General features: G+C 39.9%; 1 protein-coding gene across 1 annotated transcript; it reads left to right on the top strand.

Annotated features, from left to right (window-relative positions):
- The first annotated feature begins 19,105 nt into the window (after positions 1-19,105).
- Positions 19,106-232,496, top strand: CDH8 (cadherin 8). The gene is made up of 12 exons (XM_006129384.5): positions 19,106-19,673; positions 37,342-37,772; positions 98,370-98,664; positions 120,489-120,608; positions 141,359-141,526; positions 148,567-148,754; positions 151,313-151,566; positions 157,757-157,893; positions 189,695-189,816; positions 198,166-198,283; positions 228,463-228,714; positions 231,130-232,496. The coding sequence occupies exons 2-12, from the start codon at positions 37,521-37,523 to the stop codon at positions 231,621-231,623; spliced, it is 2,400 nt and encodes a 799-aa protein (XP_006129446.1). The 5' UTR covers positions 19,106-19,673; positions 37,342-37,520; the 3' UTR covers positions 231,624-232,496.
- Positions 232,497-288,358: the final 55,862 nt, after the last annotated feature.

Consider the following 288,358-nt stretch of genomic DNA (forward strand, 5'->3'; position numbering starts at 1 on the left):
TCCTTTCACCTCTTCATTAATCCACATGAATCTTTATATCCTGGGCTATCAAATAGGAGCTATCTGCTCTGATTTGCTTATGCAGTTTTAGCATTCCCAACAGGAAGCTTAGGACTGGTGAGAAATAGGGAGTTATCAGCAGGCTTTTGAATCTGCGTGAAAGCATACAAGCAACTGCACTTTTTAGAGATGACTTGAATCCTATTTTGAGAGAAGAAAACATTGCAACCTTTTAATTTTCCTTTCTATTGTCTCTTGGTGACAGATTGACAGGCCTGGAGAATGAAGTTCTCTATTCATAGAACAGGTTCAGCGTAGGTAGCAAATGGTGAACACTTGCTCATGTTGCCCTGCTACTTTGTTTCAATCGTGACCTAGAATGACTGGTTCGGGCTCAGTTCCATTTCAGTCCATGTTCTCTCAGCTGATGCTACAACATGAAAAACTTAAAAAACAACAAATAGTCTAGTACCGCTTTAAAGAATAATAAAACATGTAGATAGTATTACAAGCTTTCATGGGCACAATCCACTTCTTCAGAAAGCTCATGATACCATCTACATGTTTTGTTGGTCTTTAAAGTGCCACAGGACTATTCATTGCTTTTAAGTTACAGACTAACACAGCTAGGGTATGTCTAGACTACATGGCTCCGTCGACGGAGCCATGTAGATTTGGTTTTTTGGCAAAGGCAAATGAAGCCGCGATTTAAATGATCACAGCTTCATTTAAATTTACATCGCTGCCGCGCTGAGCCAACAAACAGCTGATCAGCTGTTTGTCTGCTCAGCTCACTAGTCTGGACGCTCCCCTGCCAACATCAAAGCCCTTTGTAGGCAGCCCCGGTAAACCTCATCCCACGAGGAATAAGGGGGCTGCCGACAAAGGGCTTTGATGTCGGCAGGGGAGCGTCCAGACTAGCGCGCTGAGCGGATAAACAGCTGATCAGCTGTTTGTCGGCTCAGCGCGGCAGCCATGTAAATTTAAATGAAGCCGCGATCATTTAAATTGCGGCTTCATTTGCCTTTGCCTACAACCCTAATCTACATGGCTCCATCGATGGAGCCATGTAGTCTAGACACAGCCCTACTGTCTGAAACTTTAGGAACTAGGTTGTGACCACCAACTCCTTTCACACTGAGCACCAAATAGCTGTCAGATGTTAATAGTTTTACCACTAAGGACCATCTCCTATTTTCATCCTTGCTTCTTTTCCTGTATCTCTGGCCTGTTTGCTTCTATAGACTGCTCATACCTCAGCTGTGGTAATGGAAAAAAATGTAGCTGAATATGACACTGCACTTGTGCAAAATTATCTTGAATTATAAGTATTGCTAGTCTGGTAAAAGGAACAGACAAGGAAAGATGAACCAACTGGGAGTCCTCTCTCTTCTTCTATATAAAGGGTAAATATGATATACTAGAACAGGGGTCAGCAACCTTTCAGAGCTGGAGTGCCGAGATTTGACTTATTCATCTCTACATAGAGGTCCAACTGCCAATGATACTTTTTAAAGTCAATGATAGTCCTACTTACAGCAGCTTCATTAATAAAGAAAGATGTAGATCTTACCTTTTAGTGCAGGGGTTGGCTACCTTTCAGAAGCGGCATACAAAGATTTAACTTATTCATGGATCTGTGTGCTGGGGGGAGGAGGGGAAATGAGGGGAGGGGAGGCAAGGACAGGCTGGGTATGGTGACCATATTTTCTGAACCAGTTGCAGCTAGGGAGAATGGTTTAATTTAAATTATTAAGCAGATTAAGTGTTTAAACTTTCTCATGTTAGTTTATCGAACTTCATTTTAAATACAGTACAATATTATGTCCAATGCAAAAGGTTTCCATGTTTTCTTTATGGGAGGAGTAGGGAACCTTTTTTGGGTTAGGGGTCACTGACCCACAGAAAAATCAGTTGGGAGCCACACAAGTGAGAAGCAAAAAAACTCCTCCAAAAAACCCCTACCCTCACTGATATGGCCCCCAACTGACACACCTAATTCCTCTTGTGCCCCAGCCTCACAGAATGAAGGGAAGGGAAGTGGAGGACTGATGTTCAGGGCTTCCCATAGACCAGATTTACGTTTCTGCGGTTTTGGAGTTAGTGGATTTTATGGACACCCTTAGACTCTGGGGTAGCGGTAAAAATGAGGGGTAGAGTGCGTGAAAAAGTGCTGCCAAAAAGTAGGGTAAGGATAGGATGCAGGATCTGGGAGGGAGGCTGGGTGCCAGTGCCAGACCGAGCCATAGTTGCACCCCGGGTAGCGGGCGTGTGGTGCGTGCGTGGCCTGGCCCCAGGTGTGCAGCACGTGTGTGGCCCTGCCCCCGGGCACACAGCGTCCCTTACCACTTCAATCAGGCACCCCCCATAAGTTGGCAACCTGAGCAGCTGTCCAGCTAGCCCCCCCCCCCTTTAGCTCGTGGGTGCAGAAGTGGGAGAGGTTGCAAGGTCTGGGTGGCAGGTAGGGTGCAGAAGCAAGCTGGGAGTAGGGTGTCTGGCTAGGTGGAGGAAGAAGGAGCAAGGGAGGTACAGTGTGTGGCCAGGAAAGAGGGTACAGCAGCAATGGTGGATGCAGGAGCGGAATGGGGTGTCTGGCCAGGAGGGAGGGTGTAAGGGCAAGATGGGGGTCAGGCATCTTGGTGGGGGAGGGGAGTGAGGGCATTGGGGTGTGAGGGGCTCTGGGCATAAGGGGGAACCTTACCTGGCTTTGCACCCCCTTGCAGCAATGGACATGGCCACGCTATCCCGGGCCACCCCGAATGGAGGACCTGCTTCCACTTCCAGGGCCATGTGGTCCAGGACCAGTCCCAGAGGCCCCGCTGCCACAGCCAAATGGTCAGAGGCCAGCCCTGGAGGTCCCATTGCCATGGTCACATGGTCTGGGACTGACCCCAGATGCCCCGTTGCTGCTGTCATATGATTCTGTGCTGGCCCCAGAATGTGTGACTGTGGCAGCAGCATCTCTTGGGTTGTCCCCGGGCCACATGGCCACGGCAATGGTGCCTCCAGTCTTTGGGACTGGCCCTGGACCTTGTGGCCATGTAGCGGTGCTTCCAGTGCCAGATGAGTCACCTCTGAGGAGCTTCAGCTCCAGCGTTGCCTCCTCCCACTGCAGTCTAACCTGCTACGGGGAGAAGGGAGCGCTCTCCAGTGGCTGTGCAGGGGAAGGGCTGAGCTCTTTCCTGTGTACCGCTGAAAATCGACTCGTGTGCCATTAGTGGCATGGGTGCTATAGATTGCTGACCTCTGTACTAACAGATTTACCCCACGCTCTTATCTCAATTAAGGGTTGTATTTTTTAAATAAAAGGAAAATCGGTGTGCTTTATTTAAATGATTGTATTTTTCAAAATGCAATGATATATTTGTGAAGTTAATTTTTATTTCAGGTTTCTTTAAAAAAAGGATTGTTAATTTTTTTCCATTTGGGGCCTCTTTAGTAAAATTTTTAAATGGGAATTCCATGAAGCATATTTTTCTTGATCACTATAAACTCTTATCATTCACTATATTTTAACAAAAAAAAGTGATATCAGTTTAGTTTCCAATAGCATTTTATTCTAGTTTTCAAACTTTAAGTATTGATTTAGCTGTGCCAAAACAGGGCACTACTCCAAATTTCTCTGTTTTATCTCTTTTTTTCCTCTAATGTTTATTTGAAAATGTTTATTGCAGTTTCATCCTAGATTTGTGGCTCAACTTGGATCACTCTTTCAGCATCCACTCAGTTATGTCAACATTGAGTACTGCACTTAATTTGGTGATTCTGTCTCCTTTCTGTTTGGCTTTATGAGAAGCAATCCCATTTTAGGAACATCCCATTTTCCTGACACAACCAAACCCTGTCCTTGCTTTAAGATAGCATAAGAGGAAGCGACCTACAAAATTTGGTGGCCCAAGCAATTACTGTTTAGGAGGAGATCTTGAATGATGGACTCAAAGACAGAAAGCAACATGCAAATTCTCTAAAATATATAATAGCTAATTTAGCACCTTAAATTCCAAAATATCACAGGGAACTTCATAATTTATGTATATATGCTACCACTTAAAACTCATTCGATGATGGGAGATGTCAACCAGTCAAACAGCACAATGATCTATATAGGGTAAGGAAATTGTGGTCCAAACTTATCAAAATTCTGAAGGCTTGAATATCAGTGCAGAATAGTTGGGGCCATCGTTCTTAATCTCTCATCTAAAAGAATTCCACACATGAAACTGCATAATATTAGAAGGCTTAGGGGCTTTGCCCATATCACTGAGATTAACTGTAATTAATAGAAACATACATGTTCAAGCAATCTTATGAGTTGTTCATATTTCTATTTTCTTATGGATAACTCTACTTATTCCATTAGGAAACAACGTTTACACAGTCAGTCTTTATGGTAGTGCATTGTTAACATTAGCTTCTCTTTTGCTTTTATTTTTAAATTATGTATGAGACAACTGAGGGTGAGGATGTGCAGTAATTTGTGGTTTAGAGACTAAAAGTCTTTCTGAGGGCACTTTCACAGAGAGTTTGGTGTGAAAACTATACACTAAGCCAAATACATTTCTATATTGAACTATAAAGCAAATCATGTGGGTAACTATTACATTAGTCCCATTGGACTCAGTGAAATTTGTGTTTTATGAAGCAATCCTGCAAGGTCTGAGGTACCCTTAGCTCCCATAATGGCATCCAACTGAACCAAAGAGTGAGGGACCACTTTCTGAGCCCAGGTAAGCGAAGCCAGATGGTGTCCACCACTCCCACCAGAAATTATAAGGCAGGATAGAAATTATAATGGCAGATCATGAGGCTCAGTTGTGTTGCAGCTACTAGAGAAGACAGATGCCTTCTATCCAACCCTGGAGACCATAGAGAAGCTCTTCCAAAGTGAAGAGTGGCTAGAGCTGATGGAGCCAACAGCCAAAAGAGGCACTGAGGAGTCACTGGAACTGCTGTTGGCCATCTATCCTGAGGAATGGAGGACCTATGCAAACCCAGGCACAATGTGAGAGGAGGGAGAGGAAATGGCTCAGGGATAGCTGATACCTGTCTGGCTGCATTGCTACTGGAAAATCACTCAGTGTGTGGGTTGCAGTTGGGTTCCCTTTTGACTCAGTGGCCATACACTTCACCACTGTTAGGACTCTGGACTGGGACCCAGGGAAGTTGGGTGGAATCGGGTCTTCCAGGCACTCCACACCTGGGGTGACATCCTCTCCACCTTAGTACATGACACCTGAGTTTGTCTGCCATCTATCTGTGCCAAAATTGCTCTGCCCTGGCATAGAGGTCAGAGACTCCTCCTCCCATCCCCGAGCCCACAGACTGTTTGGTTCTCTGCCTGGCTTGAAGCTCAAGCCTAAACTGGTGCTTTCCTTTGCTGGAGACCTGGGTTAGTAGGCTGGTGCCTGACCCTGTCTGAGGGCTTGGAGTCCCAAGACTAATTGCAGTGCTGCTCCCAAGGACCAGAGTTCACAGGTTTGTCCTGCCGCTGCCGAGGACTAGAAACTTTTAGGCTTTTAAGCTGTTTGGTGCTGTGTCCCACCATAAGTCTGAGCCTATGAAACTTTGTGGCTCTGCCTTGTCTAAAGGCCACAACCTTAAAAATATGCTTCTTGCTATTTCCCTGATGTCTTCAAGTCCATGGTCTTATCATTTCCTGATTGACAGCACCTTTTATGGTATGTCAGATGAGAGTTCACTGAGCAGGCCACAAGGCCCCATACCATCAACACTCAGCCAATTGTGTGGGGGTGAGATGGGGAGACTTGCCTTCTTACATTTACAGTGGTCATTTCATTGCCTATCACCATGACTTCCATATACTGCCAGAGATGGGAGAGAGTTATTAACTCAACACTTAATAAGGCATTCTAGGATCCACAGGGGCTCTGAAAGAGGTAACAGGGAACCTTCAGAATTCAGTTTAGCATTCACAGTTTGCAGGTATACTGGAAATATTCTGAGCCCACTGCATATTTATTCCATAAGTATGGTATTAATGAGTATTTTGATTATAAAATCAGGGACACTTCCATTTTTATTAGCCTCCACAAATGGAAATAAAAATCCCAACATTGTTATTTTTGCAATTTGAAAGGAAAGATTTCTTAAAACAAAATGCAGGTAAAAGTTCATTCACCATTTCTGCTGTCATTTGATTCTTAGTTTTATGAGGTAACATAGCATTTGTCATGACTGGCAGATTTAATTGGAAAGGTTACAGAAAAATAATCCAAGAAATAGATTCTTGAAACAATAGTAAGAGGAAGGTGCTATAGTTACATCTTGATACTTTAATTCTTCCTTTGTAGTTCTTTGTTTTACTTGTGCAGTAGGGGAAAAAGGGCTATTTTTCAGTGTGACTGTCAGCTATAGGTAAAATATGTGTTGAGAGCCCCTTTTAGTTTTGCAGCATCATACATGTTAATTAAAAGATTCTACATCTCCAGTGTACTTTAGAGCTGCCAAGTAAAAATAAATGTTATTTTGTTGCTGATGACAGTTGTCCAATGCACAAATAAGTAAACTGATCTCAGCAAAAGAATATTCTTCAGAGTTACCAAAAAGTGTGCAAGATTGGATGGAGGGAGTTGATTTACATGATTCCTTAATATTCTACACAGTACCTGCAGTGCATAATGACAGTACTTCTGCAAGCAGCCCTGTTCTTTTGTGTGCCAGAAAACAGTTTCCTGTGATCACAATAAATAAGATGAAACAAAGGGAGGAGGGCAGGGAGAGAGGGAGGATATTATCACAAAGAAGGCCAGTCTACAGAAGGAAGGTGAATGGGGAAAAATGAGGAGAGAGATATTAAAAGATGTTAGAGAAATAAAGTGGAGGAAAATAGAGAAGCAAAGCATTCAAAGACGATGAAAAACTGAAAGAATGACTCAAATGACAGTACAACAGCTAAACTAAAGAGGTAGGGTGTTCTATCTGCATGGACGTTAACTCTTAGAATATTCACTGAATGACTATGTATTAGCATGTCTTTATGATAAGTCCATTGTGCAAAAATGTTATGGTTTGGTTTGTTGGCTTTTATTGATTTAAATCACTATTTCTGCAGATGTAGATTAGCTTTTTTTCAAGGAAAATGATGATATACATAGGGTAGTTGGAAGCATGTTTATATGCAGAAGGAATATAGGGAGAAAAAAATCAGAAGGTTCTAATTCTACAATTATGGACAAACAGCTTTGGGGCCACATTGTGGTAATACTGCCTCAGACTTTGATTCCTTATCCCTTCTCCAATTCAGAAAGGGTTACGTCACAACTGCAGGGAGTTGAGTCAAAACAGGGAAAATGATACAGGGAGGGAATTAGTGAGTGAGGAAGAGGAAGGCATTCTGCAGGGTGGGCCAGGATCTGTAGGAATGAACTGTTGTTCTCACCACAGACTCCCTGCTCTATTGCCTCAAATATGGACTGAGGGTCTTCTGAAATTTTTCAACCATTGCTCTCATAGTAGGGCTTATGCAGTGATCGTAACAAGGGAAGAAGTACTAGACCAGACCCACTCTTACAGTTAAATGTCAGGGAAGTAAAAACACAGGTTGCTGTAGGAGATGTGCTTATGCTAGTTATTACCATCTGTGGAGCCAAGCTGGAGCTCCAGCAAGAGTGGGAGAATGTCAGAAAATGTTCAGTGTAAGAGCAGCACCTATCTGCCACTTGCAGCCAGAGAGTTCATTCTCATGGAGTTGTATGTTGTACTCTCCTGCATTTTACCTGGACTGGAGCATGGTAACATGTCTCCTTATTTGCCCATTATCTCTGGAAGCACAATGAAATAAGCAGTCCTTCTTGGTAGACATGCAAATGGAACTGCTGCTGGGGATTTTGGCTCACATTCTTTAAGGTTGTTCCTAAAGTAATAGATAAAAAGGAAATATGTTAAATAAAAACATTTATTAGAGAAAGTAATTTTAAATATTTAATGATACAATTAAGTCTTATTAATGTAATGGTCTTTATTCGTCATCTTAAATATTCAAAAGGATAATTTTCTCTTTCATCTTTATTATGCAATGTTTGCCACCATTATTTGTTTATATTCTTATAAATATTTGATGAATATTAGATATTTTAATTTTAAAATATATGGGTTTTATTCATCACTGTGTTACTACAATTTTAGTGAATTCTAATGGAGTTCCACCAATACAAAATCGGATTGGCAAATCAGGCCCTGTATAATGAGAGAAGGCCTGTTCCAATTCCCAAGCAGTTCATCGGGAGCTTTGTCACTGACTTCCATGGGAGAACAATTAGGCCTGCAGGAGAATACTGAGTTCCGTGCACATTATAGGCAAATAATTTTGTTGTATTTAACTTTCTAATTCAGGGCACAATCTTGCAGCCCCAGTCCATGAATAATTCCCATTTTCTTCCTCAGAACAGCTGTAGGATTGGGTGGATAATTTTCTATATGTGAAAATGATTTAATCTGATACTTCCTTGTCTTCTTTTACTCAGAATCACTAAGTTGTTGTGTTTTTTTTCTAAATTCCACAATTGCCCAGTCTTCTGGCTGACATACTGATCAATATTGTATCATTAGGTCTGTGTGGTCCTCTATCTATATCACCTGGTGGTTTTTGTACTAGAATTAGATTATAAGCATTTTGGGACAAAGAATTATCTTTTGTTCTCTTTGTGAGCATCTAGCCCAAGAAGGTCCTGGGCCATGAATGGAAGTCTGAGCTGCTATCACTGTACAAACAAATAATAATGTGTCCATTTACTCATTTATGTTAGTAGTAATTTGGAGTGCACAAGAATTGAGAGATCAGGCCCTTAATAAACTCTGTTTGAATAGCTCCACTTGTCTTACAATTTATAACAGGAATGCTTTATAAATTTTGGTATCTCACAATACTTACTGTGTAGATGAAAGACCATTTCATGGAGCCTGATCCAAAGCATACTGGAGACAAACTGCAATTTTTCCATTCACTCCAATGAGCTTTGCATTAGGCCATGAAGGTGTTGACTGGGTAAACAGGCAGACAAACATGAATATATGCAAGATTATAACTGAAGCTAGCATAGCAAATTTGTTGGAGTGGAGGAAGGTAATTAAGGATTCCCACATCTTCTTCTGTTTCTTCCTTTGGCATGTATTAGAACATAAGTTAGCCTCACAAGAATTTACATTACACTGGATCGGATCATTCTCCCATCTGTGTTGAACTAACCTTATTATTCATAGTACTTTGTTCACAGCACTTAGTTGTTTTGTTGTATTGCAATACCAAACACTATAATATGTGCAAACCATGACACTTTGATATGATCTTAGAATCCTTATTTGTAATGGCTAAGGGGTGGGGTGGGGGGTTCAACAGAATTGCCAGGCCCAAGGTGGGGGTGTGTGACTCTGCACTCTCAAAAGGGGAGAGGGGCTCAGTTGGAAGGGATAGGAATGGGGGCAGCCAGCCATCAGCACCGTTCAGACTGTGCCTTGCTCCCTCTCCCGCACCCCAGCCAGCCCTTAGCACTGCCTGGAGGACACCACCTGGGGTTCCATTGATTTAAAGGGTATGGGGCTCTGGCTGCTACCACTACCTCAGTAACAGCAGTGGGAGGCAGGAGCCTTGGGCCCTTTTGAATTGCTGGATCCCGGGGCAGTTGCCCCCTTTCTCCCTATCCCTTTCCCATGCTATTGGCATACCTTTAAGAGCTGTACGGAGATTTTACTCAGTTGCCTCCATAACAGGCATTTAAGTTTGTGTTGTAATGTCAAGTGATTGTTTCTGTACATAGCCATTTATTGAAAATGGAAAAAAAAGTATAAAAGATACTTCAGCATTAAGCCATGAGGGATTTAAATAATTTATTTTCTCTTTCATCAGTGGTATTTTTGTACAGGTATTAGAAAATGATATTGAGAGGAAGTGGATATTTTATTTTTGATCACACTATCACCTCTTAATGCATATCACAGTATTATCTTGGGAGCTATAACATTAGCAATTCATAGGGACAATCACTATATGGGCAATATGTTGACTTCCTTTTACAACTGTGGTTTTGGTTGTTGTTGTTGACTTTTTTTAAAAGCAAAAATTAAAGACCCAGTAACAATACTTTGCTAAATAGGGATATACTTCTGATGGTTGAAGCATTCAGGAATGATAGTTCCACTGGTAACCAAATATAGGTTTGTCTGTGTTATAAGTTTTCATTTCTCTTCAATGTATACATGCAATTGCCTTTATTGTTAAGGTTAGTTACATAGGTACATCCACAATATATGCAGGGCTGGGATCCCAAGAAGGATTATGTATAAGTGTGCTGACTGGTATGCTAGCTATACTCCATTTTCCATCCCCTTCTACCAGGAACTCTTGCTGTCATTGTTTCACTTCTATCTTCAGGCTGTACAACACTATTTCTCATCCCCTACAGGTCTTTTACAAGTTTAAATAAGTGTAAATGATGGATTCTCTATCATTTCAAGTCTTTGAATCATGGTTGAAGACTTCAGTAACTCAGCCAGGGATTAGGGGCCTGTTACAGGAGTGGTTGGGTGAAGTTCTGTGGCCTGCAATGTAAAGGATGTCAGACTAGATGATCATGATAGTCCCTTCAGGCCTTAAAATCTGTGGGTCTATATTAATTTAAAGATGTTCCCAATGCAGAATCAAAGTAACAGCCAAAGGAGGTGTTCCCAGTTTCCAGAGAGAAGAAAGAGGGAAAGACATGCCTTTCTCTTGGAGTCACTATTCATATATATTTCCCAGGCCTGTTATCAGATCCCCTCTGGAAACTCTATATTCAGAATCTGATCAAGGAGAACTATGTAGTCTCCAACAAGTAGTCATATGATAGTTAGTTAAACGACCACTCTACATGTGCCATGGAAGCCAGCTGTGGTTTACAGGTCCATAAAAGAGCAGCTTTAGTTATGAACTCCAAAGAAATCTATGGCAAAGTGGGGAAAGGAAGTTAGAATAAAAGATTTATTTGCAACATTCTTGAATTCCTAGGAAACAGACTTTCAGATCTGCATGGGTGTGCCTACACAGCAGGGCTTAATTTGAAATAAGCTAAGCAAATTGAGCTATGTTAATGGCATAGCTTATTTCAAAATTGGAGCATCTACACAGCACTTATTTTGAAATAGAGCACTCTTTCCCCTGACTTCCCTTACTCCTGGTAAAATGAGTCTCACTCCTGAGTAAGACTTCCGTTACTCCAGTGTCTACATTGGCATGAGTTTGCACAAAAGCAACTGCTTTTGCACAAAGCCATGCTACCTGTCTACACTGGCAGGGAGTTCTTGCACAAGAAAACTGACGTTCTAAAATAAGAATTTAGTGCTTCTTGCGCAAGAACTATGATGCTCCCGCTCAGGAATAAGCCCTCTTGCACAACTGTTCTTGCGCAAGAGGCCAGTGTAGACAGGCAACATAAATTACTTGTGCAAGAAAGCCCAATGGCTAAAATGGCCATCGGAGCTTTCTTGCACAAGAAAGCGTCTACACTGGCACGGATGCTTTTGCGCAAAAGCACATCTCTTGCGCAAAGGCACATGCAAGTGTAGACGCTCTCTTGTGCAACTACTTTAACGCAAAAACTCTTGCTTTAAAAGTATTTGTGCAAAATCTTGCCAATGTGGATGTAGCCTGAGGATATGGGATGTAGAGTAAGAAATCCTCCAGCTTGACAGTATTTCGACATTAGTTTGAAATAATTGCCTGCTGTGTAGATGTGGACTAAGTTATTTTGAAATAATGTTGCTATGTAGATGAACCCACTATGAGCATCTGTATGTGCCTGGGGGGGGGGGAGAGAGTAGGAGTCAAATGCCTAAATATCTTTTGAGGGTCATGACTGTCCCTAGAACCTATGAAAAACACGTTAATTTGAAAACATTGTCATTCTGCAATAAATATAGGTGTTTTGTTTCTTATGGAAGTTTTGTCTTTTTTACTTCTCCCCTGTGCTAAGCTCTATTTTTTCACTCTTCATTTTTAGTGTTCTTCCCTATTCTTTCCTTAGCATCCCATTCCCTGTTGCCTCTTTCTCTCTCTTTCCTCTCTCTGCCTCTCAACCTTCTCTCTTATCATCCTCTATTCCCTCTCTCTCTCTCTTGTCAAGCACTTCTCTCCTCTCCATCCTGCTGATGTGGCTGTAAAATAGCTTAGCTGCATGGATAGCGTTGTGTCTGGACTCAGTACAGTATTTCCTGTCACTGGCTGACATGAAACAACTTGTCCAGCCAAGTAACTTCCATATTTTTAACCAGCACATGAGATGAACAGGGAGATGAACTAGTGGCTTGGATTTGAGGAAGGATTCAATCCCCATTGTGCTCCTTAACTGTCTGTGCATATCAGGGATTCTTCAGCTCTCTCTTTGTTTGTATAGGATCTGTAACAGTAAAAAAAACTGAAACACATTTTAAAACAACATCTATTTATTATTAATGTGCATTATGGTAGTATCCAAACCCCCTAATCAGTATTGGAGGTGGACCTCACAGTTCCAAAGAGCATTATAGTTTTGGACGTACTCTTTTACATATTACAGGATATGTTTTATACAAGTTCTTTTTGCCTGCAACCTCTTAAAAATTAAAGACTTTTTAAAAAGTAGAAGCATCAGTTGGTGCGCAGCACTTACGAAAATCAATAGACTTTGGAGTCTAACTGTAGGCAACTATTTTTGAAAATCTTGGCTTAGGGACATATTTGGCTGAAGTTTGTATAGCTTGCATGTGGGGAGGGGACAAATTGGTTCTGGCTTTGTGGTGTAGGTAGGAAACATACTCCTAAGACACTCCTGCATATTTGGTTTAAAAGATTATTGAATGCTATGTAACTGAAAAGTATGTCAGAGCAAACACTTGAGAGCAAACTGAGAGATTCAGTCAGTGCTATGCTATATAAAAGAGATGATATGTTTATATATACACAAACAGTTAATACAGTGAAAACTTAGTTTATATGCCATCTGAGAAGCAAGAGCAGTGTTAAAAATTACTTTGGGATTTGGAAGAGTGACTATTAAAAAAAATTCCTCCTTTAGATTGCAACTTGCTTAGTTACTGCACGCTAGAGGGCACTTGAAGTAGAGCAAAAGATATTTCCATAGCCACTGAAAAGAAGCAAGTTACCTGTATCATGCTTATATATTGGAAGCTGAAAGCAAAGGATTAGGATGCTCAAATCACATCCAGATCATTAATCAACTAAAAATAGGTAAGTTGTTTGCTTTCTTTGATACAACTTTCTTTGTGTGTGTGTGTGTTTTCCTAATAGTAGTCTGTAGTTTCCTAATAGTCAACAACTAATCAAAATTTCAAAAGGAACCCTACGACTAATAAGAAATTTAGTAATGCATTATTGTATTTATATACACCTTGCAATATATTTGATGCATATGAAAACCTTCTCATATGCAAATTAATTGTTTTTCTACCATATTTTGAAATTTGAAAATCCACTAGACAATAGAGCAGATTCAAAAATAGCTGTGATAGAAATAACTAAATGGGGCATGTAGATCAAAAGATTCCCTGAGGACACAATGGACACACAAAAGCCCCAGTCCTGCAACTGAGTTCAGCCTTTGCACTGCATACCATATGATAAACTACACATGGAACTGCACAAGGACATAAGGATCTGATTGCATCATTGAGCTCCAAGTAATCTGAAATAACTTTAGTCAAAACCAACATGCTTCTTGCTTTCACGTGCATTTGGTAACAAAGGAATAGACTTATATTTGCTAAGCCAGAGTGCAAGGAGGGTAATTTAAATAAGAAAGAATCCCCTTGTTTGGTCACTTAGAGATTGTTGTTCTAAAGTCTGCCAGTCAAGTTTTTGTGGTTGGGGTGGCTGAATCGTATCACTTCTGGCACCTGTCCATTATGAAAATATACTTCTGTAAAAATCATTCACCTGGATAGGATTTGCAGAAAGAAAGATTATTTATAGTTTTGCCAGTTAAATAAATCAGGAACTGCAGTGAATGCATAAAGACAAACACCTAGTATCAAAGGTCTCTTAAAACGGTGCGCCTTTATCCTTACTGTCAGCTGTAAGTGTACTTGAACAATGCTTTTACAAGTATCAGCTATCCTTCAATAATTTTCCAAGCACTTAGTGATCACTCTTTCTTACAGTGAATTACTCAGGAATGCAAACCATTTGCATGTATATGTTTAAAGGTTGCAGAAATGATATAAACTGTTTGCCCCATCAGTTAAATTGGTATTAGCTCTGTGAACCACTACATGTACAAATCTCATTCGGAAACATTTCATGTCTTTCTTCTTTCCTTTCCTCAGTCTTTGACTTTTTATAAATAGTCTCATCAATGACAAATTCTATTCCCTTGTTACCAAATGCATATGAAAACATAAAGCCTGTTAGTTTTGAGTAATAGTCTCACAGGAGTAGCTGTGTTAGTCTGTAACTTAATAAAAAAAAAAGAGTGGTCCTGTAGCACCTTAAAGACTAACAAAAAATCAAATTTCTTTTGGCCTTGGTGCTGTAATCAGATCCATGTGGAGTTTCATGTATAGGTCAATGTCACCTGGTTCATATTGCAAAGCAAAAGAACAAATGATAGCCTATTAAATGGATCTTTGAAGAAAAATCAAAAGAGGGCTGAATGCTGCACATAATTTTGAGTAAAAAATAACAACTGTGTATAAAATCTGAGTATTTCCAGAGAAAAGTAGGCAGCTCCCTGGGACATTAGTGAAATCATGGAGAAACCGACAGTTGTTAAAATAAAAGTTATGGAGCACTTTTAAAACCACTGATTTAAAACTTACTGCTTTTGGCAATTTACGTGCAGTATTCAGAATGAATTACCATGGAATCTGATTGAAAGCACACTGAACTCAATGGGAGAAACTTATCCTCAACTCTAGATCAGGCCCACATAGCACATCCACAACTAACTTCAGCCCCTGACATTTCAAATATTGTGCTTAGGGAAGCAATTGTTCACTGAAGGATCTCCTGGGTTAAAGTCTGAGTATAAGGAATTAATTAACATGGTGGGTTCCCGTCTCACCCCCCCCCCCCCCCAGTTTCAGGTTCTTGACTTTGTATTATTACTTAAATAAGAGGATAGTCATCATTTTCATCACCAGCCAGTCCTTGCAAGGTTTGATTGTTTGTTGAGTAGCCCCCCTGAGCTCACTTCAAGCCATTTCTATTGATTTTTTTTTTCAATACGGCCTGAGCTCTCGGCTGTCTTCTGCACAGAAAACAGTTTACAGCACTTCTTTTAATGTTGAAAAGCAGGCAAATATACAATAAATAATCAACAACCTCTTTTTCAAAAGCGGAAAGGAATGAAAAGCTATTTGTATTCTATTATTTTCCATATTGTTTTAGAAAGAAACCAGACTGTTTCTGCTTCTATGTCACTATGAGAAGTTCCATTAGATTTACCATTCTCCTTATTCACAATAAGAACAAAATATTACGGAAGGAAAAAAAAATCTTTTCCTGAGAAAGTAAAATAAATAACTTATATTTCCTGCAGAAGCTGATCACTCACAAGTTGGACCTTTGTAAGGTTGTATGTGAAGTTTCCTGGCACAGAGATCTAGTTTTCAAATATTAAACTGTGGTACAGTTTGTGCACCCAGGAGGCACCCACATTTTAAAAAGGATTCATTAAGTATTCACCTCCATTTGCATCGGGTGCTCTTTAGTCTACTTTGACTGCAGTTATTAATTTAAAGGGCATATTCCTTTCTTATAGACCACTGCTTTCCTTTGCTTCTGGACTGTATCCACGTTTAGAATTTTTGTTCTTTTAGGGGGAAACCATCTTTAGATAGCATAGTCAGTAGTACTATGGGGTATTTACAAGAGTGTATTGGCATAGGTGGTATTCTTGAAATAAAAAATCCCCTCATCCTTTCCCCCCACGCCCTACCTCATAAAGTTTTTGCTTTAGAAATCTGGGGGCAGATCCTCAGATTTACTAAGGCTTAACTTGCTGTGGGAGGATTTGTCCCTAGAAAGGTATCTCTTAATGGCAGAGAGCTACCTTATTCATTCCATATCACTCCTCTTCTCAGCTAGTGATCAGGCAAAAGGGGTCTGGACTGTATCTCCAGGATCCCTAGAAAAGCTGCTCTGTAGAAGTTCTATGGCTTGTATTACACAGGGAATCAAACTAGAGGATCACAGTGGTCCTCTCTGGCCTTGGAATCTATGAGTTATTAGGGTTTGGGGTTTTCTTTAATTTCCAACCCTTCCCCCATTAGAAGATGAAGAAATTTGTTTTTCAATATAAATAAAAAATGTTTTAAACTTCAGGTAGAAAGTGTTTGAGAGGCTCTCATCAATACCCAGAAGTAGAGTAGTATAGAGAAAATATACGTATCCCTCTCCATGACATTATCTATATTCTTATATTATTGTTCAGCTGGTGGAAGTAAAGAGGTGGGGGAAAATAACTTTTGTTTGAATGCAAATCTGAATAAAGGGAAGCCATATTGCTGATGTTATCTATTGCACTGCAAGACATCTCATCATTCCTGCCTCCAACAAACAAAAGTAATGTATGCAATTACTTTTCCAAGACAACAAGGAGTCAGCCCAGAGCTGTAGCTAAGTAAGTAGAAATTTAGAATCTGTGGGAAAGCTGAAAAAAAAACCCTGAAAAAAAAAGTTCAAGTATCCCTCCTCCATCCCCTTGAAATTTCACATTTCAAAATGTCAGGTATTGTTTCCAACACTTGTGGTAGTTTTTATGGATTTTTAAAATTAAAATTTGGGGCAAAAAAGGAAAACTGTTATCTGGAATAGCTTGTTAGTGAAAAATCACATTCCGTTGTAATAACAAACACCACACATCAAAGCCACATAGCCTTCAGTGAAGGTTTCCACTTTCCATCAGAGAGAGGCAAACTAATATAAAAATGTTCAGTAATCATTGCTGGCATTTAAAAGAGGCGAATAGGTTGGCTTAACTTTATGTTTATCCCCTTCCCCTATGCTGGAAGTGTGGGGCCCCCCATAATCAAGTCTTCAAAGACCCTTTTCTCCTACACAGTCATGATACTCCAGGTAAGTTTGAGGTTTACAGAGGTTCCTCTTCAAAGAATGAGTTTGAGGCCCCCATCAGTCTTGCCATACATATAAAGCAATTAAATTAATATCAAGCATGACTACTTCACAAACAAACTAACCTCAGTAAGCGGGGGGAGGAGGGGATTTTAACCCCACTCCGCAAACGAAACATTTTCTTAATAAATGTTTGTCCCTACCCCAGAGCCCTCCCCTCCTCTGTCACAGAGCACTAAAGGACCTGCAATAGAAATGTGCCATACTATGGTCCTCTATAAAACTAATTTCAGAACCATGATATAGAGAATGACAACCAATCCAAAAAACCCTGTAGCATTTTCCATGCAGCACAGACAAAACTATTTATTGACACACACCTCTAAGTATTATATACATGTGAGGACATATGTATCTTCCAGAGTGAAAACAACATCTTCCAATGTGAAAACAAAAGAAACAGACAGGCTCAGTTAATAGATTTTTAGGGCTGGAAGGGATCATTATTATCCTCTAGTCTGACATGAATAATCAAATTCTTTAGATCCTTTGCACAGAAACTTCTTCATGGGCCCCTTCTTTATATGCTGAGCACCCTCGCCCCTTATTAAAGTGAAAAGGAACTGAGGGTGCTTGAGTAGTGATAGAAATGTAGCCGTGTTAGTCTGGGGTAGTTGAAGCAAAATGCAGGACAATGCATTTTGCTTGGTACTTCAGAAGCAGGGTGCTTGGTACTTCAGAAGCAGTTAGCGGTTGCAGATTGGAATATAAAACCACAACAGGCAATCTGTGAACACAAACTGGAACTAGAAACTAGGAGCCATAAGGTCCATTGTAATCCCAAGAGGCCCAAACACATCAGGAGAACTTCTTACAACACAGTTGTCCCTTAATGCTGCCACATCTTGTTGTACTGAAGGGCCCTAGCCTTGTTCCACCCCACGCTAAAGCCCTGAAATTGGGTCACCCAGCACAGTAATAATTGTAGAACACTGGATATGGGCCAATAAAGAGAGGAGAGAAACTGGACTCTCTCTCTTGCAGGCACATATATATGCTCTCTCTTTCTCTCTCTATATATGTATGTGTGTGTATGTGTGTGTGCAATATTATATAATATGTGCGCGCGCGCGCACACACACACATGCACACACACACACTCTTTTATAAGTAGTTCCGTAAGCATGGTTCCCAGGCTTCAGTCCTTTCTTCCCAAAATGTCTACTTATCATTTTGCTTGAAATTTCCTTCTGCAGCATTGCTTTCCCAAAACTGCTTAACCTTCCCTCCTTCCTTCTTTCTTCTTGTCTTTCTTTTCATGTGCTATAGGGCCTCTATCCTCCCAATCCTTTTCTCACACCCCTCATTTTTCCTTCCTTTCCTTTTTTCCATCCCATTCACCACCATTCCCCATTCTTCTCTCAGCTATTCCTCCACCTCCCACCGACCTCATCCTCTTATTTCTGGTTCTTTGTATCAGATCCGCTGCCCTTCCAGAAAGGCACTGAGAAGCCTCTCACACTGTGTCCTAACCTTTTTCTCTCCACCCCTCCTTCTCCCCCTTCGGGGTGTCTGCTGGGAACTTTCTCTTCCTGGTCTAGGCTCCCTTGAGCCTCTTCCCACTGGAGTCTCCCTTCTCCTTTTGTACCACACGTCTCTCTCCCTTTCTGCCCTTTGGAGTGTGTCATCTGCCCTTGGGACTTCTCCCTTCTCTACCCCACACTCTCCTCCCCCGATCCTTGGGGCTTGCAGCACTCAGCCCTTTCTCAGCACATACTGCCCCTGGTTTTCACCCCACAGATTCTGTCCCAGGACTTCTCATGTGCCCCCCAATTGCCCATCACTGCCTGACAAAAGCCCCTCTCCCTCCTTGTGCCCAAGGCTCCTAAGAGCTAGCACCCTCTGCCACCCGCAGCCCTTCCTCCCCTCTTCGCACCTAGCCCTCACCGGCCCCGCCTCTTCTCTGCTCCCCTGGGCTGTTCCCCAGACCCTGCTCTCCCCTCCTCTGCTCGGAGCCCCCCGTCCCATCCTAGCCTCTGCCCCCGCTCCCGTTCGCCTGCTCCTCCTCCCCTTGAGGGTCTGTGTGGAGTAACCCGCCCTAGGCTGGGAAGGCACCTGACGAGGAGCTCGGGCATGAATGGGTCTGGAATGTGTAGAAAAGTTGTGTGCTTACTAGATTGAAAAAAAAAAATTGCTTACTTGAATTTCCAAGCGCTAGACCTGCCTCCGAGATCAGCCCAATAAGAGCTGTCAGGGGAGGCTCCCAGCTCACTTTTCCACATCACTTCACAGTTACATCTGGCAGGCAGGCACATTGGAGCGCTCAGCCCCTGAATTAGTGGATTTATTTGGAATATCCCTGCTTTCCCGGCGAGGTGCTGCCGCCGCTGATTTGTGCAAAGGGGAGAAATCACTAACTGCACTTTACTATGCGGGCACAGAAACCTGAGCGTCTAAGTCACCAGCTTCTCCAGCAGCATCGGAAAGCATGAAAAGAAACCCGGAGACTCCTGCCCATTCAGAGGGACTGGCTAATATTTTCCTCTCCCTGAAGTAGACCCTTGTAATCCATTTGTGAAGTGGGCTTCGCAAGACGTTGCTTGGGTCCCTAAGAGTGAGTATCTATTTTATTGTTAGTTATTTATTTCTCACTGGTAAAAGGGTTTCTCTCTCTCTCTCTGTGAATTTGGCTTTGACTTGGTGCACCTTGCAGACACGGTCATGGGCTCTATCTGTCTGTTTCCTTACAAACAGAGGCATTATTAGACTGAAGTGTAGTGGCTCATTAATTCGGATTCTGTGAAATTCCCTGATAATAGGATGCCAGTGTCGGGGCTGCTTTTTCGAGGCTCAGAAGGAGTTGTGTATCACAGGGGGCTGTGCTCTGGGTCTGGAGAGCCCGTTTCTTCTCCGTGGGGTTATTTATTTAGTACAATAAATCTCGGAACTGTTGTGCTGTGGTGAATAGAGGCAGGGCTGCATTCATGCATTGAAGTAGATTGCAGTTTTCGTGCTGAGCATAAAAATCAGCCACCAGCCAGATATGTAAATGATGGAGGTGGAGGCTAAAAGAATCATAAGGGGGGATGATCCCCCGTATTTATCACTGCAGACCCCATGGTCACCCGACCCCCCAAATAATCCATGCGTGGACTCGGATCTGATTGATCCTTTTCCCCCTGTCAGAAAGGAAAGTCTCCCGTCTGCTCCCTTTCTCTAAGCTGGAATGACAAGGACGCTTTAGCTGTAAGTAGCCCAGAGAACCATCCCTTCCCCAGAAGTTGTTTCCTTTCCCCGTCCTTGTTGACTCAACAGTGAACGTAGCCGGCTGAAACTTAGGAGAGGGAGCAAACCCCTTCGCTCCAGTTGCTCGCTAGTTGCATCATGACGGAGGCTTCCAGAGAAGAACGCAGGACTGTCGACCCCCAAGGCTGGCTCTCGCACTGAGCCTTCCAGCCACTGTCTGCGACAGGCGAGAGGAATCGCACGTCTTTACCTTCTGCTTAGATCTAACATCAGCTTGGTGGTAACATCCCGGCCGAGGGACCCGAGCTGTCAGTTAGCCTCCCTGATAGACTGTATCAGCTATGCAAGAATAGTGTGTTCAGCTGTGGAGCTGGTGGCACCGAGTCAGACTACAGCCCTGCAAAGCTAGAAAACCTATGGCAATTTTCTCTGTGGATACTATAGAGGAGATTAACTCAACTCCTTATTTAGGCACTGGCTACCACCATGAAGATGCCACCACCTAGCAGAAAAGCAGAGATTCCTTTGTGATTGATGGCCATCCAGTCATGTTTAGATCTTTTCTCATTTTAAACAGTTTATATTAAATACCAGACTAAACAGAATTGAATCTACCCAAAGTGGCACATACTAGCATTATAAACCAGAGCTTTGGTTACCAACAGGTATCAACTCTCCATATCCTTACTATGCCCCCCGCCCCAATCCTCTGTACTTTCCCTTCCTCTAAATATAAGAATTTAAAGTTTAATAAAGGCTGACACCTTTAAATAGCCAACTTGATGAGCACATCAATGACTAGCCATTTGTCTTCATGGGCATCATTGCCAGCTGTTTCCTTGGACTGCTGAATGTAAGAAATCAAATAACATTAACTGTCTATTGTTTTCAAATCTACAACATTAGGGTTTAGTAGAAAGCCTGCTAACAGCTGCTCACTTCAATTTCAATTAAAGAATATAGCTGATAAGTAACAAAGCTATAGATAAAGAATCCTCTTAACTTTACTCATCCTCTTTTGTAAATTCCTGAGGAGTTTCTTTGCAATAAGGATGACGAGAAATATGTGATACTTTCATATGACTGCAATCTGAAGATATTCCTCTACAGTCCATTGTTAGCAACAAGATGATATTTCACAATTGGTTTCTCAGGAAACAGGTTTACTGGCAACATTAAATGAACAAATAAATAAAAATGAGCAAATGATCCTAATGTACTTTTTCAGCTGTCTTAATCAAATTGAAATGATCAAAATGGCTAAATGCATTGATGGTATTTTGCACACATGTTAAAGCATTGCTCATCAAATCCACAAATATAAAATCGGATAACATAAATACCCAAAAGCTCTCTACAGTGTCACCTCCTGGCCTAATTGTGTGGCCATTTCAACCTCAAAGCTACATAAGGGGGACTGATACTTATATAATATTCTAATCTAGGGTTTTCCATCCATTCAACCTCACAGTTGTGCTTCACTGAATGCAGAATTACTCATAATTTTCCCCACTAAATGCCTCTGTTTGCTTTTTAATATTGCTATTTATTGAAGCACTTTTTCATCTTTCTGCAATACTTATTTTTTATAATATTATAGGCTCTAAAGGATTTCAGTTTCTATTGCTGTTTGTAAGTTCAGGGCCCTGCAGCAGAGGCTATGCTACCTGGAAGCTATAATTGTGGACATAGGTACATTAAACTAGATAAGTGAATAAATTTATTGCTAATCAAAATGTGTTTTTAGTTGCAAAAAGGTAGTTGGGACGTTTCTTATCTTATAAAAGTCATTAAATTAAATAATACTATGTTTGACTGCTTAACAAATGTTGATGCAGTCTATATGAAGTCTCCCTATCACATACTGGTAGTCATTTCCATTGACATATAAATATATTTTTTTTAATTAAAGATGTTTTAATCACTATGGGAGGAAATCCTCAGCAGATGATGTCTCTTAATGCTTTCCCAGATCACTTCAGTCATGCCATCCCATACTCACTATCCCTTCCAAAGAGCTTATGAGAGGGAGTCCATGGTCATAGACGAGATTTTAATTTGCTTATTCTTTTTTATTTCCATACAATCCCAAGGATATTGCATAAAATTAATAAAATGATTGATGATTGAACATTTTGTTGGCTGCACTGTTAACATGCTCTGCACTCTTGTTAGAATATGTATTGGCTACATTTCTGCTGTTTACAGATCTACTTATCACATGTATATGAACACACAGAGAAGCGAACATACAGAATGATAGAGCTATAGATATATTACTTTTAAATATGCTTTCTAGAGAAGCTCTGTTTCTTTTATCATCAAAAAATTGTCAATTCCCTCATAAAGAGGTTGATTCCTGAAGGACTCAGTGCCCAGTGCATTTTGTCTGGGGCTTTTTAGTCAGAGGGGCTTAGGGCTCTCCCATTTGACTCTTGACATATACAAATAAATAAAAAGACTTTGAACTGTAACCCAGCTAGCAGTAATTTCTTTTTACTTCCCATCATGAATACAGAAGAAATATATATGAACAAGAATGAATTTTTGACAAGAGACAGGCAACACAAAGTACATATTGAAAGTTCATGGTGTCCCAAATCTTTAAGTTATGACAAAATAGAGTATCTATAAACAATACTTGTAAGAAAGCAACTACTAATGCTATCTAGTATAAATGTTAATGTCTGTTCACAGCATGTTGTATAAGCAATCATTTATTATTATACATACAAACCACAGATGTATTGTATTTTCCATTTCAAACCTGCCTCATTTTAACGCCTTAAAAGGACTGACCTTTAGAACAAACTTTTAATAACAACAGTTGTATGCACTTTGGTTATATCTGCATTACAGGAAACCTGATAATACTTTCTAAGCTGTGAGTTTGAAAATGACACAAATCAAATTTTACCAGTGGGAGGAGAACTCTTAAAACTTTTGCGTTTCAGTGTTTTAAGCATCATTGCAGACCATAAGTCTGCAACAGTAGAATTCAATTAGATGATATAAACTCAACATTTTCCTTAGCCTTGTTGCCATAGAAAAAGTGATACACTTCATAGCTTGCTAAACATAACTATTTGAAAAAATTTACCCTTTAGTAATTGAACAGAAGTGCCAATGCAATTTAAATTTTCAACTGTTTCCCCCATTCTTGAACACTAGATTTCTTAGTTTGATCGATCCAGCTAACCGCACCGGCACAGTGACCTTTCAACTACAGATGCAATTTTAACTTTTCAGGATTTCTCCCTGGAAATACAGTGGAAAGAAGAGCTGACACGGAAGGTGCCCTCAGAACTAGTTTACCAGCAGTGGATTTAAAAAAAAAAAAAAAAAAAAAAAAAAAAGATGGTAGCTGACTTCAAGCAGAGGACAAATTTCTGCTTGTCTTACTCATGTGAGTCATCCATTGCTATCAATTACCTTTTAATGGCAATGGTGCTACTTGAGGAACTGATCCAATAAGAGGCTAAGCACCAGTTATTCCCACTGTAGTCAACAGGAGTTGGAATGCTCAGCATCTTAGGGGTTGAGCTCTGAATTAATAAAATGAGCAGGATTTGACTCAAGATATGCAAAACCTATACTGCTTTTTCTGAGTACACTTTACTGCATTTATGCCTGACTAAAGCTTACTTCCCCCACTATAAATATATAAAATGCTAAACATGCCCAGAGGAAAAATGGCTTTCTGTATGCTTTATGTTTTGTTCACACTTCTACTCCTTGTGGAAGCAGTTAGGTATTTTGTTAAAAATAGTATCTCTTAGCAATTTTTTCTTCACCAGCTTGCTTGTAGTTTTCAAACTTAGTGGTATGTAATTAAACCCAAACAGGTAAATTCTGAGAAATGCTACGCAGCTTAATTTTATGGAACTCGGATTACAGTTGAATCCATTTTTAATCACTTCCTCTTTGTTATCACTAATGTTTAATCATACAAACATATATGTACAAACTAAATGCCAATGTGCTAAGCAAATCATGGACTTCTAAAAGAATGCAGTTCACTAGTTTTACAAGCAAATGAACATTTCTGACAATGAACATAAGGTATTATGGATAGAAAATATCTGCTCATTATTTCCTTTCAATTAACCAAATGATCACTGTACCTTATTTTCTACCCTGACTTAACTTGAAATTAGTAGTATACAGTTTATGACACTGTGGTCGTTAATCTCTAGGAGTATGCTTCAAATATATATCAGAGGAAGAAATTTAGTTCAACCTGGCAAATGTAAAATACCAAAAATAGAATAGGGCCTGATTCTACTCCCATTAAAGTCTATGAGAAAACTTCCGCTGGCTTCAGTGGTTCATGATCAAAACCTTAACTCCTAAATTCATGTGTTGCTATTAGAGGATATCAATCAGACTTTAGCATAACTACCATAAATACTGTATGCTATACGCAAAGTCCAGCAATATCACTTGTCCTTTTTTGTAAAGATTTTCATTCTCTGGCATCTTTTTATAAGGAAACTTCGTACATAGCCAGTCTTTAAACAACAAACTTAGATCACATTTCAGGTTGATCTAAGAGAAGGTTATTTATGCTACTTTGCTTAATTGTGTACAATAGGTGACAGTCTCTAAAAAAATCAAGGAAAGAACAATTATGGTTTATGTCTTATATCAATAGATAACTGAAAAAGAATGAGAAAACATATTTATGGCCTCCATTAATATTTAAACAATTTTCAATATGAACAGGATGAGCACATCTTAGTTGTTAAAAGTCTGATAATAAATGATGCCCTAGACAGAGAATGGTTAACACCTAATTCTCAGTCACAGGCCAGTTTTCCTTTTAAAAAAGCTTTACTTGGTATGAACAACTTGTATTTTCCCCTCCCATCTTTAAAAAGTGTTATGGGTCTTTTAATTATACAATACACCTTTATAAAAATTAACACTTGTCTAAGAGGTGCGATTGGCACTAGCTAATACTGCTAAATCTATATGTAGTCTAGTATTATATTTTGATGTCAGGAAAAGTGCTTTAATCACAGGACTGTAGAAAATAATAAAAAATAGTTCATATTCTTCCCTTGCGATGCAAACAAAATGAAGCGGGTGTGACCACAATGCATTTCAGCTTTATAATCCACTAGGCTGCCTTGGTGGTTCAGCTGGAATATTACATTTCTCCTTCTCTCTAGTTTTGAGCTGGCATCATCAGCTTCTCAGCAAGGCAATGTGGAGGGGAACTTTAGTTCTGATACAGATCAGTGGGAAATATGACCGTTATGCTCTGGCAAACAAACTTTTTTTAAAACTAGGTGTGACATTCTCAACTGCATAAATGAGGCACATGTTTTACAGTATGAGTTTAATTTAATGCATAGTTTCATTAGTATTTATATTAGGTGAAGGAACTAGAATGATATCAAGAGTCATTACATTAGAAATGAAAAAAAAATCAAACAAGTTGTATTACTGAACATGTAAACTCAGGGGTAGGAGCTGTATTTGTTTGAACCATACCGAGCCTAGTGAAATGCTGGGCCATGTGTGGTGGGGTACCTATACACTGAAATGCAAATGATACATAGAAATACAAATGATATATTGGGGACATAGTCTTAGTTTTGATGGGACATTTAGGGGCTAGTTCTGGGAAATGAGCACTTTCATGTATCAGTGAGAGTTTCAGAGGGGTAGCCGTGTTAGTCTGTTTTAGCAAATGCTTAAATTTCACATTTGCTAAATTGAAGCCTATGGCTTGATTGACACAGGATTCAAATAATAGTCCCAATAATAATAATAAATTATATCAGATAGGATGTTCATATCAGGTACAGATAGGGAATAACTCCTAGATCTCAACATGATTCTATCCTGTGCCCTCCTTCCAGGGCAAACTATATTTTCTGTCAAAAGGGGTTTGCTGAATGAAACCATTTGGAAGAATTATGCGAGCAAGAAGAGGCAGAGTTGTATGTAGATATCGTCAGTCTTCAATTATGCAATTAAGTGAATAACAATGGACAATTTTCTCTGATATTTCATTGGCTTGCAGTAGGTATGTTTGGTTTATTGTCACAGAGTTTAAAGTCAGAAGGGACCACTAGATCATTTAGTATGACTTTCTGTTTGTCACAGGACACCTACACCATCCAGCACCCGCATACTAAACCCAACAATGGAAATTAGACTGAAGTGTGCAGCTCACAAGAAATTGGACTAGTGTATGCCACAAGCAGAGCATAGGAGGGACTGAGGTGCAGCAGTACCTGGGGTTTCCACAATGGCAGGAATATGATAATGTGTACCACTCTCTTTTCATCCTGACTCATCAATGAGATGTGGAATGCCCTGATTCCTGGAGAAGCCTCTTTTCCCCACCAAACTGCATGTTTTCTCACTGTGGAATGAGAGGAAAGGAAAGTGAGGCAGAGGAACGATGTTCATTACACATCTCCCAGGCCTTAATTTTATTTATTTTTTCAAAGAACAAGGTGGCATTGTTTTAGGCAGTAGTAATCTTGTGGACTGTTGAATAATCACTGCCTTGAACATTGAGGTCCGGGGGTGCTCCCCAGATGCTATACCGAAGAAACGATTGTGTGTATGGGGGGGGAGGTGTGTGCATGGGCATGTCTTTACATCTGCATGTGTAATTCTAACTACAATATATTGGAAGCAAGTTCTGAGGAACTTTTGAGATTAAAATTCTTCTTTTTATATGAACTGGGAGAATTGTTCACCTTTTCTAACTATAAAAGAGCTGTGATGCATGACTAAGATTAAAAATTAAGGTAGCATATGTTTACATTCTCCCTGAGAGTGCTAGAGTGTGTGTGAGGGACAGAGCCATTAGGAAGAAAGCTTTAACATCGTGACGCTTGGCTCTTACCTCAAAATAGGTTTTTTTTAGTCCTGGTTCACTTTTTGATGCAGACGTGAATGGCAGCATATTACCATCGAGACTATATAGCTGGAACTTGTACAAATATTTATCATTATGCCTTCTGTATTATTTACACAGTGGCAAAAAGCACACTGAGTCGAACTCAAGACTTTGCCCCTATGAGCTTGCAATCAACTTTCAGATACAATGCAATCATTGAGAACAGCAAATAATGTAGGAGATATGGGGATGAGGACGCTCCAGAGTTGCTGGCATAGTCAGTTAGAATGTCTTGGTTCCGTTAAAGATATTTTTTAATCTGGGGAGTACAACAGCAAATTACCACACTGAATATTGCAGGATTGCTCATGTCAACAAAGATGAGGAGTGGAGTAGCAGCCCCTTGTATTTTTACAGTAGAAAACTTCAGGGTTTACTGAGCTGCCAGGAGAGGATCAGCAGAGGGGAATACAACTGTGCTTCCCACAGTGGGAAGAGTCTACATCATGTTGCTGCTATTATTGTTAGAACCCGAATTTATTTATTTATTTGTAGCTAGAAAACCTGAGTGGAAGCAATACATGCCAATGTAACCAACACATGAAGTGGTAAATGCAAAACTAAAAGGGACACATACAACAGTGTGAAGCCAAAGAAAACAGGACTGATACTCTAGCTACTGAAGAAAGCAAGCAGAAAGGGGAGAAAGATCTAAGAGAGGGAGAGAAAGAAAAAGAACAATAAAGAAGAACAAGAAGCTTCCAGCTGGTGACAAAGGAAGCACATTCAAGGTCCAAAATGTCTATGTTGGCTATCTGTAGATACCATGTTTCATTCCTCATCATGGGCCAGAAGAACATTGAGATACTGGACAGACTGTCAGTGTTGATGGGTACGTTCCAAATAAAGGAAGCCAATCAGAGGAGATTAGTTATTATAAAAGGCTTCTGATTAACTGTCCTGCTATGTTTTCCCAACACCCGTGAAAGTTGTCATCTAAATCTCTACCTTTACTGCAAGAGGGGAGGATCTTAATTTTTTATTTTTAGCAGGAACTTGAGGTTGTTCAATAGAATTTGTAGTGTAGGGCAAAAACTCCCATGTGAACCTGATGGAGTTTTGAAACATCTGGAGTGTGTAAAGTAAAAAGAACACCACACTCAAGGCAACCAGTTCTAACCAAAGCTTTTAAATGACTTGAGGAATATATATATACTTCTTAACAGTTCTGTGTTGCCTATTTTTAATGCATATTTGCCCGCCTTTAATCAGGGTGCAAAGGCAGAGTATATGGATGGCGGATTAGTCTTGTTTCCTGGGGTCTGTTGTACTTTGGATTAATTTCAGTTGTGTGCATCTGTTAGGTGTTGTTGGAGTCCTGTGATATACAGAAAGCCAGACTAAGTGATCTGATGGTCCCTTCTGTCCTTAAACTCTATGACTTGATAAGACATAGAACATCATAACTGGATTTCTGATGCTATTAAGTCCCATCTTTCTCACCATGTTGTTGGTATTTTATTTCACAGCCAGTCTCCCCAGTGACCCTTGAAAAGATAACTTCCTGTCCATTTTGACAGACAGTTCGAGTGGATTCTGAAGTACTTGCAAAAGACAACTTCTGACAAATATCTCTCACAAACTTTTAATTGTCTGGTCTCGCCAGTGTAATTTATTTAAATAAATCAATACCACAAGATTTTTAATGTAACTGAAACAATCATCTAAGAATTGACAAAATCCTCTTTAATGAAATAGTGAGGTCAGAGGACTTATCTATAGCTTGTAATCACAATGATCAACAAGGCAGCAATGAATGCAGAATGAAATTAAAAGTGGATTGCCTTGAAGATACAGCAGTTGGTAATATGATCCTCAACATTTCCTTATGTGAATAAACTCTAGAGAGGCTGTAAAATCTCCTTGACTGGAGATCATGGTGTAAATCAATGCACTAGCAATATAATAAAGTGGATTACTTGGCCAGAAAGACATTCTGTGGTTTGAAAAATCTAAAAATAAATTGATTTTTCAGGCTTTTATGACCTTACTCCATTTTCTTTCTTAGTAAGCCGTTTGCATTAACAATTTTACTAACTGTATTAATCTCTATAACAGTTCTATTGCACTCCATCACCTCTCTAGTACATTTTAAAAGTTACAATATAATTGCAAAATAGTCATAATGAAATTAGTACTGGTTGTTGCCAATATGTTAGCTGCCAAATGACCATAACCAGTAGGTATGTTATACAAAATATGAGAATTAAAGTAATAATTTAGTGAACTTAATGTAATTGCCTATTGCCATACTTATTCTATTGCCCCCACAAAGTCCATTGGTCTTCTTATGTCAATAGACTAAGATTTTTCCCTTAGACATTGTAAACTATATATTATTAGCTGAGGATGATGCTATATCTGGAAATATTACATTTATAATGATGAAACGTAATTCTAACAAGTGGTGCTGTAAGCTCTTTGCACAGCAGCTAGCGGAATAGGGGTACATCTAAATGATATGGCTCCGTTAATGGAGCCATGTAGATTAGTTTACTCAGAAAAAGGAAATGAAGCCACGATTAAATAATCGCGGCTTCATTTAAATCAAAATGGCCACCGCGCTGTGCCAATCAGTTGATTGTCAGCTCAGCGCGGCAGTCTAGACGGGGCTCTGCCAACCCCAGAACCCTTCGTCAGCAGATCCTTTATGCCTCATGAAATGAGGCATACAAAAGGTTCTGGGATCACCAGATCCCCATCTAGACTGCCACGCTGAGCTGACAATCAGCTGATCGGCACAGCATGGCGGCCATTTTGATTTAAATGAAGCCATGATTATTTAAATCGCGGCTTAATTTCCCTTTGCTGTCCTGACTAATCTACATGACTCCGTCGATGGAACCATGTAGTTTAGACACACCCTATGATATTGGTCCATGCCAGGGACTCCTAGCTTCTACTGGATTTCAGAAGGGTAGCCATGTTAATATGTTTCAGCAAAAAGAACAAGGAGTCCAGTGGCGCTTTAAAGACTAACAGAAAGCTTATGCCCTAATAAATGTTTTAGTCTTTAAGGTGCCACCAGATTCATTTTTGGTAGGTTCTACAAGATTTCAAATAATAATTATGCTTTGGTGGTGCCTATCTTAAAGCATATCAACAAATATACAAATAGATCCTTTTATGGAATACAAGTGATTTATCTCCACCTCATTATCTATAGGTTTTGCTTGGAGGAACCAACCATTTTTACAAATGGTTTCAATTTGATTATCTGAAACTGTCATCCAGGACACTCTTAATTTAGAAATGATCACATTTCCCTAGCTTTATCTTACTATATATCTTAGAAATGTGCATATGTTTGTCTGTGAGTCCATTTGTTCAAGAATGCCTCTTAAACGGTAAGAACTAGATCAGTTACATTTGGTATTCAGCTTCCTCTTATCCTAACTTAAAACAAGGTCAGGATTTGGTTGTGCCAGTATAATGGGATGTGCGTGAAATGTGATTGTTTTATATCAAGTGGAAAGGGGTGTGTGTGTGACAGCAGCGATGGCTATATTCATGCATGCCTGCAAGGAGGCAGCAATCACGGGGAACAGTTATACTAAAAAATAAGTGGGGGGAGGAGGGGCAGCAAGCACCCAAATAAACAGCTGCTGGCTGGCAGCATGGTCCCCACCACTCCAGCCTACCCTGGCGAAGCAGCTGTTGGCTGCTACGTGATCCCTGCCACCCTGGGCAGGTCCTATTGAATGCCAGCTGGCAGCCTGCCTGGTCCCTGCTGCCCCCAGATCGGTCTTGGGAAGTGTCAGCCCCTAGGCTGGCCTCACACTGCCAAACCCCTACCCTGAAGAATCTGAGGAATGCCGAATAAGTCTTCTAGTTTGTTACATTTAAAACCCCCTTTAAAAACTCCTAGACTGTTTTAGAAAATCATTTCCACCCTCGCCCCTCATGGTCATTCAGAGAACAAAGACTGTATTGTATATACTCTCAGCCAAAATGTTTTATTGAATTAGAATTAGTGTTGTAAGTAAATACCTATCAGACATGATACCTGAAAAGAATGAGAAAACTGCAAATACCAATGTTGCACTTTCACAAACAAGCCAAATCTTCAGAAATAATGGAATTAACAGTTTTGTTCCTGCTATAGCTGTTTTATGCTGTCCTGACGGCACAAAGTTGGGGGAGAACCTGCAGATCTGGCCTTGTGGAGGATCATCAGATGGCAAAGAGCCAGTATCCAAGCACCACACCACTTCCACAAGCCCTAATACACACTGAGTATCAAGGAAAAAGAGAACATGTCTGCAGGGTCTCTGTTTCATAGTGATCCCTGACTGTGAAATAGCTTCTTATGCTGTTCATAGCCGGGAATAAATGAGACCATTTAACATTGGGATCCTTACAATCTTTTGGCTGCTGCCCATACAGGAGACACAAAACATTTTCCCCTTCCTGACCAGAGGGGACCACCTGCCTGTCAAATGGGCCCATAGCAACTGTGGGGACAGGAAAAGTGCCATAGTAGTTTCCATAATCCTGCACATGAAGTGCACTACCTACAGTGGCAAGGAGAACCCGTTTCCACAACTGGCCAGGACTTTTGACAACAGCCCATTTTCTGCTTGTTGGTCAAAGGCCTCTCCCTTGGCCTAGGCCCCTCAGCTCCAAGTAGACTGATTCACTACTGGCAAAGTCAGAGTAATTAGGCTCACAGTCAAAGGTTCCAAAAAATCAGCCTTCGTTGTGGAGATACTAGTGAGTCTACTTCCTTGTGAGTGGCACATATTCTTGTGCAAAAAAGCAAAAAACTGCGCTGATAAGAGGGAGATTTGTTCTGTAACTAGTCATGCCTAACACATGCTTCAACCTTCCTTTCCCACTGAGGCAGGAGAACTTATTGCACATGCATGATCGCAGCACTCAGGTTAACTGTGCTTTTTGCCAGGTTGTTTTACTGAGTTAGGTTTAATGAAATGTGGTTTCTACATGAATGTTGTTGTTGCTTCAGTTTTTTATTTGCTTGATGTGTTGCTTTCACCTCATCCATGGAGCTACACTGAGATTGGATCCAATCAGGGTTAAAGAATCTTGATGTGTTAACAATGGCTAGATGGGATTTAATCTGGTTGTAGTGAAAAAAGAGTAATGAGTCTGAGCTTCCTGTATGGGTTTTGCTTTGTTTTAATATTAATTTAATCAAATGCATAAGAACAGCCATACTGGGCCAGAACAAAGGTCCATCTAGTTCAGTATCCTGTCTGCTGACAGTGGCTAATATCAGATGCCCCAAAGATAGGGAACCCAACAGGTAATCCTCCCTACTTTGTATAACAAAAGGATACAACATTTACAGTGGCAGTACAAATGTCACACTATGCCTGCAATTTGCTTCAGTTCTGTTCAGAAGGGAGTACCCATTGGAGTGATAGGGTTCAGTTTTAATTACATTAATTAGCTAATTTTTAAAAAAATCTTGAACATGAAAAGTGCTGTTTTATTACCATTTTGCTTGAAAATATCAAAAAAAAGGTGCCAATTAGAGTTATGTCCAAATCAGCAGCAATCTCAGGGTTGGTTCATCTTAATTTCTGTGGTGCAGGTGTAACTCTCAGGTCAGTGTGTGTGTTATGTGCCACCTTCTGTTTTAAATTCACAGTGGAGGTGAGTGTCCCAATCCCCACCTACAGAGTTTAACTTAAGCTTGAAACACATATTCTTGGAGCTCTGGAGGTCCTTGATTTGATCCCTGGTATCAGCCAAGATGGTGATCTTTACACTTCTTGATGAATCATAGCATCCTGAGGTTTGCTTTGCTTTTGATTCAGATGAACAGAACAATATAAAAAACCTTATCCCAATTTAACAAGTTGTGTACTCTTTCTATCTTAGCTTATATGTTCCTTCTCCCTCTAATTGTCTCCTACCTACCCTAGTACATTCTAGGTTCTTCTCCCTGGTAATGTCTACAGAAAGTCGTGGCAGTAGCAGCAAACCCTCTAGTTCTCCATAGATTCATTGTTTTCAGAGAAGCGGGTTGCCCTCTGACTTACCCAAGTTCTTAGGAGAGAGCTGTCCTTTCTCTTTGTCCCTCACTACTACTTGTAAGGATTAAGGGAGATGCAAAGTCAGGCTACGTCTCCCCCCATCACATTAACAGAAAATCTCTTCAGAGAATTAGGTTGCATTACCTTCCTGCTCTCTCTCCCTCATTCAGTCATCAGCTCAGAGATCCATAACTGTTACTGCAATGGGCACTTACCTTGTTCTTGACGCATTATCAAAAGTGCCTCACTTTGAGGTTCAGAGGTGCTTGGACTTAGTTTTACGTTAATAACCACTCTCCTTGCCTTTTTAGAAAGATGAGGTTCTCATGGTTTCAGAGTTTCTTGGAAAGAGGTTTCCACAGCTATGTAGTCAGTTATGGAACTAAAAGCAAACAAACCTGGGAACTTGTTGTCTGGAGATGCTGTGAATGTTAGAACTCTAATGGGGCTCCTAAAAGAACTAGCTAAGTTAATGGAGGATAGTCCATCAATAGCTATTAGCCAAAACAGCCAGAGATGCAACTCTGGCATTGCGAGGCTCCTACTCTCTGATTGCCAGAAGCTGGGAGTGGACAATAGGGGGATGGGTGATTGCCCGTTCCGTTCTCTTATTCTGAAGCACCGGGCACTGGCAGTTTTTGGAAAATGGAATACAGAGCTAGATGGATCTTTGGTGGTGCCTGGAATGGTAATTTTTATGTTAAACAAAACAAACCTCACATGTCTTCTCTTTGTTTTCCTAGTCTTTAAACATCATAGTCATGTTTTCAAGTTTTTATATTATATAGCTCTCTTCCTCTGCAGGTATCGGCAATTGCAGATCCTGTTGGCCACAGATCACTGCTCCTGGCCAATCGGAGCTACGTTATGTGGTGTAGATTGGGACATCGCTTCCTGAGGCTCCCATTGTCTGGGAACAGTTATTCACAGCCAAAAAGAACTGCAATTGCCCATACCTGTGGAGGTGCAAGTAAATATAGTGATGGTGGCCTAGCAAGGGCTAACCCTGACAGACCAGATCCACCCTGGGGGCTAGTATTTTCCCACCCCTGTTGTCCTACACTTGGTTCTGAACTAGACAATGAGTATACATCAGGAAGCCTTTTCCCCAAAATTCCAGCCTCGCTATTATATCTGTAAGTGGGCCTTTCTTTTTTAGTTATGTCCCAAGCATCTTTTTAAGTAACCTACTGTTGCATTTAAGGTTCGCAGAGCATTGTGGCTATACTGTAGCTTTAAGACAAGGGTCTCCAACTTAATTTACCTTTGAGACAGTGCCAGTCCTCAAATCCTTTTAGTGGGCTAATCATGTCACTTTCAGTGGTGATGAAGGGTTCTTGTATTTTTTATTTTGAATTTCTTAGTTCGTTTTTTTTTATTTCTATCATACAACTTTATACAACTCCTTGTATACCAGAGAGTTTTCAGTGTTTGCCAGACTGTGATTTCAAGAAGCTATTCTTGTTTTGAGGGAAGGGCGGGGGTGACCGATTAATGAGTTTTGAACTTTTGGGGTTGACAATACTATATATGTAAGTTGATAGTGTCTCCCCCTGTATCCACGAGACACCAGGATCTTAGAAAAGATATGAAACTGAGTTATCCAGACACCCCTATGTCCTTGTGCCATGATGCCCCACCCTCCCTGCTATCATCTATGCCCTTGCCGGCCTGCCTTTCCCTGGCTAATTGAAAGCAAAGCCCACGGGCCCCACCCTGATGGTTGCAGAAGTAAATCAGATCAGGCACCTTCCTGGCCAGAGCAGTTAGCATTGCAGTACACGCAGCAAGCACATATTCCCAGACCATGCAGCACCCTCTGCAGCTGGGACTGTGTGATTGGATGCGGGGGGGCCCGGGTGCTGCTGGGAGCGCAGTGTGCAGATGAGTTCCCATGGGCAAGGGGCTTCAAGGGCCTGATTAAATAACTTTTTCAAACTATTTTGCAGGATGTATTGAGGAAGTGGTTGGGCCTTAAATGCCCCCCCCTTTTCCCCCCGGCTGGAAGTTTGAGACTCTTGCTTTAAGTTGTCAAACTAGCTTCTCCCTTTCAGATGAACCTTCCCATGCTTAAGGAAAACAAACATTTCAAGATGTTTATTTCAAAGGTATTTTTAAGCCCTGTTCTGCCCTTATTTCAAAATAACAAACGGAGCATCTGCACGACAACGCCCGTTATTTTGAAATAAGGGGCTGGTTATTTCAAAATAATAACTCCTTCAGTCCACAAGGAATAATGCTGATTTAGAAATAGTTATTTTGAAATACTAGTAGTGTGGATGCTCTACTGCTGCTATTTCAAAATAACTACTCCCCAGTGTCATTCAAAGTAATTACTCCCCAGTGCTCCCGGGGGTTCTAAGTCGAGGTAGCACATCCACATTAAGTCTATGCCTGCACAGCAGCATTATTTCAGAATAACGGATGTTATTCTGAAATAACATAGTTCATGTCTACACAGCAAGCAGTCACTTTGGCATAAAGTCAATATAATGTCGAGCTGTATGACTTCTTACTCCAACTCCTGTAACCCTCATTTTATGAGGAGTAAGGGAAGCTGGAGGAAGAATACTGTTTCTCGGACTTCCTGCTACGTAGATAATGCCAAAAGCCGAAATCAGCTATTTTAACTTAAGCTACACAATTGATGTAGCTCAAGTTACATAGCTTAGTTCAGCTTTAGCCCTGCTGTGTAGACATGCCCTGCCTCAGACTAATCTCAAGGCTTCCTTGTAGTGCGGACACACTATTTTGAAATAGTTATTTCGGGAGTTATTATTTCAAAATAAGTTGTTAGAAATAATTTCCTAGTGTAGACATGCCCTAAGATAGTCACTGAGGTGATTTCATTTATGATCTTCTCCTGTCCATTCCCCCTCCTTCCTTTTTCAGTCATGTTATAGGAGATCTCCACATCAAGTTTTATTTGTCTCAAAGGTAAGGTCTTTTTTTTTTTTTTGCCAAATTATATTTTTATTGTTTTTATGGTTTTATTATGTTGTATAGACACAGGCAAAGAAAAGTTAACTTACATATAGAGCTGATCAGATATTTGAATTTTTCATTGAAAATTCTGAGGAAGCCAGAGTAAAACGTGTTGCAGAAATAAGTCAATTTAAAAAAAAAAGGAAAATAGCAACACAGAAACAGATCATTCCAGTGAGGTTGAAACATTCCATTTTGATCTTTTTTTAAAATGGAATGTTTTGATTTTCTGTTTCATGATGACTTTTTAATATTTTAAATGTTGATAAATATCATTAACAATTAAAAGACGGAATTACTTCTCTGTTTTAGTAGCAAAATACTTTTGGTTGACCAAATACATTTTGTGTGTGTGTGTGAGAGAGAGACACCAAATACATTGTGTGTGTGTGGGGGGGGGGGGGGCGGAGGGGGGACATTTGTTTTGTGAGAAAATTTCCAGGTATTTTGCATTTGTGCCATTTGGAAAGGGAAAATGAAAATGAAATGTCAGAATGTCCTGCAAAATGGGAAATCTGGTTTCTGCCTCCTTCTACATACATTAAATTAATATTTTCTTTCTTTCTTAATGTTAAAATATTTACTAAAACTTAACTTCTTTTCTTGTGGCCATACATGAATAAGAAAAAATGTTCTTGAACTTTGTTTTATAAATGCCTGGGGGAAAAAAGGACTCAATCCTGTGGGGTACTGCAACTGTACTTAGTACAATCCATTGACTTCAAAGAGAGCAGAAGACACCTAGAATAAAAAACAGAAAAAATGTGTTACCCAGAGCTATATTCTTGCTCAGCTTCAGAGTTATTTGTAGCTAGCTTTTACTGAAAGGTTTACCCAGGGTCAGATTCTAATATGCTGGCTCACAGTGAGTAGCTCTGACTTGAAATTGAAGAAACTAGTAATGCAGGAAGGTGCTACACAATATTGACAGAGGAATCTGTTCCCTAGTTGTTATTCTTCTTTTAACCTTTAAAATAGGGATTAAAATTAATTTCCTAGACCCTTAAATACTACAAATATAAAACTGGATTTTAGCTTGTTTCTGACATAAAAATAACTAAGATTTGACAAAATGTGTTCCCAAGGACTTTATAGCTAACTTTGTATTTCTCCTATTTTTGCAGGAATCATGGATCATGGTTTAATAAGTTAAGCAAATGTTGTTTATGTTTACTGTTCTACAAACATATGGAGGAGCTGTAAGTAAATGTACTTTGCTGAATGATGAACTGGATGGCTGTCGTCTGGAGGAAGGCAAAATAATCGTTTTATTTCTGCAGTGATTTGCTAAGCTTGTGGTACAATGCCAGAAAGACTAACGGAGATGCTTATGGATGTATGGATTCCATTAATAATATTATGGATTACTGTCCTTCCTTCCATTTATATGGCTCCATTGAATCAATCTCAAGTATTGCCAAGTGGATCCAGTATGGGACTAAGTGGGCTCAGTGGACAACAGAGAGTTTTGAACCGTTCAAAGAGGGGCTGGGTTTGGAACCAAATGTTTGTATTAGAAGAGTTTTCTGGACCTGAACCAATATTAGTTGGCCGGGTAAGTCAAGATTTTTTTTTCTTTCATTCTGAAAAAATGTACAGTACATGTAGGTTCTCACTGGCTTGCATTCTCCTATCAAGCTCAAGTTTAAAGCCCTGGGTCATTCCATACTGCCTGAAAATGTATGTTATCTAGATATTATTTATTCCCCTTTGGTTCAACTAAAGGACATGGTCATCTGAAAGGAGAAAGCAGAATGATCTTTATAGCAGATTGGAGACTTCAGGGTACCAACAAGATGTTCTAACTTGCTTTCTATCTTGAAAATGCATCTTTTATTTTTGATGATAATGGTACACAAAGAGATGCACATTTCCTTCAATGTCATTAGCCAGCATACTTATCCTTTCTCCAGACTTTTCTAAAATATGCTGTTTGCTTATATTGGCACAGTATTCAAAATAACTTGTACACTCTATGGTCACTTTTCAGCTTTTGGTCCTGCTGCACAAAGCTTAACAATTTCTCAGAGCACATTTAAGCAAGCCTGAACACAAGAATGAAAGTGTAACATATATAATAGAAGACATAAGGCTAAGCTATATTTGTACAATGACCCTAATGTACATGCCATGCAATATAACATCATAGGCATAGTATTTTTGGAAGACAGAGAATATGAATAACAGGAAGACAGAGAATATGAATAAAATATCATTTGCTTGCCATATACTCTTTCCTACCTTGTCTATTGCCAGCTCTTTGTTTATTTTTATGTCTCTGTTCATTTCTCTCAATCAGTAATTCAGAATTATTCTTGCCCTGGAAAGAGATTGTGTAATCTGCATTCATCATAAAGCTTGACTGGCAAATAAATATTTTCTTGCTGGATGTTTGATTTACATTGGAATAGTCATAAATACTGTAACATGTAATTAGCTTTCTGTTTCGTCTGAATAATAAGACACATTATTACCACAGTACCTAGGCTCCTAAAAGGTATATAAAAATCTAGGCAGACAAAGGGTTAAAATATGTATAATTTTACATTAAAGCATTCCATACATATTTCAGTGAATTGCTGTGAATTTCAATAGCTCTACAGGTGAAGAAAAGACAAAGAAAGTAAGGATTTGATAACTGTTGCTGAACCAATATGCCAACAGCAATTGTTACCCATTGCTTTCTCAAACTAATTTGTGAAATGATCAGTTTGGTTCCAAATTTTGGGCCAGATGGTGTAAATAGGTATAGCGACATTGATTTCAATTTAAACAAATGTTGATTTACGCCAATGGGAGCTTTATCTTAATGTATGTTGTTGCAGTCAGTAAACTAACCCAACGTCAATGAGGCTGCAGCAGGTTTATTAACATACAATATTCCCAGTTGCATTTACAACAATGAACAAAGCCTCTTTTTGCAGAGTACTTAAGATGACAAACAAGAAGATTTTGAATCAAGACAGACACTCTTTAGTTCATCCTTTCATTGCAGAGTTTTCAAAAGTGTATGTGATTTTATGTGCCATATGTGCAGCAATACCCAAGCACAATTAAGGGTATTCAGAAGGAGAGAGAGAGAGAGCAGTGCTTCTCAGTTTTGTAAGAGTTTATATTTTATTCTAAATCATAGCCTTAACTGTGCTGCGAAGTTCAGTAGTTTTTGCATTTAATTTCCTGCATTGTTTAAATTTATCAATGAAGACAAAGGGAGGGGAATGACACCCCAGGCAAAACTAATAAAGACATTATACCTATCTTCTGCTAGGACTTTGAACAGTACTTATGATTACAATGTCACGATATCCAGTTGGCTGGGTCAGCTGCATAATTAGTAAATGGCATGACAGAGAAGGAAAAGAGTAGAAATTGGAAAATACTCTAAAGGACAATAATTTGGGGCATATTTTTTAATTTGAGCTTAATATTTCCAAGCAGTTCTTGTCTGTGTCTATTGCTACCTCCAAAAAATCATATTTATTTCTGGCTTATTTCTGCTTTCTTATGGCCTGACTCTGAGAGAGATGAGATCCCATAAGTTCCATTGTAACCAATGGGATTGTATGTTCTCAATACTTTTAAAAGTCAGGCTCTAACTCCCTGACCAACTTTAAAATTGATACTGTGTTTTTTAGGCTTCCTGAAAGCGGAGGTATGGCATCTCTGTTCTTTGTCACCTTCCTTTGTTTAACTACCCATCTCAAATTCCAGTTTAAAATTAGCCTTTTTGTTTTCAGAACGTTCAGTGTATTCACTCTCCCGATATTACCTGATATTCTGCAAGTTCCTTTCCTGCTTATGCTCTGCCTCCAGCTTTTCTCCTAACTCTGATTCTGCACAGTTGGAGGTTGCTCCTTCACTTCTGTTGCTTTCTCTGTCAAGGCCATTTTTACCTTATGATTGACCTTAAAGCTTTTTCAGTGCTTTGTATGAAAGGCAACTATAAAGTACACTTGGTGAGTTATTGTAGAGCGTCTCCAGAAAGTAAGAAAATAAAGAACTGACATCCTGTTCCATTTGCTACATTTGTATATGTGTGTTGTACTGCATGCATAGCCAATGCTGTTTACATGTTGCATTTGCTATGTGTTACGAGTATTGATTACATTGACAATGGATCAGTACTTGTACAGCATGCTCTGAACATACGTAGTGCTATCACAAGGCTGAAAGAGCAGCGAGCATAAGAGCCAAACTCCAAAAGTAACTCAAGTTAAACAAAAGCCAAATGTCATGTATAGTGATTTCTATTCCATTTTATGTAAGTTCTCATTACATTAGTATCTGAGAGCTAACATACCTACCATATTAATATGCACCAAGGATCTGCCACATGTGCAGACCCGCTCTTTAGGTTTTTGCTGTGACATGAAAATGCAAACACAAGGTTTGCACACTTAGGCCTATTGTACGCCACATGGAAAGATTGGTAGGGGCTGCTCTTCCATTGACTCTGCTTACTCTTCTCATCCTGGTAGAATTCCAGAATCAATGGGAGAGTGCTCAAAGGTCAATTTATTAAACCTAAGCAAACACAATAAATCAACTACTGGTGGATCAATCACTGCATTCTCAATCCACTCCATAGTGAAGACAAGCTCTTAGATACAAGAAAAACTTGGCACACAATTTCTAAGAGCAATATAGGTCTCTTAGGCTATGTCTTCACTAAATGGAAGGTCGATGCTCCCGCAATCAATCTTCTGGAGTTCAATTTTTGTGGGTCTAGTTAAGACTCACTAAATCGAACTCAGAGGGCACCTCCCATTGGTGGCTGTTACTCCTGCTTCTGCAAGGAGTAAGGGATGATGAGGAAATTCAAAACAAGGTATGTAGACTCCAGGTGCGTAGCATACCTGGAGCTGCGTATCTTGATTCGACCTTCCTCTGTAGTGTAGACCTGGCCTTAGATAACACACTTCTAAAAATCAGCACTTCTCAAAGATAAGGGTCATTCACTCCATTGAGTGCTCAGTACATTTATTATTATCAGGAATTGTTCGGTCCTTTATGGCATTGTCACTTCAGCGAGTGTATAAATTAAATGAAATAGAATACTGACACACTGTGGAAAAATACACCCACAGATCCAGATATTTTTTTCTACCATACATGCAGAGTGCAAGAATTAGGAAACATGAGTGTTAGATCCCTTAAAACAAGGCTTTAAAATGCTGGCAGAATTTTAAGTGATGAAGTACAGCTGCACACTTATCTAGTACTATTGTGCTTTGTCCTTGGAGGATGACAATGTACATAAAGAACTACTCAGTGTGGTCTCTCTCTAGCAAATGATAGTAATTTGAGGGTGAAATTAACAGGAGAATTGAAAGCTTCTTTTTAAAATAAAATAAACAGTTAGACAGCAATGGTGGTTGAGTCAGGTGAGTAAAGGACTGGGAACAAGTAGCTCTTGGTTCTAATCTTAGCCCTGACTCTGCTGAAATCTGTAGGATATACTGGTGAAGTCAGTAGGGATTTTGCCATTGATTTCCATATGAGCAAGATACCAGGCCATAGAATCAAAGAATACTTGAAGACAAAGGGACCTTTAGGGGTCATCAAGTCCAGTCCCCTGTTCTCATGGCCAGACAAAGCACCATCTATATCACCCCTTGCAGATGTTTGTCTAACCAGTTCTTAAAAACCTCCTATCTCCATTTCCTCTCATCTTTAAGATGAGGATATAAATGTCAGGGTTGTAGTCAGGATTACTTAGATAATGCACATAAAACATTATACAAATGCTTATTAATTACCTTTCCATATTTATTGTATTATTAACACCATAAGGAATGTTCTTTCTCTAGTACTGTGCATATGTAAATACAATTGAAAACACTTATATGGACACTGACTGTTCACTTTCAAGTTCACATAAACTCTGTGCTAAATGATGCTGTACTCTTATACAAGTGCATTGTTTAAAACAATACAGAAACATTATATTTACCAATAAGCTCTTTTCTCTATTCAAGCTCATCTAAAGAAGAGGCACTTACACGGGGAGTTGGGTATGTGGGTTTATGGTCCTGGGGTAGGCTTCCAGCGTCTGTAGCCCAGCCGTTAGCACAGGAGACAGACCCGAGGCAGCTGGCAACAGGGCCTGTTCCAAGGCTTCAGAGAGGAGGTACCCATGGAGGGTTGGGGAAGTGGCCCAGAGAGGGGGTCACTATTCAGTGGGGCAAGGGCCAAGCCTCACAGCCCACTCAGGGCTATCCCTGCTCTCTCTAGGGCCCTGGGCTGAAACCCGGAGCAAGTGGGTGTGTCTGGGTTCCCCCCAATCACCCCTCCTGCCTGGTGGGCTGCTGGTAAGAAAAGGAGAGACCTTGTGGACTAATGGAGGGACAGACCTCTAAAAACCCTGGTCTAGCTAATGATGAAAAGGGCTTAGCCCAGACTTGCCACAATATAGAGTTAGTCTCTAAGGAGCCACAGGATTTCTTGTTTGTAAAGCTTTTTTCAGTTTTTATTATTTCCTGTACTCTTTTCCTTTTGATTCACACATATATATTTACCTACGATAGGGTAAGTCTGTCCCGATTCCCTTCCAGTGGTACTACTTTCAGCTTTGGAAGACCTTTGTGCAGTGTATTTCAGGTAGCAGCAGCCAGCCTTCCAATGACTGACAATCTCATTCATCTGTGGAGTGATATGTCCGATGACATGGCATGCTGTCCCCAAAGATTTGATTAGTTAGCTAGAACTTAAAGTTGATATACACTGCTGTATGTTCTTAGACTCTTCTGCACGCATTTACATCTTCATAGCAGATGTGCTATGAAATCTGTAGTGTATCAAATGTCACTGTTCTTTCACTGACAACCACAGAATTCACAATGAAGTAGACAATAAAGTTAGTAAATATGAGGCAACCTGCACAATGTAATAAAATATGTGGGGCATGTTATCATAGCTCCTATCTGCTGTCTTATGGAACCCAAGTTAAACATATAGTACGTGTAATTTGTGATGTGTTAAATAGCATAGGACCCAGTGTAGGAGACAGACATTTTCAGGCAAAACCTAGGTTGTTTAGTTTATGCATTAGAGTTATGATTTATGGGTACAGTGCAGGAGACAAAAAACAGTAGAAGCACATAGAAAGGATTTGAAAGTGACAAAAGCCTTTTATTTTTTTGTTCCTGGAGTCAATATTGAATAATTCAGTAATAAACCCCAGACTCAAAGGAGCTATACTGACATACAGTCAGATTGATGCTCTTTCAATAGCCTGCTCCTCCTGTCCCCACGGATCTTCCCAACTCTTCTCAGGATCCCCCTCGGATTTCTTCCATTTTACTTCTTTCTATTTCCAAAGCCATGTGTAGCAATTGCCGCCTTCATGTATGTTTGTATACATCTTTCCATGGACATGAGCCAAAGCCCAGCCAAGTAAATGAAAGTCTTTCCACTGATTTCAGTGGGGTTTGGATCAGGCTTTTAGAAAAGTGAGAATTTTTCCTGCAACTGTCAGAGGTGTTCAGTACAGAGGGATGTGATGTGTTCCCAGGTGGGCTTTTGGACTGGTAGTGCTGAAAAGACAATGTACTGAGGCTTAAAATGGAAACAGCATCACAAATGGAAGAGTGTAGACTGAGCTATGGGGTCTGTATTGTGCGTGACTGTGTGATCACATTCAGTATTTGCATGTAAAATGTTTGTTTATTTAGTCAGTTCATTAGTTAGTTATTTTTGTGGCTGCCTGATACTGCTGTTCTCCTTAATGTTACAAAAGGGATCTGTTTTCAAGAGGGGCAGAACTACATGCCTCATCCTCAGTGGGAGAAATCAATGTTAAGGAGTGAAAGTTTGCAGTCTATGGATGTATTCTTTCAGGGATGACATAGTCCTGTGCACCATTAAATTGTTTTCAGCTAAACCCACAAAAAGAGCCTGGCATATTATATACATGTAGTAGTTTTAGGCCTCTGTTCTGCTTAGCTTTATATTTTAAACGCTACCTTTTTTCTGTTGGAGTATTGAAACAATTTTAAAAAGTAAAACAATGAATAGTCCTGTAGTACCTCAGAGAGTAACAAAAATATATGTATAGTATCATGAGCTTTCATGGATAAAATTCATGGAAGCTCATGACACTATACATATATTTCTGTTAGTCTCTAAGGCTGTGTCCAGACTCCATGCCTCCGTCGACGGAGGCATGTAGATTAGCCAGATCGGAAGAGGGAAATGAAGCCGCGATTAAAATAATCGCGGCTTCATTTAAATTTAAATGGCTGCCCCGATCTGCCGATCAGCTGTTTGTCGGCAGATCGGGAGAGTCTGGACGTGATGCCCCGACAAAGAAGCCTTTCTTCATCGACACAGGTAAACCTGGTTTCACGAGGCTTACCTGTGTCGATGAAGAAAGGCTTCTTTGTCGGGGCATCGCGTCCAGACTCTCCCGATCTGCCGACAAACAGCTGATCGGCAGATCGGGGCAGCCATTTAAATTTAAATGAAGCCGCGATTATTTTAATCGCGGCTTCATTTCCCTCTTCCGATCTGGCTAATCTACATGCCTCCGTCGACGGAGGCATGGAGTCTGGACACAGCCTAAATTCTGATCTACACTAGAACTTTATTTCAAAATGCCCTCCTCCCCATTGAATTTATAAGCGGACTGAACACACTACGAAGACCGTTATTTTGAAATTTGAAATCTGTTCTCCAGCTTTTCATCAGGAGTAACTCTAACTTTGAAATAGTTATTTCAAAATAACAGTAGTGTGGATGCTCCGGTGCCACTATTTAAAAATAATTACTCCTAGTACTAATTCAAAATAATTATTCTTCAGTGCTTTCTGGGCCTCTAAGTCTGAGGTAGTGCATCCACATTAACAAAGCCTTTCTTGCATTAATTTTGAGGCTTTCCCATAGTGTGGTCATGCTAGTTCGAATTTGTTAAATTGGGAGTTAAGTCAAATTTACTAATTTCAAAATAATTTCCTCATGTAGACATGGCCCTAAGATGCCACAGGACTACTGTTTCTTTTTTTAAAAGTTGTTTTTAAAATTACAGACTAACACGGCTATCCGTCTGAGACTGTTGGAATATTAAGTTTTCTATTTCCTATACAATCTTCATAGTCCCTTAATGGATGGCTTTTTTCCTAATTATTTGTTAATAAACACTCAGAAGACAAAAATACAATTTATTTTCCTACCTATTTTTGGGTACATCTAGACTGCACGCCTTTTTCGACAGAAGCTTTTTTGACAGATACTGTCGACAAAGCCTCTGTCGAAAAAGAGCATCTAGACTACAACCAGTACTGTTGACAAAGCAAGCTACTTTTTTGAGTACTTTAGAGTCTAGACGCTCTCTTTTGAAAAAGCACAGTTTGCATGCAATAGCACCGTAGGCAGAGTTTTCGTTGCTATTAAAATAGGTATTCAAGTAGATACAACCTAGAAAAGATTCCTTATTCAAACATAATGTGAAACAAGACCAAACTGTTTCCCTAAAGTACCTGGAAGTGTCTCTTCAAAATGCAGACAGTTTGAAAATCATATTATTGCAATCTCATGGCTTAAGTTACAACAACACATAGCTAGCTGCAGAATCATAGGACTTTGTATTCCTGAGCAAGGGGAGTCAGTGCTTGCTATTATTCACTTTCATGCTCCCCTCCTACCAATCTTGGAGTCAGTTTAGCCCCAAGCACAATTTTGAGCAATTTCAGTTGCATTGACTGAAAATGGCATTCTGCCAGCTGGCAAATCCTGGAGTGCAGCAAAACTATGCTTTGCCCACTCTGACCTACCCCACCCAGGAGATCAATTCTACTTTATCCTGCTGGAGTGGCAGGAAGCAAGGCAGAATGGAGGGCCTGGGATGTGATCCATTATTGTCTAGCATCTATTCATGTATAAAGCACTTTGCAGAATAAACATGAAGGACTCCATCCTGCAATGTGCTAAGCATCTTCTGAGATGGTGTATGTGCTCTTTAATGAATTTAAGGGTGCAGAGAAGTTTTCCAGTATTCTTGGCACCTTCCAGGATTGGGCCCTACCTTTTAGGCTTAACAGACAAGTGTTTATGTAATAACACACAAGAAGGAGGGTGGGGGAACATGCATGCTGTGGATATCATTTACATAGTGACTCAGTTTAGGAAATCTAGTATTTTGATGCCCTCTTAATATTATCATTCCTTAGCATTTATTCCTTAACATATTTTCTTGAAGCCTCATGCAAGATTGATTTTCAGAAGATTGATCATTTTGATTGAGCTTAATTCTATGTGGGGAAATTAGGTGCTTGTTCTAATCAATACACTGAGCTAAACATTTTATTTTTCTCTGAATGAATTTTAATGTTTTTCAAGTGTCCCCACAAAGTGCAAGTGACAGTATGAAAAATTGAATGGAGTCCTCAGTGACCATGTAACAGATGCGACATAATGGTATAAACATCCCAATACTGCTCTTCAAATGGGTTTCAGATTTTACCTGGAGGGACCACCTCTGGTGCTGTCAGGATGGTTCTGTTCCTCTTGTCAACATGAGTACCAATTAGTGCCAATTGTGAAGGTAGTTTTTGTGATACAGGCACCTGTCCACTATGAGCTGGTCTGGCAACTTACTTATTTCCCATAGGCCACTGAGGAGCCATCAGATGGCAGTGACTTACCATAGCTGACAACGCAGGTCAGAGTCAAATCATTAAGGTGAAGGACTGAATGTATCATAATCAAGCCTTGAGAAATCTCTCTCTCTCAATCTGCCAATGCCCAAATGTGGGAAAGACGTAAATATTATTCATGCAGGAACCATGAAATACAATAGGATTCAGTCTTTTAGTGTAAGCTGGTCTGTGTCACCACACTTTCATGTTTACTTGTTTCTGAGGTAAATAGCTTTTGACAGCAGAAGGGAGGGAACATCAGAACTGTGGGGCACGGAGGTAACTTTAGGACTTCAAGTGAGTGACATACCTTGGAATGAAGGACCGTTGAGAGGTATGCTTAAGACACCTAGGTTTCTTTTTTAAACTAGAATACATTTATATATCATACCTGTCATGAAAAAAATCAGTCTCTGTGTGAAAATAACAAGAAAGGGTTTGAACAATCATGGTTTTTTTCTTCATGGAATCCTCTTATTTAAAATGTCTTGGTTCTATCCAGCGGATTGGTACCTCATGTGGCACGGCATTGTGTGACAGACCCAAAGATATAAATCTGGGACTGCTGATTTTCACTCTCCACTTAATGGGACATAAGAGACTTCACAGTTTAATCTTTGAAGGTGAAACAGTCACTCATCTTAGCATAAAAAATAAAACCCTGGATCACACAGTACTGAAATAAATATTTCAGTCAGTGTTTGAAGTGTTCGTGGTGGAAGTTGAAGTATTTTTTTCAGGCAAAATTAAGTAAACTATTTTAGAATCATACATGGAGGCCTTGCTTTATCAAGTATTTAAGCATGTTCCTAACTTTAAAAGTATCATTAGATCCTGTGAAGTACTTTGTTGAGATGGGGTCATTAATAGTAAATGTACAGCTATCCCTTTTTTCTCTCCTGGGGGAGCAGTTCTCCTGGCCTACTACTTCCATCAGGGCCCTTTTCTCAAGGCCACCACCTCAGCTGCTAAGAAGAGCTAAGTGTGACTTGAGAGTATTCATGCCATTCTTGAACAAACCAGAGGAATTATTAGGAGTAACATAAGAAATCCCTTGCCTCATTCTGGTTCTGGTGCTTGCTCACTTTATAGTACATCCAGCCTCTTGTGAAACGAGAGAGAAATCCTGAGCTAGTATTTCAAACTTGGTGTGCTCTTCATTGCTACAAGATACCCTCCAGCATTCCTTTCTGAGACAGTCTTTTATTTCATCATATTCCCCCTAATTGAGACAAAGAGCCCAGTTGCAGGTAAAACCATCAAAAGTTACGTTATTTCCTGTTAGATATCTCTTAACAGGAAAGAATGCCCAAATCATCTTCTTTTTTCAGTCCAGCCACTGTTTTGTTTCATTTATTGTCCGTTGCTGAGATAGCAGCATACATAAAACATGGCTTGTTCTTATTCTGAGAATCCCACCAAGTAGGTAGCACTGGCCATGTAGGGTATGATGTCTGCTAGACACTGGAAGAAAAAAGAAACTGCACCAACCTTTAACTCTTTCATCAGAATGGATATAACTTTATTTCTAAGATCATCATGCCTCAAGCTTAATAATAATAAAGGAAATGCTACACATTGTAATGACTCAGTGTGAGAAATCAGGATAGTAAATGCCATGAAAGAAAAACAGAACTTTTGATTAATTGGGGAAAAAATATGAATTATAGATACTAGAGATAATGTGGATTAATAGAATTACATTTTGAGTTGGAGTCATATATCAGACATCTACTATATGGCTCTAGTCCCAGTACCATCTAATCGTTCTCTTTATTTCAGTTGGGTTTGGATCAGGCTTCATATTATTATATGAGGGACCTGGCAGTGACAGGTTGCCTAAAGCTTTCCATTCTAAAATATTTTTTCAACCTTTTATTTGAAAAGCTCTCTCATTGCTATTGTTTGTAGCAGACCTTTGATAGTCAGCAGGGGAAAGCCTTGAGGACAGAGTGGTACCTTTTCTGTGTCCCATGAAATTCTATTGATCTTTCACTGACATATGAAGCGATAAAAAATGCCTTTTCCTCTCTCTCTCACTTTCATTCTTCAGGAAAATGATGGCAGCATGCCAAAATAATAACTAAACACAAATATTGTAAAGCCTAACTCCCCATGCTGCCAAAGCTGCAGCAGTATGCGCTGCAGTAGAAACATGGGAACGGCTGTTGCAGCTTCACTAAAAGATGGGGGAAGGAAGTCAGGAATGGTCATGACCCCAGTGGCCAAAATGCCCCTCTAGATTCAAAACATGTGTCGTGAACCTCCCTACTCCTGGTTGCTTGGGAGAGAGAGAGACGAGCTGGACTCCTCCCACTCCATAAACACTTTCAAATTCTGAACGCGGTTTCACTGGCCCATCCTCCTGTTCTTAAGAGCTCATCTAGGGGATACGTCTCTCCCAGTTCTGAGGGAAGAGGAGAGAGACAGGTCAGATTCCCCCTAATAGCCTCTGGAACCATTCATCTACACAGCGGTGCTAGCTCAAAATAAACTATGCAATTTGAGCAGAATAGAGCACTATTCCGACAAGTCTCTTAATCCTTGTGGAACAAGGTTTATCAGGATGTCATAATAGCAAGCCTGTTATTGCAATTTCATTTTGAAATAACGGGCACACTGTTAAGACTTGAAAACCATTATTTCAGGATACTAGATGTACCCGAAATAGTGCCGCTGACTAGATGTACCCATAGCGTTGAAGTTCCAGAATCAAACCCTGATGATAATGCATGATGTGAGTGCTGTTATTGTTGTGAATGATATAATTAAATCTACCTTTTTTCTTTAGCAAAAAACAAGGAAACTGCATATAATTTTTGACATTAGAAGAATGTTATTTAGTTTATTTGTGTAGCTGAGTATTCAAGAGCTAGAAAACATCAGTTCTGCAGTTGCCAAAGCAACCTTAATTTGCCCGCCTTGTGTTTATGCATTCTGATAGTCTTTAATTATATGACCACATGCCATTTTTTATTTTTTCCACAAGACCTTGCCTCATTCAGTTTACAGGGTGAACTCATAAGGGGACTAACTTGAGACTCCAAAGACAATCCTAACTCTGGTATTTTATAACTTTTGAGAGTTTGACTTTGCAAGCTAACAAGCATTCTTTTAACACAGTATTTTAATATTATTCATATATTTGTTTGCATTTCATGCTGTCTTTTTTTAAAAGCATCTGTCTATTAGGCAAACATATTCTCTTATTACTATGCAGTATAAGGCACTGAATGTAGATCATTGGCATGTTTTGCAATTCCCACTGCTGCTGTATTGTTCAGACAAAGAAAAAAAGAAAAAGAAAAGAAAAGGCCAGAGGCAAAGTGCCTGTGTTTCTTCCTTCATCCAAATCCTCTGAAGCAAGACTTAACAAATGTGGTCTGTTGTTTTGGCTTTAACTTATTTTTGTTATTAACGGATGTTGATGATGTTATTGGAGGTGCTAAAACTTCCTGGAATAGTAAAGGTACGGAACACTGGGGCTGATCTAAAAAAATATACAGGCAGTCCCCGGGTTACGTACAAGATAGGGACAGGTTTGTTCTTAAGTTGAATCTGTATGTAAGTCGGAACTGACCGCCAGTTCTGACTTACATACAGAATCAAGTTAAGAACCCCAAGCGTCCCCAAGTCAGCTGCTGCTGAAACTGATCAGCAGCTGATTCCAGGAAGCCCGGGGCAGAGCAACTGTGCCTCGGGCTTCCTGTAGTCAGCGCTGGTCAGTTTCAGCAGCGGCTAAATCAGGACGCCTGGGGCAGAGCAGCTGGGGTGCTGCTGGGTTGCTCCAGTAGCGCCGCTCCTCGGCACTACTGGACCAACCCAGCAGCACCCCATCTGCTCTGCCCCAGGCGTCCTGATTCAGCCACTGCTGAAACTGACCAGCAGCAGCTGAATCAGGACCAGCGCAGCTGGGGTGCTGCTGGGTTGGCCCAGTAGCACCCAGAGCAGCGCCGCGGGACCAACCGGCAGCGCCCCAGCTGCTCTGCCACAGGCGTCTGGAGAAAAGCCTAGTCTGCTGGGGGGGCATACTAGCTGCGCCCCCCCCCCCACCTCAGCAGACCAGGAAGACACGGGCGGCGGACCGAGACGCACCACGGTCCTGCGGCCTGGGTCCTCCGTGGCTTTGCTCCCAGTATCCCTGGTCTGCTGGAGACCAGCAGACCAAGGAGACGGGGAGCAAAGCCTCTGAGAACGCCGGCAGTGGGACAGCCGCGGCGCGTCTGGGGTGTCCCGCTGCCCGAGCCCCCCGCGGCTTTGCCAAGCCTCGGGGAAGCCAGCAGCGGAGCAGCCCAGGCGCGCCTGGGGTGCCCCGCTGCCCGAGCCCCCCCGCAGCTTTGCAAAGCCGCGGGGAAGCCGGCGGTGGGGCAGCCCAGGCGCGCTTGGGGTGCCCGCTGCCCGAGCCCCTCCGCAGCTTTGCTCTGCGTCTTCCTGGTCTGCAGACCAGGGAGACGCAGAGAAAGCCCCAGAGTACACGGGCGGCAGGACCGCGAGGTCCCGCAGTCCGTGTACTCTGGGGCAGCCCCGTTCGTAACTGCGGATTCGACGTAAGTCGGATCCGCGTAAGTCGGGGACTGCCTGTACATGAACTTAATGGATTTTGCTGCATTTTCATATGAGTAAACAGATACATTATAAACCATTTAAAACATATAGAAAGATTTTGTTGGGCAAGAAAGGATGCATAGCTGGGTAGGGTTGGCTTTGACCTATAGATGGGCTTTTTCAGTAGACGTTGCTGATGCAATATGTTGATTTCATAACCATCATATGTGCTCCCAGACACACCAGTGTGGTGAAGTAAAATAAATTGTAAATCTTCTCAAATTAAAAAAAATCCATAAATGTTAATTTTATTAATATTATTATTATTTCTAGTGCCTAAAGGCACCAATAAAGATTAGTTTCCCATTTTGTTTCCATTGTTCAAACACATAATACGGGACAATCCCTGCCCCCAAAAGCCTCCAAATTGGACCAGACAGAGAACAGCTGGAAAAGAAATGAGAGAGAGTGCCCATGTCACACTGAAGCTCTACACAAGAACAGAGCCCATGGCTTCTGATTCTCAGTGCAATGGCCCATCCACGAGATCATGCTGCCTACCTTTGGATCACTATTTTTAGACATAATACAATTTAACTTTTAAAGGAATAAATATGATTGAATTTTCTGGTGTGATTGAGAGATAAGAGTAATAAGTGTGCAATGACATATATTAATAATGTAAAAACTCCTATAATATAAAATGCACATTTATAAACTGATTGTACCTAAGGCTTCATGTCTATGGAATTATCACACCCTGAAAATGATTAAAAGAAAATAGTTTATTCTTTGCAGAGCTAAATTTCTAGCATTCTTCTCAGGTGCAGTAGCATCCTCTTTGACCAATTGGCCTACTACAGATATAAATCCCCTCCAGATGGCTGCCCACAAGTTACATCTGGGTGGGATATAATATTTTCACATACCAGAATACTTTGAAATGTTGAAATTTTTCAAATCTCAAATAGGGAAGAATAATCTAAAGTTTGAAAATGTGCAAGGATTGCCAAACCACTTTTTTTTGAAGGTTCAGGTCAATTGAAGTGAAATGTTGTGTTTGAATAATTTCACAATGATTTGTTTCAAACGTGACCTTTTTCATTTTAAGCTCTTTTTTTGTTTAAATTTAGTATCTAATATTTTGACATGAAAAGTCACTTTGACTAAAAAAGTCCGCAAATCTTTTTGTTCCGAAAATATCAAAACTAGACAAATACAAAACTTATTCTCTAAAATTTAATGAGTCTAGGAGATCCATCAAAACTGAAGCTGCTCAACACCAACAACAAAGTTATGTTTAAAGGTCCTAACCACCTCTACTCCTTTAGGCTCAAAGGGGGTACGTCTGCACTGCAACACTATTTTGAAATAACTAGCACTATTCTGAAATAACTAGCACTATTCTACATAGCAGGCAATTATTTCAAAATAGTGTTAAAATACTGTTGAGCTGGAGGATTTCTTAGTCCAACTCCTGTAACCCTCATTGTATGAGAAATAAGGAAAGTCAGAGGAAGAATGCTCTATTTTGAAATAAGTGCTGTGTACACACTGCCTATTTTGAAATAAGCTACACAATTGATGTAGCTCAAATTGTGTTGCTTATTTCAAGTTAAGGCGTGCAGTGTACCCAGGGAGTCCAAAAGACCGATATTTCCAGAAGCCTACAAAAATAGGATAAGTAGAATATTTGTAAACAAATGCTTTGAGCATAAAGGAATTTTTAAAATTAGCAAATTGTGACAAGTCTGATTTTCATCCTTGTGAGGACACCCATCTGAAATAAATACAACATGTACTAAAGGAGCATCCCACATACCATATAAACATTACAATTATGATCATAAGATGCTGTAGCCAACCTCTCCACAGAGTGTTGTTGTGCTAAAGCCATCTCCTAAATGTCTTGCAGCATGTTGGGCTTCCATGAGGTGAGCATTGAAACCTCTCCAAGCATGAGACCCTCCAGGTGCTAGCCCTCACTGGATTCACATAAACATTCATAAACTTTGTACACAGAGGACTGTAAGCAATTTCAGATTAAAATACCCTATGCTTTTATAGTATCATCAAAACAAAATAAAAAGCCTCTCACAAATCCCAACCTACCCTGAGGAGCAGTACAGAGAAATGAAAGTAGCAAGGTCACAATCTCCATGCCCCTTTCTCCTGATGACAGCCCTGTGTTATCCTGCCTTCCACAGGTTCCCTACTAACAATAGGCTTTCTCTTTGGCCAGCTATCCAGTCCTGCCTTTCAGGCTGTCTGCTTTGCAGCCTTTCCTCCACAGAAAGGAATCAGACTGCTTCCTCCAGTCTGCTGATTCTACTCATGTGTGGCCTCTGGGTCCTTCCTTGCTGACCTCCGATTTTATTTTATTTATTTATTTATTTGTTTGTTTGTTTGTTTGTTTGTTTGTTTGGTAGCACCATGGTCAGGAATTTTTCATCCAAATGATTTTTGAGGGAAAACATGGTTTTGGAAAACAAATTAACTTCTCTCCCATTGGAGAAAATCAAGGCAGAATATTTTGTTTCAGATGGGCTTGATTTGAATTGGAATGTTTCCTTTTTTTAGATTGGCCCAAAACATTTAGTTCTGAGTCAGTTCAACATTAACATACAGTCTATTCTGGTAGATGGCACAAAGAGAGTTGTGGTTCCAGGCCACATTGCCTCCTGGGACATGTAGTCCTCCACAGAGCTTGGCACACAGGAGAGAATGTGGCCTCCCTCTGAACAAGCAACATGGCGGGTGTGTAGTGGAAGATGTAGTCTAGTTAGAGATCCTGTCCCATAGAAGGATAGGGCATCAAGCTTCCAAATTAGAGCTCCCATCATGTACGGAAGCACAATAGGGAAATGCAATTGAGTTTACTCCAAATGAGGAATTGGGAATGCCAATTTTTTTTCCACAGTAAATCCCAAAATGTTTTGACATTTATGGACTGATTTTTCTAGACTCTTTCATTTTGCCCAAATTTTCAAAACTTTGGCTTTTTGGGATGACAATAAATTTTGAAATATTGTAATTTCATGTGGGATTGCAACTCTTTATTTTACTTATCTGTCCACTGGAAGGTGTGGAGTTGTTGGGGTTTTTTTGGAGGAGAAGGCTGGATCTTGAATTGCAGATTATAACAATCATTTTTAGAAGTGTTTCTGAAACATTTATATTCAGTAACTGAATAGAGAAAAACATTAATAAAGTCCATGTTCATGCCAGTGTAGAATATGATGCATAATCACTGTAAATGTCATGGCTTCCTCCAACAATCAGAAAATATTAGAATTAATCTTCCCACTTTAATAGGAGCTGCCTAGAAATGCACCATTTTAGCTTTAAAGCTTATTTTCTAAGATATTTCCTTTGTCAGAGCAAAGTTCTGATATACTCCAGAATAATATAAATGTTGATTCCTTTGAAATTCCATTTCACTTCTAGAAGCTTTCAAAACTGCAATAAAGCATTAGAATCTATGTTGGTACATGCTAAAATAACTGTAGAAGAATTCTGTAATCTTGGTAACTTTTCCACAGAAATAATCAGGACATAATATTGTGGAAATTCATGTCTCCCCATGAGACACCGCCTAGAGAACTATCTTAGGGTCATCTGTTTCAGAATTCTCAGGGTATGTCTACACTACCCTCCTAATTCATGGAATGAGGAGTACAGCTAGTTCGGATTAGGAAGCCTAATCCGAACTAGCTACTCTGTGCCGCGTGTAACCGTGCGGCACGGGGTTCGAACTGCCGGCATTTAAAAATGGCGCCGGCCGGCTTCATGCAAATGAAGCCCAGGAAATTCAAATCCCGGGCTTCGTTTGCAAGTGCGGTATGCCTACATTACCCTCCTAGTTCGAATTAGGAGGGTAGTGTAGACATACCCTCAGGGACACCAATAATCCTATAGCATTTAATCTTTGGTTTATTCTTCCCACAGCAAGTTCTCTAGTAAATCTCTGTCCTTATTAAGCCCTTCTAACATGTTATATCTTAGGGTGTGTCTAGACTACAGGGTTTTGTCAACAAAAATTATTGCATTTACACTGTCCTTTGCGTCTACACTGTCATGTTGACAAAGCAGCTTGCTTTGTTGACAGAACTGGATGTAGTCTAGACGCTCTTTGTTGACAGAAGCTTTGTCGACAATATCTGTTGACAAAACTTCTGTTGACAAAAGCCTGTAGTCTAGACGTACCCTTTGTCCTTTCATTTCTATTTAGGGAAAAATTCTGCTCTACGTGTTTCCCCTCCAAAAAATTCTTGCACTGTATTTTCAATCACAGCTTGTAACCCATCATATTGTCTAGGTATGCGGGGAGGGAGGAGGTACAAATATTTTGAAATGTCCATCTTTAAATCCAGCAAGTTGAACTCCCTCCTAGATCTGTTTAACAAAACTGAGCACTGCTGCAGAGCCAGTTTGACTGACCTTTCCTATTCCCTGACACTTCAAACTCCAAGATGCAGCATGTGACCTTCTTTTGCTCTTTTATGGTAGTTTGGTATTTGGGGAAAGTGTGGAGAAGTGCAAGAGGCAAGAAAATAGTGTAGAACAGTGTATATATTTTGGAAGGATGTACTGGAAGGATTCTTGTTAGGAAGGAGGGGCCACAACAACTGGGAGAAGATCTTGTAATATGAGCGGGCTGGAATTCTTACAGAAGAGCAGTAAGCAAAGGAGCATAAATAGCCAATATCTCATTAGCATTGCAACATGTCCATGGTGGACAGGGACTTCATGAAGGGGATACCCTTTGTCATATGTTTAAACATATTAATGATTTTTGGGATGCCCTGTGTGGCAGTGGCATGTGCTTGCATCTCAAAAAGAATGTCCTTGTTTTGAGACCATTTTACATCACAGACAAAATCTATTATGCAGCAGGAAAGCTGCTAAATCATTAGAAGTCAGCTTTTTACATCCTTCCCATTGCTCTTTCTCACACACATTTCGAATCCCTCACTCACATGAAAATTATTTGAACTTTTCAACACCTTCCATCTGAGGCTCTTGAAACACATTACAAATGTAATTTCATATTAAGATAGGGTGTTCCTGAATAATTCAATGGGCAGAAAAGCACTTAGTAAATAAAGGACGTGAAAATAGACTACACCATATTGTAGATGGAAAAAGGGAATCATTAAATCCCCTGTCCCAAAATTGGATCCCATGGTCATCAATAGCCACAGTGGATGCTATGAGAAGTCAGGTAGATGGACCATGAATACAGATCTGATTCCATCATGGATCTAGGCCCATAGAAGCCAAATATCCTGGCTTTCAATCCCATACTGTAACCCCAAAACCATTCTTCCTCCCACACTGAGTAAATTGAGGATTAATTCTAAGTAACTATTTCAAGTTGAGTTTGAAGCAGAGTTATAGCCATGTCTGTCCCAGGACACTAGAGACACAGATTGGGTGAAGTTGGTGATAAAGAGAAGTTTTTGAGCTTACAATAATCTGTGTACCTCATCCACCGTCCTTGAAGTAGAGACATTTTTGACATTTCAGTAATATACAGTGCAATTTATGCCAACCTTTTAAAACTCAAAATACTTTAAACATGGAATTTAATCTTGTTTCCCTGTGTTTTCATGCTTGTGATTTAATTGTTTAGGATAATAATAGTCTTGACATTTGCATAATTAGAATATCTTTTTTCATTAACTGAAGTATTAAACATGGGGTAAAAAGAACTTAATTTCCACAAGTCAGGTTCTGCCAATTTTCAGTGTGTTGCACACTTTTTGTTTGTTCTGGATTCTTTTAGAAATGTAGCTTTGCTCACTAGAAATGCATTTACACGTGCCCTGGTTATGTAAGAAGAGAAAGGAAAGCATTTTTAGTAGGACCATTTATCCTATATATTTCTGAATCTTTCTTCTTTTTATCTGACTCTAAAAAAATCCTATTAAGCATGTTTGGAGTGACATAAAGCATCCAGGCTGTCAAATAAAAGCTGATATATTTTCATTTATCTGAATTAATGATGGGCAATGTAAGTGGTAAAGTGGTATCCTTGTATATAATGCATTACACCTAAATTGTGCACAGCTTTGTCCTTGCTACTGTGTTGGCCTTTTGTTACAAAGAGTAGTAGCAACAGTCAATAACCACTTAATAATGTTTTTCTCTCTCCTTTATTGTAGCTTTAGGTACATTAGGCTCTCAGTAATTATCTTATTCATAATCATCTGTCACAAGTAATATTTTCTGGACCTTGTGAATCATAATTGGAAAATATTTTCTTTGTATACACACTATACCTACTCCCTTTTTAATATCCCTTTACCCAAGGGGTGCCTTACCTATTAACAAGCAAGTGAGCACAATTTCATACAGGAAATAAAATCTCTCAAACACTGGCCCATTTTCCTTAATTTCAGTGGGACAAAAAGTTAACCTTCAAAGAAACTTAGGGTATGTCTAGACTACAGGGTTTTGTCGACGGAAGTTTTGTTTCGACAAAACTTCTGTCGACATAGAGCGTCTAGACCCATTCAGTTCTGTTGACAAAGCAAGCTGCTTTGTCGACAAAACCCTGTAGTCTAGACGCAACCCTACAGGCAATAACACCTTCTGTCGACAGAACTCTGTCGACAGAAGGTGTTATGCCTCGTAAAATGAGGTTTACCAGCGTCGACAAAACTGCTGAGTTCTGTCGATGTTATGTCGACAGAACTCAGTGGTAGTGTAGACGCAGGTATAGTTTTGTCGACAAAAGTCCACTTTTGTCGACAAAACTCAGTAGTCTAGACACACCCATAGTCACTAAATGAAGGAATTTCAGGATACAATTAGGATTCCTGTAAGCCTGTAGAAGGAAACATGAATAGAAGGGTTTTTTTTGTTGTTGGTTTTTTTTAATTTAAGTTACCAGTACTTGATTTCCCCTACAGGCCACTTTATTTGATTAATACAGAATTGCACTGGAATGAATATAGTTTGTCTAACGTATGTATTATTTAAACTTTGGCTCGAAGCACTGGTTTATAGCCTGTTTTGTAATTTGTTATTTTGTATTTTTTGTCAGTTTGACACTTGCAGACATCAAAAAAAAATATGAAGTTTCAGTTCAACTTATAAGGTTGAACAAAAATACTTTAAAGGACAGGGAAGAAATAGGCAAGTATTTAGCATTTTCTGGGTTGCAACACAGAACAGAACAGTGAATTTATTTCATTCCTTCCCAAATAAATTATGTGCTGAAATGAGGACACAAACTGCAGCTGAATTGTAGATGCAAGGCAAAAGAAATAGTTTTAGGCAAAATGGATCCATTAAAGCGACACTGTCAAGACTAGCATGGTAGGCCTGAAATGAGACTTTTAAGTTTTGGTTTGGTTTGTGGGCTTGAACATTTGCATCTTCATATTCCAGTGCTTTGCCTGCTTGTTCTAAGAGATCACAATTCTTGTACATTTCAATATCATTCCTACTCACAATAACAGAACAGAGAGTCAGAATGGATGAATGATCCGATCATAAATATAGCCAACACTCCTACGGGTTTGCTGAAGGAGGATTATCCAACAGAGCAACTCTCATTTACAAGTTCTGCAACCCTAGTTTTAAAGCAATCACTAGATTTTTTCAGAATGAGCAAGAATATTTTTGATGATAGATGAAGTGTGTTTTGTTGTCTTTGTCTTCAAACGTAAATCTTATGTTTTAATAATATTATTGGGCATTAGAATACAACAGGAAGTGGGCTATAATTGCCTAAGAACCACTGCCTCTTTCATTCTTACTAATCACATAGAGGATTAATTTTAAAATAATTAAATTTTCAGTTTGGCCAAAAACTGCTTATAACTGGATTCATGCAAACCCAGGGCAATATTCCCTCTAAATTTTCCATCCATGTACTGAATAAATTTTATGTGCACCAAGGCATGTGCGGGTGTGCACCACCAGTAGAAACATGTGCTGCCACCTGTGGGCACTGTGGACACTCTGCTAATTAGCTGGATAGCATTTAAATTTCTCGTAGGAGGCTGCCCGAGCTTATAGGGAACATTGTCTAGAGATTTCACTATGTTTTATGGGATTAACTGAGGGCAGAACTTGGATGTCTAATTGCTCAAATTTCAAGCTCTCCATGTTTTGCCAGACATTGCAATTAATAGCCTAGTTTCAACATGCCCAGGCTTGTCTAGTTCTGTGTGTCTGTCTGTCTGTCTGTCTACCTGCTAGTTAGAACTTTCTCTTTGATTTGCTAAGAAGGTATTGGGAAAAACCTGGTCATTCATCCCAATGACATTTCAAAATCTCCAACTTGTCAGCTAACAAGAACTCAACAGACCTAACACGAACACAGCCAATAACTATCTTGCTTCATCTTCGGTGGTATAGCTAAAGTTCAGTTATGTGTCCCCACATGAATCTCCATCTCTGCAGAAAAAAAAGAAATATCAGACATTTAAACATTCCGTTGAGAAGAGTTCAACCTGCAATATTTGGATCCTTAAATGAACTTTGAAAAATATTTAGAAGGGTTTTGCCACTGTGGTTTGGTACAGGCCTATCTTGGTTTTTAGAAGTTCAGCCAAGCTGCACAGAACTTTGGTCCTCTCAATCATCTTGTTTAACATGGGTGCACCTAATGACCATTCTGAACAAAAGCATGCTAATGCAGTTATTTCATGGAGAATATTATCTTTTACAGTTTCAGCAGTTCCCTTTAGTCTTTCTCTTGGAGCAACTAAAGGATTTCTGGCAAAAATTCAAAAGTTTGATCAATGGAGTTCTGAGGTCTACAAACTGATGGCTACAGCTCTAGTTTCCTTGTATTTATAGTTAACAGCTCCCTTATATGACCATCAAATAAAGCTTTCAGACACAGAAGAAAGTTTTCCAGATACGAAACTTCCTTTCCTTGAGCATACATATAGTCTATTAAGAGAGGTATAAGAAAACCCTTGGTACCCCATGATGTAGTGGTACAGGTAATCATAGTCACTGTGGTTTTAGACTAGTAACAGTTTATTTACATACAAATTTAGAGCTGATTGGCTTAAAGAGCACCTGATTAATCAAGGATTGAAAGTCATATTTTGTACATACCACTTAGTATATAGCTGAACTCAATACTAAAAGTAGCTGAAAATTGTACCCTGTTTGGTGGAAATTTCATCTGTCACAGGAGGCTTATGAGTAGTTACAATCACATCATACTTAGGACAAGATCTGCTGATATCATTGTGTTTCCGAACATAAAAGTATGAATCTTCTCACACACTACTCTAATTTAGCTAGCTTATATGGGGTCACTACTGATTTAAACCAGCATAAGCAAGAGGAGAATAAATCTTACTGTCTTCAAAGTATCTTCATATTCCCTTGTATTACTCTAGACTGAAGAATCTGGGTCAGTATCTGTAGCATTTTGTCCATATTTCAATTCTTTAAGTTTGTTTCCAGTTTCCTGGAACTTCACCTTATATTTGCATCACAATTGTAGAAGAGGATATGGGGAATGTTACAAGGAAGAATAAAGGCCCCATGACACAATCAAGACATACCTTATTTAGCCCTCAGCTAAGGAATAAAGGGAGAAGTGGAAGAAAAAATGGCTGTTGCAGTAGAGCTCAAGAGGCACAGGAGACCCTGCGAAAGCAAGGGAGACAAGGAATCTTATTAGGTAGAGCTCGAATTGGCCTGCCAAGACTGAGAAAATGCCTGACTACAGGTAATGATCTGGGAGTCAGTGCTCTGGTAAAGTGTGTGAAAGACTTTGAGTAGAGTGGGAAATCCAGGATGGTCAAAGAACATTTTGGTTTGTGCTCTACTTGGACTCCCAGTGGGGAAAAATACAGGAGTCTGCAGACTGATAATAGTGAGAAGAACTGTGAGCTAAGCTTAGGAAGAGCCAAAACCACTTGGGGATTTTTTTGAAGGAGGTGTTTATTTTGGATTTTGAGTACCCTAATTGAGAGTGACACAATTGTAGAGCTGAGCTCATGAATCCTCAGGAGATATGGAAATCCTGAGAAGGTGAAACTGAGGTAAGGGCTACTGCAGTCACCTTAGGATCATTGCCTCCATGTACTCAGAGCCTATCACAGGAGAGTTTCCTGCCCACACATCGGCACTTAGGCTACGTCTAGATTACAGTATTTTATTGAAAAAAAGTATGCAAGGTGAGCTCCGCAATTTGCGTACCTTTTTCTGATAGTTTTGTTGGAAAAGGCTTTTCCAAAATTTTGCCTGTCTACACTGGGCCAAATTCTGGAGAAAAAAAATCCTCTTTCGGAAGAGCCCTTCTTCCTCATGGAAGGAGGAAGACAGGGCTTCTGAAAAACCGTGTCTGCTCTTCTGCAAAAAAAAGTGAAGAGCAGACGCGTTCCCTGGATCTGCGATATCCCGGAAAACCTCCGTAGTCTAAATATAACCTTAGAGAGGTAGGAGCTACTAACATAAGGAATATCATGCTGACCTGCAGTAACCTTAATGACTGTGAATGGTAATTAATAACAATTATGATGAATACACAAAGCATTCATATGTACCAAACACAGTATATGAGTAATATATTACAATTCTGGCTTGCATCAAACTGTTTTTGCCTGCAATGAGGAACAATGGGAACAATGTGTATGACTAAAATAGTATTAATACTTCCTAACATACTTTCCTTTTCAATCTTTTGCATTTTTCACTTATGTTTACAAAAAGAGTTTCCCATAATATCTCCTGTAGTATGCCAAGAACACATGCAGGTCTGTGTGACTGCAGCATAACTAACTGGAGAAAATGAGATTGAACTTTCCTGTTATCTTTAAGATGTACTATTTATACTAAATATTTTCACTGGATTCTGCCTACACCTGGGGTTAGATTTTTAGGAGTGTGCATGCACAAATATGATTTCTTCCCTGATTAATTTTCATGGGCAGTTACCATAATTGTCCAGGTAATTCATGCAACACTTTTGTGAAGTAGTTATTTCTCACTGTGAGCATTTTTAAAAGGGGCAACTGAAGCACAAAGGACCAGGAATTTTGGAGAAGGGAGGTTACTTTTTTTTTTTTTTGGTAAATGTGGACCACAATTTTTTAAAATATGAAGGAGTTCAAAATAGTCATACAATGAGGGTATGTTTACACTAGCCCCCTAGTTCGAACTAGGGTGGCTAATGTAGGCATTCAAACTTGCAAATGAAGATCGGGATTTAAATATCCTGGGCTTAATTTGCATGTTCCTGGGCGAGCGCCATTTTTAAATCGCCTTAGTTTGAACTGACTGCCCGCGGCTACATGCAGCAGTCAGAAGTTAATCCAAACTAAGTCCTTAGTTCGAATTAACTGTTACACCTCATTGCGTGTAGCCGTGGGCAGTCAGTTGGAACTAAGGGGATTTAAAAATGGTGCCCGCCCCGGAACATGCAAATGAAGCCCAGGATATTTAAATCCCGAGCTTCATTTGCAAGTTCGAATGCCTACATTAGCCATCCTAGTTCAAACTAGGAGGCTAGTGTAGACATACCCTGAGTGTGTATAAGAGAGGTTAATGAAAAATGTGAGTGGAAAGAGTGACTGATAAAATTCACGTACATACACACTCTTGGCCACAGTGATCACACACACACACTTTCTCTCTCTCTGCAGGCCATGGTTCTCGTTCTGTCTCTCCCTCACACACACTCACACACATACACACACACACACACACACACACACACACACACACACACACACACGAGAGAGTGAGAAAGAGAGTCAAGTGAAAGTCCAGCTGCTGCGCAGATTGCTGCCTCCCAGTGACCCCAGGAAGCTTTTTATCTGCCTGCCCTAAGGAAGCAGCCACATCCCAGAGAGCAGCAAGCCCAATCTCACTCCCATCTTAGGAAAAACCCATGTTCCCCTGCCAGGTGCCTACCTTTGCTGGGACAATTTGTGACCAAACTGTTGCTTCTGCTGCTCAGACCCCACTTAGCCATTAGAGGGGTCTCTGGGTCACCATGAAGCGTGTGTTTGAATCCTTCCCACCCCCATGTGTATGGGGCTGGGTATTCTTCATTTCAATTGTATGTATTTTGGTTAGCACTCACAGCAAAGGAACAAGGCAAACATTATTGTACACTAAGAATTTATTGGTAACTTCCTATGCATTCATCTTTGTTTTAAAGAATCCTAATTTTGTACATCTTATGCTTTCAAGTTGATCTCGGGTTTAACTGGAACCAACTGACTATTTTTTACTTTGGTGTGCAGTCAAATGTCTGAATCCCTAATAATGTTTTCCTGATCATTCCATCTTAATTCTAGATAAAGAAACCTGAAAGCCTATTAACAAACACTGATGTTCTCCTCCAAATGTTCTAATTCTTCATTGCAACCTCTTATTGCACTTAGATAAGAGCACCACCAAAAAAGTCATTTTGCCTTAGACTACACTTCAGCCTCTGAAATTTGCATTATTTTCTTTCAACAATACATAGTCCTTTCCCTTTCTGTGTAGAACCCTTCATTATAGGCACACATTAAATGCCACAGCAGCACTCAAGTCAGAGGTCTGTAGAGTTCTCACTTACATGTGTGACAGCATGTGCCACATCTTCTTTCAAAAGAGAAAGAGGTTTTCTTTGTTACAAACAAAGCATTCTGCACAAAACTGTACAGACATAAGAAACAGTGACTCTTCCCCTTGATGATCTCAATAAAGAAAAAGTTACGTACTGTATAGCTTTTCAGGGCTGTCCCCTGCTTCTCTTCCAGTAAAATGAACTTCTCTGTACTCCACTTCAATATACTTGACATGTTTTATTGATGCCCAGATCATGCACATCTTTCTTCCTATAAAAGGCCTAGTTTTATGAACATTTATTCATTACTCTTTAGATCATGTTGAAAAGAATCATGACTATTGTCAACATTCATTCAAAAATATACAATCTTCTCTTGTACAGGGAAGTGATACAGCGATGAGGTGTCTATGAAGGACTGAGAAACACTTGGAATGTCTCTTCACTTAGCCATTTGTCCAAGCAATAAAAATAATTTTAAGTGTATTCACTTTGGGTATGTCTACACTTGCAGCCTATTTTGGAATAGGGCTACAAATGTAGGCATTCAGAATTGCAAATCAAGCCCAGGTTTTAAATATCCTGTGCTTGATTTGCATCTTCCTGGCCGGGCGCCATTTTTGAAATTTACAAGCCTGGAATAACTGCCCGCACCTACACAGGGCAGTGAAATGGATGTTCGAAATAAAGCCCTATTTTGAACTACAGGCAGTCCCAGGGTTACGTACAAGATAGGGACTGTAGGTTTGTTCTTAAGTTGAATTTGTACGTAAGTCGGAACTGGTATATATTGTACCCCAGGTGTCCCCAATTCAGCCGCTGCTGAAACTGACCAGCGGCTGACCACAAGAAGCCCGAGGCAGAGCTGCTTTGCCCCAGGCTTCCTGGAATCAGCCGCTGATCAGTTTCAGTAGCAGCTGACTTGGGGACACCTGGGGTAGAGCAGCTGGGGTGCTGCCAGGTTGGTCCCCGCAGCGCCCCAGCTGCTCTGTCCCAGGTGTCCAGATTCAGCCACTGTTGAAACTGACCAGCAGCGGCTGAATCGGACACTCCTGGGGCAGAGCAGCTGGAGTGCTGCTGGGTAGGTCTGGTAGCGCCGACCGTTGGTGTGGCGGACCAACCCAGCAGCGCCCAAGCTGCTCTACCCCAGGCGTCGGCGAGAAAAGCCTGGTCTGCTGGGGGGGGGCGCACTAGCTGCACCCCCCCCCAGCAGACCAGGGAGGCGCGGAGCAGCTTTTCTCGCCGCGGATGACACGGGCGGCGGGATCACGGCGCATCTCGGTGGTCCCGTCGCCCGCGTCCTCCGCGGTGAGAAAAGCCGCTCCACATCTCCCTGGTCTGCTGGAGGGGGGGCGCTAGCTCCGCATCTCCCTGGTCTTCTGGGGAGAAGCGTCCCCCGCACTAGCTGCGCCCCCCCCCATTCGTAACTAGGGGTCCGACTTACGTGGGATTGACGTAACCCGGGGACTTACTGTACCTGTTAAACCTCATTGCAGGAGGAATAACAGGTAGTTCAAAAGCAGCAAGGAGTTCTGTGGCACCTTATAGACTAACCGAAGTGTTGGAGCATAAGCCTTTGTGCATCCTACTTCATCAGATGCATGTAGTGGAAATTTCCAGAGGCAGGTATAAATATGCAGGCCAGAATCAGGCTAGAGATGACGAGGTGGATCCAGTCAGGGAGGGTGAGGCCCACCTCTAGTAGCTGATCTGGAGGTGTGAATTCCAAGAGAGGAGAAGCTGCTTTGTAGTTAGCTAGCCATTCACAGTCTTTGTTTAATCCTGAGTTGATTGTGTTGAACTTGAAGATGAATCGTAGCTCAGCAGTTTCTCTTTGAAGTCTGGTCCTGAAGTTTTTTTGCTGCAGGATGGCTACCTTTAGATCTGCAATTGTGTGTCCAGAGAGATTGAAGTGTTCCCCTACAGGTTTTTGTATGTTGCCATTCCTAATATCTGATTTGTGTCCATTTATTCTTTTACGTAGGGACTGTCCAGTTTGGCCGATGTATATAGCAGAGGGGCATTGTTGGCACATGATGGCATATATTACATTAGTAGATGTGCAAGAGAATGAACCAGTGACGGTATGGCTGATCTGGTTAGGTCTCGTGATGGTGTTGCTAGTATATATATGTGGGCAGAGTTGGCACCGAGGTTTGTTGCATGGATTGGTTCCTGAGTTAGAGTTATTATACCTGCCTCTGGAAATTTCCACTACATGCATCTGACAAAGTGGGCCTTTGCCCATGAAAGCTTATGATCCAACACTTCAGTTAGTCTATAAGGTGCCACAGGACTCCTCGTCCATTTTGCAGATTCAGACTAACACAGCTACCCTTCTGATACTTGACACCATGCAAGGTGGTTCAAAATAGGGCTTTATTTCGAATGCCCGTTTCACTGCCGCATGTAGACGTGGACAGTTATTCCGGGCTTGTAAATTTCAAAAATGGTGCCCGGCCGGGAAGATGCAAATCAAGCATGGGATATTTAAATCTCAGGCTTGATTTGCAATTCCGAATGCCTACATTTGCAGCCCTATTCCGAAATAGGCTGCAAGTGTAGACATACCCTCTGAGCTTAAATGTGGGGGTTTCATCATTACAGCTGGTCAGAAGATAAAGGAAGAGAAAAGGGAAAAATAATTTCCATATGTTTCTGAAATTTTATTTTGGACTAAATTGTCTAAACAGCTCTATCCTATTGGATCTTAACAAAAATAACTATCCATAGAATTATAGTAATAGGAATAGTGTTGTATCTGCTAGTTTTTTCTATCTAGCACATGCTGACCAAGGAATGTTAAGGTTGTGCTATTTTCTAGTGTAAAAAAAAGAATATTTGAGCTGGAGTCCTACTATCTGCTGCTCTGCCTCATTTTTGTTATTTTTCTGAAGAGATGCACATATTTAAGCAATGGTTTTGTAAGAATATGAATGTTATAATTAGGTGAACCATTTGCTCTGTAACACATTTTTAAAGTTCTAGTTACTGTCAGCATATCTCACATACTTAGTCTAACACACATGTGCCAGAGAGTTTCATGTTTCTTAACTTCTGTTGTTATTCATCTCAGCTCATTATGTTGAACTTGCATAGCATAAAAATGTGATACACTTCCTTGACAATCTGGGAGTGTATACTCAGAAATTTCAAGTTGTCTGTTCTTTGTTTGAGATGAGAGAGTCACTCTTGGTATCTATATGGCTTCTCACGAAGCACTAAAGAAAATTCTCTAATGATAACTGAATGTTTGTGACGGGCAAATTCCCTCCTGCTGTTCAGAACTGGAATTTGAATGAAAACCATAGGCGGCTGGCCCATCTCTGATGAAAACCTGTTTTTTTAACAGTATGAATTTATGAATCTACTCAGTGCAAATGAGAGTTTATTATGCTGCAAGTCTAAAAATGATGCTTCACTTATTAAATTAAACCACAAAAATTGTATTCAGAGAATGTTGGAGGCTTTTGTAGACTTCTGAGAGAGAGAAATTTCAGAATTAAGGTTGAAATTCTATTCTTCACTCAACTCATGACAGGAAGCAATTTTAACAAAGGACTAGGTGAGAGGGTATTTTATTCTATTCACACTTCTGCAGTCAATTCTGTATATGGACTTTGCCTCTCTTCCAGTTTCTTAAACCATAAAATGGGACTAATAATGTTTACCCATCTCTGCAAAGCTCATTGAAATCATTGAATGAAAGATATTGTATAACTGCAAAGAATTATAACCATTGCTCATTGCTGAACTAGGTCCGGAGATTCCCTCCTGGAGACCTTGCTGCTCTGTATCATTTTGCTCCAGAATAGAGCAATGAGAAGTCTTCCAGGAAGCCTAGAGTGACTGCAGGGGAGGAGTCAATCAGAGGTATTAGAGGAGTGATTAATAAGGGGCCAGATACGAGCCAAAAATTTTCAGTTGCCGTGAAGAGCTTGATGAGGGAGATTCTGATGTCTGTCTGGCTAGAAAGCCACAGGACCATGGACAGCTCACTGCAAAATGCTTACCAGTCTGAACTGAGCCCAGGGAGGGTTGCCAAAGTCTTGGATCCTGGCTGGCTGGATGAGCACCAGGACCATCTAAAGATCAGTATAGGCAGGTCGAACCATGAGATTGAGCAGAAAAATTGCCCAGATCACATGAGGTACTGAGTTGGGCCCTGCTTGTCTGGTTGTAGATTGAGACCAGGAAGGGCTGCTGAAACAGACACCAGCTGAGGGTACCAAGATGGATCTTGGCTCGATGGTTGAAGAAGGCAATGATTCTAAGAAGGAGCCTAATAGTTAGGGCCCCATACCAGGACCATGATAAGAACTCGGGACTGTATTCCCTGGAATGGGAGACGATTTGTATGGTATAGAGAGAGGGCTGAATTGCTGAAGACCCACTGAGCCTATCATGATTCTTGGATGTGGGAGCTACGAAAGGCTGGTGCCACCCCATTGAAAGACCCGAACCACCAGTGAGCTCTCACTCAATCAACCAAAATGGTGTTGTTCCACAAGTTATGGATACTGCCCTATGAAAAGACAGTGATTTGTTGGCACTATTGGGAAAAGAAAGTGGGCACTTCTCAGAAAGAGGGTGCGAATCCTATAACAGACCCCCTATAAGCATGTTTTGCACAATGTAGAATGTTGGCTACATCTGTATAAATCAGAAGGAGCTCCAATGACTTTTCTATTTGTGTATGGATTTTTTCTAAGATTTACCTTTGCATAAATGACAGCCGAATTTTCCTCCATATGTGTTACAATATAAAGATTCAAATAATTCCAAGGCTTAATGCCAGATTTTGATATCCAGTTTGCCAGCTGCACTGTGCACTGCCCAGCTCATCCAAACCATATGTCTTGAGCAAACAATCAGCACAGGGTGTTAAAAGCTTTGAAAAGCATTACGCTAACAGTAAATCAATCTGCCACATAAATTGCATCATCGGTTTGGATTACAGTTTATTCCTCCAAAATGCTGAATATTGATGTCATTATTTTAGAAAAGGCTGGAATATAAATTGTGCCAGAAAGACTGGAGGCTATCCCAAGAATTTCACACTTCCATAAAAATCAGTCCCAACTTTACTACTTTTTCTAGCCTTTGTCTTTAGAAAACAATTAGCATTTAGCACAGGTTTTTTAACACCATGGGCTTCTGTTTATCTTTTCAATACATGACATCACTTCAGTCAACATCCTCTGACCATTTGAAATGGTCAGGAATTCCATGGCAATAATCATTATCTAAACTTGAGGTGAATACTTACTGTACATTGTATTCTGAATATCATAAGGTGCTGACTTTTCTATTATGTGCACCTCTCTATCTGGTGTGTGTCAATCCTTGTCCTGCATATTCTAACGGAGGTCCAGGGGGCCATATCCCCAGCTTTTAAAAGTGGAAGGGCCATACCACCTCTTCTTAACTTTGGCATAGCTTGAAGGTGCATGAGGCAATCCGTCTCCCCTCCCCCAAAAAAACACTGCAAACCTCAGGCAGCTGTTAAGCAATATTAGCAGGGGCTTCCTAAAAGGGAAGCTGATCATGATACTGCAAATGCCAAACAATAGCTGGTGGGAAGGGGAAAAGGAGCACAGAGTGCATGGCTAGTTCCTGGCAAGCTGCTGGAGGCAAGAGGCCTGCAACACCAAGTGCCTGACAGAAGGGTGTAGGGGACTAGAGCCAAAAGGAAGTGCAGGGTTAGTGGAAAAGGGGGTGCAGAAAGGTTGTGCTTGGGTGAAGGGAGAACAAGTGCAGCAATCCACTTTGGCCTTGTCCATTCCAATTGTGGGAAAATTCTGGTGCCCTTGCTTCTAAGCTATATTTATAGTCCTGGCTCTTGACAGAGTTCAGTTGCAGACCATTCAACAAAGGAAGAGCATTGCATATTGACAGCATTATTGTATTTATCTATCCAGGTTTGAATCAAATATGATTGCCCTATCTAATCTCAGCTACAGTATTTAGAAAAAGGAGTGACTTACACATAATTGGTAAACATTTTCCACTTCCCACTTCTTCCTACCCTCTACTGTCATCTATTATACAACTTAAATAGCAGAAAACAAATTTTAATAAACACCAGGATTAACAAAAAAAAAAATACCATGGCACACTATTTGGATAGGCATGACTGTGACAAATCCCTTAGGGTATGTCTAGACTACATGCCTCTGGCAACAGAGGCATGTAGATTAGACTACCAGGCATAGGAAAATGAAGCGGCGATTTAAATAATCGCCGCTTCATTTAAATTTACATGGCTGCCGCGCTGAGCCGATCAGCTGTTTGTCGTCTCGGCGCGGTAGTCTGGACGTTCCGCGGTCGACATCAAAGGCATTTGTCGACCTCCCAGGTATGCCTCATCCCAGTAAATTTAAATGAAGCGGCGATTATTTAAATCACCGCTTCATTTTCCTATGTCTGGTAGTCTAATCTACATGCCTCTGTCGCCAGAGGCATGTAGTCTAGACGTACCCTATAAAACAGCACAAATTGAAATAGGCTTAGCCATATAAAGTTTACCTCTTCTTTCTTTGTACCATATTGCCATAATTTTCATTATTCTACAGAAATTACAGAAAATCTTCCTACATTTTTGGGTACTGAAAAGTTGATAGGTCACGTTCAACTTCTGTGTTTGTTTTGTGGTAGGACTTTTCTAGGTCTGAAGTGGTAGATATGGTCTATCTAGACTTTAGTAAGGCTTTTGATTCATCTAGGCATGAAGGAGAAATACAATATGGAGCTACAGTAAGGAGGGTGCATTACTGGTTATAAAATTATTCTCACAAAGTAGTTATCAGTGTTTCACTTCTCAGTATCTTTATCAGTGATTTAGATGATGCAGACAATAAGAAGCTGTAAGAGGTTACAGCTCTTATTGTCCCCACAGCTGGTGGGACTGAAATTCAAAATGATCTGGAAAACTGGAGAAATGGTCGGAGGATGAAACTCAGTGAGAACAATAGCTAAGTATTGCATTTAGGAAGAAATAATCAGTGTCATGCATACAAAATGGGAAATAACGGCCTAAGAAATAGTACTGTGGAAAGAGATCTGGGGAGAGAGTGGATCATAAACTATATATGAGTCAGCATAACAATGTTGCAAAAAAATCAAACACCATTCTGGGATGCATTAATAACAATACTGTAAGCCAGACAAAAGAACTAATCCTTCCACTCTAGTCTGCACTGATTAGGCCCCTCGTGGAGTATTGTGTCTAGTCTGGGGTGGCATATTTCAGGAAAGATGTGGACAAATTGGAGAAGGTCTAGAGAAAAACAACAAAAATGATTAAAGGTCTAGAAATCATGACCTCTGTGGAAGACTGAAAAAAAAAAGTTTGCTTAATCTGAGAAGAGAACACTGATACAGGACATAATAGTTTTCAAGTACATAGAAGTTTGTTACAAGGAGGAAGGAGAAAAAGTGCTCTTCTTATCCTCTGAGGGCAGGACAAGAAGTAACAAGCTTAAATTGCAGCAAGAGCAGTTTAGCTTGGCTGTTGGGAAAAAAACTTCCTGTCAGGGTAGATAACACTTGATTAAATTGGTTAGGGAGGTAGTGGAAACTTGGTTATTCAAGATTTTTAAGACAAGTTCTACCACCACTGTCAGGGATGGTCAAATCAGGGATCTCAAGCTCATGGCCTGTGGACCATCTATAGCTTAAGCATTTTTGCAATCCAGCCTGGGAGTCTGGTGTGTCCATACGTGTCCCCAAACCCTGCCCCTTCCCACCACTGCCCTATTCTCTCCACACCTCCCATTGGACCCTGTAGCCCATGAGGACATAGCCTCAAGGATTACATGGAGAGGCTATGTGGTATCATTGGTAGTTGAGCTCCCCCACATTCCCTGCAGTGTTGGGAGCTGGAGGAAAGCAGAACAGTGTGTGTGCCAAGTGTGCTCTGCTTCCCCATGGCTCTTATCACTGGGATGAGCATGAGGGAGGGCCCAGCCACTGTTGCCACCATGCACTAGGGTCCCTCTGCTGGTAATGGAAGGGGTAGGTTTTGGGGGATGGAGACAGACATCCCCACGGTCTGCTGGGATTCCCAGACTGGATTGTGAAAATGCTCCAGTTGTAGATAACCCATGGGCTGTGAGTTTGAGACCCCAATATAAATAATACTTTGATCTCCCTTGAATGCAGGGGGCTGGATTAGAAGACCACTCAAGATCTTGCAGTTCTGTGATTCTATGTACTATGAAGCTGACGAATGCATGACCCAAAAATTTGCAACAGAAATAGTCATGAAATATCTTTGTTACTACTTTCGTCAATTCAAAAAAATTCAGGAGACCAATTTTTACTTGGTCAGGTTCCTGCTTCTCCTTAAATTTCCGTGGGTTAGCCATGATAGAATCTCACATAACTTCAGCATTTAATTAAAGATCATAGCACAGTCCTGGAGCCTTAAACATCTACCTGCCCTGAGGAAATCAGTAAAATTAGATGGAATTCCTTCTGCCAAGGTGGTGGTAGTATGGGAGAGTCTTAGATTCCAGAGCTGTAGATACAAACTAATACAAAATTGAGTTAATGTACCTCTAAGTTTGGGTTATAATTCTGCAGAGAAAAACACATCCAATATTAAACTAGTACTCTATTGGATTGGAGCCAATGGTCTCTCATCTCACCTTTTAACAGCTGAATCTGGAAAGCTTTTCAGAGCATACATCTGTATTTCTAATTTGCACTTTGAAGGGTGAAATGGACTCACAAAATGGTGAGAACAAATAAATTGATTCACAGTGGGTTGACAACTCCCTGTGTCGTGCTTTCTGCAAAACATCTGTGGGTGATGCCACCACAAAATTTGACTGCTGGCTTGCAAGCTGGTATGCAAGCAGTACACGATTAAAAACCTGTTACCTAGATATGCACTACTGTGCTCATGGCACTGGATATCCGTATACAGAATACTTCATGTGATCTTGGGTTAGTAAGGAGACAGAAGCATATATATAGAGAAAAGGCCTGATTTTCTATTAAGTTTTGTTGCTTTTACACCAGTTGTGTCACTGAGTATGGAATCTCACGGTGTTAGAAATAGTATAGTGTAGTGGAGAATCAAGCCTAAAGTCTGTAGTAAGTAGAAATTATTCATATTTTAAGAAAATTATTTTATCTCACTATATAAAGTATTACTGGTTTATTTTCTTTCCTTTAATGCTAGAGAACTAATGATGAATAAGACCAAATTTAGCAGCCATTATGGAACAGAATTTACAACTACTAAAGATCAGAACTATACTTTTGTGAATTTCAGGGACAGGGATAATAAGAAACTTAGGGTCTTATTCTGCAGCACTTGCTCATGTTAAGTAATACTTTATTATTCAGACAATGGCGTTTGAAGACACTGGGTTCAATTCTTCCCAGAAAGTGGTCCACAATATTTATAGATTTACTGTGCAAACATAAACTTAATTAATAGAAAGTAGGGTTACCAAATGATTTTTAAAAAGTAATTGTAATTAATCACACTATTAAAATTTATCATGCTGTTAAACAACAATAAATACCATTTATTTAAATACTTTGGGTGCTTTCTATATTTGCAATAATATTGATTTCTATTACAACAGAATACAAATCATAAAATGCTCACTTTAATTTTGATTACACATATTTGTTATATAAGAAAGTCTACATTTCTAAGTTGTACTTTCACAGTAGAGACTGCACTGTAGTACTTGTAGGAAATGAAGGTTAAAAGTAATATTACTTTTGTCTCTTTTACAGTGAAAATATTTTAATCAAAATAATATTAAGTAAGCACTCTACACTTTTTATTCTGTACTGTAATTGAAGTCAATATATTTGAGAATGTAGAAAAAACATCCAAAATTATTAAAATATTTCAACTGGATTTCTGTTATTCAACACTGATTAAAACCTCAATCAATTATGCTTAATTTTTTAGTTAATCTCATGAGTTTAAATGAGATTAATCAATAGCCTTGGTAGAAAGCATTAATTTCTTTGACTCTATCAGATTATCTACTAAGCATTCTAGGTTTTATTCTTGGATAAATATGGCCTTGTATAGTTGTATGCTAAAATCATCAGAGATTTTGTGTATGTCTGAGTGTATGCGGTATGTTTGTATTTCATGGAGGAGGGAAAGGCATATTAAGCATGAACTCTAGAGCCTCTGATTTTGTAATTAGAAATCAATTGGGCAAAACCCAGTTTTGCATATCTGACCTCTTCTCATAACTGCTTCCCATAACGACTTTTTGCTGAAATGATTTGCCTACCAATTTTACATTAACAGCTAATCTACTTTCAAAATCAGTTTGAAATAGTAAATTAACTGTGCACTCCTGGCGGCCACATAGCAAAAGTTTAACCAATACGGAATTATTCAAGGATTGTTTGTGGTTCTGCATTTTTAATCCTGCTGCATTTTCACACAGGCTCTCCCAGAACCTTGCCTTGCTACCACTGAACTTTTGATGGCAGTTTTGCATTGACAGGACTGGGCCTATTGTGTTTGGAGTTTTCATCATTCCCTTGTATGCTCAAAGAGGGTAAAAGGCAACCCGTCAGAAAGTATGAAGCTCAAGGTGTTATTCTTAAGAGACTGTTCAAGCCATTCACTGAACTGTTAATCTTGATATTAAAGAATAAAAATCAAATGAGTCAAGTCTCGGTCCCCACTCCGATCACTTTGCGCCATTCTAGTGGTGCAAAGTGGCCATCAAGCCAGTGGATTCTATCTGAAGATTTTCCCAGTGTCTGGGGCACCTCAGTTTGCATAAAGAAGCTGTCACACCCACCTTTCTCTTGGTTCTATGTGTAGAGAGCTTTCCCAGAGGAAAGGTATAGAACTGGCTCATCTCCTTTCCCCCCCCCCCCCCCTCCCAGTAGGGAGGAAGTTGTAAGGATTGTTTTGACGTAGAGGAACTAAGGCAATGAGAAGATGCAGGATTACCATGAGAGTGATTTGCTTATCTAAGATGTTGCCCTTAAGGTTTCTAACATGGACGGCTGGTAACATAGGCAAGAGAAGACACAGCCTTCCCAAACTGCCTACATGCCCAACTGCCAAAGGCTGGGGCTCCTGCCAGGGAAGGCTGGGCTGCGGTGAGGCAGCGAGGCTGACCCAGCCACTGGGGAAGGCTGGAGCCATGGTGTGGAATCCTGGCTTCCCCAGCTGTCGCGGTGGTCTGTGGTCGTGGCATGGCAGCCGTAATTCCTGGATGCCAGGGAGGGCCTGGCCCTCCACATGGCCAAGAAGGATCAAGCTGGGGATGGGAGGGATTGGCTTCCAGGGTGGAATGCGGGCAGAAGGGGCAGTGTAGGTCTGGGGTTTGCCTTCCCCAGCTGGACTTTCACCTGCTGCCCGTGGCTTCTAAGCACAGATAAAGCACAGAGCAGTGGCAAAATGTGGCTGCACTTTCTTGGCCTTTCAAGAAATAATGCTAGCTTAATTCAGACTCAGACATTATAGACCTTGCTAGATACTTTCCATCTGTATGATCAGAATCGAACCTGGGACCCCTGGACCTCAGTGCATGAGCCTTTACAACATGAACTAAAAGCCAGCTGTCTATTAGCTAAGCCTGTGGAACAGATGCATTATTCTCCCTGTAAGTGGTCTCAGTGCCACTAACTAGGCTAGCACACCACACTTAATAGGTGTGTTGCTCTGAGGTCTATAATAAATAAAAATTCCCTTCCATTTTTACTGTACAAGGAAATGTTAAAAGAAAAATGAAACATGTCTGATCTCCAGAGACTTTAACTTTATTTTCCATGACAAGTATTCTTCCTTCATGGGAATAAATATACTTTCTCTCCCAATTCACTCTTAATGAAATAAAACAGCAAGGCTGTGTCTACATTGACAAGATTTTGTGCAAAACCAGTCGCTTTTGCACAAAAACTTGCCACCTGTCTACACTGGCTGCGAGTTCTCGCGCAAGAACGCTGACGTTCTAATGTAAGAAATCAGTGCTTCTTGTGCAAGAGGCCAGTGTAGACATGCAACATGGATTTCTTGCGCAAGAAAGCCCAATGGCTAAAATGGCCATCGGAGTTTTCTTGTGCAAGAAAGCGCATACACTGGCACAGATGCTTTTGTGCAAAAGCACATCTCTTGCGCAAAAGCACACGCCAGGGATTTTGCATTTTACTGGCCTCTCCTAGTTTGTGACCATTTAAAATTATATTAAGATAAATCAAAAGTTATATTGTCTTCAAAAGAAAAAAGCAGGACATCTTTAGGAATAACTTTTGATGGACTTTAAAAATGTTTGTCACTTCAGGCCTCTGAACTTTCTCCTCCTCTTGCTTCCCCAACTCATCTCCTTTTTTTTTTTTTCTTCCAGTAGAGAGGAGGCTGTTAGGATTGTTTTGCCATAGTGGAACTAAGGCAATGAGAAGATGCAGGATTATCATGGAAGTGATTTGCTAATCATTGAAACTTCTGGGGTTTCCTTGTGTAGACAAGATGTTTCCAAATGCCTGGAAAGACTCAGCCTGAGTCAAGTACTAGCGCAGAGTAGTGCTTGAATTTACCTTCTCTTAACCAACCTGGCTCCTGAGTACTTATAAAATACTTTACATGGGTACTTGGCAGAGCAGCAGTAAACTCTCTCTCTTTCTCAGGGAAGAGGGGGAGGGAGGATATGTCAGAGATCTATAAAATTCATGACTGGTCTGGATAAAGTAAATAAGGAAGTGCTATTTACTCCTCATAACAGATGAAGAAAGTGTCACCAAATTAAATTAATAGGCAGCAGGTTTAAAACAAAGTAAAGGAAGTATTTCTTCACACAATACACAATCAACCTATGGAACTCTTTGCCAGAAAATATTGTGAAGGCCGAGACTATAATAGGGGTTCAAAAAAGAACTTGGTAAATTTTTGGAGGATAGGAGGATAGGTTCTTCAATAGCTATTAACCAAAATGGTCAAGGATGGCGTCCTGAGTGTCTCTGCTCCAGCAGCTAAGAGTGGGCATTTGGGGATGGATCACTTGATGTCCATTCCAGGGATGGATTCTTGGAGTTCCTCATCTCTCAGCATTCTCTGATGCTTCCTAACATAGGCTCTGTAAGTAATTGAGATTATTTTCACAACTGGGGGGAGAGTGGTTAGGGTTATGACAGTTTTATATATTGTAGGTGAATTAATTTTGTTTAATTATTGGAAGTTAGAGGGGATTCTATCAGGGTGGAATGAGAAAGGAAGCTTAGTTAAGAGGACAGAATATGCAAAGATTTAGTCTCTGAGATTATTCAATAACTTCTGTTACTCACTACAAATAAAAAGTTTATATAATTAAAAAGGACTTTCTACATCCTACTCAAGTTAAGAAACACTGTCTGGGGGGATCTTATGAATGTGTATTTCACTATCCTCAACTCATCCCACTTCACTGTGATGTACTTCTTCATAATGTGCATGCAACTATTGGGTTACAGATATGTTTCTTGTCCCTAAAGCACAATACTTACTTATCATTGGTGAGATATATCAGTCTGAGAGAACTTAGTTTATATGATTCTGAAATCCAACCTGAGATTGTATTTTAGGGAGATAAATATATGCTAGATGAATGCCAACAAGAGCCACTTAGCTTGTTAGCTTAAAGTCTTTAAAGCATTCAATAAAATGGGTGTTTGCTGTGCATCCATGAGTGGAATGTCAATTCTCATTGCTGTCGTTATAAACTTAAAAAGAGAGTCCAATAATTTGTGTCCAGCAGGCAAGCCAAATACATGAAGAAGTCCATGTATGTTATTTGTATAGTTATTAATTTGAACAATAAACGATCTTCTACCTATCGCAAAATGTAGCTTGATATGCATATGTCAAAGTATAAGCGATGAGACATATTCTGAATTTTTTGTGTGCGAGTAGAGTGAATTTCAAGGCACAACAAAAAGACATCTTAACGTACAGAGTGAGTCATGATATTTTTTTTAAAGAGCCTGAAATACTGAAGGTATATTTTACTGAGACTGCAGTAAATAAAGAGAAATAAATTGCTTTAGAAATAGCAGCATTGCTGGAAAATTAGTTTAGGCAGCAGGAAGGATCTTGCTGTTAAAGCATTTGACTAGGAATAAGGAAATCCGATAGATTTTAAGGCAAGAAGAGACCATGATGTCTCTTTCCAGCTCAGTTACAGGCTTCCTGTATGACTTTGGGCATACCATTTAGAGTCTGATTTTCAGAGGTGTTTAGAAGCTACAGCAGTAATTGAAGCCAAAGGGAGCTGGAGATGTTTAGCTCCTCTGAGAATCAAACCTAATTAAAACTTGGCAGGAAATGGTTCTCCTGTCTTGCAAAAACTGTTGAGATTAACACACACACAAAACAAACACACACAAATCAGAAAGAAAAGTTAAAATCTTGAATATTTTTGCACAGTGGTTTCTCTATGCTCCTCCCACCCCTCCAATTCTGTTCAGGTCAGCCCAAACCTCTCCATTTTTAACCTTTTTAAACCTTTTTTAAAGATTTAAATTTGCTAAAATTTCAAAGCAAAAAATTGTCTCTCCTTAAAAAATAGAAGTTTCCTTTTCAAATATGCTAGAGCAGGATGTTTTGAGGGTTTTACAATGTTTCTTTTTCCCAATTTTTTTTAATTGGGGGGATTTGTCAAAACCAACTGTGTTTTTTAAACCATTTCAGTTTAAATGTACTTTCCTTTTCAGGAAAAATAAATAAAATAAATAAATACAATTCCAGACCAGTTCTAGGCCTAATTCTGCTATGTGCCTCCATTTTTCTATCTGCAAAGAACATACTTGGCTTCTCGGAGGTGGTTTTTTGGGGGCTAACTTAGCTAATTAATTTTTGTGAGCTGCACTGATAGTCATGGATTCTATGGCCAGAAAGGACTACCACCATCATGTAGTCTGCCCTCCTGCATAGTCCAAGACACAGGACCTCACCCTGCCACTCCTATAGTAGACTCTAGCTGAGTCACTTCAGTATTCACAACTTATTTAAATACTTTGTTACATATAATCCACCATGTAATCCAGTTCAATTCAGCAAGGGTAAGTCTACATAGCAACATTATTCTGAAATAACTTAGTCCATGTCTACTATTTCATTAATGTCGAAAAACTGTCAAGCTGGAGGACTTCTTACTCCGTCTCCTGTAACCCTCACTGTACGAGGAGTAAGAGAATTAATAGGAAGAGTGCTGTATTTCAAAATAAGTGCTATGTAGATGCTCCTAAGTTCAAAATAAGTTATTTTGAAATAAGCTACACAATTGATATAGCTCAATTTGCATAGCTTATTTCGAGTTCAGCCCTGATGTGTAGACTCACCCCAAGTGACCTAGGTCCAACGTTGCAGAAGCAATACTCTCCCTGCCCCTGGTTCTTTTCAATCTGCCTTAGGAAAAAGATTCTTTCCTGACGGAAAACATGATGATCATGAAGGCTTTGTCTACACTGCATGCTTATTTTGAAAGTGCGTATCTACACAGCAAGCCTGTTATTTCAAAATAATTTCAAAATAGTGTGCTTCTTACTTCAGCTTCTGCAACCCTCAGTTCATGAGAAGTAAGGGAAGTTGAAGAGTGTTCTTACTTCGACTTCTGCAGTGTAGACAGCACCAAAAGCTGATTTAAGGTACTTTGACTTCAGCTATGCAGTTAACATAGCTAAAGTTGTATATAGCCGGTCCCTGAGTTGTGAACGGTCGACTTACAACCATTCGAATTTATGACCAAATCTGTCATAAATGGCAGACCCCGATTTACGAACGCGATCCGCACTTACGAACAGTCTGCAGTGTCAATGTACCCTTAGACCACCAGCCTGATAACTGGGAATGAATTCTGTGTAGTAAATCAAAGCCTTCCTTGTCTAGTGTCCAGTCTTTGGTCACCGAAGATGTTTGCCAATAGCAGTCATAGATGTCATTTTCATTGTGTCATCTCCTCGTGAACATTCTTTCTTTTGTTTAATTTTATCCCACCACTCCCTTTGGAAGGCATTTCACACAGATTCACTACATTGATGACTGGAAACCTTCATTTAATTTAAAACCTCAGTTTACTAGTGACCAACTTTTTTATCCATTGTATTCTTTTTAAAAATATTTTTTTATCCTCCGCCTTAATTTTGTGATGACAAAACAAGTCAAGCTCTTTAGGTCTCTTCTCATAGCATAGGTTCTCTAGTCCTCTGATAATTCTAGCAGCCTTTTTCTGAACCTATTCCAATTTATATGCATCTTTCTTAAACATGAGAGAGCAAAGTTGCACACAGTATCCCAGATGACGTCACAGTTTTAATATTTCTATGAATACATAAATCTTCATAATAAGAATTCCCTTATCATGGGAAGACAAAATGTTAGCTGGGTTTGCTGTGAGATTCCAAGTGAATGTCTGCCTTTAAGAATGCATGATCACTCCACTTTGGAGCCTGGGGCTGATGGGCAAGGCTGGTTTGATGATGTCTATCACTTCCTGGCTTATCAATATTAAATGACAGTTCTGGAAAAGGCTGACCAGAAGGAAGCTATAGCCATAGGGCATGAGAAGAAATGAATTTGGCAATAAGGTACCAGGCAAAATAAAATAAGGTTTGGGAATATTTCTAGTTAAAAAATGTGTTTTTATGGATATGATAAGATCTACAATTGCCCATTACTTACTAAATAAATTCTCAAGCCTACTTTTGGATAGTGTAACTTCCTCTCATGCTCTGTATCCATTCATTCAGCTTTCATCTACAACCAGAAAAGCTGTTTGCAGTCTGTTATCTCTGTAAACAACTTGTTGCTCACGTTTCAGTAACATATTTTCCATGATATCTTCCAGCTGTTAGTTTCTAACTGTTCCTTGTAGGGTCTCTTAGAATAGCTACTTCTTTTCAAGCTGCTCTTTCATCCTTTTGATTGTGTCCACACTCTTCTGCTTCTCTACAGTTGGCTTAAGAAGTACATTTACTCTGAACTAGTCTGTTCTGTTCTTGTCCTTTCTCTTTAAACCTAAAAATCCTTAAGCAAATGTAAAGCTTTCTGGATCACCCTTAAGGAAAGCTTTATCACAAGCATACAGAACTTATTTCTTTTTGGATTCAGGTATTTGGAGGGTCTCTGTATAACCAGATGACATCTTTTAATCAATATCTGACATCTAATAGTTAACTAGTTCTCAGCTTCATTTTCTTAACAAGATTGAAATGGCAAAAGGGTCTTTCTTCTGAGTGGCATTTTAAACTACCTTTCTGCCCCATCTTATTGTTTCCACTTTTTGATTAATTCTTCATATTTTTTTCCCATTTGCTACAGCTACATTTGTTATTTATTCCCTCACTCTTTTTTTTGCTGTGTTTCCCCCCCCCCTTATTCTTTCCATCCCTCTTAGAACCAGATTTTTGCAAATTAAGACTTCCATTACCTGTGAAAATACTGCAACCCCAGACTAGACCAACACTTTTATCCAGGCTTTCACTATTTTCTGTCCCTGTAGATAATCACTTAATTTGTACCACTTCACTCCCTCCTGCTAGAAAAGGGCAATCATCAGGATCCCTTTTATATTGAAGTTCTCTCTCTCTCTCTCTCTCTCTCTCTTCCCCTCTCCCCTTCTCATTTGCACATTAGCTAAGAGTCTGGCTTTTCCGCTATGCTCTACTTTTACAAAAAAGTTCAGCCCTTGTCCAGAGGGCGGTAAGAAGTAATTTAGTATTCATGTTAGCAGAGAGTGGCCATATTGTTAAACTGTGGGGGAAGATTTTGAAATGTAGGTTGAATTTTGAGGTGTAGGTTGAATTGAAACCATCAGATTTGAATCATGAAACCTGCTGTGAAAGGGCAGTTACCTAGTTGAGAAATTTTCTAGGATTTGATTTCTATCGTTTGATTTTTTTTAAATGGCCTCTGTTAATGTTTATGTAACTTAGTATAATGCATTATTATTTATTAAATGTCCCCGTTAGGCGTTCCTTGACCTATTTATGTTTTTAAATAAGGATTTCGCCTTTCTAGTTTATCATTATTCACATTTCCTCATAGAACAGAACTAGTTCATTAATCCTGTATATCAATTATATGTGAAACAAAAGAGTAGAATTATAGAAGATTAGGGTAGAATGAGACCTCAGGAGTCATCTACTCTAACCCCTTGCTCAAAGCAGGACCAAGCCCAACTAAATCATCATAATCTGTAGCTGTCTCAGGGATCCTGTTTTTTATGGATGGGGGCAGATTGCCATTTAATTATATGAAAACAGTGTTGCATTCCAGTGAAACTAATGTATAGTTCCTTTTCTTATGTTGCGGTCATTGTGAGATTGTGATTGATCATGCTAGTTAAAAGGACAGATCTATACTAGCTAATTATTCATCTCTTAAAAATATTATGTGAGCCTCTTGTACCACTGTCACACTCTCTCAAAACACACACACTGAAAAGAAGCAGAGAAAGGAGAGCTCATGGGTTTCCCTGTTGACCCTGCTGCTAATATGTTGCTCTATAATCAGCAGCAATTGTGCACTACATTAAAGAAGATTTTGGCTTCTAGCATTCTCATCCTATGGGCTTCAGTCTGTCTCTGAGAAAAGCTGCACAAAAGCTAAGCAGGGACAGCTGAGGAGGGAGCTATAATATAGTTGAAAAAGCACATCAATGCACAGAAACCATTTGTGGTCAATATGCTTTTGGTCAATATGAAACATTTATAATGTCACTAAATATTTGATATGCAGGTAAAATAAAAGATGTTGTTTGTTCCGATTCATAGTTTGACTGTCTTCCTCGTCCCAAATTGAGTCTCAAAAGAAGAGCTGAATTTTATAATACACGTAAAATTATATATACATGGCTTTTGTTTGTGGTGAAAAAAGAGCATTTAAACACAAGTAACAGAGCATTTAAACTAATAAGATTTTGTTAAGGGACTATCAGACTGTTTACTTAAGCCAAATGGTTTGTCACCATCCTCAGGCAAATTGGTATTGATGTAAAAGTTAGCTGAAAAGATAATCTACAAAGTATGCTACTTCTATAACAAGAGAGAAAGGAAGCTTTTCTGACCTGATAAATTATCTAAAATATTTTACTTTACATCAAAGTGTTGCTGTATTCAAGACTTTATTATCTCAAAATCAGATAATTGTTGGTCTTGTTATTCATCTTGCTTTATTAAAGTCAATTACATGTGATTTATTAGTTATTATAAAGGTATAAATAATAATCTTGTAGACTAGTGGTAAATTAGCATTTTAATTGGGCTTCCAATAAATTGTCATACAATGAATGCATAATTAGATGTAAAAATAATATACCATAGTAAAACTCACCTCCTGAATATGCAGGACATATTAATGTAGGCAGGGTCAATAGCACTGATTATTGTACAAGTAATCTGCCCTTTCCCATTCTAAGACTAGGTTTTAATTGTTTACAACTTTGCCAAGCTTTAGCTCTTCAGGCTGAAATTTTCCATGTTGGGTGTCTACCTCAGGTAAAATCCTGGAAAAATTTTGAAACCACACTGTTTTTTCCCCATATTAAACATTTCTTTGAACCACTCCAGCACCTCCTTGATTTGAAGCAAGGACTTGAAATTCGACAGGAAGGTAGGGTATATGTCAGGAACATGTTTTTTGCAGTCGTAATGAAAAATCTGCCTGTGGTTGGCCTAGCTATAAGTCTTTAATGAGCATTTGTGATCTGTAATTTTTCAGAGATGTAGATTTTTGTAGCTATGTTCACTAAAGTTTCCCTACTGAGCATGGGTTGAGGGCTAAGAAGGACTGTCCCTGTGGTGGCAATTATGGGCTAAAGTGAAATACTTGGGGCTTGGGCCAAGGCCAACCAGCTGAGTCTGACAGAAGAGAGCTTGCTTCTTGTATTCCTAGTGATTTGCTACTGTTGGGCTCAGACAGCATAGAGGAAGATATTGCCTGAGTCAAATGCAGAAAGGAAAAAAGTGGGGCATATTTGGAGGTAGTGAGAGTAGATTGGGATGAGAAGTTGAGATAGAGGCAGGGAACAGGCTGGTAATGAGACCAGGACACAGGGCTAAGAGTAGGGGCACTGAGATTGGATGAGGAACCTGGAGAAGGAGATTAGACTAGGTGTCAGTGAATTAAGGTTGGGCAACAGTGGGAAAAATAGTTTGGTTCAGGAGTGAAGGAATCTGAGACTGGCTTAACAAGGAGACTGGAGACAAGCAGCAGGGAAATAGACTGGGAGAGGGAAACTTAGAATGTCTGGACAAGAAGATTGGAACTGGGACTATAGCAGGGGTGGACAAAACATGGCCCATAGGCAGGATCCAGACCAACATAAATGTGAACCTGGCCTTCTGTAACCCAGTGGAATGCTCATATAGGGTCTCTGTCCGCTACAATCCCACAAACCACTAAACCACTCACTGGGGCCAGTATGTGTATCTCTGCAAGGTGTGCCTCTTGAGAGGAGAGGGGTCTCTGAGCACTGCCTCTTCCCTCAGCACAATCCTCAAAGCTCTTTGGGTTGGAAACCAGCCAATAGATGCTTCAGGGACAGTGCTTGCGGGCACATGGAGGATGTGGAGACTTGCTACCCTCTACCTCCGAAAGGGGCAGGCCATGCTACTCAGAGACACACACACTAGACCCAGCATCTGTACACTTTGAGTGGTGTGTTTTGAGCCACAGCAGCCAGGGAGACACCTAAAGTAAGTGCCTGAGGGTCCACTGGGCCACTTCTTGGGAGCTGCCTACAGTAAGCACTTCGCAGACAGAGCCCGCATCTTGCACCATATCTTCTCCCACACCCTTACTCCCTCCCTCAGGTCACAACCTCTTTCTTGCCCTCCTGCCACAGATTACAACCCCCCTGCACCCTCACCAGACCCTACCTCCAGTCTCCTGCCACAGGTCACGAACTCCCTCCCAGCTCTCACACCGCCTCCTGCATCTACCCCGAACTCCCTTTTGAGGCGGGAGACTAAAACTTACTGAGCAAATAGAGTTAGACTGGGATGAGAATACAGAATAGCAAAGCCCATGACATGCTAGGTGAGGCACATAGAACCGAGATGAAGAGCTAGGAGTGTAGGAAAAACAGGGCTGCGATAGGAATAGATTGGAAAGTGTGTGTGTGTGTGTGGAGGGGGTGTCATTCTTGGCAGGAATGGACAAAAAAATAAACTACATTATGTGATAATGTAACTACAGATTGTATCATAATACAAGGAGACTAAGTTAAGGTTGCATCAACACCCCTTCATTCTAGCATTTCCCAATTTGTGAGTGCTTGTCTTTGCAACCTTAATAATGTGTTTTTGATGTAGGGTTCACTGAAGTCTTACAGTGGCCACACCAGTTATCAAAGCCATCTGAAGGTTTTGGTAATCTTTGTTGAGGTATTTTCAGATGATATTAGGAATATGCAAATAATATTAATATTTAAACATTACTCAGATTTGGGTAGCCTGATGTTTGGATTGTATTCAGAGCCCCCAATTCAAAAAATACAATTGCTCCTCCTTCTCTCTTTTGCAAGACTTCTCCCTCTTAGGACCATCCTGTCCCCTTCAGACAAGTTTCCAGAACTCCGTCTCCTAGACGGGCTCCTATACAATCCTTTGATATCATCTGAAGGAAGGGGCTGTAACTCACCACTTTCTTATGTGTGACTCTTTCCTTTCCTCTACTGCTTCTTTTGGACATAATAGGAAGAATTGTGTTATTCACTGACATGTGAAGCCAAATAAACAGAGCCCTGCAAATCCATAAATATCCACTTTATAGCCACGATGTGGATGCAGATATTCGCAGCTCATTTTTGTGGCTATGGATTCAGATACACATTTTATATCTGGAACCCTGCAAATGTGCAGATATCTGCTTTATATTTTCAGGTATCTGCATCCATGTATGTCAGTGTGGATATCCGCAGCTCATTTTTGTGGATACAGATTCAGGTACAAATTTTGTACATCCGTGGTCTATAGATAAAACATCCCTGAGTTACCTAGGTGTTGGCCATTTATGAGAAACTGAGTAAATTTATGTCTTATCTGGGCCATGGGCACCTACAAATTCAGCCTTCTAACTCTGTAGTGAAAATTATATTACTGGCCCTATGTGGCATTTCATGGACTTCACACCTACCCCCCTGTCAGACCCTGCAGTGGGAATAGCAGGTTGACTGTCATTTCTCATAAGAAAATATCTCCAGCCAATCTTTAAGAACTGTGGCTGAGGAGAATATCATGTGCTTTGGTAGTGCTCTCTATGAGTTCATAAAGTTTGGATAAACATCCAGACTAAACCTTATTAGGTAATTCCTTCACCCCAATTTATGTCGAGCATGACACTCCTACAGCTCTTTTATATTGTGCTTTTTATCACTAGGCCATTGAGTTACTGGTTTGTAACTTGCTAGTATACATAGATAACTTGCATAGAATGGATGAATCCATACTCAGGTTTATATTTTCCTTAATGTTTCCTATAACATTATCATAAGCCAGAAAACTTTAGTATAAATGAGAATCAAGCCCATAGTAGTCACATCTTAAAAATCAGCAACCTGTTTGAATACACTATTGGGAAATGTCATAAATAGGTAATAATGAGAACCATTATACCATCAGTTCCAATATTCACTCGGATGCTGGCTGCAGGATCTAGTATTGTTTCCTGTGGAACCAGCATAACCGTAAGTATATACAAGTTGACACATTGACACGTGTCTAGGCATATTTGTGTACTTGCATAAAATCCTATAAATGGAAAGGACTTCAAAAAGTTATCTAGTCAATTTCCCCATATTGAGATAGGATTAAGTATATCTCAGCCATCCCTTATAAGTGTTTGTATGACTGCACGTATTATATATTATAGGAATCTGTGGGTGTATACTTGTTTGTGTTCTCCCGCAAGCCAATATTGTCAAAGGCAGCAGACATAATACTATCGTGACAAATTTTAAATGTATGAAATTGCAAAATCATGCAGCATTATGCTAGATATCAATGTTGCAAGATGATCTGCAAGAAATTTTCAGGAATGCATGAGGCTGTTGAAATTCATGGAAAATTTATCTCCAGAAAACTTGAAAGCCATGCAAATGAACTGGCAAAGATTTTCATGTTAACTTGCACAAAAGCATATTAACTGGTTTCAACCAACACTTTCCCTAATGGATTATCTTTGCACAGCTATTTATCATGGTGTTTTTCTAACACCGAGAGAATGGAAAAATTAAGGATGGCCTTATGCATTTCTACTTGGCTATGAAATGTGATAGCCATAATGCTGTATAACAAAAAATATAACAATGTTTTTTAGGATCAATATTTAGTTCAGGAACCACACAGGAATTTGTCCATGCTTTTCTTTTTTATACATTTATCTAGCTTGAAAATTCTTCACTTGATGTATAAAATTGCACTTTACCATGTCCACGCACGTGGGTCACAGGTTAGTATACATCTGTTTTTTCAAAGTTATGTTATTCCAGCATAGTTATATTATAATCAATATTTAAATCCTCTTCAGAATGCGTATTTTAGTCCTCTTCCTCCCACTGTAAAGCAGTCATCTTCCCAATAGCTTTTGATTTTTGGCTGGCTGCATAGCTGATGTTTACATATTTAAATTCAAGATGTTTTTGACAGCCAATTGCTGGAAGAGAGCTTTCTATTTAGACTGTCTGTTTTGCACATTATGTGGCCTTAGACAGAGCTCTCACCTCCCAGGTGTTGAAACACTGACATGTGACCTTATGCCTGAAAAAATTGTTACATTCATAAAAAATGCACTTTTTCCTTTTGCAGGTTAATTTTGTAACATTTTGAAATAACAAAACATACTCTACCTGTATGGAAATTCTAGTACTAAGAAGGAAGACACATTAATATATTATCTCTGGCAACCTTCCCATGATGGTGTGCAGAAATCAGTGTAGTGAAAGCAGCTACAAGCATAGCATTTTGGCAGTGTGTTCAGCAGAATAATGCAGAACTGTAAAATCATGACAACTTAAATATGCTTAAGTAAATAGAAATATTCGGTCACCTTTGGCCTAAGTGGCCTATTGTGTTTTTCTGCCTTTGCTGATCTAGGCTACATCTTGTCTGGTTTGACAGATTTAGTAAGTAGCCTTCAAATTACTGCTGTGGGTACACAGTGATTAACTTTATATTCTATTCTGCAATCCTAAGAGTGTGTATTATTAGATATTGCTATGACATTCACTTGAGAAAATTGCTTGAAAAATACAAAAAGGTCTTAGTGTTCAAGTTTGATGTTCTCCCTGTCTGCGTATACAGGGTAGCAAATTATAATAAGACTTTAAAGGGAAGAATGTAAAAATGCAGCTAAAAAATATAGCCAAGAAGAAATAAATTCAGTGTGAATAAAAAAAATAAAAAGAAATTGAGGAACATTAAAAGGGACTATCCAACCTCCTTTCAGAGTTGTGCACAGAGGGGTCCCTGTACACAATGACCTGTGTTTCTCCTAAAAATGGAGGACAGTAAGAGGTCTCTGCAACACCTCAAACTTGATTGTCTTGATATCATAGGATGTGTTCCAGACATCTGGGTCCAGGTACATAGCAGGAAAGAGGGACAAAATCTGGTCAGGTTGAGAATGGGAGTAGGCAAGTAAAGATTGAGGTTCCAACCCTCAGTGTATCTGAAATACACAAAGTGTACAACCTCATATTGGTTGTATTCAGTGGAACTGACAGGCACCATGGGCCTCTTGGCGAGGTTGGGGGCCATGGCTCCATGCTCCTGGAAGGTTGAGGGTAGATGGGGTGATACAGAGGGCAGCAAGTTCTCAGTGCTGCTCGGAGTGCAGTGCACTCTGCCCTTACCAATGCCCAGAGTGCACAGTTTGGTACTGTACTGTGGGGGCAATATATAGGACCGCGGACTCTGGTCATCTCTGCTGTTACTGCAGCAGCAGTAGCGGCCAAAGCCTCAGGCTCCTTTGAATCACTGGACCCTGAGAAAATTGCCCCCTTTGCCTTCCTGTCAGCAGGTATGGTTGTATATTACTTCTGCAGTGTCTTCTATCCCCAGGAGTTCTGGGGCCAGGTGTGGACTGGGTAGCATAGATGCCATGGAGAGGTGCTGCTAGAATCTGTGTCAAGGGCCAGAGCCAGTGAAGTCAAATAACCCTGGAAGCAGAGGCTTTCCCTGCTAGGAGCAGGATGTAGGAAACCAAATTTCTTGCCCTCCCAAGAGCCCTCTTCAAAAGGTGAATCCTGGCATAAGTTGACAGTGGTCTTGTAATGTCAGGGCATGCGGCCAGTGTGTCCCATGACCTGGCAATTTTGTGGCTGACTCACAGTAGCCAGGAGCAAATTAAGGAAACACTTGATGCCCCAGCCAGCAGTGAGGATGGAAGTATCCCTTGACAGGGCCAGTATTGTGTGGGTGTGGTGAATTAATTCAGCCCTATGTGACTTGCCTCAGGCCATAGAGCCAGTCAATGTTATACTCAGGAATTTCTTGGTTCTTGGTCCTTGCTTCAATTTTAGCCCACAGCTCACTGTCGAACCTCATCAGGAGGCGGTGAGAGGTAAATGATGAAAAGATGATTATGCATAGTTGAGGCATGAATCTAAATGCACATCAAATCAGCAAATCAAATAAAAAACACTGGCAAAGAATACATTGAAGTGTAAAAGAAGGCATTCTAAATCAAAGATATTGTAAACGACATGGTAGAAAACTGAGGCAGATGAAAAACAAAGTTACAGTGTTGACTGAATCTATAAGGGGTATTATTGTTTTTTTAATATGATTATGAACCTGCAGCTGAACAGGAAAGTCTACTGACAAGTAACCTCTGCTGCTTTCAGTTACATGAGCCTAGTATAATAAGTAAAACCATCAATACCCCATGAATATTTTCCTTCTCCTATTAAAATAGTTGGAAATATTGATTTTTAACTTCAGCAAGAACAAGACTGTTCCCCATATTTGCCATTACTCTCTCGGTAATGCAGAATATTACATTTTCCCTTTCCTGACTATGAAGACATAGTTCCCATTACTATTAAAGGGAACAGCACACCCCTGAAGAATATAATAGACTCTGTTGAACTGAATTTACAATCACTTTATTAATTTCACATTGCATAGAAATTAATTGCATCCTGTTTTAGACTTTAATGCTGAATGATTCTTTAAACCTTGGTTTGTTCATATATATGAGTACATATATCATCTTATATCAGAACTCACTGAAATACACAGCACAATTGTTCTTACCCCCCCTAATTGGTTTTAATATATCTAGCAAAACCAGAAGAGACACAGGAAGAATAGACAGATAACGAGGAAAAGGATCACAGCAGAAGAAAGGTGTTACAATTATTGGAAGCAATCATGTATATAAATGCATGCAGAAGCCACTGAAATGTTTCAGTATTTTTTATAGAATGAGGTAGAACAGCTTAGAATCCAGAGGGACTTGTGAAAGAAACCAGAAAGCTAAAGAAACTGTCTTTAGGTTCATTAAATATGATCTGCCTCTGAAACGAAGGATTCCCCTTCAGGATTTCCATACCAGGCACCAGAAAGGGGGAAAAGAATGATCATTGGGATAATATATAAAGTTTCAGAGAGGTGAGTGGCATCAATGATTTACCAGTGATCCCTTTAAGAAATTGTAAAATTGAGAGCAGCATGTGGTGCTTTCTTGGAAGAACGATGCAAGGGTTTAAAATGAAGTTTAAAATGCAGATTGTGTAATTTCCTTTGAAAGAAGTGATGGGTAATTTCTGTGTAATTATACATGGATGAATTAATTATTCTCTAATGAACTCAAATAAAACTTCATTTCATGGTGCAGTCTTTTCTTTTCTTAATTAAAAATATCCAAAAGCATATTTATAATAGGCTGTGATTTTTCTCTTTTGGATTATTGCTGCAGTTATGCTTGTTTCATCCTAATATGTCGACATTGGGGTGGCAGATCCTCTGTTTGAACAACCTAGGTCATTACAAAATGGATTACCTCTCAATCAGTGAATGGACAGCAGGGTCAGAGGTGGCTTTAAGGACCCAATCCTACTCTTGCTGAAGTCAGTGAAGGATTCCCATTGACTTCAGTAGAGCTGGGTCAGACCCTAGGGCTACGTCTAGACTGGCCCCAAATACCGGAAAAGGGATGCAAAGCAGGTAAGTCAGCATAGGGAAATCCGCGGGGGATTTAAATATCCCCCGTGGATTTAAATAAACATGTCCACCGCTTTTTTTCCGGCTTGGGGAAAAGCCGGATAAAAAGCGTCTAGACTGGCGCGATCCTCCGGAATAAAGCCCTTTTCCGGAGGATCTCTTATTCCTACTTTGAAAGTAGGAATAAGAGATCCTCCGGAAAAGGGCTTTATTCCGGAGGATCGCGCCAGTCTAGACGCTTTTTTCCCGGCTTTTCCCCAAGCCGGAAAAAAAGCAGCGGACATGTTTATTTAAATCCACGGGGGATATTTAAATCCCCCGCGGATTTCCCTATGCTGACTTACCTGCTTTGCATCCCTTTTCCGGAATTTGGGGCCAGTGTAAACGTAGCCTAGGAGTATTATTTCCTTCTCCTCCCCTGCTGCCCTGGCACAATATGATTAAGGAACACAGCTGCTGTTCCACGGTAGTCCTCCCAAGAGTGTATTGCCTCTAGGTCAGGGAGGGTATGTTGAGAGAAGAGTGATGGCCCCACCCATCCTTGCACTGGGCAGACGAGGTGAATGGAAGCAGAAGGGAATACTTTTTACCAGCTGCCAAAAGCATTCTGGATCTTCCACTGGTTCCCAGAACTGAAGCTAGAGCCTAAAGAACCAATTCTGATAGTTTTTCCAACTTTACCTTTCCCCTACCCTTCCCTGCCAGGATTTATGCTATAGCAGGTTACCACACATCTAGATTCTAGGTTTTTTAAAAAACCATAAACTCACAAAGCGTTTATAGAATTATACGTATTTAGCCAAGAAGTTGAACTTTGATAGTCTGGAAGTGTTTAGTATTAGTTGAATAGTGCCCACGTGCTAGAATACAAGTGGTACTTTTTAAATCTGCAACATAGAGAGGCCCTTTCAGCAAGAATTTGTCTCTGCAGTTTCTCTCCTGAATTGATGGTGATTGTGTGTTTGTATAGTATGTGTGTGGGGACTATAAATATATGCTATATACCTGACTAAATGTGCTGACTCTTCTTTTTTATGTGTTCATTAATTGGTGACTAATAAAGTTAGTTTGTGGCAGTAGAAGCCTTGATATTAATAATTCTGAAACCACTGATCACCAGCTATACTATATCAATGAATATTAGATATTATGGGGTTCAGAGTTTGTTACTGGGTGAAATTTGTCTTGATGGGGAGAACTACTGCACATATCTCTGTGCCACTTAAAGCCTACGTTAAGGTTATATTGAGGCCTCAGAGCATTAATACGAGGCATCTGTATCACCACTGTGATGAGAGGTGTGCTATGAGGAGAATGCAAGGACAACCTAATGGCATTTAATGCATGAATATGTTGGATGGAGGAACTGTGGTGGCTACTTCAAGTGAAGAGGATGTTTGCATTTACAGCCTGGCGGTGGGTTGAGAGGGATTTCACTGCTCTGGGACGTCTCTGTCAGAAAGTCTAATTAATTGAGTGGGTCTCATGCAAGGGAAGTAAATGTCACCATGTCTGGATAGAAGTACATTTTCCATTAAGTATATGTTCCTCTTAATTATGGGATTTGGTCCAGTACTGGAATCTGGCTGGGAAACATTGATTTCTCCTTTGTAAAATAAATGTTTTTTGTTGTTGTTACGATTCTCAATAATACTCTGAAAAATAGGAGGGCAGGTTTCAGGCACAAATGTAATGGATAAAGGGTACAGGTATGGAAAGCAGATTTGTATTTCCCCCATTTGTGAAGGCTCCTCAGCAGAAACTCAAATTCATTTATCCTCTTGATTATGCCTCTCTATCAATTCACCTAGACCCTATATAATTATGAGTGTAATGATCTTGAACCTTCACATGAATGCAGCCTGCTGAAGCTTGACAATTGCTTTATATTATCATTCACATCTCATACAACAGAGGGAATGTTAGTTGGAAAAATAATATGCTCTCTGACTTTGAACATCACTTAGATCTGTGCTTTTGACGATGTAATGTGATGCCAGTTAGATCCTAAATCAAAACAATAAAACAATTTTTGAAACATTGGCATTTTGGTAGGTCATTTGTTATAATGCTTCTCTATTGAAGTACTTTATTATTTCAAAAAGCTGTTTTGAACTTTGACTTTGGATTCTCACCATTAAGTATGATTACAACAATTCTAATACATGCGACATTTATCCATTAAGGGACTGGGAAAATATGACAGTTAATGACCAGCCTGGAACAATTATTGGAGCAAGACACTGGTCTAACTGAATCCAGGCTGGGGTGGGCATGAGAGCATAGCTAAGGGTGAGAGTCACGAGTCAGAATCTCAAGGGTTAACTGGAGTCACACTGAGAGAGTGGTGCAGGTCTAAACCAGTAATCAGAAATCAGGGGGAAACTGGAGTAGATATGACTAAAGCTGAGCTGGTACTACTGAGTTTCATTATCATCCTGCTGACTTCTCTGACCAGAAGGGTGGCAAACTCTGTCAGGCCACTTCCATTAGGATGTATTTCATTCACTAGGTTGTGAGGAGACTGGCTCTGTTGCAGGCAAGTGCCTAACACCATCAGTTTTGGCCCAGATTAATCTTTGGGGGGTGAGGGAAGTTAAATGCATTTTTCTTTGTTCCTAATCAATTGCAGCTTAAATGTTATAAAATGCTTCTGGGCACTCCTTCCTCTTTTAGGCATGTTTCCAATGTGCTAATATTAATTGTGTGCTGTTTTCAGTCCAAATGTCAATGTCTCACTAGTTCATGATTAAAGAACTTCTGCAAATCTTCCATGGTTCAAATCTTCCTTTGCCTTCTCTTTGTCCATTTAGTCAGAGTCAGTGGTGCCTATTCTTCACCTCCATGCATTCCTGTTGAGTATATCTTCTAAGCTGCCACTGGTCGCCTTAGTCTCCTGCAGCATCTCTAACAACCATTTTCTGGGTCTTCCTTTTTATATTTGTCTCATAGCTAATAACTCTTGTAATCTCTGACCAACAAATCCTATGTCTCATCTCACATGGCCCAGTCATCTCCATCCATGATCCCTCAGATTTTATATGATAGGGGCTACCTATCTCATGGTTCACTCCATTTCTCTCTGTAGGCTATCACCTCTTAGCTCAGTCAGCCGCGTGAAGCTGTTATTTGTCTCTTTTCTTCATTGGCTAGCATTCCAATCTGGACATTACGGATGGTCTAATCATGGTTTTATACAGTTTCATTAACATATACTTATTACAGAGAATTCTCCCTGCATTTGTGCCAGCTCTCTTTATGGAACTAATGTTCACATTCACGTGTCCATCCTAGCTTGTTACTGAACTGAGGTATTTGAATTATTGCATAGAAGTTAGCTGTATACAACTTTTGAGTTTCACATCTTTGCCAGTATACATCAGAAATATGCATCAGAAGACCTTCACCCATGGTTACTTGGGCTTTGCAACCATGGATTTTTTGAGAATAAGGCTTTGATTAAAAAGACCTTTAAGCACCCTTAAGTCACCCAAAGTCTAAGTACTTTGCTGGAAGGGATTAAGAGCTCAAAGGCATATTCAAATTTAACATCAATCTAACCCAACTGAGCATTCTCAGAGAAAACACAACTATACAGGGTAAATAATATTTAATTCTGTTTGTGTGGGGGGAGGAGCCAGCCAAATCAGGAAGAAATTCAGTCTTGAATTATGCTATTTGTTCTTAACAAACAAAAAAACCTATAAGGAGAGAAGAAAGATTGAATTTTGCAGAGAGGATTGACTTATGCACATTAAGGCATATGCACATCTAATCATACTTGTGTTTGTATCCATGCTGGGTTAATAACATAGTGAGGACTCAGATAATTTACAACATCTGAAGCTTCCATATGTCCCTCTTTCTACTTTTTTGTAAAAGTTGAGTGCAGTCATTTTAGGAGCTTAATATACTAAAATATAAATCTCCAAATGCATAGCAAATTGCCATCAAAACACAAGGATATAATCCTGGAACTTTTGAAGTCAGTGAATGAGGATTTTGCTATTGATGTCAATGTTGGTGGTGGTGGTGGTTGGTTGTTGTGTTTATTAAAACAATGCCTACGGGTTAATCAGGAATGAGCCTCCATTGTTCTGGTATAACACCAACAGGCAGAATTGAACCTGTGATTTCTGGAACTTAGTGAATAAACCTTTACAGAAGTGGTCAGCAGCCAATAGATCAGGATCTACTGGTAAATCTTAGAACAATCAGACAGGTGAACCTGACTGATTTGGCCAAGAGGCTATCAAGTGCGGCACTTCAGCTGCCCTTCCCCACATTGCTGTGCCTCTTCTGCCCTCTGCCTTGGAGCTTCCCCTCCGCCCCCCATGCCCAGGAGCCTTCTGCTTACTGTATAGAGCAGGGAAGGGAGAAGAGGGGGCATTTATGTCAGGGTGCAACCTCTCCCACCCTGTATTCTGTCTCCACAGAATGGAGGCAGGGCACAGCAGGGGTGGGGATGGGGGGAGTTTGGTGGCTGCTTTTGAGACTGGTGCAGGTCCAGGGCAGGGGTAAACCTGCTTTAGCCCCACTGCACCCCACTCAGGAGCTTCCTGAGGTAAACAATGTCCAGCTGGAGCCTGCATCCTGAAACTCTGCCCCAGTCTTTAACCCTCTCCTGCACCCCAAGCTCCTGCCCTAGCCTTGAGCTCCCTGGACCCAACCTTCCTTACAGAGTCTGTACCATGAACCTCCTCCTGAACCCTACTCTCCCTGCCCCAGGCTTAGCTCAGAGCTCCTCTCACACTCCAGATCCCTTAGCTCAAGACCAGACCCCGTACCCAACCTTGTGCCCCTACCTGATGAAAGGGAGGGAGAATAGGGAAGGGAAGGAGGACTGAGTGATGAGCAGCAGCAGGGCCTCAGTGAAAGGGCATGAAGGAGGTGGGGTAAGGGTATTTGGATTTGTGGTAGATTGTGGATTGCACTTAAATTCAAAAAGTGATCTTGTGCTTAAAAAATTGGAGGCCACGGCTCTACAGTGTGAACTAAAAGCTACCTGTCTCTCTACCTGGCTCTCTCTGTAGTACAGACTCACTATTCGCTCTTGGTCTTGGCACCACTGGAAAGGAGAGTACCCCATATCCAATAGGTGTATGGATTATACCAGACACTGACAAACATAGAATAATAGACAGTTCCCTGTCTAAAAGAGATAATGTTTTAATGAAGACAGACAAAGATAAAGCAAAGAGAGAGAACCTACAAACAGAGAGATGGTTTATGAATATCATGCACATTTACAGGTTTTTGTTTGTTTTGGTTGGCGGGTTAATCAGAGGAGATTAGCAAAATAGAAAAATAAAGGAGGTACAGGGCATATTGACGGGAGATCAGTGAGGAGGAAAGGGTAACACAAGATGAAAGGGAGGAAGAAGGATAGTGGGAAGGGCAAGTGGAGAAAGACTGAGTTAATGGAGCCAGGATTTCACCCAGATCTTTGTGGGAGAACAAAGTTATTTATCTCCATATGACTGGAAGTCAAATAACAAATGCCTACTCTCCCAAGATTTATTTAAATTCAAACTACTGTATAAATCCTAAAACCAACTCCAGAAGATGAAACTTGACTACAATTGGCCACTGTGCTTAATCCAACATCTAGAGCAGGGTTTCCACAAATGTCATTGCACTGTGACTCCCTTCTCATAACAAATATTAATAAACAACCTCGGGGGACTGAACCTACCCAAAGACTGTTGCTTTGGGCAAGGGATGGGGAGACAAAGCAGAATGAAGTCCACAGTTTCAGCTCCAGGTAGGGGGCCTATAATGTGAGTCTCCCCACCAAGGGTTTAAGACTTTGGGATTTTATCTCAGACTTTAGCTTCAGTCCTGGGACCCTATTAAAACGGGGTCATGGCTCAGTTTTGGGCCCTGACCCACAGTCTGAGAATTGCTAATCTAGAGAAGACAAGATGCTCAGTGTTATGTAAACTGTCTCATTGTTACTAGAGCCCAAGTACTTCAAAAGAAAGGGTACGGTTTAATGTATCAACATTTGATCCAAAACATGAAAAAATACCTATGAAAGCACCTGACTTCAAGACCGTTTAGGTGCACCAGGTACAGCATTGGCAGGGTGACAACCAATACCACAAGGAGTTTTTCCATCTCATTATATCTGCTAGTAAAGACCATTGAGAAAACAAATCAGCTAGCACACTTGTTGCTGGTTACTAAAACCTCTATCAGAACATCTTTTGTGAAGATGTGCAAGATATTTAATGCAAATGATGCTCATCTTAAATTATATTATATTCCATTTCCCTTACTCAATGTGATAAAAGATTGCTATGTATGTACATAAATTAAAGTAATCTTCCAGTGGGCTTAACATTCCTTTAAATGAATTATAATTATATATTCATTCATATAAATACATAATGACATAATAAAATTTGTACAATAAAAAGCACATCTTCCACTGAAGATTAATTATTTGATTTCATCTGGAATTTTAGGGTTGATCCCGAGTCTATTCCACTGGGCTTTGGTTCAAACATTTGGTTGACAAAGACCTGTGTGCATCTGGATTTTTTCTGTATTGTTTTAGGATTTTCTGATCTTAACTTCTCATTTTGTTGAAACACTAAATACAATTCAAAAATCAGTTTTCTGATGGGAAGAAATTGTGAAGAACAGCGTGCTCAAGGAAAATAATCATTCTCCATTTTTTCTGGTAGCTTGCTTTCACAAAACACTCTTTCATGAATAACCCTTTGGGAATAAGGATTTAAAAGTCTTTTTAGTTCAGTTCAACAATTGAGTTAAAATGCAGTTGTAAGATTTTGGTAATGCTGTCAATTGAAAACATTAACTCAGATGAAACTTGCCAAATATGTTCAAGCCATTTTAAACACTCATCCCTTTCTGGAAATAAGCTGAGAGGAAGTAATGCTTGAAAATAAGTGGCTAGATTTAAAAATATATTATTGCTTATCCTTCATTTGCTCTCTGATCTAATTGGTTAAGGACGTTTAATGTTTGTTCATTTTAGCTCATAATAGATCTGAAGACATTTACATTTAGAAGTAGGGATTTTAAATATATAAAACAGCTGCTTTTTAAATAGAAAGTCTAATTATGCCTATGATTACATTCAATTTTGATTAGTATGCATACAAATCTTAACTCTCCTTGTGTATTCAAGCTGAGATATGGATCATTGGTGCTAAGATTAAAGTGCAAAAGAATAACTTGAAAAATGCATGGCTAGACCAATGCAAAAAATAAATGCTAGTTTTTTTATGACTAAAATGCTTATTTGTCATTTTAGCTGCACACAGATTTGGATCCTGGAATCAGCAAAATCAAGTATATCTTGTCAGGAGATGGAGCTGGGACAATCTTTGTGATCAATGACAAGACGGGAGATATTCATGCTATGAAAAGACTTGACCGTGAGGAAAAGGCAGAGTACACGCTAACAGCGCAAGCAGTTGATAGGGATACAAACAAACCTTTGGAGCCACCTTCAGAATTCATTATTAAGGTTCAAGACATCAATGACAATGCACCAGAATTTCTTGATGGCCCCTACCATGCCACTGTTCCAGAAATGTCTATTGTGGGTATGTACACCTCAACCTATAAAGAGCTTGGAAAACTCATCCTTTAGCTACCAGTGACATGGGGAAAAGATGTTTAGTCCATTCCTATTTCTAACTTTCATTTTTTAAAACAATTATTTTCCAAAATGCTCCTCTGCAGTACAATAGCTTGAGATCCTCAGTAATAAGAAAGTGACCATTTTTATATTAAAATGGCGTTCTTTGCACAACACTACTTCAGTTTCCTGAATTTATAGTCTGTTTATGATGCTGTAGAGTGTTGTTACTGAGAGGATTTATCAAGATTTGTTCCAATATGCCACTCTAATCCTATTGATATTTTGTTGATGTTTAATTATCTCTGTGTATATATTTGTACCAGATGTAGCCCTTACAAACTGTGGATACATACTCATTTATTTTCTTCCATGTACAACTATAATCAAAAATATGAAAATGAAAGATGTTATGTCTGGTTGTGAGATGCTATAGTGAGCTTACCCCCTCAGCCATTTGGTCTGAAAATGAGGGAGGTAGAACTGGCAAATAGAGGAAGCTGAGATGAAGATAAAGGGAATAAATATGGTAGAAAGAAAGGAAAACATATGCAAAAGGTACTTGTTAATAGAGATAATGTATTCATTTAGATTCCATTTTTTGTGTGTCTTTCATGGGAATATATTTGTTTTATTGTGCAATTCTAGTGCACGTTTTGTTTTCTATATCTATATATCTGCAGCAGTGCCAGTATATATACCTATCCAGATAGGTAGAAAGATACAGAGACACAGTAATATATTGTAATTCAATGGATAGTATCTAAGGGAAAGTTTACACTGTACAGCTATTTCGGGATACTGGACGTATCCCAAAATAGCTACCCTCAATCTACACAAGCCTGCCCGTTACTTTAAAATATTTTTTTTTAAATAACTGGAATGATGTTTTGGCATCCCGGTAAACCTCATTTCATGAGGGTTAAGAGATGTTTTGAAATAGCATGTTATTTCAAAATTTGGTGATGTGTAGATGTGCCAAATTTTGAAATAAGCTATTTCAAAATCATTTGAAATAGATACACTATTTGCGTAATGCAAATTGCGTATCTTATTTCGAGTTTAGAGTATTGTGTAGATGCACCCTTACTCACAGGTTAGACCTATTGAAACCAATGTAACTAACTGCAGAGCATTCATGTGAGTGAGACCATCAGAATCAGGCTCATAGAAAGTAAAACATGATTTCTAAGGTTTACCAATATTAAACTGAAAGTAATGTGGTTTTTGGCATTTCTTGTACTCTATCTGTCAAGGCAAGTTATACGTAAATACTCACTTGAAGGCATGCCAAGCCTCTTTATAAACATGATAGTGCCCTGACAAAGAGTTTGGAAAACAACATTCTGCTCTGTTGCAGTGAAACACACACACAAAAACACGCAGGAATTATATATAGGGCTAGAACTGTCATCTTCCTGAAATTCAGTACAATGAGGTGTATGAGGACTTTTCAGTTCTAAGTACAACAGATCCAATAGCACTAGCATAGTTTCAATAGGGTTTGTATGTCAATTATAATTTTTCTCCAGATTTGATGCCTTGGTTGCTTTCAATCACCTCTACTGAAATTGGTATGAGTTTTCAGCCTGAATGTCTATTCCTTTACCAAAAAACAAGTTTAATATATTATGCTGGTTTAACTGTATAGTAACACAAACCTAATGTGGACTTGGTTTCCAATGATATTTTTGCCAAACTTTAAGCAAATAATGGCTTAATTAAATTATACATGGGAGGAGGCAAGAAAGAAATTGTAGATTAGTCCCCATGTGAACTGGAGAAAAATTAGATGGGAAACAGAAGGATATACATGCAGGAAAAATATAGTACCTGAGCATTAATTCTGTTATTACAAATAATGTAAACAGTACATTACAAACATAGCTTAAGACATCACGATTCCTACTCAAGGAAACATCATTTTAAGTAAGACAAGCAAATCATAGACAGGGAAAGCACAGGTTACTGATGAAAAGGGGCAGGCCTTGTTGAAATATAAAGTCTTTCCTAAGGCAATTGAAGAGGAAAGGTATGGTGAATGAGAGCAGAAGAAAGACAACTAAGGCGCAGTAAAGTGAAAGGATGGAAAAAGCAAATGGAATATGAGTGGAATTAGGACCAGTGATATGGTAAAGCATAGGCAATCAGTGGAGACAGAAAGGAGCATGTGGCAGGATTGACACTCAGAAATGGTAAATGAAATCAGTAGTGGGTCCTGGTTAGACTGAAAGAGGGAAAGGCAAGAGGCAGGAAATCTGTAGAGTAGAAGTCTACAGTATTCAAAGCAAGAGGTGGTCAGTATATGAACAAGAGTTTTAGAAGGCAGGATAATGAAAAATAATGCTTTGAGGATAGATTAAGAAGAGAAGAGAGGTCTTAACAAAAGATAGTATATGGAGGGAATAGGAGGTGAGTTGAACTCTGGTATCAAGAATCTGAACCTTGGTGATATAAAGGAGAGAGTAGTTACCAATGAAGTTAGAGTAGGGATAGTACAGAATATCATTCCCCTGGAAGCAAAGTTGCTTCTGAAATTTTCACTGGAGTGGGATAGCTCTGCCCCTGAACTTATCAGGCCTATACCTCTGTCATATGATACAACATGACACATAAACATTTTATTTTCAAATGCTATAATTAATCTTTAGACCCTTAACCACTACAACAAAGGTGACAAACAGTCATAAATCATCTCAAAAGAGTTGGATTTAGAATTACCGTATGATTTGTGCTCTCCGATGCTATGGAATAAAGCATACAGGAGGCCAGTGTATGTGTCTAAATATCCTGAGTCATATTTTTTCTGTATGTAGCATTCCCCATGGAATGCATGTTTTTAACCTATTACTCCAAAGAAGCACCAACAGCAACTACAAACCATTCCTTGCAAATAGAAACCTTAATTCTGAGTGGCTATTCTGGAACACAGAGCATGTGTCCCACTGAATTATGAGGATGATGAAGAACTATAAAATTAATGCAGCATATGCGATTTTCCTGTTAACCTGCAATGTAACTAAGGTTAGGTTTTCACTACACCTATAAGGTTGGGCTAAGGTACTCAACTCCAGCTATGTAAAATACATAGCTGGTATCATCTAACCTTAAGCCGAACTTGTTGCCATCTTCACAGAGGGAGGCCGATGACTTATTCTTGTGGGCTTCCCTTACTCCTCTCAGCTGTGATGTGTAACGGCGCCAACAGCAGCCACTCTCAGCAATTGATTTAGTGGGTCTTAACTAGACCTGCTAAACCGAACACCAAAAGATTGATCTCTGGCACAGTAAGTATAGACTGGTCTAAAGGTCAAGGTTGACATCACTGCTGCATTACCAATTTTGTTGGTACTTCTTTGACTATTTTACTCCTTCTTTTACCCATCTAGAAACTATATTAATTGCTATAGTAAATATAATAATTTTAACTTCCTGTAGCTATTTTCATGTTTATTTTCAAATCAGTTTGCACCATTTATCAAAATGTGAGGGAAAAACTAAATTCTTCCAGTCTATAAAATTTTTTTTTGCTTTACTCTCATTATTTTGCTCTCATTATCCAATTACTTCATTCCCCTTTATGAACACTCAATTGTCCCTCTAATCTTTTCCATCTGCCTATTTTTTCTGTCCCATATGTAGAATAATTTTTATGTGCACCAAGGCACGTGTGAATGTGCACCACCAGCAAAAACAAAAAATCTAGCTGTGAGACTTCTGCTAATCTGCTAAGCAGCATTTGAATCTCTCCTGAGTGTCACACAATCACACAGCTTAAAAACACTGCTCTACCCTTACGTTTTTCTATTTTAACTGAGAGAAACTTTCCACGAATACAATCCTCACTAAGATAGGTCTTTTTTTAGGGTGACCAGATACAAAGTGTGGCAAATAGAGACCAGGGGATGGGGTGGAGGAAGTTAATAGTTGCCTATGTAAGACAAAGGCCTAATACTGGGATGTTTGGTTTTCTTTAGGACAGGTGAGAGCTGCATTGAAAATATTGATTACTAAAAATGCTACAAGAATTCAGAGACTAGAGAGAAACTTGTATGGTATGGTAGTAGCTATGCTATGAAAATATTGTACAAGACATTTCATTTCTGGATAGCTGGAGAAAGTAATATACAAGATACAAGCAAATACACATTAATTTCTCTAGCATCCCAAAACTAAAACATCACTCTTTCATTGAGATTCCAACAAGGTGTTGTTTTGCCAACATAATATATGCAGTTGTTATATCATATACTGTTGCATGCTATTATCATTTCTTGTTTGGCACCAATATGCTGGGCACTTTACAAAACATTGTCCCAGGGTGCTTCCTATATAAATAGTACATGGATAGTATAGTTGGCATACAGTCTTGAGTACATATATTTACAGTATAGATAACACTTCATTACTGGGGGAAGCTGGAGCTTTGCAGATGCAAACCCACAGTAGACATCACAATCACATGCATTTACATATGTAATCAGTATGAACACATGCCATATGTTGTATATGAATGACAGCTGGAAAATCCTGTTTCCCTGAAAGACTGGAAAGAAGGTGGGGGAGGTCAAAGGATCTTCCTCCTGCAAATGGCATGAAGACAATCTCTATTCCAGTATTATTTCCTGCAGGAATGATTCTGACTTTTCAGCTGCTTTGACTGAACCATCTTGCATCTGCACAAACACACACATGCACATACTCTCACTCACTCTAGGGTGTGTACAGTCGCTGTGTTCATTTGAAATCATTATCTTTTTTTTTTTTTTGCTTTCTGAGAAAGGGGTGGGCTTCATACTCTGGAAAAAGCCCTGAGGGACACACACAATTCACCCTTACTTCACCCCTCAGTTTTCTTCCTTTCAGCTCTGTCACAGTAATCACCCTTCTAGTCCATCTCAGGCTCCCTTGCTCTTTGGTGAGACTAAATGTTCTGTACAATTTTAATACTGCTCTGCTCTCCTGAGGAGCCAAAGCTTGAGAAGGGGGGGGGGGGCGAAAGTCAAATGTGATCACCTGTCTCCTATGTGGCAACATATGGTAGTAGGGCTGCTCACAGAAGTGCATTTGGGAAGTAGGAAATAACTTGCTTTCAATGGCATTTAAGCTGCATTCTGAACAAATAGCTTTAAGCATCATGAAACTTAAAGGGACACATTTTGGAAGAGGGACCCACTTAAATGGGGGACAAAAAGGTGGTGTACACAGTGGTTCACTTGTTTTTAAATTTGTTCCTGAGCTTGTGTGCTCTGTGTAACAGCCAACAATTGTTATAATATACAGATGAATGAACCAGCTTAAAACAAATTAGAAGAACCAGGGGAAACTGAAATGCCTGGATAAGTCTCCCTTTTGTGCTTCCTTCTCATCAGCTATTCACAGATTCTTGAACTGTGTGGAGTTGTCACAGGTCTGACAATGTGCCCCGGAATGGATGCTGTAGTTTTTGTGTTTCAAGGAAGGAACGGTGGGCTATTCTCCATAGTTCTCTTTTGAGAAAAGGGTGCTTAGTGGTCTGCGGTTCTGCTAATAGTCAGTGGCAGAGGTTCAGGGGAATAGAAAGGTAAATTGAACAGAATGACAGATGTGCTGGTGCAGGGAAGAAGTTGAAACAGAAGAAAGGGAGACAGGCAAATCGAATATTCACAATTTTTGACTAATTTCAGACAAACATTCAAATGTTTCATGGATTATCTGACCTAAACCTCCAACTGCGAGAGAGTTCCCCATCACTTGTCATAATAAAACAATGTACATGGTGTGATGCAGCATGTCATTGCACTAAAAATAAATTGCACCTGCAATGCGTCAAAAACTTGAGTGGGTGAATTATTTTAGAATAATTTAACTTGTCTTTATTATGATGTTTCTCCAAGATTTGTTTCTTGGAAAAGAGTTTGGATTTTCAGTTTACTATTTGTTCTTATTGCAGTTTTAATCTGAATATTTCTGCTTTCTTTGGGCCAAAATTTGCCCAAGTTTCACTACTGTTTGTGAGGTGCAATTTCAGTGAATTTGACCAGCTGTTATTTTGCATGTACAAAACAGACATATTTCATGGACACACATATAAAAATCATGCAGTACACAATATACATATGTGTGTTTCCCTTTCTCCCCAAAGTATTACTTCTATTCCAGTTACAAACTGTTTGCAAATAAAGGGCAAAATCTGTAGCGTATCATCAACACCCCAGGTCTAGTATAAATAATGGTAGAGTAACTTGGCAAATTGTAAAGTTGTGATAAAAACCCAAGACGTAATATTATCAAGTCCCAGCACACTCTCCTGTTCCCCCCGTACGTATTGATTTTTAAGACACTGTGCATGACTGTTAAATCAATGATAATCTGTCACAAAAAATGTTGACTAAAAGGACTATATTACTAAGGTCAACTACAAATTAGCCCAAAGGGTAAAATCAAAGGTAGTGCAGAAGCTCAGGAAAAAAATACAGCAGATGTTGTAAAATATGGCTACAATGTAACAGCTGTTAGAAAATGTATATCATCATTTTCTCTTGTTCCACTACTTGTTCATCTTGCGCATAATCAACTTCTTGAACTCTGGCACCAAGGAGCCATTTAGATAAGGGATTTTTAAAAGAAATTGAAATTATATGTTTCTTTCATGTACATTGTGAATGACCTTAATGGAGCTTATGAGAAAAATATAGATAGGTAATAATAAGCACAAGAGAACCAGTTAGGTTACAAAAGGTTAAAAAAAAAAGCCCTCATAGATTATTCAGCTTTTTTTTTTCAAACATTTGTTGAGGCTTTTTTGGGGGGGAGTGTAATATACATATGTGCATTTCCCTTTCTCCCAAAAGTATTACTTCTACTCCAGTTACAAAGTGTTTGGTTTTTTTAAATTTTGTGGGAGGATGGGAGGAAGGCTTTTTAGGACAAATTTATACCAGGTTAATTGTGTAGCTAGAGTTGACATACTTTGACTTGAACTTTAGCGCTTTCCCTACAGTGGGAGGTCGATGGGAGAAATGCCCCTGCCATTTTCTCTTACTCCCCATGAGGGGTCGGAGTACTGGCTCCAATGGGAGCATCCTCAGCATTTGCTTTAGTGGGCCCTCATTACAGCTGATAAATTGTATGCCGGAAGATTGACCTCCAGAGTGTCAATCTGCCAGTAAGTATAGATATTCCTTTAGTTTCAATCAGCACAAGAACTGGAAATTCCAAAATTATTTTTTGTTTGCTAAATGGCTGTAGTGCTTTTGGCCCTAGGTATAGAGGAAGTCATGGTATTGTTCCCAAGGATATTATGATCTGAAATATTTATCAATATTTTTACTAGAGAGTATACTGAAAACATCTCCAAGTAGTCCCACTGACTTCAAGGAGAGCTGCTGCAATCAAGGGAATTCCTCACAGTAGCTAAGTCAAGCATTTGCAGGATCACATCCTTAGGTCTGGTCCACATAGGTCAGTATACCTATGTCATTCTGGGGTGTGAAAAATCTACACCACTGAGCAATGCAAAATAAACTGGACTAACCCCTGGTGTAAACAGCACTTGGTCCATGGAAGACGTCTCCTGTCAACCAAGCTACCTCCTTTCAAAGAGGTTGAGTACTTATTCTGAAAAGAATGTCCTATTGATGTAAGTAATGTCTTTACTGAAGTACTACAGCTGCACGCAGCAGCTTTTTAAGGCTAGAGAATCCATTAACTTGATTTCAGGCAATGTGAAAACTTCCATTGACATCAATGGGTAAAGAATTGAATCCTGAATTAAGTATGCAAGGATCTGGATAAATAATTTATAATGATTTATTAGGGAAAAGTTGCCTTTTTTGCTCTCTGTGAATGGTCTGCATTTTCTTGGATATATTTGTCTTTGGAGGATTGTGCACCGTGCAAACTGCCTCTGCACCACAATAAGGGGTCAGAGAAGGGCCACACCATACTTGGGGGAGTTTGGGGAGAAATTGCCTCTCACAGTCCCTTGGACACTTACTGCTACATCTTCTCATTGGGTCCTTCCCTGTACTCTGTGCATGCTGATCCTGCTCTGCAGGCTGGAGGGAGGGACATGGCCAATCACTCCTTGAGGCAATATGCATTTCTGCACAGAGACTGCATTGTTGGCAGGGCAGCTTGTGTTCTTTCTTGATTCTGTGTGGGTCTGTCAGAATCTGTGCCCAGAATAATTTCTGTAGAGATTAATGTCTCTAGATAAATCACAGGCAGTTCGTTGCCAATATTCTGCATTTGTACTTAAGCTCTATTAGTTAGGTGTTTGGGGTTGTTTTTGTTTGTTTAAACAAAAGAAAGGAGTGTGCAGCACTTTAAAGATTAACAAGATGGTCTATTAGGTGATGAGCTTTCGTGGGCCAGACCCACTTCCTCAGATCAAATTCTGGAAGAGAATTGGCATGACCATATATACCAAAGAAATAGAATGAAAAAAAGTGTGTGTGTGTGTGTGTGTGTGTGTGTGTGTGTGTGTGTGTGTGTGTGTTGAAGAATGCATGCTTATAGCACACGGTGTGTGTGTGTGTGTGTGTGTGTGTGTGTGTGTGTGTGTGTGTGTGTGTGTGTTGAAGAATGCATGTTTATAGCACATGGTGTGTTTTTATTCTGAGCTGTGTGAACACAACTTTTCGGGTAACTCTACTCTGCTGTTGCAGGACATGTAGATATGGTGGAGTTAGCTTTAATTTAGCTGGTGCAAATACCAATGTCAGAGAAATTACAGTAGAACAGACTTTACTGCAGACTAGTCTGGTCACTGAAACATCCAGTGTCTTAGACAAATGTGTACAGTCACTGCTACGATAGATTGGCTATGATTGGTAGCTAGAGTAAAACTAACTCAGGTTTTTCCTCATTTGCTGAAATGACTCTTCTGATTGCAGTGTAGATATATCCTTAATTCAAATTTCTGATATAAATAGTCCTGCTTAGCAATTCCAAGTTCACTCTTCACCAAGATTTTTTTTTCTTCAAATTTTCCAAATATCAAATTTTGACAGAAAGAAGGTCAAAAACCGTGATTTAATTTTTTACAAAAATGCCATCTCATTGTTCAAACCTCTCTGCTGATAGCACAAAATGCTGATACATGGCCAAAGCTTTTTCTGGAGGAGGTGGGGGACATAGATGGGAGATAGTAAGCCAATCTACATTACTGACCAAATGCTGAGTCTCTAGTAAGCACCACACAAGAGACCTGGTTATATTTTATGTTTTGAAATTTTGAAAAGTTTTGACAAATTCTAATCACAAGATACCACATTCAAAGTTTCCTCGGGTCATAAAAATAATGTCATTATGTGAAGATATTCTCATAGAAGCTTACATTTGTGTAATTTAATTCTACTTGCTACTTTTTGTAACTAATTAATGATAGACCTCCGAACTCTTTCCTCCCCCAACTTTGTGAAAAAACATCCTTTAATTCCAAACTGGATATCAATTTTGCAACTCAGGTTTTTCTGTGTATTTGACACATTAGAAATTTGTAAAAGGGAGCCTCAAATCAGAATCTGACTGTTGAGCCTCAGATCAAGTTTATTTTAATATTTGTATTATATTTTGGAATCAGTAGCTCTTCATTTGTTTTAACTGCTGACACTGCAACACTTAATGTTTCTCTGTGAATACAGATGAGCTGTTGCCTATGGAGTTGATGTCAATGCCATTTTTCTCATGAATCAGCCCATAGAGGAATGCTGGCTATATGATTTGACTGTGGTCTTTCCCTGGAGGCCAAATGGCCTCTGCTGCCATATGCTTACTTTCTTCTGGCCTCAGGGAGCAAGAGTTCTGAGTCTGCTCCTGCAACCTGGCTCATATTTGTTGGTGTTATCAGCCTTTGTAAAAGACATACACACACACAGACACATATGTGTGTGCAGGTAAATGCACACACACACACACACACACAAAGAAAACACAGACTTGAAACTGCAAGGTTGTAGAACATCTTACTTTTACAATGAGAAATTATAGAGCGATGAATTCCTTGTGCACTCAGCAAGAGCTATTTTATTATTATTTATTTGTGTGTTTATTTATACACTTCACACTACAAGAAGCTTCCTTTGTAAGTCACCAAACAGTACAATATTTTTTCCACTTCATACAAGTATAACTGAGTAGTGATTGTCCGATTTTACTTTTTTTTTTTTGCCTGGAAATCTGGCAATTTCTATGCCTTAGTAGTTCTATATAATATAGGCAATTCACCTTGCTTTGTATAAGTGCTGATGAAATAGTCAATTGATTAAACAAAAGCCGTTTTTTAGAAAGTCCTGGAAAATAGAGCAAGTATTTGCATCCTCTTCAACAAATACTATTAAAATTCTATAATAGCAGCAGTATCTCAAAGGGAAATGAAAGTAACGTCTACAAGAAAACAGAGTTCTTTTAAAGAGAAACCTGTAGTGTGGTGGACCCCAATATGGCTTACTATAATGCTACAGGCTGTATTCTAACACTAACAAATGGTCACTCTAGGGAATTTATAAAGCAGCACATTCAGGCTTTTTAATGGCATCATCTTATAAATTGTACTTGGAGAGAACTACCCACCTTAAAACTAAAAAGACAGTGTCCCTTCTTATTACTTTCACATGAGTCAAATCCCTGCAGTAGGTAACATCAACAAGGACAATTTCCAGAGAGAGAGCTATATCTGTCTCAGCATGAAACATTTTACTTTTCTTAAGATCACCACTGTAGGAAGGAAGCATCCCCGTTCTAAAACAATTAGTTTATGCACCCGGAATGGTAAAATGTGCAGCTTATTAGATTTCACAACCATGCTTCCAGTGCTCCTCATTATACAGTTGTAAAATGCTGAAGGCTGCCAGCTTGCTCTATTGTCTCTGTTCTGTGCAGAAGACAGTTGTTTTCTATGCATAGCAAGCACCTTCCAGACTCTTAGTTACACTTTCCCAGATAATATATGTATTTTCCATTTGCTTCATATTATAAAGGCTCATTAGAATGACAGATGAGCATTCTGAAAACATTGCTTTGTTGCTGTTTGTGTTACAGGCTATTTAATTGTCCAAAGAAAGTTTTTGACTCATTCACAGGGTTTTTTTTTTTTCATTATATTAACATTTCTTTCTCTTATTTCTTACATGTATTTCATTAACTTTCCAAACTATGTACACTTTAAGTAAATTATGTTTAATATTTGGGAACAGAAACCCAAATTCTATCCTGCTGTACTGCTGTAAAACTTGTGTTACTACTGTGAGATCAGAAACTCAAAGCAACAAAGTTCTGCTAGTGGACTTTGAAAAGAATTTGGCCCAATAATTGTATTTCCTTTAATATAGCATGATAATTTGTGGTGATGTACACACAGCTGCTGTTTTGACTCTTGAGTTTCAATGAGAAAACCATTTGTTTTTTAAAAAATGTTAAACACTTTTTGATTGTATGTTGTTTGGGATAGAACCTGTCATTTTCTACAGGTTTGTAAAATACTTAGTACAAAGCAATTCTAACATCACAGGCTTCTGGTTGCTTCTGCAATTCATATGCGAAATAATAAAAATAATAATTGTATGAAATTTCACACATGCTATCAAAAACAAAGAGCAATGTTTTAATAGGTTTTATAAATTTCAAGGCCAGAATGGCCAATTGTGATCAGTCTGATGTCCTCTACAATGCAGGCTATCGAACTTCCCCAAAAGAATTCCTATACCATATCTTTTATTGGAAGAAGATCCAATCATAATTATAAAAAATTATCAGTGACCCTGATAAGTTGCCCCAACTGTTAGTTACTTACTGTTTAAAATTGTACACCTTTGTCACCTGAGAATATGAAACACCAGTTTCAGAATATCTACTTCTTCTCCAACATGTATATAGTGTATGTGGGGGTAGGTATACATAGTATATGTGTGTGTGTGTGTGTGTGTGTAAATACATATATATAATGATATATATACTATATATTATATAAGAAGCAGCTATTCTGAAACTGGTATATTTCATATTCTCTATCACATTCTCAGCAAACAAATATGAAAATCATAACAGCATCACCAAATTACAGATGCAAAAAACCTAGTAGCTCATTAGTTTATCTTTCTGTCAATATATGGATTTTCCTTATAATGCTCTATTTAGTGCTTCAAGCAGTAGTATGAAATGGCTCATGGGAAGGGGCTTCCATTATTTCTCTTGAAGTATTACTCCATATATTTTTAGATCTTGCTGTGAGAAAGATTTTCTCCCCCCTGCCATGATATCCTATTGTTTCTTAATTTCATCCTATCAGTCCCAGTTTTACTCCTTATACACACTTGATATTATATACACCTCTTCATCTCTCTAACAAGGTATTTATATGACCATCATCACCAAAGTATCTGAATTGTCTCTTGGTGGTAAAGTAGATTCTTCATAGTTGGTCCTGACTTTGCCTCTTACTTGCTATTGAGATGGTGACAACCACTTCCAATTGGGCAGGCACCTTCCTTCATTGCCCTCTTTTAAAATTTTCAAATAATCATCCTGGTGTTTTCGCCTAGGCTGTCCCTCATGCTTGATGGAGTTTCCTCTAAATACCCACAAAGCTCCCTCATTATCCTTCTTCAAATCATTCTTTAAAAACATTCTTTGCTTATAAAAAATATATAGTCATTGGTTTGCTGAGACCACTGTCTATTATCTTGACCAATACTGTCTTTGTTTTCTTATGCTCCTTAGTACTCCCATGTCTGTGTTCATCTGTTGTCTCCTTGTACGTCAACTGGCAGCGACCATGTTTTTATTCTGTTTGTGCTGTATCTTGTGGCACTGAGTCATGGTCCATGACTAGAGCCTCTTGTCTTTATGGAAAAAACAAATAATAAATAAGTGGTCATGCATGCTTCGGTAGGCAGGATATACTACACCCAACAGGGGATCTGTACATTCCTCTGTTCTACCCCACATGTTCTCTATGGATTCCTTTCCTCTCCTTTTGTTACAGATACTTCCCCTGCCAGGAGTTCTGGGTGCCCACAATTTCCCCTTCCCCCCCATAAGAGAGTTGTCAGCCTGATCCCAATGGTGTTCTGTCGCCCCATTTTCTCCCTTTCTCCATTCCAACACTCCCCTCTTCATGCCAGTGGAAAGGGCTCTCTATCTCTAGTACAGATGCTGTGTTCCTCCCCCATTTCAGAGTCCTCTGTTCTCTCTGTCATAGAGGGTTGTGTGTGCCTCCAGTTTCCCCTTCCCTCATATCAGGGTTCTCTATTTTTCCTCAGGGTGGGGACTCTGTTTGCTTCTGTATGTTTCATCCATCTGGCTAGTCACGGTTTAGAATATTTAATACCACAAACATGTTGGATTTAAAAACAATGAATAGTTTAGTAGCACCTTAAAGACTAACAAAACATGTAGATGGAATCATGTGCTTTTGTGAGCAAAACCCACTTCTGCCCATGAAATCTCATGATACCATCTACAAGTTTTGTTAGTCTTTAAGGTGCTACTAGACTATCCATTGTTTTTTAAGTTTTTACAGTGACAGACTAATTCAGCTACCCCTCTGAAGATGTTGGATTTAACACACCTTTTATCTGAGAATTTACAACCAAATCAGATATGAATCAATGGAATCTCTTTACACTGTAAGTGTTTTTACCCATTTCACAGATATGGAAACTGAAATGCTGACGGGTGCTGTGTACCTGAGCACTCAGGCTATGAGATGCAGAGAGCACTCAGTGTATGAGCAGAGCTATGAATGGAATCCAAGAGTCCTGATTTCTAGTCCTTTGCTGTAAATTCTTGGACACCCAGTTCCATTTACCACAAATTCAGTAAAGGAACAATAAGAACGTGCACATATATGTGCCACATTCATGGTGGCACATTAAACATTTTCATGGAGAAAAAAAAAGAAGAGTAAGTTCCTTCAGCTTCAAGGCAGCAATAATTTACATGTCAAGAAGTTATACAGGCTTTTATGAGATTATTGCGGTGTTATTCAATAAAAAATAGTTACCATGACAACAGCTGTCATGCTACCTGTGAGATTATAGAAGAGAAGGACAATCAGGCAAAGGGTTTATTTGGGAACGAATGCTTATCTGACCTAGTGAATACAAACAGCATGTTGTTTTGACCATCATTGACTACACAGCTGTCATCAGCCAGACTAAAATTCAAGCTGAAGATTTTTCATCAGAGTGAATCTCCTAGAAAACCTGTCTGTTGGCAAATAGTGGCAAGTACTTTCTTTATGCAAGTATACTGTTAATGCTCATCTAGAATGGTCAGTGTATCTCTGAAATCAGCTGGAGGTTTCAGTCTGCCCCAGTTTGGGTGAGGAAAGACTAGAGAGGATGTTTTGTTATTTTCTTTTAAACCAGAGAAACCAAGAAAGCACAGTCCCACTAGACAACAATATGGTCACATTTATTTCTTTCCCAAGCCATTTCAATCTTTCAACAAAATGGTTGCTTCATTGAATATGGATTCATGTAAATTTCAGATTCTGACTATTTGTTCATCCTCCAGGACAAACAAGTTTTTATTTTTTCCAATAAACATATTTCACTTCTGCACCAAAATCTTTGCTTTGCTACTCCCCATGGAAGCGTGTGCATTTTTCTCTCTGACTAATGTGCAGATTCTGCACCTTGACTTGCACATAAAAAAGCATAGCCAAAACAATAGAACAACACTACTAGAGCGCACACATCTTATTTTTATGGAGGCTTTTAATCTTAGTTTGTCAGCAAACAGAAGCCTCCTTCCCTTGCCTTATAAAAATACTTTTATTATTAACAGTGTGTCTGCTTGTTAGCATGTGGCAACAGGAACCTATGAAACCTGACACTAACAGAGCGAACCAATCAGCCATGATTAACAATTAAATCACATTAGAAGTGTTCATTAATTAAAATCTGGCCAACCTCTTTGCAGTTCACATTTGATCACAGTGTCATTAGCAATGTAGAAACATGTTTCAAGAAAGATGCAGAAAGTTTTAAAATTAACATGCTAACATGTATCCACACATCTATCTAAAAATGTATATAACTTAAGGCAATATTAGGTATAAATTCAAAAAAGAGATACTGTGATTACGTTGTTGGACTAGATTATATGCAACGGCTATATTATTATAATTAGGACAACAGCAAGTTGAACTACAATAGTGGCTTTCTTGTGAAATGGCACCATGTCAAATTTATAGTCTCTAGCTAAAAGAGTTTGTTGTAGCATGGACAAAGGAACAAATGTGCCAAATGCAGTCAAAATTAAACACTAACGGAAAATCCTAGTCATTTGTTTTCTGGGTAGATTCTGGGACACTAATTTTTAAAGGACAAACACTGAATGCTTAGTCATGCAGCCTTGACATTTCTCTTAACATAGTGGTGGGGGAAAAGATACGCAAATGGATCCAATATTTAGGCATATTTAGCAGGCATATGTCCTGTCAATTGTGGAGCAAATCCTATTGCAAAGTTCCTAGTGTAAGTTCCTTTTCTGCGACCTGGGGAATTACGTGGAATTGGGAGCTGTCTAAGGATTCCACAGCTCAGTGCAGCTGTAATCTCATGTCTTGTAGAATTCTCCCATCTGTATGGTGGGATGGTGATTTTCTAAGTCCTGCCTTAATGTTCACATGAAAAAACAAAACAAAACCCAACACGGTGAGGATCCTAAGATCCTCCTTTCTGTCTGGGACATACAGAAAGGAGGGCAGATTTGCTTCTATAAGCACATGCATCTCCAAGTACTGACAATTTGAGCTGTATGAATGGACGTGATATACCTCACAGTTGCCAAGGCCCAGATGTAGCATACAATGTGAGACAAGGATCTAAAATGAAGGACACAAACTGCTGTGAGATTCACTCCATTAGTGTATACAGCCTTTTGTGTAAATCATATTCAACAGTAAAAGTGTTGGGGATGGGACACCAAATTTCTATTGGACAAAGGTAATCTTGGAACTAAAAGGAAATGCTATCCCTTGAAATGTACATCAGGAAATATGATCTCTGGGACCTGTAACTCTGGAAAATATTCTGTCTTTCCAATCCTGCCACTAGTATATTAGTTTTGTCAGGTAAAGAGATACTGACTTCAAAAGTCACCTGCAAAGAAAATCAAAAGGGCTATTGTCCTTTTATATTTCTTTATGATATATAAATAAGGGCTATGGAGGATATTTGCTTGTTTTTATTTATTTATTACTCTTTTATTTGAGAAATAGAGGTCTATCTGGTGTCAGGAGAAGTGGTGAAATTATATCACCACAAGGGAAAGGAGGCTGAAGGCTAATCAACAGAGCAGGGAACCACTTTTAATACTGGACTGATTGTTTTTGCTATGGCACACTTAACTCCAATACCTAATGATCACTTGGGGCAATGGATGACTTTTGGAAAAGATTTAGCATGTGCACCTTCCAAATAAGGTGTGAGAGCTCAGAACAAATATCTCTAAGGGTGCGTTTACACCGCGGAGCTATTTAAGGATACCGGAAGTATCCCAAAATAGCTATTTTGTGTCTATTGAAGCAGCCCGCTATTTTGAAATAGATTTCAAAATGATGGATAACTTTTTCCAACATCCTGGTAACCCTCATTCCACAAGGGTTAAGGGGCATTTTGGACTAGTGAGTTACTTTAAAATTTGGTGCTGTGAAGATAGCACCAAATTATGAAATAAGCTATTTTGAAATACACTGAAAATAAGCTATGCAATTTGTGCAGTGCAAATTGCATAGCTTATTTCAAGCTAAAGGTGTTGTGTAGACGTACCCTAAGATCTTTGAGACAGCCTCAGCTGAAAAAGAGGAAGGGGGAGACTTGACATGTCATATATTAGAATAAATAACACTTTCTGAGCTTCTTTCTACATCAGAAGGAAAATTTGGGCAAAACATCTCTCACAGATAAGTTCACAGTTTTGTTCATTTGTTTCTAAATGTACAGTGATTGTCATAACATTCAAAAGGAACAGCCACAGATCAGAAGACCCATCTGTGAAAGTTCCAACTGTTCCCCTAATGAGCTATGTCTCGTCCCTGCCCTCACCACATTCTCTAAGAGTCTGATTAAACCCCTACCGACCTAGCAAATAGGTTACATGTTGCAGCTTTTGCCCCTCCCCTAAAAACTGAAAATATCTCTTCTGCTATTTTAGCCTGAATCCAATGGTGCACTGATCTCTCTCTTTCTCCATTGTCAACTAGATGGCAGCAGCTGCAGAATGTAACCTATTGGGAGGGTAGGGTGGAGGGCAGGACTGTACAAAAAAGAAGCAGATCAGATAAGCTTGCAAGACTTCCTGTCCCACAAGATGGCATAGCTGATAAGCTCTGCACTGGGTAAATTATAGCTTTTAACTATGAGCTGATTCTTGATTAAAATAACTAGAGGATCACAATTTGTAGACTGAATTCCCTGCACACACTAAGGGCTCCTTGTATTCTTCCCCCTCCCCATAGTCTCCTCTGCAAGCTCCATTTACCATTCTAGCATCTACCTCTATTTCAGGTATAACTTGCAACTCTCCTCTCTTCCATGTTAGGAGCTTTGGGCACGTCCAATTACCCCTTCTACCCAGATTGCCCATTCTTCCCTCCTCGCCAGATGGGGTCCATAATTCTTTTTCCAGGGGTTCTATGGGCCCTCTCATTCCACTCCTCCCTGCCATTCCCCACTTCTTTATCTTGTGTTCATCCAATTTTTTCCTCTACTGCATGTCAGGGGCTCTGTGTGTCTCCCATGTCAGGCTTTCCCCATCCTACTGTAATCCATTCTTCTTCCATGGGGGAGAGGTGATGTTATGTTACAAGAGTTTAACCTCATGGGGATACCAATTGTTACATTCATTAAATCATTTTCATATGTAACACCGGGTGCAAATGTAATAGTTTAGTTTTGTTTTGTTTGATTTGGAGTAAAGACGTTCAGGAAATGCTGTTGCTTCCATCGCAGGAAATGATATATAATTTAGGAAAAATGGCTCATAGACTCCAAGGCCAGAAAGGACTTGTGGTACTTCCAGATGATACCAAGACTTCCTGACTTCCTGATGATACCAAGCTGGGAGGGGTTAAAAGTGCTTTGGAGGATAAGGTCATAATTCAAAATCCTCTAGACAAATTGGATAAATGGTATGAGGTAAATAGGATGTAGTTTAATAGGACAAATGCAAAGTACTCCACTTATGAAGGAACAATTAATTTCACATACAGAATGGGAAGCTACTGTCTAGGAAGGAGTACTGCACAAAGGGATCAAGAAGTCATAGTAGACCACAAACTAAATATGAGTCAGCAGTGTGATACGGTTGCAAAAAAAACATGATTCTGGAATGCATTAATGGAAGTGTTGAGAGCCAGACACTAGAGGCAATTCTTCCGCTCTACTCTGTGTTGATTAGGCCTCAGTTGAAGTACATGTCCCATTCTGAGCATCACATTTCAAAAAAAGATGTAGAGAAATTGGAGAAGGTCCAGAGAAGAGCAGTAAAAGTGGTTGAAGGTCTAGAAAACATGACCTACAAAGGAAGAAGGAAAGTATTGGGCTTGTTTAATTTAGAAAAGAGAAGACTGAGAAGGGACATGATAACAGTTTCAAGTGTCTAAAAGGGTGTTACAAGGAGGAGGGAGAAAAATTGTTCTTTTTGGCCTTTGATGGTAGGATAAGAAGCAATGGGCTTAAATTTCAACAGGAGAGCTTTAGGTTGGACATTAGGAAAAACTTTATGACTGTCCGGGTGGTTAAACACTGGAATAAATTGCCTAGGGAGTCTGTGGAATCTTCATCTCTGGAGATATTTAAGAAAAGATTGGATAAACATCTATCAGGGAATATCTAGATGGTGTTTGGTCCGCAGGGAACTGGACTTCATGGTCTCTTGAGGTCCCTTCCAAGTCTATATTCTATGATAACATAGGCCAGATAAAGCTCTCCCTCCCATGGCTGCAAAGTGCCATGTAATACATTCTGCACATTTTCACTTGCCTGTATTTCTCTGTCATGTCATGTATTCCCACTGCCCAGCTGGATTCCTGTGAACCCTGCACTGCTGGGATTCTGCAAAGGTACTACAGCTCCAAATGCAACATTTTCAGAATCCTAACAGGGGTGGTATCTAGTTGAGCTTTGGGAAGGCTGCAGGCATTTGTCAGATAGAGCCTGTGATGAGGTAGTTTGTCTTCTTAGAGGAGTGGGGGGCAATTCAGTGACTTTGTCTTTAAGGTCCTATAGCATTGCAGAGAAGAAGGGCAAGGCTCTTCTCTTACCCGTCCAGCTAGGGAAGGGCTGGGAGAAGAGCACCAGGGCAGACACTCCCCGGAGAAAGTGCTGTACCCTTTAGAGATTGGTTGGGAAAAAATGGGTTATAGTGAGGGCAAAGTGGTCTAAGACTCTAAAGCTGACTAGTCCACAACCCAGCTCCAAGAGGAGAGAATGACCATTTGAAACACAGCACCAGCTCTAGGATGGGAACTAGGGAAATTCTCTTACACTAGGATGAGAGATGACCAGGCCAGGACTGTCATATAGACACACTGTGGAGTGATCTGTGGCAAATAAGACCTTGTCTACACTTGCTGGAAGATTTGCACTGCAGGGATCGAAAGTTGCTTGAGTGGGTCTAGTAAAGACTTGCTAAATTAGTCGCTGGTCATGGTCTCCTTGACTCTGGTACTACATTAGATCAAGAAACATAAGGGGAATTGACAGGAGTTGCATACCTTAGTTCGACATTGCCCCCTAGTGTAAACCTGGCCGGACAAAGCGAGTTACACTTTGCAGAACAACATAATAAATTAGACCCCATCAAGGGGGTTACATATTTTTCAGTCTGTCTGAAGATGGTGTGTTGGGAGAAGTGCCCGGTGTCAGGGCCTCAGGGGAGCCTCCTGAGCAAGCAAGCAGTCTGTTTCTCCTCTCTGTGCCCACCCTGTTGGATTGAACTGTAGTAAGAGTTCACACTATTGTAGCATGAGCATAAGATGAGGGATGCAATACAGGCCACAAGTTATTTCTCTTCCGGTGAGATGCATGAGGGCCATCCTCATCAAAACTCCCACTACTCACCCTAATGATCATCTATCCCAGCAATTGAAGGCCTCACAGCACCCCCATCTTTCCCAGGACCCACCCATGTAGCACATCCCACTATTCCAGGCAACCCAAATATTCACATAAACACCGAGCACCCTCTGCTAGTTGCACCATACTCTAAGCAATGCTGCCAATACTTTTTTTAGCTTCATTTTTTACCTCTGCCACCGCCTGCGACAAGATGTGCTGGCCAGACACTAAAGAGTGTAGACATATGTAAAGTAAGTGCAAACATGCAAATTAGCCCCAAGTAATTTGCATAAAAATCATGAAGAGCACAGCCTAAAACTTGGCAGCTACAAATCTTCCCATAAAGGGGAGCAGTAGAGGAGCAAAGGGCACCAAGAGACCAAAAGGAGATCCTGCACTTCGTATTCCCATACAGGAGTCAGGCATAGTCTGGGCTCAGAAGCACAAAGGGACAAGGTGTTAGAGGGGATTATCATTTCTACTAATGCCAGCAGATTCAGAAAGGGGCTATATCTCGGTGGATGCTGTTATTCTTTCCCTTGCCAAGCATATCTCAGTTCACAAGAAGCATAATTCAGCCCTAAAACACTGTCTCACTCTCTTCCCCTCTAGATATTGTCTTTTTGCATATGAATTAGCTTAATTAGTGTCATTGTTATTTTTTTTAAGCCATTCAAAAGAAGTCTCCACAACAAAATCATGAAGCACACTTGAGTTTGATTTGATGTGGCTTTCTATCCAAGCAGAAGCCAGAGTGTGGTCTGAGAAGGAAAATGCAGTTTCTTGGCATGCCTTGTTTTCTTTTCTAGACAGACCAGTTGAGGTAAATGGCATCTGGGCAGTGAACCCCTCTGAGGGTATGTCTACACCGCGTTTGTTTTCCGGTAAAAGATATACAAATTGCAATCCATAATTTGCGTACCTTTTTCCACTTGTTTTTTTGGAAGAGGCTTTTCTGACATCTGGCCCATCTACACAGAGCCAAATGTGGGAGAAACCTCCTCTTTTGAAAGATTCCTTATTTCTCATAAAATGAGGAATACAGGGATGCCGAAAGAACTCGCCCGCATTTTTGGAAACTGTTCCGAAAAAACATACGCAGTCCCTGGACGTGGCAGAGTTTTTCCCAGATATCAAAGGTATCCAGAAAAACTCTGCAGCGTAGATATACCCTCAGTGATGGGAACTCATTTCAGAGACAATAGATAATGCTCAGACTCTGGCCCCATCAAACTATTATTATAACTGAAAACCAAAGAAAAAGAGAAAAAACCCTTTATATTATTACGTTTCTGTGCAGTCACTGCAACTCGGCCAGGTTCTTTCAAATACACTTTCTCAAAACTTAAGTGCAACATATTATATTGTATTATTAACCTTGTATTTCATATGTCTTTGATATGATTCCCTTTGTAAATGCTTGAAGTCTGCATAGATCTAACAGGTAACTTTAAAATGCATTCTACAAAGGAATCTTAAATAATACAGTGACTAAAAAGAGTTTTCTTTATCCAGAACATTAGGCTGGTGGCATACTTCTTCTCAAAGCGTAATGATTTGTCTGTGCTCTCTAAATAATGCTTTAAGTCATAGCTGATGACTTTTTTTCACTTTACTAACACATCTCACCTTATGAATTTTTGTATAAAGTGAAAAAAAAATGATATTTTTCATAAAGAAACGTACAAATCTCTGGCAAGTACTGAAATGTTAATTAAATATTCTTTTAAACTAGGTACCTTTGTTACTAAAGTAACAGCCACAGATGCAGATGATCCAGTTTATGGAAACAGTGCAAAGCTGGTGTATAGCATTTTGGAAGGACAGCCTTACTTCTCTATTGAACCACATACAGGTAGGTGATCTGAATCATGACTCTCCAAGTAATAATGTACATAAGAAACAGCATTTCTTGAATATTTCACTCAGTGCACTTAAATATCATGTAGCATTAAAGCTAGCATTGGTCAGCCTGTAATCCATAAGTATCTGATTTGTTTTGAAACATAATCTAATAATGTTAAAAAAAAGAGCCACTATTAATAATGCTGACAATAATGCCAAGGCCAATATTGCAGAAGTTATTGAAGCAAAACTCCCATTGCTATCTGACTAACAACTGGCTGGGGATTGTAATTAATATGTTATATTCTTTAATAAAAAAGACTTTCGAATTTCTGGCTAAGGACCGTAGGATTTGGTTTGGGCATTTTAATGAATATACTGTATGCTTTCATTAAGAACTATTTGTATTCCATGATTAGATGGATCTAGGAAGAGAGAATAGGAAGTTTTATTTGTATGAATTTGAGCTGACTTTATTTCTCACCATTTGCAAAGCCATTAGTAAGTGTCTGATAATGTAGGTCATTTCAAAGAAGTGCTAACAAAGCCAACCCCATATTGTTTATTCTATTTATGCCACATTTAAAAAAGGTATTTAGAAATGTTTTACAGAGGTTTGTTCAGTTGTCTTTTTTCTTATGTTAATTTTCATATAGTTCATGTTCCTCACTGTAAGTCCAGTTGTGCTAGCCTCAAAAGAAAAAAAGTGAAACTAAAGTTGCCTGAAATAACTTTACCGTTCATAAGCAAAGGCAGGCATCTCACACTTATGAAAATTAAATTGTTCATCAACATCAAAGAGTTCTGGTCATAAGAAATTATTAGATGATGTTCTTAGGCAAAATCAGTCTCATTTTAATTGACTTAACACCAATTCATTCCTCTTGGCATCTGCTGAGTTACACAACTAAAACTGTTTTTCATTGGTTATAATAAAATGTACAGAGGCTCTATGCAGATAACAAGACACACACACACACACACATATATATACACACACAATCTAATAAAGTGTTTTCATGTGGTTGGAAGAAAAATAAACAGCACCATGGCTATGGAAATGTCATTTGCAGTGTGGGTTATTAATATGTTGCATCCCTTATATGAATCTCAGATCTATTAAAATCTCTCTGAATGCAGCACAATGAAATTATAGTCACTTCCTGTTGCCATAGAGGAATGCACCCATTGAATGGCATAGAGCAGTCTTCTCTTCCCTCGAAAAACTTTCTTATCCTAGTTGAAGTACCTCTTAGTCACTATATCATGCTTCAGCATACATGTAGGCAGAGATCTTGATATGTAGAGTCGCCCTGGAGGCCTCAAGACATACTATTTGGTTTCTATAATGTTTTTCAGACATAAGACATTAGAAAATAGTCTACATAGTAATTACTGGAATTAGATATATTGATAGTGAAATGAAAGTTATAGTCTCATAGGCTTCAAATATCAGAATCTTTAATGAATTGATACAGTATAGGGAAAATAATTTAAAGTGGTGCAGGAAGGCAATACCTAGGAGGTAATAGAATAAAATGAAATAAAGAAAAACCTAGTAAACTTAGTTTGAATATCAGGTGGGGTTAGCTAACCCCACCTGATATTGTTAACATTGAGATCTTTTATACTGTGAAATGATTACCTAAGTGCAGTATAAAATTCCCATTGCTGGAAATATTTGAAACAAGACCCAGCAAAGCACTAGAAAATAAACTGTACAGAACAATATAGCTTTAGTCAGAGGATGCATTAAAAGACTTAATAGGGCTTTTTGATCACCAATTTCTTGGATTCTCCAAGGAGCAGCTCTCGATGCACATGTTTATAATTCCTTTAGCTGTTCTCTAGAGCTGTGCAAACTAGCAGCTTTCACAGAGGAGCCAAAAAGTGCTTTGTTTATCCAAGGTGAAGCTTTTTCATTTATTACATTCAAAATGACCTTCACGGAAAAAATCCCAAACCTGAAATTTTGCGAATTTGCCTTAGGTTTATTATTTTTATTTCATTTTATTTTTGCCAATACTGGCTCTTTTTCCTGGCAAAAATACTTAATACAATGAAATGATAATTTATTTCCCAGCAAAACAGGTATTTATTTTCATGAAAGCCAGTAAAATCTCTGATTTTTTGTGATCCTACAAATCGCGATTGTTCTCCTCTTTCACTAGTATTACATTTCCCCACCTCATTTCCACTCATCAAGAGTGCTATCAGTAGCAGTTCAGTGATCATAAGAAGGTGATAAATTGGTTCTCAAAAATGCACTAACTCATATAGGATTCAACTATGGCTTTACCACAGACCCTGAATATGGGGCACCACATGGTTTTGTTGCCACAGAAGTGCCACAGAAGTAGTCCAAGTGGCCAGACTGTGACCCCAGTCTGTTTCTGGGATTCAGCTTTACTCTGGGGGAGGAGTCTTTAATCTCGGCACAGATCATATATCTCCATCATCACTAGCACATCTGATCTGGCTGGCATGTTGTGGGAGAGGAGCTAAAACTCTACCTTTTCTTTGTCTACTTCCTGCTCACCTGTGTGGGAAGGAAAGTGATCCCATGGGTTCTGCGCTATGACTCACAGGGATAAGTGTTCACAGAGAAGTGAGGAGTTCCTCACAGAACTCGCAGAACACCAGCACATAGCAGATCAGATAATCCTGGCTTCATATTTTTAAATGAATTGCAGTCTCATGCTAGGATGTTATTGAGGGAAGATCCTCCCTCTCTGAGAGGAACCCTTAGCCATTCTGAATATTAAATCATAGAAATGGCATCTGCACAGCCTTGTCCTCTAGACTATAAAATTAGTAAGCAAATAGTCTTTAAATGTATTTATCTGGCACATCGGAAGTGAGTACTAGCCTCGTAGAAACTATCATCTTCCATTGCTACTGGATGAAACACATTATTCAGATAGACTATAGGTTTATAGACAAAGTGCTTCCAAAGAGTTGCCTTGTTTTCAGAAACTGAGGAGGAAATACTCAGCAAGTTTACCCAATAATCAGAGCATCAGGGAGTAATAGATATGATAATGCATGAAGAGACCAGGAACAGTTTTATGGGTCAGTACAATCAGTTTTGAAGAGACAATAGTAATAGGTCAAATTTAGTTACTATTTCCTAGCAGTTTGTATAACTGTAAATTTCACCTTCCTGGAGTAGCTATGCATAAAACATGCAAATGACAGTATTCTCTGTGCATTGCTGGAGTTCAGCACCTTTACAATTTGAACAGTAAAGCTTAAAATAGTATTAACATTAGCAGGTGGAGTGGGAGGAGGATGCATATTAACAAAGGCAAAATGTCTGGGTCTACAGAGAAATAAGCTGAGTTAAAGCAAACATACTGCACTCTTTTTTATATATTTATCCAGCCTTCATACCATGAGTGTCTCTCAACAGGTAATTTTTCCCTTGCTGAATAGGCTAGGACGATGTACTCCTAATATCCTATGGATGGGAATATTTGTGGTGGATTCTTTTTTTACTCCTGAGATGCATTCAGATGCAGTGGTGATAGGCATGAATGTAACAACTTTGAGTTGCTAGACTAGCATCTTGTCAGAAAACAGATGCAAAAATGAAGGCAAACCTTCAGAAGGAGGCAATTTCAAGTAGCATAGCTGATTTGTGTTTTCCTCCATGGTTACATTTTCACACTTCCATATGAAGTGCTGGATCTTTCCACATATAATACAGATGTTTGCATACTTATATTATTTCTACACTTCTGTGCCACTGATAAAATCATCTCTGTACGAATGACTGGATGTATATAAATGTGTGAACAGTTAAAAAGCCATATTTATATTCTCTGTCCCTCAGATGTTACAGAACAGTATATTTAAAGCTAGGCCACTATGCTCTGAGATACTGTCTCTTGAAATTTTTAGTTCAGATTCATCCTTTCGATGCTAGCACCTAGTACAGTGGCAAAATGAAGGTGGCCTGTGCATCCTTCGGAATAAGTTTCTGGAACAGGCTATAGATTTGGGCTTCTGCTACAATCAGGCCCACCAACAGGGTGGACAGTTGCCTGGGGCCAAGTGATTTTAAAGGGCCAGGGGCCATGCCTGGCCATGACTACTGCTGTTGTGGCAGCGGGGCTCCGGGAACCTTGGAACTTTTACATCACCACTGGACACCACGTGGCACACTCCAGATGGCTCTAAAGCATAGAGGACCAGCATGGTGCACTGCAGATGAAGTTAGGGTTCCTAGGGTGCTTTCAGGAGCACAGAGCCGCCCCCTCATCTTGACTAGGGGCCTGATGTAAGTCTTTGTCTGGTGTATACTGCAGAGGCCTGGGGATGTTCTTTGGGAACCCTTAAAGCTGACATGCTGCCTCTTTGCACCTACCTACCTGGCATAAATGATCTTATTGAATCAGATCCTTAGTCAAAACTCTGACACTTTTTTCTATTTTGTTTGGCACATTTCCGTATAGTAGCATGTACAGGCATTGGTGCTGGTAGAGGTCCGACGCTTAAAACTGTCATTTTCCATTATGTTGCATGAAAAATACATATATATGTAGCATTTCTCACATTATTATTTGCAAACTCTGCTATATAGAATATAGTGCATATAACAGACAGTAGTCCAGGAATTATCTTTCCATTAAATGTCATTGTCACAGTTTGAGGAGAATACTTTCTCGGTATAATTCTCTACTCCTTTCCACCTGCATGGTTTCTTCTACAGTTGAGTTTGACTGTTGATTCATCTGCTAGAGAGGAAAAATAAATAAATATTTGTGTTTTTTTTAAATGAAGGTTTTGTACAACACCAAGTTATGACACCAATTTAGTGATGTAACTCTCACTGGACTAAACAACTGTGACCTCCATAAATCATAACAATAGCATGTCACACAAATATGGAACTTTAGCTTAATTTTCCCAATGCTCAGTGTTAAGGCAGGAGTCTGATGTTATTTATAAAGGTATGCAAATTGCCTTTATTCTCCAATAACTCACACACTTACATTCATGCTACAATTTTTTTCTCAAGAAGAAGCTCAAGAATAATTCTCATTTTTCAGCTTTTCCTAGGATATTAAATCACAACAGTCAGTTTTACAATATGATTATCATAATGGAACATTAATCTGAAGTGACATGGTGTTCTACAATATAGAGGTGCCAGAGAAAATACATTTTCAACTACCTGACTTATTTACATTTCATATGAACTTACTAAAATACTGTACCTCCTACACTGTCTTTGAAATAAAGTTTCATGAAGGCTGCAGTTTAGCATATTGCTTTATTATACTAAAAGGCACAGTATATTATTCAAATGGAAACCCTGACAGTTTATAAAGCAGTAAATATTTTGTATTTTAAAAGCAGTTTTCTTGGAACTGATCACTGGGGCCCTGTCTACACTGAAGATTTAGGTCAACCTAGGTATGTGGCTCAGAGCAGTGAAAAATTATATTCCCTGAATGCTGCAGGTAGGACAACCTAATCCCTGGTGTAGACATGACAAGGTTGCCAGAAGAATTATTATCTTGGAGGGGTGGATTTATTATAGTGATGGTGATAATTAAGGCCCTTCTATTGGTGTAGGAAATATCTGTGCTATGATACTACAAGCAACACCACTACTACACCATATCTCTGTTGCTCTTATTGATGGTATTGTACACATGATCCGGGTGTCAATGGAAAGAGAGAGATTCAAAAAACCTGGCATAAAAAACCATGCAAACTAGGAGATCTAGAGAGCTGAGGTCATTGTCAGAGGGTCATGGAGACTTTCATACCAAAATCTTTGACTTGAATTCAGCCCTGACTGTTAGTGACTGAAGGGTTTCCAAGATGCATATATTCTGGACATCTATAGGACACAAGATCTAGTTTAGATTTGACTGATGTTCATCTCACAACTAACTCATGTTGGAAGCCTCAGAGAATCTACTAAATAAAAGCTATGTCCTGCCACTGTTGTTTGTGTTGAGAAGTACCTTAGCCATCAGCTGGTCCCGCTGATTTCTGGTGATCAGTGCAAGGGCAGAATGGAATCTATGCCTGCTGATTTGAATGGGACAAATCACTATCTGAAGTGCTTTTCACCGTGAGTTTCTAGGTGCAATTCTAGGTATCTGGTTTTAAGCTACAAAGCCCTAAATGACCCTAAATAGTTAAGGAGTTGGTTACTTGCTGTCCTACCTCTCCCTGAGCCATACTACTAAGTTGACATACCTGGTGGCTCAGAACATTCACGAATAAGCCAAACTAATGATAGAAATAACACCTGAAAAGAAAGCATGCCTGAGTCTTGTGCTTTAATTCTGATCATTCTTCAGCCTTTATCTACCCCCTCTCATTACACAACAGACATTGCTTGGAATATAGTACAAACATAACATCATAAATAGGAGAAAATACATTGCATTCCAAACATTTCTGGAACAATTTATTTCCTCTGTCTAGCTTGGAAGACACCGAGTTTATTAACAAATGCTAAATTCTGTATAGCCTTAGGAAAAGTGACCTATAAGTATTGCAAGTAAATATGAGGCTCTTCATTATAAAAAGGCTATTGGAAAAACTGGAGAAAGTTCATAGGTGGCCAAGGAAGGGGAAAGTGACTAAACAATATAATGTGATGAGAGATTGATGGAAATTAATTTGTATAAACTGGGTAAAATATGATTAGTGAAGACTATGAAATCATTGCACAAATATTAGACAGGTGTTAATAATAGAGCAGGAAAAGAACTATCTCTTGTAATTATGTGTGGTACAATGGAGAGTTAACCACCTCAGACTAAAAAGAAAGATGGGAAAATTGAGCTTTGATACAAGACATGCAATCTGGAGCTGTGTAATGAACTGCCTTGGAAGGGAGATAAACGATTTTTACTAGAGGCTTTCTAAATAGTTTAGAATTAAAATACTACTGGGATTAGTACAGAGGGACAAACTGTTCTGTGTTCTACAAGGCTTGTCCCACTAGTTACTGCAGGTTTAAACTTTCACTTAAAATACTTTGTTTTTGTAACTTTCTAGCTCTTTTGATTGAACGAGATGGAATGTTGTGCTGTCTTAATAAGCATGCAGAGTGAACCTGTGATTTAAATTCCATTCTGTTAAATAGGTGTAACACCTACTGTAAATATTGGGATTTACACGTAGGTAAATGAGTGAATAACTGATTTTGATGGGGTTTGGGATTTGTTTGTTTCCTAGTGTTTTTAAAAGTGTAGATCCACACAATAACCCAAGAAGGTGAATGTCTTCCCTGTACAAATTTTAGCCAAGTGGTTAAGACATTCATTTTAGATGTGGTAGGTTAAGTTCAATTCCATTTCTTTCTGGCCCAAAGACTATTCAAATATTATATACAAAGTAGAACAGCTTTAACAGGAAAGACTGAGAAAATTTTTCCCTTAAATACATTATAGCTCAGTGGTTTGGGCTGGGCCAACTAAATGCGGAGCATTAAGCACTGGTCTTCCGTATCATAGGTGAGTAGCTTAACCAGTGAGCTGGATGTTAACAAAGAGGATGATCACCATTTTCTCCTCTCTTCTGTGAATGGCATCTAATTCCTGTTATCAATCTAGCTGAGAGAGAGGAAGAAAAAAATGTCTAAGAGTATTTGGTGAATTCATGTCAAACAGTGAATAGTTTCAGGTCAATCTGAAACTGTTTTTTGGCAAATAAACTCTTAATCTTAAAAATTTCATCCAGCTCCAGCTGAAAGCAAAATTTTTCCCTTAGTGAGAAGTGGAAGTGAACTCTCATTTATCGGTAAGGTCTATTATAATCTGAATCCCCAATGGTGACAATTTAAATGTTAGTGATGCTGACAAACTTACAGCTGGTCATTTTAGTAGATCCCTTAAGATTATTAGCCACATATAGGATTATGGGCACAGTATACTACCTTTTTCCCACCTCTCATCCACACTATTGCTGAACTAGCTAGCTGAAGAGGAATTTTCCATTGTTGTTATAATTGAATCTGCATTGCTCTGGAGAAAGTCTGTCATGCCCTGAACAAAAAATGTTCCCAAACTTCCCTTCTAGCTCTGACTAGTGTTTGAATGCAATATGTCATGCCAGGATCTGATATCAATAATATTGGTGTAAATGTGGGGTACCTTCATTTAAATAATCGGTGTGTCCAATCAGAAAATGGTTCCTTTTTCAAAAACTGGGGAGCTATTGATTCATTTTTGGCTTCACTAACTAGGATTTTTTTTTGATTCACAGTGCTAAAGATGCACTCAGAAGGCCACATTTTCAAAGCAAGTGTGCAGTTTTTCTTGTCACTGTGTGCTAAGCTCCCTTTATCCTTAGGAGATGTGTTAAGGCATTTATAAGGCTAACTGTCCTTAGTAGATCTTGTGAGTTGTCTTGGTGATGACCCAGTAGGGAGAGACTTTTGCAGAGAGATTGCTTGTGTAGCAGCCCTCAGGCTCAATTCTGCAGTCCTTGTTTTCATTTATGAGTCAAAAGGATATTTTTGTGGGTAAGAGCTGTAGGATTGGGCCCCTTGATAACAACAAGGGAAGAGTTGTCTTTTCATATTTATAAGGCAAATATTTCACCACTGGAGAGGTTGGAAATAATTACAATGATTTCTCCTTAGTAAAGAGGAATGACTTATGAACAGAGGAATCTGGACTCTCCAGGGATGATTTCTACTTCTAGAATTTATCAAGTAGTAGTAATATTGGTGCTTCTAACACTGCAGATAAATAGATATACTACCTCAGAATGCTAGTGGATTATTTTACTCAGAGGTGTCTTCCTGATACGGAAAAAGAAGCTCAGACTTTTGATATATCTGCCGGATTAATTTCGCCTAGAATGAATTGCAGGGGTAGACAATTATGTTTTGTTAAGGTATAATTAAGGTCCAGATTCAGAAAAAATAACATTTTCTAAGCCACAATAATATTCACTCCACTTCCCCTGGAGCCTCATCTCATTCTGTCTACCGACAGTGGCCAGCACCAGGTGCCCCAGAGAGGGTGGACCAAAGACAATGATCAAGCGATTTGTCTCCTGCCATCCCTCTGCAGCCTCTGACAGACAGAGGCCAAGGACACCATATTATCCCCTGGCTAATAGCCTTTTATGGACCTAACCTCCATGAAATTATCTAGCTTCTCTTTAAACTCTGTTATAGTCCTAGCCTTCACAGCCTTCTCTGGCAAGGAGTTCCACAGGCTGACTACACGCTGTGTGAAGAAGAACTTTCTTTTATTAGTTTTAAACCTGCTCCCCATTAATTTCATTTGGTGTCCTCTAGTTCTTCTATTATGGGAACTAACAACTTTTCTTTATCAGCCCTCTCCACACCACTCATGATTTTATATACCTCTATCATATCCCCCCTCAGTCTCCTCTTTTCTAAACTGAAAAGTCCGTCACTTTAACCTCGCCTCATATGGGACCCGTTCCAAACCCCTAATCATTTTAGTTGCCCTTTTCTGAACCCCTTCCAAGGCCAAAACATCTTTTTTGGCTAGTTAGCTTCTGTTAGCATCTAGTTAGCTTCTGCTCCCCACCCTGGCAGGAATGCCTCCCTTTTCTCTCACAAATATTGGGAAGGACGCAGCATGGAGCCACAAGGTGTGGGATGTTCCATTTGCCGACATCCAGCCAGGTGAGGAGTCATCAGAACCGTGCCTTTATATACCAGAAGGTGCCCTCAACAGCCATGTAGGCCCTGCCAAGCCTGGCATTAAACCATTAAACTGTCTAGGAAGGAGCATGGCGGAAAGGGATCTAGGGGTCATAGTGGACCACAAGTTGAATATGAGCCAACAGTGTGATGCTGTTGCAAAAAAAGCAAATATGATTCTAGGTTGTATCAACAGGTGTGTTGTAAGCAAAACTCATGAAGTCATTCTGCCGCTCTACTCTGCACTAGTTAGGCCTCAGCTGGAGTACTGTGTCCAGTTCTGGGCGCCACATTTCAAGAAAGATGTGGAGAAATTGGAAAGGGTACAGAGAAGAGCGACAAGAATGATTAAAGGTTTAGAGAACATGACCTATGAAGCCAGGCTTCATGAACTGGGCTTGTTTAGTTTGGAAAAAAGAAGATTAAGGGGGGACATGATAGCGGTTTTCAAATATCTAAAAGGGTGTCACAAGGAGGAAGGAGAAAATTTGTTCCTCTTGGTTTCTGAGGACAGGACAAGGAGTAATGGGCTTAAAGTGCAGCAGGGGAGGTTTAGATTGGACATTAGGAAAAAATTCCTAACTGTCAGGGTGGTCAAATATTGGAATAAATTGCCAAGGGAGGTGGTGGAATCTCCCTCTCTGGAGATATTTAAGAACAGGTTAGATAGACATCTGTCAGGGATGGTGTAGACGGAGCTTGATCCTGCCTTGAGGGCGGGGGCTGGACTCGATGACCTCTCGAGGTCCCTTCCAGTCCTATTATTCTATGATTCTATGATTCTATGATTCCCTGGAGTGGTCTAGGTGGCTAATGTAAGGCTTCATTGGCCAGGACAAGAGAGGGTAGGCCTCATCCCCCACCATGCATGTGCATGTGCACATCCTGGGCATGTGCATGTCCCCAACCCTGATGGTGTGACAACCCGACATAAATTTCCATGAACTGGCCTTGGGGTGACTACCTGCAGGACCATTGATATTACCTCTTCTAGTTGATGTACACAGATGCCTGGTGGTTGTCTCTGTGGGGGAGGAAGAAGATGGGAAAGGGAGAGGCATGGGGATATGGGTGCTATCAATAGCTCCCCCACCACAGCTGGGGAAGCCATGTGAACAAAGCCGGCAACAATGGTGTCCATGTTGCCAAGGTTGATGACCCTGCACAGCAGGGCGGAGTTGATGTCCCACACCATCTGTTGAAGGAGACAAACAAAGAAAGAAACAGAGAATCACAAAGTTTCCAGAGCCCTCCGGAGGTCCCTGAGCCTCCCTCCTCACCCCTTCTCCCCCACTACCACCACACTCAGCAGGAGCAATCCCCCATTTACCCATCTCTTGGTAGGGCTTTGTGAAGGTGGGACTGAAAAATCTCCTAGTGCGAGGGCTTCCACCACTACCCCTTTCCCTGGGGAACCCCATTCCAGCAGTCTACCCCCTCCTCGGATATTTGACTGGTCATACATGCATGCCCAGGGCCCTGACAGTCAATCTCCCCATGCCCACCTGGTTCTAACAGATTGGTAGCTGTCTAGAGTGGCGAGCTTCCACAAGGCAATGGTGACCCACTTCTGGAGGGAGATGGCAGGTCTCATGTGAGTGTCTTGTCATCTGAGGACAGGGGTGAGCCACCCACACAGCTCCAGAAAGGTATCCTTTCTCATCCAGAAATTCTGGAGCCACTGCGGGCCAATCCCACCAGTTGGAACTGGTATATAGATGCCAGAAGCGGTGGTGAGCAGGTGGGATCCAGTAGCATGAGCCATGCCTGCAGATAGCCTATCAGGGTCTCCAAGGGGAGGAGCCGGGGGGCTGGGCTCCTGCAAGGCCTGGGAGGCAGCCTGCTGAAACTGCTGCATGGGGTGCAGTATAAGCTGCAATAGCCATTGACTATCCAGAGGCAATTCCAGCTCTATTCCTGGAGTGCTGAGATGTCCTCAGGGGCAACCAGAGTAGGCAGAGAAAAGGAGGTAAGCAAAGTAGAAGAGCCTGAGACACTGTTGTACATGGGAGGGGGTGGGGGAGGAGTGTCTTTTTAAGCACGAGCCTCAGATAGCCTCAGGCAGCAGCTCCAGAAAGTAACTGCTGTCCTGATGCCCTGCCTCAAGTGTTTCTGGGTGGCCTTAAATGCGATTCAGTGTCCAATGAGTGTGGACGCTCTATTTCGAAATAGCTAAGCTCTATTTCAAATAAGCTATTTCAGAATATTTTTTTTCCGAAATAGCTTATTCTGGAACAAGTGTTCAGTGCAGATGTAGCCTTGGAGTTCTCACATCTCTTTGTTACCCTGCCCCAAAGAAGAACAGTGAAGGGTCCAGGAAGCCTAGAATGGCTGCTGTGGAGCGGCTAATCAGAAAAGCTGCTGGAGTGACCAGCAATGGTCAGTTAAAAGAAAAGTTACAGAGTAAAGCCTTCAGTTGCTGTGTGGAGCTCCACCTACGAGGACCAGGTGCCTGACTGGCTAGAATGATGAATGGCAGGACTCACCAAAGAGAGCTGGTGAGTCAGCCAAAGACTGGGTGTCTGGGTGGCTGAACAAGCAGCAGGACCAAGGAAAACTTGGAGCAGATAGGCTGAGCCTGGGTATGTGAGCAGAAAATCTAGCCAAACCAGGTGTCTGTACTGAAATGGGACTTGCTAGTCTGGTTGCAGACTGAGCCCAGAGATGGTTGCTGAAAGGACACCAGCTGAAAGCACGAGTTAGGTAAATTACAGTGCATCACAGGCAGAAAATAGGAGGCACTGAGTGCATGAGGTCCCTGCAATAGCAGCAAATTAATTTTGGTGAGATGTACCCAGATGATCCTAGCAAACAATCTGCATACTATTTTTTTCCAGAGGACCTCTGCCTCGTTCAGTGCACGATATGGTCCTTCTTCCTGTAATGTCAAGGGCAATTATAGTTAGGCATTGCAGGGTTTACATACGTGATATGCTTTGCAAAATATTTATCTGCCTTTTGCACTCATAAAACTATCACATCTATTTTCGCATTTTGTTTGTATTTTTGAAAATTTACACTTGAGTGAATAAACTGAATAGTTGGTAAGTACAGAAGAAAACAGGATTTTCCCCACAACTATGAAACCCAGAGTGTCTATTAACATAAACCACCTTCTATCTTGAAAGATTGTATTAACTTGCAGAGAGGCACACATATGGAGGAAAAAGTACATGTTGTTAATTCATATACAATAGAAGACTTGCAAGGTACATTTAATAGGAAACCTAATATGTAAACAGTCACAAAAATATTCAACATATTATAGAGCTAGAAAAATAACATACAACAGTTTTTAGGTTCTTGTATAAAATTACCAACACTTAAGGTCTTACGAGTTTTTACATGTCTATTTAGCAAACAAGTAGAGTTGTTGCTTATTTCATTTGAAGCTTATACAACAGGAACTCAGTGGGAGAGCATGCATAATGTTAGTTGCCGAAGTAAAAAATCTGAAAATGATGAAAAACTGCTCCTAATATAATTACACCACAAAGCTTAACCCAACAAAATTATAACTTAATACTGCTATTTAATGAATTTATTTATATATACATAAGACAATACAGGAAGTTTCTTCTCGCATTAAAAAACAAAACCAAGCATACAAACAAAAAATGCCAAGAGAGCACTTAAAAGTAGGTAAATGTCCAAGGAGGATGGTTTGACGGCTATTTGTTGTGAAAATTATTGTGACCAATATGAAGTTTATTTCTAATGTAAACTGAGAGAAAATGTATTGTGCACACATCTTAACAAGGCTATGATTTCTTTTGTGCTCAAGAAATGCAGAATCCTAGTGATCTTGGAGTGCATCTACACTGCACCATAACTCAAAATAAGATATGCAATTTGAGCTACGCAAATTGCGTATCTTACTTTGATGCTATTTTGAAATAGTTTATTTTGTCATTTGGCGCTGTCTACAAAGCACCAGATTTTGTAATTCTGAAACGTCCCTTATTCCTCATAGAATGAGGTTTACAGGGTGTAGCCGGCCAGAGTAAGTCTAAGGTCCGACACTGGGTTCTCAAAGTACAAAATACGCCATACAGGTATCTAACAAACACAAGGGCTACCTCTACATTGGTCCCTATTCCGTAATAGGGATGCAAATGTAGAACTTTGGAATAGGCAAATCCCCCGCGGCATTTGCATTTTCATGGCTGCCGCTTTTTTCCGGCTTGTAGATAAGCCGGAGAAAAGCGCCAGTCTGGACGCGATCCTCCGGAAGATAAGCTCTTATTTCTACTTGAAACCCAGAGTGTCTATTAACATAAACCACCTTCTATCTTGAAAGATTTTATTAACTGGCAGAGAGGCACACGTATGGAGGAAAATGTACATGTTGAAAGTAGGAATAAGAGATCCTCTGGAAAAGAGCTTATTTTCCGGAGGATCGCGTCCAGACTGGCGCTTTTCTCCGGCTTATCTACAAGCCGGAAAAAAGCGGCAGCCATGAAAATGCAAATGCCGCGGGGGATATTTAAATCCCCCACGGATTTGCCTATTCAAAAGTTCTACATTTGCATCCCTATTATGGAATAGGGGCCAGTGTAGACACAGCCAACAAGTTTATTTTCTGACAGCTAGCTGTGCCCCATAAATGGAAAAACAGTATAACAAAGAATTGGCATATCTTATGTCCCTTCCTGCAAGCCTAGAACCCCGGGTTGGCTATGGATGAAGTCAGAGGTTGTTTCAGCTTCCGAGGCACTGGTATCCAAAGCCCATCAGTGAGGTCCGATTTGCTAGGCTCTGAGGCAGCCTTAAATAGAGTTTGCCTGCCTTGTTTGGCAGTTTGGAAATTTCCAGGGGTTACTCATTACATGCTGATGTAGGGTTTAGCTGTTAGTTATCAATCTGGTTCTGATCTAGTTCTACTTGTTCTTTGGCCCTGTTTACGTGATCATTACGTTAGGGTAAACAGAATTGTTTATGCATTCTTGCCCTTTACCCTTATCTTATACTTGTTCTTGCTAAACTGGCAACAATGTTTATCTTAAATGGCGTATGTTCCCAGAGACTTGCTTCTGGCTCATCAGATATAGGAAAAAGGGGGGGAAGAATGCAGGCCTCACCACTCCTAAACTAGCACGTATAAAGTTCTTCCACAATTGACCACTACACAGGGGTGTAGTGAAAATAAACGGGCTTGCTGTGAAGACACAGGATAGCTATTTTGGGATACTCCAATATCCCAAAATAGCGTTGCAGTGTAGATGTACCCTGGATGAGCTCTGAGACTTTGGCCCAGATTCCTCAAATGAGTCCACACTGATAGAGCCCCTGTGCTGCTTAGAGCTCTGCATAAGTCTGTGACACTTTGTGTAGGTACTGGGCTCAGAATCCTGCAGGATCAGGCTTCAGGGCTCAAGCAAGCCTCCTTTATTGAAACTATTGAAAGATTCTTATTGAGTTGGATCAGGCCTGAAATCACTTCTACAAGTAGAAATAAAAATCTGTACCAAACTCTTAGCATTAGGATGGAGAGAAAACAGACATAATCATCCCTCCTAGAATGATTTTTAGAAAACCAAAATCTTCTGAAACCCTGCTTTCAATAGATAGGCAGAAATATTTTCCATTGGAAGACAGAGATCACTGAGGAGGTGAAATAGAGGTGAGATGATGAACCATTCCAAGTTGGTTTGTAAAGTATTTGTTTCTGTTTTGCTTCTTTCCCACCTATACACTGATATGTGCTGTTTTATGGGCTCATTTTAGTAGACATTAAAAAAGAGACTAGAGAGAGAGAGAGAGTGGGGGATAGCAAAATGAAAACATGTTCAAGTAGTTTTGTGCTGTTTGATCCTCTTCTTTTTCTTCAATATCTGTAGCCTCTGATGCCTCAGTTCTTATTCACTGATCTTTTCCAGTGCTTATGTTCTTCCAAATAGCTTCCTGAAAATAGTCCTCAGAGGTGTATATTAACGGATTCAAGTCGTAAGGCAGATTGTGCAAATTGCTCAGTGAATGCATTTAGGGCCACTGTAAAAGAAAATCCCTTCCTGCAGCTGTTTTATTTGCTATTGAGCAGCGTGACACCAATAGCTGTTTAAACAAAGTAAAAATCCTATATTGGGTACATTTTGGGGAGACTTTTAAAGTATGTCTTGCGTCTTGAGATCTTTGCCTGTCAGCACATCTCCTTTCTTGTATCAGTCTTTGAAAATAGATTCCATAAGTAAGGTGTCTTCTAGATAGCTATTTATTGACTACAACCTAAGAAAGCTCTCCCAATAGTAACTAGACTCTCTGAAATACTCTCTACAGGATCATTGACAAAGTCTTTACTATTCTCCTCCTCCAAGCTTAAAGCCATCTCATAATTTTTTTCACTCTTGTGGTTTATATCTCTATCTCGTATAAGTTCTTTACTCTGGGACTTACTCCTTACCCATTTGGGGGCATCAGAACCCACATTTCAGGTCAACAATTATTTCTTCAAAGCTTTTTCCTGAGCAGAGCTGAGATCGAATAGGTTGAATGAACAGGTTCTTAATTTTTGTGTGTGCTAAGGAATGCATTAGCACTCATGTTAGGTGAGTTTGAATTTTTTTTTTATGAGAAGTTTTAAAGTTTCAGTAATTTCTGTGACTACAGCTTGAAGATCGATGTAGTGTCTAAGGTGACAGATTAAATAAGTTTCAGTGACTCAGTGCTGAAATCCTCGTGTTCAACACTTCTTAACTTCTCCTGCCTTAATCACATTACTTATTTAGCTGAAGATGCAGAGAAAGGGGGAGGGAGAGACTTTTGTGTTCATTAATCTGGTTGTTAGGAGATACTGACACTTCTGTTCTTTTGCTGGACAGCATACCATTGATACTAAACATAGCAGTAGTGCTGGTGACAGTAAACTCTTGTAATTCAGGTTTGTTTGATGTTACAGAACCCTCAGACCTGGTGATAGTAACAGAAGCAATTAACTTTTTCTGTGTGCCTTTTTATTTTGTTTGATATTGATGCTGAGCTTTATCTGTGACTTGTAGCCTACAGCGAAGGGTTTATGAACTGAGACTTCATGTTGGGGAGATGTCCAAAAACATTGAAATGATATAGTTATGTTGGTATCACAGCAAAATGAAATCATCTGCTTTTAAAATCGGAAACCTTTAAACTTTATACTTGTACAGAAAAAATTTGGAGTATTTAAATCTCCACCCCACAACACCCCTTTTTGTCAGCTCCATAAATACAGTGTTGCCTGTAGAGACACATGGAAACAGGTGCCAGAACATCATAAGAAAAAATATTGAGAGTCTGGAATTCATTGAACTGGAATAGCTCATTGCAAACAGAATATCAATAAAATAATTTTCTTCCTTTCCAATTCATTTGAAAATCTGGCTTAACTCTGTGAGTGAGAGAGAAAACAGAATTATCTGAAGAAAATTCAATAATCCATGTCCTTTTTATAGTGGGTCTGATCCAAAACTGATTGAAGTCAGCAAAGAGGGTTGATTTTTCTGATTTTTATATTAGTCCTAATATGAGGAAAACTCATAATGGGCTCTGTTCTGATATTTTTACTCAAAGATTAGCAGAAACTTACTTCATGACTGGTCCCAGTGATTTAAAGAAGGCTGTTTATGGAATATAGTTTTATTTAGAATGGATGAATAAGGGAACAGAATCTGGTCCTCTTAATGAAATGTGTGTCAGTTCTGTTGTAGTTTATTGGTTGTTTTTGAGAGAGCTGCCATTGACATGTGAATTTCAGATGTAGTAGGAGGCATTGCTTTTGTCATCTGTGACATATTTAGTATATTCTGTGTGTCTGAGAAATTCTGCACCTGCTTTGCTTTCAAGCAGTGGACCACAATTGACCCTTGTACAGCACATAGAATTCCAATAGCTGTCAATAGGACTTTCTTCCAAAGTAAGAAGGGCAATTTATGTTCCCCTTTGATAGGTTGCTGCTGGTTCTAGCAGTAAAAATAGCAGTTCCTATATGTATACCTACTGCTACAGAACTGTTTTCCTAACACTTATGAGGAAAGATTAGATTTTATTAACCATTTGCTCATCCCACTTATGGCAGGTGGTTTGAATTGCCAATATGAGATGGACCTGAGTTGAGAAACAAAGATAAGGATTCAGATCCTGCCTATTTGGTTAGGAAAGCTTAGGAACTAGGGGCTATCCATAAATTACATAATACAGTTTTTGGTGATTTTCAAGACCTACACACCCATTATAACAGTGCAATGAGCATGCAGAATGAGCATGCAGAATTAAGAACCCACTTAATCCCTAAGGTGTTGCATAATTTAGGATGGTCCCATATCAACATAGAACAAAATTCTGACTATATTATATTAAGAAAACCAACAGTATTTTATGATAATGTTCCACAGCACATTGGGTGGAAACAGTTTTACCATCTTGTCAGAGATTTTGAGATGTTTTCCCAAATTGTCACAAAGTCTAAATCTCAAATTTTCATCAACTAGGAACTGGGATAAAAAACTGGGTTGAGTCAATGGAAATGTTTTGTTTTAATAATGTTGGAATATTTCATTTTTCGTATTTCATTTTTAGTATAAATTATCTCAAATCTGAAACACAACTCATTTCAAGTTTAAAATAAACATTACTCTTTTGGTTTAGCTGTGTGTTCAGACATAACATTTAGCTCTGGGTTTGAATTCCAACCACTGCTAAAGTTCAAGGATAACTGAATTCATAGTTCTAATTAGTCCCCTCTCTAATTGGGATAAATATGGGGCAAAAGTTCAGACCTAATATAAACAGATGCAGTCCATTCATGTTGATAGGGTTCATAGATTCCAAGACCAGAAGGGATCACTGTGATCATCCAGTCTAACCTTCTAGATAACACATGCTATAGAACTTCCTCCTTGAAAAATCTTCTAGAGCAGATTTTTTAGTAAAATATCCAGTCTCAATGAGCTACATACTCACATTTCAAACTTGGTTCATAATATTTACTGAAAATGTTTCAACACATATAATCCCAGAGTCTCCACCTTTCTGCTGCCCTACAAGAACAGAGGATCTTTTTTACCCAGAGCTCATTCTTATTAATGGAAATCAGCCTTCATGTCAGAAGAGGAGGCATTTGGAGACTCTAGAATTGTACTGTTCCCAATAAGTAAATCGTCCAGTGATTTTGTTTTCAATAAATCTTGATTATAATGTAACATTACCCAAGCAATTCTTAGATTTGTACATGACAAAAATAAGTATTTTTTAAAAGATCATTAAATCAGATATAGGATTTGTCCTGTGGCTCTAAGTTTACACTGTATGTTGTAGTTGCTATCTTATTAAAAAAAAATTAATCCTGAGGTGAGCATAAGTATTTCCATATAAGCTGGGTCCCTCCAGCTGAGAGCTCTGGAAATTTGGGCCATTAGAAAAAAGCATTCTTTCCTATGCCTGATAAGAGCCCTAGAGCATCATGGTTTAAAAAGACCACTGCACTGGTGGATTAGATTTCCCTTGGCACTCTTACGCTTCACTTACTACTAAGATGATTCAGTAACTTGAACTCCTTGCTCTCTTTTCACAGACAGATGATTTCATTAAACAGTATGATTCAAAACCTGGATTAATGGGGTGGAGGGGGACAGGGAGGAACCTTCACAGAGAAACTACTTGATACTGTATTTTGATTTAGCAATTATAGAGGATTCCCAGTTAAAGGAGTGGTGGTAAACATGGCTGAATTTGCCCCTGAGTATTTGGTGTTGCATTTCCCATTCTAACTATAGTGAATGCTGAGAATATGGCAGTGGGTTAAGGGTGGTCATGTGGTTAATTATTCTTTTGAAATGATGCCTGCTCTACATGATTGTAAATTGTGAATTTCAAGGCATAGCACAATATTGCAGCTATTGCAAGCATGATCTTGGTCTTTAAGTTTGTGTAGGAACATATTTTTTCATTACAGTCCCCAATGTGACTCTAATGGGGCTTTATTGCGGGCAGGAGTCTACCTGCATTGATCTCCCTGTAAGATAGGACTTCTAGTTTGGCCATTAAACCAAATACTCCAAATCACACACCTTTGAGAATCACAGAGCTGTTTCCATTCATCAAAATTCTTCTAGATATGAATTCAGTCTTGCCCTGCACTTTCAGCGGGAGCTCTATCTGAGCAAAGACTACAGGAATGACTGCTGGTTGGAGCTCTATATTTGAGATTTTTTTCAAAGAGAGTCTGAAGCTCAAACACAGGTTATGGGTTTGGATCAGGAATTACAACATGGCCTATGCTATGTATTTAGTTAGATTAATGTTCATTCTGGCCTTGAAATCTATGAAATTATTGGACTATGGACTTCAGAAAGCTCTGTTTGCACTATAGCTATTCCTACACAGCAATGTTATTACAGAATAACTGTCATTATTCCGAAATAACAAAGAGTGCATTTACACTGCATTATTTTAAAATAATGGCGAGCTGGACGAGTTCTTACTCTAACTCCTGTAACCCTCATTTTATGAGAAGTAAGGAATGTCAAAGGAATAATGTTCTTCCTACTTCCTGCTTTGTGAGAAGTACCAAAAGCTGAATTAAGCTATTTCAACTTAAGCTACACAATCGACATAGCTCAAGTTGCGTAGCTTAATTTGACTTTAGCCCTGCTGTGTACCCCAGTTGACATAGCTCAAGTTGCATAGCTGAATTTAACTTAGCCCTGCTGTGTACCCTATGTTACCTGCACCTGTTTGCAGAGTTAATGGCAGACCTCCAATTGACCTCAATGGGGAAAGGGCCTACGTTTATATCAGGAAATGGGCAGAAATGAAAATATATCAGAAGTTTGATTGATTTTGCTATGCTGGTTTGTAATTCCATTGCATCTTTAATGAGATAAAAGGCAGGGAACCTCTAATGCACTTTTCTTCAACCTGCAAGTTCTTTCTGCCCTAGTATCAATAAGAGCCAACTTCTACTGGGCAGATAAGTGTTCACTTTTTATATTGATATTTGCCTAAACAGAAATAATGTGAAAAAGTCTGTTCTCAATCACATTTGAAAGTTTGAAATTATGCAAAAAAGTTTGTTTGTTTGTATTAGGTATAAATCTAATGATCCTCATGATTTCACCCTCCTTTTATTTTAGCTATAATTAAAACTGCACTCCCTAACATGGACAGAGAAGCCAAAGAAGAATACTTTGTTGTCATCCAGGCAAAGGACATGGGTGGACATATGGGAGGACTGTCTGGAACCACAACAGTGACAATTACACTCACTGATGTTAATGACAACCCTCCCAAATTTGCACAGAGTAAGTTTGCATGTTCTACTGATTATGTAGTGCACCTCTTTCTTTGGCTTTTAACATTTTATTGTGTCTGTTTACTGCAGAGAGTTTTTGCAAAATATAGCAAGGGCTATATAAAGTATCCTAGGCCACTGATGGAGTAAGAGATTTTGGAAAGGGAGTTGTGCCTATATACACAGATGAGCAAACACATGCAGAGGCAGAAGGAGTAGGGAAAAAATTATTTATAGTGTTGTTGGTTCTAAGTTCTAGTTAATTTTAAATATGTGCTTGCCTTCCATGAAGATAGATAATGCTAGTTTTAAAAAATATACATAATTGATAAAAGAAATAAAGGTTTACTGAGTATGTGAGAAAAAATACTTAAAAAAATTCTGAGTCTAGTTAATCATTGGCCTTTAATTCAAAATCGATATTTACTGCTATGGTTCCAGTGCATGTCTTGCTGGGTTAGGTTAAAATGATTTGGCACCCTGCTGAGCTTCTCTGCAATGCTTTATAATCTGTTTCAAATTTTAAAGAAGGAACATAGTTGGTGTGACTTTATTTGGAATGGTTCAGTTTAATGCCAAGTTAGAATATACTGCTCTAATGTGTAATAGTCTCTAATTATCCAGGCTTTTTCTGGGGTGTTAAGTGAATGGGCAGGGAGGATCTTAGTGAGGTCTGGGATATTTTAATGTTGATATTGGATCATCTCTAACATATGTGATTTTAAATCAAATTGTTTATGTATCCAAGATGAAATTCATCCCATGAAGGTGGAGATGCCTATACATTTTAAGCTCCTCTTTTGAGGATTTAAATAGTGCTTAAGTTTTTTGCTAAACCCCAGAGAGTAAATTTCAACTCTAGGTTTTAGGAAAGGTACATATAAGTAGAGGGAGAGATAGAAAATATAATAAAATAAATAAGCAGAGATAAAGGATTACTTGAAAATGAAATTATTTTAATATCTAATTTCAGTGAGGTTTATCAATTTTTTTTTCATTTTTTTCTTTTATTATGTTACATGACAAAATGCCTGGCTTTAAGTCTTCGTATCACATTGTGTCACATGGCCTTGTGCATCAGTGTATAATGTAATTACTTTTGTCCAATACCTGTCTTTTCTACTTAAATCAAAATTAGTCATAAATTTGTTAAAGGATTTTAATGCCAGTATAACATGGGCTGAAAGATTCTCACCAGGACCAAGGAAACAAACAGCTAAAACAGATTTAAAAAAAATTCACAGAGCTGGTAGTAATTCTCTTCCAGTTTGGAGTCTCAGCCTGGAGACCAAGAACTGAATGGGTATGGAGACTAAGGGTATGTCTACACTACAGCACTAATTCGAACAAAGCTAATTCGAATTAGCGCATCTAGACTTAAAAACTAGTTCGAATTAGCGTTTTGCTAATTCGAACTAGCATGTGCACACTGAGTGGACCTTGAACTGAGGTTAAGGATGGCCGGAAGCAGTGCCGGCAGGGCATCAGATTAGGACTTAGAGTGTGGAGCTGCTGCCTCAGGCTAGCCGAGGGCTGTGCTTAAAGGGACCCGACCCCTACTCCGGACAGACAGTTCTCAGGGGTTCCCCGCTTGCAAAGCAGTCCTGTCTTGGAGTGCCATGAGTGCCCACACTTGGCATATCACAGCACTCGGCCATCAGCCCGGCTGCACTTGCCGTAGGCTGCCATCCGGAGGGGGGGGTCAATCAAGGGGCTTCAGGAGAGTTTCCACCCCGAGGAGCCCGCAGAGCCAGCCCAGTCTTCCCCATTGGGGGCTCGTACCCCATTCCTCCCTCACCTCCTTCCACTTACCCTTCCCTAGCTCCCCTTCCTGATGTACAAAATGAAGGACACGTGATCAAAAATAGAAACTCTCTTTATTGAACAAAACTCGGGGAGACTGGGAAAAGAAGGTGGGAGGGGGAAGAGAGAGGGTGGGAGAGGGGAGGGCAAATAAAATGATCAGGGGGTTTGGAACAGGTCCCATATGAAGAGAGGCTAAAGAGACTGGGACTTCTTAGCTTAGAAAAGAGGAGACTGAGGGGGGATATGATAGAGGTCTATAAAAGCATGAGTGCTGTGGAGAGGGTGCATAAAGAAAAGTTCTTCATTAGTTCCCATAATAGAAGGACTAGAGGACACCAAATGAAATGAATGGGTAGCAGGCTTCAAACTAACAACAGAAAGTTCTTCTTCACAAAGCAAATAGTCAACCTGTGGAACTCCTTGCTGCAGGAGGCTGTGAAGGCTAGAACTAGAACAGAGTTTAAAGAGAAGTGAGATCAAGTCATGGAGGTTGGGTCCATGGAGTGGTATTAGCCAGGGGGTAGGAATGGTGTCCCTGGCCTCTGTTTGTGGAAGGCTGGAGATGGATGGCACGAGACAAATGGCTTGGTCATTGTCTTCGGTCCATCCCCTCCAGGGTCCCTAGGGTTGGCCGCTGTCGGCAGACAGGCTACTGGGCTAGATGGACCTTTGGTCTGACCCAGTACGGCCATTGTAAGCTCAGGGCTCAGGGTCGGGGGACCACCTTGATTTTCATGCCAACCTGCTTCTGGGTGGCCAGGCTGGCAGCTATCCTGCCCTAGATGGCCAGTTTCCTGTGCCTAGTGCGGAGGTCATGGATGAGGTCCACGATGTCTGCTCTAGACCAGGCGGGCATCCGCCTCTTGTAGACCTGGGCAGGCTCCCGGGAGCTGACAGCCTGGTCCCAGGAAGAGGCGGAGGGGCTGGGTGGCAGCGGGTGGCTGTCTCGAGCCATGCCAGGTGCAGGGTCTGCTGGCTGGGTGCTGGCAGGATTGCACCTGGCACGGGCACCGTAGCCAGCCCGTGCCCCTTTAAGGGCTCCGGGGCCGGGAGGGGGACAGAAGAGTTTCCCTGGTGGTGCCCAGAGTGGCCACCAGGGAAAGCTGGGGAGGGCTAGCCTCCCACTAGTTCGAATTAAGTGGTTACACAGCCCTTAATTCGAACTTGTTAATTCGAACTTGTTAATTCGAACTAGGCGTTAGTCCTCGTAGAATGAGGTTTACCTAGTTCGAATTAAGCGCACTGCTAGTTCGAATTAAGTTCGAACTAGCGGTTTGCATGTGTAGTGCCTATCAAAGTTAATTCGAATTAACGTCTGTTAGTTCGAATTAACTTTGTAGTGTAGACATACCCTAAGTCATACCTTTTACCCTATAAACTGCTTACATGGGGTCTCTCCGTCTTTGGATTTTGAAACACACCATGAGGCAGTCTGCACCACCAATCCCTGTGAGGTACCTCCTTAGTGGACAATTAACTTGAACTGGCACTCTTTCAGATCTAACCGTTAATATAAATAGGGTTGCAATGTCCAACACTTTTTATTAATGAAAAAAATTCATATTTGCATATGGATCTTTCTTTTTGTTTATATATGTAACCCTTCTGCTGGGTAGGCCTGGTAGTAACCAGGGCTGGGTTCAATATCTAGGGGTCCGGCTCGAGCCCCCACCTAATAATCTGGGAAATTCACACACCCTTGGGTGCCTCTGAGAGGCAATTCTTCCCCACTCTCAAGCACTGATTCTGAGTGCAGGAAAGAAACATTTAATGAAACGGAGAGAGAAGTCATACGGCATTAACTTGGGGAAAACACCACAAACAGAGTTCATAACCCAAACATGAGCTAAGCCCTCCCCCCCAGCCAAGAATCACCTGAAGTCCAAAGAGTCCGATACCCCAAAAGTCTCTGTCCCTGGTCCGTGCCACCCAGAGTCCCAAAGTTCACCCGCAGGGTTTCACCTCCCAAACTGGGTAGAAATGGGGGTGGAGGGATAGATAGGGGGCACCTTACAACATTCCACCACGCTCCACCAGCTGTCTTGTCCCATGCCACCGGACACTCCACTGGTCGTCTGCTGCTTGCCTGCTGCCGCCGCTGATCACCACTCCGCGCTGCGCCATGCTGCTAGTTGCTGCTCCTCACCGCTCCTCACCTGCTGCCGCTCCTACCGGCCACATTACACCACCAGCCAGTGATTCCCACCAGCCACTCTGCTGGTTGCCGCCACTTCACTGGCTGCAATGGGTCTGGCTCTCAGCCAAACCAGTGATTTCAGCTCTCAATGATTTCAACTCTTTAGCCACCAGCTGGATGGGCAAAGGAATCCAGGCTCCACTGGACTAGCAAAAGAAAAGACTCCTTAGGGAGTCTTCTTTAGGTTTGTCCTTAAAACAAAGGGGGAAAGGGGCAGTTTAGACCAGTCTTACAGCTCATACCTGTCAGGTGTGAAGCAGGCTGACTCAAGCCCTTTAACCCTTCCCCCCAGCTCAGTTCACTCAGCTTTGGAAGGGGGGAGGCTTGTTCCTCCGAGACCTCTTACCATGATGGTGGTGTCTCTCCTGCAAGCACTGGTGGCATGTTTTGCAGTTCCCACATTTAGGGGTAGCATGATTAGTGACCCTCACAACAGTCTCAAATTATTTACAATTCTCCACATTCCATTCCAATGCTGACCCTCCTGACTGAATGGGATTTACATAGCCACACCTCATATTCTCTCCTGAGCTGTATTTACATATCAACAGTTAACAGTTAATTACCTTGCAGAGCTAAACAATTGTAGCAGGCACACCCACCCCTCCTTTTAGCTGGCTGATAGCAAGCAGCAGTTCAGCCCCTGCTTACATATAAAAGAATAAGAAGACTCCCCTCATAAAGAGTATGCGTGCTGTTAAATATTATATATGGACGCGATTGTCAATATGGCCTTTTAGAATGAAGTATTCATAGCCTTGCTGGCTAAAATCGCAGATTAATCACGGCTTTCATCTTATACACTTGTTGTTCATTGCTTTGACACTTTTTAGGACACCTTTGTTATAGCACAGTTTGCATTTGCCTGGCAAGACAAAATAAGAATGGATCATGCTTACAATAAAGCCTTATTAGAAAGAAATAGAAATTCATAAGATGTAATACATGCTGATTTCACAATAATTTGTAATAAACTCAGTATGTTTTATCAGTTTATTGTTTCCAGGCAGGACAGAAATGTATATTTATGGTTAGATTTGAAATAGCTTCCTGGGTTTTAGAAATGAAAAAGATGAACTTTCACTACTTCAGTACTCCCTTTGAAATCATTTTGGAGGCATTTTGTAAAATATTGAAGTTTTTTAACCCAACAGTTTACCATAAGATTATATTCAGAAGTACAGCTCACTGCTGTGAAAACTTAGAATGCTTTAAAATAAGCTTAGAATGACCTGCTGGTCACAGCCTGAACTATGATGTCATGGCACACCTCTTTGTAAGTGTTAGGGACTATTTTTATGCATTAGTCAACGGCATGGAAAATTAAATGTTAATTCTGTATATTTTCTTTGTAAATCAGAGAAAAAATACCCCCCCAAGGAATTTCAATCAAGTGTGTAGAGAGAAAAACCATGATGAGTGTGTGGACAACAATATAAATCATGAATACATAATTTAGTCTCTGGAGAAAACTGATTGTTATGGCTGCTCATTGATTCTGAGCTTTTATGTGTTTGAGGATTCTCAATGATCTCCAAATTATATCTTCAGCCTGGGAAACATTAAAGAAAAAAATAAATTATAGATTAAACTTCTGTTACTTCTCCTGCCCCATATTGTCAGATTTATACAGTAAATACAGTGACACAAATGTTAATGACATCAAAAGAGAAGAATTCGTATAGAGTTTTGATGTAAAGTGAAGATGAAAAATATGGGAAAGAATCCAGTTAATTTTAGGGGCAAATTATGTGCTTTTAAATATTCAGTATGTACATTTATGTCTTTTGTAGATTTGCCCGTTTTCTTGCTCATTTTTTAATGTTGTCATTGTCATTAATATGCTAATTAGTTACACTAGCCAGCTTTTCATTAGCAGATCATGGTTTCATAAAGTGAAAAGCAGAATATTAGACTAAAAATCACACAATGTTACACAGCAAATGGTCTGAGAGAAAATGAAAAGCACATGTCCAGTTCCCTCTACAACAGGATGTTTATAACAGACTTGTCTGCTCAGCATGAATTTTTCAACTTAAAAACAGTCCTGAAGCTGACATGCTCAGCCCATACCTGTAGCTGCAAGGGGTGGAAATTATTATGATGTTGCAATAATTAAACCATCTGTAGAGAACTTCAACAAGTGGAAGCCATTCATGCTTTGTAAGTATCTGCTGCCCTCCACATCTTTGCTAAAGCCAGCAAGAGATTTCATCAACATGGGTGTTTTGATTTTCTTCTTAACAAATTACAAATTTAAGAGATAAAACATGGTATTTCTATAAAAATAGACCTTGCATTTCTTTTTAAATAAATCCCATTTGAATATAAGTAATAAAATACTATTGCAATTTTTTAAAGATAATTCAGGGCACATATAGGGCTATCCATTGGGATTAAGTCATCCCTTTGCAAATTTGTAAGGATGGTAATCCTTCATTATGAAATAGGTCTGATTTCTTTTTAAACATGATTTGGGGAACATTTCCTGCATCTCTCCTAATTAGTGAGTTTTTTACCTCCCAGTAAAAAATATACAGACCAATTAGATTATGACCAGAAAGTAGGAGAAGGTAAAGTTTATGGTCAACAGAGCGGTGAGGATTTTAAGTCACAAGAGACGTCTTTAATGTATTTGATCAGTTTGCTTCCGGCCACAAGCTGAAGTATAGTAATTGGATTTTATCAAAAATGGTCTACAAGACTGTAAATACAAAGGTAAGTTCAAAAGTGCCTTGCAGTAGATTACACATTGCATCTTTCTGTGCTGAAAATAGCTTAATATTTTATGTTTGGCAACACTGAACATCCCCGCAGGCAGGAGACTGGATAATATAGTAAGTGAAAAGAAGAACATTCGCAACGAGTCAACAGAGCATTCCCCTGTATGGAGCACATTATGCAGCTTTAAGTAAACAATTTGTTTAAATGTGGTTGTATCAGATGCACATCTCAACATTTACTTTAGGGAAACAGAGATGAATAAAGAGCATGAAACGAAAACTAGAATCAGGCTTAATGTTTTGTCCTTTCCTCTTGTTTGTAAGGTCTGTATCACTTTTCAGTAATGGAAGACATTGCTCTTGGGGAGCCAATAGGAAGGGTAAAAGCAAATGACCTGGATATTGGAGAAAATGCTAAGTCATCCTATGACATAATTGAAGGAGATGGAATGGATATCTTTGAAATCACGACAGATGCTCAGACTCAGGAAGGTATTATTAGACTGAGAAAGGTAACTGAAAACTATGCAAAACTAACTTTCATCTGGGTACAATTATTCAGTTTGACCATTTGCCAAGTACTGTTTATGGTATTTGGCCAGTTGTATGGCTGCTGAATCCTGTTCAGTGAATATAAATGGCATGAGTATTTATTGAATAATAAAGCATGTGGAAACCAGAGACACCAATTCTGCCACCCCTACTCATACAAAACACTGCTTTACTCCATGAGTAGCAATGTAAATGCATCTACTCATGGCATAAGGAAATAATCAACATGAATAAAGGTGGCAAATAGAGGTTCAAAGTAAAGCTGCAGGTCTACTGCTCCTTTTGTGTGTGTGTACTTACTGCACAAGTGTATGCAACACAGAGGGTTGTGGGCTTGCACAGATGAAGAGGCACTCATCTAGCCATGTGCATACAGGAAAGTGGACACACAACTCTGTATCTGAGGTGAAATCCTGGCCACACTGAAGTCAATGGCAAAATTCATGTCTTTTAGAAACCCTGACCCTAAATATGACTATAATTTATATCATTAACGTTATGTTAATGTTAACATAATTATAAACATAATGTTTATAATTTATAACATTATAAAATGATCATATTTTAAAATTTCACTCAGCATTCGAATAGTATTTTCTAATTAAACAAATATAATACATTTCCACATGATTTGGAAAATAAGAATCCAGTATGTACAGTTAGTTAATATTCAACTTTGTGGCTGATATTAGAATAGAGAGGTCAGAATTTAGACCTCTACCAGTGAAAATGGATTATTATATTTTACAGTAGTGAACTATTCGTAAGAAATATATAAAGAAACTAAAAACTATGTATGCATCTGTGCTTTAAATTCTCTTTTCCATGGGTTAAAAATATGATACATGCTCCTGATCTTCTATGCTTTGTTAATTATTGTATGCTGTGGACCTGCTTTTTAAACTAAAGCAATTAGCCTTTGCCCTGTTTCCGTCACCAATTATTTCATAACTGAGCATCTAACATACTGTTAGTTTGCATAGTCACCCTGAAAGCAATAACCACTTTTGTTCTCTGTAACGGAAAACGTATATTCCCCAAAGGTGTGGAGGATTCTTTCTTTTCTTCTTCCTCTCCCTTTCTTCCCTCCCCCCCAGTTTTAAATCCATAATATTTTTGACACTCTAAAGTAAGTTTTGAATATGGTATTCTAGGGAATAGGCGTGACTAAATCTATAGGATGCTGTCATTATCATGAAGAATTTGAAATTGCTGAAAATGATACAGACGGTATGATTGACAAATTGTGAATATGCTGATCTACAATCACCTATTCATAAGTACAAAAGCTTAGTAATTTCTGAGTAGACAAAAAAGCAAGTGCTTGTCATGTTTACGAGAAATTGTTGAGAAAGAGCAAAGTCCAATTAGAGCTGAATTCATATCTAAAAATCAACACAAATTTTCAAAGTAAGAATATATATTTAAAGCTTTCAGAGAGTTCCTGAAAGAATTTTGTAATGCCTACTTGTGTTCTTATTTGTATTTGCATTGCAGATTTGAGGCTTCTGTGTCCTTTTCTTTTTTCCATTGAGCATTGTAATGCAAATTTCTCCCAAGCTTAACAAATTTGCATTTTTGAAATTTGAATCATTCTGAGACATGAGAATTATATTGTGAATATACTGATGCAGATGTGCATGAAGCGACAGAGTTGAATCTTATATAGTCATAAATTCTCACATTTGAAGATATCATAGACTTGATTTTTGCCATATGGTTTGTGCCTTTATATCATTGACATTTTTCCATATTTTACATTTTGATGTACGGCAATAAAGTATCATAAACAGTGGTGGTGATGGTGCAGGTACATTGGTGGATTACAGTAACTGTCTCCATGTTTATTTCTTTGAAATTAAAGAATGCTACAGTAATATAAACTGCAGTAGTTATAAGAATTTCCCAAGAGAGATCTGCCTCATTTATCCCTGATATCATTTACCCTATCATAAATACTGATGCACAGAGTTATTTGAGGTGTAGTAATAATATAATCAATTTTCATATGATTAGCTGTAAATTTCTTTGTCTCATGCCTCTTCTGCCTAAAGAACAGTAATTGCTAGTTCTTTACATTTCTCACAGTGTTCTAGAAACAATAAAATATTTATTCCTTATGGAGGATGCATAAGCTTTCCCCTTATTTCCAGTGAGGAAAACACTGATTAAGTGTATGATTATCATGAAGATCAGGTAATCACCAGTAACATTTTCTCGTGTATCTATCTGACACAAAGTTGTGATCATACAGTTCATGAGAGAAATTATATTACTATGAATTTCTAGTGAACTAATGCAGAAGGGAAAAAAGAACAAGGAACTGTTTCACTGAGGGTAAATACTAAATATATTGATAAATGCCCAGATAATTTACAGGTTGGATCTCAGGGGAGAGGAACTGATTGCATGAAAACTCAGTGAATGTACTTAAATGCATGTAACTTTCATCCATATTTATTTGTTCTAGCTTCTTTGGTCATTAGTGCAAGTAATTTATCTTTGTCATTCATAACAGCCCCTGGACTTTGAGACCAAAAAATCCTATACTCTGAAGGTAGAAGCAGCCAACATTCATATTGATCCTCGCTTCATAAGTGGAGGACCATTCAAGGATACAGCAACAGTAAAAATTGTTGTGGAGGATGCTGACGAGCCACCGGTCTTTTCATCACCTACTTACCTGTTGGAAGTGCATGAAAATGCTGCTATTAACTCTGTCATTGGTCAAGTGACTGCTCATGACCCTGATGTGTCATCTAGTCCGATAAGGTAGTGCTGTTTTATAGTTATTAAAGAAGCTGCTGTCAGAATTCTAAGTGTATTGTTAGTGAAATGTATGCTAGAGTTCAGAGCAGTTTGCTTTTACTCTCCATGTTTCTGTTTAGAAAAAAGCATTGTCTATCTGTGCTCCACTTGAAAAACATCTTTGCTGTGTTAGATGTCACACAGTCCTTTTGTCTACACTAATGGGCATGAAATGGATATAAGACATATAAGGAATGTAAGCAATCTGAGGACATCATTTGACACATGAATGTTTATTTCACTTACTGTGGTTAGTTTGTATTAATCCTCCTGTTTCTTTCTTAGCAATTCTGCGTACAAGAGAATTCCACATAATTGGCTGTAATGTTGGAAATTTCTTTTACAGTCTGTACTGAATTTTTAAGCCACATTCATCCCAGATTTAATACGAATGAAAAGAACATTGTTTGCACCATGGAAGAATTTTGCTTCTTTTCTTTCATTTTTATTTTGTCCCCATTTGATCTGACCCAAATTAGATAAAATCCATTATTTAAGGTTTTATGCAAATTAGGATTAATTTCTGTCTGATTTTTATTCAAACATATCTTTCTCCCTTTGCTAACTCTTATGGGATAGCATCAGACAGTTCCAAAAATCTGACAGTTCCAAAAGAACACTTTATTTGCTGTATGAAGGAACTCAGGGCCCGATGCTCAGGCAAAGCTTTTAAAGTAAATAAAAACCTTATCAAACTAGAAGTAGACTGTAAAGTGAGTCTGACAGTGGATTATTACTAATAGAAAATCTTGAACCTCTAGATCATCAATTAAAATATGGATAGTTTTAGTACTGACCAAAGATTGTTAACATGTAATGACTGTTCTGGTGCTTTTATGCAATTACTGGATGATTATACCCTAGTTCCTTATGGGCACATCAATATTAGAGTTCATTTTTTGTCCTTCCAAACAAAGGAACTTTGAAAAGTGCTGATCAAGTCAATCAAAATTACTGGAACACCTTTATTTGGAACAGCACAGCATATTCTCTCAGAATTAAAAAATAGTGGAAAAAGAAGGGAAGAAAACATACATCTTGGTCAGCCTGATGTTAGACTCCAGGGGTCTTGAAACCAAACTTGGCGGATTCATCACTAGCCAGTCCCTCACCTGGCAGCTCACAGACAGAAGCTGGAACGAGGGTCTATGCAGCCTAAGTGGTGCACATGATCTACACTCTCATTAGGAGAGCTTCAAAGATTCTGGTTGGGCTACAGCCGCTATTTAAGTTAGAGGAGGAAACAAGAAATTGTCTGTACAAGTGGGCTTCATCCTGACATGACCACTGTGCTACGTCTAGACTGGCATGATTTTCTGGAAATTCTTTTAACGGAAAAGTTTTCCGTTAAAAGCATTTTCGGAAAAGAGCATCTAGATTGGCACGGACACTTTTCCGCAAAAGCACTTTTTGCGGAAAAGTGTCCATGGCCAATCTAGACGCACTTTTCCGCAAAAAAGCCCTGATCGCCATTTTTGCTAAAGTTGAGTGGCACTGGGACTCCAGTGGTAGCAGGGGTCTGGAGCAAGGGGTGAGCCCAGCCTGTCCCAAGTCACAGGAGCTATCACATGACCCTTTGAAAGAGTCTGATTATGCAGTTTTGTGTACTCATCCTCAGGCTGAGAAACCCTCATCTAAATAGTGTCAGGGGGAGTCTTATTTCCGTTCACAGTTTGGTCCCACTCCAAATATGAATGATTGTATATTAGGAAGGGTAGTCAGGGAAATCAATAACCTATAGCAAACAGATGGCTCAACTGAATCCTGCAATTTTCATAGTAGCAAAATGCCCAGAACTGACTGAAGGAGGAGGCTTTGTGTGTATCTCTAATGTAGCCATTCTCTAACTACTTCCATTTGGCTGTAGGCCTGGGAATGCAGGGATGCTAGTACAGGTTGCACCTCCTTGGTCTGGCACCATCAGGACCTGATTGGTCCTGAATGAGGGATTTTCCAGAGCAGGGTAGGTCATTTCTGGCTCCCCTGCCCACATAGCTCCCTACTTCCTGGCTCTGTACTGAGTTGTGTGCTGGCTCCCCTTCCTCCTCCCCCACCACAGCCCAGCTGAGCTGTGTGTCACCCCAGTCCCACTCTCACATAGTGCTGGGCACTCAGTTCCTCAACCCTGCCCCCTGCAGCAGATTGGGACTCTCTTATCCTGGAACATCTGTGGTCCAGAAGGACCATGGATATTGCTGGATCAGAGAGATCCCATTTATAGAGGTGCAACCTGTAGTCCGTAGCAAAGTAGTTATGTAAGATCCAGATGTTGATTCCATCTTAATTATCTGTTATGACATAATCTTGTATATGATTTCTTTTTTATACCAGTTCTGAAGTATGTCCATATGAATCTATCTGTCTGTCTATGGAAAACTATTTCTCACATGATGTCTACATTTCATAATCCAGTGCTTCTTTTCTCTACCTTTACAATTTCCCTTTCCAAATGATTTAAGTCACTGGCTCCCCTTTTAACTGTGCTGATTTAAAAATAAATAGTCATAAATGTGAACAGATTTTTTTTCAAACATGCACTTATCAGAGAGTTATAAAATTCCATGAAAACTTTCATAAATGTATAATTTATAGTTTTAAACGTGTGTCTAGGGACACTCCTACTCACAATGAGTAACACCTTATTCTTCATGGAGTTCCATTGTTGAACTTGAGTAAAAGTATCTCATCTGGCCTGGAGTGGTTCAGTATATCAGATCAGCATATTTTATCATTCTAAGTTCTTTTTAAGCCTGTTTTGACTTATTCCAGTGATGCTCATTTCATATTTTTATTATTACTTTGGATAAATCTTTGTCTAAATGCATAGAAAAAGCATGAGTAATATTTTGTACGTCCCATGCACTCTCCCTCCTCTTATAAACTCAGAAATGATTGCTGCCCTTCAGCCTCTCTCTGTGAGAGAAGCAAACTTCTTTGTAGCAGGTTTTCCTCACATTCATGCTGCAAAGACTTCATGTTTGGCAGCAATGGATCATTTTCTTAATTCACAGCAGGCCTTAAAAACCTGAATACAGTATTTTTACCTTTCTAAGGTACAGCTGTTTATCTCAGTCACCAAGTAACATGCCCTCTTTGCCTGGCATTGCTGAGATAGGGTGATTTATGATATTAATATTGTGATGCAGATCTCAGCAGGATCAACAAAGTAGAGTTTTCAACAGTGAAGGTTGCATTCTGCTGTCATTTACCTTGATGTAAATCAAGAATTGCTCAAATTAAGTTAGTGGGGGGACAGCAAGGGAAATCTAGTGAGAGCAATCAGAATCGGGCACATAGTCTTCATCTAAAGAAATGTATAATCACACCACATATTTTCTCCTGCACAGTCTAACAAAAACCAACAAAAATACCCAAATAACCTGTGGTGTTACTATGGCAATTTCCAAGTATATTATTTTCTTTAGTATTCTCTTCCATTTTGTAGAAATGTATATTTTGTGGATCACATATATATTTGACATTGCATCTCCATTAAAAGAGCTATAATATATGCTATTAGTCTCCCTACATTTTTGGCACTGAAGGTATTTCTTAATTTATAGTCAAGAGGAAATGTTTACCTCTTGGCAACCTGATAAACCATGTAGCTTGTGTTAAGAAATATTTTATTTTGAATCCTTTTTTTCCCCATTCTGAATAAATAAAAATTTTCAAAAATAAAATATACTGTTCATATAGAACCGGGAATGGAATTATGATACAGAGGGGCCTGATACAAATAGAAAGATTTTGATTTTTATTCAAGCCAATAGGACATGACTGTTCACAGCTTCCTTAAAAGTTACTTTACTTAGAGGTCCGAACAAGAATATAGGTGCCTTGCCCCAAGTAACCATTTTTGAAAATTTAGCCCTAAATCCTTTTTTGCTATTTTTGTGCCTACTGTAGTTCTGCACACAGCTAACCCCTTACATGTGGACTATCTCAATAAAATGTCTTTCTGGCCAAAGAGGTAATTTAATATTAAGTCCATTAGTTATTATTCAACTTGGCAATATCAAAATACCATAGCCTAGATTTTCCTAGAGGTGAGTTTGTAGCATACAGTTTTTTAAGGATTTCAGAACTTCCTCAATAAGCATTTGTGGTGAACTAAAACTTTTAAAATGGGCAATATATTTACTGAATTTACCAACAACATGGTTCAGTTGCAAAACTTCTGTACTCCTTAATATTAACAAATGATTAAATATAAAAAACTTGAAACAAGACTGTTGCAATATTGAGATTTAAGTTTCAATTACTAGAGCTAGCTAGGTCAGTCTGATGGGTCAAGTTGTACCCTGGTATATTCTGTTGACATCAGGAATGAGTTCAGGTTATTGAGGATTTGTTAATCTTACATTAGTTCAAACTGTATGTCATCATTACAAAGCAAGGGTTTGAAAGCAGAACTTTTATGGAAGTTCATGAAGATGCATGAGAGGAAATAGAATAAGCTGACATCTTCATAGCTATCTGCTTGACTGTAGTATGTTTGTTTTTCATCAGTGATCTAAGCAGACATAGTGCAAAGTGTTAATAAGAAATAGTCTACACTAACCTGCAAAAGAAACAGAAGTATAATAGGAAACTGACATTTTTTGAGTCACTCTCCAGACCATAACCACAATATAAAGTGTGTAATCCACTCTGATACTCCATCCTAACTCACCCCCATTATGCCTAGGTATAATGCAGAACAGATGCAGAACCATCAATGCAAGCTGTTATTCTCTATAATACCTAGACACAAAAGCATTACAGTCTCTTATATAAATCCACAGTTCAGATTCAGTAAACCCTCTTGAAGCCAGTGACTGTTGTACCTTATCAGGAGTTTGTGATAAATTCTTTTTGTACCTCACCAATCAAAAAATGGAAAGGCTTAATTTTCCAGTTTAGTTTCTTTTAACAAGTAATACATTAATAAAACAACTCTATGAAAATTAACCTATATAAAAGCTTTTCTTGTGCTGAGCCCTAAATCATCATCTGCTTAATGCACTGTTGGAGCAATCTACTGCAGCTCCGTCTTGTTAGTCAAGCTGGCTATGTTTAGGCTGCATAATTTACCTGTATATTCTCATTTGCAAGCTCTGACTAGCTGTCAGATCAAAGTTGTTTTGTTAGAAACCAATTATGTCAATCCATATAACAGTCAATCCCTGTAGATTTAGGGTATTTTTTTCTTTTTGAATTGTTTACTGATAAATGGTGATTCATTAACCACCTAGCGTATATCTACACAACATGCTTATTTTGAAATAAGCTATTTTGGATTTTTTTCCAAATAACTTATTTTGAAATAGCATGTCTACACTTCAGGGAAGCCTCAAAATAAGTCTGATGAAGGCTTCCCTAATGCAGACGAGTTACCTCAATTTAGAGCCCTAGGAGGCACTGGGATGTAGTTATTTTGAATGGCCCTGGGGAGGAGCTATTTTGAAATAGCATCCATGGAGCATCACCACTACTGCTATTCCGAAATAGCTCTTTCAGAATAAGCATTATTCCTCATGGAATGAGGTTTACAGATTTCAAAATAAGCTGTCTGTTATTTCGAAATTATATTGAAATAACAGAATTGCTGTGTAGACGCTCGCATTGTTATTGCGAAATCACATCAGTTATTTTGAAATTATTGTGCTGTGTAGACACTTCCCATTGTCCATGGAGTTGCTTGAAAATTAAGCAGGTAACATTCTTGGTTACTATTTCATGCATCATTAAAACTGAAGAATATTAGTAAAAGAATGACTTTCAGTATTTGTTTAAAATAACCATGAAGCCCAATATTTGTGTGAAAGTTTAATATATTGGTGTTGAAATTATAAGAAGTTGCTATGAAATACTACAGAAGCTGTCTAATAAATGTGATGGATTGTCTAATTAACTCTTGATCAGCAGCGATTTTAAAAGATGTTACCTACTGAACCTGATGGCAGTTTATGACCTTCATGTTGAATATTCAGCTAATTACTCCTTGGACAATAATTAAGTTTCTTGAGACATGATCAGTCATTTTGCCTTATAAATTATTATGCTATTGAGCTTCTTAATCCATTTGACTAGAAAACTGCAGTTCTCAGAGGATAACTTACATTCTCATTCAGGCTTATTTGAGTAGATTACAAAGATATCCATTTTGTAGGTTTTCCATTGATCGACATACTGACCTTGAGAGACAGTTCAACATTAATGCAGATGATGGAAAAATAACTTTGGCAACACCACTTGACAGAGAAACAAACACGTGGCACAACATCACGATTGTAGCTACAGAAACCAGTAAGTGCTTATGCATTTGTCCATGCTTTACTTTTGGTTCTGTTTGTCTTGTAATATTGTCTGTTGACTTTTCAAATGTTTGCATAACTAGTAGAGATATTCTACAGTGTACGTGGATTTGATTTTTAAATTTCAACTTTTTGTGAAAGCTAAGCAAATTTCATATTTCGTTTTGCGCCTCTCGTGTCTATTTTCAGAAATATGTTTTATAAGTGAGGAATACCATGCAGTCAATTTGAGATTTTATTTTATATTCAATTATATCTCTTTTGTTTATGCACATACTACAGTTACCACTCAGAGTTTACACTTTCAAATATAACTACTGTGGGGAAAAAAAGACAACCAAACATATTGTAAAGTTCAAGTAAAAACCTGTTATTCTACCATTCTCATGTTGGAAGATGATGGTGTTATAGGCATCACAGTTAAAAGTAGCAGTTATTACAGCACCATATATGTAAAGCAGATGGTTGTGTAAGAGTGGGAAGAAGAAAGCTGAATATCAGTAGAGATCATTAACATGGCTATTGTTGAGTGTTTAGTAAGTTTATTATATCATTAGAAAAGCAATATGGTTTCTTCAACAGAAGACAACATTCTTAGGACAGTGTGGGGAGAGCACAGTCTTAAAAGTACCTAAGTGAAAACAAATATTTGATAACAGGCTCTTTAGTCTACGAGATAAATGTATAATGAAATTGAGAGTAAACTAATTCAGACTGGAAAGAAGGTGTACATTTTAAATAGTAAAGGACTAGTTTATAAGTAGGGATATACTTGAATCTCTTTAATCTAGCAACCCTGGGAAACAGAGTATGCTGGATTAAAAAAAAATTCCAGGTCAAGGTGGGCGCTGTGCAGTCTGGGCAATGGGGGAGGAGCTGGAGTGTTTACCTGCTGCCCTGTTCTTGGGGGCACATGTGGCTCTATGCTTCCTGATGCTCCCAAGCACCATCCCTGCCTCATTTCCAGCTGGAGGGGAGGGAGAGCAGCAGCGTAGAGAGCTGCTTCTTCATACCATCTGGGAACACGTACAATATAAAGGTTTAAGTATAGTAATAGTTTAATCAGTGGAACAATTTATCAAGAGTGGTGGTGAATTCTCCATTGCTGACAACTTTTAAATCCAGAATGGATTTTTTTTTTAATACATGGTTCTCTAAGACTTACTTTAGGAAAGTTCTCTGGCCTGTGATATATGGGTGGTTGGACTACATGAGTACAGTAGCTCCTTCTACCTTGGAATTTATGAGTTAAGCGCACAGTCAAGTGTATGAGTATGACCTACCATTGTGATTTGTGTGTAATAGTATAAATAACACTCTCTCTGTAATTAGTGCTAAATCTTGAGAGCTAACAACACTTTGATAGCCTGAGCACTTTTTACTGGCAGAAGCCCTAAACTATGGAAACAACCATTTTCAGGGAAAGAAGTATGACTATAGTACAGCACATATTTTGCCCTGAATAATATTAGCCAGTGAGCAATACTTCTATCTCTAGTGGAGAGAGCTGCAAAGTGAAATGGTTAGGTTTCTGTGGATGTAGAAATATTGATTCTAAGGAAATTCTCCATACTAGTTTTCCTCAAGGCATCCTTACTTCCATTACACAGTGTTGTATGAAAACATATGCCATTAAAACATCACCCATATTTTTACACTACATTGAGTCTATCATAAAAGAAATGCACCAACTTTTGACTGACTAAATGAAGCCAAATGACTAAAGCTCAGCTATTGATAGCGGCAGGGCAGCAGGCTGACTTGTTCAAGTGAAAGGCTGATCTGCTGAATAAGGCCAAAAATCAAATACAACAAACCGTCCCATGAAAGAGCACAGCTCATAAAAAAGAGCTATCTGCTTTCATCCAATAGTACCGGTGTAGTTGCACAACATACAGGAAAGGCACCTTGGTGTTACTGTTCTTGTAAGCCTTCTATATGGTCCTTGTTTGTGACTGTATGGTTTCCTTTATGGAACGTCCTCTGTCATTGCCAGAAGGGATTTTGTGTTTTCTGGGCATATGTGTGTACAATTTATTTGCCCCAGCAAGAAGTTGGGGAAGCAATGAAACCAGGAGACAGTATTCCCCCAGAAAATGAGACAAGTAAAGAATAATCCTGTGGAATGGGGGAGATTTATTATGAAGACCACAGAGTTTCTGTGGGCTCCTAGCCAGAGAGGGGGCTTACTTTTGAGTGTGATGTGCAAGGCATCTAAAAATCTCAGTAAGTAGAGATGGTTGAAAATTTTCCACAAAACCAAAATTATGATAGAAAGGTAGAAAGTTATTTCACAAACATTTCCATTTTGTTGTTTTGTTTTGTTTTTCATCTATATTTTGACCTGATCTGGAATAAATATATTAGAAACTGATGGCATTGATGTCATTGCTGTTTGGTGAGATGGATGATTTAAAAAGAGGAGGTTTTGTATAAGACTGCAATGCCTTTAACACATTTAATCACATTGAATGCATTTTTCTAAAAGTGCCTCCTCCCTTAAGTTGGGTGACATGTTTTGTCATGTGATGTCTGATGTGGTTTGCCATAATACAGAAGAATTTCACTTTCCATTTTCTCACAAAAAGCTGAAGATTTTTTTCCCCTGAGAAACTGCTTTAACTGACCTTTTTTCAATTTGCTTCTTGTAGTAGTGGGTATCAGGAGAAGCTCCACCAAGTCAATTGAATTACATTGACATCAGAATGAAGTCCCCACCCTCCCTAGCTTTAAAAAATATATAATTATACTGAAGTATTTTTAATAATAAGACTTGTCATTAGGCCTCCTGTGAGCCACAGCATCCATCACTATTGTGAAGCTGCTGCCTGCAAGGACAACTATGAAAATAATAAAACCCAGCTTGCACCTACCATTAACATGCCCGCTGATGGCTTTTTCACATTTCCAGTGTAATTATGTGGTATTTACAATGAAACAAAGGCTGAATTTCACAGAATACCATAGAAACCTACATTTTTTTATTTGAGCGAATATTTTTAAAAGCTTCTAAGACAGAAATAAGTGTGTTTGGGGAGTTATCAAGTGGAGGGAAGACAGAAAAACATATTTTATTTGCTTTAATTTTTGGTAAGTTTGGTATTTGTTATGAGAGAGTATGCTCCATGGAAATCTAATAGAAACAGTGTACTGTTTCTGAGGTGCTAACTAAGGAGGGAAATTCAAAAAGGATTGTCAGTACAATTGCTTTAGGTTCATATCAATGAATTAATGATCTTATACATAACAAATAAAGAGATAATATATATGTAGAATATCCAACATGGGGTTTGGATTGATGTTAAAGGTCTCATTCTTGTCCATTACTTGGCCATTTATCACTAGTCTTCATACTAGTTTATCACTAGTTTATCACTAGTCCTCATCCTTGGCCATTACTTTACAAGCTCAGTTCAGGGTCCATCTTTATTCTTATTGACTTGTTTGTATTCCAGAGCTCTCTTGGCGGCCAACTATAGGACATGATCATCAGCTTTTGTCCTTGACTTTTAATAAAGTGACTAGGGAACGTTGTCCATTTTTGCCACATTTTCACATTAGCCTCCTCCACTTGCTGACATGTTACAGGTGGAAACTGCTCTGTTGTAAATAATTTTTAACAATCTCCTGCCCATGCTGTGGGCAGAGGAAGTCTGTTGCTCCACCACCCAGACATGAAATCTTAAAAATAGTGTTTCTTTTTTAGGTGGTAGATTGTCTGGTGAATCTGAGTTGCCATCTCTTAGAAACTGAGTTCAATATTTCTTGCTGCAAATGTTCCAATATCCTTCTGGTGAACACAATTAATTATATTCAGATAGACTTTGGCTGCCTTTGTGATACAATATCAGTGTCTGGAAATATATGTGTGGGAAGGTGAAAAACTATTTTTGCTGAGTTTCAGCCAGTTTCAAGATGTAGTGGCTGAGCTACATCATTTGACATAAATGCTGGATTAATACCTTTCACCACTGTTGAAATTAGATGGTCTGGAATATGACATCCCTCGCTGGTGGAAACTGTTAATGTATTCCTTTAGAGAAGGCAAAGGGCTAGTTTCATTCAAGTGAAAAGTAATGAGACCCATTCTCAAATTGAATCTTGATCCTGATGATCTTACCTAATATAAATGTGAATCTAACCTACTTTATTTTTAAAAAAACTAAAACAAATATTTAATAAACAAAAATTATTTTTTACATATTTTAATTAAAATATGTAAAAAATCCAAACAATAACAATAACAAAGCTTATAAGCAAGTGTTATCAAAATAATTTATGAATCACATGCAGGCCTTTGCTTCCTTTAGACTCTTCAGTCAGGCTTTAGTCCTGGATATGGATATTGTGCTGGTTTCTTTAGTAGATTACCTCTCCCTAGTGATAGAAAGGAATCCACCGGGATTGTTTTTAGATAGAAGAAGTAGATATGATAAATTATAAATAATTAGCAGAATTATCACCATAATCTGTGTTAATCTGTGTGATATATAGACAGGGTGTTAATTTGTGTGCTCATTCTTAAATAGAATACAGTCTTTGCCAACAAATGAATGTCCCACAGTGTGACTTAGATAACTCTTTGGCCTGGACTTTATTGTCACAATGCTGAAAATGTGGTAAGCTTCAATGTTTATACAAAGATACATCAGTGAGAACGGTAGAGAAGGGGCTGAAATTAATCTTAAACACTGCACAACAGCCTCAAGTATGTCAGCTGAGATTTTCAAACCAGTGAAGGAGATATGGCCATGTATCATTAATTTTAATGGAGAGATGTGTGGATAAATTTCTTGCACTGCTTTGAGAAGCTCAAGCATTAGTTTTAGAACAGAAACCAAGACCCGTCTTGTTTCTTTGGCATAATAGTTTTACTGATAAATATTTTCTTAGTATTGAAAATAATTGTATTTAAACATGAGTTCACTCCTTTACTGTTATACATATTTCCTATCTGGTACCATAGTAATGCTGATATTATGTCATATTGTTTATTAAGGTAACACAATAAAACAAATGTTTGTATCTTACTACAAAACCACACTGAAATAGAAGCTTGAATTATGAGGTGGAGACTCACTTATTAAAGTATATCACTAGGGAAACCAAAAATGACTAGTGACATGAATTGATTCTTGTATGTTTACTTTCTCCCTCCCCCTGCCAAGTTTGCTCCAGTGAGAGCATTTTTTGAGTCAAGAAGAATATAAAGTGAGAACACGAGGTTGATTAAAATCTCAAGGGAGCAGTCTAGTTGTCCAAATGACCTTTTCCTATCCAGGAACATGCCTTTTTGTTCTAATATAAAAGGTGAACTTTGTTTCCTGTCACTGACTCTGGACTTTAAATACTGGAGTAATGGAATTTCACATTGTTTTGTTGTATATCAAGGTAATGTATGACTGAGATCTAAGAACTTCATAATTCATGCTGAGAATGGAGACTATTGTGATTAGAAGCTTTCTGATGGCTCAATTCCAAAAGAGAAGCTCCCCCCCCCCCCAGTCATTTGTAATTCCCTACCATCTGCTCACATCCTTCCAAACATCTGCATCTCACTTTTCTTTCCTACCCTGCCCCAAATTTCATTCTTCCCAGGGTTCTGCTACTGTCCTGTCAGATAGGCCAATTCTGCTCTAATTGGTTTAGATTTGAACTGTATCTGCCATTGAATTTGTCTTTTGAACAAAACATGCACTTAGGATATAAAAAATACCACTCTACTCTACAAAAACACACCCCAGTGTCAAAAATATGGCTTCATTATCCCACGGCCCTAAAACTGGTCACTTGGTAGCATAATGAACAGTGGCACATCATTTTACATAGTGAATGGAAAACTCAGTATGCTGTGAAAGTAATGGGAATATGACATGGTACAATGATACTAGAAATTAATGATTTACAATGTGACTATGAAAATAGAAAAATGCAGTGATTAAACTAGGCTGCGATTAGATGGAAATTGTGATAACTTCTACCATTGAATGTCTAATCTGCTGGTCCATCCTGCTCTTAGTCTCACTGATGACATGTAAATAGTGTAAAGAAAGCTTTGCCTTATTTATCAATACACAATTAAGATGACACAGTAATTACTGTGTCTGCAGCTCTAACATCAAAAGAAAGTCAAACGTGCCCTGTTTATTATTTATTACACCATTCTCATTGATATCTATATATTGTAACTAGAGTAGAATCTGATGACTCAAGCAATCTGATTGCTTAATGTATAAGGCATTAGTTTTAGACATGTCCTACATATAACAGTGAAAACTATCTTCCCTCTGCCTTCATACTCCTACTCTGTGATTTTCCATCTCCATCTTATAATAGCAATAACAGCCTCAGCAAAAGGGTATTTCCTCATCTATGCTTCATGCCAACAATTCCTCCCAGTCTGTCATTAGTGCTAAGGAAATGCCCTGCATTTCTATCATTACTGATTAACTGATATAACAAGACTAATAATAAAAGGAGGTTTAATGTAGCTGGGAACCAAGGCAAAAGCTTATATCAAAGGCAGTATTATAATTTGGACACGGAAGAGGTGCATTAGTCACATAATATGTCTGCAGAACATTTGACTAATTCAAGGCTGAACATGATGATATTTGCATGCTCCTATCTCACAAATCATGAGTGAGGTCCATTTGAATTATGGGCTTCTGGCGAGTCTTAAAAGAAATGCCTGGTTTATTATAAGATGTGGGCTCCTAGCTAGCTATCCCTGTCTAGAAATGGCCTTGCAGAAGGTGATACAGTGTGTTTCAGCAATATGTGCACAAGAATATAAAAATACATCATGAATTGCAACATTAACAACTTCTAAAAATCCATTTTCTAAGTTGTACCTTTGTAATGACTCAGATCAGCAAGTCAAGAAAATATGGAAAGCTTTAAAGGTGATTAAGTAGTGATTCCTTTAAAGTACCCAAGCTTTCTCTCACCTGACATTAGAACTACTGTTCTCATTAAAAGTTGCCATCCAAGATTAAGACACATCCTCTGTGAGTGTGTGTATGTTTGTGTTACTTACTTCTTTCTTAATTTTTTATTTATTTGGTTTCCCCAAGCTCCATATTTCACATTGATCTCTGTTATGGTTTGTGACTTACGAGCTTATGGAAATAAGAATTTTTAGACTTAAATAAGTGGGATATTTTGCTTGCATTCTGTGCGCTCAGTGTTGTGTGTTGAGCCAGACTTCACCCCCACCCTGGGAAGTAAAGAGCCTGAAGATATTTCCTTCCTTCTCCTGTGTTAGTTTCTCACATTAAGGGTTACCACACTGAGCAACTTCTGTAGGGCCTCTACTCCCCCAATGCATATGTGGGTGAGGAGTGGGGCCAGTAGTGGGATAAGTAGGAATCTTGGCTCCTCCTTAAAACATAGCAGATCTATCCCCGCAGCTGTAGATGGGGGGAATTAAGTTGACCTGGGAAAGGGGCTGTTTTGGCTTGGAGCAAAGTTCACAGTTTGGTCTGTGTTGATCTTGCCATCGTACAGCAACATGCTGTCCCTGAAGGCGAATAAAATGTTCCAATCCAGCTGTAGGTTTAAAAACATTCTCTCACACTATATATAGGAACACACACACAGAGATTTATCAGGAGTTAATTATTCTGTGCTACATTTGTTCACATAATATTTGATATGTTTCATTGTGTATTCCCAATTCAGTCTGTGTGACTCTGAATCATAATTTACACCTTTAATCAGTTTTACGGCATGCAAATTTCAGCAGTTGAGAAATGCAGCTCTAACAGGTTGCTGACATAATTTACATCCTGTTCCTTACGCTGCTGACTAGGGGCGTCAGCTAGGAACAGGACCTCACTATGCGATGCAGAACACATACATTTTTATTTTAGAACACATACAGTTATTTCCTGAAGTCCCTGCTATCCAACTATCTAGCTGTGACCACCTTAAAGTGTACCTTTGTATATGGTCTCCATCTACACTTTTCACTTGACTTTTGTCAGAATGCGTAGTGTTCTGTATCCATGAAAAGGCAGCAGAACACAATGAGTGGTATTTCTCCTCATCAACTGGGCTGCCTCATTTGCTCCATCTCTTTCAGGTTTCCTCATTTGCTCCACCTTTTGCAGGTAACCTAATTTCTGCCAATGACAAATTTCATCATAGCTTGAGCTTTGCTTGACATTTTATCTGTCCCATAGATGAAAGTACTGTATTTGCCTTTTTCTGACATGGTGCAGCTATGCTTAAAAACAAAAACAAACAGACAGACAAACTAAGATAACCTCCAGCTCTTTCTCTAGCATGAAGGCAGTGACATCTTTAGGGTATGGGTCCACAAGCAATTGTATGGTTCACTGTAGGACACGGTGGCATATCCAGGTTAGTGTTAATCTAACTAGCACAGCTAGAATATTAATAAAGATATGGTAGTCTGGGATTCTGTATAGGTTGGACAAGCCTGCTTGGAATTCTGGGTATGTACTTATTTTGCTGGGCTGAATTAGGGCCTCTGCTGTTATGGGTTCACTGCTATTTTCAACCACATTAACTAGATTGAACCCAGCACAGGTCACACCTGACCTGTAGTCATACCTATGACTGCAGTCTAAACATACTTATATTGCTTCCCAAGCTTTCTGACCTTTGCTAATTCTGAGGGGCCTATCATGTGACTAAAAATCAAAACAGCCCCAGACCTAAATAATCTCAAGGTCACAGCATCTGGCAATAGTGAAAAGATGGCATGTGTTATTGACTTGAAAATACAGCACTGCTGCTGGACTCTATAGAAGAATGCTTCATTTTTAGCCTGAACAAATTTTTACAGCCAAGTTATAAACATCTGAAAAGGGGTTTTAGAATGAAAATCCTGATGACCTTTATTTCTAGTGGGTGCAGTCTCAGAGATATAATTTGGATTGACTCCCTTATTCAATCTTTTTTTTTTTAAAATACAGCTTTACTAACTTAGCACAAAAGGTTTCAATAAAGGTGGTTGGTAAAAAATAGTGGCAAGAAAAACACATTACCATTATAACCCTTTGCAAAATCAACGTAATTTTGCAAAACATTTCATAAATTGGGGGAAAAGGAGAAAGACTAGTTCCTAAAAATGTCAACACTGTGTATTTTGACATTTTCTGAAAGCATTTTTGACACTTTTCTAAATGATGGTTATCTTTATTGTATTCTATACTAAAAATATCAAAAGTAAAATTTTAATTTAAACACTTTAATCAATTCTTCTGTGGAGAGTTTAAAAATTATGATGGTTTGTTTGAAATTCAGAATCCTCCATAAATGAATTTCCCTTCTCTTCCCAATATTAAACTTATTAGTTGGGTTACCAAAATATTGATAATGAAATTGTTTAGCTATGCTTGATAATGTAAAAGATTCATTTTTAGCTAGGAAGGTGGTATGAAATAACTCTTGAACTGTGCTATTTGAAAAAAAAAATCTGATGCTATATAGTAGAAATCACTGTCACTCATTTCTGTGTAAAAGTATGTAACATCTTTTTTTTTTTTTTTGCATTATAATATAGGTATTATAATAATCATTTTAATATTCCTGATGGGGTTTGGCCACTGGTTCAGATTCTGGAAAATTATTAGATGATGAGAAAATAGAAGAGAACTTGAAATTAAAATGGTGATGTGACCACAGAAATGTTTTATAGACCTAGAACATAGGAATTTCAAGGACAAAATTATGCTGTGTATCTAACAAAGTCAACCATCCATATAATCACAGAACTGGAAGGAACCTCAAGAGGTCATCAAGTACAGACTCCTGAACTCTTGGAAGGACCAAACACTATCTAGACAAAGGCTGGGTAAAATATGATCTATGGGCTGGATTTGCCCCACTAAGATGCTGGATTTGGCTCATGATAGTCTCAGCCAGCTCCCTGCCTGTCCCCTTCACCTCCTGCTCGGCACTCAGAAAAGCTGTCTGCAGGGCCATGTGCTTCTGTGACTTCTGAGAGCCTGGAGGGAGGGGGCAGAGGTTTCTCACACTGTTCCCACCCCTAGTAGCTCCCATTAACTGGTTTTCGGCCAACATCAGCTGCCTGTTTGTAAGACAGGCAGTATGTGATGTGCCCCTCCTGCCAGGCTCACAGCCCCAAACAGTACAGGACAGTGAGCAGTACAGGGGCATGGAAGGCAGGGACCCTGATTAAGAAACCTGCTAGTTTGCTGGCCACCCAAGTAAGGTCTCCCAGCCAGAGCCTGCCTCTAGCACCCCAGCCCCTCCCTCCCTCAACTCTCTGGCCCATCCTGCCCTCCTATCCCATGTAACCTAAACCTTCTAAAGCTCCAGCTCCCAGACACCATTCCAGACACTGCATCTTCTCCTATACTCCTCCTTAGATCAAAACCCTTCCCAGAACTTGGACTCCACTCTGCTATCTCTGGTCACAGCCCAAATCCCTTCACCCACTCCTGCACTCCTGACCCAGGTTACAACTCTCTTCCAGACCCTGCACTCCCTCTTCCTACATCCCTCCCCCAGGCCAGAATCCTCTCCTGCACCCTCCCGGGCCCTGTACCCCAATCCCCTGTCTCAGGTCACAAGCCCAAACCCCTGCACCCTACCCCAGTCAAAATTCTCTCCCTCATCCAAACTCCCTTCGGGTACGTCTACGTTTGCTCCCTAGTTTGGACTAGGGATGCAAATGTAGGCGACCGAAATTGCTAATGAAGCGGGGATTTAATTATCCCGTGCTTCATTAGCAAGATCTCGCCCAGCGCACTAGTCCAAATCACAGCTGATTCGAACCAGGAAGTGTGCGCCGGGACATGGTAGTTCGAACCAAAGCTCTTGGTTTGAACTAATGATACTCCTCATTTTTTGAGAAGTAACTTTTTTTTTGAAGAGTAATGTTAGTTTGGACCAAGAACTTTGGTTCAAACTTCTGCGTCCCGGCGTGCACTTCCTGGTTCGAATCAGCTGAGATTCGGACTAGAGCTGGGCAAGATCTTGCTGGTGAAGCGCAGGATATTTAAATCTTTGCTTCATTAGCAATTTTGGTCGCCTAAATTTGCATCGCTAGTCTGAACTAGAGAGCAAATGTAGACGTACCCTTCCAGATTCCACAGCCCAGTCCCTTAACTCATGCTCCTTTCTGCACCCAACCTCCATCCCAGACCCCCACACCTTCATCATTAATATAATGGCAGTCGTTGACCACTTACCAAATTCTTGGAGTGCCCCCCAATCAAAAAATTTTGCCCACCCCTGATCTAGACCATCCCTGACAGGTGTTTGTTTAGCCTGCTCTTAAAAATTCCCAATGATGGAGACTACAAATCCACCCCAGGAAATGTATTCCAGTGTTTAGCCACTCTGATACTTAGGCCAGGTCTACACTACCAGAGAAAGTTGACAGGATTAACTCTCCCATCAACTTCCCTTCCTGCTCACGACCTGGTAGAGTACCAGGATTGACAGGGCTCCATCAGTGGTTGATTTACCTTACTACACCACCTTACTGACCAGCCACCCACACACCAGTGGTGAGTGTGGAGTCCACTGGTCAAAGGTGAAGGTGGATAAACAAGGCTGAAAGAGGGGTGAAGATGCAGCACGCGAAACCAGCTGCTCCTCCTACCTGTGCTTCAGCGAAGCCCACACTGTGTACCAGCTCTTAGTCAGAGCTACTTCCTCCCATCCCATTTCTGGCTGAAACTAGCTGAGTTCCCTGGGCTGTAGAGTCCGATGTGTGTTGCCTCTGCTGCCCACTCATCAGCCTTTTACATGCTCCCCCTTTTGTTGTCCTCTCCTTGCTTTGCCGCTTTGTGTCCCTGACAGCCCCTCTGATCTCCCATATCCCCCGCCCCCTAGTGAGCCTCATCTCACTTCCAGCACTGTGCGGAGAGCAAGCCCCTGGTTGGAAGGCTTCTTCCTTCCCTCACTGCCTGTGGGTGGACCAGCACCCCAGGAAAGCCCAAGGCCCTCAGGCCTGGGATACTGGCTCTGAACTGGCACTGTGACTCTGGAGTTGCAGGCAGGGGCAGTGATTGCCAACCTGTGCCTATCCCAAACCTGCAGGCTCCACTGCAGTACCCCCAATAAGGGGTTTAGCACCCTCTTCACATACTCACATCCCCACTCTGGATCCCACCCCAGGTAGCATGGGCTTCCCTATCCTCTAGGGCGGCATCCCCTCCTATTGAGCCACCTCTCTGGCCAATTTGGTTCCTGGGGCCCTGGTACACAAGTCAGCCTTACTATTTAACTCCTTACTACCTGCACTGTAGCCAGGAAGCAGCTGGGGTACGTTGGCGGCCAGCAGCAGCCTGCAGGTGTTAGTACCTTTCAACTCTGTGCAGGTAGGAAGGGACAAAATTCTTCCAGTTAGAGGTGGAGAGAGGAAGGGAGGCAGAAGAGATGAGCTCTGTGAAGACATGGTCCAGGCTGGATGCAGCTCCTGTCCCTTTTCCTCCCACTCAGTATAGAATGTTGCTGCTGCCCACTGAAATACTATACTGACTGGGAGGCAAAGGGACAGGAGCTGGGGTTAATCCTGACTGAAATTTGGAGAGGTTCTATGACCCTGTGTGTTCCCCATATTGCCTTGGGAAGACACAGCACCAGGAACCAGGAGACGCCAATCTGTCTCAGGGCCCAACAAAGCATGGAGGGCAGAGACATGAGTCAGGGAGGGTCAGGTCGGTCGATCACCCTCCCATGTGAGAGGTGTGTATGGAAATGTGTGTGTGTCACACTCCTCGTGTGAGAGTGACACACACCCGAAAAGCCTTACAGATAAATAAAAAGAATCCAATTATGTATTATTTCTTTTTAACAGGGGCTTGGTTAAGTTTATGTTAATTTGAACATTTGTACTGCATAGTTCTGATTTCTGGCCATTGAACTTGCCTGAATACAAATAATTTTATCAGATGTCTCATTCAGAATAAGGAAATATGGTCACCCTACCTTTAATCTTTCTTAGTGCTCTTCTCCAGACCTTCTCCAATTTGTCAACATCTTTCCTGAAACCTGATGCCCAGAACTAGGCACAGTACTACAGTTGAGGCCTAATCAGTACAGAGTAGAGTGGAAGAATGGCTTCTCGTGTCTTGCTTCATACTTGTAGCATCCTTTAGAGATATGGGGCAATTTGAATTTTGTGCTATCTGTCTCCAACTAGAAAAAGGCATAGAGCCAAAAATGGCTCTGTATGGTTTACCAAGAATATAAATATGATTATGAATCATCACTCAATGCATTCTATACTAAACTATCTTCATTAACAAGTGTGGTTTTAGGATGCAGAGCTGCTCAATAAAAAGGAAGAAAGACATACAGTAAAATTATTCTTCAGATTAATGTTTGGTGCATTCAGCAAGCACATACATTTTAATGTCATGAATTCTTTTGTTCATACTTTTAATTTCTTACTTTTATTTTGCCTTTTATTTTAAAACTACTGTTGACATTATTAAGAATAATTATAATGTTTTAGGGAATTACTTTTGTATAGTATATAATTATCTTTCAGTCAGGTCTGAATACATTTCAGTAAAAATTTAAAAAAAGAAAGAAAAGCATCAGAGAAGGTTTAAACAGGAGTTCAGAACTGCTTATCTTTTTCACCACACCCTTTCTTTTCTCATTAGTGTCGCGAGAACCACAGGTCCGATGATGCATACCCAAGGGGGGAAGGACAGAACAAGGTGGACAGTTTTAGCAAACAAAAGATATTTATTTATGACAGTGATGAATTTATAGTATTTAGTCTAAGATTTTTAATAGACCGTGTTAATAATGCATTTACAGTATTTATTATATTTATTCTACGATTCCTAGTTAAATGTGTCAGAGATATAAGGATGGGAATGGCAAGGGGAATAGTCTCTATTCTAAAAATATACAGCTCTACTAATTAAATAACAGCGATAACTACAAACTCTATGTACTACCCAAAACAACTACAACACTAAGCTTATACAACGAAGAAAATCAAATCATACATACCAACTAACACAGCACATGGGACATTTCAAAGATATTGGTTCGATTGCAAAGGCCTTGGTTACGCCCGAGAGTCCGGGGGAGGTGGCTTGTCGGTTGATCAGGCCGGCAGCGCTTTGGAGTATATGGGAAGGCACATGCATGGTGTTACGTGTGTTGCGAAGACCTCCTCGAGCAAACTGTGCGATGGGTATTTATTCCCAAAACTGCACATTGCTTTCCTGCGCTTGCATATTACCATATATGGCCCAATGGTATCAGGCCCAGAAATGATAGGGACTAAAATAAGTATAAATGTGATCAGATCTGCTGGTTAAAAGACTGAATGTATTTGAATGATTTGTTAATTGCTGTAAAAGAGATGGAGAAAGAATAAAATGACAATATTTCATTATTGTATTAGCAAAATGAGTATGAGACTGAGGTGAAGCAGATTCTAAAACTTGATAATTGCCAGATGAATATCTGCACCTTGAATTTTATAATTTCTGAAGGAATTTCCTCCCCCCCCCCCCCAAAAAGTAATGAATAGTACTCTACTATTTTCATGTGAGTAGACATTATTCTAGGCCAGGGTGAGCAATTACACGTCAGGCGTTCACCATGGCTAGCCCCTGGTGGGCCACCACCACTATATTTACATGCATAGCCACAGGCACTGGCGATCACAGCTCCTGTGGGCTGCAGATCATTGTTCTCGGGCAATAGGAGCAGTGGGAAGTGGTGCAGACCAAGACACTGCTTCCTGCAGTTTCCATTGGCCAGGAATGGCAATCCATGGCCAACAGGAGCTGCAGTCTCCATTGCTTGCGGCCATGTAGGTAAATATAGCGTTGGGGTCTCCTAAGAGCTAACCCTGGCACACTGGATCCATCCCACAGTCCGGTATTTAACCATTGCTGTTTTAGGCAATATGTGACTCCAGCAACTTGAAACTTATGTGTGATTGATTGCAGGGCTATAGCTTGGGAATGGAACTGGGGGGAGATATATCTATAATTGAACATCATGGTAGTCAGTCTCCCTAGAACACTTTTGTGGATGGAATTTCTATCTCAAATAATGAAGTTGCTCAGAGGAGCAAGTTTTGTGTTATAACAAAGGTTGTTGTGGGTGAGGAGATACAGTTTTAGTGGTGGACAGATTTTCACAAGTGCTCAACATACACAGCTGAGAACAATGAGAAGTGCCAGGTGCTGAGTATATTTCATAATCTGCCCACTTAAATAAATGCAAGAAGTGTCATGTTTTGTAATAATGTTAGATATTTTAAAAAATCAATTTTAGATACTGATGTTTTGGGGTCAGTTTTCTTATGGGTTATTTATTTTGTTATTAATGAAATACAGATTGAACCTTTCTTATCCTGTACCCTTGGGACCAGACCAGTGCCTAACCAGAGAATTTGTCAACCTTTGGGAGATCAATATTGTCTATCAGCATTAACCAACATTTCCACTGCCAACTGGGATCTTAGAAGACATTTAGGGATAAATTAGAGCTAAATAACAGCACAGAACCCTGAGGGTACATCTAGATTACATACCTCTGCCGACAGAGACATGTAAAATAAGCTACCCGACATAGTCAGTGAAGAGAGGATTTAAATATCCCCGGCTTCATTAAAATAAAAATGGCTGCCACGCTGTGCTGGCTCAGTTGATCGTCGGCACAGCGCGCAAGTCAAGACGTGGATCGGTCAACAAGGGAAGCCTTTGTTGACCGCTCCTGTAAACCTCATTTCACGAGGCATAAGGGAATGAGTGATGAAGGGAAATGACTGACAGCGTATGAGTTATTGCCAGATAATTGCCAGAATTCTATGTAATGTGATATCAGGATGGAAGGGTGTCTGGAAGAACATTTGTTCCATACATTTTTCTTTGAATATGTGCAGTGGTGCTAGGACTAAAATCTCATCTTAAAAACAAAATCTCCAAAAGCTTGAAACTTGAGGTAGCAGGCTGAAATACAGTTGGAGCTATTCCAGTCATTTATTTTGAATTATATATTTATTTACTCAATATTTCTTGGTTATGTGTCACAAGGAATATGAAACTCACTGTGGTCAAAATGAAGTATACAGAATAATAGTTTCTAGGGACGTTGCTATATTTGCAATCAGAGCAGTCTGCAAAGAAACAAATACCCCTAATTACTACTCAACAGACTTGAAGGGCACTAACAAAATGGATTTCTTAATTCACAAAGGATCAGGGGTAATTACACTGTAACTATTTACTATGTTGCTGAATAACTGCAACACAATGCAAAGCATAGCTTAATTACAGGGAAAGTAGAAAAGAGGTTGAATATAAATATTGAGCTACAGTATGCCCTCAGATAGTCAAATTCACATCCCTTTGACTCTAACCAGAGCATGTATGTATCTACACAGAACATACTGGTTTAATTTTTAAATATTATGGATTTGATCATGAGCAGGTGTAAATCAGTGAACATCTATTGAAATTAGATGAACTGATTTACAACAGCAGAGAATTTGACCTATTACTATTATATTTTTCAGGAAATTAAACTGGACAAGATTAAATCAAACTTCCTTTCACTTAAGTGAGAGTTGAATCAAGCTTTAAAGGGAAAATAGAAAGTATGTGAAAGATATAATCCATTAACATTACACACCAGCAAGGAGGCCTATGCTGGGTAGACAGAGTATCACCAATAAAATTAATCTGCTTTGTCTTGTAGCCCCAGGGTCTTTTTATTTCTGCAAAAATTGCAGAGTTAGGAATACAGCTTTTAAAAATGTATTCAGCAACTTCCAAAGATTTCTGTGTTGTCAAAAGTTAAAACTGCACATCTACACTAGATTGCCGAAGTAATATTAACAATCACTGAATGGATGTGAGACATGGACACTTGAAAAGGACATAGATGACTTATAGTGTTAGAGTTTTGGGTTATGGAATATTTTTAAATTTAACTGGGTAACTAAAATTACCAAAAATGAGGCGATGAGAAAGATGAAGTAAAAAATGAAGACAAGTGCTTGAGACCATAGGTAAAAGAATAAACATCTTCCTGTGGACATGTCGCTCAGTTGCAGAGTGATTTAAATCCAGTACTCATACTATGACGCAAAATCAGTTAAACCAGGAAGAGGAAGAAAGAGATCCAGCTATGTGAGAAATACCCACATAGTCTGATATTTAAAGGAGAGTCAAAGTTCTACAACCGTGTTCCAGGTCGGACTGTGAAAGATGGAAGGTGGTCATCAATAACTTGCAGATATGTCTCTTGTCAAGGAAGAAATCAATATTACATAATAGAGGTTGAACCTCCTAAATCCAGGATTCTCTGGTCCAGCAGGATCATGGATGCTTCTGGACCAAAGAGCCCTGGTGCCAGGGAGTGTGAGCCAGTTGAGAGTTCAGAGGCAGGGAGCCTCCCATTGAGACTCTTGAGCCCTATCCCAGGGAGCCCCATCTGGGTGCGGCACAGAAGGGAAGCCACAGAGCCTCTACCCAGACGGGCAGCCACTCAACCCGAGAAGCCCCAGCCGGGCAGGACAGAAGCAGAGCAGCTGTGGAGCCCTGTCCCCGGAATGCCCCAGCCAAGCAGGGAAGAACCAGGGCCACAGTGTCTGGAGAGCTCTGTTCCCGGAGATCCCTAGCCAGCTGCAGAAGTGGGCCAGAGTTAAGCCCAAGCCCTGTAGCAGCAGGGCTGGAGCGGAGCCAGACAGAGGGAGGGGCAGTGTTCTGAGAGGCAGGGGACTCCCCTGATACAGCACATTCCCTCATTTGGGACAGGTCAGGTCCCAAGGGAGGACCAGGGAGGTCCATCATGGGCCAAATTCAGCAATTTTCATGCTTTACAAAACTCAAGTAAAAATTCAAGTTGTTGATTTTGATATTTTAATTGTTTTGGAATAAAGGATATGGTCCTCATGAATTAAAATCTTCTGGCAGAGCTTTCATTTTCAACTTCCAATTTTTCTCAAGTTCTTCTTACATCAGTAGTGAAAGAAAAGGGTGTGAGGAAGGTAAAGTGAACAAAAAGTGTTAGGTACCCTTCCATCACCATTCACAAATCTTGTATGCTGCTTCACTGATATTAGCTTGTCTTAGGGTATGTCTATAACAGAGTCAGAAGGTGTAGCTGTCCATTATATGAACCTGTCTGATCATAGGCCTGACTGTTGGGCTAGTTAACCCTTCCTGCTGCTTGCAGTGCCATGGATGAACTTTTTTTTTACTGCATTCACTTGATCAGAGCTAACACAGGTATGCCTTATTAAACTGGAATTAACACTTTTCAGAACCTATGTAGGACACGCCCTCCCCGCCCCATTATTAGCCAAGCTGGCATCTGGATCCTCTGACGAAAAATGTTAGTTTCTAAGTAAATTACCCTTAAAACATAACCCACCCACACTACTGGAATTGCTTTCATGCAAGCCAAGGCCACCTCTGTAGCTCAGTTCCACCACACTCAGTAGCCAGCAAATAAGGCTGCCATAACACAGTCATGCCAGGGTAGACATGGGCAAGAATCTGGGATATAAGGCAGTGGGGAAAAACAGAAGGGAGACTATTTTATCTAGTGAGCTTCACCGGGAAATATTTGAAAAAGTAAAATAATTGGTAGCATGTCAATGTGTTATAATGCAATTTATAATAAATTTGCTTTGGAATTCTTAATCTCCTTCATCTGGCAAATATCTGAAGGACCCATCGAGAGCAGACAAGGCTTTCACTCTTATTTTTCCCCCAAACAATGAAGTAAGGGACAGGCTCAAAAATGTGCTCAGCATTCTTCTTTTCCAAATATTCTCTCTAATCTGTACTCAAATACTAACATCTCTCTTAGGTGTGCTGAAGGTAAATACCATTGGAACATTAATTTGGAACCAATGTTCTTTTTCCTGAACAGCATGTTCCAGCAGCCTCTTCCCTGTATATTGGTTGACACACACTGATTCATGGTAATTTCTCAACACCAGCATCTCCCCATATTCTTCAAATAAGGAATCTTTTCCAGTAGTATTAGTCCTTCAAAAACCGCCATACATTAATATGACTTTTTCCATTTCAGAATTCCTCGTGGTCCATTATTTCAATAGGAAAGTTGTCGAATGATATGGCTTAATTTTAATGAGTTCAAAATTAGTCTCAGTGCTTAGCTCCTGTTAAAATCAGAGCATCATGGAGTATTTGAGACACATTCTGTGGTAGTATTTCCACAGTTGAAACATGCCACCTAAATAAAAATTCAGCATCATGACTGCATCCCTTTTAAATCATGGTTGGCTCTGTCAGTTTTATATGGCAAAGAGTTGTCCGTGGGTGCTGTGTTATAAAGTTAAATGAATACATAAGTGTAAAGTCACACAATAAATGTATGATATGTCCAGATTATCTTATTAGACCCATTCGATACAATTATAATTAAGATGTTTGAACGTGATCTGATAAAGACAACTTCTTGAGCATGAAAACACAGATAGAAAATAGATAAAAATAGAAAATAAAAATAGACTTGTGAAACAAACTATTTCTGTATTAGAACTAGAACTTCTCTGTGTTTTCCTACTGCTAATTTAAAATCTTATTATACTGGAAATTTCACTGAGTTAGAGGAGCATGAAATAGCCATTTCCAAACTACATGATGACAAAAAGCTTGTGATTTTCCAGCATTCTACTTTTTATTTAGGTAGTACTTGTTTTTATTTAAAGTACAACTCTGCTTATTACTATTTAAGCAGAACACTGATGTAATTTCTGATTTAATCTAATTAAAAAAGAAAAAGATTAGGAGAGGAAATATTAAAGTATACGTCTCTATTCACTGAATTAGGACTTTCAGTTAAGGCTGCTCTTTTAGTAGTGGGGGCATCCTTGGCTATACCTTCATAGCAGTTTTGTGCTACCCCAGTAGTTGCATAGTGAAGGCCAAGAAACGTACCCTGGTCTTCACTAGGGAGCTATTTAGAAATAGTCCCCCTGGGGGAAGGCACTTCAGGTGAGTTCTATAGCTTTCCCTACCTACTTGCAGGGGCCCGCAATGGGGTTGTGAGGGGCTGTGTGCTCTTCACTCGGCCTACTTAGTCTGGGTTTCTCGCAACGGCCTGTGCATGTAGGTGCACACGGAGCACTAATCTGGAGCACTCAACCCCGTGATGCTCTCGCATAGGACCCCCTCGGTCTTTCTCACTAGATTCCTGTAGATGCCTGACTTAGTCTGACCTCTGTGGCAGGACAACTTTCCACGACAAGCTACCACTAAGTAGCCTGGGGTCAAGGAACCACACAGCATTGCCACACATAGCACAGGCTTGTACCCACACTTAGGTAGGATTCGCTCCCAATCAAGTGCGGCGATGCAGAGGAGACTGATCCCATGCATGGGAATCTTCCAGTGGGAAAAAGAGGAGGGGAACCCAGTAGCACTCTTTCTAGCAAGTGGAGTCTACTGCTCACACACACACCTTCCCCAAAACCCCAACCCCCTCCTCCAGCAGCCAGGGATAGAAGTTGTCTTTTGCAGGATACTACTAGTGCCAGACCGAGCATGTCCAGGACGCAGTAGGAAGCTGAGCTGTCCTGTCCCCCCTCTCCCACCCACCGGCTCCTGGACTGGCCGGCACCTTCCTATGCCTGCTTGTCTCTGTGCCATGAGTGTAACAATGCTCCCCTAGGATTTCTGTGCCCCTCCTGGAAAGTGTTCACTGTCTATGCAACACATGGCCTTGCTCGAAGTACATTGCCATCATCTGAACCAAGACCTTTGGTATTGGCCCAGAGATCAGGGCTAGGCTTCATACACGGTGCCTCCTAAGATGAATGTCTTTGTAACTTTTCTTCATCGCTGGGCCAGCTGCAAGCTTGGCACGTCCCTCACCTCCCATTCCATCTTCCCAACTCCATGGGATCTACAGGCAGAAGAGAACCCACAAGGATCTGTGTGGGAGCTGATAGCCTGCCTGCAGTCCCTCATCCACGAGCATGAGGAGCAGTGCTGGGAGCTGGCTACTGACCAGGAGCAGAGGAGACTGTCTGGGACCAGCTGGCACATCAGTATGAGGCCATGTGCTCCTTCCTCACAGTGATGATCATAGAATCATAGAACACTAGAGCCGGAAAGGACCTCAAGAGGGTCATCAATTGCAGTCCCCTGCTCTCACGGCAGGACCCAGTATCATCTAGACCAGGCCTGGGAAAAATATGGCCCATGGGCCACATCCAGCCCACCAAGCCCCACGGAGGCAGTGGAGAGCCCCAGGCAGGCTCCTCATCTTGCATGCAGCCCAGCGCCCCATGCAGAAATGCGGCTGCAGGGCTCCATTTCTGTTTTAAAACTGGTGTTAAAACAGAAACCAGACAATGGGAGCTGTTTGTTAGAATAACAGGCAGCTTAGAAGAATCACACCCCTTCTCCTGGGCTCAGTTGTTCATGAAGCACATGGCCAGGCAGGCTGGCTGTCTGGGAAACATTTTAAGCTCTGCAGGCAGGCAGGCTAGTTTGGTAGCTGACACATAAGTCTTTTGACTGCAGCCTGTTTCTGTCACCCCAGACCTTTCCTGCCCCAAATCTCTGCCCCCCCACTCAACATACCCAAACCTTCTGACCCCTTCTTATACCCATACCCCCTCCCAGATCTGGCACTCCAATCTTTTGCTCCAGATCACAATCCCCTCCTACCCAGGTCACATCCCAAACCCCTGTACTCCAGTCCCCTGCCCTACGTCACAACCGCCTGCTTCATCCCAACTCCCTCCCAGCCTCCAGTCTCCCTCCTGCACCCCAGTCCCTTACTCCAAGCTCCCCTCTTCACCCAGCCTCCATTCCAGACCCTGTATCTCCTCCATTAATATCAGGGAAGAGTGCAGCCCTCATCCACTTTCCAAAATCTTGGAGTGGCTCCCTCACCAAAAATTATTGCCCACCCCTGGTCTAGACCATCCCTGATAGATATCTATCTAACCTGCTCTTAAATATCTCCAGAGATGGAGAGCCACAACCTCCCTAGGCAATTTATTTCAGTGTTTAACCACACTGACATTTAGAAAGTTTTTCCTAATGTCCAACCTAAGCCTCCTTTGCTGCACTCCTATTGCTTCTTGGAGTACATGGCCTCATGTATGGCCTGCCACCAGCCACCTCCCTGGCCCCCATGGCTTCCTCTCCTAGACCCCTGCCAGGGGCCTCTGGGACCCCAGAACACAGAATGGTTGGCCCTTTCAAGCACTCAAAGCCTCCCGACCAACCAGAGGCAGGCACCCGTGCCAGCACCATCCCTGAGCCCCTCTCCCCTGTCCACTTCCTTCCCCCTTTCTGGGTTCTTTCCCCAGTCCCTCTCCTGTTGTATATCCCCCCAATAAAGAAGTAGGCTGCATCACCAAGGATGATGCTGGGCATGAATACCTCCCTGTCTCTGATGCTGTGGTCATTGAAAAAAGTTTTGGCATGCATCTTTTGGAAAAGGCAGGAGTTCCGGAAGATGTGAGCATAGTTCGCCTTCCCTGAACAACTGACGTTGATGTCAGTAAAGTCTCCCTTGTGATCCATGAGAGCCTGCAGCACCATGGAGAAGTATCCCTTCCTGTTTATGTCATTGGAGGCACAGTGGTCAGGGGACAGGAGGAAGTATTCATGCCATCTATACCCTCCACTCCCACATTTGGGGAAGCCCATGGCAGCAAAGCCATCAACGATGGTGTCCATGTTCCACAAAATGACGACTCTTCATAGCAGCACCTTGGCTACCTGTAGAAACACAGCCTCAGCTGTGGATTTCCCCACACTGAACTGGTTCCCAACAGAGCAGTCCCTGTCTGGCATGGTGATCTGCCACAGAATGATGGCGACATGCTTCTGCAAGGGGATGACTGGTCTCGTGTGGGTATCCTCATGAGCGAGCCACTCACAGAGCTTCTGGAAGGTGGCCTTCCACATGTGGAAGTTCCGCTGCCACTGCTGGTCATCCCATAGCTGCAGGCTGATGTAGTCCCACCAGTCCAAACTGGTCTCCCACCACCAAAAGCTGTGTTCTGCAGTGTCCAAGAGATTGAGGGGCATGTACAGCAGTGAGAGCACCAGAACTTGGGTGAACAGGGCCTGCAGACTGGGCTGCTCCTCATCTTGCTGGAGCTTCATTCAGGCAATTTGTAAGTACTGTACCATGAGGTGCAGCACTAGGCCCGTAGACCAGCATTGCTTTGCAGCAGCTCTGGCTCCCTGTTGTAAGTGCTGTCATGTGCACGAGGGCAGCCAGAGCACACTGTATCCCTTTTGTGCCCCTTGAGGTGGGAGGCAATGGAGGAGTGGCATGTGAGACGTGGCCATAGAGAGTAACCCCAGAAAGTACGCATTATAGCTTGCCTGATTAAGCAGCCACAGGAAATCTCCACCCTCTTGGTGCCCTTCCTAGAGTGCTTCCAAGGGCTCTAATCAGTGTGGATGCACTAATTTTGATGCTTCCCCATAGAGGGGACATGCTATTTCAAATTTGTAAAATCTGGAGTTATGATGTCAAATTTAGGTATTTCAAAATATTTCCGTAGTGTAGACATGCACTTAAAGTATTCCAGAAGGATTACTTACCCACTACACTCAAAAGCACATGTTGCACTTTTAGCCAATTCATTGTACTCTTCAGGACAAGATCTGTCTCCTATGCTGCCTGTGGGTTAGGATCTTTATGTGCTACAAAGTTATAAATACTAATAAATAAGAATGACAACTGAACTGTAATACTTTCAGTCCCAGTGCTATAGTATCCATTATTTCAAGGTCTCAGGAACTTGTTTGGCTCTAATAACCATCCCATAGTGGTGAAATAAGCCTAACAGATTGTATTTGGAGATTTGGAAAAGTTTGATTAGTTGGGATGTTTTAATTTTATCATCTCTGTGTATTGCATGTCAAATGTTGGAGCCCTAGTCCTACCTTGATCTAGTTTGCTACTGGAATCAATGGTTGGTTTGCCAAAGACTTCCAGATTTGACCATTATTTGCTAGTTCACCTCTAGACAGTGCTGAAATAATGCAATGTTTATTTTCATTACATTTCTAGTGCAATTTTTTCAGACCTGTGTAGTTTCAGGTAAACCTTTAATCTTGTAGATCTGAACCGAACTGAACCTTCTAATATTTTCAGAGTCACTTATCACTAATTGGTTCCGCTAGCTCCTTTAGACAGTTACATCCTTTCCTGATGTCTGCCTTGTTAGACAGTGGGAAATCAGGCTGTATTTACCACTTCCAGCTCAGAAGTGCTTAGGGCCTGCAGATCACAGGCAACAATGACATCTTTAGTAATTATATGGAAAGAGATAACAAGTGCATGCGTATGCACCTAATTTGCAAGTGCAGAGCAATTATTGTTATGTTTGTGGCAATTGTGCCTGCAGATGACCAATGGGGTGTGCCCTACCAGGACTGAAAATGAGGTCTTTAAAGTGTGTAGCGTGGCTCTGAAAACAGATCTGCTAAAATAGCATTATGGAAATCCTTTGTTCATTGTCTTGCAATAATATCCTTATCAATTATACTTAATTTACAAAGTTATTATTTTATTTCTTTTATTTTAAGAGAGAGCCCTGCAAACTCCCTTAGGTTGTGAGAATCGAGCTGGGCCTTTTCATGTGTGTATAATCATCGTCATCAGTAATAAAACATTTAGAAGCCAAATTAGGCTTATTATGAAAAGTATTCTGTCCCATTACCTTAGTGATGTTCTATGCCACCTGTGCAACCTCTTTGCCTTTCATGATTTGCACCAGAGTAACTGATTGGAACAATCCAGTAGCTGTATAGGAAGAATAGGCCCCATCTTACCCTGTTCAACTTTTTGACTCTGCAAGGTGAAGAGAGGAAAGTGATATAAACTTACTTCCTTAATTTGATTTGATAAAAATGATACTTTAGTACATAAAAACGTGTCATTTTACGTATTAACATTTTAGAATGGAAACATACTTCAAAGATTTTCTAGTATGTAACAAGGACTGGGGATTCTAAGATATTAGGATAAAGCTAACAGACTGGTTTGAACTCAAAAGTATTATAAAATACATACAAGTACTTTTCCATACAGAAAGAGGTGCACTCTGGAAGTGCCAAATTGGATAATGAAAGAAATGTTAAGTAGAAACATAATGTATTTATGACAATAAAAATCTACCTGTCTATTAATATTTCATTGTTTGTTTTAACTATTTCAATAGTTATATATTCTGACATACTTATATGCAAAGCACTGTACATAAGTGAAAAGTCACTGAAGTGTTTGAGGTGACAACAGAGAGGTGTGGCTCACAGTGCTAATGACAAAAATTGGTGAGTTCTGTAAACAATATAGAAACCTCTCTCTTTTTTTCTCTTAGGGTGCATCTACACAGCACCCTAAATTTGAAAGAAGATATGCAATTTGCGCTGTGCAAATTGCGTATCTTATTTCGATTGAATTTTGAAATAGCCTATTTCAAAATTTGGCATGTCTATACAGTGCGAAATTTTGAAATAATGTGCTCTTTTGAGACATCACTTAACCCTCCTGGAACAAGGATTACTGGGATGCAGAAATAGCATGCCCATTATTTAAACAAATATTTTGAAATAACGGATGGCTTGTTAAGATGCAGGGTAGCTATTTTGTGATACTGCAGGTATCCCGAAATAGCCGTGCAGTATATGTACCCTTAGATGGCAGTTTATTTCATTGTAATCTGAAGGACCCCAAAAAATGTCCCCAAGCAGTGGCTATCCACTTGTTTGGAGATTTCCAATCCAGTTGGGTCTCTTTGTCCTATTTAGCAAATTAATTTTTTTAATGAACTCTCATGAAGTTCCTAATTATAATATATTTAAATATAATGTTTGTGTTTCATATGAAAGACAAACATTTTGGGGACAGTCACAAGGGACATGAATAATTTCTTTAGAAGCTTATCTAATTAATTACACTCCTCTCTAATGTCTTTAAAATTTGAACTGTCATTGTTTCTTTAATTTAGATAAAAGTAAATCTTTAGTGTTTAAATGTGACACTGCTGCTGAGAATTCTGAAAAGCCAATACATTCATTGTTTATGTATTATCAAGTAAAGATAAAGGAAATGTGCTTAAAATGTTTTGGCTTTGTGAATTGCATATTAACCTTCTTTAAATGTGTACATATCATTAATGCAATGTTGTTATGAATGGGATAAAGTAGGAAAGTTTATGATTCATTGCATTTATCATGCACCTTTTTATGGAACAAGTTCATCCTCTGTGGAGATGATCTCCCCTAGAACTTTTCCTAGGCTATGTAACTGTGACTAACTTCAAGCCTTATGCATTTAAGATACAATATCTAGTAAACTCACATACCTTATATAACTATAAATGGGATGTTCTAAGCTTTCCAGGGGACACAAAACATTTGTTTCTAAGCTTCCAAGGTTTGCGGATATCATACTTTTGAATCTTTAAATAGACACTTTTATGTTATTTCAGATAATTTTTAGAAGAGCTGAAAATGTATTCAGGGTAATTGCTTTTCCTTCTGAGCAATGTACATTGAGAATCATGGTAATTAAGGCAGCTGGCTTTACAGGTGGAGAGACATAAAATATAATCCCAGCAGCATTCCCTATAAGATATGTGATTGTGCAACCACTCAGGGAAGATTCAAATACAGCCCAGTTTATTAGCAGAGCAATCATAGGCAGCAGGTTTAAAACAAACAAAAGGAAGTTTTTCTTCACTCAGCACACAGTCAACCTGTGGAACTCCTTGCCAGAGGGTGTGGTGAAGGCTAGAACTTTGACAGGGTTCAAAAAAGAACTGGCTGTTAGCCAGGATGTGTAGGAATGGTATCCTTAGCCTCTGTTTCTCTGGAAGTGGGTGACTGGGGAGGGATCATGTGAGTATTACCTGTTGTGATCCCTCCCTCTGGGGCATCTGGTATTAGCCACTGTTGGCAGACAGGATACTGGGCTAGATGGACCTTTGATCTGAGCCAGTATGTATGTTTTTATATTCTAATCACTGCCAGGTTTTTTGTTTATATTGGTGGTGAACATTTGCACATATGTTGGTGCACTAGTGTTGGTTAAGCATGTCGGCACATGCCTCGGTGCAAAACGTATTACGCATATAGGTGGAAAAAATTAGAGGGAACATTGAATCTCTGTATTTTTTTTAAACTTTGTAAATTTGTATTGAGGATTTTCCCCTTCTCTCCTTCATAAAATATGTGGTATTTCTAGAATGGTATGTACTGTGGTGTGGTATAAAGGTGTTTTTGACACTTGTTTGGTAGCGCCTGCCTGGTGTTTACCTTTAGAGACATTTATTTAGAGGACAAGAATCCCCTCCTTAGGGTTCAGAGCCCAAGGTCTAACAGAAGCTGTAATAACAATGAGCTGTGCTGTGGCCCTTGAGAGACAAACGCATGTATTAGGTCATGAGCTTTGGTGGGTAAAACCCACTTCATCCAGCCTGTGGACTGGTCCAGTCTGTGGCTGATAGTGAGGTAGAAATAGTTGAAATCCTGGTGAAATTCTTCAAGGGACTCCTTCCTGTGGGTCCACATGATGAAGGTGTCAGCAATGTAATATAAATAGAGTTGGCGTGCTAGTGGATGGGAACTGAGGAAATATTGTTTTAGGTCAATTATAAAAATGTTGCCATATTGTGGGGCTATGAGAGTACCCATAGCAGTGCCACTGACATGAAAGTACAAATTGTCCCTAAATCGGAAATATTTGTGGGTGAGGACAAAGTCCCACAGCTCAGCCACTAGGTGTGCTGTGGCATTATTGGAAATAGTGTTACTGACAGCTTCTGTTTCATTTTCATGTGAAATATTGGTGTAAATAACTTTTTTATCCATGGTGACCAGGATGGTAGTTTCAGGAAGATTACTGATGTTCTGTAGTTTCCTCAGGAAGTCAGTGGAGTTAGGTAGGAATGTTGAGAGCATAAGGTCTGAGGAGAGATTCAACATAGCCAAATAATCCTGCCCATGCCTGAGATCATGGGATGTCCGGGATTTCCAGGCTTATTACTCTTGAGCTGAAGATAGAATACTCCTTCGTTTCCAAGTTTAACACTATCAATTTAGGGTTCAATAAAGATCTTAACTAATTAACGGGCTACAAAGGCAATTTCTATGCTTTTGATATTCACATTTCCACACAAAATGCTCTAAATGAGACACATACAGCCTGATTTAATTAGCTTCATTAACATTGGTTCTGCAATTGATGGGTAACTTCTTTTGCTGTTATATATACCCTGGATTCTGTAATTTATACTCTAACTCATCTGATGAAGTGAGTTTTACTCTAGAAAGCTCATGACCTAATACATTTGTTCATATCTAAGGTTCCAGAGGACAGTTCATTGTTTTTAAAGTTATGGACTAACACAGCTACTCCTCTGAGACTTTTTGAAAAGCTATAATGACTACACAGTTAGAGTACTGCACGCCCAAGTCTGTAGATCCAGACTCTGTAACTCACTGCCAAGGGCTGATGCTTGTTGTGTACATGTAATCTCTGTGGCTCAGTTTACCTACCTGTTCTTAAACCTGCATTTTTCTGAAAGGACATTATTCTGCAGTTTTTATATAGGCAGTTTTTATACAGACAACTTTTTATACAGGCGACTTTTTATACAGGCAACTTCTGCTCAGAAAAATTAGTTTTGCCTGAGACAGGCTTTGAACTGAACTCATGTAGTAGGCAGTTAATCAAAGTGTTGGTACTTAATTGAAGAAAATGATGTAAAATAAAATGCTGTAATAATAGACTAAAGCTTAATTGGGACAAATGCAAAGTACTCTGTTTAGGAAGGAACTGGGAAATAACTGGCTAAGAAGAAGTACTGCCAAAGGGGATCTAGTTGTTATAGTGGATTGCAAACTGCATATGCGTCAACTATGTACACTGTTGTAAAAAATGGTGGCATGTATTAGCAAGAGTTTTATAAGAACAACCCAGGAAACTACAGACCAGTTAGTTTAACTTCTGTGCCAGGGAAGATAATGGGAGCAGATAATTAAGGAAATCATCTGTAAACACCTGGAAGGTGGCACGGTGATAGGGAACAGCCAGCATGGATTTGTAAGGAACAAATCATGTCAAACCAATCTGATAGCTTTCTTTGATAGGATAACGAGTTTTGTGGATAAGGGAGAAGCGGTGGATGTGGTATACCTAGACTTTAGTAAGGCGTTTGATACGGTCTTGCATGATATTCTTATCAATAAACTAGGCAAATACAACTTAGATGGGGCTACTATAAGGTGGGTGCATAACTGTCTGGATAACCATACTCAGAGAGTAGTTATTAATGGTTCATAATCCTGCTGGAAAGGTATAACAAGTGGGGTTCCGCAGGGGTCTGTTTTGGGACTGGCTTTCTTCAATATCTTCATCAACAATTTAGATATTAGCATAGAAAGTACGCTTATTAAGTTTGCAGATGATACCGAGCTGGGAGGGGTTGCAACTAATCTGCAGGATAGGGCCATAAGTCAAAATGATCTGGACAAATTGGAGAAATGGTCTGAGGTAAACAGGATGAAGTTTAATAAAGACAAATGCAAAGTGCTCCACTTAGGAAGGAAAAACCAGTTTTACACATACAGAATGGGAAGCGACTGTCTAGGAAGGAGCATGGCAGAAAGGGATCTAGGGGTTATAGTGGACCACAAGTTGAATATGAGTCAGCAGTGTGATGCTGTTGCAAAAAAAGCAAACATGATTCTGGGATGCATTAACAGGTGTGTTGTGAGCAAGACACAAGAAGTCATTCTTCCTCTCTACTCTGCACTAGTTAGGCCTCAGTTGGAGTATTTTGTCCAGTTCTGGGCACCACATTTCAAGGAGGATGTGGAGAAAGTGGAGAGATCCAGAGAAGAGCAATAATAATGACTAAAGGTCTAGAGAACATGACCTATGAAGGAAGACTGAAAGAATTGGGTTTGTTTAGTTTAGAAAAGAGAAGATTGAGGGGGGACATGATAGAAGTTTTCAGGTATCTAAAAGGGTGTCATAAGAAGGAGGGAAAAAACTTGTTCATCTTGGCCTCTGAGGAAAGAACAAGAAGCAATGGGCTTAAACTGCAACAAAGGAGGTTTAGGTTGGACATTAGGAAAAAGTTCCTAACTGTCAGGGTAGTCAAACACTGCAATAAATTGCCCAGGGAGGTTGTGGAATTCCCATCTCTGGAGATATTTCAGAGTAGGTTAGATAAATGTCTATCAGGGAGGGTCTAGACAGTACTTGGTCCTGCCATGAGGGTAGGGGACTGGATTTGATGACTTCTCGAGGTCCCTTCCAGTCCTAGTTTTCTATGATTCTATGATAAGCAAGGCATGAGAAGTGAATCTTGAGCTCTATTCTGCATTAATACAACTTGGATTTATGGTATCTGGTTTTGATTGCCACATTTCAGGAAAGATGTGGACAGACTGGAGAAAATCCTGAGCAGAGCAACAGAAAAAATTAAAGATCTAGAAAATATGATCTTTGAGGAAAGGTTGAAAAAAAATGGGTTTGTTTAGTCTTGAGGAGAGAATACTGAGGGAGGGGCATGATAATAGTTGTCAAGTATGTAAAAGATTGTTGCAAAGAGGAGGTAGAAGAATTAGTCTTGTTAACCTCTATGGCTAAGACAAGAAGCAATGGAATTAAATTTCAGGAAGGGCCATTTAGACTAGACATTAGGAAAAATTCCAGCCAAGGTAATTAAATACTGGATTAAATTGCCCAGGGAATGCCTCTATCTTTGGAGGTTTTTAAGAGCAGGTTAGACCAACACCTGCCAGGGACAGTCATATTCCACCCTAGAGTGCAGGAGACAGGAATAGAAGACCTATCAAGGTCCCTTCCAGTCTGACACTTCTAAGGATTATAGCAGGATTATGGGCATAGCATTAGGCTACTGAAATAGTATTTATGGTTTAAAATACTTTTTTCTAACCATTATAATAGCCATTTAGACAATCACTCTTTAAATAAAGCATATATTCGCTATTTAGGGAAAATGGTCACAAGATCTCATATTCAGAGTTCTTAATTTTGTGTAAAATACATGAAAAGCACATACACACTCTCTAATTCAACGAGGACACATAAATTTCAGTCAAAGCAGAACTCTAATTGTTGCTTTAGCTCAGCTTTCCAAAGAGTTTCCTGGGGTTCTTTTGCAATGTACGATGATGAACTTTATGCAAATACTTTAATATTAAAAATGATGGGGCTTTATTTCAGAAAAGTAAGAAGTTCAAAGGCCACTTTTCTGGTCAACAATATATGAATCAGAGTGCTTTAAAACTCTCAAGTAATATCCAGTCTCATCAATGTCAAGCCTGCAGCCCATCTTTCTCTGAATTTGGTCACAGCATTAATCGTATTTGCAATGAAGAAATAATAGATGTGCAGTCAAAACAACTAATGGAGTAAAATGTGCTGTGAACTACAAAGATAAACAAAGAAATAAATCTATGTTGTTTACAGCCTTCTCTTTCAATGGTATAATGGGCTTTATCAATAAAACAATACAAACTTCATCAGAGAAAAATCTAGCAATTTAGGCTGAGAAGGTCTAACAACAAATGCAGTTTGCGATAGGGATTTATTTGCTTTTTCCTCCCTTCAATAAATAAGCTATTTATCTTTATCTTATGTTTCAATTGTATGATCTATCATGAAGAAAGCATTTCGATTAAGCAAAAATTAAGAATGGGCATGGTATACTTCCTATATGAAAGTGTTTCTATCTTGAGCCCTTTATAACTTCAATCCCAAATGAAATATTCTTACCTTTTATGTTATGCTATGTTTTCTTCTCTTAGGGAACCACAGTCAAGTATCCCGAGTACCTGTTGCTATCAAAGTTCTTGATGTAAATGACAACGCTCCTGAGTTTGCATCAGAGCATGAAGCCTTTTTATGTGAGAATGGGAAGCCTGGACAAGTAAATATCTCCATGTTGTTGATGCTGTGTAATTTTTGTAAATTCTCCCCGTAATCTGTCAGCAAATGTGAGTTGTATCGTATCTCCAAATTACCTAGATTTTGTCTGGAATGTAATGTTGAGCTAATACACCCTTTATTTCAAAATATTTGCCTTCGCAGATGTATGAGCTAATATTAGTCACCAGTGAGGAGAGACATAATTATTTTATTTATAATCAAATGAGGAGGTTTGAAATAAAGATAGGTAATTTGGGGTCTGATCCTGTAAAGTGCTGAGTTCCTGAAATTCCCATTGACTTCAGTAGAAGTTAAGGGAGCTCAGCAGCACCTCACAAGTTCACATCCTTAATTAGGAGAAAAACTATGATCCTGCCTAAATCACAAACATCCATCTCCTGTAGTTTGGCAGTCTTTTCTGGGCCAGTTGCTTTCTTCAGTTGCTCTAGATTTCTCAGGATTCACTTGTGCATGCAAGTGATTTAATATCAGGCAGAAGAGAACCCTCTGAATGTATAATCAAACAGCAGAGTATGTGTCACAGCTAGCACGTTAACAATGGGTATAGATAGAGTTTTGGAACACTTTTGTTCCGGGATGGGTGCTCAAAGTGAGACTTGCTTCCTATGTGCATCTTGTGATTTGGATGAAATGGACTGATGCAGGAAGAAGGTGGTGATGGAGGGACAAGACATTTCAACAAGGTCAGCTAAAAGTGGTTATAGTTAATGAATTAATTCTAATGTTTAAGGCCTTCCTTAATTTAAACCGATCCCTGCAAACATTTTCAAATATGGCCTTCCTTAGACAGAGCTATAGAGAGTGAAGGGTGAGTATATCACATGCAATATCAGTGACATGATATAACCTTACATAAAGTGATACAGAACAGATGCAATATAATCATTTTTGTCCAGCTTGTGAAGTAGTGTGTTGCAGAAATCCACTGGTTTTTTTTTTCAACCTAATTTATTCTGGGTAATGACATTTTAATTTTAAATAAACAGCAGCTGACAGCATGACACTAAAGTTGTTAATCCAACTATTCTTGTGCCTTATGTGGGTGTTAGGCATTAAACTCACTATTTGCCAAAACATCTTACCTGACGATAGAATCAGAAATTGTTTTATTTTAGTAGTACTGTTTTAGAACATTGCTGTGCCAAGATTTGGTTGTTGTAAAAGATCAATATTTTGACCTTCCAGATGCTTTTTTTCCTTATTGTCGCAATGCATCATTTGAGTAGTAAACATTCTTTATAATCATTCAAGATAAGATTATTGTAATGTCTCCCTTTATGTAATGAATTTTCTTTCTGGCGAGAATACTGACATTTATGCTAAAAAATTTCAGAGTGGATTCTAGTTCCCCATAAGTTCTGTTTTCAGAATTGGGTTATATTAATGATTACATCCCGATCTAAGGGTCAGTGACTGTTCTTGAAATGTGAGTATGTACCAGACCTAGGAAGAAATGAGAGACATATATAGAGGTGGTTTTAGTATCCATCTGATTCAACATTTGAATTGAACCACTCTAATCTGACACTCTCTAGTCTGGCAATGTCCATGGTCTGGCATCACTGGCCATGATAGACAGTGTTCCCTTGTAGCTGTGTGGCAGCATAGCCCACAGCTGCTTAATGAGCCTCGCTCAGCCAGTGGTTCAGGACTTGTACATGGAGCTGCCTGAATGAGGGAGAGGCACTTCTTCTTCAGAGACAGCAACAGCTTCCTGCTGAGGACAGATCAGTTAGTCTCCACCAGTTGTCCAGAACAGTCCCCTCCCTACCGGCTGGGAGAGACTTGCTGTTCTGTCCTCAGCAAGAACCTGTTGCCCCTCCCCCGACAAGGAAGCTCCATCCGCGAGTCCTGAGCCCCTGACTGGGCAGGGCTCATTAAGCAGCTGCAGGATTGTGCTGCCACACAACTTTGAGAGAACATTGTTTGTCATGATTTCAGTTAGCCGGATGTCCACTTATCATGGATGTGGCCAAATTTCCTGCAGTTCTATAAAGTATGTTTACAGCCACCAGACCTAGCTCTCAGTGTTCTGTGCTGTTATTTAGCTCTAATTTACCCCTAAATGTCTGCTAAGAGCCCAGAAAGCAGTAGAAGTGTTGGTAATGCTGCTAGACAATATTGACCTCCTGTGGTCTGGTAAATTCTCTGCTCTGACACTAGTCAGGTCCCAACAGTGCAGGAGTAGAGTGGCTCAACTTGTACCACATTAGAGCTGGGTGAAAAAAAAATCACAATTTCTATTTTTCCAAAAATGTTAAATTAAGGAACTCAAACAGCTGCTGTAAAACCAGCATCAATGCAGACAAAATCCCTTAAAAATTAAGTGTTCATAAAAAATATCAAAAGCCAGCTCCATACTGCTATTATCACTGTGATATCAGAGTTACGCTGATATTAGCAAGAATTGTGTATCCTATGAGATAATGGATCCTTCTGTTTCTCATGCTGGGGCATGTGGTCCTAATTCTGCAACTTTTTCTCCATTTTTTGCTCCAGTATAGGTGCAAGTATCCTCAGTTGTACTGTAACTTGTAGGAGCAGGGTGCAAGGTAGCAAGAAGTAAGGTAGCCATATTATTCAAATATGCAGGACACAGTTCATCTCAAAATCTCAGCAAATAAGCTGGCTGATATATTTTTTTCATATTCTGTATTAAAATGTTGCAGGTAAACATTAACAAGACAAGGTTTTTGATTTTTTTTAAAAGAAACTGAAGTAGAAATAATGCTATTTCTCCAAGCCATAAGAAGGTTAATATGAGAATGTGACTACTATGATATGTAGTACCTAAATCATATTATAGCTAGGTGTTTAGGATTTTAAAGCAGTAATGTGAAGAAAGGGTGCAATTACTTTATGCTATATCAGTATATTTACATTTGCAGATTAACTTAAACCTAAGTTCAAATTGAATTTAAATCATCTTAAGGGAAAAGATTACATCTGAACCTTTTACAAAACCTTATTTGCAGTCCCTAAATATATTGACTGAACCATCTATTACAGTTCAGTTTTCCAACTGTTCTATTTTGGGTGCTGATATAATTGAGAGTGGCAAGTGCAGCTACTGGTGACATGACAGAATGTACTAAAAACAGTTGATGTGTACCATTGCCAGGTGAACTTTCTCTGCTTTTTATTCGTAATATGTAACAGCAATATACAAAAATCAGAGCTGGTAGAAAAAGTGTGTGTGCACCTGTCCAGGCGTAGCTTTTGTACATTTTTACATGCAACAGGCACATAGGAAAATATCTTTTTGAGTTTTTAAGGGGAATAAATCAGATTTATTATCTAGGTATTTTCATAATGAATGAAAAGCAGTTTATGATATTATCCCTAGCTACAAATTTAAATTACTGTAGACCCAGCAATCCCATAAACTTTTAGGACTGACCAGAGTATAACTTTCTGAGACATTTGACCTCTAATTTCATCCTACTTATTCCTCAAAAGATGAGGTTTACAGGATCTTGCAAAAGTATTTTTTTCCGACAAATGGCCCAGTCTACACGGGGCTTTTTAGTGGCAAAACCTCTTCCGCAAAAAGGATCAGCAGAAGATATGCAAATGAGAGCATGATATGCCTCTCTTTTTCCAAAAAAACTTCAGTGTAGACATAACCATAGAGTGCAGTATTAACTGCTCCCAGCTGAAAGAGGGGAAGATCATGCGACTGATGAAGATGGGTTCTAGCTGCATGGCCAACGAAATATTTGTAAAGACAAGGGGTCCACTTCTACATTTCTGTGAATCATCAGGATGTTTCATTTGGTATGCGAAGTGTGCCTGAAACAGCACACTTTCTTTCTGTAAAACCTTTGGCATCTATAATGTTCTAGTCATGGGGAAATTTACAAATACTAGAAACTAGACTTTAATTTTGAGAATGCCTTTCCTCCCATTTTCGCCCATTTTCTACCAATTCAAGCTTTTGTAATCGCATAGAACTATAGTCCGTAATGCTGCTCAGCTCCGGTATGTTTTGAGTATATTAAAGCTATGCTCTACATTAAAATCATACAGAGATAAGTACATTATTTTTGCAAGATTTTTGCTATTTACCTTTCAGCAGCATTCATTATTACTATCCTGATACTCTTCTAGGACAGCAATAATTTCAGGCATCTCTGGCTTTGCAGGAATGTAATATAAAGTTGTAGAACGTAACAGTGTACTTCCCTCCAGGCTATCTTTGTTATGCATTTCAATTGTGATGCATCTGTTAGATAAGATTTTAATTCAGTGTTCTCTTCCTTAACATATATACTTGCTGAATTCCATTCTCAGATTTTGTGAACAGAAAATCAAAATATGGAAAAATGTTGAGCAATTCTGAATTCAGAAACTTTAAGGGCAGCAACCTGACATATATGCATACATAAGCCAGAGGTTCCAAAACTATCCTTTCTGGACCTCCTTATTGTGTTGTTCAGAATCATATGAAAATCCTGTGAGGAAACAGGAGGACAGGTCACCCACAAAGCAGTTTATACCACTGCACATATGTTATATGCTGAAGAAAATCCTTTTATAATGTGTGCACACAAAGAAGAGGAGTCAGGTTGCTATGGGAATGATACCTCATAAATTCTTGGCTTAAGCTAGTAAAATAACAACTGTAATAGTTCACTAATGCTAAGTTTTAACTATATTTTTGTGTGTATTTAGAAAGGAAAATAAACAGATAAAATGTGGGAGAGAATAATGTGAATGTAAGTAATAGGTTTTATAGGACATTGAGAAGAATACAAAAAAACGGCTCATAGAGTTCACCTCTCAAAGATTTCCAATTTAAATAATGACCTGAACTATCTTGCATAGTTTCTCACTGGTGGCTGGTTAGTGGCTTTTATTTCATTGGAACTCTGCAGAAGAAGAAGAAGGAGAGAAATAATTAGAACCAATTCTCCCACATAACACTGGAAAAAAGTACAGTTAAACAACCAGTAAGATATTTAAATTGCATCCCCATGTGATAAATTGCATTTGTCATGCACACTTGAGCACCTAAATTTCATTCTGCCCACTAATCAATCTCCCCATTATGTTTTCCAATAGCATTCTAAGTTTCCAACAAGTTTACAAAAGTCAGCATTAAAAAAAACCCCAAACAAACAAAACCTTGCACAACATTTTGTTTCCTCTAAAAATCGGAATTCACTTCCAACCAGTTCTGCTTTAAGACCCATGACAAAACTTCTTTCTAGCCTTGGAGATTCCCAATACAATTATTTTATTGGGATACATTTTATGTAGTAAAAAGCTTCTCTAGGTTATTTTATAGATATTTTGTTTCCTTTGAGCACAGTCTATTTGAAGTTATGGCAACTAACTCTTTGCAAGTGGAGGGATGCAAAAGTTAGCCCTTTATATAACATAAATAAAAGCCATAATATTTCCTGAGGGTAATTAATGAAGTCATGTGATGCCACAGTGACTACTAGAGGAAAATATTAGGCAACTTACAAAATATGCAAATACAAAATGTTTACACAGACGAATTATAATGTAAGCACATGTGAGAACAAGGCCTTGTGTCACCTAACTCAGCCACACCAACCTCTCCATCATTTGTTTGGACCCAACACCTCTCTATTGCTTGCTGGTGCCTGGGGACTTCTCATCTGCCAAGGTCCAAGCAGCTCCTCTTCCTTAATTCCTCCATGTCCTGCCTCTTGCTGCCTGGGATACTTTCTCTTCTCTAGGGCCATATGTGAAGACAGTGCTCAGTGGCAGGTTAGGTCTGTGTCCTTAGCCCCAAGACTGTTCCACAGACCTCTGCCTGAAAATTGAAGAATTGAAGGAGCACCTTGCTTCTTTGTGATGGCTCCTTTTGCCACAATCCTGTTGCTCACAATCAGTATTAGAGAAATGACAACACTGCAACACAGCCCCCCTCCCTTGTTGCTCCAAAGTGATTCCCTTTCCCCACAAAAAGACTGGGAATTTTTTTTATATACCATCTTATTTCTGCCATCTTTCATATCCAGATTAATATCCTCCACATTTTCCCCAACATATCACTTCACTCCCTTTTTCTGTTATGCAATAACCTGCCTCCTGCTTCCCTCTCATTTTCTCCATCCACCTTTCACAGTGTCTCTGCTGCTCTTCATAGTCCTCGTGTGCTTTTTTTTCACCCCCTGAATTACGATTGCCATTTTGCATGTGGGCCTGGTTTCAATATCACTGAAAAAAGTGGGAGGTAGCAGCCCAACTTTAAGATAAGCCTCACTCCCACATAGAGTTGCCCTGCAGGAAAATGGCAGCCATCTTGCTGACTTTAGACCTGTTGACAGTACTAGGAGATAGTGACCATTTTGAATAGGGGAAACTGTGTCAGTTGAAAAACAGTGGATAACTTAAAAAACTGGACCGCAGCAAATTGTGAATCTTTGTGATAATTGAACATGGTGATATTGTAAACAAAAAGAGGTGTCAGCTATCATTTTATATATTTTCATCACTTCACGTTGACTCAATGGACATTCTAGGATAAAGTTTCAGATTCATATGCACATTAACAATCCTGCAATATTATAATATAGCTACATTAAATTTTCTAAATCATTTCTACAAATAGCTTCTTTGTAACACATTTGACCTATTCAGAATACTTGATGGTATGAGAATGAGTCATCCCAAACTGATGACTATAAAAACTTTATAGAGCATACCAAAAATTATTGTGTCTGTATCTATATCTAACTATAACTACTTAAATCTCTGTACCCATAGAGACACAGAGAGATATAATATATTTAATTTATTGTTGTTTGTCCTTTCTAACTGTCTATTGTGCTATATAGAAGTCTTTAATTCGTGTTCCTACTCCATGGGAAGAAAATGATCATGAATAAGATAATATATGTAATATAAGCATTGTGATAAATATTTGTTATTAAGCTATATTCTCTCACTGAGGCACAAGGAATGTAAACCACAAGTTAGTGTTATTCTACTGTGCCTGAAACTTTACATTTGAAAATACTGCTTTTGGCTGACTTTGAAAGTTGGGCAGGATCATGCCCATTCAAATCCTTCCTCATGAGTAAGGCCATATCCAAACATAACTGCAATTTTCTTTTAATTAGAACTTGCTGTGACTCTTTAACCCAGGATGAATTTGTACATTTTTAGTTGTTATGAGTTTTTTTGTCTGTTTGGCTGTTCCCCCCCACCCCCCCGGGTCTGATGCAATTGGCAATAAAGCAATATGTTTTATTGATGTCAGTGGGAACATGACAATTCAAATACTCATTAAGAGTATGATCCTACATCCACTGAAGCTAGCAGCAAATTTCCCACTGAGTTTGTGATGAATGGGAGGGCTAATGACTGGAATGTCCAGAAAAGAGTATTACCACACCCATTCATCAGAGTTCAATACAGCAGTATCAGAGCTTAAGACCTGTGTCAAGGTCTCTATCTCTCCCTGTCTCCACTTCTTCTGATGAGGACATATTTGAAATCACATAAATCTGTACTCAAATTTAAACCCTACTAAATCCCTCTCCTACTTTTCTGGAAGTGCTGTACTCCTTCTATCATTCTCTCCTATCCATTGCAATCCCATTTGGATTGGAGGAAGATCAGCTGCCACATGAGGGGAAGAGAATGATGGTGGGAGGAATTTTATGGCTAGACTCTTCTAGCCACACTCCCATACAAATCTATATCAAACCATGAGTATCCCAGGAGGCATTGTGCCTCAGAGGCCACTGCTTACAAGGAAAGATTTTTAAAAAGGCTTATTTAAGTCTTGAGAAAAGGAGGCTGCAGGGGCACCTTCAAATATGTGAAGCACTGTTAAGAAGAATGTGTAAATTTGTTCTCCATGTCCACTGACGATAGGACAAGAAGTAATGGATTTTATTTCCTGCAAAAGAAGTTTAGGTTAGATATTAGGAAAAGATTTCTAAAAATAAGGGTATTTAGGGTCTGGAACAGGCTTCCAAAGGAGGTTTGGAAATCCTTCTCATTGGAGGTTTTTAATCTCCACTTGGGGGGAGGCAGGGTCTAAGTTTATTAGATTCTCCCTCATCAGAATGGGCTGGATTTGATTTCTCCTGAGGTCCCATCAAGGCCTACAGTTCTATAAGATCTAGACAGTACACAAAAAAGTTTAGGTGTAGGGGCGGTTCTTACATTTGTGAAATTGAAGTCAGAATATATCCTATTGATAAAAAAAATGTACTTTTCAACAGTGACTCAGATTTTCAGTACTGTTATATATAGCAGGTTAATTTTTAAAACCTTGTGCTGCTGATCAATAGGATTTCTGTCAAGGCTGTAGACTTTATGTTACCTTTTTCTATTGCAGGTAATTCAAACTGTCAGTGCCATTGACAAAGATGATCCTAAAAATGGACATTTTTTTCTCTATAGTCTTCTTCCTGAAATGGTCAACAATCCAAATTTTACCATCAAGAAAAATGAAGGTAAATATAAAACATATATTCTGTGGTACTATATGACTTATTTATTTCTGTTTTGCACTGCTTGATTGACTTCCATTTACTTAACCAATTTGTCCCTTGAGTAATCAGACTGTGGCTTATCTGGGTAATGGTAAGATAATTACACATCTTCAGCTATTTCCACTATCCATACAATAATAGAAAAGAAAAAAAAAACTAAAATGAAAACAAACTTTAGGTCCAGAAAAAAAATCTCATTGGGCTCACATAAAACTTGAGTAGAGGAATTTGGTTTGTGCTCTACTTTTGTTGATTTTGAGATATCAGAGAGAGAGGAAGAGAGAGACTGTAAAATAAGTGATTAAAATGATTTTGATAAATAAATATTGAACCCTTGTTGGCTCACATCTAGTTAGGGACATCTAATTAAATGTTTACTAAATTTCCAAAGGAAAACAGATTTAGGTTGGTGTCTGTGTAAAAATTCTAAAGTACTAGAGTTAAACCTGTTCTAACTAGGACAAGAAAGCTGTTAGGTCAGCAAAGTCTTGAAGGGCACTTTGTATTAGAATTGCTGTTTTATAGCACTTTTGGAAGGGCATAGACACATTGTGTAATACTATAGAAGTGGAATTCATTCATGGTAGGGGGAAAAGAAGTAAACAAATTGAATCAATTTTACTTGAGTTGAGTAATACATTTACTCTGATCCTTTTTCTGGGGACACACTATACCTGAAGGTCATAGAGAGAGAGAGAGAGAGAGAGAGCTAGAAATGGTCACAATAATTCTATAAACAGTACATTCCTGGGAATTTATATTTCAGGCCAGGTTTTCTTTCTAATAACATTGCATCTTGTTTTTGATATCTGGCTGTATCTCAGTCTTGTATATCATATTTGTGCAATGATTATGAAGGAAATCACAGCACACTAGTCAGCCTTATTAGTATTAATAAGAAAATGTATTTGTGTTTATAAAGAAAATGTATAAACATTTGAGAAGAAAACATTGTTTTCATACCAATTGTTATTCTAGATGGAGCAGCCAGTGAAGTATGGTGGTACAGCTTTGATAAATATGGCCTTATAAAAAATACATTTCTGAACCTATTTAAATGTATTATAATTTTCTCTTCTTGGATATGTTTATTATAACATTATTCACTGTAAGTCTATATATTCTTATGAATGTATCCTTACAAAGGAAATGAAGAGTCATTATGGTATTGTATTCTTTTAGTTAGTACATTCATTATAGAAAATAAAGTGACTACAAACCTTCATCATGATCCACAATAATAGAACAGAATTTTGAATTAAGTACCGTAAATATGAAGCTTTCGTAAACATTGCTTTGCCTTCTGCAGCATGACAGAATAAACAAAGGTTTTTTACATGTCTTTTTTAAGCATAGCCTATCTGTTCATAAGGGCCAGATTAAGACACAGTCTTAAGAGGTTACAGGGCTTACTGGAGTGTTCTGAACTGCAGCCACTAAAACACCCTGCATGCTGCATTTTGATCCAGTTCTAACTGTTTGGGGGCAGGCAGAAGAAATGGCTCTGTACACTGCCGTTTGTCCCCACCCCCACCCTTCCAGAGCTGCATTGCTGCAAAGAACATCACACCGGGAAAGTCTGTCCTAGTGCTGCTCTTGCCTGAAGGCTCTGTCCCTGCAGCTCCCATTGGCTGCAATAGCCAGCCAATGGGAGCTATGGGAGGCAACACCTGCAAACGAATTTGGGCCATGTGGAGACATCTGTTTCCACGGGCACCAATTGGGAGCTGTCCCAGGTAAGCATCCACACTTCAACCTCCTGTTCCAACCCACACTCATACCCTAACTCCCTCCCAGACCCCACATCTCATCCCCAAGTCTGAGCCCTTTCCTGCATCAAAACTACTGCCCAGACCCTGTAACCTCATCCCAACCTCCTGCCTTGAGGTCCCTCCCACACTCTTAATCTCTTCATGGAAGCCTGGAGCCCCTTCCTGAACCTTACACCCCTCATCCCCATCCCAGAGCCTACACCCCTATTTGGAGCCCTCACCCCTTCCTGCACCCACCCTACTGTCTCAATCTGCAGCCCCCTCCCCTACATGCGATCCACTTATTTTGTCAGAGCCTGGAGACCTCCACAAAATCTAGTAGCCCCACGCTCCCAGAAGTGTTAATTTAGCCCTACTTTTCATACTGCTTATTAACCTTTCCACTCCAGGTTTATTAACCTGTTTATGTCACCTTTGCTCCCTCCTGAAGTCAATAGCAATATTCCTATTGACTAGTACAGAAGGAGTAAGGCCTTAACATTCTTTTTGACATCCCATTCTGTGTTTTATCATTAAAAATTTGGTGTATTTTCATAATCATCATCTTAATATTATTAATAATAAATCTAAATCCACTATTTTTTCTGTTATTAAGAAATAAATGTTCTCAAATTTTACATTAGCATACGTAATTACATTAATCTTTCTATGTCTAATATTATTTCCTTTAAGCTCACTTGTGCATCCTTTAAGAATGCTTTCATCAAGACCAATGACCCGTTTAAAATAGTCCCACTTTTACCAGCTTGAACAAATCTTCCCATGTACAGGAAATACTCTTGCCAAATCCAAAATAAGGGAATAATACAGGTGAGGTGAGATAAAGTGCCATTTCACAAAGTTTGTATCTATACAGATACTGGAACCAAGTTTCAGTCTTTGCTGACAAACTCAATGTTAGTGAGATTCAGGCTAGCACACTAAAAATAGATTATGTAGATGTTGCTTTGGCTTTTGGGTTCTGAAGTCCACCACTTTCCTTAAGTTACAGAGCCTGAGTTTCAGCCTGAGCGATAACATCCTCCTTGCTTTTTTTTTTTAGTATGTTAGTGTGAGTCAGCCAGACTGCTAGACTCATTCTGCAGGTGTGTGGACAGAGACATAAAGACCCATTATATTGTTAACCCACTTTAGCATTAAGCATGACTTACAAAACCTTCTCTATCTTCAGGATAAGCATGTCTGATTGTTCAAGATTAATTTATTCATTTTTCTGGTAAAATTCAACTCCTTGGTCATAACTCTGGTTTTGGTTTACTAGTACAAGTCAGTTTTCATAACTGTTACAGTATTTCCCTAGCATAAATGAACATGGAATTAAGCCCAGTGTCTCAGTGACCTTTCAATCTACAAATCCTTTTTTTAATGATAAAGTTATCAATTTTGTGTTTTGATTTTCTTTCTGCTTAAATTAAATAATTTCTGTTTGAGTACTTCTTGCCATCCTCCATACTCAGCCAAGCACAGTGCTGCACAAAATCAGCACTTCTCTAGGGTCTTTCTGAAATTGCCTTATTTTCTAACATTGCTTCCTTTATGCTGTACTGTCATTTCTGGGACTGGCAGAAACCTTTGTGCTTGAAGAAGCAGTAGTTTTAATTCATCTCTTCTCTTGGCACTTGTACTCACCCAAAGCAATTTGATATCTGTTGTGGAAATCAAAGTTATGGTTTTGTTTCTGACAAGTGTATATTTTCTGGCCCTAATAATAAAGAAAGGCTACATAACTAGTACTTGCTTGAGCTTCTTCTTGTAACATACTTATAAAAATCTCTGACAATTCACTTTAATTCATCCTCTTCGGGAGAATATGACTTTTAAGCCTTTCAGGCTGTCACCAGGTAATCTAATAATTTGTGAGTTGAGTTATCTGTGCTGTATAGTTTGATGAATGATATTCTAATAGGCTGAAGTCTGTCTTCGCTACATTTTTAACTGACCTTTTGACATAATGTTGTGTCTTTATTTCCATCCAATAAAACACATTTTTCCCCCTCAAAAATACATTATGTATTAAAGAAATTGGCCAATGTTCATAGCTACTTTCTCTACCTGTGAAATGATTTACAGGCACCATGACAATATTTTTGTCTGTTCTAGCTGGCAAATTTGCATATTTGCAATGTCTTCATAGATAACGTATTCTGAAATAACTCACTGGGACCTCTACTGCCTTTTTGATGGCTAGACTAGCAAAGTAATCATGAAGATCATCAGAAGCCTCATGTGTCTCCCTAAAACCTTGACTTCTCTCTCCAAACAATGGACAATGATTTTCTTCCATTTTGTATGAGCCCCAAATATCAGTTTCTGACTATATTTTCTTAACTTCTATGTCACTGAATGGGTTGGTGATTTTTAAATTTAAGAGAATGTTCTGCTGTTGGACACATAAAACTTACAGAAAGATAAGCTCATTCTCTAGAACTGTGATGCAACCAGAGCTGATCATTTTGTTAACTGTCCAGATCCATAAACCCTTCTCTCTCCATTAGTTTGGGACTTTAAAATTCTATTTAGTTAACACATAATCAGGTCAATTACCTTTACAAACCATGCAGTGTCATCAGTACAGGTACCTAAACATCTGAGTCAAGGACAGATCCCTTGTTTGGCAACCTGAAGTTGTATGGCAGCACAATTGCTAATTATGAGTGAAGTGATCGATTAACTTATTTTTGCATGTCTTTGTGTCTTTTTTTGGGTGAATGAATGAAATATCATGAGTTAGTCTGCTTTTGCATTACTTCTGACTGACTCCAAAGAAAGAAATTCTGGAAAAAAATCTTATGTGAAAATGTGATCTTGTAAGATGACCAGGCAAACAAAAATGTTCACCTAGATTTGGATAAACTCTTACAATTTATCTCAGACCTTAGAATATTTACCCAAATAAGGCTGATTTCCCAAACATGATGGATCACCTGTCACTAATTGAGGTACAGAGAGGGTAATGAAATGCCACCAGGTATTTTGGAAACAGAGAAGGAGTTTGTAACTTTGCAACAACCCTAACCTGAAAAGAGACCGATGAAAATGAGGCTTTGCAATTTGATTTATACTATGATAAAAATGTTATTTCACAAAAGTAATGAAAAGCTTATTGGTAGTGTATGAATGATCTTTTCTTTTATATGCCTTTGCCATGAATCAATCCCTGTTGTGATTATTCCAACTACTTAAGAAAAGGTCATTATGGGTACATCTACACTGCATGCTTATTTAAAAATAAGCTATTCTGGAATAGTTATTCAAAAATAGCTTATTTTGAAATAACACATCTATACTGCAGGGAAGCCTCAAAATTAGTCCGAGAAAGGCTTCCCTAATGTAGACATGCTATCTCGATTTAGAACCCCATGAGGCACTGGAGAGGAATAACTTAGAATGGCCTTGGAGGGGAGTTATTTTGACATAGCAGCAGTGGAGTGTTTATACGTGCCTTATTTCAATATAGTTATTTTGTAATAGGTGTTATTCCTCATAGAATAAGGTTTACAGATTTTGGAATAAGCTGCCCGTTATTTCAAAATTATTTCAAAATAATGGAATGGTTGTATAGACACTCACATTGTTATTTCGAGAAAATAATAGTTATCTTGAAATAATGGTGCAGTGTAAATGCACCGTATTAAAAAAGTTTTCCCAAGGATTCAAGTTTTGGTATACTGCAAATACAATTTTCATTTTAAATCTAGCAACTGTGTGTTTGTCATTAACTGGTGAAACTTCAAAGTGTTTCCCCAAAGAGCAGGGTTTTTTATCATGCAAAGATGTGTTGTGAATTGAAACTATGCCTTGGATCAAATATTCCCCAAATATCCAGGGCTTCAAAAGTCCTCCTGGTAGAGAAAATGGTGCATTTTCACTGCCTAAGTGACAATGTGCACAATGCTAAAGTCTACTGGGATCCACCAACTGGCAGGAATAAAGAGAGTGGTCAGGGCAAAGGAAAACCATCTTTAAACACAGAGACCACCACCTTAGAGGCACACATTGGTACTCCTAAAGAAGCTCAACAAACACTCCATGCACTTGTAGAAAAGCTGTCTTCCTTTCTCTTGTTCTGCTCACCCAGCCTGGCTACTTGAGCTGAGAGATGGGTCCAGAAGCTAGACCTAAGTGAATACCGGTGCGGGCATAGTGAATAAAACCAAGAGTATACATGTTTTTACTTTGTGTTTAAATATGTCCTCCAATGGTAAATTGTTCTGTACATTATTCTTAGCAAAAATCAATGTTATAAATGTCATCCTCAGTTAGTGGGTAGTCTAGGAATAATACTCCTTATACATAAAAAGAATATTGTATGACTCTGTCACTTATTACTATATGCACCATTTCCTCTTCTTTTTTTTACACACACACATCAGTGTGGATGTATGAACATGTACACAATATTTCCCAGAATATTCATGCTTAAAAGTGTGATTTCTTTCTTCAATGGATTGAACAGTTTTAATCTGTCAGCTATTTATTTAGTGGGTTGGCTTGAAACTGCTAGGCAATGTGACATGTGGTTAAAGTAAGATAGCCTGTTGTTATAATCATACCTTATATACCCCCAAGCACTAGTTGGATTACATGCCATCCTGTGCTTGAATCACTCACCTTATTTAAGACTTGCTTTCCACATCACCTCCTTCTCATTTATAAACTATTGTTTCTAAAGTATTGGAATTATCTGAAAAAGTATGGTGCACCTTCAAGAATTGTTTTATTGCCCCAAACTAAAGATGCTAAAAGCCAAAATTCTGAACATACATTACATTGGAAAATGTTTCTGTACCTCTTTGCATTCACTATAATAAAAAGAGAAAACTATCTAAATGTTCCTATTGTCAAATATTTTCTTTAGTAGCATCTGTCATAAACCTACTCGCAGGATAAGCTACAGCTAAATAGCTTTTGTTCCTACCATAGTAACTCTAGTTGTTCTGATACAGGATTCTCTCATTAAGTATCATGCTCCCTTCGCTTTCCTTGATCAATCTGTCTATCATCATCGCTACTGCCTTTAAAATTCCTCCTGTTTGACTTTCACCAACAACATCATTAAACCCATCAATGCCTATGCATGATGAATGTTTGATCTATGCCCAGAATATCAACACTCCTTTTGTCTTATGCATGTGTGGTATACACCCTCATTTTGCCATTTCATACAGTGTTACATGAGCATCAGTAATCTTTGTGGTCAGATGTCATCTACTCTGGCAAAGACTTCATTTAACAGTGGCTGTTCTCCAGGGGAAGCACATGCTTTCATATTTCTAATGAGTTTAGCCATCATCCACATTTTTATCCATAGTAATGAAGGGGATTTCCATATTATTTTTTCAAAGTGCAGTTCTGAAATGTACCAAATCACATGTCAAGTTGTGCTTTTCTTTAAAAATCACTTATGTGATTGCAGAGCATTTACTTCAGGTCCTGATGCCAACATGTAAACATTTTGCCACTGTATTTGCAGCTCTGGGAGTGTATATATGCACTTAGACTACAAGGTGCATTTTATTAATGCAAAAAAATTAATTCCTAAGCCATAGAAAGGCCACCAATCAGAATTTCTTTAATTGCTACAGGCACAATTATGACCTCTCAAATCAGTGGGACTGCTTGCATAATGAGGCTACTCATGGACAGGTGTCAGTATTTGGTCCTAAGTAGATTGGATGCTTATGTATTTAAATAATTGAACATCTGAAAATACCTTCTTTGACACTAGGGCTATTGACTAACAGTGTGACAATCTGCTACCCACTGGCAGAAGTGACACCTTACTTCAAAAGCATTAATTGTGGCAGTGTTTGGGCCTAGTCCTATAAAATATGTTATAAATATTATATTAACAAACTTATATTGGATTTAAAAGTAGAGATGATCAAAATTTGACACTTCCATCACTTTCATTTTGTCCCAAATCAGGGGCAACATCTTAGAATTTTTTATAAGACCTTCCAAAATAATTCACTTTAATCTGAAATATTTCATTTCAAGAAGGTTGAAACACTTTGTTGCAACTTTATTATTTTAACTTTCGTGTTATAGCATAAATGTCAAAATGATAAGTCAAAATTAAATGTTATGACATTATCGAAATAAAAACTTTCACTAATTTCCTGAAAAAAGCAATGAAATAGATATGGTCCCAGGAAAATATACAGTTTTAATTAAATCAGCATATTCTGACAAAAAGTTGTTCTGTGAGACAATTTTTAACCACTCCTAGTTCAAAGGTAATATTCTAGGTATAAGTCTACGAATTTACAAAATTCATATTTTAAGCCAGAAGATTTGCAAAGTTCAGGAGTGTCGAGATGTTGGTGATTGCTTATGGTCAACTCTTAAAAAAATAAGGCCTGGATTGTGACTTGTACTATGTGCCCGTGTAGGGGAGCAAAGAAAAAGCAAGCACTATGGATCCAGAGGCACAGAGGTAAGCAGATATCACCACCTTATTCTGAACCACCATTGTAGGAGGTGGGTGGGTTGTGGCCAGGACTATATGGAGAATGTGGATAATGTATGAACTCTGCCCTCAACATACCAGAAACTGGATTGTAGCCAGTACTGAAAGTATGGTAATTTGTTGCCTATCTATACTGGCAGAATATTACTGTGTCTGGAACAAGAAAAAAGGCTGGGAGGATCCTGAGCTTCGGGTGTGTCTTTGAGGGATTTGTAATGTTTACAAAAGCTTTATTTGTAGAAATGGTCTGGGAGAACGGAGCAGGGTTATCTGTTTGTTCTACACTGGTTCACCCATTCTTAGTCCCAGATCACTGATCTTATGGAATTGCCGGGGATGTTGACTGGTGTGGGCATATTCATTCTTAGCACTAAGTAGGCAAGTAGTCTGTTTAGTCATATAACTGAAGATGTTTTGAAACATGACTTTATGGATGTGTTTATGGTTCCATGAGATCAACACTGACGTAATAGTGTAGATGTATCTTTAGACTGATGATGAGAGTGAGGATCAGGAATATCTGATTTGGGGCTTTTTCCCCTCACAGTGTTTATGCTCTTTTTGTCAGTCTTTCTCAAAATCATAAAGAGACACCTAGGGTTTCAAATACATGATTTATTTTTACAAAGGAATCTCTGATACACAGTGGAAATGCATACAGGTCCTGTATTGCTAGTCACTATACAAATGGTCTACTCTTATACTGAAAAGTAAATAATATATTTCACTTTTTAGAACATACAGCTTTGCATTGCTAATAATTCACATTTTCTGCATTATTCAAAAATTATAGCATGTGCTCTGTTTATTGAGAACTCCTGCAACAATGAAAATACATTTCTTTCTTTTGCTCAGCATGTATGCTTATGTCTGAGACCTTCCTTCTCCCCTTCTCCTATCTTCCTCTACAACCTCACTTATAGTCTATTTTCTGCAATGCCCCCATGATATCACCTGAGTGATATTTAAAATGGGCTGCCCTGCAGAGAAGATGTCTACATTCTTGTCCACAATGAGGACTACAACAGTACAGGGGAAAACATGCATTTTCCCATTGCCACCACTGTAGTAACATATAATACCTCCATGTTGGGTGTTTAATCTTGTTCTCCTTCTTCTTCCCCAATATCTAGTGCTCTGCTATCTCCCCCATCTTTCTTTTCACATGTAGGAAGCTGTTCTTTCTCAGTTCACCTCTAATTGGAGTCACAGAAAAGGGGAGGACTGGGTGCAATTTCTTCTTCAAACATATCTTTTAACTTCACCTGGCTGCCATCTACTACTTCTTTCAATGATTTGTTCAGTTTTTACCACCTCTGTAGCCTGAATGATGGCTTCCTTTCGGCAGATTGATAAAGAACTTCCTCTGTCCTAGTTGGTACCTAGTGTCAGAGAGCAGAACCAGATCCTCAGATTCTAACACAGCTATCAACCTCCTCCACACTTTGACCATGATGTCTATTCTGTCCAGCTGAAACCTTATTCACTCCTCTCCTGTATTCAGGATGCAGGCTCCAACCAGACAGATCCCCTCTCTCCTCTGCCATAAACCAGATGTGATCAATCAAGGCTTCATTGGACCGGACAGGCCAAGCTGATGATCCAGCCAACAAGGAGGGGGCCACCTGGTAAGCTGTTTGTCCTCTTTTAGGCATCCTTAGGGTCTTCTTCCGCTGTGCTGTGATTTGGGGAGGTTGTTGGTTTGTATTTATATTATTATTATTTTAGTTCCCCTCCTCTTTTTTTCAATTTTAGCAAAGTTCTTCTTTGGGAGCATTTATGTTCCAGCTACTCTTTTAAACTTTTCAGTTCTGTCTTCATCCAGCCTCTGTGATGTTGCCTTCCACACCATGCCCAGAGATAAAAGTATCCAGCCAATCATCAAAGACTCCATATACCCAAGCCAGAAATGGAGGGGGCTCTCTTCCACAGCATTCTATCCCTCCAAAGAGATCCCTTTTGTTCCACGTGAATTATCTGTCACAGAGGCACAGTTTATGTCAGAACATTTATGTGAACACGACCCAGTACAAGCAAATATGAAACAAGAGCAATAAAGGAAAGGATTGTATTGTATATATACAGCATGCCATTATGCATACATGATCATAAAAGGCTTTTACTTCACTTATTCATAATTTATGATTTGTGCTGCTAGCAACATAACGTTGACAAGGAGTCAATTATGTTTCATTTTATAAATCAAACTAATTAAGAACCAGATGCAGTCTAAGTGAAAAAGATGTGAGGTCAGTATTGAGCACCATATGCACTACAATGCTTACTCAGGATGGGGGAAGAGCTCAGAAAACAGTGTGAATTTTTCTGTGGTAGTGTTTCCCAGATGCAATAGTTTAATATAATCTTTCTTTTTCCAACAATTATTCCATTAACTTGTCATTAGAAATAGAGTAAAATAAGAAAACAGCGCTTAAAGAGAAAGAACATTAAGAAAACAAAATAGAAAAAAATGGGCCAGGCAATTACTGTGAAAGACCAAATTCTACTTGGCAAAGAAAATCTGGAATGTGAATAAGAGTTCAGGTAGACTCATACAGATAAGGACAAATTACAGCTTCAATCTGACATAATTTCAGCCAAACAATGTGGCCAAAACAAAGAAGAGGAAAGAAAAAGAAAAATGAGATTTGCATTTTATAGCTGTGCCGCTCACTACGCTCAAAGGACCTCTAGCCTCAGTGGTAGCAAGTGTATTACTTTCACACTCAGGAGTGTCCCAACAACAAGGGAATGCAAAGTTGGATCCCTTAGAAATGTTACAAGTTTTCTTAGATGTATAGTAATATCTTGATTGTATGTAGTACCTTCTAGAATCTCAAAGTGCTTTACAAACATAAATTAATGAAGCCTTGGAATGCACGTGATACTTCGGTGAGAGGTTTGGTAATATTTCCTTCATCGTGTTTATTTTCTGTATCATTTCAGTTTCCTCTTGTCTTTAATGGTGAGCTACATATAGTCAAGCCTAGCAGCATTATTATCTCTCTTCACTGAAACTTCCACAGTACACACAGGCTATATAACTATATTCTACACTCCTACATACATTGCCTTCCATTTCATCACTTTAATGTAACCACCATCCATGATTAAATTAAAGAAACTGGTTGAAAGGAAACCAAAGAAAAAATAAACCTTGATTTTAATAGGAGTTTTGAGAGAGAATTCCTCTTTCTTATTTAGCAATTGGACACTTGGACACTTGTAGGTTTGTCTACGTTTCAGATCTTTGTGAATCCTGACAAGTATCTTTCTGATGTCTAAACCAATATACTTATCTATGAATAAGCAAACTTGAGTGGCAGTAACTCTTCTTGTCCTCTTATTTCTTTCCTGTTACATATTGTTTGAGTGTTCTGTCATATGTTGGCTTTGGCTGTGCATGCAGTTCAATATGCCGAGTGTTTATACAAAAGGCTAAGATTTATTAACTAAATTGTATATCCATATAAAAGACAGTGGACCATATTTTCCTCTGAAACAGTGGAAGAACTTCACTATATTGGTAGGGGCTTAGAATCAGTGCATTTGAGAGAATTTCCCAGTCTGTTCATCACCATCATTTGGCAGGTTTGCCAATCTCATTTGGATTGTTCTGAATGATGGAGTATTTCTTCTCCAACATCTGATCATTTGAAGCAGAAGTATCAGGTGTTTACAAAAGGAGGGGAAGTGTTCTTCAAAGAAGAGGTTCACTGGATCTGTTCAGTTGCAGCTTTATAGTGTTATGCAATGAAGTGGTTCTCTGCATCACATTTAGAACTCAATTTATGTGGAAAAAAAAGAAACTGTTCTCCCATAGCTATTTCACAGTCTTGTTGCTTACTGCATGAAATCGTGCATATAAGCAGAATGGCTAACTTTGTATTGAGGTTTTTTTTTTTAGCAAATGTACAGCAGAACAAGTGGTGTTTATTCACCGAGTTGGAGGACTAATGTCTCAGAAGTGGCAGTGTTGATAGGAGGGGAAATTGCCATTGGCTTTTGTCCCTAATCTGGTCACAGGTCAGGACAAGCAGGATATTTTAACAAATGGTTCCTACTCCTTCCCTAGCCTCATTATTGGTTGGAGTGGGGAAGTGTGTGTGTGTGTGTGTGTGTGTGTGTGTGTGTATGTGTGTGCTTTCGTATTGTAGTTCTGAGCAGCTAATTGGCAATTATGGTATGAGTCCTTTTTTAGCCACTGGCTTTGCATTTTATTTTGTAAGGTTGCTGAAAACCTGCTCTGTTTTTATCATCCTCCAACTGCAGGCTGTCAGGAAGAATATCAATTAATTCTTCTACTTCTCAGTTATATTTTTTTCTTCTTCTAACCACTGGGTCTCAGTAGTGAGAATTAGCTGACATTCAGCTGGAGCACAGTTAAACAGATAAACACACCTCTTTTAGGGAGAGAGTCCAGTTTGAAGGGAAGTGTAAAGCAGGGATTTATAATGGTTGATTTGGCTGACAAATATTGTCCTCTTCATAAAAGTTGTTTTTCTATTGATACTCTCTGCCTGGAACATTAAGGGACCCGCTATACAAGGGACCCAAAATATAACAAGCAGAATACATTAATACTTCCAATTCCTTTCTAACTTGAGAAGCAGCAAAGTTAGGAATTTTTTTCACAAATATAAGATTGGATTCAAAAGCCACCGAAATCAATGGTAGGACTTTCCATGACTTCAGTAAAATGGGTCCATATAGTCTTTGACTGTATTTTACATATTATATACATAAAGGATGGCACACTCAATGGGAATGGCCAGCTCACATTCAAGAATATGCGGCGAGTTTACATAGATTACTCTACTAAGTTTAATGGTGGTGTTCTGGAAGTAACAAATTATCATTTGAAGCACAGGGAAACAAGGTGGGTAAGGTAATATATTTTATTGGAGCAATTTCCATTGGCAAGAGAGACCAAATTTTTCATTTACATGGAGCTTTCCTGCTTTTTAATTTAAAGTATATCAGTTTTCCCAGCCAGATGTCTCTTACATGACTTTTAATGTGAACACTTTTTATGCTGCAGTGGCTCTTTGGTTGGTGGGGGTTCAAATATATCCTTAAAAACTTAAATTCCTCTCACTAGTCATAAACAAGTACATTTCATTCAAGCTATACAAGTTAATTTCCCTCTGCTCTTCTGATTCGCTGCTCAGCTAATTAAGCTTTCTGGAATGGATAGAAATTACTTGTTGGATTATTGTTAAACTCTTCTCATGTCCCCAGTCTGGGCCAATAAAATCACAAGAGACTCTTGTTAATTGTAATAATTCTACTATATTCGGCTCACCTTATATTATCATAGCTACTGTCTGTTCAGTTAGAAATTCTTCATCCATGAATTACAAAATGAGACAGGGAGCAAATCCAGTGTGGCACACAAGATAAATTGATATTGGTAACATTGGTGCAAGCTGTGCACCAGAGATTAATAGGCCAGATATTCAGAACAGCATCTGCAAAAATGTACTTAATTTCCATAAGCAACTGAGGCATCTCATTGACCAATTATGTGCTCAAATCTAAAATTCTGGGCATTTCTGGAAAAAAGAACAATTTACCCAGAAGCTGCAAAATCAGTGCAGTAAGACCCCCCACTCCCGAGGAAAGAGACAAAGAAAGGATTCACTATTTTATTTCTGCCTTATCTGTTTTGGCATGGTATGACAGTGATTTACAAATAAATAATAAATAAACAAACAGATACATAAATAGCTTCTTTGTTTCCTTTCACACACAAATGAATTGTACCTTCCAAGTATTTCAGTTTTTGCAAAACTTGGGAGCGCTTTGTCTTCCAGTTTTAATAGTGATTAAATTAGCTTGCATGTCTGTAGCATTTACTTGGCTTGGTGGCCAGGGTTGAATTAACTGTACCGCCAGAAGCAGTGTGTCATTTTCAAGCCAGCTATGTTGGGAACTATGATTTGTACTGTGTGTGTATCTTCCCATTATGACTTTTGTCTTTCCTGCGTATGCATTAAGGAGTTGATATTCATAGGAGAGTGTACATGCACATCTGCTTTGATACACACTGATCCAAATGCACATGCAAGCTCTAGAGATCTACAATTATCTAGGTGGTAATACATGAAGACAATGGGTGTCTTTGTGCATTTTGCTTTTGAAACTGGGTTCCAAAATATCCTATGACACTTTACAAAGCAATAGGAACAACGGTGAAATATTATTTACAATGTGCATACTAAAATTCTCTTTAAAATTGTTATTGGGTTCTCTGTGCTCAGGGGCCAATTACTGCATCTCATTATTTCAGACTTAAAAATCTGAAAAGCAAATATGGCACCTCACGATGCTAGTTTACATTATGGATTGCATTAAAAATCATAAAAGGCAATATTTTTGCAGTCGTACACCTTATACTCACAGAAATCAAATGGAGCTTTACGTGTTAAAGACTGCAGGATCAGGCATTTGTTAACAAAAGCCACTATTTTTGAGTTGCTGCTGCTCCAAGAAAATTCAAAGTGACTCCTTTTAAAAAAAAAAAGAAGCTTGGAATGATTTTAGGAAAAACTATGTATACTAAATTGTGTTCTCATAGCAAGTTATGTCTGAGTTATAAACCCCTGAAAATAAGAGTTTGTAATTCAAGTGCTGACAGAACCTTTATTACAACAATAAGAACAACCACTTCTCCCATAAATACTAGTTAGCTTGTATAGTCCAGTGGTTGTTTTCTGCCATTGTATCTCAAAGAACATATTATAAGAATTGGTACTAAAATGCCCTGGCCTGCATTTGGCCTTTTAAATGTTCTAATATAAATTCAATATGGTTGATATAGCTGATCCCAGATCAGTTTTAGTGGAATGATATGTGATCTGTTGGTAAATTGTTTAAAATTCTAGATGTGTATAGAATCAGTGTCTGTGCGATAAAGGTGTGTCTAGCCTGCAAAGAAAAGCTATGGCACCAAGTCTCAGAACCTCGGTTCTTCAGTTCAGGCTGCTGAGCTAAAAATAGCAGTGAAGACATTCTCTGGCTGGAGTCTATGCTCTGAAGCCCGGTGAGGAGGGATGTTCTCAGAGTTTGGGCTCTGAATAGGAACATCTACACTGCTCTTCTTAGCGCCACAGCCTGAAGCCTACAAAGCTCTGAGACTTAGTGACACAGGATTTTCTTTACAGGATACACAGGATTTTCTTTGAGTCATCTCAGCATTGACAGTGATATGCTACATTATTTGTGCTAACATTTTATTCATGACACTATAAAAGAAACTCCTGAGTCTCAGACTCCCCATACACACTTTTCACAGAAGCATATATTTCAAATTACCTCTGTTTTTATTTTATTTTCTTATAGCATGGAGGGTCATTTTTTTTTAGTTCTCTTTGAATTTTAGAAAGTAAGCACATTTTCCTAGTTTCTCATGGCTTTGATTTAAGCTAAGAAGCCCCTTTCAGAATCTGTGGGAAAACAGCTTGAGAGAGGGAAGGAGATGGGACTAAGGAAGGAATTCCTGAAACTCAGCCTTTGAGGAAAGTTAATGAATTTCATGGTACTTGCATGAAAGGTTTATGTTTACAAAAAAACCCATGTCATTTGAGATTGATCATTGAAAGAATCTCCTGATTGAGGCTTTCAAAGTGATTTAGGGGGATTACATACATATCTTCTATTGTTTTCAATGTCTAAACCTCACATGTCAATGCCTGGAGCACAGTCATTAATACAGGCAGTCCCCGGGTTACGTACAAGATAGGGACTGTAGGTTTGTTCTCAAGTTGAATCTGTATGTAAGCGGAACTGGCGTCAGCCGCTGCTGAAACTGATCAGTTTCAACCGCGGCTGAATCTGGACGCGAGTTCTGACTTACATACAGATTCAATTTAAGAAACCCAGGCGTCCCCAAGTCAGCTGCTGCTGAAACTGATCAGCGGCTGATTCCAGGAAGCCTGGGGCAGAGCAATTCTGCCTCGGGCTTCCTGTAGTCAGCCGCTGGTCAGTTTCAGCAGGCTGACTTGGGGATGCCTGGGGCAGAGCAGCTGGGGTGCTGCTGGGTTGCTCCAGTAGCGTGGCTCCTCGGCGCTACTGGAGCAACCCAGCAGCACCCCAGCTGCTCTGCCCCAGGCGTCCTGATTCAGCCGCTGCTGAAACTGACCAGCAGCTGCTGAATCAGGATGCCTGGGGCAGAGCAGCTGGGGTGCTGCCGGGTTGGTCCGGAGCGGCGCTGCGGGACCAACCCGGCAGCCCCCAGCTGCTCTACCCCAGGGGTAGGCAAGAAAAGCCTGGTCTGCTGGGAGAGGGGCACTAGCTGCACCCTCCCCCCCAGCAGACCAGGGAGACGGGGGTGGCGGGACCGCCCAAGTCCTCCACGGCTTTGTTCCGTCTCCCTGGTCTGCTGACCTGGGAGATGCGGAGCAAAGCTGCAGAGCACGCGGGGAGCGGGATAGTCCAGGCGCGCCTGGACTGTCCCGCTGCGGGCGTGCTCCAAGGCTTTGCTCCCCGTCTCCCTGCAGACCAGGGAGACAGGGAGCAGCTTTTCTCGCCCAGGAGGACAGGGGCGGCAGACTGCGGCGCATCTGGGCGTCCCGCCGCTCCCGTCCTCCAGGGCGAGAAAAGCCCCGTTTGTAACTGCGGATCCGACATAAGTCGGATCCGCGTAACTCGGGGACTGCCTGTACTATGAAATGTCATTCTATTTTAAATACAATTCAAAGATCCAGGTTGCAAAGGCCTGTGGATGGGGATGTTAGCTTTTTATTTGCATCCACAGCATAAGTCTTGACTCTGTGATTGCTCTGGGACTGGAGCATCCATGGGGAAAAAGCTGAAGCTACCCTCCCCTCTACCCACACTCTTCTTATGTGCTCTAGGCCCTGCACTTACCAATTCCTCCCTTTCCCTCCCAGAGTTTCTGGAACACCGTGAACAGCTGATTTCTAACTTCCTAATTGTCAGGGTGGTTAAGCACTGGAATAAATTGCCTAAGGAGATTGTGAAATTTCCATCACTGGAGATATTTAGGAGCAGGTTAGATAGACATCTATCAGGGATGATGCTTGGTCCTGCCATGAGAGCAGGGGACTGGACTTGATGACCTCTTGAGATCCCTTCCAGCCCTAGTATTGTATGATTCTATGATTCATGGTATGCTGTCTCTGGGACAGAGGGGTTGGAGTGGGGACTGGGGACTGGGTAAGCTTCAGGGAGGAGGCAAGGAAGAGGTGGAGCAGGAGTTGAGCAGAGGCAAGAAGAGGTGGGCAGAGGCAGGAGCTTGAGGGGAAGGAGTGGAGTGGTTGTGAGTTCTGAAGAAAGGGGGAAGGTTTGAGCAGTTGCCAGCAAAATAAGAAATCTGCTTCTATGCCCCATAGCACCTGGCTTAAATTTGACAAAATATAAATCGTAATTAATTGGAAGGTCATCCCTCCAGGTCAGACTATAGCCATTAGTTTTACCAGAGCATTTTAAAATAATAGAGTACATTATTAATTGTGAAACTTTTGATTAAATGAATAACATAATAGAATTAAGTATAATATGTAGATGCTGAAAATGATCTATTAGTCTATGCAAATTAGCATGTTAATAATGTATGTTTAATGCTAAGCACATTTGACAACCATTTCATCTCTTTTTTCCATATGGACACTAGGCATCTTGCATTAATTCTCATACTTTGCAGATGCAACATTCAACATACATGCCATGTAGTGATGCAATCCAAATGAAATGTACAATGTGTCAAAACAATATGATTATAAGTAAACAAGGTGTCTGTCTTAATGAGTACTTTGTTCAAACCTGAACAGCCATTTTTTTTTGGCTGACTTGATGACTCTTTCAATGATCTTGGTCTGATTCCAATTTAATTTACAAGGGGATAAATCAGATGTAGTTCCACTGAAGTCAGTGGAGATAAATCAGTGTGTGAGAAATCAGAATCAGGCCTCTGGATTTAATGAAGTTGCACAGGATGCAATTAAGTGAAAACTGTGATAATCTATACATCCAAAATGTTAGGGAGCTTTTGCTGGCACTACCCCGACCTTAAGAAAAACACAGAAGTGACAATAAATACTGAGCAAACACACAAAAATTACAGGCAAGACCACATACAAGGGTCATTGAAATTAATGGAGTCATTCTAGATTTCCAGAGTGTAAATGAGAGTAGAAAATGCCCTAAAATCTGCAAGTATCCCCAGCTGCCATATTAGCTAAAAGTACAAGTGTTCTAATTGAATCCAATTTCCTTAGGCTACTAAGGAATACAGAAATAGCAGAAACAAGGGTACAAATATATATCAGGATGGTAGGGAAAGCTGTAGCTTGAAACTGTCTGATGACTGTTGGCAGCTCACGAAAAAACTAAGAACCTGAGAACACCTGACCCCATTGAAATCAATAGGAGATTAACAAAGAAGGATGTTTCAGTGGCTACAGAACTAACTTGAACTCCATTCCATTTTTGATTTGCCCCAAAGTTTCTGTCTGACTCTGGAAAAATAACTCTGCCTCAATTCCCCATCTGTAATGGGGAGAGTAGTATTTTCCTACCTCGCATGGAGGGCTGGTAGAATAAATCAGTTAAAGATTGTTTAGTGATGGGGACCATTTAAGTACGAGAGAGAGAGAGATGTGTAAACCAAAGTTACTGTCTTTTGTGCGCCCCGCTTCTGTGCGCATATAGTTTCATGGAAGTTAAAAAAAATAGAGATTCTGTATCTGAATTATTGACTTTTTTCTTCACCTTCCTGTTAAAGATAAAACAAACACAGTCTCATGCTCTCAGTATGAAGTTCCTATAAGAGCTATTCCTGGACAAAGCAATTTCTGGCCAGCTTTTATAGGGTTAGCAGAACCATATGTAAAATATAATAGTTGCTACTAGACTTGAAGTGGCCATTCAAGTATGTTTGATTACAACTCTGCTGGACTAAAGGTCATGGAAAAGTTTTAGAATACTTAAGAGACAATTATCTGAAGTTATGACTTTTCCAAAGGCATAGAGCTAGAAATTATTCAGGCAATTATCAAAAGTTCACATTTTTCAAAAGGGAGGAAAAATGCCCATGCCTTCACACTGGCATTGTTTGCCTCTATTTTTATTACTTAAATAATCCCTTTTAATGTCAGTGCTGCATTACAGCAGAATAAACATTATTATTTTTCATTTCTGAGAAATTTTAACCTATAAGAATAATAACAATAAATCAGAAAATACTTTGTTCATTATTTTGAAATTCTTAGTGGTGCACTTTAATCTCAGCATAGGAATGAATAGATACCCTGTAAACATGTTAGGCTGATTATCCACCAGTTGATCCGGCGGTTAATTTATGTTATAAACAAGTATTATTATTTAAGCAGTTGGCAGGGAAGCATACATTTAGGGATGTAAAAATAGATTTATGAAATTATCTAGTCCATCTCCCCATCTGTGCACTTGTATTCTTTATGCAATGTTCTTTGGAATTTTATTCAGTATTTTAAATGATTCAAGAAATGTAGGTCTTCCATACTTCTCTTGGCAGGCTATTTCCCCAGACTAATAGAGCTCACAATTAGGAAGTTACATTGTGTATTGTAGTCATCTATTATGTGACTTAAATTGTACTCCATTGCCATGTGTCAGTATGACATGGGACATAATAGGATGTAAATGGCATAATTTGATCAGCCAGCTAAAATTTTACAGTACATTTTTTCTTATATCTGGTATCTGCTATCAAATTTGATAGCAGCTATCAATCTCGTTTTTTTTCAGACGATACATCACAAATGTTGGATTTCATGAAAAGCAGGTCATTTTGAAATATCCATGAATGCTTCAGGGCCTGTAGCTTAGTTATCATTAATAACCCCCAAAAAAGTTCTATAATATCTTTATAATTTAGTTTCAGATAATTTTGATAAGCCTTCTGGCTGAATGGGACATTTTTATCTTCATTGTAAAGATTATGCAAAGGGCCCTACTCAAGAAATACTGTGCTTATGATCAGCACGACTGCTTTCGTTTTGCTAAAAATGTGCATTTTCAAAGCAGATCTTACATATTAACCTACCTACTAGATAGGCTGGTGGCAGTAGGGGGTACATGCACACACATGTGTGTGGGTGTATGTATGAAATTCACCACATATTCCAGGATGGTTGGGGCATTCTATATTTTATTGAACCAACTTCTGTTGATGAGACGGTCAAGGTAGGTTAGGGCAGGAACTGAACTCAGGGTAAGACACAAAAGTTGGTCCAATACAAGTTATTGCCTTACCCACCTTGCTTTGCTAGTACTCTGGAGGTGACACAGCTACAGACTGATGTGCCACAGACTGATTAAGAAACAGAATAACATTGTTAAATTAAAAACAAAACAAAAGCCTCAGCTGTATCTTTCAAAGCAGGGTGACTAAAACCCTTTCAGGAGCAACACACTAGTTTTTTGTGCCTTGTATTCTAGCATAGTCTGGCACTCAAACACAAGTTTTGCAACACAGGGCTACTCTTACAATTTGTGTGTCTCGTTACATTGTGGGTGGTGAAGGACCTGGACTTTGAGTTGCTTCCTAAATATCTGATGCTAAAAGAGCGATTAATCTATGAATTTTCTTTTTCTCTTGATCTGTTAGAACCAGAAAAAGGAAATGTGTTCCTGAACGACTGAAGTCACAGAGGGTTCCCAAATGTACAGTACTATGAGAGTGACTTGTTTGAGGTGGACTTAATTTTGGTCTTGCCACTACAGATAAGAGCATCATAGCTCTGGGGTCCATTTGTGTTGTCATTGTATTTGTGATAACATAGAGGAATCTAATATAATAGCCTATGAGAAAGTAACAAAGTCTTATGATTAAAGCAGTAGAATTGGGCTGAGAAGCTCTGTGTGCAGTCTACATACTAGAACTGGAAGGGAACTCAAGAGGTCATCAAGTCCAGTCCCCTGCTCTCATGGCAGTACCAAGCACCATCTTGATCATCCCTGAAAGATGTCTGTCTAATCTGCTCTTAAATATATCCAGTGATAGAGATTCCACAACCTATCTAGGCAATTTATTCCAGTGTTTAACCAACCTGACAGGAAATTTTTCCTAATGTGCAACCTAAACCTCCCTTGCTGCAATTTAAGCCCATTGCTTCTTTTCCTATCATCAGAGATCAAGGAGAACAATCTTTTTCCCTTCTCTTTGTAACACCCTTTTAGGTATTTGAAAACTGCTATCATGTTGACTCTCAGTCTTATCTTTTGTAAGCTAAACAAATCCAATTCTTTCAGTCTTCCCTCATAGGTTATGTTTTCTAAACCTTTAATCATTTTTGTTGTTCTTCTCTGGACCTTCTCCAATTTCTCCACATCTTTCTTGAAATGTTCTACCCAGAACTGGGCACAATACTGTAACCGAAGCTCAATCTGCACAGAGTTGAATGGAGGAATGACTTCTCGTGTCTTACTCACAACACTCCTGTTAATGTATCCCAGAATCAAGTTTGCTTTTTGTGTGAGCTTAGAAAAGTCATTTAATCTAACTGTACCTCTTTTTCCAATCTGTAAAATAGGGATAATAATCCTTCTTTCCTCCCACTCTGTATCTATCTTGTGTATTAGACTCCTTTCCAAATCCCAACCTGACATATTCAAAATGCCAATGTAGAGACAATGTCTTACTGTACGTAAAGTGTGTAGAAAAATGAGGCTCCAATTGTTCCTTTGTTATTATTAGTTGTATTAATATCATGCCTAGACGCCTTAATCAAGGAACAAGACCCACATTTTGCTTGGTGCTGTACTAACACAGGAAAAAAAGGTTCACTGCCCTAAGAGCTAACAATCTAAGTTAGAGTTCTTTCCATGTGTATGTATTAGGAATTGGCTGAGGTCTCCACTTCTAAACTATTTGACCATAATTGTCAAAAGTTTTGCCAGATGGTCTGAAAGTGTTTGCTTATTATAGTTGTTCATAGCAAGGAGGCATTTAAGTAGATTAATAGCCATGTAGAAAGCTGAAATGTTCTCCAAGCATTTGTTTGATATTTCTACTTTACAGGCTTATATTTGGATTTAAATACAACATATTTTATTCTGTACTTTTTTGTGGCTGTTCTCACCCAAATGCCCTTAGTGATGGCTTCATTGTGAAATTCTTTAAAACTCTCCAGGAGATCCCCTACACATGTAGAACAAGATAGGGAATTAATTAAATAACCTTGTATTTTTACTTATAAAAAAGCACAAAACATCTTAATAAAGAGATTCTTACTGTTCTCTAGTTTGTCCAACTGGGCTCTTTGTATTATGGGGAAAGTGCTTTTTAGGTCTCCAAATTGCATATAAAAAGTCCTCTGGAGAAGTGTTTATTTAAACCCCGTACAATATATATTAGCTCCAATAAACATGAAGAAATACAGAGCTCTGCAGTGCTGAGGTTTCCAGCTGTAAAGTTTCCAATTAAAAACTCTTTCTTCGTGTAAGTAATATATCCAGCATAGATAATAATTTCTACCACAAAGTCTTTAATACCATTAATGATTCGATCTTTCTGAGAGCACTATAAAAGAGAGAGAAAAAAGAGAGACAGAACAAAGATCTGGGAAGGTGGACACTTACCCAGCAGGAACATCTACTGCTCTGTAAATAGAGTGTGTCAAGGAATTAAGAAAAGAAGATGAGGCACATGCACAAAGTTACACTTGAATTCACACTGACTACTGCTATTATTTTTTTTAAACACTTAAATTTGTAAATCACATTTTCTGTATGTGTCTTTCAGTTTTAAGGTCCAGCCTTCTATATTCATGTTCAAGTAGGTATCAGAAAGTTACTCATGTCTACTACATGGGCAGTACATCCACACTTTCATGAACATACGTTTCAGTTAGCATTTTGCGTAATAAAAACAACGTACTCTAACTTGAGGATGGCTCTTTACTTTGATTTTGGGCATTCTAACCATAACACTTTTCATGTGCCTTTGTAATCTTTCATCCAGCAATTGCAGAACAGCTCAGTGAATGCTGAGGGTACGTAGAAGCCTTCAGGAAGCACTCAGCCTTTTGTAGGACAAAGTCTTTAAATGACCCTCTTAAAAGCCATTTGGGTCTAGAAATTATATTGACCATCTCACATGTATAGGTTGAACTTCTCTTTGTCTGGCACCCTCATGACCTGATCGGTGCCGAACCAGATAATTTGCTGACCCATTGAAGGTCAATATTGTCTAACAACATCACCAACATTTCCATTGCTTCCTGGGCTCTTAGAAGACATTTAGGGGTAAATTAGAACAATGTAACAGCACAGAACACTGAGAGCCAGGACTGGTGGCTGTAAAAAACTTTATGGGATCATGGGAAATTTGACCACTGCCATGATAAGTGGACATCCAGCTAACTAAAATCTTCCTGGATCAGAGAGAGAGGTTCAGCCTATACTAGTTCCATTGTCACTTCTTGGTTTCAGTAATGCATTAAATATTTCCATAGCAGCCACAAAGGTAATTTCAAAATATTTTCAATGAACTGCTTTTGAATATGTCAAAATCATATTTAAGAATTGGACATACCTGTGGACCGTTGTTCCTTGTTTCATGATAGTAAGAGCAGCAGCCATTGGCATAGATAATGTTGCACAATATCCAGTCTATCCTCCTTATTCTAGTATTGGTGTCTGTCCAAAGCGGTGGACATTTTTATGGAGTCTGAACAAGAATGATTCAGCCAGTTTTGAGCACAAGGAGATTGTGTGGAGGAAAACATCTTTAAAAACTCCAAGAAAAACATAAGGTATCAGCCTGCACGAATGAAATCAAAGCAATGCAATTCAATAGGGCAACCGATTTAATTGACATTTGTGAACTATTTATCAGAAGGAGGCTTTTGCTACACTGTCATAACACAATGAACATATGCTTAATATTTTATTGCCCCAGTCTTTCCATTTTTGTGCCTCCACTGAAGTATTGAGAGATGCCAAGAAACTGAATCTCATTCTCAGGCTTTAATTACTGGTTTTGTTTTGTTAAAATAAATGGATAAAGCCAAATTTTGCTTCAAGTTATAAAAACACAGTTATTGGAGTCCATGAAGTTATGATGGATTTACAGCACTGTAAACAAGAGCAGAATTTAGCTTGAATCAAGAAATATTTTTTGGGTACTAGGCTGACTGAGCTACCAGAGCCCTACTCATCTCATGCCATACTCATCTCATGGCATTCTCCAAGCCTCAGGATAAAATGAATCTCCCGTTTCCTTTTCAGTGAACAGATATCTAATGAAACTCGGGGTCTTTCAATGAACTCCATCAATGCCCTCTAGTTCATAGCCAAGTTCAGCAGCCAGGGTATCACAGTTTCTCACCGTGACTACTATGGATGTTGGAAGCCTCTCTGAGTCATGTGTCTGAATCATCTGTGCACTATGAGCCTGAGTTAGACATAGCAATGGCCTAAATTTTGAATTTTTCTGCTTCTGTCAGTCAGACCTTTATTAATACATAGAGGATTTGGGGGTTTTTTTACTCCCCACCCCATGTAATTTTCTTTGTTATGATAAAAGTAGCATGAATAAATAAATAACATGGACAGCGCTATAATGAAGGATCAGCAGGTTAATTAGAGAGATGAGTGGAGAGTGATCATCCTCTATCCTGCTGAGCACCTGCTGCCAAGTTAATTCATGCAGCCGCATTGGTGTCTGTTCCTGGAGGAGCTGCCTGCTGCTTTTCCAGATACAAGTACTATAAAGAAAGTATCCGCAGGGAGGGGAAAGTAAATCAGATAAATTTAATTTATTATTAATCAGCTGGTGTGATTTATTTGCAAGTTTCAAGTTTTAGAAACTAAATAAAAAACAAGGTGGGGGCTGTCACTCTTCATACATAGACCATATTTCCAGCAGCACCAGGTGTCATTTTCCTCTTCTTTTTTTTTTCTATTGAGGGGGCAGTTTTTATGCATTGTCAACACAATTTTCTCGGGCTATGTCTACATTCTCGGGCTATGTCTACATCTGGGATACCACATGTATTCCAGAAAAACTCTGCCACGTCCAGGGAACGTGTCTGCTCTTCTGCTTTTTTTTTTTTTTTTTTTAGGAAGAGCATATGTGCTCTTTCTGAAGCTCTGTCTTCTTGCCTGTCTTCTACATGGAAGAAGGGATTTTCTGAAAGAGGAGGCTTTTCTGAAATTTGGCCCGATGTAGACTCCTCTGAAAAAGCTATTGGAAAAAGGTATGCAAATTGTGGAGACCTTTTTCCAATAGATCCCTGTAGTGTAGACATAGTCTCAGTGTTACCATCTATTTTTTCCTGAGGACTGGTTCAGGTTGTCACTGTGGGCACATTGTCTTGATCCACACCCTTGTTTCCTAGACATCCACTTCACCATATTGAAGGTTCATTTACACTTAGCTCAGCAGGAGTCTCTTTCTAGCTGACACACACTCTTCCTCTCCTCTTTTTATCTACTCTCTTGTCTTATATTGTATAGGCAACTACAGGCCAGCCAGGTTGAGCTCACATGATGCCGAGTGCTAGTTGTATAAATATGTAGTATAGGCCAGCCACTGCCCAACAAGCTTGTTTAGTCTAAATTAAAGGAGATATACCTATTTCCTAGAACTCAAAGGGACCTTGAAAGGTCGTTGAGTCCAGTCCCCTGCCTTCACAGCAAGACCAAGTACCATTCCTGACAGATTTGCCCCAGATCCCTAAATGGCCTCTTCAAGGATTGAGCTGGCTTTTTTTTGTTCATGACTCATCTGAATCTGCATGTTCTACGCCATCTGCACGTTAACACCAGGCAGGACAGGAATAGGGTGATTGCAAACAAAAACATTGTATTGCTCTTTTCATGTCAAAGCAAATGCCTGATCCTCCCTATGGGAGGGAAGAGGAGGAGGAGGCCAGGAATGGAGTGCAAGGAACCTTCCAAGAGGCCCAGTGCTCCAGCAGCCCAGACTGTGTAAAGATTCCACTCATGATTGTGCTCATCTTTCCAAAGGGTACCGGCCAGGCTGGGTTGACCAGAGTCATGGAGGCAAGTGGCCTCTTTGTGGGAGGGTTTTTGGAACAGGAAGCCATTGTATGTGTTTCCAGCACAAGCCTGGAGCTCCCAGTGGCAAAATAATCGCCTGCATGATGTTATCTTATGCAAGACAATGTCAGACACAAGATATAGAGAGGATAGCATCCCAGCAGTTCAGCTGCTTTTTTTTGGCTCAAACTCTCATGATAAAAATAGCAGCATGAATTTTCTAGACCTGGCAGAGGCTTACCATCAGAGGGTATGTCTACACTACCCCCCTAGTTCGAACTAGGGGGGGTAATGTAGTCATACGGAGTTGCAAATGAAGCCCGGGATTTGAATTTCCCGGGCTCCATTTGCATAAAGCCGGCCGGAGCCATTTTTAAATGCCGGCTAGGTCGGACCCCGTGCTGCACGGCTACACGGACGGACTAGCTAGTTCGGATTAGGCTTCCTAATCCGAACTAGCCGTACACCTCGAGGAAGCCTAATCCAAACTAGCTAGTCCGTGCCGCGTGTAGCCGCGCGGCACGGGGGTCCGACCTAGCCGGCATTTAAAAATAGCGCCGGCCGGCTTTATGCAAATGAAGCCTGGGAAATTCAAATCCCGGGCTTCATTTGCAACTCCGTATGACTACATTACCCCCCCTAGTTCGAACTAGGGGTGTAGTGTAGACATACCCAGAGTTGGTATCCAGAGGCTCAGGTAGTCTTGTAAGCCCAAGCTACAGCATCCATGCTGCTGTTTTTAGTGTGCTCACTTGACTTAAGTTAGTTTGAGCCTGTTTACTGGGGTGGGAGACTTGTTGCCAGCTACAGTGTAAATGTACCTCAAGTGATTATTACAGCTCATTGGAAAATATTTGATTAAACTTTTTTTGAAAAAATATTGATTCAGTGAAACTGAAATTATTCACAGGAAAAGGTTGCTTTAGAGATGTTTACTGACTCAAAGAAATTGTGATTAAAAGTTTTTAACGTTTTTAAATGGTTTAAATGTCCCATTTTAATATTTTCTAAGAGAAAAGGTGTTGGCTTTTTTTTCTCAAATAATTTATTTACTTAATTTATATGAAACAAGTTTCAGAAAAGAGGGAAAAGGGTGAAAATCTAAACAAAATGCTTAGAAATGATTGAAACAAATTGTTTTGAATGGCATGAACTGATTTTTGTTTGTTTGTTTGTTGGAGTACAATTTTTTTTTGAGATTTTAACTTTGTGTCCCAATTTGGGATGAGAGCATTTATTGAACTCTTTAATTCTCATGAGACTGGAAAACCATTTCCTACCTACTTCTTGTAAAATTGGTGTGTGAGTGGAGAATTAGGTTCTTAATCTTTATTTCCTTGCTCTAAGCACCATCCATTCTTCTCTCTTTTCTCCTTCTGTTTATGGAACTAATTAGTGAGGTACAAGAACTTGCCAAGTTCCTTATACTATGATACAGGCTCAGTCTATTATAGAAGTTACTACTGTTTTATCAGTAATACCACACTTCCTGGTAAGTATTCCCTATGGTATGATTGTAAAGTAGTTTGGAGTTGTCTGTATTCTGTATCTACCATCACCTGAATGAATACACGTGCACACACAGAGAGCCCTAAAACAAAGAACCCAGTTGTTAAAACTTTATCAGGATGTCAACAAACATCTTAATAGCTTTTTGCCCATCTCTTCTTCCTACCCTCTGTCTCTCTCTTCCTGTTTGTTTTGTTTTATTTCAGATTGCAAGCTCTTTGGGGGCACTGACCAGGCCTTCTTTTAATTTGTCCAATGCTAGTGATCACTGTCCAGTGATCTATGGATGTTTGGAAGGCCTCTGGGTCTGGAGCAGTTGATATAAATAGAAAGGCCCTAAGGAAATTCCAGTATACACCAGAGACCTGAATGGCACTAGGATCAAGGGAGTACAAGTACCTCAGAGGTACCTTGTGCTCACACACATACACCAACCACCTCCAGAGCTGTGTTAAGTGTTTTTCAGCCACATCTCAAGATACTGGCTTTTGTTCTATTTGTCTGTCATATGAGCATCCCCTGTCTTTCAATTTTCTCTCGCTTTGAGACACAAAACCCTCCCTCTTCAATTCCCTGCTTTCCGTGAAATGTCATTTAGCGATTAAGTCAAAACCATTTCATAACACAAAATATCAGGAGACTGCTTTTTTTCATTATATTTCAAACACATTTACTCTGTGAATACAGGAGAAAAGAGGTGACCGAAAAGCACTGCACTCTAACCCTCCAGCCCCAAATGTGATATATCGCTTTATCTTTCCATTGTCCATCACAGATATTAAGGTTTTCAGAAAGCTATATACTCATTAATATAGTGATTTGTGAGATCTGGGGTAATTATTTGATGAATTATTTTTCATGAAGGAATACACAAGCTAAGTTAACATGAATCAACATTCGGTCAGTCAGGGAATGACTCAAAACACTGAGTTTTATTATTTGTTCCTCTAAATCAAGCAGCTAAAAGCTAAGATGAATCATTAAGTATGTAAATAAATCAAAGTGTCTTATATATTTTAAGTGCATACTTACAGTGGTTAAAACTTGAACATTCTGCCACTTACAAAAGCATTTATATCAGAAAGGGGTGGGTCGGATAAATCTTTAGATTTCATGATGAACCTAAAAGCTATATAAAACTCTTATATTTGGTGAGGAACTAAATTCTGTATTTACGTGTGATGATCTGATTCAGTTATTTGATGTACAGCTAGACATAGTGAACCATTAAACAACATTAACATTTACTACATGGTAGTGCTTACAGTATTACTTATATTTAAAATATCACAAATAGTGTGGTAAATTTAACTATTGCTGGAGTTAAATTTTGATTATTTTAATTGTGTTCACTGTGGCTGAAAGCTGTGAGACTATCAGAGGTTTAACTATATGTGAGAGCGCAGTATATGTGAGAGAGCAGTATGAATAAATCAAATATTCACCCAATCCACATGGGTAAAGCAAATGCCTACATATACTAGCTAGCTAAGTGCTCCTTGGTATCAGCACAACTTCATTACTGCATATGCCTTTGTAAAACTCAAAGCCAATAGATAGGCATCTGTTGGCCAAAAATCAATTCTTAATGGTCGTCTCCTAGAATCTCCTAACAAGCAAGCTATCAAAATTGTATTTGAAACAATGCCAGAAAAAAATTGTCAACATTAAGGCAGTTCTTCCATTTGTAGCTCTCTTTCCTTGCCACACTTCTAGCATTAGTCACTAAGCTCAATTTCGGTGCCCAATGCTGCATGTGCTGCTAATGGCAGAATTCAGGCATTGCTAATGAGGTAGTTTTATGCACAAGTTATCATGCTGAAGTCAATGGGACAACTACCATGCATAAAATTAAAGTATGTTTATCATTCTTTGCAAAACGGAGGGTTAATATGATCTGGAATCCATTTCTCTTTCTTCAAAACAAAACAGGTTTTTTAAAGTAAAGAATACCACTGACTACTATTCAAATTAACTTTGGTCATAACAGTAAATGAGGTCTACAGCTTTTAACCAAAGCTAGTACTTCCTTTTGGTTTTCGTCTATACAATTCTGCTATATAACTTTGATGTAAAGTACAAAGCACAGTCTGTTTTGACTGATGGATTTACTTTATTAAATGAACTAATAGCAGGTGGGATTACTTTAAAAATACTTTTCCTTACACTGGTTTCACAACGTTAGTTTTTAAGAATGAGCATGCCGAGAAGGTCAAAGCCTTATGTATCTGGTAAGGGGAGATAGGGATGGTAAGGGGGGTGATGTGCATGACACAGTATGTATGTGCTTCTGCAGGAGATTTATGCACTAGGGAAAAATTGTTTTCAGCAGCTATTTTGAAATGATCCAACTGTTTAAATGTTCACTTTTCCAGATAATACACTCAGCATTTTGGCAAAGCACAGTGGATTCAGCCGTCAGAAGCAAGAAGTGTATCTTTTACCAATCATAATAAGTGATAGTGGAAATCCTCCCATGAGCAGCACCAGCACCCTTACAATTCGGGTCTGTGGTTGCAGTAGTGATGGTGTTGTCCAGTCGTGTAATGTTGAAGCTTATGTGCTTCCTATTGGACTCAGTATGGGAGCTTTAATTGCCATATTAGCATGCATCATACTGCTGCTAGGTATGTATTCATTTATAGCCTGCTGTGACACATTTTTCATAAGTGACTATAAGTAAAGAAATCAAATGATAAAGAGTGATGCGTTTCAAAAAATATTATATACCGGTAATTATTAGTATTAATATATAAAAACTGGAGTAGCTATAAAGCTTTGGAAGATTTGCTTCAACTTTATATATATGCAACTAAAACTAGAAGAAGAAAAAGAATAGCTATATAAATTACATTAGTGCTCAGAGAACCAGTCTGGACAGGTCTGTTGGACTAGATCAGGGGTGAGTGATTATTTTTCATGGGGGAGGGCACTCCATGAATTTGTGAGGGCCACACTCTTCCATTATTTTAATGAGGGAGGCTGAGTGAAGAAAGGAGTTTAGGATAAAGGATTAGGGTGTGGGATCTGGGAGAGAGTTTGGGTGAAAGAGGGGATTGTGATCTGGTGCAGCAAACTGGGGTGCAGGAGGACGTGCAAGGTCTGGGAGGGGCATGTGACCTGCAATAGGGGAGCAGGGGTTTGGATTCTGACCTGGGATAGGGGATTCGGGTGCAAGGTCTGGGAACTATATGGGTACAGGAGAGGATTCTGGCCTCCTGAAAGGGTGTAGGAAGAGGAGTTGCAGAGTCATTGGGAGTGGGGGTTGTAACCTGGGGCAAGAGTGCAGGATAGGGTACAGGGGTTTGGATTGTGACCAGGAATGGCAGATTGGGGTGCAAGGTCTGTGAGGTAGTTGTTACCTGAGGAAAGGGTGCAGTGTCTGGGAAGGTGTAGGGGGGCTGGAACAGGGGTGCAGAAGGTTTCAGTTACATAGAGTAGCTGGGCATGAGGGGAGGCAGATAGCTTGGGAGACCTCAACTGGGTGGCTCCTGACTAGCATCCCAGCAGGTTGCATAGCCAGGGTCTCTGCCTTCCACCACCCTTGTACCTGCTCACAGCAGCTACAGGGGCCATGTTTGCTGCTGCGAACTGAACACTGTGGGTGTGTTTAGACTACGGGGTTTTGTTGACAAAAGTGGACTTTTGTCAACAAAACTATACCTGCATCTACACTACCGCCGAGTTCTGTCGACATAACATTGACAGAACTAGGCAGTTTTGTCAATGGCAGTAAATCTCATTCTATGAGGAATAACGCCTTTTGTCAACAGACTTCTGTCAACAGAAGGCATTATTGCATCTACACTGTCCTTTGAGTCTACACTCTCATGTCGACTGGATGTAGTCTAGATGCTCTTTGTCGACAGAAGCTTTGTCGACAGTATCTGTCGACAAAGCCTCTGTTGACAAAAGCCTGTAGTCTAGACGTACCCTGTGAGCCTGGGAGATAGAAAGGGGCACTTCACATGCTGCCTGTCTTGCCAACGGGAAGCTGCTGTTGGCCAGAAATGTGCAAAGGGGAGCTACTGGGAGCAGAGAATTCTCTCGCCCCTTCTCCTGGGCTCTCACATACAGAGATGGACACATGGCCCCACAGCCGCTTTATAGAGTGCTGAGCAGAGGCGGGTCAGGCAGGCAGCTGGCCGAGGCTCTCACGGATTGAATCCGGCAGCTTGGCAGGCCAGATGCAGCCTGCGATCACATTTTGCCCAGCCCTGTACTAGATGCGATACAGAAACAAAAAACGCAGTCTGTATCCCAAATATCTTTACTTAGAAATTGCTTTTAAATAGCATTTGTATTATGAAATCAAATCTATCAAGTCACATCAGGCTTTTGAAATCTTACATAGGAAGTTTAACTGAAGCTATACTTGGGTGTTGGAAACTGAATTATGTATTACACGGAGTTTCTTCCAATACTTGCATGAGTTTATTCCTGATTATGCTGCTTAAGAGATATTGCAGTTTTACAAGATAAGCATATTTGAATCAAACATATAAAAAGGTAGTCTATGACATTGGCAAGCAAAAGAGAATGATTATGGAAGAGCCCTATTGCTCTGATGAGTGACAGGTTTCAGAATTAAGCTGCAAAAACAAATAGTAATAAAGTACAGCAATGGCAGCTAAGTACCTATGTATGTTTATGCATCTGTTTATTTATGCATCTGTGCACTGGGTCTCATTTTTAGAGATGCTGAACAGTACCTATTGATTTCAGTGGGAACTGTGAATTTTCAGAAATCAGACACCTGAAAATAAGGCCATACCTGTTTGAAGGGAAGCTTAGAAATGAAGATATTCAAAATTGTGGCTTTTTTTCAAATTCAATATGTAACTTTATAAAGCCAGCTCCTGATCAAATTTTTACCACTTCATCACTGTGTTACATTTCTAGCTCTTTCTGCTTTCTGCAAGGCTTTATTACTCTTGTAGAAAGATACTATTTGCAGTCTTCTACAGAAAAAAAAATCTAGTTTACAGCTGCTTTGATTAGATGTTTTCTTAACTAATCAGCCTGTGATGCTTTTTTTGCAGTTATTGTGGTGCTGTTTGTAACATTGAGAAGACATAAAAATGAGCCTCTGATTATCAAAGATGATGAAGATGTGAGGGAAAATATAATCCGTTATGATGATGAAGGAGGTGGCGAAGAAGATACAGAAGCTTTTGACATTGCAACTTTACAAAATCCAGACGGAATTAATGGATTTTTACCCCGTAAGGATATTAAACCCGATCTTCAGTTTATGCCCAGGCAGGGGCTTGCACCTGTTCCTAATGGTGTTGATGTTGATGAATTTATTAACGTAAGGCTTCATGAAGCTGATAATGATCCCACGGCTCCACCCTATGACTCCATCCAGATTTATGGCTATGAAGGAAGAGGCTCAGTGGCTGGTTCCCTTAGTTCTTTGGAGTCCTCTACATCAGACTCAGATCAGAATTTTGACTACCTCAGTGAATGGGGTCCCCGCTTTAAAAGACTTGGAGAACTTTACTCAGTCGGAGAAAGTGACAAAGAAACTTGACAGTGGATTACAAACTTTTTCACTCTTGACTTAAGGATCATGTAATATTCTAGGGCCACTGCTGTTAGTTACGGCTAACGTGGCTTTTTGTTTTAGAGGCAAGTTTAGCGCCAGTCATCTATAAAACCATAAAATCACCTTCATTGTAATGTTGAATAAACAAAAGTATATGTTAGGAGGTATAAGTCTTGTGGAGTGTGAAGTAAAGTATGTGGAGTGTCTAGAAGTCTTTGGATATTCGATATTCACTTGACCACTCGAAGATGGAGATTTGGATCTTTGATAATCTTCAGTGAAATGAAAGGAAAGAAGAGAAAAAAGGTGCTTTTCTAGATAACGGACGTGCAATGATTCTGCTGTTGAACAGAATCTCCTATTGATATGTAAAGCTAATAGTTTGTTTCCGCATTGCCAACAAAGATCGTACCACAAATATGTTAAAAGCAATATCTGGTCTTCTTTGCAATGCTGAATGGAAACAGCACTGTAAATCCCTACTGGCTTCTACTGTGTAGTGACCATACATTGTACATACAGTAAGTGTTGGCCACATTACCACAGACTGAACATCGTCTTTAAATATTGTGTCAAGCCTTAAAATATTCACATGTTCTTAATCCATTCCAGTGATGGGATTATAAATCCTTCCAATGTGCAGAGGTTCAAGAGTGGGGGTTCCAACCCCTACTATAAAAGAGGATTGTTTTCAAGAAGAAGGAACTCTCTTATCCTCTACTCCATCTTCTGAAAGGGGAAAGAAAAAGAAACTGTGAAAGGAGATGAACTTACATATATGAAACAATGATTTTATTATATTGCTAAAGATTGAATTTATTTGTTTAATCCTTGGAATAAATATTTTATTGATGTCCATTGCTGCTTTTATTTATTAAGGTTAATAATCTATAGAGTAAGATTATACAGAAAAGAAAATTATATCCATTAATAAACCTTTAGCTTTTTTTCTATATATAAAAATGAATGTTTATTACATGTACATTTTGAAAAGAAAACAACAATTTGTTGCAGGTTAAAGCAGCAGTCTATCCATTTGCAGTAGCTGAGTTTTAAGTAAATGCTGAGTTTTCCCAGATAAAAGTTTTGACACTTTTATATTTTCTTCATAAATCTAGTAACTGACATTTTAATACAAGCACAAACAGCTGGAAGTAAACTGGTTCATGTGAATATTTAAACTATAGACTTTTAGAAATCCACACATTACACAGTACAGTAAAACAATGCTTATAGTTCTCCACTGTATTAGAGCAGGAACCAGTATGTACATAATTTTACTGCTTCTGTTATTAGCATTTCTTTTATATAATATTCATGGTGATGCACCACGGCTCTTGCACACAGAAAACAGCACTAGGAGCTGCAAGCATATTCAATTTGTAATGCAAACTTGCCATTTAGAAGTAGCAAATATATAATAAAACTGAATATTACATGCAAATCATTTTAATTTTCTACTTTGTTTTAATGCTATCATTTATTTACTTCATGTATTGTATTCAGAGAAACTCCTGTATTGTTTCCTACTTTGTGAAATATATTTTTATAAATACCTTTCTTGTGATCGCTGTTTCTTTTCAGTTTTACCTGTACCCTACAGAAAGGAATCAGCAGCTGTGAATACCAAAAGATTCTTTCTAAACCTCTGACTGCTGCAATTTCTTCACTCATTTATTAATCAATTAAATAGTTCAGTATTGGCTATCTCATCAGCACCCTATTTAAAATAGTGGATAAAGCCAGGATAACAAAAGAAAAAGATGTTGGTAACAATTTGTGGACAGTACATGGAGAATGAAACATGCAGCAACCTCCTACTGCAAGAGGATTTATGCATATGTCTAATTTTCTGTATGCCATCCTGAAAATTAACCTCCCACCCTTTTTCAAATGTTGCTAATAAAAAGAAATTATTGTCTCTAGGATTCTCATTTATGTTCCTTCTGCAAACAAAAATAGCTTGACGCATCATCCCCAACTCTGCCTGCATTTCAAAATGGAAACATTGACATTTGCTTTAGCTATGCCGCAGCTGCCTTTAATGACTGCAGTTTGCAGATAACTAATATGCTAACAGCACTCCTAAATGCATTGTAAAGGTTTTAATGAAATTAATGAAGACTCCAATTTATTTAAATTAAGCTGTATTCACAAGTTCCATCTGAATAGCTTTACACAACCCTCTCAGCAACATAAACTAAACAGTGAAGTGATCTAAAGATAGAAAAGCTGAATTCACCAATGTTTCAAACAAAGCATACTAGATTTCAATAGCAGTCAAATGCATTCTTGAGAATGCTCAATTAATCATCTGGTCAAAGTGAATAGGCATTCTATTGTGTAATGGGAAATCTTACAGTAGCACAAGTATCAAGGTCTGATTTCCAACCAATATTAGACCAATTTCTAATCTAGACCAGTTTTTCTCAACCAGTGGTATAAGTATCCTTAGGGGTCCATCAACACAACTGAAATTTGGAGAAAACTGCATTTTTGTTTTAAGTTTTACAGTGCTTTATTATTTTTGTACTTTTTACACCCAAAGATTGCATTGCCTGCCTGGCTACAATTAAGTTGTTTAAACAAATATGTTGCAATGGTAGAAAAAAAAAGTGTAAGTACTGGGGGTACTTATAGTTTTTTAAGGGGTACTTTATATTAAAAAAGTTGAGAAACACCAATCTAGACCACACTCCTTGGAGCAAAGGAAGGTGATGTAAGATATGGATGAGATTATTGTTTATATCCACAGATATAAGGCAAGTAGCTCCTGACTAGGTGTTATATTGTTCAATGTGGCTCTTTGCAGGGCTTCTTTGTGGAGAGACTCTGAAATGTATAACCTTCTGATTGCCTTTTTGATTGAAAGTTCCATCTGAGACCATGACTGTGCCCCCTCGTAATAAGATTTCCAAAAAAATCCCATCACTAGCACTATAGGAGAGGTAAAGCATGACAGAAATCTCATCGTCAGTCAAAAAGATAAGGTAAGTACTACTGTTAGGTATTGCTTTAAACTGTGCTTTCACACAGCTTCTGAACACAAATATCACCAATGAAAAAGGAGAGCAAAAAAGGAATGGAACACCAATGGTAATGTGCAACTTTTTCTTCTTATATCTGACAATAATAATGGCAAAAAAGCTAAATTGGCAAACAAGTAAACACAGGCACTTTGAACAGATGATTTATGGCATTGTAGGTCCTTTCACAGTTTAGGAAGTGAAATGTTGATCTCTATTTTTCAGTACTTGCTCGTTTTGTGTGGATGAAATTAGTTCAGTATGAAATAGTTTTGGATAGGAATTGTGTTATATGATTTGTGTGCCATGTTGATGGTTTATAATCCTTGGGATTAGAATCATACCAACCCTCATTATGCAGCTGGATTTAGCCATTTTTATCTAAATGTTCTTTTTTAATCACGGAAAATAATTATTGTCCTTTTTATGAGGTTTATTTGGCTTTTGGATCAATTTAAATGACAAGTCAAATGGGTTACATTAGAATTTAATAACTCACAAATTCCTAAGGCAAATTCCCTAAATCCCTTAAAAGCACTAAATGGCGTCACGCCCAGCTACCTTAGATTCTGCCTTTTTCTCTCTGAAATACTACTTCATTCATCTGGGAAACATCAGTATAGCATCCAATGGGTGAAAGCACAGAAGTAAGCAAGATAGTACAGATTCACATGGGAGATATAGGTATTGCAAATCCTGAAATTTGGCATTATGCCACACAAAGGAATTTATAGCATGATTCTGTACCCAGGCTTCCCAGTGCATGGGGAAATTTGATTCCTAGAAAAAGGAATTCACAGCAAGGTAAATGGAACACCATCTGAATGAGCCAGTAGCAAATGCCAAAGAGTGCCTAAGCCCCACATATGAAAGGGAATAAGGCAAATACCCAAATTCTGGCCTCATAGTTGTGAATTCTCCTAGTACTACGTATCTTGTCAAATGAGCCATCATTTCATGAGGCATAAGGGAGCAGTTGACAAAGGCTTCCCTTGTCAACTGATCTGCATCTAGACTCCTGCGCTGTGCCGGATCAGCTGATTGTTGGCACAGTGCAGTGGCCATTTTTATTTTAACGAAGCGGGGATTATTTAAATCCCCGCTTCATTGACTATGTTGGGTAAACTAGTTTACATGGCTCTGTTGACAGAGCCATGTAATCTAGACATACCCTAACTGTTGGGCTTGAAGGTTTCTCTAGGTTTGGTTATTCTCAGTCTCTCCTGTTGAAGTTTTTCCATTTTGTATCTAATACTTAACTATTGACCGAGAGAAACCCACCCTAGAATAGTGATAGAGATGTAGCCAGGTTAGTCTGGTCTTGCTGAAACAAAAGACAGGACTATGCAGCACTTTAAAGACTAACAAGATGGTTTATCATCTTGTTAGACTTTAAAGTGCTGCATAGTCCACCCTAGAATAGACACTAGTTAAGAGTCAATGTCAACCCCTCTGTGAGAGGGAAGACCTGGATTTATGTCTCCAGTCCACATCAGGCAGTGTGGATAAGTACATGTGTGTCTCTCATATATACAGTGAATGTTCTAGGTTATAAAGAAGACACCGTTGTCTTCAGGACATGATCTTGTTAGGCGGCCTCTGAGACACCTGGATGGGTTTCCACAAGTAAGATAAGTGGAGAGAAAGTTTGCAAATTCCACCAGATCTTAGGCATAAGCTCAAAACGGAGCTGTCTTGCCAGTGTCAGGGCTTTAGGCAACTGCCTCCTATACGATTAGAACCAGAAATGCCAAAGTGGCAGGTAAGGACTTAAATCCTTCATGTGAATCTAGTCCATTGTTTTTAGCATTAGGCTCTCATAAGAAATACATCTCAGCCCAGAAACAAGAAGGAATATAAAGTTAAACTTTACTAACTGTGGCTCCAGTCATTTAGCTTAAGACAAAGTCTCTGTCCTGGAAAGTCTTGTTACAGTGGGAGGTAGAAGGTACTTATGCTAGATAATCTAATGTAAATGATAGAAAGTGTACTTAGAGATCATAATAAAAAGACAAAAATGCAACTGCTATATTATTAACTTTTAATCATGAACATATTTAGTAAAACCATAGAAAATAGGGAAATAAGTGTAATTTTTATCTTTCTACTAAACAGTCAGTGATGTCAGTAGAAAAACTACATAACTTTCAGGACAGCATTTCAAATGTGATACCTCATGCACTAAAAGCCAGAGTTGAAAAGGTACTTAGGTTCCTAAATATACAGTAAGTGTCTAGAAACTTTTTAAAGTGTCATTAGAATCAATAGCAGTTAGGTACATAACCACTTTGGGTACATCTACACTGAACACTAGATCTATTCTGGAAGAAATAGCCTGAAATAATTTATTTTAAATAGCATATCTATACTACAGAGAACTTTAACATTAGTCTGAGGCAGACTTCCCTAATGTCGATGTGCTACCTCAATTTAGAGCCCCTGGAGGCATTGGGGAGTAATTAGTTTGAATGACCCTAGGGAGGAACTATTTCGAAATAACAAAAGTGGAGCATCAATACTACAGCTATTTCAAAAATAATTATTTTGGAATAGGCATTATTCCTCATGGAATGCGGTTTACAGAAGTCAGAATAAGCCATCCATTATTTTGAATTTACTTCAAAATAATGGAATTGCTGTGTGGACGCTCGTACTGCTATTTTAAAATAACATCAGTTATTTTAAAATAACTGCTGTGTAGATGCACCCTCTATGTGCCCATATACCATATACAAGCTAAGCATATGGGGTTCTTTTTTCACGGTGTGTAAAAATAATAGTTTGTTATCAGCTAATTTGAGCAATGGTCTGGTGGATGGGATGGAAAAGATACCCTAGGTCTGGCCAGCTGTGGGCCATGTTGCCAGAAGCTATAAGCAGGGATCAACAAATAATGCAATCTATTCGCCCATGGCGAATAGATTGTAACCCGGAAGAGCCGGGTTCGGGCGATCTGCAGCGAGCCCTGGCTATAAGGATATGCATAATTTGCATAACATAGAGCAGATACCACTATCCACATCTTATCCAAGAGGGGCTGAGGGTGTTTATATATGTTTTTGTTAAATATTAGGATAAAACTTGCTTAAACTTTAAATTGAAGATTGAGCTGGCTCTAATTTTATGAAGACTCTTCACCCATCTTTTGCTGCCATAGGCTGCACATCATGTTTAGGAAATGGAAGGTCATGACCAATGTTCCCTGTAAGCTGCGCACTTATGCAGCTACTCAGGAGAGACTCAAATGCCGCACAGATGATTAGCAGAACACCCACACCTAGGTTTGTTGTTTCTACTGGTGATACACATTCACACATGCCTTGGTGCACGTAAAACATTATTCCGCACGTGGATGGAAAGAATCCTCGCTTGGAGGGAAATTATTAGAGGGAACATAGTTCATGACCACTCTGCCATTCTCCTGTTACCACATGGCAGGGGAATTCTAGTGGATGGGTCTGGTTTGGAAAAGGGAGACTCAGCCTGGAACAGGTTAAAGACCATTGGTCTAGCAAATAGTGCATAATGCATAAATATGAGGTAGGTGTGGCCAAAGTGCTCTACTAAAAAAACAAAAAACTAGAACCTCCTCTTTTTGAGGTCTCTGTCCAACTAACCCATTTCTTTTCCAGCAGCATATCTATCTGCCTTTGGCCCTTCTCCAAACTCCTCCACATCCTAAATCTCTGAGTGCTCCCACTCACAGCTGTTTCCACTGATTATCCACCTTACTTTCTGTTGTCTTCCCCAGTCACTTTTCACACCACATTCTATTCTATTCTATTCTATTCTATTCTATTCTATTCTATTCTATTCTATTCTATTCTATTCTATTCTATTCCACCACACCCCTCCTTTCTACATTCCACTCATTAGGTGCAAGTTTCAACACAAATAAATGCTTTTTGTTCCTTTGAGCAAATGAGGTGTTTCTTCTCTTTCATCTGACCCCTATTTTTAATCTTCATTGTTTTCTCCTGACTGCTTTCTTTGTCCCTGGTTCTTCTAGTTCAAAGGTCTCCAGACTTTTTAAGTGCAAAATCACTTTTCCAATTTATGTCAAGTCAGGATCTACCTCAGACCCAAATACCGTTGTCCCACCTCCTCTCCTACCCCTTCCCCAAGACCCCACCCTGCTCATTCTATGGAGATGGGGGTACAGAGGCAGGGAGAAGGGAACACTCTGGGTATGTCTACACTACCCCGCTAGTACGAACTAGCGGGGTAATGTAGGCATACTGCACTTGCAAATGAAGCCCGGGATTTGAATTTCCCAGGCTTCATTTGCATAAGCGGGGCGCCGCTATTTTAAAAACCCTGCTCGTTCGAACCCCGTGCAGCGCGGCTACACAGGGCACGAACTAGGTAGTTCGAACTAGGCTTCCTAGTTCGAACTACCGTTACCCCTCGTGGAATGAGGAGTAACGGTAGTCCGAACTAGGAAGCCTAGTTCGAACTACCTAGTTCGTGCCCCGTGTAGCCGCGCTGCACGGGGTTCAAATGAGCGGGGTTTTAAATATGGCGGTGCCCCGCTTATGCAAATGAAGCCCAGGAAATTCAAATCCCGGGCTTCATTTGCAAGTGCGGTATGCCTACATTACCCTCCTAGTTCAAACTAGGAGGGTAGTGTAGACATACCCTCTGACATCAGTGGCCCCTCTCTTCTGTCTCGCTCACCTTAAACAGCAAACAGAAGCACCCCAGGGACCAGCTTCAAGGCAGAGACCAGGAGCAGAACAGCAGTGGGGGGAAGGGCAGCTGAAATACTGCATCTCCAAGCCAAACCAGTCAGGATCACCTGTCAGAGACTCTAAAATCTACTAGTAGATCTTGGTACATGGTGACTAGGTTGGTGACCTGTGTTCTAGTTCCTTTTAGCCCTCTCTCGCATTCATTTTCCTCTACTTTCCCAGACATCCATCTTCTTCAGCTCTCTCTCCTGATCCCCACAGTGCCTCTCCCCTTCCCAATCCTGTTTCTGCAACCTAAAGCCTGTTTCTCACATCACAAAAGTGCGAACAGCTAAGACAGATCTCAAACTGCTCAGGTTCCACTTTATGTTCCCCCATGGTCCTCTGCCAAGATAGTGTTGACCCTGCCAGCTCCAGTTGCAGCTTAGCACTAGGAGATAGACAGTCAGGGCAGCATATCTCAGTTCATCCAGCACCCCTCCTCTTCTCCACTAGCTTATTTATGCAGTTACATGAAAAATTCTCATGCATTCAGCTTGCTCTTCCAGATACTGCGCCAGAACTATAGCATAAACATACATGGATCATAAACAGCATGAAAAATGAAACACATTAATGGAAAACTATACAAAGAAAAGGAGAGAAAACAGCACTGAACTATCTGGGTTATTTATTGTTAAAGAAATAATATATGTAAAAATGATACAAAAATACAATGTATCAAAATGATAGTTTTGTGTGTGAAGTGATACAGAAAAATATATCAAAAACATTCTTGGTAATGTTCAATGAACAGAATATATGAACATTAGTATCAAATATGTTGACAAATACCCTGAGAATGTAGACAAGTTACTTGAAAAGTTAATTTTCAGTTTGAGAGAGTGGTTTAATAATTGACAGAATGGTGTAGAAAACTGAATATTTGTAGGGAAAAAAAAGGAAGAGTATATGGCATTGTTAGAATTTACTGTCAGAATGTGGTAGGTGTCATTAGCAGTAGATGCAGTGTGGAGGGGGCCAACAGTAGAAGCTCCTGGTAGTTTATCATTGAGATAAGTTGGACTCATATTATTTCTACATTTGTACACTATTTGTGCAAGATAATATTCTGGCTTTGCAGAAGTTGGAAACCAATTTAGCTTGCTGTATAATTCACAGTGATGGGTTTTGTAATCACACTGCAAAATGAGTCTAGCTGCTCTATTATACAATACTGATATAGGCTTGAGTGCTGCAGCACTAGGCCTACTCCAAATAATGTCATAGTGTTCAAAATGAGAAATTATAAAAGCACTGACAATTGCTTTTGTGCATCTGCAACTGAGACATTTTCCAAAATGGTTAATAAAGGAAAGCTGAGGCAGTCAGCTTCTGGCAAATGTGCTTATTAGCACTGCCACACACCTATTTCTTTCTCAGCCTCATTCTCACAATTTGGCCAGAATTAGTCCAATAAAAAATGAAGAAAATGAAGAGACGGCTACAGCTTTAGTCGTCATGTTTGGGAGGGATATAATAACATTCCATCTCCCTTACACTACCGTGGATCTTCCCACACACATTAGTTTGCTCAGTGTGACAATGACTTTCCAGTATAATGGGTGGGCAGAAGGCACCCGATAAACATATGGAGAGAATGACGCCTTTTAAACACATACAAACACTCCTTATGGGGACATGCCCCTCCTATCCAAAAAGTGTGAGATCTGCTTAATTGTCCTGTGATGGGGCATCTACCCCACACTGACATGTAAGGGAATAATGGAGCTCTAGCGAGTAGAAAGTAGCTATTCAGGCCCACATGCAGAGGAGAGCAGAGTAGGTTCAGTTGCTCTCTGGAGTCTGAGGAGGAAGTACAAGCTGCTTTGCAGGAGGAGGAAAGCTGGGATAGAGCAATGTTGGGTGGGATCAGGAGAGTGACAACAAGTGTTTGGCTGATTGCTAAGACTGGCATTTTGAGGCCCCGAGTTAAGGGTGGAGAAGGTGATGGGGCTGTGGGGAAGTGATCCAGAGAATTAGACTCAGATTTTGCAAGAGATACAGCACAGCTGCCAACTGCAGGGTTCCTGGACCTGGGTCTCCCCTGCTATTCTCCCCTTCCACACACACCACTGAGAAAGATGCTATCCCATCAGAGTATGGTACTGTCCCACATGAATGACACTCACTTCTAGCCTGATTTTTTAAATGGGTAGGTGTGCCTGAATACTTCTGCAATAACTGTGACTGCAGAAGGAAATGAAATGCTTTTCTGCACAAATGGCCAACAACATAAACGAATGCCCTGCCCATGTGAGAATTTGTATCTGTTTTACAAACTCATTGGAGGTATGTCTTCACTACAGCATTATTTTGAAATATCTTATTTCAAAATAGTTAATTTGAAATAAGTTATTTCGAAATAGGCCTAAGACAGCTCACTCAGGGCTGACCACTGAAGGGGAAAGATCTGCTGAGTGAGCTCCTGAGACCGAAGAGCCGACACAGCCTGACCTCATGTAGCAACCACTGCAGCCCCAGCGAGGGTTGCCAGGTGTCCGGTATTGACCTGGACAGCCTAGTATTTTTGCTTCCTGTCTGGTAAAAAAAATTCAGACAATACCGAACACCTAAAATGTCCAGTATTTTCTGGGGGGGTTTCCCTGCCAGGAGGCGAAAATACCAGACACCTGCCAACCCTACAACACATTCATCAACTGGGCCTAACTCCTGGACTTTCTCCCCCTCCTGCCTCCAGATCCCAGACCCCCAGCTTACCTGGTTCCACAGGGAAGCTGCCTTCTGGCTCAATCAAGAAAACAGAATGGCCACCAGCAAAAAACCTAAAGACCTGAAGCAAGGGGAAGCAATGCCTTCCCTGAGTCTTAGTGCTCAACCTCTCCCCTCTTCCTGTCCTTATTCTTACTCTGCACACACTTAAAGGGAGCATGCTGTTTTATTTATTTATTTATGTGTTTGTTTATTTGTTTAATAACTCTTGGGATCCTTTTTTTTCTCAACAACTTTGGTTCCCCCCTCCTCTTTTTTTTCCCCTCAACAAAATTTTTCCCTGGTGTTCTTTTTTGGGTGCGGGGCAGTGTTTGGTGTTTTTGGTTAAACCATCTGGCAACCCTAGCACCAGCGACAGCCACAGCTCCAGAGACAGGCTGGAGTTACGGCAGTGGAGAAACACATGGTAGGAAGAGGACCAGAGTGGGGAATTGAACCCCCAAGTGCTCAGCGTGTTGCGGGGAGGGGACCAAGCCACTGCCATAGGGCCCTAGGCTGGGACCCAATGGCATGGGATGGCTTGGGTCCCCCTACCCATCCCTCTGCAGTGCTCCTAAGTTGAGGTAATTCCTGAAACCTGTGGACTAGGCCTCAGGGTGGTATTCACCCCAGTAGAGGCAAGTGTTGCAAGGACTAGGCTTCCGGACCGTATTTATCCCAATAAAGAGGCGTACCTCAAAGACTGGACTGCAGGGTCATATTGACCCCTATAGAGGGGCACCACTAGGCCTCCGGGCCATGTTTACCCCGATAGAGGAGAATATATCAAAAGACTAGGCCCCAAGGCCATATTTACCCCAACAGAGGGGAGTGTTACTCAGACTGGGCCTCGGGGCCGAAATGACCCCAATGGGGGCGGGGATGCTATAGGGACTTAGGCTGCTGAGCCACACTGACCCCATAGAGGGGGATCTGGGACTCAAACTCCAGCCATTGGGCTGTACAGACCCTGATAAGTGGACCCATGGGGGATTTTGACCGTGGGAATCTGCATGAGGGGAATGTGCCCCTCGACAGGAACCAATTCCAGCACACAGCTCCAAGATCAGAGCTGCCAGACTTCAACCCTGTATCAATGACACCGAGCTGAAACTGGAATCCCCCAGATGAACCTGATTCTGACTGGCTATCAAGATGAGTTCATCTGTCTCATTGGGAATGGTGAGCATTGTATGTCTGGTGTGTGCATCTGTTTTTGATTATTGTTAATAAATAGAAATTAAAGAGGATATTACTGTGTAAGGCTCTTTCACTTGTAAAAGACGCCACAAACTCACAAAATGTAAGGTTATGCCTAAGCCTGCAGAAGGGTGAGGGTGGGTGCCTATGTTGGAAAGGTTACGCCCGAGCCCTAGAGAGGTATGAGTATTTTGTGCAGGTAACAGGGGACAGCTGTCTTAGATGCTGGTTCCCCCAGCACTGTCTCTATGGTGTATGGAATCAGGGGAGGCACAGCCACAGTGGTCCCAGAGCAGGTGCGAGCAAGGACTGTTCAGTCCCAACTTGTGCTGATTTTGGAAGCTACCCCCGCAGCAGCTCTGCAGTTTAAATGTAGTAGGAGCCAGGCTGCCTGGGTGCCCATCTCCTACTACATATAAACTGCAGAGCCACAGTGGGGGTGGCTCCTGGACCCGATACAAGACAGGACAGAGAGCATCCCTTATTACTCATAGACTCATAGACTTTAAGGTCAGAAGGGACCATTATGATCATCTAGTCTGACCCCCTGCACAGTGCAGGCCACAGAATCTCACCCAACCCCTCCTAGAATAATCCTCTTACCAATATCTCAGATATTGAAGCCTTCAAATAGTTTGAAGACCCCAAGATGCAGAGAGTCCTCCAGCTGTGATCTGTACCCCATGCTACAGAGGAAGGCGAAAAACCTCCAGGGTCTCTGCCAAACAACCCTGGAGGAAAATTCCTTCCCGACCCCAAATATGGTGATCAGCTAAACCCTGAGCACGTGGGCAAGACTCACTCTTATTGAATAATTGTAGAGTGAATACAAATAGTATTGACTACACGATTCACCAGTTACCCACTTCTTAACATCCTTATGTAAAATATTGCATGTTGTTTCTTATATGTCACAGAGCTAAATCAAGAGGACCTTGAATCCGATATTAACAGGTTGGTATCTGACCAGAGAGGTAGATCACATTAGTAGCATTTCTCTATCCTATCCTCATAAATGCACTTTACTTGTTTAACCATTCATTATGTTTATCAACTCTCATCCACATAAGAGCCCATGTGAGAGCTGTTTGATTCAACTCTATTAGGAATTATTCCCTTTCTCTCATCCTGCTAATAATAGATATAGAGGGAAAATAATATCTTAAGAATCAGTGATTGTCTTAATAAGTGCTTCTCAGTCTTTTCTGAAGTTGCCTTTATTATTTGTTTATATATATATATATATACACACACACATTAGTCAAGAGCACAACAGAGAATTAATTAACTTTTTTGATCATCTTCCTAACAATAATATGAAACGAAATCTATTAATAATGAGGATTAGTTCCTCCTACATTATCTGCATGGCCAAACCAATATTAACTGATACTGAATGAATATTTGTCACTATCCCTTCTAGTTGAAAGCAAAGTGCAAAGTCACAATTATAAAATAACAAGGAAATGCTATTTGTTTAATCTTAGTAGTGATTCAGGGTATATCTATTGGTTCCATTGAACTTTAAACAAAGGATCCTGGTTACCCTACCTATGCACAGTTCACTGGAGTCAATGTCTTTCCATTATTTTGCATGATATAGAGGGGAGCAGGATATAACTCCAAAATATGATTACCAAAATGTTCAGATTTTAAAAAAAGTTCACAAGGAAAATCCTATTCTTCAGCCCTAGACACAAGAAATATATTGGCAGGAAATATTATTTACTTTTAAGGAGCGACTATTCTATTTTTGAATACTCTTAGGGTTTCTAGATTGTTCTGAAAGTTTGAGTAAACAAATGTAAAATTATATTACTACAGGAGTAAAGTATTTTGCAGAAATATTCTCTAGGTTGCAATCTTTAACCAAGAAAACATTCCCCTGAAGTCTATGAGGGTATGTCTATACTTCAAAGTTAATTTGAAATAAAGGCCGTTGTTTTGAATTAACTTTAATAGAGTTATACAAGCGCTATACATGGAGCACTTAATTCGAATTTGGTAAACCTCATTCTATGAGGAGTAACACCAAATTCGAAATAGCTATTTCGAATTAAGTACTGTGTAGACACTTAGGGTGTGTCTAGACTACATGCCTCCTTCGACGGAGGCATGTAGATTAGCCAGATCGGAAGAGGGAAATGAAGCCGCGATTAAAATAATCGCGGCTTCATTTAAATTTAAATGGCTGCCCCGATCTGCCGATCAGCTGTTTGTCGGCAGATCGGGAGAGTCTGGACGCGATGCCCCGACAAAGAAGCCTTTCTTCATCGACACAGGTAAACCTGGTTTCACGAGGCTTACCTGTGTCGATGAAGAAAGGCTTCTTTGTCGGGGCATCGCGTCCAGACTCTCCCGATCTGCCGACAAACAGCTGATCGGCAGATCGGGGCAGCCATTTAAATTTAAAATGAAGCCGCGATTATTTTAATCGCGGCTTCATTTCCCTCTTCCGATCTGGCTAATCTACATGCCTCCGTCGAAGGAGGCATGTAGTCTAGACACACCCTTAATTTTAAATATGGGGGCCTCCAACCCTTCCCAGGGAGCCCTGGTGGCCACTCTGGGCACAATCAGGAAAACTTACTCTCCTCTGCCCCAGCCCTGGAGCCATTAAAGGGGTAGACCCTGGCCATAGTGCCCGTGCCAGCTCCAAGCCTGCCTGCCCAGAGCCAGCAGTAGCCACCAGGGCCCCTGACCCAGTGGCCCCAAAACATGAGCCAGCAAGCCACTGGCAGCCAGCCCTCCACCACTCCCCAGAAGCAGTCTGCCAGCTCCCAGGAGCCTGCCAGAGGCTGGAGAAGGCAAGTGCCTTCCTGGTCCAGGGTGGAGATCATGGACCTTATTCAGGTTTGGGCGGGATGCCCCCAACGTCCATGATCTCCTCACTAGACAGAGGAATGCGGCCGTCTATGACAGGATAGCTGCCTTCCTGGCCACCAAAGGCCACATGCGAACCCAGGAGCAGGTTGAAATGAAAATCAACTTGGTCTGACGAGACCCTCAACCCTGGGCCCTGAGCTGCCCCTCCCTCTTCTTCCCCTTCTTCCCCCTTCCAGCTCTCTCCTCCCAGGTTTCCCTCTACCCTCTCCCACCGTCTCTCTTCCCCTTTCCCACCTCCTTTTCCCAGTCTTCCCAGAGGTTCATCCCCCCCCCCAGTTTTGTTCAATAAACCCAGTTTCATTTTTTGAACAGACGTGTCTTTTGTTTGACATCAGGGGGCTAGGGAGAGGTAAGTGGAAGGACGTCAGGGAGGAATGGGGCACAAGCCCCCGGCGGCAAGGATCGGATTGGCTCTGAGGGCTCTTCGGGGGAGATGCTCTCCCACAGGGCCTCCTGGACCCTGACAGCCCCCTGATGTCGACTGTGAAGTGTCCAGACTATAGCGCTGTGCCCCCAAACAGCTGATCGGCACAGTGTGGCAGCCATTTTAATTTAAATGAAGCGGTGATTATTTAAAGCGCTGCTTGATTTGGGTATGTCTAGTAAACTAATCTACATGGCTCTGGCGACAGAGCCATGTAGTCTAGATATACCCTAAGTCCTAACCTGATGCTGTGCCAGTCTGGTTCCAGCCTGCCTTAACTTCCGTTCAGGGTCCACTCAGTGTGGACGCGCTATTTCACCCCCTACCAGCCGGTCCCCCCCCAAGACAAGCGTGTCCTGTTTTTTAGTGGGGTCTACCTGGAAACCCTAGCCAAGGCCCAGCTGAGCGGCGCCGGTGCTGCGCCACTTAGCTGGGCCCCGGTGGGGGAGCAAGAAGCAGCAAGCAGCCGTGTGGGGCCACTTGCCGTCTAGGGCCCGGCTGAGTGGTGCTCCCGCTGGGGCCCAGCTGAGCGACGTTGGCACTGCGCCGCTCAGCTGGGCACCGGCAGGGAGACAAGCGGGAACGTGGACCCCAAACAGTTGCTTGCCACTGCTTGCTCCCCCGCCAGGGCCCAGCTGAGAGGCGCAGCGCTCGGCCGAGCCACCACAGAGGGAGGAGAAGAGAGGGGCTACTATATATATGATATATATATGATATCTGTAGAAGGCATTATATAAATTGCTGTTAAAAGATGCTCTGCCCCTTTAAGAATAGGCCAGCACTTGAACTGGATGAATAATTGATTTTTCAGGCTTGACAAGCAAACAGGAAAAATCAGAGAAAAAATTGGTTCTGTTCCAAAAATGTCTGGAACTTGTCAGCAAATTGAAAAAATCTTTTTTAGCACATTACACGGCATGTAGCAGGATTATGCCCTTTAGCCCAGCAATTATGGCCCTTCCATGGGATGTGTTTGAATCCTTACTAGGGAGCGAGAACTTATATTTATCTTCCCATTTGCCATTATCCTAGCTGAGCAGCTTAACTGCCAGGCAAGAAGCAATTGTGAGGTGGGATGCTCGAAATGTCACCTGTTGAAGCTGTTCCAATTTGTACGAATCCTTGAGTCTTCATTAGGCCAAAGCAAGAGGGAAAGCATTACTTCATTGGCTGCTGATTAAGGCACTCACTTGTGAGGCAGGAGATATAAATTTAACAGACAAATTCTCTCTGCCCGATTTAGAGGAGGGATTCGAACACATTTCTCTAATAAGGGCTTTAATTGGTTAGCTATACCTAGAGCTCTGAGTGGACGCACATATCTACCTGAGGATGTGGATATCTGCGGATAGACATCGGATCCATAGATCTGCAGGGCTCTGCTCCCAAGAGACACTGCAGCCAGTGGAACAGAGTGTGGTCCCGTCACATCAGGAATCAGTGCACCGGGCAGCAGCATGGCTGTAACCCCTGCAGCCCTGCTCCCAGCTATGTTATCTCCTGTCTGAGGGTCATACTGCCCTGATGCGGGTGGTACAGCCACACAGCCGGGAAGAGCTGACCTCTGGCTTGGACGATGGCTCCCAAGCATGATGGGACCATTCTCCTTTCCTTTGGCTGTAGCATCTTTTGGGAATAGAGTCCTGTGGATCTTCAGATTCCAATGGATATCTGCATCCTCGGATAGACACTTCTATCTGTATAGGGCTCTAGCTATAGAACCGTTCTCACTCTGGCACAATGAATATTATATTGAGTATTGATACAAAATGGAGCAGCATCAATAGAACAACTTCAGAGCAGAATAGCTCATAGATGCTGGAACTCTGAGGGCAGAGGGGAGGGTGCTGTAGCACCCTCGTCTTGAAGTGGTTTCCTGTATATATAGGATTTACAGTTTGGTTCAGTGGCCCAAAGCACCCCAATTATAAAAATTATTCAACCACCCCTGGAATAGCGTAGGAGTTAAGTCCCTCACCTGGCAACTAAGTCCCTACTTGATGATTTATATAAGTTTTCATACACTTAGAACAGCTTCAGCAGGAAAGACTGAGAGCTGCTTTCTCCCCACTGGGATAACTCAGGGTTTAGGCTACTCATCACAAAGGGGATAGACTGGAGTGTAAGTGCCTGCTTCATGGTAAGGATTCAAACCTTTTCTTCTCCACATCATCATCAAGTGGGCTAATAACTGGGCTGACAGGCTATGCATATGTGCACACACACCCAGTTTGATGGCCTGGAAAGAGGTTTTTTGCAGCTGAAACTGATCATGTTAAATTTGTTATTCATTATTCATCCAAACAAAAAAATGGTGCAGCTCTAGCTAGCACATCTCTATTCAAGAAGTGACCTTTGAGCACAGGCTAACCATGGTATTTCCAGTGCAACATAGTTCTAAGGAGTTCTGCAGGGTGTAGGGTGCTACAAGGCACTCTGGGAAGCAATATCAGGGAACAAAGGAAATGAAGACTTGGAAAGAGCAGGAAGTGCTGGGAAAAGGCTGTGAGGGAAGTAAAATCTGGTGTAGGACTCCCTGCTAAGGGTGCAGGGAAAGGACAGGTAGCAGTGGTAAAGCCTCCAAACAAGCAGCTTGGAAGAGATGTGGGTGTCAGAGTCTCTGGGAAAGAGACTAGGAAGTTATAGCTGAAATAACCTGGGCAGGGACTCAAAAAAGACTTTAAACAATTATTCTTCATACATATGAAAACTTGACAATGAAACAATTCTTTCCCTCCACCCCACTTTAATAATATGCTGTTAAAGGCCTATTCATTTTAATCTTCCATGTCTTTTCCACCCTTAGTCTGGCAACAGGCTTTGGGCTAGATAGGCACAGTGGGAAGCAGCCCTTGAAAACAAGCCAGGAGGCTTGAGGTAGAATGAACATAGCCCCTTTGTGATGTAGTCTCCAAGGGCCTGTAGAGGGCACAGGCCCCATTCGAGTGTCTACTGGTGCTGTTAAACTTACATGGCTGAAGAGTGAAGTGTATCGTGATCTCTTCTCAGAAGAGTAAGAGATCATTTAATTGTTTAGCCTGGGGAGGTTGAAGGATGGTTTGTATAGCTCTGCTCTGTGAAAGTTGTGCTCCATGGAGGGCTAAGTACTTGTCATGTGTGTGTGTTGGACTTCGTCTATCCTGGAAACAGAGAACTTTGATCGATGCTCAAAATCAAACCAATGCTCAAAAGCAAAGAAAGCCAAGGTGCAGGAAACATGAACCACACCAGATTAGCCACAGCTACAGTCATCTGAGCGGTCTGTCTCTAGAAAATTGATTCTCAGAGTTACATTCATCCAGTCAAAATAGTTGAAATTTAAATTATGAATTCCAAATGTTCACAGCAGTGCTTTGCAGCACACGGTTGATATGCAGATCCTAGTTTTGGATATGTTAGCATAAAACACTGAAACAATTTACAAGGAAGTCAATTATCAGTCTTCTCTCTTCTGGTCAGTTACTTATTGGAAAACAGTTCTCTTCTAGCTCCATTATATTCTTACCTCATTTAATCTCCAAACCAGACTATTATTATTTATTCTCCCTTCCTATGAAATAAATGGTCATCTGAGCCTATAATTTAGGACATAAAATATTGTTTCCTGGCCTCTCTAACTATAAGCAGATTTACTTGCACTAGATTGTCTTTTGGTTTAAGGTGAAAGATGTCTTTTTGTTTCATCTCTTTGACAGTACAAGTTTAACCTCTCTAGTCTGGCACTCTCTGGTCTGGCAACATTAATGGTTGGTATGATTCTAGTTAGTTGGATGTCCACTTATAATGGTCGTGGCCATGTTTCCTGGAGTCCCATACAGTTTCTTTATAGCCACCATCCTGGCTCTCCATTTTCTATGATGTTATATAACTCATATTTACCCCTAGACAAATTGGAGGATTGGCCCAAAAGAAATCTGATGAGGCTCAATGAGGACAAGTGCAAAGTCCTGCACTTGAAACAGAAGAATCCCAAGCACTGCTACAGGCTGGGCACTGACTGGCTAACAAACAATTTGGCAGAAAAGGATCTGGGGACTACAGTGGATGAAAAGCTGAATATGAGTCAACGGTGTGCTCTTGTAGCCAAGAAGGCTAACAGCATATCAGGGTGCATTCGTAGAAATGCCATCAGATCTAGGGAAGTGATTGTTCCCCTTTATTCATCACTGATGTATCACATCCATTTCTGGGCCTCCCATTACAGAAAGGATGTGAACACACTGGAGAAAGTCCAGCGAAGGGCAACAAAAATGATTAGGGGGCTGGAGCACATGACCTATGAAAAGAAGCTGAGGGATTTGGGCTTGTTTAGTCTACAGTAGAGAAGCGTGAGGGAGGAGTTGATAGCAGCCTTCAACTACCAAAAGGGGGGTTCCAAAGAGGGTGGAGAGAGGCTGTTCTCAGTGGTGACAGATCACAGAATGAGGAGCAATGGTGTCAAGTTACAGTGGGGAAGGTGTAGGCTGGATATTAGGAAAAACTGTTTTACTAGGAGAGTGGTGAAGCACTGGGATGTGTTACCTAGGGAGGTGATAGAATCTCCTTCCCTAGAAGTTTTTAAGTCCCAGCTTGACAAAGGATGATTTAGTTGGGATTAGTCCTGCTTTTTGCAGGGGATTGGACTTGATGGCCTCCTGAAGTCTCTTCCAACCTTAGGATTCTATGTCTGATTGTGATAGTCCAGCTCATTTTATGGCATTTGGATTCTGCTAAGAAGATCACAGTTTCTCAAATACCTCCAAATGAAGATATAGCGAGGCTGCTATCAAGAATTGTTTTAGCTGACAGTCGTGAATACATGCTTGTGTAAGGTGACCATCCAGCCCATTTTTAATGGTCCAGTCCCTTATTTAAGCCTTCTTCCAGGCTTCCTGCCTTTTAAAAAAAAACAACTGAATTGTCCTGAATTTCCCCTGCTGGTCTGGTCAGGCTGCAGTCAGCTCCTCCGCAGCTCATGCTGCAGGGTTGAAGCCCTGACCTCCAATGCCCCAACTTTGAGTCTAAAGTCCTGATATCTAGCACCCCCTAGGACTGAAGCCCCAATCACTGGTGCCCCCATCTATGTGGAGCTGAAGCCTTGATCGCCAGTGCTCCCCTCCCATGATTCCCCCAGGACTGTAGCTTCGATTGCCGGCTGCCCTGCATCCGTGCGAGGCTGAAGCCCTAATCACCATTGACCTCCTCCATCCCTGCAGGGTTGCAGCCCTGATTTCTGGCACTCCCATGGCAGCTATCAGACACACAGTGGGCTGTGTGCATCTGTGCTGCCAGAATGCCCCTTTTTTCAAGAGCAAGTCTGTGCCATGCCCCGTGGCCTCCCAACTCAGCATCCGCCTGAATCCCTATGTCCAAAGACCTCTGCAACCTTGACAGAAGCTAGTATCCACCTCTCCTGCCCTGTGCTCCCCCTGTCACTGACCCACCACACCTGCCCAGAACCCTCACTCCCTGGTTCCCCAACTCACGCCTTTCCTAGCACCTTGAGGCTCTACTAGAGACCCACTCTACCTGTCTCCTGGCCACACTCACTGGGAGGTGACTGTGTCTCCTGAGCTGAGCTGGCAGCATGGCCAGGGCTGGTCCTGGAGTGGGGGAATCACTCCAGTCCCTTAACCACTTAATTGTAAGTATATATGTTTAATTTTTTACCTAATAGTAATGTTATAACAATGCCATTCTTCTTTGTGATGGCTGCTCAGTTGACTTAATATTAATTTGAATGTTTGTACTGCATAATTCTGATTGAGTGCTGTTAAACTTGCATATATCCAAGCAGTTTTACCAGGTGTCCCCTATTCAGCATAGGCCATTATGGTCACCACCATATATGTTACCATGGCTTTCCTGATGTTTTTTTTTCTGCAAACTATCCTGAATTTAGCTACATCATAACTTGTTTGTATAGATCTGCATGTGCTCATATCTGATGCAGTGTAGACATAACTGAGTCTGAAGGGCACACATATTGATTTAATATAGCTAAAGGAATGGCTGATCTTAGATTCTGCCGGGGGTGAGGAAATAGTAAAGATGTGCAAAAGGATATTCAACTACTTGGCTGGATAGTGACATTGTGGAAAGTCACCCATGCGTCAGTTCAGTAGAGGGCATAAATCAACATACCCACCACTGACTCTGTTAGGGCTGCACAGATTTACTCAAGCTGATGCTCTGGCCCACCAGGCAATTTGAATATCCTTCTAGAGCTTCTTTGATGGAAGCTGATGGGTATTTTTGCCCAAAAGGAAGTCTTTTGTTATCAAGAATGAGAAGATTTACCATGTGTTTCTCAGGTCCTTAACTCAATTGCTTTTTGCTTTTTGGAAAATAAAATGAAAATATGCATGCTTCATTTAAATCAGAGCTCTGGGGTGGGGCTGGGATGAAGGGTTCAGTATGCAGGCTGCTCTGGAGAGAAAGAACTACTGCTCCAGTCCTCTCTCACTGAAGCAGCTTGGGGCTACGTGATAAGTGCCTTTCCATGGCTGCTGCAGCTCCAGTGGGTACAGCTGGGGAAGGGTTACATGACCCCCAGTTGGGGCAGGTCCAGGTTTGTCTGCTCCCTGCTCTCCCCAGCCAGTACAAGGAATGGAGCAAATTGTGCACTGTCCCTTCATTCCCTGCAGAAGTGGAATAGCCAGAAATGTTTCTGTACGAATTGGAGGAGGGAAGGAACTTCAACCACTTCCCCATCCCATGCTCCCTAAAGGACACCTGGGGCATGGGTAGGCTCAGGGCTGGGATAGTCCCGAATGGAGAGGGGTGCCCCCAGCCAGTCCCTTTCACCCACCTGGTGATTCTCTCTCTTTTTTTTATAGTTTTAGGAGAAGTGATCCCAGGCACATCTCATTTTCCTGGCACAACTTAACCCCTCATGTTATGACAAGAGGAAGCTATACACTGAATTTAGTGATTCTAGCTCTTACCGTAGGAGGAATTCTTGAACAAATAGATGGATGGACAGACAGACAAACTCTCTCAAATATACAGTAGATATGTACATTGTTTCTAAAGTGAATGTTTGGCAAAGTATAATTTAATTGTCAGTGTCTCTTTAAATAAAGGGATATAAAGTAGCTTGAGCATCTTTGGATAAACCATGTACACAGCAACAACATGTCTGCTATTATGCATATAAGCCAGAAAGGAAAAAAAAAACTAGAAGAAGACTCAGCTGTCTTCAGTTTTACTCAGAAAATAATTTCCTGTCAGATAAATGATGATTATAGGGTCAGATGCTGATTTCTTGCCTTACTTTGGGTAGGATTTGAGTAATATACTATTACATGTTGAAAAAGATATCAGAATCTGGCTTATAAAATACACAGGGGTGGAAATAACCAGATGAATTATCTAGTTTGTTATCTATATGCTATATATTGGTCTTTTGGGACTTCTACACTACATTGGAGCTTGCAGTTTACCTGGTAACCATTTTAGTTTGCCTTTAGTCTCTGTGAAGTAGCTATATCCTATCAGTCATATTTTATTGAAGTAAAGCTGTCTCAGGAACTTAAAAGAAGGCCTCTTTGGTATCTTGTTGTATCAAGATATACAATAAGCATCAATAAATTATATAACACTATAAATAACTTGATTTTTTTGGATGGGAATTGTCATAATACAGTGAACAGCAAAGAAGGTTTGCTTCTAAGTAGATGCTTTAAAACACCAATCAGTTACTTTATTCTTGCCTCTTATTTAATGTGGTATTCATGGAAAATTCCTGGCTTTTATCTATTGATTATAACTGACAATTCTGTGGAATACACCACAAGCCAATTATTCCACTTTGCATGGGTTAGTATGTGGTTCTACTGAGAAACACATTTTTTTTCTTTTTATTGTTGCTTCTTCAAGTAATGTACCTTTTTCATTTAGAAGAGTGACATGTAGGGCCCTTAATGGCAAACACTCAAAGCAGATGCACCTCAGTAGTATAAGAATCACTTAGACAATTATTCCTTGTAATAATAGACTCGTTTAGTGTGGTGCATCAGAGCTGTTTCCAGCTTCTTCTAGGACTAGCCTGGCTTTGGGATGGATATAATGGCTAAAAATAAGCTTAATTCATTTAAGCATGAATTTCATCTGCCAAAATTGTGTCTGTGTTAGGAACTGGTGCCATTTGTATGTGTATCTTTATCAACTTGACCAAAGACAATTACATTTTGAATTATAAAGTCTCTAAAGATAAATTAAAATGGAACATTCAAGTCAATTAATGTCTGGAGTCTGTCTCATCAATAAAGAAAAATGTGAACGGTTTGCCCTCACACTGTCTGAGGTTAGTGGAAAGATACTGGCTGTCAGAATATGAAAGGAGGCCATAGTATGTAGCTAGCTGTACTGGTAAAAGATGGGGAGGGGAAATAATTTAAATCAGAGATGTCTCCGTTTTTTTTTTAATTTGGTGTTTGAAATATTAGCGTGTCTATTCACCTCCAGGGACAGGAGGGACACATTAGGTGTTAGGCACAGGAGATTCTGGGATTTCAAAATTTTAAGATGCATCTTTAGTGTTTGATGGTATCGGACATGTCTTAAGGAAAATGAGCAGTAGGTATCTCTAAGTATTACTAATTATTTCTATCTCTTCAAACACTTATTTGATCTGCATTACCACGTATCTGAAACCCTTTGTATTTAATAAGCAGTCACTGTTTTTAAAGTTACAGGTTAACACAGCTACTTCCCTGAAGCTGTGTCTAGACTGCAGAACTTTTCAGGGATACCAAAAAAAATGTTGGAAAAGCGGACACATTTTTTTGGCATCCCTATAAACCTCATTTTACAAGGAAGAAGGGTTTTTGACCAAAATTTGGCCCCTGTAGATTTGGCCAAATTTCAGAAAAGCATCTTTCGGAAGTAAATTAGAAAAAGAAACACAATTTTCATACAGCAAATTGTGTTTTTTTCCCATTTATCTTTGTAGTGCACACATAGCCTGAGTCTATATTTAAAGTTTAACCTCAATATACTCCCATGAAGTAGGGAAGTAATATTATCCCATGTTATGGATGGGAAAGTGAGGCAGAAAGTGGTTAAATAACTTGCAAAAGTAAACATAAAGTCTGGAGAGAAACAAAGGGTGGGATCTGAAAGTTTGTATAAAACTATTTCTTTCTGATGTTTGTTTGCATTTGGCTTTTAGTCACTCTAAAATCTCTATGAAGATTATATGGCAAAGGATGATTATTCCCATGCACTGTAACATATTAAAAATTAATTCACCTGACTCTCTCGTTCTACCTAAAAAGATATAGAAATAATGGATGATTGGCTTATGTCAGTGGTTTTATGGGTCACAACCCAGTACTGGGTCGTGGAATGTCAGGCACTGGGTCTTGTTGCTGCAGGGTGATCAAGTGACCAGTGTGGGGGTGAAGGCAGGTACCTGCCTGTCCTGGCACCACAGATTATGATGGGCTGCAGAAGCAGCCAGCAGCAGGCTTGGCTCCGAGGTGAGGAGCAGGGACAGTGCTCCGTGCACTTTCCCTATCTTGAGTACTAGCTTTTCACTCCATTTGGTTGGGAACCTGTTACTTGCTGCTTTTGGGGTACAGCCTGGGCTACTATGCCAGGAGAGGTAGGAAGCCTGCCTTAGCACCCCCACTGCACCTCTGAGTGGAAGCCACTCAAGGTAAGTCCCTGCTGCCCCAACCCTGTACTCCCCCAAACTCGGAGTCCCCTTTTACACTCCAGAACTCTTGTCCTAAACCCCAATCCAGAGCCCACACTCTAATCCAATTATGTTGGGTCGTGGGCATCAACAGTTTTCTTCAACTGGGTCATGAGAAAAAAAGTTTGAAAGCTACTGGCTATGCCATAAATCCAGGAGGCACTGCCCATAATTTGAAGAGTAAATATATTTGTAATAGGCAAACTGTTCTCTTCACTCCTCTGTGAGATGTACTTCTGGGAATAGAAGGGGAGCAATACAGAGGGGCAAATCAGATATATGGAGGCGCTGTGTATTCAAATTCTTCAGTCAAAACTGCCTGGTCTCTCAAGTTTCTGAGATCAAAATAGCTTGATTCAAGCTGCAAACAAATAAATACGGGCATGGGTGTTGCCCAAGGAAATGGAAACTCATTCTATGTAAAACTGGAATAAAATTTGTAGATTTTGAAGAATTCTCATTTAAATCCATGTAACAGCGAGTGCTTGACAACCTTGTTACTCTCCTTTTTATTACAACATAATGAGGTTGTCAGGCTGTCAGTTAAGTAAACAGAGTGGTTGCAACAACCTCTCTCTACACAGGCAAGGGATGTTGTAAAAAGCATGATCAAGGAGGCTTTGGGTAATAAAATTATCCTCTAAGCTACAAAGCCAAATTCTGCTCTTTTTTATACCATGGTAAATCCTGTGATGCTAAAATGTAATCAATGATCCACACTGAAGTCACCAGAAAGACTTCCACCAACTACAGTGGGGTTTGAATTAGGATCTTGTGTTCGTATTTTCATATATCCAAGGGCAGTGTTTGGCCCATGATCTCTGTTAACTCTTTTGCTCTAATTGTGTGCGTTTTTATGCTGCCAAACATTGCTGTAACTTCACATATCTGAAGATCCATTGTATTCTTTTCTGGGGACTAAACAAATGTAGTTGGTTTCAGGAGATTCTGGAAAAGAATGTTGTGTTTTTTTTTTAAAAAAATATTTGATGTTGGAGAAAAGAAAGTGATAATTTATGCTATTCTGATAAATACACTGCTTTCTCTTAAAGCAGCCATGTTTTTAGTAATATTGCAACATTTTCCCTGACATTTAAATATTGTTCATTTACTTAAATACTTCCTCCTCCTCCTTGCTCTCTGTATTTTAGCAGATAACAAAGGCTATCAATCAACTGGAACTGTGCTGATGTTTCCATGGCAGTTTAGTAATTAGGTTTGTTCACCAGGGGTTGAGAAGAGTCCAATAAACTCCTCTGTACTATTCTTTCAGACAGAATATTACCCTATGTTGCCAGGCTATGAATAAAGTACAACACTTCAAAGCTAGCTACTTATTCTCTCCTGGATAAACAATGCTTAAGTCTCAAATGCTTTTATTATATTCAGCTAGATTTCTAAGGATTCATTTTTTGAAGATGGATTTAAAAGCTCAGCTCTAGCCTGAGAGTGATAGGTATGTTCACAACCTTCCCCCGCCTTACCATTATATGGCATAATCTAGTTAACCATGGCAGGATAGTCTTTATGTTCCCAGAGTTATTAGGTCAGCTAGGGTATTTTACATAGTTCACTAAAAAGTGAGGTCTGTTTTGGTTCTATTTCAGTTGTTTTCATATGGCTTTCGACAAAGGTTACTGTATGATATTTCACAAGCAAAAGATAATTTCAGAAGGTGTTGGTCTGATCACTGCATGGGAGTTTCTTCAGATGTATGCTGGTGCTCTATATGGAAATTGCAACCTTAAGCCATTGTGTGCATCTTTTAGCTTATTTGGAGGTCTGTGTAAAATCTATCACACATGGATATCATGTAGAACCGTGAGGCAAATGTATTACTCATCCACTCTTGTTTCCTTCCTCTGTGTTACCCACTATGATTATCATTCTAAACCGTTGCTTACCAAGTAGTTGTAAAGCTACATGAAGGTAGAAGTTATCTAAATGGTAGATACATAGAATACTGGATATAATGGAGATATGTATTGTAATTTCAGAAAAAAAATGTATATACAAAAACATAAATATTATATTAGTGAAATACAGTAATGAAGATTTTATATAGAGTAATTTTGAACAAAAGGACAAAAACTTGGAGCTTTTCATTTCAAACCCATAAACCAAAGTTTACAAATTTGGTTCAAGTTAAAAAAATGTCTTCATTGGAAAATAGGCTTTCTTGGGAGCAGGGAAGGGAAAGGGGTGAAATGTTGCCCTTAATCAAGCAGCAACTAAATTTTTTACCTGTGAAGCTATTTTTCATTTACACATGCACACACAAAATCACACATACACAGGTCTTCATTTTTACACTTTTGACAACAGTGAAAAACTATGGAGAATAAGTCTCATTCCATTATGTGCCTTTCAACACTTCTATGCTCAGAACTATTAAGGAGTTTCACACCATTTAGACTCATCCTTTTTTAACCAAAAATTATACGAGGAGCAGTTTTACCTACAGTGTGACTAAAGTAATTGTAGATATGAACTCTGGTGCATTCAAGTGGTAAAATGGAGTGTTGCTTTGACAACCAGCACCTCAATTAGTGTTAGCTTTGTATAGATGGCATGACATTTCTCTTGCAATCTGTTTGGCTGTTAAAAACACAGCAGTGAATCCAGTAAGTCTCTATGAAAGTGTGAGTTTAAGGAGGTGCAAGGAAGTCAGAAATCACCTCTTTTAGGGAAATTATCCCTGATTGCTCCTCAGTGTTAGATATAGTGCTGTCCAATTTTTATTTTATTTTTTTTGAAGGGGGGTTGCTGACTAATTTGATTTCTTTTTTCATTTATTTGTGGACAACCAAAACCAGTCAGTATCAGTCTAACAAAACATGTTGTTTGACCTGAAATTAAACTTTTAAAAACATTTTTGCTTTTAGATCATTTTTAATCCCTGCTTTTTTTTATAAGCAAAGGACATTTGGAAATGACAATCACAAAGAAAAGCAGAGGGAGAGTATATGACAGTTTAAGGTGGTCAGCACACTCCCAGGGGGAGGACCTGTATTTCACTTCCTGCTGGAATGAGGTATACTGGTAGTTCGGAAAAGGAAGCCTAATCCGAACTATCTAGTTTGTGCCGCGTGTAGCCGCGGGCACGGAGTCCAAACTAGCGGACATTTAAAAATGGCGGTGCCCGGCAATATGCAAATGAAACCCGGGAAATTCAAATCCCAGGCTTCATTTGCAACTCCGGTTGCCTACATTAACCACCCTAGTTCGAACTAAGGTGGTAGTGTAGACATACCCTAAAGGAGAAAGTCGACTTAAGATGTGTAAATCCAGCGACATTAATTGTATAGCTGGAGTTGAAGAATCTAAATATCCTGCACTTGATTAGCATATTCGCGGCCAGTCGCCATTTTACAATGCCAGTCACCCGATTTAACTTGCCGCGTGTAGATGCGGTAGTCCGATCCAAAACGCATTGCAGGAAGAGTAACAGTTAATTTGAGGGAAGGGTTTGGATCAGACTACTGCGTCTACACTCGGCAAGTTAAATCGGGCAACCGGCATTTTAAAATGGCGACCGGCCGTGAATATGCTAATCAAGCACGGGATATTTAAATCCCGTGCTTCGTTAGCAACTTTGGTATACTTCATTTGCCTCCCTAGTCTGAACTAGGGGGCAAGTGTAGACATACCCTTACTGTGTTTTTGTGCCGTCCCCACAGTAGGAGGTCAATTGGAACTTGAGCACATATTGACTTCCCTTACTCCTTATGAGGAGTTGACAGGAGCTACAAGTGTTGACAGGAGCATCCCCTCAGTTCAAATTAGTGAGTCTTCACTAGACCCTCTAATTTGAAGCCTGGAAGATCAACTGTGGCAGTGTTGATGTTCTCCGTAGTGCAGACAAGCCTTAAGGTATAAAACTACTTTTTCTTTTGTAAATAATACCTCAGTCACCATGTGAATCTCTCCAAAATTCTTTTTATGACATTTTATTTTTTGTATGGAAATACATAGCTAATTCAACACAAGTTTGTGGTTGCCTTAAAACTTCATTTGCTAGTGAATAAACATTTAGTCTGCAACGTTGCCCAGCTCTAATTAGATAGCCAAGCTCAAGGAGCAGTTTTTAGTGTGAATTATATTTTCCTTAATGCAAAATGATGATGGCGTAGAGAGTATGATTATTAAGCTTGCAGATGATACCAAGCCGGAGGGGTTGCAAGTGCTTTGGAGGATAGGGTCAAAATTCAAAATGATCTGGACAAACTAGAGAAATAGAATGAAGTTTGATAAGGACAAATACAAAGTACTTCACTAAGGGTATGTCTACACTACCACCCTAGGCACAGAGTCCTCACTAGCGAACATTTAAAAATGGCGGCGCCCGGCTTTATGCAAATGAAGCCCGGGAAATTCAAATCCCGGGCTTCATTTGCAACTCCGGTTGCCTACATTACCACCCTAGTTCGAACTAGGGTGGTAGTGTAGACATACCCTTAGGAAGAAACAATCAGTTTTACACATACAGAATGGGAAGTGACTGTGAAGGAAGGAGTACTGCTGAAAGGGATTCAGGCGTTATTGTATACCACAAGATAAATATGAGTCCACAGTGTGACACTGTTGCAAAAATAACAAACATGATTCTGGGATGCATTTACAGGAGTACTGTGAGCAAAACATGAGAAGTCATTCTTCTGCTGTACTCTGTGCTGATTAGGCTTCAATGGGAGTATCATGTCCAGTTCTGGGTACCACATTTCAAAAAAGATGTGGAGAAATTGGAGAAGGTCCAGAGAAGAGAAACAAAAATTATTAAAGGTCTAGAAAACATGAGCTATGATGTAAGACTGAAAGAATTGGGTTTGTTTAGTTTGGAAAACAGAAGACTGAGAGGGGACATGATAGCGGTTTTCAAGTATCTAAAAGAAAACTGTTCTCCTTGGCCTCTGATGATAGGACAAGAAGCAATGGGCTTAAATTGCAGCAAAGGAGTTTTTCGTTGGACATTAGAAAAAACTTCCTAACTGTCAGGGTGGTTAAACACTAGGATAAGTTGCCTAGGGAGGTTGTGGAATCTTCATTACCAGTGATAATTTAGAGCAGGTTGGGTAAACATCTATCAGGGATGATCTAGATGTTACTTGGTCCTGACATGAGGGCAGGGTACTGGACTTGACCTCTTGAGGTCCCTTCCAATTTTAGTATTCGCTGCTTCTATGATTCTATGAAAAGTAATGCTGTCTAACCTAGATTGTGCATGCCACTAACACGCTAAGAAGCAAATTTTTGAGAGGCTTTAGAAGTTGCTTTTAATGTAATACCCTTACCATCAGTCATGGCATCTCTGCAGAGATATTAAAGGATTCATCTTTAGGAATCACATCAATGGAAAGCAACAACCAAACAGCAAGTTTAGCAGAGAGAGAAATTGAGCGAATAAGTGAAAATTACACTTCTGATGTTGCTAAAGTGATGATAGATGGGTAATCTCTGCACACCATATTTTTATGCAGGCATATGACAAATCCCTGAAGTGTTCCTAGTGGAACTGTCTTTGTCTTGCTTTGTCACTTCTTCTTTTCTTTTCAGTGCTTAATGCAATTTATTTTCAAAGAATTGTTTATCACTTGACACTGTTTCTTACATATGTTTTGAAAACGTTCTCTTTTTGGTTTGAGTCAATTATAATAGGAATAACATATGGGTGATGGTGGACTTATTAGCCTTCTACACACTGGAAAAGGATGTTTGAATCCAGGTACGAGGGACGGACCTAACCTAAAGATCTCCTAACCTAAAGGTCCCGAGGGTTCTGCCGCACATGTTCCAGGTAAGGAGCAGTGGAAAGGTCCTCCAAACCAGGTACACTAGCTGTAGGGGAAAGAACCAATCAGAGTTCTATAAAAAGCAGCTGCCGAACAAAGCCACAGTTAGTTGCTGCTTGGAATTGGATAAAAAAGGGACTGTGTGTTGGCTGGCTGGAAGAGCAGCAGGACCACAGCTCAGGCTAGATCTAGACTGCTGCTTTTTTTTCAGAAAAAGGTAAGCAATTTGCACTCTGCAATTTGCATATCCTTTTTAGATTGTTTTTTCAGAAGGGATTTTTCCAAAATTTGGCCCGACTACACTGAGCCAAATTTCAGAAAAAACTTTTTTGGAGTATCAGAGAGGTTGCCATGTTAATCTGAATCTGCAAAAGTGGTGAGGAGTCCTGTGGCACCTTATAGACTAACCGAAGTGTTGGAGCATAAGCTTTCTTGCGCAAAGACCCACTTCGTCAGATGAGGAATACAGGGCTTCCAAAAGAGAATGTCTGCTTTTCCACAAAAAATGTCAGAAGAGCAGATACGTTCCCTGGATGTGACGGAGTTTTAAACTCTGTAGTCTAGACATAGCCTCAGTGTGAGCAGAGATCAGGGGAGTGAGCATCTTCTAGCTGGATGTTACAACTGAGCCAAAGGAAGTTTGCTGGCAGGAACCTGGGGAACTCCTGGCTGCTGCCGGCTCTGAGTAGGGACAAAGGAGCAAGTAACTATTCAAAAGTGTGCTAGAAAGTAGAATTTCTCAAAATAAAAGCTGGCTTTACCCAAACTTAGCAAGCTTGCATGCCATCATAAGTAGAATGAAATCAGGAAGCTCAGTTTTGAATCAGTGGAAACAGATGCACAGATGTTCAACCTACAGAATTGCCATGGAGAATTAGAATTTTTGGTGCCATGCTGTCGAAACTTTCGAAATGTAAACCAGTCAGCTATTTTAGCCATACAAACAACACAGATCTTGTTACATTGGTAAATGTGCATGGCTATAAAAATGAGATAACATCCACTTACCCACATCCTATCACTTTCCCATGGATTGATCTATGAGCATTAATGCTAATCTTAATCACCCTACTGGTGTTTATTTACAGTGAACTAAATGCTAGTAATTTTGTTGTAAATCATTTAAAACCTAAAGCTAGAAGATTGTGCTAGAATATACGAAAGTGTTTGTTTTTTGAAACCAGTAACTTTTAATAAGCGGGCAGCTTCTTTTGCATTTTACATGACTGTTATCATGATATAAACCCTGAATGTGATGCCTATCTTTTATATAGTGATTTTTTATCAGTACATCTCTAGTCATTTAATTGAGGAGATCAAGGTGTTGAGCTATATTAACCTCGATCTGTGATACTAGAAGCCTGCTTACATGCTCCTCTCTCATGGATGGTTGGTCAAATAATCAGCAAAATTATTGACAAATATGTCTTGACAGTTGACAGGGGAACACTTGTTTGTGTACATTATTAATGAGTATTGTTGGATCTTATTGATTAGTGTTTTTTTCTGTGTCTGGTTAGAAAATTTCTGGATTAACTGCATGATGGATAATACTCAGGTGATTTTATGTGCCAAGGTGTAGAGTCCTACAAATTCAGAGATATCCATGAGTATCCACATCCACGGATGTGGATGAGGATATCTGCAGTTCATTTTTTGAGATATGGATGTGGATACAATTTTTGTACTTGGAACCCTGAAAATCTGTCCATTTTAGGTCCACGGGTATCCACATCTGCAGATGTGGATATGGACATCCATGGCTCCGTATCTACCTGCCTGGGGCTCTTCCAAGGTCCACATGGACAGAGAAGCCCAATGAGATTATGTCTATACTGCAGTGCTATTTTCGGAACTGGAGGTATCCCAAAATAGCTATTCCACGTCTTTTGAGTGCGCCCGTTATGTCAAAATATAACGGGCTTGCTATTGCAACATCCCTCAAACCTCATTCCACAAAGGGTAAGGGATGTTTTGGAATAGCAGTTTATTTTTAAATAAGTGCTATGTATACCTCCCATGATACACTCAAATTGTGTATTTTATTTCAACTTACAATGCAGCATAGATGCACTCTGGATGTTTAAAAAACTAAAATGAGAACTAGTGATGGGTCTATGATATGAATGAAGATGCTTTAGATTCAGAATTTTCCCAGTCTACTTTGTGCTCAGATTTCTGATTTGATTCCATTATTCACCCTCACTGGTGTACCATGATGAAATCCTGTGCAGACTATTTGGGGCCTGATGCTGCTCACATCAAAATAGATGATGATTTTGCTACTGAATTCAGTGACGGATGGATAGAGAACTTTATTCCCGATAAATTAGCTTTACTACCCTTGCTTGCAATCTCAAAATTCCATATTACTTCAGCCTTGTAAATGCTTGTGGGACCAAATGCAAAGATAATGTGTCAGGCGGTACAAGTAAACTGCCTCATGCTAACTTAGACTCCCTTAGGGTATGTTTACACTACAAAATTAGGTCGAGTTTATTGAGGCTGACATTTATCATCAAATTTTTATAAAGGCACATGTCCTCACTAAGCACATGTGGTTGACACACTGTGTGCCCACTACCATAGCTAATACTTGACTCTAACAGCGATGCGCTGTCAATAGCCATCTCACAGTTCCTACCACCCATTTGAATTCTGCGTTAGACTTCCAATGCCTGATGGGAGAAAACTGTTGTTGCAGGTGGTTCTGGATACATGTCGCCAGCTCCCATGGTGTACTTATTTCCTCCCTCCCTCCCTTTTTCACACCCTTGTTTCCTGGTTTTCTATAAAGATGCCTTAGCAGGGCAAGCATGGACTCCACTGAACAGCACACTGCTGTGGCAAGCATTGCAAACAGCTGATACATTATACTATGGCTACATCTAGACTACATGCCTCTGGCGACAGAGGCATGTAGATGAGGCTACCAGGCATATGAAAATGAAGCGGCGATTTAAATAATTGCTGCTTCATTTAAATTTACATGGCTGCCGCGCTGAGCCGATCAGCTGTTTGTCGGCTCAGCGCAGTAGTCTGGACGCGAGGGTGTCGACATCAAAGGCATTTGTCGACCACCCAGGTATGCCTCCTGGAATGAGGTTTACCTGGGTGGTTGACAAATACCTTTGATGTCGACACCCGCGCGTCCAGAGTACTGCGCTGAGCCGACAAACAGCTGATCGGCTCAGCGCGGCAACCATGTAAATTTAAATGAAGTGGCGATTATTTAAATTACCGCTTCATTTTCCTATGCCTGGTAGCCTCATCTACATGCCTCTGTCGCCAGAGGCATGTAGTCTAGACGTAGCCTATGGTTTGTCCAGAGCCTCACCAGGTGCCGCCTGCCCTGAAAGAATGTGGAGGCTATGCACACATAGGTGCAGGAACAATTGGCAGGATATAGTGGGATGCTGATTCTGATCCTGGGAAACAAGCATAGACTGGTGGGGCTCTCCCATATTTATGCAGATATGGGACAATAACGTCACTGTAACATTTTTGCATGTGTGAGGCCTTTTTCATGGAATTTTTCAAATAGCTTTCCCCTGCCATTCAGATCTGTTGCAAACAGGGCAGCAAACCTGGGATCATAATTTTTTGGAGAAGCTCAATCAGAGGTCGATTGCCTCAGTTCTATCAATTACACTTCCCCCATTCCCTCCTGGTCATCTTGTGCAATGTTAGTCTTCTCCGAATCACAGAACATGATAGGTTGCAGAGGCTGTATGAATGTGGCAGAAACCTGGACTTTATGCTCCAATGCTTTGTGCTTCAGTGATGCCAGATCACATACTGTTGACTTGGCATGGTTAGGTGTCCTAATGTAGAGAATAAGGCAGCCCTCCCCAGAAAACCTTCTGAGAAGAATTGTAGAGTACCTGTATGAGAGCTCTCTAGAGGTATGAAGGGAGGATTTATGGTCCATCTCCAGACACATTTAACAAACTTTTCTTGGAAGCTCCCTCTGTGTAGGCAGACTGTACAGGCAACCCCCACACTTACGACTTAATTGGTTCCTGGAGAACCGTCGTAAGTCAGGCCATCGCAAGTTGAACCCTTATTGAGCATAGATGCAATTTTATAAATGGGGGTTCCATTCCTGGCCCACTTTGCCTCCTGGGAGTTGTGCCATTTGGTAAGCAGCTCCGCGGCTCCCAGAGCCAGAGGTGCAGCATGAACTGCAGCAAGGGGGAGGGTGTGAAGCAGGAGCCGGTGCTCCGGGCAAGCCGTCTTAAAAGCCAGTTGCCCCTAGCTCAGCTCTGCGGTGCCACCTACCCTCCTCCCTACTCCTGCATTGATAGAGGCAGCAGCGGGAGAGGAGGAGGGAGGCTTCTGTGATGCTTCCTCTGTCCATGGGGCATCTGAACTCCATGTGGACAGTGGCTGCTCCGCTCCCTGGAAGTGGGGCTGGGAGTGCACTGGTTGCCAGCCCCACCCTCAGGGACTATCAAATAGTCATGTAACTGCCAAGATTTCATGCGGTTACATGACTGTTCAATTACCTGATATCCAACATCCCTAGTCTGCACTGAGGAACCATGCTGGCAAGTCATTTGGCTCTCTTACATAGCACTGGAGTGGATTCCAGTAGCTCTAAGGAGCTCTTAGATACATAGCAGTGTCAGTTGATGTGAAAGTCTCATTTTTATATCCTTCTATGCATCTTCTTTGAATTTGGCACAACAGGTGCATATACAAATAAATCAATAAGCGATTGAAACGTTAAAACGGGAACAATAATATTTCCAAACACAGGCACTTGAACGTTAATTCCAAAATGTATGTCGATGAAAACCTCAGAGCCCCTCTGGCTCTATCTAAATTTCAATTTAGTTTAAAACATTCCGGTGATTGATTAAGGAAAAATAAAGCCATATGTGTACATTTATGAATCTTTCTGAAATCAATGAATATTTTCAAAATGTAGTCTCCCTACTGCCTTTTGAGGGAGAATTGTTTAGTCACCTTATTAACAATGGATAACTTAGAAGCATTTCACGCCAACCTAATCCCCTATTAAAAATGCTTTTAATAAATCCATAACAGATAAGAATCCTGATGATGCACAGAATTTGTTTTGTGGGGTGTTTTTTTTTTTGGTTGGTTGGTTGGTTGGTTTTGTTTTGTTTTGTCTCTTTTTTAGGGAGGGGCGGTATAATTTCTCATCTCAGTATGCTTAAATGTCAATTTTCAGTTAGACAAAATGAAAATTATATCCTTAAGCAAACAATGGGGGATTCTGCCAGTATGACTTTTAGGGTCAATCATCTCATTAGCAGTCATCTTTTACAACTGCATGTTATTTATAGGAGACAGACTTACAAGCTGTTAAACTAAACAGCAAATTAAATTGTCCGTGAGCTGTTGTCATCTGATAGAAATTCCCCTTGGGTAACAAGATGTTGCTTCTGACTGGAAAGTTTTTCAGAAATTAATATGTTTTAATATTTTTGCCAAGACAACCTTTATAGAAAACAGTTATTTTTATTATGACAAAACTGTAACTGTCACTGTAAACAGCTCTAGATGCATAGTAAAAAAAATCAAGTCACTTGCCCCATTGGAAAGAGATGCCTCCAAGCATTCATTATATCTCTTAATTGTTTCCAATCAAATTTTAAAATATCATAAATAAAAGTAATCCATTGGGGAATTTACATTCTCCACTAATTAGCAGATTTTATTTAATAATAATTCATTAAAATCTAAGAGTATGGCTAAGGTTTAGGAACAGTTTCTACATTTATATTCTACATAGAAAATGACTGCATCACTTTAAGTGTACAATCAGTACAACAATGCTGGAAAAAGCTGTCTTGCAGTTGCATTAAGTCTCATGGCACCCTATCAATGAATGTGATAACGGGGTGCATACTGTTCACAACATTGTTTCTAATCAAATGCAAATTTAGGCTCTAATTCAGCAAAGAACTTAAGAACATGCTTCACTTGAAATCTTATTGACATTAGTGGGCTGCTCACATGCCTATGTGATTTGATAGATCAGGATCTGACTTTTAGGCCTGACTCTTTCTAGCTGCTGCACATGCTTCTGTACAGAAAGCTTTATTTAAAAATGTGAGCTCAATATTGCTGCAGGGTGTACGATCTAATTGTACTTTGCCATATTTGCTGTTTTCTCTTGCCCTTATAAAAACAATGAGGGATAGTTATCATATTCTAATACATTAGATCTTGCAGCTAAAACTAGGCTTTTTCCCATTCAGTGACCAAACCAATTTGACCCAAAATGCTTTACATATATATATATCTATATATAGATATATATAGATATATAAACATTTTGTTTAGTCTCCAGAGAATGTTTTTTTGTTTGTTTTTTGTTATTGTTTAGGGTTTTTTTTGTTTGTTTTTTAAACATTTTGTTACAAAAATTTGAAGTTCAAATTGAAAAAGTGATACTTTTGTATTTATTGGGGGGGGGGAGGGGGGAGAGGGTGGATTTTAGCCAAAAAATCATCAAGTTCAAATAGACATTTTAACTGGTAAGCCTACCGGCAAGCTTAATTCTGTCAGCAGCCAGCAGTGCCAGGTTAGAGCAGCCCTGGCGACGCTGGGGTTGGTGGGCCACGTGGCAAGAGACCCTGGCTGTTGTGAAACCAGGTGGCAGTCAGGGGCCAGGTGGCAGACCCAGGCTAAAATGGTTAACCAGTTAAGCACTATCATTTATTTGGTTAACCATTTTAAGATCCCTAAATTCAAAACAAATTCACAAAGCATTTTGGTAGAGCCAAATCTGCTCTTTTTTTTTTTTTGAGATGAATGTTTGTTCTCAAATTTCACCTACCTATACATGTCCTGATAATATACATGCTAAACTCCTCAAAAGTATTGAAGATGGTCCCTTTTACTGTTGGTAGGGCCCTACCAAATTCAAGGTCCATTTGAGTCAATAGGATTTTTAAAATTGTAATTTTCCTGGTTTCCGTTATTTAAGCCTGAAATGTCATGGTATTATAATTGTAGGCATCTTCACTCAAAAGGAGTTGTCAGGGGCATGAGATTACTGTAGTGGGGTTGTGTTATTGCTGGTACTATTTCTTCACCTTTGGTGGTGGCGGGAGCAGGGTAGGATTGGCAGTGCCTTCAGAGCTGGATAGCTGGAGAGCAGTGGCTGCTGGCTAGGATCCCAGCTCTGAAGGCAGAACTGCTGCCAGCAGCAGCACAGAGGTAAGAATAGCACAGGACCGCATTGCCATACCTACTTCTGCACTGCTTCCCACAAACATGAGCACTCAATCAACAGCCACAATTCTGGCCACCCAGTTCTAAAAACTGCAGTGCAGAAGAAAGGGTACAGTCCTCTCCTATGACACACTTACTTCTGCACTGCTTCTGGTGGAGTGCTGTCTTGAGCTGGGTGCCTGGGTAACAGTGCCACTGTCCAGCCACCCAGCACTGAAAGTAGTGAAGTAAGGATGACAATACCACACCCTCCTAAAATAACCTTGTGACCTTCCTGCAAGACCCTTTTGCGTCAGGATCCTCAATTTGATAAATGCTGGTTTCACCTATGAAATGTATATAATACAGTGTAAAAAAACAAATTTCATGGTGGGGGGAGACCAGATGGCCCAGGATGATTTTCATGGCCATGAATTTGGTAGGGCCCTAGATATTTACTATTCTCTCAATATTTGTCCTGACTTATTGTCTACAAAATTTTAAAAACTGTTTTGCAGAGTACTAGAAAGTTGTTCCAGGCTTCAAAATTCATTGAAGTCAATTGCTCCCAGAAAGCAGTAGAAAAGGATGAGATTAGAAATATCTCTAGCTTCAGAAACTGCCTACCATATATGTGAAGCACTGATTCAGAATGAACATGCACTCTGATTGATTACTATCTGAAAAGCAAAATATTGCTGGGTTTGTTTCACAAATCACAGAAAATAAATGCTTTGTACAGATGTCCATATCCTAGTCCAGGGCATATGCTCCTTTGCAACCTTAGGGAAGGCCAGGTTAACTTTACAACAACCTAGTCAATAGTGTCTGAGAACTCAGTTGCTAAAAATAAAGGGAAAAAGCTGCATAAGAACCAATTTTAGCAAGCAGACTTGATGCTGGTGCACAATAAATTAAATTATCAAATGTTTGTCTAAAGGATATATAATATTCTATAAAATGCATTTCTACTTTCACTAATACATCACACAAAAATGCAACTTTTTAAATCCTGCAATGAACATTCATATTAGAAAAAGTAATTTGTAATAACAATTTAGGAGTAGTGGGAAAATGAATCGTTCAACAGAAAAGAGTAAAATGGAAGATACCATTTATAGAATGAGAAATTACTTAGAAAAGACAAACTTAAAAAACAACAAATAATGTAGTAGCACCTTAAAGACAAACAAAACATGTAGATGGTATCATGAGCTTCTGTGGGCACAACCCACTTCTTCAGATGATTATTTGTAGTTTTTAAATTTTTTTTCCGGTTACGACTAACTCAACTACCCCTCTGAAGCTTTAGAAAAGACATTCAATTTTCTGTCCTACAAAATGTATTGTCCAAACATTTTCATTATTACGCTTCAGATCTCAAATCTACCAAAGTAAAGACTTCTATGAAAGTTTAAGCATAAAGTATGGACAGTGTAGCTTTGCCCCAGAGTCATTCATGCTTGAGTGGTAACCAATTTTTACTGCTATTTGAACAGGAGAGCCAATGGAAGAGTGAATTGTTTTATGTATAGCCCAATATTTAGCCTCATGTGTCATCAGTAAAGTCCTGCCTGCTGATTCCCAGTGCAGAATTTTGATTACTAATGATGTTGTTTGAGGCAGAAAAAACACAGCTGGACTTAAAAATCAAAGCCTGAGTTTGATGCATTTGGTATGGCAGACATCTTTGATATGCAAACGATACTGTTTTTATTTAACAAATACTAATGATAGAGGAGGAATACTGCATCCCGTGACATCAGCTTTTGTCACTTTCCAACTTCATTATGCAGAACTGGGAAGAAAGGAAATGGGCAAATATGACAGGGATATAACTGTCAACAAATAACTGAATAGCAAGGATTCCTTCTGTACTATTGACAGTGGCTGAAAGTGGCATAATGAGCAATAATGTTAAAAAAACCCATTTAAGTCAGACATTAAGAAAAAGTCCTTAACAATAAAGGACATTGGGAAATGGAAGCATTTAGTTAGGGAGATATTTGACATATTAGTACTAGAGGTGTTCTGCAGTATAATTCTAATTGGCAAGTGACTATGAAAATGGCAGTTTCTCACCCATCTGATCTGTTCCTATTTATATAGTCACATTTGCTGATTTGGAATGACAACTTGCTTTTATACAACTTTGTTTTTCAGGCTATCACTGCAAAGCAAATATAGTGAGAGGAGAATAAGCACAATTCTACTGGGACTCAAACATAATCAGCAGGATTCTTTACTAAAATCCAATTGCAAAATATTTGGTTTTGGTGAAATATAAAGCAGATGTTCTGATTTAAGGCTAAATTTGCAACGTTGGCAGTTAGATAATGCGTCATTCTGTTTGTAATGTGAAGTAACAGTTATTTTCACACAGTTTTCAGAGCAGAGCCAACCTTTAAAAAGTATAACAAGTGGAAAGAGATATTGAACATAATTAGGAGTGGAATGAGTCATAAAATTTGGATCCAGTGTTTGAGAAAGCTTGGGTGTTCAGATCTGGGGCTTTGTTTCAGTCACTTCTAGACATAGTTCAATATGTAGGAAGTTTCACTAGGGGTCAAATGTAATCTTAATGTTTTCACTTTACATTAAAAGGAGGATTAGGACAGTTGGAAATTATGACACAGTTCTGCTGATGTGAGTCTAGAATTCCTAAATAATTCTCACTGATGTGGGATAGAAGCAATATGGGAAAGAAACTGCTATAAAGGTCCTTTTCAAATTCCTCCCCAGTCAGGTTCAGGAGTGGGGGGAGGGGGAGGTTCTTCCTTTGCAAATACATTGCAGGACATCTCCCCGCATCCCTCCCTCCCCCCCCCCCCCACCAACTGAGGAATCATCATCTTTCCAAGTGAATATATGGAAAGTCAGGAGCATTGAACTCAACAAGTGGCTCCCTTGGGCCACATGCTCACTACAGAGAAGATCGAAGTAGCTGCAGTCTATCTTCTGGGATTCAAATTAGTGGGTCTGGTGAAGACATGCTAATTCGAACTGAGAGGGTGCTTCCATTGATGCTGGTAGTCCTGGAATTGAAGTCGAGAGTGTGCTCCCTTCGACTTCCTGCTATGTGGACAGTGCCAAAATTCAAGTTAAGATACTTCAACTTAAGATATGCAATTAACATAGCTGAAGTTGCGTATTTTAATTCAAACTTAGCCGCTAGTGTAGACCAGGGGTTAGTGATGGCTGTTCCTTCCCACCTTCCCTGCTAATTAACTTCTTGCTAATTAACTTCCCTGCTAATTAACCCTGCTCACCACTGCACTATGACTCACTGTTTCTTCCCCAGCTCAGATCTTGAACTGGCAGAGAACCATCGGTGGGATACAGGGAAGAGCTGAATGGTAGTTCACAAGAACTACCTAATCCTACTCTCTTCTGTGCAGGATTGGTGAAAACTTGTATCTAAAGGATCCCCTTTTCATGTGAGGGGTCTGGGAGACATGGTTATACTGCCAGAACTTACACACACTGAGGAAAATTCTGTTACATTATTAGGATTTCATAGGGGAGGTAGAGAGGGTGTTTATTTTTGTTACTCTGAGATTTCTATTTGGTTGCTGTAGAAACATCTTGTTTCATTTGGGGAAAATCATTCTCTCTCTTTTTGGTCACAGGAGATATCCTTTTATGAAGCTGTCTCCTGGGAAAATGTCCATTTCAAGTTGGAAACTATAAGTAGACAAATTCTTACAACAGAAATACTGAAGCAAAGTATTACTCATGGCTTACCCTACAGGAAATGTGATCCGGGGGAAAAAAACCATTGTAGTTTTTCTTGTCTCCTGGAGAACATGTAAAAAGAGTATTTTATAAACCAGGAAGGGAATTTTCAGGTGTGTTTAAATCACTCTGTTCTTCTTATGAAAGATTCTGCAATTGTCACCATTAAGTCAAACTTTGCAGCAGCACAAAATCTAAATTTCACTATTTTCCATTCTATACCACGTCTTTTTACTTCCTTTTTATAGATGTTCTCGTTTATTTAGAACTTAACAAGAAAGTTCCACAGTACTTTAGAATTTAGTCTAAGTTCTCTCTCACTTTCTCTCTCTCTCTCTCTCTCTCTCCCTAATTTGTACTAGCTCCTATTACATCAAGTCAATACTTGAGGCTTACTTATGAACCACAAGAAATCCATTATGTGCCGTATGCTGCAACCTTTAACATTGTAGTATATTGTACATGTTTAGCTTAGTTTATTTTAAAATAATCGATATCACCTGCTGGCTTTGGTACCGTTTCCCAGACATTCACTAGAATTGCAACTAAGAAAAGGAGTATCTAGTCACAGCACGGATCCTAGCTTCAGAACTAAAGGCAATTCAGTGCAATCAGCTTATGTACACTTTAAGACACTGAATGCATAAGCATTTTAAGAGATTGCCAGAGCAGAAATACTAAAATTACACATTAAGTGTCAATTATTTTTAAAGACTTATTTTGTGCAGTGTATGTTAAACCTTTCCATGTTCCTTTCTGTTCTTTTTAGGCCTTCATTTCTATGTGTAACTTGTCATCTTCATCAAGTGGGCTGTTTCCTACTATTTGCTAGTCGTTAATAAATAGGTGAAGAATGTGCCTCAACTCTGGAAAGTGAGTCTGTGAACAGAGTAAGGTGGGCTTCCTGTTTATTGTTCCTTTATGAATCCACATTGAATGGGCTCAGCCAGTAAATAAAAAGTTATCTACCTGCCAGCCCTGCAAACATCCTGTGCTATACATCGAGCAGGACTCTTTCCATCTCTGGCATTATTGCCAGTTCTAAAGGCTCCACAAAAACACATTAAGCTCTCAGTGGCACCTGTACAACCCTGGAATGGCACAGGTGTAACTGACTGGAACTTGGTATATGACCAGAGTGGTTTACTCTCATTAGTATACTCCAGCTCCCTCTCAACTGTTTTGTTTCTGAAGGGGAATAGGAATAAACTTTTATCGCTATTCAGACATGACTGGGTACACCCAGGGAACAGGTTTGTTGAGGAAGAGGGCATCATTTTATTAAGCCATTTTCTAATGCAGAGCTATACTTTCAGTAAGACCTGACAGAGCACTGCTCCTGCTAGTGTCTGAGTGGACAACTCGGTGCATCGTTGATTAACTTTGTACCATTTGCTTGAAGTTCTTCAGTCAGCTTTCAGTCCAACTGGCCTGCGTCCAAGACATTTCAAATGTTTTTGGAGGACTGTGTAAGACACTGTGTCCAATTGTTTTCTACTATAGAAATTCTCCCCTGAGACGCTGTCACGTCTCTGGAGCAAATCATCATTGAGATGAATCTATCAAGCTATTAGAGGAGTCTCCCTGGTGGCATAGAGGCTTGTAACAATTCTCATGATACTTCCTCCCAGTAACTTGGGCTGGGTTCTCCCAGAATTCCTTAGCTGCCACAATAGCCCTTTGAGTGTGGGCGGAAATTAATGTAACTCTAATTTGTACTATGAGGCTTTTGCTGCAGGATGGTCTGCAAAAGTGGTTTAATGCCACTTTTAGATCCTCACTTCTCAGCTATGCCTAGTGTATAGTCCTCTTCAGATGGGTCATTTTATCTCCTGCATTCATTACATCTGTTCTTTTGGCATTCTGCCAAAAAGAAAAAAGAGCAGTAAAGTTCATAATGCAAGTTCCGATCTTTACAAACTCATACTGTTAATGGAAATGCAGCTTGACCTGGTAGATATGGTCTAACTTCAGTACCGGGCAAATTAGTTGAAACAATAGTAAAGAATAAAATTGTCAGGGACGTAGAAGAACATAATTTGTTGGACAAAAGTCATCATGGTTTCTGTAAAAGGAAATCATGTCTTACTAATCAATTAGAGTTCTATGAAGGGGTTAACAAACATGCAATACAAAGGGGATCCAGTATATATATATTATATGTAGATTTTCAGAAGGCCTTTGACAAGGTCCCTCACCAAAGGCTCTTGTGTAAATAACATTGTCATGGGATAAGAGGGAAGATCCTTTCATGGATTGAAAACTGGTTAAAAGACAGGAAACAAAGGTTAGGAATAAATGGTAAATTTTTAGAATGGAGAGGGGTAACTAGTGGTGTCCCCCAAGAGTCAGTCCTGGGGCCAATCCTATCCAACTTATTCATAAATGATCTGGAGAAAGGGGTAAGCAGTGACGTGGTAAAATTTGCGGATGATACTAAACTGTTTAAGATAGTCAAGATAGAAGTAGACTGTGAAGAAATTCAAAAAGATCTCACCAAACGGAGTGATTGGGCAACAAAATGGCAAATGAAATTTAATGTGGATAAGTGTAAAGTAATGCACGTTGGAAAAAATAGCCCCAACTATACATACAGCATGATGGGGGCTAATTTGGCTACGACAAATCAGGAAAGAGATTTAGGAGTTATTGTGGATACTGAAAACTTCCACACAGTGTGCAGCGGCGGTCAAAAAGGCAAATAGGATGTTAGGAATTTTTAAGAAAGGGATAGAAAATAAGACACAGAATATCTTACTGCCCCTGTATAAAACTATGGTACGCCCACATCTTGAATACTGTGTACAGAAGTGGTCTCCTCACCTCAAAAAATATATTTTGGCCTTAGAAAGTTTTCAGAAAAGGGCAACTAAAATGATTAGGGTTTGAAACGGGTCCTATATGAAGAAAGGCTAAAGCGACTGGGACTTTTCAGTTTAGAAAAGAGGAGACTGGGGGGGATATGATAGAGTTCTATGAAATCATGAGTTGTGTGGATAGGGTGAATAAAGAAAAGTTATTTATTAGTTCCCATAATAGAAGAACTAGAGGACACCAAATGAAATTAATGGGGAGCAGGTTTAAAACTAATAAAAGAAAGTTCTTCTTCACACAGTGCATAGTCAACTTGTGGAACTCCTCGCCAGAGGAGGCTGTGAAGGCTAGAACTATAACAGAGTTTAAAGAGAAGCTAGATAATTTCATGGAGGTTAGGTCCATAAAAAGCTATTAGCCAGGGGACAGAAATGGAGTCCCTGGCCTCTGTTTGTCAGAGGCTGGAGATGGATGGCACGAGACAAATCGCTTGATCATTGTATTTGGTCCACCCCCTGTGGGACACCTGGTGCTGGCCACTGTCGGCAGACAGGCTACTGGGCTAGATGGACCTTTGATCTGACCCAGTACAGCCATTCTTATGTTCTTATATCATGCTGGCCTGTGATGTGCTGGTCTGGGACTCAAATCTAGGTTTGAGACCCAGAACTGCCACTGTTTTGCTCAGGACCTTTACTTTCCTTACTGCCTCCACTCCTGATCTGTAAAACGGAGACAATTATACTGACTTCATCTATAAACCACTTTAAGATCTAGGGATGGAAAGGTATACAAAAGAAATTATTATTATTTGTGCTTCCTTTATTGTGTGGGACCCTGATGCTACTTCCTTGTATATGAGTGGTGGTTGAGTTTCTATGGGGTGTTTTCTTTTAACAGCTCATTGAAATAGGATTGAAGTTGATATAGTTGCAATTAATTACACCTAATCTGAATTGAATCCACCACCATGCTCATTTTTTCAGGACCTGGTCTCTACCAGAGTGTGACAATGCTATTGAAAACATAAAAACTAATGGGTTTATAAACAGAGGCTTTGTCTACACTGCAAGTTTTTGCAGCAGAAAATATACTAAAGAGGGACTCATTAGCATAAGTCGTGATATCATTAGCATATTTACTGCCATTTCTTTTTGCGCAAGGGGTTTTTGTGCAAAAAGAAGCAGTATAGTAATAAGGTATAAGGATCTTGCGCAAAATGGGAGCTTTGTGCAAAATGGAGGCAGCTACACTGCTTCTTTTTGCACAAAAACCCTTGCACAAAAAGAAATGACAGAAAATATTCTAATGATATTGAGACTTATGCTAATGAGTCCTTCTTTAGCATATTTTCTGCCTCAAAAACTCGCAGTGTAGACAAAACCAGAGCGTATTTACATCCAAACAAAGCTGTAAATCCCTTTTTTTGCTGGAAAATATATAGTAACAGGAAGAGATCTGTAGGATCTGTACAATATTGAAAGAGTTTATTTTATCCATCAGCTACTCACCCTTCATTGTGTAAGACCACATACTGGACAGCATACAGCTGTGATTACTGACAAAAGAAATTCAAATTAGAGATGTTTCAGCACTTGCTTTTCTTGTAAATTAAATATCATGTCTCCTCCATTTTCTGCCTTCTAGTTCCAGTTAATTTAGAAGAATGAGTCAGAAAGATGGAAACATGGCAGCCATCAATGGTAACAATGCAAAAATGAGCTAAGAATGTGTAATCCTAGCTTCTGAATAGTAGTTACACAATTATATTACTTTATAAAAAAGCACAGAATTGCAGAGGGTAGATATGGAAAAGATGTACTGAATCAACTATCAATGTTGGTATAGAAGGATTATTCCATGCATTCCACCTCCTTTTATTTTTTTTCTCGTCTCAGTTTCATTCCATCACCCTTAGTTAGACTGCTTTAAATCACCTTTCTTGCTGTTAAAAATCTTCAGATAGACTGGTTATTCCCCTTCACTCTTAATTATGTGATGATTTAACAAGCTTTGTACTTCATATACAAGGTTTCTTTACGTAGAGGCAGTGCACATTGAGGTTCCCATGTTTCTTCATAAAATAGATGTATATATTTTATACACTATTCATCTGGTTAGTCTGTTATTTTCTCTGCCTTTGCTTCTTTACTCCATCACAATAAGTGTGCATGGAAGTTACAATCTGCACATGGGAGCACAGATCCAATTGAACATTTGTGTTCTTGTCTGGAAACTAAAATGGTATTGTGGGAGGCTATATTTTTGTCAGTGATTTTCATATCAAATATGCGTTCGTAGTCAAAAGAGTATGTAAAAATTCTGCAGGCTGAACTTGTCCACCCCCATTGTCTTCAGTGGAGTTGCACAAGTGTAACTGATTAGAATTCAGTAAATAATTCTGTTTCTGATTCATAAAAAGGAGCAGAATTCAGCCCGCTTCTGATTTGATTGTGGAGGGCTGCCTGTATTAAACAAACAAACAAGGGCAGGAAACCAGTTCAAGGGTTTTTGAAATTGTTTGGTTACCTTGCTGTGATGAATGACTGGTTTAGCCAAGAGCTAAAATAAAATTGACATAAAGGGATCAGATCTGTGTAGTGTAACCCTTCTGCCAGGTAAGCCCAGCAGCAACCAGGGTTCAATATCTAGGGGTCCATCTCACACAGAACTGGCTCGAGCCCCCATCCAGTAGCCTGGGAAATTCACACACCCATGGGTGCCTCTGAGAGGCAATGCTTCCCCACTTACAACCACAGAATCTGAGTGTAGAAAATAAACATTTAATGAAACAGAGAGAGAAGTCACATGGCATTAACTTGGGAAAATACCACAAACAGTGTTCATAGGCCAAACCGTGAGCAAAGTCCAGCACCCCAAGAGTCTCTGGAGTCCAGCAGCCCAAAATCTCCCAGAGTCCGACACCCCAAAAGTCTCTGTCCCTGGTCAGTGCCGCTCAGAGTTCAAAAGTTCACCTGCAGGGTTCTACCTCCCAACCTGGGTTGACTGGAGGATAGGGGGGTTGATAGGGGCACCTTATGTGGTCCGAGGCCAATGGCGCCTCCTCTCCGTACAATTCTGCTGCAGCCTTTACCACAAGCCACTCTGCCATGCTCTAACAGCTGTCTTGTTTCACTCCACTGGCCTCCCACTGGCCGTTCCCACCAGCTGCTCCACTGGTCGCCTGCCACCGCCCCTACCGGCCACCTGCCGGTCATTCCCACCAGTCGCTCTGCTGGCTGCAATAGGTCTGGCTCCCGGCCAAACCAGTGATTTCAGCTCTTTGTGATTTCAAGTCTTTAGCCATCACCTAGACTGGCAAAAGATTCCAGCTTCTACTGGACCAGCAAAAAGACTCCTCGTGGAGTCTACTTCAGGTTGGTCTTTAAAACAAAAAAGGGGAAAGAGGCAGGTTGGGCTAGTCTTACAGCTCACACCTGGCAGGCATGAAGCAGTCTGACTCAAGCTCTTTAACCCTTCCTCCCCAACTCTGTTCACTCAATTCTGGAAGGGGGGAGGCTTGTTCCTCGGAGACTTCTAACAATGATGGTGTCTCTCCTGCTAGCACTAGTGACGTTTTACAGTTCCCACATTTAGGGGTAGCATGATTTGTGATCCCCACAATAGCCCCATATTATTTATAATACACCACATTCCATTCCAACACTGATCCTCCCTCAGCCCTGGCTGAGTTGGATGTACATAGCCGCACCTCGGATTCCTTCCCCCTCTTGGCATGAGCTGTATTTACATATCAACAGTTAACAGTTAATTATCTTGCAGAACTAAACAATTGGAGTGAGCACCCTCACCTCCAGAGCATCTCCCTCCTTTTAGCTGGCTGACAACAAGCAGTAGTTCAGCCCCTGCTTACAGTAGAAATGGCATTTTTTTCCTTCTTCATCAGTCAAATTTCACAGAATCTCAGTATCTCACAGCAAAAGTGTTCTGAACCTTTCCTTTATGCTCCCCTCTTATTAGCAACCATGTCACAAGTAGTTTTAATCCTTAAGTCAGAAAGGCAAGAAATCTGGAATTACTGAGAGACATTACTAGCTCAAGTTGCATACTAGAAGTGGATAATTTTTCTGTGTTACTTGCCAGAACAGAGCAGTGGATATTTCCCATTTGGCACCTCTTTAATTAGCGGATCCCATTGTAACTATAGAATTACCTATTTATTAGCATTGCTTAAGCCCTGTTAATTTACAGAAAAATCTACCGGTGATGTCTGAGCCCTTTCCTACTAGGAATGGCTTTGAAATAAGTAATTGAGGAGATGGATGCACAAGAGAAAGAGGCATGCCCACAACAAGCTCCTAGGCATGATTTACTCCTGTGCCAGAGCAGTAACTGAGGGGAGGGAAATTACACTGCTACCATCCTTAGGGTAGTTCAACCCCAGCGTAGGTTGGGTTCTGAGGGCTGTCATAACTCACATTCAGCTCTTCTGGTTCTGTGCTCCTTTTTGAAGCAGAACAGTAGGTATGCCCTAGCTATACCTCTTCTCACCTCACAAGCACCCCTTGCCTGCTCCCAGATACACACTAGAATGCTCCACTCAACCTATAGACCTGCCAGATGTTGTATATCTTGTGTGACACTTCCACCTGTAAGTTCTTTCACTCTCAGGGAATGTCTACACTACAAAGTTAATTCGAACTAACAACTGTTAGTTCGAATTAAGTTTAATAGGAGCTACACATACAAACCGCTAGTTCGAACTTAATTTGAACTAGCGGAGCACTTAATTCGAACTAGGTAAACCTCATTCTACGAGGACTAACGCCTAGTTCGAATTGAGCAGTTCGAATTAAGGGCTGTGTAGCTACTTAATTCGAACTAGTGGGAGGCTAGCCCTCCCCAGCTTTCCCTGGTGGCCACTCTGGGCTCCACAAGGGAAACTCTTCTGCCCCCCTCCCAGCCCTGGAGCCCTTAAAGGGGCACGGGCTGGCTACGGTGCCCGTGCCAGGTGCAAGTCTGCCAGCACCCAGCCAGCAGACCCTGCCCTTGGCACGGCATGAGCCAGCCACCTGCTGCCACCCTGCCCTCCACCTCTTCCTGGGACCAGGCTGGTGACTTCCAAGAGCCTGCCTGGGGCCGCAAGAGGTGGGTGCCCGCCTGGTCTAGTGTGGACATCGTGGACCTCATCCACGACCTCCACATTAGGCACAGGAAAGTGGCCATCTAGAGCAGGACAGCTGCCAGCCTGGCCACCCAGGAGCAGGTTTGCATGAAAATCAAGGTGGTCCAGTGAGACCCTCCAACCCTGAGCCCTGAGCTTAGACCATAAAAACATAAGAACGGCCGTACTGGGTCAGACCAAAGGTCCATCTAGCCCAGCAGCCTGTCTGCCGACAGCGGCCAACACTAGGTACCCTGGAGGGGATGGACCAAAGACAATGACCAAGCCATTTGTCTCATGCCATCCATCTCCAACCTTCCACAAACAGAGGCCAGGGACACCATTTCTACCCCCTGGCTAATAGCACTCCATGGACCCAACCTCCATGACTTTATCTAACTCCTCTTTAAACTCTGTTATAGTTCTAGCCTTCACTGCCTCCTGCAGCAAGGAGTTCCACAGGTTGACTATTTGCTTTGTGAAGAAGAACTTTCTGTTATTAGTTTGAAGCCTGCTACCCATTCATTTCGTTTGGTGTCCTCTAGTCCTTCTATTATGGAAACTAATGAAGAACTTTTCTTTATGCACCCTCTTCACACCACTCATGATTTTATAGACCTCTATCATATCCCCCCTCAGTCTCGTCTTTTCTAAGATGAAAAGTCCCAGTCTCTTTAGCCTCTCTTCATATGGGACCTGTTCCAAACCCCTGATCATTTTAGTTGCCCTTTTCTGAACCTTTTCCAGGGCCAAAACATCTTTTCTGTGGTAAGGTGACCACATCTGTACACAGTACTGAAGATATGGCATACCATAGTTTGATACTTCCCCTCCTCCTTCTTCCCCTGGCTTCCCCCTTCCAGCTCCCTTCTCCCAGGTTTCCCCTTTCCCTCTCCCACCCTCTCTCTTCCCCTCTCCCACCTCCTTTTCCCAGTCTCCCCAGAGGTTAATCCCCTCTCCCCCCCCAGTTTTGTTAAATAAAGAGAGTTTCTATTTTTGAACACACATGTCCTTTATTTTTTACATCAGGAAGGGGGCTAGGGAGGGGTAAGTGGAAGGAGGTGAGGGAGGAATGGGGTACGAGCCCCTGATGGGGAGGACTGGGGTGGCTCTGCCTGCTCCTTGGGATGGAAGCTGTCCTGCAGCCCCCCGATTGACCCTCCCCCCCGGATGGCAGCCTGCGGCAAGTGCAGCCGGGCTGATGGCCGAATGCTGTGATGTGCTGAATGTGGGCACTCAGGGCACTCCAAGCCAGGACAGCTTTGCTGTCCCTCATCGAGTTAGACAAGCGAGCGGGGAACCCCTGAGAACTGTCTGTCGGGGTAGGGGTCGGGTCCCTTTAAGCACAGCCCTCGGCTAGCCTGAGACAGCAGCTTCACACTCTGAGTACTAATCTGATGCCCTGCCAGCACTGCTTCTAGCCATCCTTAACTTCGGTTCAGGGTCCACTCAATGTGGACGTGCTATTTCAAATTAGCAAAACGCTAATTCGAATTAGTTTTTAGGTCTAGATGCACTAATTCGAATTAGCTTAGTTCGAATTAGTGCTGTAGTGTAGAAATACTCTCATGCATACCCACAGCCCAGTGTAAATGGCCTGGATGCAGCTGGGGTTTAAGCAAACAGGAACATTTCAGCTGCATTTGACAGGTCCTGAGACAGCAGGGAAAAAAAAGCCTTTTTACCTCCCGCTCTGCCTGCTCTGTACTCCATTGTCAGTTCTTAGTTCTACTCAGCCCATGTGGAGTAGTGGAGCGGGAAGGCAGCAGCATAGTTGCCAGTGTCTCTAAAACAGGGCAGCTGAGAAGCTAATGGGAAGAAAGGAGTTAACAAATGGGAGTTGCAATGTTTGGAAACCAGGGTACAATGAGCGGAAAAGAGGAGCAACAGCTTGAGGGTTGGTGGGGTCCAGAGCTAAAGGTGGAATAGAATCGGGGAAGGAACTTATGGGGGACCAAGATCAAAGTTACCCCCTAGGAATCCCTCCTAGGTTCATTCTAATCCCCAGGCTTCCCCAGTTGCCTATCCTCACAATTTCTGGCTCCCTTCATCCTTCCTTCTTCCTGTCACATTACAACTGTTCCCACATGCAGGTCCACCTGTGAGGGGAACAGGTTATCTGTCATGAATCCCAAACCTTTCAAATGATGCACCATAGCTCACAGAAAAATTTTGATACAATTTCATATGTGAAGTTGCACTGAACATGATATCTGTGTAGCAGGGAGCCCTGTGAGAGAAACGATCCAGGAAGCTGCACACTTACACTCAGTCTTATCTAGAGGGTCTGTGAGGTAGCTTTGTAGATTCTTTGTACCAGGACTGGGCCACAGAGCACCACTAAGGTATTTGTGGGCCAAACCTTACATATGTATGTATTCTCTTCTGCAATCTTTTTAAAGTCTGGCCAGAGTCCTAACCATTGTGACTTTCTTTCCAGCAAACCACAGTGTGTTTAAAATTTTCCACACCAACATTTCTGCAATTGGCTCAATGCAGCAAGTGGCCTATCATCTTCATTTCAAGTCTATGAGGTCAAACTTATAACTTTCAATAACCTTTCTTCTCTGCTGTGCTGTCAGTTGAATTTAAAGCAGGTCAAACTGATAAAATCATAGATTGAGGGGTCATGGCAAAAAAAGAAAAAATTACATCAATAGGTTGTGAATCCTGGTATGGCTTTTCAAATACCTTTTTACCGTGTTTGCTTTTCCCCCTATCACTCTAGTGGATATTAAATGCCTCTTATTTTATTTAAAATCATGTTAGTATAACTAATTTGAGAAATGCAGAATGCTTTGATGAATAATCTGGACCAATGTGAATAAGGAATTCACAACTGGTCACACAAGCTGCCTCTGTGAGTCTATTCAATTGGGGGTAAACTTAGGGGGTTAACGGTTTTGTTAACAAAAACTTTATGGAAAAACTGGGTTGTTAGTTAATGCATAAAGTTTCAGCAAAAGTAAACATACCTGGCATATAATTTGAAACACTATAGATAGAAGAAGTTTAAAACACATGTTTTATTAAGTCAAGTGAATAAAAGTATTTTTCAAATTCATGTTTGGAGAAATTACTTACTACTGTCTTTGAAACAGAAGAACTACAAATTTTTAGCCACCTAAAATTAGCATTGTATGCTAGGCTGTAAGTATGCTCTTAAAATATTTCTTTTTCTAATTAAACCAAGAAACAGCTTTAATTTTTATTTTCGTAGAAAGAGTAAAACAAAGTGTTATCAAAGGTGGAAATACTTTAGCTCAGTACCTTCTCAATGATATAACAGTCTTCTTCAATACTGGTTTCTGAAATCTTGTCAAAGTTCCAGTTTATTATTTGTTCTTTACTAATTGATTTATTGTGATAGTTAGGAACCATTACAAGCTATACTCTGGCTTCTTTTCTACAGAAATAAAAGATGTCTTCCCTCCTTTTTAAAAATTATTTCAAGAACTTCTTCTTCCCTGAGGTATGATTCATCTCTCTAATTTGGGGCCAAATCGTGCTGTTCCTTACTTATGGGAGCAATCCCATCAAAGTGAATAGTCTTGATGTTCTAAATCTTCAGTATCTGTAAACCCCATAAAGTTCAGTAGGTAAATGTACAGGGTCAGTCCCAATTGGATCACTTTCCTATGTATGACAAACTCCATTATCGCTGAACCCTCAACCTGAAAACCCTTTTTGATCTGTTATATTATTTATATCAAAATTTGGTTGTTGTTTTTTTTATATTATATAGTTCCCTAACATGCTTCTTTCTGTTATGGAGGCAATCGAATGAAATAATGAATTTATCACAGTAACATTTTGCCAAGCAGACTACAGAACCTTCATTAAAATTAAAGATGAAATTTCATGCTCAGAAACAGGGAGGGTGGAGTGAAATGAATAATATTAGTTTTGTTTACATGAGTCCTAGGAATTGTTTCCTGTGAAATACACTTGAGCTGGAGCTACCCAGAGCTACATCAAACTGTTCACGTCAGCAGCATCCTTAGGCAAACAGCAGTTCTCTAAGCTTGCCAGCTTTAACTTGGGAGCTTTCTTCTGTTTGGCCTTCTAGGCCTCCTTTTCATCATGAGCCTGAATTCATTTATTAGGGAGCCTAAAGATAATGTTTAAATTTGCACTCCTGTTATTGTAGAAAATGCTCTTTTTGTTTGTTTGTTTTTGCAGGTCTAGTGTCATATGAGGACATAAACACAAAATAGCAACAGGCGGGAAACTCCCCAGACAGTAAAGTTGCTTTATTTATTGTGCACCGAGATGCATTACATCCTAATCTTCACTGGAATTGGAGGACCAGGATGTCTATACCCATTTCACAACTTCCTTTCTTTATAATCCAGAGATTAAACTTTAAATTATAAACCACTGTATATATGCATAGTTACTGAAAATAAACTTTAATGTCCATAGTTATTTAGACTGTCTTCTTAATAATTGCATTTAAAGGGTCATAGGTATTATTCTGCAAGTGTAGTCTTCAAGGGTATCAGATCAGTTTTTAGACCATGCTCTTGCTTCTGTTGAGTTTGTGTGTAGAGTTCACTGTGGAGGGGGCTCGATTATTGATTCAGTACCTGACAGTTCAAGATCTCCTTTTTGTGTGTTGGAAAATACAAATGAGGAACCTGATTGCTCTGAAAAAGTCCTTCAGAAGTCTCTGCTAAGAGGCATCTGTGAGTTCCTGCCATACGTTGAACAGTTCTACATGTTTTGGGAGCATCTGGGCCAAATTTTATTCCCATGGCCTCAGTTTAGGAAGTGCTTTTATTTTGGGCTAAACACTGCAGACATGTGATCCCTGCTGTCAAGGAATCTTTATTTCAGCATCCTCTTCTTCAATTTTTTTAATCAAATATTTGTGCTAAGGTAGCTTTGTAGCGATCAGTGGTTAGATGTTGGTTCCCCTGCTCCCTGTTATCTTTATTACTTATCTCACAGTTCCTTACTGAGATCTGAATTTGAATACTCAGTTGACCTACTATATGGATTGTTGTGCCTATGCCCTGCACTGGTTTATACCTTGATATCCCTCAGGGATTTTGGAGAGGATCTCTTTCTGATGAACCACTAGGATAAGACTGTATTGTTCTTTCAGAAGCAGGCCATCAGCCACGTGAAATTTGTTTCAGTCCATATGGTATTATGCCTTTTGGAAGCTGATTGCTTTAACCACATCTTCTTTGGCAGAGTTGAGTGAGGCAAGTCTTATCTTTTACTTGTTCATCTGTAATCTTCTGAAGCAGCTGGCTGATGCTGAAGTTGTTGCCAGAACAAGTCTTTGACTAGAAACTTTGACATCATTTTAAAATCTTTTGTTGGTGACTGTTTAATTAGGCTCTTGATAAAGTGCTTGCTGCTTATAATGCATCTGCTGCTTGGAGGACCAGGAACTCTGTACTCACTCCATAAATCCCTTTCTTTACAATCCAAAGATTAAAATTTCAATTACAAACCACTGTATATATGCACTGTATATATGTCTGCTGCTTGTTATCCTTGTTATGTGTTCAATGCTGAAAAAGAATCACATCAGCCATCGCTGAAATCTCTAAATCCTTGGTGGAAGGTCATTGAGTGGGTTTTGAACCCAATAATGCCGCCGATGGCTTGTGACAAAATGAGCTTGATTTTCCATCTGACAGTGGCTCAGGAAGCAGTAAGATGCAAGCTGAACTGTTGACACATGTGACAGAGGAGGGGAAGGAAATAGAAAAGCAGGGATTTTACTGGTTTTCCCTCTTCTGCCAGACAGTGTCTGAAATAGAGAAGCAAATGAGTGGTTTGGATCAGCCAATAGGTGTCTTTGTTGGAGAACATGGTATTCTATCCTTGCCTTGGATCTGAAAAGGGAGGGATGTACGGCTTTCTGGTGTGACTGGGTGTGAGACTGAATATAAATCATTCCTATAGGTCTAACCCTGTGAAGACTTGCCCTATGAGCAAGACGATGGAACTAGAACTGTCTGAAATTTGTTTCAGTTTCTTTTTTAATGGTAAAATTACCTTTTGATTTTGGTGTGTAAATTTACTTTTTTTCTCTGTTTTCTGAAATGTTTAGAAACAACACGTTTTTAATTTGTCTCAAAATCATTTTATAAGTTCATTTTAGGTTGGAAAAATCCCATTTTATCCCTCTTTTTTAAATAGACCCTCCCTTTCCCAATGTTTTTTCTGTACTACAGATCATAGACCTTGGAATTACATGGCCCTGGAAAAGTCTTGGTTTAAGTAAGATATCTTGATCTCATACAGGTAGGCCTGGTCTACACTACACTACTCTGATCTCTACTAGGTCAATTTTTCTAAGCAATGAGTCCACACTACCAAGCCAGTTATTCTGGAATAAGGGACCATGGAATTCGAACTCTATAGTCCTGCTTTTCACAAGGAGTAATGCTATTCCCAAACTTGTAATTACAAAACTCAAAATAACATTAGTGTCAATACTCTGGTGCTGCTAATTTGAATTAATTGGCCTCTATGAGGCCTCTTGCAGCTCCCCAGAGTGCTTCCTGGGGCTCTCAGTCCAAATCAGGCTCCGTTAATGTGGACACACTACCTTGGACTACATTTGATTCTTGCTTGTAGTGAGAACAAGGAACTTTGAATTTGTAAAATTGGGTGCCCAGAAGTCAAACTTAGTAAATTTAAAATACTCGCCTAGTGGAGACGTGGCCTTAGAATAATGGGCCAAGGGAGCTCTGGACGTCTATTTCTTGCTGCCAGGACATGTTGCTTTGTGGTGTTATCTGTATTGTTTTAGTTTAAAACATGGTTACAAAATTTTGAAAAAAATCAAATTCTTGAGATTCTTTTCTCCTCTTCTCCCATCCTGCCTGTTTTCTTTCCTTTTCTTAGCCTGTCTTTCTCTCTGTTCTTCCCACTAATATATCTTTCTTTCTAGTTGCTATGCTTTTCTTTCCTTGCAATGTCATGGTAAATCACCATTCTCATTCCCCAATCCCTTCTCCTTCTATGAGACATTCCACATTCTAAAAGCATCTTGGTTATGGCGGCATTTGAACCCTAGCATGTCCTCATTTTTGCACTTATCAACCAAAGAGTTTGCAGCCAGGAGGGGAAATCACTTTGTGTTCTGGCTGAGAGCAGATGATGGACAGCTGAGAGGCTTTCTCCTCTTACTCTCCACCTTCTCCACCTCCCTTCCCGACCTGACCCAGGAGGAATTGCTGTGCCATGCATTCTGATTCAAAACAGGCAGCAAGATGGAAATATACAGAAAGCCAGTGAAAAGGAATATTCTTTTTTTCCTGAATATGAGAAAGTTTCCCACTATTTACAGGAAAAACAAAAGAATATTTCGTATTACAGATCTGTCACTTTAAACTATTTCTATTGATAAAAAGAATCCCAGGAAGACCCACTGGAAA

The sequence above is a fragment of the Pelodiscus sinensis genome, chromosome 12 (assembly GCF_052426305.1).
Source record: "Pelodiscus sinensis isolate ZL-2025 chromosome 12, ASM5242630v1, whole genome shotgun sequence".
NCBI classification, from domain to species: domain Eukaryota; kingdom Metazoa; phylum Chordata; order Testudines; family Trionychidae; genus Pelodiscus; species Pelodiscus sinensis.

Excerpts from the sequence above, each read along its gene's own strand:
- CDH8 (XM_006129384.5), top strand. The coding sequence starts at position 37,521 with ATGCCAGAAAGACTAACGGAGATGCTTATGGATGTATGGATTCCATTA. Across the intron at positions 189,817-198,165 it reads AGAATGGGAAGCCTGGACAA|GTAATTCAAACTGTCAGTGC; the intron begins GTAAATATCTCC and ends TTTCTATTGCAG. Across the intron at positions 198,284-228,462 it reads TACCATCAAGAAAAATGAAG|ATAATACACTCAGCATTTTG; the intron begins GTAAATATAAAA and ends TCACTTTTCCAG.